This window comes from Epinephelus lanceolatus, chromosome 16 (assembly GCF_041903045.1).
Source record: "Epinephelus lanceolatus isolate andai-2023 chromosome 16, ASM4190304v1, whole genome shotgun sequence".
In the NCBI taxonomy this organism is placed as follows: Eukaryota; Metazoa; Chordata; class Actinopteri; order Perciformes; family Serranidae; genus Epinephelus; species Epinephelus lanceolatus.
Window position 1 is genome coordinate 18858050 of NC_135749.1, and position 288358 is coordinate 19146407.

At 41.9% G+C, this 288358-nt stretch overlaps 8 protein-coding genes across 12 annotated transcripts in view; 5 read left to right on the forward strand and 3 right to left on the reverse strand.

Annotated features, from left to right (window-relative positions):
* Window positions 1-1243: 1243 nt before the first annotated feature.
* zbtb10 (zinc finger and BTB domain containing 10) lies at window positions 1244-23352 on the reverse strand. Of its 2 annotated transcripts, XM_033637437.2 has the most exons (5): window positions 22539-23352; window positions 14161-15187; window positions 7292-7357; window positions 4148-4323; window positions 1250-2372 (listed from the first exon to the last, which is right to left on the reverse strand). In XM_033637437.2, the coding sequence occupies exons 1-5, from the start codon at window positions 23211-23213 to the stop codon at window positions 2082-2084; spliced, it is 2235 nt and encodes a 744-aa protein (XP_033493328.1). In that variant the 5' UTR covers window positions 23214-23352; the 3' UTR covers window positions 1250-2081. The 2 variants fall into 2 exon arrangements, with proteins under 2 accessions (XP_033493329.1, XP_033493328.1); XM_033637438.2 differs by lacking the exon at window positions 7292-7357 and having other exon boundaries at window positions 1244-2372.
* A 2305-nt stretch (window positions 23353-25657) lies between these two features.
* On the forward strand, window positions 25658-43833 carry tpd52 (tumor protein D52). 2 transcript variants are annotated; one of them, XM_033637097.2, is made up of 7 exons: window positions 25658-25805; window positions 37560-37687; window positions 38729-38877; window positions 39422-39523; window positions 40604-40645; window positions 41583-41631; window positions 42712-43833. In XM_033637097.2, the coding sequence occupies exons 1-7, from the start codon at window positions 25787-25789 to the stop codon at window positions 42823-42825; spliced, it is 603 nt and encodes a 200-aa protein (XP_033492988.2). In that variant the 5' UTR covers window positions 25658-25786; the 3' UTR covers window positions 42826-43833. The 2 variants fall into 2 exon arrangements, with proteins under 2 accessions (XP_033492988.2, XP_033492990.2); XM_033637099.2 differs by lacking the exon at window positions 40604-40645.
* A 15165-nt stretch (window positions 43834-58998) lies between these two features.
* znf704 (zinc finger protein 704) lies at window positions 58999-126056 on the reverse strand. Of its 3 annotated transcripts, none has more exons than XM_033637094.2 (9): window positions 125045-126056; window positions 117302-117489; window positions 73276-73379; window positions 71627-71904; window positions 65953-66053; window positions 64447-64741; window positions 62594-62728; window positions 62407-62498; window positions 58999-61842 (listed from the first exon to the last, which is right to left on the reverse strand). In XM_033637094.2, the coding sequence occupies exons 1-9, from the start codon at window positions 125303-125305 to the stop codon at window positions 61728-61730; spliced, it is 1569 nt and encodes a 522-aa protein (XP_033492985.2). In that variant the 5' UTR covers window positions 125306-126056; the 3' UTR covers window positions 58999-61727. The 3 variants fall into 3 exon arrangements, with proteins under 3 accessions (XP_033492985.2, XP_033492987.2, XP_033492986.2); XM_033637096.2 differs by having other exon boundaries at window positions 59000-61842; window positions 71627-71901; XM_033637095.2 differs by having other exon boundaries at window positions 59000-61842; window positions 117302-117486; window positions 125045-125635.
* Window positions 126057-131640: 5584 nt separating this feature from the next.
* Window positions 131641-201194, reverse strand: pag1 (phosphoprotein membrane anchor with glycosphingolipid microdomains 1). Its single transcript, XM_033636221.2, has 9 exons — window positions 200956-201194; window positions 151251-151286; window positions 149620-149851; window positions 148043-148100; window positions 143836-143932; window positions 143330-143499; window positions 142641-143066; window positions 133821-133880; window positions 131641-133508 (listed from the first exon to the last, which is right to left on the reverse strand). The coding sequence occupies exons 3-9, from the start codon at window positions 149805-149807 to the stop codon at window positions 133146-133148; spliced, it is 1362 nt and encodes a 453-aa protein (XP_033492112.1). The 5' UTR covers window positions 149808-149851; window positions 151251-151286; window positions 200956-201194; the 3' UTR covers window positions 131641-133145.
* A 4896-nt stretch (window positions 201195-206090) lies between these two features.
* mrpl53 (mitochondrial ribosomal protein L53) lies at window positions 206091-210010 on the forward strand. Its single transcript, XM_033637776.2, has 3 exons — window positions 206091-206226; window positions 208551-208663; window positions 209819-210010. The coding sequence occupies exons 1-3, from the start codon at window positions 206132-206134 to the stop codon at window positions 209935-209937; spliced, it is 327 nt and encodes a 108-aa protein (XP_033493667.1). The 5' UTR covers window positions 206091-206131; the 3' UTR covers window positions 209938-210010.
* Window positions 210011-213210: 3200 nt separating this feature from the next.
* On the forward strand, window positions 213211-214753 carry fabp4a (fatty acid binding protein 4a). The gene is made up of 4 exons (XM_033636468.1): window positions 213211-213367; window positions 213586-213761; window positions 213854-213955; window positions 214478-214753. Exons 1-4 carry the CDS (start codon window positions 213295-213297, stop codon window positions 214529-214531), a joined length of 405 nt encoding a protein of 134 aa, XP_033492359.1. The 5' UTR covers window positions 213211-213294; the 3' UTR covers window positions 214532-214753.
* A 31711-nt stretch (window positions 214754-246464) lies between these two features.
* On the forward strand, window positions 246465-250521 carry fam8a1a (family with sequence similarity 8 member A1a). Its single transcript, XM_033636640.2, has 5 exons — window positions 246465-247006; window positions 247329-247449; window positions 247580-247703; window positions 248476-248615; window positions 248758-250521. The coding sequence occupies exons 1-5, from the start codon at window positions 246601-246603 to the stop codon at window positions 248900-248902; spliced, it is 936 nt and encodes a 311-aa protein (XP_033492531.1). The 5' UTR covers window positions 246465-246600; the 3' UTR covers window positions 248903-250521.
* Window positions 250522-271976: 21455 nt separating this feature from the next.
* Window positions 271977-288358, forward strand: part of atxn1a (ataxin 1a) — a 121533-nt gene continuing 105151 nt past the window's right edge. Inside the window, exon 1 of the mRNA XM_033636572.2 lies at window positions 271977-272099. The gene's annotated coding sequence lies outside the window, so the exon portion shown is untranslated. The remainder of the gene's footprint in view (window positions 272100-288358) is intronic.

The window sequence follows — 288358 nt, forward strand, 5'->3', positions numbered from 1 at the left end:
TCCAAGGTTTTAACCCGCAAACAATCTGTGTTTCTTTAGAAAATATGTGCTTAATGAAATAACAAAAGGAGAAAGGAGACATCTGTGGAAAGGACAAAATTAAACAAAATATGCATCTAGGGTAAAGTGAATGATTCTGTAGCATAAAAACATTTAAAAATCTCAACAATTACAGACACGAGCAAGGATTCTCTACACTAAGCAAGTTTTCACCTGGCTTTTCTCATACATTATAGTTCAACAATAATTAAAAACAACAATTTTGGTTGGACAAATAGAAATTAACAGTCTTGATTGCATTTTGGAGTCAATACATATATAATATTAAATAACAAAAAAAGAAAAAAAAAAGAAAAAAAATCTAATAAAAAAGTTGCGCACTGGAAGAAAAGACACAACAGTTTATATAGTTCCATTCAGACCCGCTTTTTGGGGAAGCGAAGAAACAGACGAAAATTATTTTCATGAACACAAACGTAAGTGCATGTCTATGAGGCGCCATAGAGCTTCACTTTTTGTGGAACAAAGTGTTTTTCTACCTGGCAGACCTAAAAAAAAAAAAAAAGAAACTTCCATCAAATTAAACCGATGACATTTTGTTTACCTTTTACACATGAAAAATGGAGTTCTCTCAGACTTACAACATTATGATTTTCTGCACACTTCTTTCTCCTCAACGTTCAAGTGATTCAAAATATATATATACTGTATTTACTTTATAACTCAGTACCAAATATAAACAAACGTATACAGGTATTGATGTCCACTTAGGTCCTCAAAACGTCAAATTACAAGTACTGCCGGTAGATCTACAAAATGGTATGTATGTGTGTGTGTGTGTGTGTGTGTGTGTGTGCATTAAATAAAATAAAAGCTTAAAAACAATGGCAAAGCATACCTGATAGTCGCCGTAGCACAACAGTGTTCTATAGTTTAAGCTGATTACATATGTATAACTGAGTCAGTTTAAGCTTTATGATTATAAACATCATATATAGCCTTTAGGTCCAGTATTCTGCGACAAGCATTACAGCACCAAACGTTTCGTCATTTGGCAAAATTCAAGCTTTAAGTGAAAGTCAAATGCTTTTGTTTAATAATAATAATAATAATAATAATAATAATAATAATAATAAAGTGTTACTGTGACGCCGTGATTTGTATAAAGCTAGCAATAACATTTCCCCTTGTACTTTTTTTAAGTCGTCTTTTTTTCCCACTTAACAAAAAAAACCTCACGTTGTCTTTTCTTTCTTTTCTTTTTTTTCTTTTTTTTTTTAAGCGTATTCAGTAGTTTTTGCTTCCTGCTAAATCTTGGTGTGCGGTCTGTTTGGCACAATACCACAGCCCTCTTAAATTAATCATAAATATGGCTGCGATACATTAGAGTCACAAAACAGATTTTTTTGGTTCCAAGATTTGTGCAGGGAAAGAAAAAAAAAATTTGAAAAGAATAATATAATAATATTTAGCGCATCTAAACAAGATCTACAGAGCAAGTTAAAAATCTTCCTGTGGACAATAATGCTCTTCTTCTGTGTACTTCTACAAGCACCAAGCAATATACTTTCAGATTGTGCAGATGGCGACAGACATCGCTGCGCCTCTGCTCGCAGACAAAAACAACAGAAATAAAAATTATCGATAAGACCATAATAACCTCTTTTCATAAATTAAATAATTAACATTTTGCTTTTTTAGATGATTGGCCTACCCCAACTCAAAAACTACATCATCACCCTGCCCGACTCTCCCCCCCTGAAAAACAGGAAATAAAAATACATCACCAAAAACCTGATTTATCATATTATTCGTTGATAGAATCTTTCTCTTGTGGGCTCTGGGCCCAGAGTTGGACACATTTTAACAATAATAAAATCTGTACATCTTGGAGTTCCCACTCTGCCAAAGCTTTTTTGTTTTTTAATCCATCTCTTTGTCATATACTTGCACAATTAAGTAACCTCAAGGTTTGATAGCACTTTGGAGTTGATTGTTTACCAGCTAGTTTTTGTATACATATATATTAAACATCAACTTTTTTTTTTTTTTTAGTTTTGTTTCTCAAGCTTTTTAAATTCTTAGTCCTCTTCGGGGGCAGCACCAGCGTTGCCCTCGCCCCAATTTGATTGGTCGTTGTCGGTAGGCTCCTCCCCCTCCAGGAACTCCCCCTCCTCGCCTTCGAAGTCTTCGTCGCGAGGAAACTCCATGCCCTCCATGGCCTCCAGGCCCTCCTGAGTGGCCTGGTGCGAGTCGGCGCAGTCCGCACACACGCCATAGCGCCGCGAGCCGTGGCGGATACCGACGCTGGCTGCAAGCATGAAGATCTTCTTGCATACCATGCACTTGTACTTTTTGTCCTTCTTGTGCACCTGTAGGAGGAGAGGCGAGAGAGGAGGAGACGGTCGAGGAGATGAGGAGAGTAAGGTCACTTTGTCACTTTGTTTTCTTGCCAGACGAGAACATCGACACCCCTCTCATGTCTGTATACTAAATATGAAGCTACTAGCAGACAGTTAGCTCACAGACTGGGTGCAGGAGGTAACACTGAATTGTGTAATTTTAAAATTTTGTTTCTGTAAGAATTAACAAAGATATATTGTGTTGGACGCTTTAGTAGAACAAATGGAGATCAGGAGGAAGGGTTGTTCCTGAAACCGGTTCTGGGTTTACATTAAAATGGAAGATAGGACTAAAGATATCAGTCTCCTCTGTAACGATGCAATCATGTAGAAGAGCTCAGGGTACATGTGTGACATGTTATCCCTGTTATTCTGTTTTGTATTCTGGATTTATTCATTTATTTGTAATTTTTTTAACTGGCTATATGAACTGGAGTCTGTCTTTATAATATAAAAAGTGCGCCATGTGTTCTGGAAAGAATAATATTTGTACGCCATGTACCAAGTCATTAGTACATTCAAATAACAATTTCTGCTTGTTTCTGACCCGGACTTTGAGCTGCTCAACTCATTTTAGAATTGGACTGAATTTCAACTTCATCAGGCGTCATTTGCGAGGACCAAACATGGCCGGATCGATCAATTTCTGACACATCAGAAATTTTGGTCGGCCGTCATCAGGCAGTTGAAGCAGAGTCACGAGTTAATTCCCCAAGGTCAGTGCTTTTTTTTCCTCAATAAATCACTTGTGTGATGTATACCCACCCAGCTAGTATGTTAGTGCTGCTAATGTGTGTGAGTGTGTGAGAGAGAGAGAGAGAGAGAGAGAGCGCAAGAGGGAATAAAAGCTTAGACTGACTCATTTTTGCAGAAATGGTCGTTGAAGCTCGTTTCAGGACGTCTGTCTCTACATTACTGTGCAGCTTATCTCCAGCTAACCAACTTCTACCTGCCCTGAAGCTTTAAAGGAATCTTTATTGACAATAGTCAATAGCAGTAACAGTCTGCAGGGGCCGACGGGTTATTTTATTGTCTATTTTACATGTTCAGTGTGAGCATACAAACCCTGAGCCTTGGCTTTACTAATACAGTGGGAGGTGGAATAAAATTTTCTCTAAAATGGGCTCCAATCATACAGTGTATGCCCAACTTTAGAGGTGCTGGCAGGCTGATTTTGTTTCTTTTCCCAGCAACACACCCACCATTTAGAGTCTTTGTGTTTAGCTAAGCTAATTGGCTGCTTGTGGTTGCTTCATATTTAGCATGCTAACATGAGAGTCATATCGACCCTCTCATCTAACTCGGCAAGAAAGCAAATAGGTGCAAGAAATCAAAGGTAGTACAGTACAGCAAGTTTTCCTCTTTTTCTACACAGGGAATTTGGGTGTAAAAGATCTTCCTAATTAAGCTCAATCTAACATTAGTATAACAGCACAATACCTGCCTGTGCTTTCAGGTTTTGGTGCTTGTGCAATGATATAGCTCCTATTTTCTAATCCATTTGTTTGGTACCACCTTGTGAGAGACTCTAAGATACTCCCTACGTTAGAAAACAGATATCATAGCCAAATATTTCTGCTTTCTGCTCACTCCCTCTGGCAAAAAGCTCCCAGACACAAACCATGAGGTGGAGAGCAAAGACATGAGGGTGGCCAAAACACTGTAGTGTTTGGCACAAGATGGTGCATGCACATCACATGGTGGTGCAAAAGAGAGGAGAGGATCCTGTGCATACGTGGACTCACCAGGGAATGTCTCTTTACGTGCTCGCGGCGGGTGAACAGCTTGCCACAGATGTCGCAGCTGAAGGAGCGCACGCCCGAGTGGATGATCAGGTGCCTCTTGAGCGTGCGCCGGTGCTTGGCGATGTAGTTACAGTGGGGGCACTTGAGCTTATTGAGGGCTAGGTGTGAGGACTCACCTGGGTGGAGACAGAGAAAAACACAAGCATGCAGATGCAGTGAAAGGTCAGCAGGAGACTTATTAGGTAACATGTGTAAGAGTACATCTTAAAGGGACAGTTCACCCCCAAAATCAAAAACACATATTTTTCCTGTCACCTGTAGTGCTGTTTATCAATCTAGCTTGTTCTGGTGTGATATCTCCAACACTCACACCAACACAATCTGGACTGATAAACAGCTCTACAGCCAAGAGGAAAAATGGGAGTTTCATTTTTCCGTATACCGTCCCTTTAAAAGACACAACCATGGTTGGTTCTTTGATTTATATTTTAATTTGACTGGACTGGAAGAACAAACTGGAGATGGAAGAAGATCGTTAAATCTACATTTGCATCTATAGATCCTTTAATGAGCGAGGGGTGTGTCGGAAACCAATATCCTGTTTATCAAATCACAGAGTTAGGATGTGGTGGCCATTAGAAGGAACAAGACACCACAGACTGATGCATCACAAAAAGCCCCTTTAGTCAAAGTTTGTAAAACTGCAGAGATAAAGCTGATCCCTGTAGCAGCCATGTGAACTTCACCATCCGGCTGTCACTGTTGCTAAGTAACTGGCGCTTGTCCGCAATGATGTTGAAGGTAGTCTCCATGGCAATAGAAAAGATGTAGATTAATATTAGCAGTGAATGTAAAGCAGCAGATGTGTCGTTGTGCTGCACAGTTTGGTGTAAGATACCAAAGAAATCATCACTGGTTGTGACTGCAACTGAAAGGCTTTTTATAGAAGAGGTACAACTAACAATGTTATGACTCTGCCTCGTAGCTATATTAAGAAACTGTCAATTTGCAGCTACTTTTTATAAACCACAATGCTAATTACCCAATGCTGCCAAACTGCTGAAGTGCACACAATTCTGGATATGTTCCATAAAATGACTGACATCAAAAAACAACATCTCACTACCACGTTATTTAACAACCAGAGCATGTGGTGTAACATGTTTTTATTCCAGTGTGTAAAAGAAAGAAACCAAGACCTCACACTGTCTTCACAAACCCTCTTGTTTATGCTAACAAGCTACCGACGACAGCTGGGCTCACAAATAAATAAGCAATCTATTGATTTTAAAAAGACTCCAAACAGAGTGGCTAGTCTTCACTGTTGAGAGAGTGTGGGGGGGGTACAGGGCCGGGCCTTTTGTTTGAGCCAGGGTGCGCACAACAGAGGCGTTGTCAGGGCAGGTTGCTAGGGGGGGAGGGAAGAGGAGGAGGAGGTGGAGGAGGAAGGGGGTTGATGAGAAGCAGGTCACCTGTGTATTTCACTGTGCATCTGTGTGTGTGTGTGTGTGTGTGTGTGTGTGTGTGTGTGTGTGTGTGTGTTGCACACGACAGAGACGCACCTTGCGGATGTGACACTAGCTGTTCATTTAGGCTTCGGATGTTTAGGATTTAATGTTCACGAGCTTTCATTACACAAATAGAGCAGACAAAAATTAGCTTTGGGAGGCTACAAATGAAAATTAAATCTTTAATTTAAAAAAAGCAAGCTTTTTTTTCAACTGGGGTTAATTTTTTTTCTAGTTTTGTAGTTTTAGATCCAACCGTCTCCTTTCCTGTGTCCACCTCATGTCTTTTCAGCTAATATCTAAACCTACAACTCCACCCGTCTGTGCCATGATGTCTATCAAACTGTGACTTCATGCCACAGTTTCATGATTTCTAAAACAGAAAGGCTTCTGTTATTTTTGTTCTCTAGGGTGTTCACACATTTGTTTTTACTGGGGCCAGAGATAGTCTAAAAATAAGGCAATATCAGTACCAATACCAATACCAGAACCTTTTAAGTGATATCAATACTGATAGAGCACTTCAACTGATACCATTTTTTCTACTCCATTTGACACCCATCATGTGAATTGAAGCATTCAGTTGCGTGAAATACCACCAGATGCCACAGGTGTGTAGTATAGCCTTACTTCGTTTTGGTGGCATTTTGGTTCGCTGAAACTGAAACTCAAACCACACCACAGACAGTATGGGATGTATACGCTGCAGTATTGGGCCAATCGCATATCGCATTAAATCTTTTCATTAAAGATATTCTAGATCTGGATACAAAAGGATTAACTAAAGGTCCTGTTTTACTGGAGAAGTTCTAATACAACTTAGTACTGAGTTATTTTAGTCGATAGTTGATTAAAAGGTATTGAGTACCGATGCCTTGCCCTATTTACTACCATCCAGCAGTTCCTCCACTCCTTTTGTGTAATGCATTGTGGGAGAGAACTGTCCATTAACAGCATATTCAAAAATTGGATGTTTCTTTTGCGCATGCTGTCATTTTAGAATATATTTCATCCTTTCACTCATTCTTTATACTTACATGCTCAGAATGAGTGTGTAGTATGGATTTAGGACACACAGCCTTGTGTACTGTAGACAATGGCCACCTACTAATGCCTCTCTTGTGGATATTACTTGGTACTTTTTTTGGTACCACCTTGGTGGATGTTTCAAGCAAGCTGAGCCGTTACCAGAAGGTGGAGTTAAAACACTGCAGACCACTGACCGGTCGGAGAGAATCGTTACTCATGCGACACGAGACATCCTGCACAAACTCACCGCTTTTAAAGAGTAACTATATCCCCAAACTGCTTTTTTTCAGCTGAAAACCAATGTGTATGAGTATTTAGTAGCGCTGCTGATAGATTCAGGTCCAAATCTTTACATTTTAGCGTCATGATAGCATCATTATTTTATGTAACAGGGTCATGCAGTTCAACTACGCAATTTAAGACTGATTGAAAGCCCTTAAATGTAACAGGGTGTTTGTCTACTCTTATTTATGGAGACATACTGACTTAGACTGCCCACACTCATTTGAGAAGATGCATTTTAGTTAAAGACTTCAGGTTTCTTTAAAGCAGCCATATATATATTTTTTTTTGCTTTAGCAGTAGTCTAGAGTGTGTGGCGTCTTACCATTCTCCCAGGACTCCCCTTGCTGTAAGTCCTGGATGATGCTATACTGGATCTGATTGGCCAGCTCTGGGAAAGGGGGAGGGGGACAAGAGAAGCGAGAGGGAGAAAGAGAGATGAGAGGTGGTTGAGAGCCTGGGGGGGGGATGCACACCTCACAACGCCTTGTGTACACAACTAACCACCCCCACATGAAACAATGGAAGTTTCAGTTAACAACACAGGCAAACAAACACACACAGACACACACAAACACACACACACACACTCGCACAGGTCCCTACTATATGTAAAGCAGTGTTCCCCAGGCCACGATAACAAACTAATGGTGTAACCAGGGCTCCAGCAGGGAGGGGGTTAATTAGAGCTGAGCCCTCACACCAGCTCAGCTTACGCTCAGCTTTTGTAAGCACTTGTGTGTGAGCACCTGTGTGTGTCCTGTTCCTCCAGCATCAGCGCTTAGAGCCCATTAAAGACACGCCCCTGTGAGTGTGTATATGTGTGTGTGTGTGTGTGTGTGTCCACTCTCCCTGGGTCAATATTTGGAATAGTGAGGACAGCCCCACTGCATTAGAGTGGATTAGGGAGGGAAGGGGCTGCCCCTGGCGGCTTTGCACCTTGCAGGGATTGGGGAAGTTATTGTGCGTGGGTGGGTTTGCATGCACGCTTCAACAGAGATGAGTGTGTGTATGCAAATGCATTTCACCTGCCCTGTGCGCCTGTGTGCAGCATGCACCCTTTAAACAATCCAACAGTGTTGTTTGGAGAAGCCCCAAGAATTTATTGGCCACGAGTGTTGGCTGTAGGCTCAGCGTGGTAAGAGCAGACAGCAGTGGCAAAGTACTTATATCACTGAAACCAGCCTTCACTTTCAACTGCGTTCAACAGCATTCCTGTGATTCCTTTTACCCCCAATTGTTTCAAGCAAAATGCGAGATGTTTGATGGTTCCTGCCTCTAAAATGTGAAGATTTCCTGCTTTTCTCTGTCTTATAAAACTGCAAACTAAATATGCATTTGTTTTAGACTGTTGGTAAAAAAGAAAAGACATATGCCACAGACTCTTGGAAGTTTTCTGGCATTTTAAAAACTGCATTAATTGTGAAAATGATCAGTAGATGAATCAATAAAGACAATTGTTAGTTGTGGCCCTAAACAGGCTAGAAAAAAATATGAATGAATTTTATTTGTTGAACCTTAAAAAAAAGAAGAAGAAAAAAAAGCCTTAAAAACAAGCACATGTTTTAAATGGGCAGGCACACAACACAGCAGAAAGAATACCACCATTTGTGCTACTATGTTTCCACCCTCGGAGCATGACCGCACGGATCAAACTGAAGCGAAATGAAACCCAAACGAGTGACATCACTGTGGGAAACTGGGACAGCTAATATTGGTGGATGACCGCTCATGGGCTCAAACACAAATATGCATGCCAGTGACGACTAATCGTCCAGAAGAGCTGTCTAGTTTCAGAGCATCTCACATCCAAAAGATGAGATTTTGGTGCCCAGTCATGCCTTATTTTTGCTTTATGAAGCAATATCTCAGTAAAGCGTACCTAATAGTTTAGACATCATGTGACACACATATGCAGAGCGAGTCTCAACAAATGAGCTCTATATGCAATACAAGACTAATCAAGCCTAGACAGCAGAGGGAGGCTGTGGGAACAAACTGAAATGGTTCAGTCCATAAATGGTCCTGGGCCATCTTTCATGTACGTTCCAGGAGATGTGCACTGATAAATGGCATTAATACAGTTGGGCGCTCTGACGCTACACGTACAGAAGACTCCATGACACAGCAGCTCTCTACCCAGAAGTACTCGTAAACAATTTCAGAATATTACATACACACCACTGGAAACCACTTCTTATGAAGTAAAAAATGAAGGCAGGGCTGGAGAGCTTTTACAGTATGGAGAAAAAGATTTATACATGACTGTGGTCCGATATTAAGCAGCTTTAGCATAACCTACAAATAACAAGTAAAATATTATCAAAATATGAGTCTAAGAAACTCTATAGCACATTTAGGGCATTCCTTTCGCTCAGTCTTAGGACGCATTCACACTGGCGCTATTTGGTCCGCTTTCAGTGAACCCTGGTTTGCTTCCACGGATAGTTTGGTTTGTTTGGAATGGTGTGAACGCTCATTCAAACTCTGGTGCGGACCAAACGAGTGAACCTTGGTCCGCTCGAAAACTGGGTCTCGGTTCACTTGCAAGTGAACCCGGGTGCGCTTTGCTTACAGTGGGAAATGCAAACGGACTATCCAGCAAACCAAAGAGAGGAAGTGAATCAAAGAGAAGAAGTGACGTAGAGCGCAGTGCATTTTGGTGTTTGGTGTTTTTGTGGTGACCAAGTTGGCTGAAGAGGATGGATTTCCCTTTTTGGTCCAGGCCAATCAGTGAGCTGGGTTTTCTTCTTCCTCATGCCTTGTCTCCTCCTGGTCAGTGGTCGTTTTGGGCAATACCGCCCCCTAACACGCAGCTGTTGTAACTGCGACGTTGTCCAGGCGCTTTGATCCACTTTAAAAAGTGCAGAGTGAAAGTGAACTGAACCAAATGAAGGTGTGAAATTTTTTGGCATTCCCCGCCCAATCAGACCAAGTCCCCCGGACTATCCTGGTGTGAATGCGTCCTTAGCCATGACTGTCTGCACATGGCTCTCATCGTGGAGGTGGCTGGGGGGCGACTAGCAGCTGACTGCTAACAGCATAAAAAGTGCTAACAATGGCAACAGTGCAGACAAAGCATCGGAACCAGAGGGTGGGCGCCATGCATCGATGCCATCCCCCAACTGTTGGTTGGGGGATGGCGTATTAAGCAGTACCTGCTGTATGAGCGAAGTGTAGAGCGGTGGCAATTAGCTAGCCGGTGGAACACAATGTGAGGCCTGTCTACCACGACAACGAACAGAGAAGCTTGGATTACACACACAGATGGAGCGTGACTCCATTCTCTGCTCAGGACGCCATTACTCCACTATGTCTTGTACAGCTAGTAGTTGTTCGCTGCTAAATTAATGTTCTGAATCTCGCATATAGCACATTTAAGGGTAGGTTTAAAAACTGAAATGGACTCAGCATTGCGGACTGAGGCAGGGAGAGCTCACATTTGGTCCTTGTACTGTAGATATTTGTTTGTCTTCTCTGTCTGTTTCACCTCAAAGATCGACATCGGGAAATCCCTGTCAAAAACCCACAGTCAGTCCCAGCTTTACTGCCACAACACTTCTGAGCTGAAACCTAACGAAATAACACCGGAAACACTTTACAAAGCGTTTTAGAATCACTGCTCTTAAAGGGAACTGAGAAAGTGTTTGGAACACACTTTCCCTGCAATGGAAACTGAGAAACTATATATATATACAGTATGAGGTCACTGTTTAACAGCCCACAGGAGTGAATGCAACTTCACCATTTTAATATAAACCAATTGTTCTGTTCTCGTGGCTCAAAAAGGGGGCTAAAGGCCATCCTCTCACCCCAACGTCAAACAGTATCTGGATAATGTGTTGCACATTTCTGCCTCAAATTCTCTGGACACCACCTCTCACACATGTTCAACAATAGAGACGGACAAATCTTTACACGTTTAAGTCCTTACAGGAACTTAATATTCACACATCTATATTTAGACTGTTGACACAGAGTCTCCTGTATGAATGAATGGACTGTTGAACACAAAACTATCATTTAAGGGTAAACAGTTGCCTTGAAACCTTTTACTGTGACTAACAGCCAACTTGAAGTCTTAACTATATCTTTATTTGGAAACGTAGTATACATTAAGTAGCGACACGGGGCTAAACAACAAAGATACATGAAGAGGAGAAGGTTGGAGAGTTAGCACACATGCAGACGAACTCAGTCTTTAAGTGAGCGTCTCTCTAGGCTATTACAACACCCTGGATCACTTTGTGCACACATTAAAAAGAGCCCTAGGAGGAGTTGGAGGCACTAAGAGCATTCAAGTGCATTTAGGGAAGCCTGGGGGAAGAAATGTTTCCCCTGGTTTCTTCATTTCCCTGCATTAGGGAGGGCTTCTCTCTCGCACACAAAATGTACTTCTCGCTCTCTCATTCTACACACACTTTCTGCCTCACACATCCCCTCCCCCCTGTCCATACCACTCCACTTAATATGTGATATCATTATGGTTACATGGAGTGCCACGCTTAATGGGGCCAACAGAAGGAGAAGGCCGAAGCTGAAAGAAGAGATTACTTAGAGCGCTACACTGTATGTGGATAGGATGGATGGAGCGATGGATAGATTAGGGGACAGAGAGAGAACGGTATCAAAGGGTAAAGAGAAAGGAAGAAGATGAAGGTGTGCAAACATTTTATCAAGGAAGATTGAAAAACTGATTGAATGACTAAAAGAGATCCCATGTTTTTGCCCACCACAGCACATAGACTGCTTTTTTTAGGATAGTTCATTCTCTCCAGCTCACTTGTAATATTCACATTTCATCATTTTCTTCCATAAAACATTACAACATACCAATTTGAACCATTAAAGGGAGTTGCCACTATTCTCCTTTACAGTCATACTGGCTGCAATGGCGGTGCAGAGAAGCCAAGATACGGAAGACCTGGACACAGTGACTAATCAGCGCAGACAGGGCTGATTCAGGAGGGTGGCTTAAAGAGACAGGTGCTAAAATGGAGCGTCTCTGACAAAAGGGGAATACAGATGTTCCAGCACAAATACTATGAGGAAAATAACATGCTTTTTGAACATTACAGCATGTAAATATGTTCTGGTAAAAACCCCAACTACATGTATGAACCTGAAAATGAGCATAAGAGGTCTCTTTAAATTGATTCAAAACAATCTAATTGGACTTAACCTTATAAAACATCTTTAGAACAAGTCTCAGCAGCAATGTGGCAACACACCTCTGCGCTGAGACAAAGCAGCCCAGGTGGGCGTAACTTTCGCAAGCCCCCTGCTCTGGAGTGATTAGCGGAGATCACGGCTGGGCATGACTCACTTCTTGGCTGCGCACAGCAGGTTAAAAGCTTGATAAGCAGATATCCTGCTTAGTGAAAAGCTGAAAATCCATATTTTTTGTGATATCAATCCATTATTAGCATTTCCCTCTGCAGGCAGCAGAGCACATTAGCATTGAATCAATGATCGTGGGTGTGACATGATTAGATACTGTACATCACTGTATGTTGTCTGCATTCACATAAATGAAGAAATGTTGAAGAAAAGTCTTAAAGGTGCAATCCAGTGCTAGATTAAAATTATGCTAACGTCTAAAATACCTGTAAATACATTGTTTATCAAAGATATTAAATACTGATGCTATGGCTGTAAGTTTGGTTTTTTTTTTTAAAGATATTTTTTGGGCCATTTTGCCTTTAATGGACAGGACAGGTAAGTGTGAAGGGGGGAGAGAGAGAGGGGATGACATGCAGCAAAGGGCCACAGGCTGGACTCAAACCCGGGCCGCCGCAGCAACAGCCCTGCACATGGGGCGCCCGCTCCACCACCAAGCCACCGACGCCCCAGCTGTAAGTTTGTGTGAGCATCATTTAGCTTGAAGTAAATGTTGAAGATGGAAAAAAAAAAACAAAAAAACAAATGTCACAGCAATTTAAGTGTTTAGAGGTTAAACTGATGGTGATGGGCAGAGAGGCATCAAGCTGGGTGTTGGGGGTGTGTGTGTGTGTGTGTGTGTGTGTGTGTGTTGGGGGGCGAGGTAGAGGGTATGTGTGAAAAAATGTGTACCACACATGCGTATTATGATAGTAAGCATTTTAATTAAATAATAGCCAATAAAAGCTTGATTTTGGGTTTGTATGTTGTCAGAGATGTCCTTTAGCAATTTATTTATTTATCTGTCACTGTCAGAACTTTTTTTTGCAACTCAAAATCTAACAACAGAGTAATTTTGAAGACTTTGGCAGCACCTGGTTTGACTACAGAGATGCGAGTAAAAGCAGCGTCTGATGTCTCAGCAATGCCTCAGCTGTCTGTCTGATGGTGTTTGTCTCATGGCTTTGGGCCAAGTTTGCGGACATTATCGCAATGCACACAGTTACACTCAGTTACATACAGTGTAACATATAGTGACTCACCGGCCAGGACAACTGGTACATGAAAAAAATCCACTGTCCGAGCATATTTTTTACTGGCCAAAATAATAAATTGCCTTTTGTGTCATGTTCCAGTACATTTCACTGAAATAAAAAGGTGTTATGTTGAAAACGGAAAATCTGGCAGATGTTATTTTCGTACCCTGGTTACATAAATGTGCACAGGGCCTTTACATGGATGTACATATTGGTAGAATCCAACCCTTTACTCAAAGGGGCTAACAAAAAAAGGTTAGCTGAGGATTTAGGCCACTCCATTTCTCTTAAAGAATTCTGGTGATTCCTTTAGGCTTCTCTTGCCAATGACGAATTTTGGCAGGCATCATAAAATGTTACTACAACCACCTCTTTTAATCTCATTTCATCCTTGACCTGGCCATGCTGTTGTGCTTTGCAAGTTTAAGTAGTCACTAGTGCATAAAGCTCCTCTAACTGAATGCTCTACACTGGTGTATAAAATGCAATACAGAGGCCCCGATTGTGTCTTAACAGAGCGTCCCATACACTGCATAGGAAAATATGTATTTCCATATCATACATACAGATGTTACATTCCAGTGATTATACGTAACAGAAGTTCTGCCCACACCTCACTACCTTGAAAAATTAGCTTCTCCCTTTTGCTTACGGTGAGTATACAGTGTGACTAATAGGAATAAGGAATTCATGAGTTAACGGAGAGAGCTATACATGTATTATAGGAGAAAAAACTGAGCGTGTGTGTGTGAAGTGTGTTTAGAGGTGTGTGTCATACCAGCGTTTTCGGAGAGGGAGGAGAAGTCCTCTCTGGGGTAGGAGGCTGAGGGCTGGATGAACATCCCCTCGTCAAATCCCTCTTCAGGCTCTGGTGGAAAGTTGTACACAAAACGCCGTGTGGTGGTCTGTTTTTTCCTCCGGCCGCTTCCTGCAGCAGCATCTGGTGCTTCTTGCTTTATTGCTGCAGGTGCTGCTGCAGCGCCACCTGTGGCTGGCTCGTTCCAGACGAATACCTGGCCACTCGCTGACCGTGTGTCATTGGTCTCTGCTGAATCAGATGAGTTGTCGTTGTGGTGGGGCCAGTTACCGGAGGCTCCGGAGGTCACCAGGGCACAGCCCTCACCCCCGACCACTGTCACCTCTATATCGCTGGACTCCTCCTTCACCCTGACACCTTCGTCGTCTTCTTCCATTGCCTCCTTTCCTTGATTGTTGCTGGCCTTGATCGAAAGCTTTGACAGGATGCTTGTGGCCCAGAAGTTGCTCGGCTTCCGGTCCAGCCCTCTCTGTCCCTCTTTGGACACCATCTGCCTCTTGTTGTAGTCCACCACCACTGAATCAGGAGCCTCCTGCTTGATGCTGATATTCAGGGCATCCTTTATAAACGCCCTACATGAATGTACAACCTCTGTCATCTGGAGGTAACTAGCAACAGACATCACCTCAATGGCGTTTTGGCTTGTGAGCAGCAGATTCCCAGAGTAGAGAAAGTCGAGGATAACGGAGAAGCCCTGCACAGCAGCAACATCCAGGTGTGTGACCGTGGCCTGGTCCTGGGCCTCGCTCTTGGTCAAACAGTAGAGGGTTTTGAAGTAGCGACTGCCCGCCACCAGGATGTTCTTGTGTGCGCGGAACACCTGGCCCGAGACGACTATGTTGACGTCACAGAGGATGCCACTTTTGCGTTGCTTGTCCAGCTCCTGGAGAAGCTGGTAACAGTAGGAGTTCTCATTGGGCTTGTTGCGGTAGTCTTCCCCTGAGCAGTTAGTGGAGGGGCTGGCGTTGTCTGAGGGCCTCATCGTCTCCTTTTACATGAAACAAAAAGAAGAAAGAGGAAAATTGTTGAAGGCAAGGCAAGGCAAGGCAAGTTTATTTGTAGAGCACAATTCATACACAAAGTAATTCAAAGTGCTTTACAGAACAAGAAAATGCATTAAAATCACAATACAAAATAAAAACATAAATAATCATTATAAAATGAACTTTAAAAGAGAAGAGTGCAGATAAGGCGCTTTGTGTTCTCATGAGTAATTTGCAAAGGTAACCACAAACACACGTATACGCAAATATATTTTCCCTTCCTGTAACTCTGTCTTTACAATAAACACGCACAGACATACACCCTTGGGGTTCCCAGTGTGACAACGAAGTACCTGCCCTAGGGGTGAAACAGGTTTGACAGGCTTCTGTGACAGAGGAGGTGGGAAAGAGGCAATAAAAGGCGTGTTACCTTTAGGCTGGGTAGTATTACCTAGACCCATAATCAATTCCTTTTTCCATGGAACTCAAACTACACAAGTCCTAATACAAAAAATATGACATTAGGCCCGATGACAGACTCATAAACCTCAAAATACTGTAATTTCAAATATAAAGGGAAAAGTATTTTCCTTTTTTTAGTCAAACAAAAGGAGACGTCTATCCAATATACTACAGAATTGCATATTATTAGAGTGCAGCATTCAGTGCTTTTCACAATCCGTTTAATACGTTGATTTACGGTAGACTTTCCCTCAAGGTGGCTCACCTGTAATTTTATAATTAATAATTTCCTACATTTTCCAGACCGCATTTTGACAACCACAAAACACATCTTACTCACACAAAATATGTTGTGGCTGTGCATAAATTGGGGGAGAAACCAGCATCACTTCTTGCTTGACTGACTATTAACCTGTAGAAAAGAAACCTTTGCTCCCAGGGGCTTTTAAGTAAACCTTGAGCTTACTGTTTAAGCTTTAGGCAGATGGAATATTTTATCGTACTGAATTTCATTTAGGCTGTACTGCACAAACCTCAACATAATGCCACTTCGCTCCTGCATTTGTTCAGATATCCAAAGCAATGCAAAAAATACACCACCAAACATAAGAAAAGCAAGCGACGTCATCTATGGCTATATCAATACATTTCCAAAACCAATGTCCAACAGTTTTTCCCTGTTACAGAGTGGAAAATCATCTTGTGAAAATCTTATTTCCCTTAAAGCAACAGTGAGGAAGTTGTTTCATAGATTTGCAGGGAGCACTATGCAGGGATTGTCAGTTAACAGTATCGCAGAAGTGAAAGCCAACCCCAGATTGTCTCTCATTCTCCATTTTTGCAGTTTTCTGGCACCATGTCTGCAATTTTTGTAGCTTCCTTTTGGATGCGTGCTGCTTATGGTCTGCCACCTGGTCACTACCTTTTTAAAAAGTCTGGACCTCAACTGCATGCTGTGCCCAGAACGTTCCGAACACAGCAAAAGAAGAAGAAAATAAGAAAAAACAAGCAGAGGGCAGAGTCTCTGTAGATAAATACACCACAGATACATACACCTCCTCACACTTCTAGTGGGTCATAAGTGATGACTGAGAGGGATTACTTTTGTATTAGTCTGCACTGTTTTTAATAAAAATCCTGAAAATTACAGCTTTAAGATTTCATTTGTTGTATCACTAGAGAATGCCTTGGTTTTAGAAAACCTCCAGACAAAGACAGATGTTTATTTTTTCATGATTTATGAATACACTCTCTAATTTGGCTTGGAGATCACCTCCCCAGCTGGGCCGGACAGTAGATTTGCAAGATGTAAGATTTTTCTCACATTTAGTGTCTGTGCAATAAAGTTATCTTTTTGCTAGATTAAAACGTGCCATAACTCGACCAGGAGGGTCGACGAGTGTCCAAAGCAGGACACAATGTGACTGTGGGATGGGAGGGGAACTGGCAGAAGCACAGAACTAGTACCCTGTAACAGCCCGACTCCCCCTCCCCTGCTCCCCCTTAACAGGGCAAAGGGCCAGCCTGGTACGGAGCAGAGAAGAGGGGAGTTTATACACATGTGTGTGCGTACGCTGACATATACAGAAATTCAAAATACACAGCCCAATAAAAACCAAAAATGCATATACATCCTGCATGTGCAGAAGTCTATATTACAGTTTTTGCACTTGACACACACATGCAGCAGCATACATCCAAGGGCTCATTTTAGAATTGTGCAGCAGATGTCCTAATCCAGAATAATTCACATTGCTCGAGCCCTGCATTTCTGCCCCCACCAACCTCCATCTCTGCTGCGCACACATGCATGTACGCTCACACACAACCACACAGAAACCAAGCTGCCTACACATACACACAGCTGGGGTTTCAGCTCGAGTAATTCAGATTAAATCCATTTCTCTGAGGTCCCCACCCAGCCCCCACCCCCCACCCCTACTCCCTCCACACTGCAGTGCTTGTCCAGGGCAGCCTGGGCACACAGGATAGTATAGGGGGGCTTATCATCCTCTGCCACAGCTGGAGGGGAGAGATGAAGAGAGATGGGATGGAATGAAATCAGAGGCAGAATGAGAGAGAGACGGAGAGGGGGGAAAGTGGATGTACTTTGCAGCCTGGTAGAAATAAAAGGACAGAAAATAATAAAAGACAAGAGGGCAGAATCGTGGAGTTCTGATGGAGAATAAAGTCGAATCAGAGCTGATAGGAATAAGTGTGAAAAGAAGATGAGAAATGGTTGGAGCATAAAAGAGAAAAAGCCTGATAACACACGCACAAAGAAAAGGAGTGAGAGCATGAGGCAGAGATTGAGAGAGCAAGACCTTGAGCCTCGAGAAAAAGGGCGGAGGAGAAAATGTGGAGCAGAGGGGGACGGAAAGCCAGCGCGATAGAAAGAAGGAGTTGGGTCACCCCATTTTAGCCTTCACAATAGCCCGTGTTCTCCCCGAGGCTCATTGTCCACTCACTGTAGGCCTTTGTGAAAGGTTTCGGCACTCACTCTCTTATTACACAGCAGCAGCATAGAAAGGAGCCGGAGTGCGTGTGGGTGAGGGCGAAGAGGATGGGGAGAGAGGAGGAAAAATTATTCCATGATATACACATCAAAGCCTCTGGAGGGGCACGGCCATCATGTTGAGTACTGTGGTGGAATAGATTGGTGTGGTGAAGGGCAGGAGTGCCCTCACAACAAGAGGTGTTGGATATACTCCCGAGTTAGAGTACAAACAGTTTTTGCTGCTTTGTTTGTGTCCATAGCTCACCTCTTTTGATAGGTTTAGACCAAGCAAGCTTTCAACTTGCTGGGATAAGCAGCAGATGAATTATATTTGGCAACCTGCAACAAAAATACCTTCAAAAACTTTCAGAAGATGGTGAGGGCTGAACAGAAAAAGAAATGCCATAAATAAACACGTGCTCTCTGATTCTTAGTACCTGGAAATTCGTCGACCCATTTTTTCGTTTCTAGTAACTGGCCATCCCACCCCCATAACCCCATGACTCCCCACAGCTTTTATCCATTACACATAGCAAGGGGATGGGCCAGAGAGGTAAGACTTGGCCTGGTAGTCGTGATATGAGCTGTGAGAGAGTGTGTGCACTTGTTCTACTCAGACTAGGACAGCCTGGTACTGGATCAGTTGCTCCATACTGGCCTCATCAGCAGCAGCAGCAGCAGCATCATCCTTTCTCCAGATGTGCCACGTGTGAGCTGGGAGCTTAGAGAACCAGCAGACCAACCCTGCACGGCACATGCTGGAGGCAAAACCAGCCTGAGCCAAGGGAGAATGTGGGGACAATATCAACCTCCCCCAGTTGTGACGTGGCTAGGCTTTTATTTGAGCCAGAGATGGTAGGGGTGGAAGAATGAAAGGCAGAAGGAGGATGAATCCAAGGGGTGCTGGGGGGAAAGAATCCTTTGATCTAGGTCTAAAATGGATGCTTTAAAATCTACGGTGAATGGCCGATAACTGATTTACAGGTGGATTAAACAAACCAAGATGGTCATAAATTGAAGCTTATTGAGGCAGTGGCCTCAGTAAAGCACACATATAACACATCATGGGTTACAGCACTGTACCCACAGAACATAATGACCCACAGCAGCCAGTTTTTGTTTACCTTTTACGCACATGTTTGCCTCCATTCCCTCACTCCTCTATCTCCATCCACCATCAATCCAGTCCCATGACCAGCCCTGCCCTGAGGCCATCTCCACCGGTCCTTACAACTCCCTACATCTACTGTATCCCTCCCTCAACCCCCCTCTCCACTCAACCAGTCTGTCCCCAGATGCTAGAACAATAACGCTGTGTGCGTTTGGCCCAAGGTGTGGGAGGGCTGCACTGAGTGTCTCCCGGCCTCCAAACAATGCTCTGACAGAAGAGGCAGAGATGGGGGGGAAGAAAACGAGGGAAGGGTAGAGTCACGGATGGATTCAACAAGAAGAATTCTCCCTCTGGCTCCACCCCACCCCAATCCCCTGACCTGTGGCCCCCAATAAACATCCCATCTATCTGGCAGACACCAGACCGCAATGGGTGGATCCCCTTTCCCATTCGGGGAGACTCGCTCTTAACAATGAGTGTAGTGTTTGTCTTGACTAAATTGAGGGGGTGAACTGACTTGTTCTGCATATCTGAATTCCCCCCCAGGGATCAAGAAAGTGTTGCATTATCTTATCTTAAACCTCATTTAGCCCAAAACAGTGATGCAAGTAAAACATCTGTTTGGTCGTCAAACTGAATAAGGCACCATGGATCATCTGGCACGGCTTCACGAGCCTCATCCTGGCCTGGGTTGAATGTAGTTTGAATATTGCAGGGGTTTGGGGAACAGGTGTCTGTACTGCTGATGGAAATTAAATTTGTAACTGACATTCAAATAAAAAGAGTGAGACAGGAAAGCAAAGAAGTGAGAGAAAAAGGTCGTAAATGGGCTTGATGTGAAAACTAACTTAATATAGTGGTTATGCAATTTACATGTGTACAGAAAAATGATAGTAGAATAGAGTCTCTGTCCGTGCTGACAACAAGAGATTACACTGTGACAACCAATGTGAGTTTAACACATAATCTTTTACCAATTTGTGAATGAAGGAAAAAGTACTTAACCGAGAATGAAATTGACCTATAAAGATCCCAGATATGCGATTTCATATTTGATCTAAGGGAAACAATGGTCTACTTTTGCCTCATCTTAACCTTTTACCAGTGAGTGTAGGGAACAATCTGAGTACAAGACAGCGTCCAGAGAATTAAGGACAACGGCCCCCTTCTCCAAGGAGACCCACATTTACCACAGCTGCCCTGGTGTGCTAGGGCTAATCGAGTTAGCTTTAACGAATGCAGCAGAGGCCTGACTAACGTCAGGAATGGGTGAATAGAACAAGACGTCGCCTCATAACACCATAATTCCCCTTTAATGTACTGCCTCACAATGCTACCTTGCCTAACCTACACTGCTGCTAATTATTTCAACAGTACTGGATATATGAAGGGGATTACAGTTTTATACAAAAGGCAGTCATAAGTGAAAAAATCTAATCAGAGGAACATCAAAACCACCAAAAATAATTCAATAAAAATCAGAATTAGATCATCTCCAATAACGCAGCAATGGGACTTTGTCGTCCCAGCTCTATTCTACATGAGGAAACGGCCTGGATAACCTCTCAGTACAATGTCTGGGGTCCTTGTTGCTAAGGAAAAGCCACACCAAGCCCCTAATCCACCCTTACTGCCCTCCTTACCAATTAGAGATGTGTACAAGTTAGTGGATCACTTTAAGTCATTCTGATTAGTGATTGCGTGTGCAAAGGAAGGAACTAAATGTAGTAGTGCAATCCTCTTCCCTCACAAATTAGAGTCAAATAGCACCCCGCGCTTAATTCCCCTGACAGCCCAGACCATTGTCAGGATAGAAGGTCGGATGTGGAAATATACAAGGAACAGAATGTAACAGTATGCTTTTTCTTTTATTTCCCCCCTCAAAATAAGGATTGACGGCAGAAATGCCCTTTGACACTAGATTGTTCGGGCAAATATGCACTCCCTTTTTTATGAGGTCTCTGAAGGACTACCGTAGAAATGTTGCCCACACTGCAATAAAAATAATGAACCAATAAAAAAGACCTTATGCACGTCAATAAAGACATAGTTCATCAAAATGGCTTGGTTGTTTTGGATTATAAGCATTCAAAATAGGAATACTCAGTATAAACATACCTAACTCAAGCTTAGCAACCAGATAATCTTTATATCGCAATTAAGTAGAGAGGAGCAATATTCTGATATGACTTGTGCATGCAGAATGGGGCCTTAATCTAAGATATGCCCCAAAGGTATAACACTAGCACCCATTAATCCAGAAATATGTGGATGACAGGGTCAGGTGATGCCGTGTCATTCTATTTACTGACATCTATTTCACCCATTCATGCCTATTCACTTGGGCCAGGCAAGCTGTCAGGCTCCAGGCAACATAATTTACTCTCCTCCTCTTGTCCAGCTCTGCATGTGACACCATGTATGGATTTTGGGGGGTCATTCTAGCACAATGCCTCTAATTTAGTTCCCCAAAGGGAGGAGGAGGTGGAGGAGGAAGAAATGCGCCAGAGGTCACCCGGGACTGCGAGCCAGCAGAACTGCATGAAGAGAGGCCAAGAGGAGGGGGGTTGGGTAGGGGTGCGGTTCCCCAAAGGCTGCCAGGGTCGAGCCCTTGCCATTGTGTGTGACCTCTAGCAAGCTAGCAATCAAGACAGCCACTGATGCAACAAAAGGGGCTGCTGTAAAGTGTGCATCCAAGAAAAATATTAGCACCAACACTGTCCTTTAGCTGCTCCTTCTGGGCTGTTTGAATGATTGAAAGCTGTTAATGACATGCAATGAATCCCTCACTCTGAATGTAGCAGCCTCCGGTGTGATAGTAGCTAGCAGGTGTCATACTGGAGCAGGTTTGAGCGTGTAACTTGACTGATGAGTGGGCAGACACTCGTAATGTGGACGTTAACCGAGTCGGAGACACTCGTGTCTCTCAGGCTAAAAAGTGTTTTAGTATGTTTGCCAGTCAGTACTAGTTAGTCGACATTATCCTCGCTAGGGGCTTTCCACTACCGTCACTGCCCATATACCTCCGGCTAGACAGCGAAGCTACAAGCGGCTAGCTGGCTAAGCTAGCTGTTAGCTCGGGCTAGCAGCTAGCTAATCAGCCAGGAGAAGGGATTGTGAAGCTTAGAGGCAATGGGCTTCTTCGCCATCGTTTGTTTCAGAAGTTGTAGAAACTGTCGCTATTAGTGCTAAATACACCCAACAATGACATATGACACATAAGTGACAGGTATTTAATACCACGTAGATAACAAGGCGATACCGTCATGACTTGAGCTAACGTTACCTGTTTGGTGGGGTCATTTCTCCCGTGTTCAGAAGACAGGTGATGTCTCAGCAGCAAGGCCCGTTTGTAGTTGCGACTGCCTTTGACAAGCTCGTCGCTGTTTTTAGTGGCAATGTTGTGACACCAAGAACAAGACATGAGTCCCGTCTCCTGGCAAAATTTGAGCCATGGAAATTCTTGCAACCACGAAGCATGGAATAATGAGTGTTTCTGAAGCAACGTCTGCGGTCTCATCTCTACCCCAGATTTCCTGGATCCCGTCTCGCACCCGGTCGCTCCGCTTCCCGACTCCTGGCCGTCGGCGTCGTTGGGACCGTTCCCCTCTGTCAAGCTACTCCCCTCTCTGGACCCGTCCTCCCCTTCCACAGAGCCGACACGATCGTCGCCGTCCCTGGCTGCCAAGCTGCCCTCTTCCGGGTCCTCTTCTTCCTCCGCCTCGGGTTCCGTGCTATCGCTGACAGACCCAGCGCCCTCCACTCTCTTCTGCGATGATCCTTTAGCCCCCAGATCCCTGTCCTCCTCTTGATCCGGCCTGTTCCCGTTAAAATGTCGGTCTTGACAGGCCGGGGCCTCCCAGCTGTTACAGTTCCCCCCACCGATACCGCTGGAACCCGTTAACCCAGCTAATCCACCTCCTCGGAAAGCCAGCGACCTGCGGTTTCTCTCACCGGACATTTTTCTTAATATATATTAGAATCTTCACTTTCTCAACAGTATCCCCCTCCGACAACAGTAATGGATTTTAAACGATGAATTATCCGAAAGAGATGGACCGTCGTCGTTTCTTTTCTCCGCTTTGGCCCTCCCGGTGAGAGTATGTAGGTTATGCGGAAATAAATAAAGGTTTTAAAGGCATAATGAATTTCAGGGTTCTCGCTGCGTCCGCGCAGGCCCCGCAGAGGTCGAATGGCAACGACTTTCCTCCCCACAATGCACCTCGACCAGAGAAAGGGGGGTTGGAGAGGGAGGGGGCGGCTTTTAAAGGAAGATGGGGATCTGTTGATCAGCAAGGGGTCTTTTGTGTTTGAAGGCTGCACCCATTTTCCGCATGCTTTTCATCTTTTGGCTTTGCATGTCGTCTCAGCCCATAAAAGTTGACTCGTGTGCCCCACTTTAGCCCTTTGCTAAACGGGGTTACCATAATTATCCTATAGTATTTCTATAGGAATTCCAATAGCACTTGTAGTATGTCTGTGGTGTATATATATTATTTAATTTACAAAATATAGATGTATATAGCACAAAATATAAAGCTCAATAAAGTAGCTTATATATAAATCAGCATGTATGTAAATATGCAGGTGTGAATCAACTGTAATATTTAATTCAAGTAAAAAAAAAAGCTTATTAATGTTTAATTTCATTAATATTATCACTTTATTGCAACCTTTTCTTTGCCCAGAGCATACAAGCATAAAATGTGTGTCAACATGACAACACAGTTTGTAATATATTTGCTCTTTCTATTTCTTATCAAAGGATTAGTGTGTTAAATGATGAGCCAATATATACAGATATAAGATAATAAAAAAAACGTGCGACTGCAATAAAGTCATATACTGTGTGATCATGATGTAAAACTGGCATCCTGTGAGCAGCCAATAAGACGTTGTAGCCTAGAGTAAAGTATTCCGACATATCAACATGTATCTTAAGTTTCTATTCCCTGTCATCAGGATCAGGTCCAGCAGGTGGCACTCTAGTAAACACCTCCCTCTCTCTCTCTCTTTGGTGTGTGTGTGTGTGTGTGTGTGTGTGTGTGTGTGTGTGTGTGTATGTGATGCTTAACATACTTGGGTGTATAGTTTCAATGCTGTCCAATTAAGGGCTTTGCACTGAGTGTGTGAACAAGAGTGGGATTTAACCCAGGTTTTGATTACAATAAGGTGGGGGGTTGTATCCCAGTGTAATGGTGAAATTCTCAAGGGCTAATAAGGCATGCTGTGTACAATTACTTTATCTATTTCTTTCTCCAGCTCATACAATCATGGCCTATCAACTTGACAGATAAACGGAATTAATCTGGCAAATTTAATTTACCCTGCAATAAGGAAAGTGTATATCAAACTGTTCTCTCAGGTATGAAATAAATGAGTAAGCACAGGAGGTATCAGTGATTGAGTTTTGCCACTCTTATGTCTTCAACTAGGTCATTTATCATTGTTTGTCAAATGGTGGTGATTTCACCATAAGTGCATGAATAAAACCAGACAGTTAAGTGTGAATTTCCAAAGATAAGTTAAGTTCTGAATGTTTTTATTAAGAAAGACTGTCCTTACACTCTGTTTGCTTTTATTTATTTGTACATGAATATATGCATATGTATGCTTGTATTTTTATATTTGTATGTGAGATATATATATTTTTTATCTTTATGTTTTTTATATTTGTAAGTGTATGGTGGCACCTTAGGGTTGGAAGAAAGTGCAATTTTGTTCCCATGTACTTTGCATGTGGAAATGACAATAAAGTTGAACTACACTTGACTTGACATTTTTTAAAATAGGCTATAGATATGTTGGATTGACTCCATGGCCACTAGTTTTACTTCATTCCATAGGTGTGTTGTTGGCAACTGCCCTAAAAAAAGACAAATGTAGTAAGCATTAAAGTGTGACAATAACAAAAATGTATCCAATGATATAAAATAAAAAAATAAAAAAGAATATGATATGCATTTAATAGCTGCATTCATTTTTTTCCATGGATAGTTCATCTTCTGCATGTAGTTACAAAAGGTTAAAACTGTATCTACACAAAACCAGAGCACACCACAAATGTCCTCGTCGCTCTTTAGGATCAAAAGCAGCAGTTTTTTTATTTTCATTATTATCATTTATGTATGATGTGTGTTCTAAACATTGTATTATTTTTACCTCACTAATCTTGTATTTAAATGTGTAAAATTTGGATGAAGCATGAGGCCTTTCACTGCTGTTCCATATATAACTATGCATCCTATAACTGAGGTGTGACGCATGTTTTAGTTTGTGTTGCTCAATTTAAAACAACAACATTGAATAATGACGTGTCGCAGTCGTGCAGCTCTGCCTTGTTGACGGTGTAAAACTTGATCCACGTGCTCGCCTCTGTTTACACTGTTACGTGCTGACGTCACAGCGAGCCCCACCCCGCACGGCGAGCTGCCTGGCAACATGAGAGAGAGAGCAGGAAGATCCGCAGCTGCCAAGTGAACAACCTGCACACTGTGGACACTAAAACCACCAGAAACAACCCTCAGCCCGACCATGGAGGATGCAGAGAAAGGTAATTAATCTACTGAAGTGTCTCTCAGTGACTGTGTTGTTTCCAAAAAACGTTTTCAAACTACTTTTGTGTCACATGAAAGTTAGCAAACTAGCTAAGTTTGCGCGGTGACTGGAGTTAGTCCGTTGAGAACATATGTTAGTTTTCAAACTCAAAACAGAGTGCGTGCTTGTGACAGACATAACAACTTTGACACATAGGGTGGAAATGCACCTCTTGGATACACTAATAGAGTGCCAGTGTTTACCTAAACTATTACGGAAGTTAAATGTTGCACAACATTTTGCTCCAAGGTGCAAACAGACGAGCTAACGTTACTTCAGTTTAAAAACATGAACAAGGAAGTTCATGTCCGTGACAGCAAACAATAGTCAGCCACAGAAATGTACATTTACGTTAATTTATTTATTTAATTCAGACTCGTTGATGTTATGGTCTGAGTTAACGTGCACTTTAACACAGAACGTCAACGGTAGGTTACACCCGTTTGACAGCTTGTATCTTAAAATGGCCCCACTATACCTGTTCCTGTCAAGCCACACTGTACTGTCTGTATTTCTGCCCCGTTTTAACACAGCAATAAGTGTGTTAGTTTCAAAGGAGCACATTCCTATGGCTGTAAGGTTTGTTAGTGAGGTCAGACAGGCCCAAGCACACGTGTGGGACTGCCAGGTATTTAAATATAAAGAGGAGGTGAGTGTATAAACCACAGGTATGCTGTGAATGCATTGTACTCCCAGTTCCTGCTTCCTTTCCTCTCCTTCTCCTACCTGGACATTTCTATGCCTGCTAGGAAGCCATCTGCTCTCTCATACCTCTACACCACTTACCCATACTCCAATTTTGTGTACTTATATTGCATTGACTGCTTTAGGCAAGTGCATGCTGCAGTTCAAGAAAATGTAAAGTTTGTATGTAAGATTAAAACATCCTTTTCTTGTATTTTATTAATGCATAGCAACATGGTGTGGTTGTTATGGAAATAAGCAAGTGACAGAGGTTTATTTGTTCACCTCAAGGGGATGCCAGGTAAACAAGGCACAGCCCTGACCTCATTTCCCATCAGCAGACACATTCTTCAACCCCCTGCAGAAATGTCATTTCCTGATGTCTGCATGTTGTATATTGTGGGTTTTTTTTGGCCTCAAGGTAGGCAGCAAATATATCATATTGACAGATGTAACCTGTTACTGGTTGACAATGTGTGTTTATTAATATCAGACAGAGTGAGGTCTGTGTCAGTCAGCCAGGCCTGTCAGCTTCGATGCCATCTTGATGTATTTTTAAGCAAATTGCCTCTTAGTCACTGTTGGTTAGGGGCAACTTGTCTTGTGACTGTGGTTCCTCTTTAGTAGTAGTTTTCCTGTGCTATGCATATGCCTCCAAGGTTTTCCCTTAACACATTACATTATCTTCCGCCCTGTGTGTCTAAAGCTGACGCACCAGCAGTTTAGGCAGAAAATATCTAGTCTTTTTGCAGCTCTTTAAGCTGCCTAATGTGGCTTTGAGAACATAGATTGAAAAAGAATTATGCCCTTCTGCTGTGTAGTAAATTCTCATCCTTCCCTGTTGTCATTGTGTCCCTTTAAATATCATAGGAACTGATTAGTTCTCTATTTTGTAGTCACAACAGATGGTGAAGTCCATTTTACTGTCACAATTTTATGCAGGTATGGTAGCTGTATCCCCTGCACCATCTGTATCTGCGTCCTTGTTAATGTTTTTCCTTGTCACTGTCACCTGTTGGCTTTCAGCCTGCTCCGTCCCCAGCAGTTGAGACTGAAAAGGCACTTGCTAAGTCACTTTATTCCACTCAGCGTGGACGTGTTCTTCTTCTACAATCGTTTGCCAGTATTTCAGGTGAAACATTATAAATAACCAGATGACAAGGAGCTAGGTTAGTGTGTTTTAGCAGGAGGGAGGTCAGTGTGCATATTGAGTGATCTGACTGGTGCTTCTCAAGCGAGCTGTCATGGAAGTGGAGTCTGCTCTCCTCTGATTGTGTGACATAGATGACCTTTATGATAACAAATATCCCTTTCTTTGTCCTTGCATTACCCTGCAGTTGAATGGAGTTTCCAGCAGTGACTTCAGATCATATGGGTCCTTTTCTTGCTTGAGAGAGACGTTATTTGCTCAGCTTTACAGTACAGTGTCTGGAGCTGAGGTTGTCTGTGGGGACTAGCACAGAGGTCGGCCATGTGATAAACTGTGGAACACTTAATTGATTTGTTGGCACTTGTGGTATTTGTACATCATTGTACAAAGAAAAAATTATGCTCCACTCGCAACCCATAAAATGCACCAGAATACCTCACTCCAGGCACCTACATATCACAACATGTGGGATTTTGTAGCTTGACAAGATTGTGGATGAAGCCTGTTTCTGGTATTTTATGCTTCCTTGATAGTATCTTTTGGCCTCAAATCAGATGTTGAAAAATGAGACAGTCAGGCCTACCAATCTATCTTGTTTTTCAAACTCAGTTGTCTAATGAGATTGATCGCCAGCAGTGGCCAACATTTTTGCCTTATTAGATTTCAGTGAGGCATAACTGGATGTTTTCAACTGTGTGGACAGTCAGAGGAAGTCTGTCACAAAAAACATCCCTCAGATAACCTCGTACAGATGACTCACTCGAGTTCGAAATGTGTTTTGCCTGAACAAAATCATACTTCCAAAATGTGTTTGTGTACGTTTTCAAATGGGACAAATTTCTGTATCTTTCACTTTGAGTTGAGACATGTGATCCACAATATCTTGACATGAGAATTTTGTCACAATGACAAAATAAGAAATATGTGGTATATAAATATATTTATGTATCATTCAGCCCTGTTTTAAGGTCTGATTTAACCACCCTGAAAGAGCTTTTGCATTTTTCAATGACAGCATATTTGGTGACTCAAAAATCCATCTCTCTGCACACCTGTCATGGTTGTCATAAGTCATTTTAAAAAGAGCTTGTGAGGGGCTTGATGTGAGCTGTTATTGAACTAAAACACACTACTCAAAGCTTCTGTCCTAACCAGAAAACCTGCGGGTTTACCAGTGTCAGCAGGTTTTCACATTTCATCTCAAAGATTAAAGGGAAATCCCCCTGTCTATTTGAAAACTTTGATCTTTGAGCTGATTGTCGCACAAATGAAACTTAGCAAATGGTATCTGATTGAAATGTTTTCTATGTTCTATATAAACGGCTGAATGTGCCAGCAGTTTAAAGCTTTTGCATATTTGCAGCATTGAGACAAACTAATTGAAATGACAATATCTATGCCAAGACAGGTTACAGCAACGATACTTTTCTAACCTGAATATAGATAACGATACCAAACGTGTCATGTTTGTGTAAATTATTTTATATAGCACTGAGTGATTTATTGTTTATGGAGAATTTTTTCATTAACCTGTGAGATTTGGTGAAGCAGAGATCTCACCTGTCTGGTACCTCTGGCATCAGCTGGAGTATCTTCCAGCATCACACTGTCGAGAGAAACTTTGGGCCTCACTGTCAAATGGGGCACAGTGGGTATATAAATGATCAATCCTGAATAGCTTAACCTAATATTTAATTTTGTAATTAAGTCCCCTTTGTAAAACCATTTCTTTTTTTCTCTCAGTAATGCACTAGATATTGATAAATGAGACTGACAAATACTGTGCCAAAAACTGCTGTAGGCATAACCACTGATTACAGAGAGACTGGAAATTCTGGCCCCATTTTCAACATCACTGTAGACAGTTTTCCTCTGCTCCTGTGATGTTTGCTATTGCCCCCTCAACCCAGCTGTCTTTTAAAGAAAATAGTTTTGAAACAAGGCTGCTGAAATCTTTAATCCTGGTAAAACAGTAGGGTAAAGTCTACCTTTTAAGTTTCTTTTTAGTTAGTAGTAGTAGAAATATTAATAATAGCTGGTGAGTGTCTTGAACATGAGCCAGACTCAGATGTGACTGAAACAAAGCAGGTCCTACTACTTTACAATTGCAGAGAATAATGTTTTTTTTATATTCATCCTTGTAATATCATATCTATAAACTGTAGCTTTCATGTGACAGTTGGAGGACTGTGCACACAGTATGAGGGTAACTCTTTTTTACTAAGGAAACAGGCTTCTTCATCAACATTAGGGTCCCTTATATATCGCATATGTCACACCTTGTGTTTGAAGAATGAACCTGACTTAGTAGGTTTACCTTGTTTAAAGGAATAGTTCAGCATTTTCAGAAATATGCTTATTAGCTCTCTTGCTGAGATTTAGATTGACACTAGAGCTGGGTCAATTTATGGTTTTGCCGGCTTGGTCCAGTGTACAAACTTAAATAGGTTTGACTTGTTAGGTTTTGAGTGAAAAAATCAATACAGCTTAGTATCACGTATTTTGCTCTGCAATAGAGTGTGCCAGTAAACCCGGAACTCCGTTAGCGCTTTTAGCACTTCCGGTTCTCTCGTCTAAAAGTCAATACGTTTTTTGAATGGGATTTTGGTAAAATGCCTCAAATAAGGTCTGTGGTTAACAAAAGCTTAAGCGAGTTTCAGGTTTTGTTCTACGACATAAAACACATAAGTAAATACCCTACTTATGAATTTTGAAGCTTTTACGTGTCGTAAAAAAGGCGGTTGCTCAATATGACTACAAACCCTGTCAGGGACATTAAACGTCATCACCCCCGAACAGACGACAGTGCTGGCAGTCCGCCATTACAGCTTCTTATTTAGCTTAAACAGTTCGATTTCCCCATTATACAATGTTTTTAAAATAAAGCGGCCGAAATCAGTTGAAAGCTTAGTGGCGGTGACATCAAGAGTCATGCGACCGTGGAGTAGTCATGTAGTCCGTTAAAGCCTAACGTTAGCTTTTTACTTCTGGCGATCGCATTTAAGCTTCAAATGCGGTATGAAAGGTGTTCATATGTGAAGATTATCTCACTGAACAAAACCTGTAAGTATCATAAACTTGTGTTAGCCACAGAGCTTATTTTCTGACATAATCCAAAACGCAATGCAAAAATCACATTCACTTTCTCTTCCGGGAACCAGCGCAATGCTAAACTTCCGGGTTTTGACGTCAGCCCTGGCACACTCTATATCGTGTCAATACATAGAAGCCAAGTATCGATATTTCTTAGTATATGTGTATATATATGTATATGTGTGTGTGTGTGTGTATGTATATATATATATATATATATATATATATATGAGACAAAAGGGCTCTCTCAAGACCCTTCTATACAGCCTGTTTAAGGTGGAATGGTGCACCGTTATTGAGCCTTGCCAATATGTATTACATGTAGGATTATGGACACGGGATATGGGGGTCCTTGATGTTCCACTGCGAGGTCAAGTGTAACACCCAGTGGTAAAATTAGGTATACTATGGGGTCCTGTGTTTGGCTTAATATCAAACAGATTTGAAAAATTGTACACCAGCCCAACTCTAACTGATACCACTCTCATGACTGGTAAAAATGAAATTGCAGCTAGCAGCTGACTAGCTTAGTGTCGACATAGTGCCACCATAAAACTACTGTCCATGGTATCTGCGTTCCCCCTGAAGTGGAGCCACTCTTTGCCCTCCTTACTGTTTTCCCATGATACACATGTCATGTGAACTTCATGGGCACTCTCACTGCATCCCCAATCATCTACGTCTCATGATTCTTGTCTTCGGCTAATCATGTGACAGGGTATGCCACGAATAGTAAAGTAATGAATCTCATGCGGCAGTTCATTAACCACTTGAAAATGGCTGTTTGTTCCTGGTTACAGTCTGTTTGCCCATGAGTCTGTTTGTTTTTGGTGCTGTCATCTGCCCTGGTTTATAAATTCAGTATATTCAATAATAATAATCCAATCCATGAAAATGAAATGTGATGTTTAATCAGAGATTAATTTCAAAGCGAATTTGTCTCTTTGATTGAACTTTGTCTTATTTAATAAGTTATCTAATTGAAGCACACCAGTGCTTTTTATTTTCATTGTACTTGGTTTTGAGCAAAAGAGGAACAATGCTGGGAAGGATTCATTGTCCTTTATGTGGGACCATTTCAGAGCGTGTGTGCATGATGATATTTTGTAGTTTGCATTGAGTGACTGTATGTGTGTCATTTCCTGGGCTGACCTTGCTGAGTGGAAACACTCTGACTGTGCAGATCAGGGCACATCACAGACGCCTTGCACGTTAGCGTCACCACGTCCACTGTTCTGCACATAAAATAAATTGAAGCACACACAGCTTAAAATGAAATTCAAAAATTCCACTCTCATCACTTTGGCGTAGTTGATTGTAGAATTTGTCCCCCAGTGCTTGGATACTTCCAAGATAACACCCCGTCCTTCTCTCCTAATGTGAAGTATTTCCTGGGGAAGATCACAGGAACATGTTTGTCTGGCTCTAAACCACAGAGGAATGGTGGATGGGAACTCTGTGTACAGAACATAGTTAACCTGAGTTAGTTTCAAAGTTTGGCAGTTTTGTTTCTCTACCCCCCTCTAAACCTCATGCCGTTTACAGAGCTACACTACATTAAATGCTTTTCCATGTCACTGCAGCCTTGAGAATATCAGCAGGTGCTTGCACATGCTTGGCGTTCTATTGACGCTCCTTGAATGTCTTGGAATTAAATAAAACATGACCTATTTTTGCTTATTTCCTGTCTTAGTGGAGCTTGAATTCCTGCCTCATATCATATCTTTATCTCTCTTTTAAATACATAAGTGTGACATGACTTAAAGACTACTTTCAGAATTTGAGGGGTAAAAATTTGATTGATGTTTTATGTGTTTTAGTGATAATATACTGTACTTCATACAGACCAAGCATGTACCTGTCAGACACATACATCTGAGTGAGTCTGTGTTCGTGTAACACAGTAATAATGATGTAAATGCCAGCTTATGTAAACTTATCTTGCACGGTATACTGATACTGGAAAGGTATTGCAATTCCATGTTGTTTAAAATGATACAATATGGGGTGACCTCTCGCTCACCTGGTAGATTGTGTAACCCATATAGTCCTTTGCAGCTGCCCAAGGTTCAATTCCTATTTGCGGCCCTCTGCTGCCTGTCATACCCCCCCGTAGAGTCTTGTATTATATTTAAATAAATATATCTGGGTTTGTGGCCTTCAAGATGGGCAAAACAAACAATTTGAATATTGTGATTGTTATTTTTTAAATTGTTTTCATGACATTTGAAGTACCAATCAATTAATCGAGAAATAATCTGATTGCTGTTGAAATAATCATTAGTTGCAGTCCAACACACAGAAACACACAGTGGCACGTGTACATGTACGTGTTCTCTTTACCACTCATGGAGCACTTTTCCTTAAGTACACACACACAATACCAAGTGTAGCCTCTGGCGTCCTCTCCCCTCCATTCTGGCTGACTAGCATTACTGCTGCTCCGAGCTGGACTGTCCACCCTGGATTAGCGCTTCACTGTAATCTGGGACACTGCAGATTATGCTTTTCATCTAATGCCCCCCCCTACACACACTCACATCATGTGACAAGCCCACACAAATGGGACCTCTTCTATTTCCTCCTTGGATGACAGGCTCGATGACGGAAAGTGAGGGAGGGAGGGAATTGACAGAGAGACCTGAGAGTATTGAGTGTCACGCAGTGTCACTGCAGCACGAGCTCTGCTAACAGTGGCTAGCATCTGAAAACGGCACTGATTGCGCCAATGGATGTTTGAAGGATGGATTGAGAATTGACCTTTGGGATTACGGTGGACAGGAAGAGGGAGGCTGTGTGTGTGTGTGTGTCTGTGTGTGTAGGTGTGTGTGAGGAGTGTCTGTGTAGCAGCTGCTTGAAGGTACAGGTAACTTATTAACAGGGAGAAAGGAGCAGAGGGTTCACAACGCCTTGGCCTGCTGCAGAAACAGAAAATGGAAATCTGACTTCACTGCACTTTCTGAACTTCTGACCACCTGAACACCAATACAAAACCTCCTTCCACATACACGCACACTTGGATATTGTGTCCCTCTGTCACACACACAACAAGAGTCCAGGACGCTGTAAACAAGGAGACACAGATGCAGCACGCGCCTGGATCACATGCAGACAATCAGCATCCGGCTGCCTTTGTTTAGGTAGTGGTAGTGAGGCGGTGGCCACTCCGACTAGCAAACACACTACACGCTGTAAACATGGAGCCCCTGGAGGAATACCACTCTCCGTTTGACTTTGAACAAGGAGTCAATGCCAGCTACCTCTACCTCTCCCCGGCATACAACGACACACCGCCCAGCTCGCCAGCTGTCAAAACTAGAGGTAATCACAGGGAGGAAAGGGAGAGGCTGGGCGGAGGATGTGTTGACTGAGTGTGTGTGTGTGTGTGTGTGTGTGTGTGTGTGTGTGTGTGTGTGTGTCTGTGTGTGTCTGTGTCTGTGTGTGTGTGCTGGACAGAAAGACAAAACACTGGTTTGGTTCATTGGACGGGAAGAATTTGGGGGAACACAAAGCTGTGTGTGTCTGTGTGTCTGTGTGTCTGTGTGTGTGAGAAACAGTGTCTTTAGCCAATTTTCAGTTTACCTTCATTAAGTTTTGAGATTTCTACTCCAGAACAAAAGTAATTATATGTCTAAAAATAAATAAAAATGTCTAAATGACCTTTACTTTATACTGTTATTATGATAATTTCATTGCACAACACTGCTTTCATCTATCTTGCTTTCATCAGTAAGTGTTTTACTCCTTTTTCAAAACCTAAAAGGCTCAGATTACTTCCATCTCTTGATATTTTTGGATAACAATATGGCCAAAAACTTTTGTCAAACTTCAGGCATGTTTCAGCCTTATAGCTCTGCTCTTCTAATGGGTCGTTGTGATTTGACAGTGACACAGAGTTAGCTGGTCATCAGGCAGAGCAAGTTCGTCTAAGAGGAAATGAGCTAAAGCAGAGGGGTAGGGCAGTAATGTGGGTGGGTATGCAGTTTGGTAAAGCAAGCCAAACTTCTGCCAACACCCACATATACAAACTTTCCTCTTTCTCTCTCTCTCCATTTGTGTCTGTTTTTTCTCTCTCAGCACCTACTGATGGACACACACCTTCAAGGCATATATTCAGTTCATAGCTACCTCCACACTCAGATATACAGATCTCACATTGCCGCCTGCAGCAATGTAGTAAAAATTGTACAGATCAGATAACTCAAGCGAGGTGTCAGCCTATATAATCTGTTCTTCTCACCCCGAGGAAGGTCCAGACCTACAATGTAATCTTACATAAAAGCAGCATAATACAGATACAGAAAATACATAAAGTACTATTTAATAAGACAGGGTATCCTTGTACAAGGTTTGTATGACATCAAATTAATTAGCTTGCCACAAATGACGTTACATTCTTAAGGTAAAGTTGAATGTTAGGTTTAGGCAAGTAAAGTTATGTAGCTTAGGTTTATGAAAAGAAGCATGATGACAGCATACCTAAAACTCAAACTCTTACACGTGGTCCCTAACACTGGTCTCCTGGGGTAAAGTCCTGTGTTTGTTTAACCCATCCATCACCCCAACTTACCTCCTTTCGGACTTTCACTCTTTATACTACTTCCTCCTTTACTCCTATCAGCACGCTGGTCTCGTGATCACAGCCTTCCCCATTACATGGGTTATACACGAATTACTGGTTCATGATTCCATGGGTTATGTACAAATTGTGGTGCATTAGTTTTCGTAGGTATGCGTTTGAATAGTGCATGAGAACAGCCTGAATGGTGAGTGAAAGGAAGTGTCCATTAAGGCCCCTTTATGCTCAACGTTAAATACAGATCCGGATACGGAGGGAGCCTTCTGTCTGTGCTCCGCGTTCATTTTGTCCGTATTTCTGCACGTTTCCATAAAGCTTACAGATACAGGCCAAACGGAGCAGTACCACCGGGAACCGTGGGGGCAGTGTTGCTGTCACTACCCGATACGTAGCTCTAGTGAGACACGAAGAAGAAATAACAATTCAATTTCTCTCATCGGCAGTACTAGAGAAAAGAATTCTCCGTCCTCCAGTCGCAATGTATTTAATGGCCTCACTGACCACCGCCTCCTACAATGCTGCCTCTGTTTTTGTCTTTTATGCAAGAGGTACATTATCAATATCTCTTCCACAGTTGCCATGTTTGTTCTTGAGTTTGTTGTTGTCATAAACTTTTGACACTGGGCTGCCCCCTGGTGGATATATTGGTTAACATCCATGCCAACGTAAAGGGCGCATGGAAGTATGTGGGCAGTGAGGGTAACATCGCTTGAAACGGACGTATACATTTTCGTACGTAAAGGGAGCATAAATGGGCCTTTACACAATTCTGTCACAGTAAGCAGGTGTATCTGCAAAGTGTGTGTGTGTGGTTGTAAATGGCACTGCTGCATCATCAGTAATTGGAAGAGAGGGCAAATGGAAGACGTGACAAAGATATGAGGGAAAAAGACCTTCAGGGCAGATAATGATGCTTCAGAGGAACAGTGGGGGTGGTTTCAGGACTAAAGGCTGAAAGACAAGTTCCACTCATTTAATTACCATAATGCCCACCTCTGTCTCCTCTGTTTTCTCTGATTTTGAGTTGAATCTCATCCATGTTTTGACAGAAATATTTTCACTTGAGAAACATCCAAACAGTGCTTCTTATTCCCATGGTATTAATCAATCTTACAGCGAGTAATGGCACAATCCAGTTGTGATCTTATTTAAACTATGTGATTGGAAGGCTGGGAAATGTTGCTCCATGAGCAGCTCTCTAGACAGTAGTGAGGAAATTCCACTGTAGTCTTCATTGAGCTTGGGAGTTTTGGGGTGTGACCTAAAAGAGAGAACAGAAGAATTTACAAGAACCTAGCGATACTGGTAGGCAGATTTTGTCTATTTTGGCCTTTTCTCAATCTATATTTCAGTTTTGTTGTCCCCCCTGCTTAGGTAATGGCACAATCCCAGTTTCATTTTTGCTAATAGTACCTTTTTTATGTATCCTTCGCCCACACCGATTCGTCCAACTCTTTTTTCCTTAATTTTTTCACTCTAACCTATTCCTAATCTTTGTTTCATAATTTTAAGTCATACTCTGAGTTCTTGAAATATGAGGGAAGGCCAGATAAGAAGAAAAATGATTTCAGATATAAGTTTGTGTCTCCATATTCCAGCTCAGTCCTGGCCCCAGCACATCCTCACTCACTGTTGTCCTTTTGACTGACAGGTCTTAACAACGCCTTTGCTCTGTTCTCTCATGCTGTCTGAGCCCAGGATGTCTCCATCTAGAAAGTTCTTTGTATTATTGATGCATTGCTGCTCCTACTGGGCGCAGCTCTGTCAGAGACAGCAACATCAAAGACAAGTGTATTCACTGTATACTGTATGTGTGTGGAGTGAATAATGTGAGTGTGTGCATGAGAGGCAGAAAGTGTGTTGTGCAACTGTACAGTAGCAATAGCAATAGCTTCTGTCTTGGACCATGAAAGGTTTTTCGCTCTTGGCTACCACCTATCATCAAACAGCATCTTTACCATCCATAATTTTCCTACTCCTACTACCAGCTTGTTTTTCCTCCTCATCCTCCAGAGGAACACCATGACAGCTTGAGTTTGACAACCAACATCACCGCTGTCAAAGAGCAAACATGGGCACAAACATGTGAACATGTCTTTTAAAAAAAAAAGATGAGACTCTAAGAAGATTCTGCTGTCTCAAAACGGACATGTGACTAATCAACTGAGGGGATGTATCTAACATTTTATTATTTCACCACCCAGGTTCCCAGCAGATTCTGGACTCAGTCCCAGAGGTGGGAGAAGATGCAGTAACGTCTGTTGCTCCCTCTTCCCCTCCCCCCGCCATGACAGAAGAGGAGAGACAGGAGCTACAAGAGGAGTTGGTCAAGGTCAGGAGGGATCGGGGATTAAAGAGGTCGTGGTTCAGGGAGTCAAGATCAGGTGTGGGACCTGATCTTGCAAATAGTGGAGAAGGGTTAAAGAGCTGCCACACTGAGAGTTCACATGTAGAGCAGGCAGGGGGATAGCAACTAACTGGATTGTTAGAGATTAATCAATTAATGGTTGGTCTATGAAATGTTAGAAAAAGGTCACATTCGGCAAGCTAGCCAACAGACAGGTTGTATTTTGCTTGAGATAACATTAGTGAGCAAGCAAACTAAAGTCTAGTTCACATTACATGATTTTCACACTGATTTTGCGTCGCGGAGACTATTGTAATCTTTTGAGTGTTCATACCTGGCGACGTGTGTTTCTGTCATCGGGGGTCTCGCCGAGCCCTCGCTGACAGAGCCCCAGATAATGCGGTGACATCACCAAACTGGGAGATGACACATTGTAAAGGCACGGATATTCTTCCCAGTGTTGAATCAGATCTGCGTCCAGGGCCTGGGTCCAAACACTATGTGGGACGTATCCCGCCTCTCATTGGCTGATGCTCTTTGTCAGTCGTGACACACTTTTCTAGCATGCCAGATATCTAGTCCCAGTCACAGACGAGGGCGACTTGCTCATAGGCTTGTTTACACATGAGGACTCGTCGTGGCAGACTATCTGCCGAGTCACCTCCGACCTAAGGTGGCTCTCAAGATCCTCTGCGATGTCAGAATCGTGGTGAAAATCGTGTAATGTGGACTAGGCATTTGTTAGCCAGCTAGCTGTACTCTTATTTTTACAGTCTATGGTATCTGGCGTTGGTCGCTTTGTAATGTTAGCTGATAATGTAATTCACAAATGACAAACTAGCCAAGTTACCAGCCAGATCGGCGGCTCTATTTTGGAATAAACTACATTAGATAAGATAGATACTAAGATAGGTCCAGGCAGGACAAAGTTGCATATCATGTACGTTAAAGAACTATAAAATTTTACATTTCTAACTGCTGGTTCCTGTGCCCATGTGTATCTGTGTGTTTGTGTGTGTGTTGCAGGTGGAGGATGAGATCCTGACTCTGTCTCAGGTGCTGGCAGCCAAGGAGAAGCAGTTGGCGGACATCAAGAGGAAGCTGGGCATCACATCTCTCAATGAGCTGAAACAGAACATCACCAAAACCTGGCAGGATGTCACCACCTCCAACGCGTAAGTGCTAACGTACCACAGTATGCTGACGTTTGACATGAGAGTGCACTATATATTTTACTTGTACCATAGTTTCTCATTATGACACCATGCAACTTTCCTTCTTGGTTATAGGCAGTTACACCTTTTATGAGGTAATTTTTTATAGTACTTTGTCCTTTGACCTCATGACTGATAGCTTTGTTATCCACCATTTTTCCAACATTTTTCCCTGTACTGAATGCCTTAAAAACATGGTAAATCGTCAGTGCTGGTGAGAAAGGACTCTATCTCTGCTGAACAATGAGGAAAAAGATGTCAGTGCTCTCGACAAACTGCCTGTAGCATGTATGGAAGTGCTTGATGGGTTTTATATTACAGGAAACGAGCAGCATTGTGATGCTTTCAGGCTTTTTAAAATGAAAAAGAAATTGAGTTTTAGTTCTGACCTTGATGCATCTCTTAGTCTTTGATCTCTCTGTCTCTTTTCATCACTTTCATATCTCCTCTTTTTGTTCCCCATCATCTCTCTCCCACTCGCTCTGTCTCCGCTCCTCTCTTTCAGCTATAGGAGGACATCTGAAACACTGTCTCAGGCAAGTTTGAAGGCCTCGGCAGCATTCTCTAATGTGGGCTCAGCCATCACCCGGAAGCTCGAGGATGTCAGGTGAGTCCGTTAGGTAACATCAGCGTGATTTTAAACGTGATTGACATTTTGTGAAGCAACAAAATATAATTCGGAGACCACAGTATCATTTGATCCACTGAGCAACCTGATGATTTATTTCCTAGAAATTACCCGTGGATCTCAAAGTGTTAGTTAGTGGGGCTGCATGATATGAGGAACATGTCAGATCACGTTAAATATCGCAATAACGATATTACGTGCGATAATTAAATAGATATTAGTGTACGCAGTTTTGCCTTTTTCTGCTTTCAGTATACTGCTAAAATACAACAAATTGCTTCTTGAAATAAAAAAATAAAAGCAAAATTATCTCTTAACATTCTTTTAATTGAACACATTGACCATTGAATTGAATACAAAGAAATATTTTTACATTTAAAAGTGCTGTTTTCTACTGATAGTCTCTATCAACTAACTAAAGACATCCCGTTGATCTCCGACATCATCGTCTGCTGGCACAACCCGACTCTAATATCTACTAATACATTATTGTTAATATTTTCTGATTAAACAAGGTTTAAATATCCAGCAACAGATTGCTCCATTTGAGGTACAGCCCCAGTTGATCCTCCCCTCCCCAGATCCTAATCTGTCTTCACCCCTGTCATCCTTCTTCTCTCTGGATTACTGAGCTGCAAACAAGATTATTGGGCCCCTCAAAGCACCAGTGTGCTGAGAAATGCAGCCTCACGGATGAGCCTCAACTTGGAGCTGGTGTGGTTGGGGGTGGAGTGGTGAGGAGCGACCTGACGGGGGTTAGAGGGGTGTGTGTGTGTGTATTTGTGTGAGTGTGTTTGATGACAAGATATTCCCCCATAATACACAGGATTAGCACCCACCCACTGTGTTAATACACAATCAGTCTTAATGGGATGAAGCAGGATTTATAGGATTTATGCACTTAGAACATATAGTTGAAAAAGTGAGGGCTTGTATTGTATGTTGTGTTTGCACATGTGTGTCCGTCTTTCTCTCTTTGTTCTGTCTCTGTAAAACTGTTTGTAATGTGCTAAGATGACCACTAACACCACCTTTCTTCTCCTTAATGCTGCCGGACAGCATGCGCTCATTACAACACTCAGCTAGTATGCCTGTCTTGAGGTAAGGGGACGTTTGTGTAAATGTGACCGGCACTCAGTGGTGCCCTCTGAGCATGTGTTGAATAAAACATGAGAGAGTTAAAGGCTGCACAGACCTTTTAATGCAATACTAGAGAAAAGAGAAACTTGTTTGTCTGAATTTTCATCTAAAGATTGTGTAAAAGGTCTCAAGTGTAGCTTAAGGTTGCCATGAGCGACCACTGCTGAGAGGCACCACCTGTTTTGTCAAGCTGACAGAAGTCTAGCAAAAATCATGCCAAGAATATGGGAATTATAGGGATCATTGAAACCTGAGGCAGCACTGATGAGCTGTGAAACACCCACAATCAGAAATGTAGAAATAAGTTCTGTCCAGTTATCTTCACTGGTTTGAAGAGCACAGAAGGCAAAGTCAGTGAGAAAATGTCATATTTGTGAGGTTCGAATCACTTAATTTTTGGCACTTTTGCTCAAAAAAGTGAAGAACTAATCAATAATCCATATATTTTATGATAAATTGTCTGTCAATAGTCTAATTTATGTGCAGTTAAAATATGAAATATATTCATGCAAAAAAGTTGGCACAAGTCAAACAACTTTCTAAATGCTACAAATTGATATTTTAAAGGAAGTACTGTCACCTCCTCCCGTCCTGTTCATTCTGCACTCTCTTGGTTATGTTTTCATGAAAACCGACCCCTCTTAGCACCTTTTCAGTAGCACAGAATAGAACGGGGTCACTTTAAAATCCTGCATTGTCTGTGTGGAGTGTCAGATAACATGACCTCTAGAGGTGTGATTACAGTCATATCGTTCATCTTTCTGAAAGGGGTGACTTGTTGTCTGCATCTGCACTTTCCCAAACTTCTGGCAGAGTGTATCCAGTAAGCATGTCAGAGAAATTCAAACACCGTAGGACGGTCTGTGATCTTGTCGTTTTCTGTCTTTTTCTTTCACAGGAACGCGCCAACTTTCAAGTCATTTGAGGAGAAAGTGGAGACTTTTAAGGTAACTGACTGAAAACAGGACTAGTAGCATTTTCTGACATAAGCAGAAGGGTGTTAAAACTCAAGTGTTTAGAGACGCTCCTCTGACCTTGAACTAATGATTATTAGAACCTAAACATTCACCAGGAATGTGTACAGGAAATGACACTAATTACTTCTGTTGTATTTGTGTAGTAATGTGTTGTTTTACCAACCTGGTCAGATGGTCTGTGGAATTTATAGTTGTGCGACAGACCCTATGCACATCGCCTACGCTATTGTGAGCATTTATAGTTGTGCGGTGGTGTGTCTGTGTCACTCTGGAGTTACACCTCCAAACCACTAGTCAGCAGCGGAGGTTTCTGTAAAGTGTTGTAAAGTTTAGTTGATTCAAAACACACATTGAACACACATTAAACACACATTAACACATAAGGCTTAATAGAGACATTTTCAAACACAAGTACACAAATCAGCTTCACTATAACTCGTAGCATTCACAGACAGACACTTGTCTTTTTCTGGACACATTTTCCCCACAAATACAACATGCTAATGTTATTAGCACAAGCCTATGGCATTTTACATTGTATAAATTAGCCTAGCAATGAGCAGATCTCTGCTCATATGAAACCTGGATGAATCCCGAAGTATAAATCCCTGAAGGATGAATCACACACAAGACTTGAACTGCTTTTTTTGTGGAGGCTTTACTGTCTTCACAATTTATCGTTTCTTATCTGAAATTAAAGTAAATAAAAGCTTTGTTTCCACTGAGGGAAATGGTTTCAGCTTACAAAAATAGACAGGAGGTCTGCGTTGCTGCGACGTGTAGTTGCATTTCTGGGGAGGTGCACGATAGGCTACAGCGTAGGTTACGGCATAGTCTGTAGTCTCAACATGATAAAAAAAATTTCCTCCGATTGGACAGGATCGGACCAGTCTCTTCTGATTTAGGTGGCCACATGAAGCATTTTTTTACTGTGATGATTAGTGGACTATTAGGGTCCATTTAAACGCACCTTTTGATGCATTTGAAATTGTTTTATGATTCAATAATTTAATTGTTCTGCCTCATCCTTTCTCCTCCCCCTTTCTTTAGACCAAGATTAGTCCCTCAGCGTCCACCAGTAACCAGGACAGCGGCAGCTCCACCACCGAGTCTTTGCTCAGTCCGCCTGAAGCCTCGCCCACCCAGGAGACGCCAATGAACTAAGACCTGCCTGACCACTCCTGACCTCTCCACCCGCCCCTCCTCACTTGACCCTCCAACCCCCGGACCATCAGCACTCACCCCTAAACTCTTGTGTGCCAGTCTCCCTTTATTGGAAACAAGTGACTTACCACAGCCATCCTTGTGATCTAATTGTCTGGTCTTTTTTGTCTGACATGTGCGTTCACTTGTTAACTGGTGTGGAAACTGAAAGCATGGGATGGGTGCAGGCATGTGGTCTTGCGTCAGTAGTGTATATTGGAGTGTTTACCGGCTCGCTGTGGAAGAAATCCTCCCTGCTGTATGACTTTCCTTTTCCTCCTACACTCCTTATTTATCCGCCTTTGTCTAACCAGCAAAGCTCAGATGCCAAACATGCTCATAGTTTACTTTTGCTTTATCAAATTAACACTGTGTCATATTTTGTTTGTTTGAGTGTAGAAAATTGCACAAATATATAGAGATTACGAACTTAATCAGAGAAGGATTTATACTTAGATACTTACATAATAATAATAATAATAATAATAATAATATTATAAGCACTTGTTTTTTCTGCCTCCATTTTGGGGCCATGCTTGGTTTACAGTGGGTTGCCATTTTCGGGCCAATCTAATTTCCGTTTTCTTCCTTATTAATTTTAGGACACCACACAATCGTAAAGTAGTCTAACACTGTGTTCAGAATATGAATGTATGCCTTTTTATGTCACATAGGTACGACACTCTGTGTACTTTAACTCACAATGCTGAGTGGCTGATACTGTGTGTCACAACCGCAGCCACCGGCTCCATCGCTGGTATTTCAAAAACACACTTCAGAATAAAAACCATCCTTTTTTCCATTGTTAATAGTCTGTCAGAAAATGATCTTCACGCTTGGATGGTTACAGGGAAACAGCCAAGATCAGCAGAACAGAGGCAGAGCAACACACACAGCCAAGCTTTAGCCATGACCCGAGGTGAGAGTGAAATAAATGTGTCTCTTCCAGAGCCAGAGTCAATATTTAAACACTTGTCCATTGTTTCTGTGTGGGAGGTAACACTTAGCCTCCCCCCTTTCTGTGATACAGATAAAAGCAAGGCGAGAGGCTCCACTGGGTGTTATTTTGTACACTGATACAGGATGATTGTGCAAAAGAGAAGGCTTATTAATTTACCTTTAATGTACGAGTTTGAAATCTCGCGAGAGGACAACAGTGGAAATGTTAGAGTTGGAGAGAGGAGTGCTGGGAAGAGTTTGTTGTGTCGGAGTACAGGAAGTGTAGCTTCATGTCATCTAAAAGATTTTCAGTGTCATTGCTCAATATTTAACTGATACCTACAACATGAAAAAGCTGGGAAAATACTTGGTTAAACAATAGCAAACAGGCCAGATCAAACAAAAGGCAGAGAAAACTGTTTTATTTCTCTGTAAGGATCCATAATGTCATCTGACACCTAGAATACCAATCTGAGCCTGTCAGTGGCAAAAACAAGCACTTTTAGTGGACGCACATTGAGGGAGCGCTGCAGGGAATAGGAATTGAGGAATGAGTCCTAAAACCAGGAAATGAGTTACCATTTTCTCCCAGTTCCCTTCTCTCAAAGTCGTTGAAGTCATGCAACTGCAGTGTAGTTTGTTATAGCCTAACGTTAGCTTATTACCTAACGGTCAGTTTGTAGGTCGACCACTTTAGTCCAGACTGAAATATCTGAAAGGGAAACCACGGTATTTTTCAACCTGGACCCTATTCTCCTGTGTTTTAATGAAGACAACAGTATTTGAAATTGGTCCATTATAAAGTGAGAGGGCTGCAGCCACAAAACGAGCTGCTGTGTGACCACTCGATGCAAAAGCACAACCTCAATGTATGTCCACTAAAAGTGCTTGATGTTGCCACTGACAGGGTCAGATTGATATTATAAGTGTCTGATAACATTATGGAAAAGACCCTTCAGAAAAATAAAACATCTCGCTGAAGGACTTCTGAAATCTTGCGAGATTTGACTTGGTAAAGGAAGACAACAGTGGAAACAGTGAGAGTTGGAGAGAGGAGTGCAAAGAAGAGTTTGTTGTGTTGGAGTACAGTAAGCATAGCTCAGTGTTATCTAAAGGATATCAAATGTCATGGCTGAATATTAAGCTTGTTGCTACGATTTGGTCAGCGAGATTTCAGAGCAAGCACTTTTAGTCGATGTGTAATAATGGTGCACTGTTACCATGAATGGTAACATCAAAGCCCTCTCACTCAATCCTGGACCAATTGTTGTCTCACTTGGACACATAAACCAAGCTGAAGGAGTTTCTCTTCGACAGCTATTGCATAGATTGTCATAAAATTTGGCACAAACATTTGTGTCCCCCTCAGGATGAATTGAAATAATTTCATGGATACCCTAACTTTTCATTCTCGCACCATCATCAGGGATAAGTTTTTCTAATTCTCTGTTTTATGACTAAATACTAAAACTAAGAACATTTGTGTTTTGTGCTAATTAGCAAATGTTAGCATATTAAACACTGAAGTGAGATGGTGAATATGGTAAACATTTTACCTGCTTACCATCAGTATATTAGTATTCTCATTGCAAGGCAGGTTTCAGGCTGATTTGCCAACAAACTCAGAGCACCATTCTACTAAAGCAGCATGGCTGTAGAAAGTCTTGTTACTCCAGATCTCTAGGAAATAGCACAAAATGATCAAAAGCTGCTTCTTTTAGTAGAGTCTGGGAAAACTGCAGGATTATGTGCAGTATCTCCTGGAAATGTTAAATGTATGAAAAGGGTAAAATCAGCATTATATCTTCAAGAACAGAACCATTTTTTTTGAGTTTTGTAGAAAGTATTAAACTACTAGAGGGCTCCTTTCACCATAGTGGTCTGATACACACAGGGCCACTGATGGAGGTTGACTATAATTTGAAGGGCAAGCAGAGCCAATCTGAACACTGCTGAGGTTTCCTCTGGTACACACATGAAAGACACAAGGATCTAACACAAATTTCACACACCCCTTAACACAACACTTGTGCTGTGTTTGGGCACAACCAGCCTGGTACAAGTCTTCCCCTGCTGGTGGACGTGTGGCTAAACATGAATGTGAATCATCTCACTTATTCATTAGTGATGCAATTTGCCACACATGCTGTGGATCAGCGTCCCGGGAGAACAGCACATACAGGCCGAGGGGGCTTTCTGCTGTTAAGATCTTGTTTTCACCAACCATGACACAACTGTGGTCGCTGCTCTGAGCTGACAGAAATGGATTTTAAACAGTACAGTTTCTCATGTCCTTGTGTAACATCACTTTTCCTGAAGTGACCTGGTTCACTGAGAGCATTTATCACAGACATGAGGATTTTATTTGTGTTTAGTCATACAACACACACACACACACACACACACACACACAGGATGTGTTTGTTCTTTAATTGGAACCATGGAGTGAAGACATGATCTAATTAAAAAATACCTCTGAAGTTCCCTTGTTCTGAGTTCTATGTAAGGAGCTGAAAATGGGAATTTACTTGACTGCAAGGGGAGTTCCTCAAATGCAACACAACACTCTTTAAAGATGTGACATCAGTGTGTGTAATATGGGGACACATTTGATTAACCCACAGAAGGTAAAAAAAAAAAGAAAAAAAAAAAAAGAATATGTTTGAGGACAAAACAAAACTTAATTCAGCTGCAGTACCCCATCTGAACACAAGAGGGCAGCCAAGAACATGAGCAACGCCTGATGGCTTTATTTTTCTACAGCCAGACTGCATCAGACTGGAGAGAAGACTGACCTACAGCTGAACTGACTCATAGTTACAACAGGTGAATGTTAGATTAAATAGATCTGTCTCTCCATGAGCCCAATTTGAGGAGGATACAGAGGGGATACCTGTTAGAAAATGTTCCTGAACTGCTTCTCACTGAGCACTATATAAATCTTTAGAGGAAGTTAAAACAGTTTCTGTTATCTGACATGAGAAACTCATGGTTGTGTAGTTTTTTGGAGGGGTTTTCCAAAAGGATGGGGGTTGCCTGTTGCTTATTTGATCAAGAATGAGTTCATAGAGAACTTTGTTTCAAGGGCTTGAATGTTGTATATCATCACTACTATCAGGGAGGCGTGAGTAAAGCCTGCAGGGGAATGCCATCTTGTTTACAGCTGGGGCAAAAAGAGAAGTATAAATTTAGATGTAACTAAAAATATGTAAAAGTCTGTCACTTGGAGTCCAGTGGGGAATTTGAGCCTTTGTTGATCCAATAAGTAATGTAGAAAAAGATGTTGCGTGGTTATTGACAAAGGTAGGAATTCAGTTCAATAAAACTTTAATTATTCCAAAGGAAATTCTTGTGCCAGAGAATGCTTCAGATTACAGTAACAACAATTAACATTCACAACCAGTAACAACCACAACAACTGGTGGTTTCCCCAGGTCAGGGTCACTCACAAGGCCCAGTTTTAAAAACAGTAGAGTATTAAATATCTGGAAAAATATATATATAATACAAGATAAGAAGTGTTTTCAAGGAGCAGAAGCAAAAATCAGTTTCTAAAGTAACAATAGAAGCAAGATAAGTACAAGAGTTACTAATAAATGAACTAAAATGGTGGAACAAAGCAGACTGCACCTGATCAATGATATTGCACTACACTGACGAGAGATCATGGTATTGAAAACTAATATTTAACACGATGTTGAGAACATATTGGACAAGAAATTGAAAAGTAGTAATGTGCATCAAATAAAGTAATAGTGTAGGTGAATATAGGAAGTAATCAGTTACAAACAGTCCCATTACTTGAATCATTTTTGTGTAATATTTGAGGGAGATTCTTTCTTTTCAACCTGAGTTAAGGCGTAAATTAAATCCTTACTGGGCTGAGATGAAGTTTTTTCTCCTTCATGACGTAATGTCTGAGTATTCTGATAAAGAACAGACAGTCACTGTTTTGGAAAATATTACGAAGTGGTAGAGGAAGTCAGATGTTTTACTAAAAAAGCACATGAGAAATTTTGTATGATGAGCAAAATGTACTTGGAATATGAAAAGTAAAAACACTCATATGCAGCAGAATTACCTATTATCCTGTAGCCGCCTGTTAATGTAGGCTGTTATTATTAATGATGCATTAATGTGTAAGCAGTGTGTGCAGGTGAGGCTACTTCAAAGTGCTTTATATACTGTTGGGTAGTGTCAATCAAAAGAATGCATCATTTTATCAACTGATCACGTGTTTAGTGTGTAAAATCTGTATCTGAAAAGTAACTAGTAACTATAGCTGTCAAGTAAATATAGGTTGGACACCCGCTCTACCAGGTGAGCTCGTGAAATAAAGACACAGTGACAGGGGATAACAAACAGCTGCCAAAAAATCTTTATTCAGTTTCAACCAGATGCCTCCAGAGTCTTCCAAGTTACACAGATCGCCCTGGAGAAGGTCTAAACTGTACACCGAGTCAAACAACAACAGCACCAGAACGCAATTTTGTCAGAAAACACCATTTACAACAAGAACAATGGCAGTTTCTACACACAGAGATCAGATAAGAAAAGAAAAACCTTGTACAGAGGTTAACAGTCAGTGTGGATTGATTCTTCTTTGGGAAAAATCATCATATATTCATAGAATTCATTTCATTATATTGTGAAAAAGAATATAAGAAAACATCATTGGTGCAATAGAGTATATTTGTGATAGAACAGATACATATTGCAAGTGCTTTGTGTTGTGTGTCAACAATAAAGAATCCCATATATAGACTGAATGTGTGACACTGACAACTGTCTGTGTGTGTGATGTGTTGAAGCAGGCCTTGTTTTAAATGTGCAGAGAGAACATTCAGTTCAAACATGGCTTAGTTTGTGTGTGTGTGAAGGCAAAAAAAAAAAAAAAAAAAACTTCAGAAATTGTCCCAAATGACTTCCCATCACCCCAACACTGAGCGTGTACATGCACTTTGATGTACAGTATAAAGGAATATTTGATGTTTTGGGAAAAACATTTAATTCCCCTTCTTGGTAGGAGTCAGATGAGGATTGATACCACTCTCACATCTGTGCGCCACAACCAGTGAGCCATTAGCTTAGCTTAGCATAGAGACTGGAAACATTAAAAACTGCTAGCCTGGCTCCATCCTACTAGTTCCTCTCAAGGCTTAGACATACTTTCCACACTGAATGTCCATAGACAGCTACGGTCACGTGCATGCGGTTGTATTCATAGTACAACAGACGGCCCACATCAGGCCCTGGCAGTAAATGGAAGGGCTGGGAGGAGAGTTTACCGTCCTCCTGAAACTAAGAAGATGCTGCTGAGTCCCTAGTAAGAGTCTGTCAAATATCCAACCTAAACCTAACTTCACCACAGTGCAGCTGCAGCTGGCTTGTTTGGACTGGACCAGTGTGTGGAACAAGAGATTGGAGCATGCGCAGTCACTGTGCAAACCCTCACAGACATGAGTGGATGACGAGATTTACGTCACACAGACCAAAGTGGACCCTCGCAGTTGCTTAGTGGCGCATGCACCCAAAATTGTTCGAATGTCGCCTATAAAATCACAAAGATGATCCAGGGATGATCGGCACTGTTGCCACACTGTGTGGTCCCTAGAGCTGGCGCACCAGAGACTTAGAGCAGCCAAGCATAGCCAAACATCTTCCATTCATTGGCCAAACAGCTAACTTCCGCTAACTTAAATTGTGAAGCTCTTCTAGACTTCCGAAATATTATCAGACCGAACAAATCAAATACTGAGAGTGAAACGATTCATTTTGCAGGGATGTCACTCAAACAAATTTATCTACTGATATACAGATGTCTCTTTCGCCATGTAAGTCAATGGGAAAAAGTCTTTTGGCTGCAGAACCCCGTAAATTGCAATACCACTGTTTGGCCACTACGAAAATTGGCTTCAAAGCTCGGCGCTCTTCCTGGGGCCTGTTGTGGACACGTAGATGCATGTTAACTGCAGGAAGGAAAACATAGTTCAGTTTAAAGGTGCTGATAAACAGATTTTGTTACCTTCAGACAGAGCCAGGCTACCTGCTAAGCTTACTGTCTCATAGCTACAGGTTCTTATTTTAAGTCCAACATTAGAGTGGAATCTTTTCATCTAACTCAGCAAAAGCGCGAATAACCGTTTATCCAAACATTTCAGACTATTCAAAGTTTGAGCTCTTTGAAAGGGGCAGGGTTCCATTTGTTTCTACAATGTCCACACAAGACTGGGATCATGCAGTTGTGTCTTTTTCCATAATCAGTCCCTATTTCTCCTCCTGGTGACCTGTAGCTCAGAGGAATGTCTGTCAAGGTGCAAACAGACAGAGTATAATTTTGGCTCTCTCAAAGCCATATCTTCCCATTGCAACAACAGATATCTCTCTTTATCACAAGTTTACAGATGTAAAAAGCTATATTGCTCGTATTAAACTGTTCCATATGTGTCTCTTTCTTCCTCCTCTCCCTCCCCCTTGCTTTGAACCTCCTGCGCCCTCACAGTGAGGGGGAAGCTACTGATTTCATAGACGGCAACGATTCTTATCAACCGAGGTCACAGATGGAGCCTGTGTATGTGGGCTGTTTTTCACCGCCCTCATCAATTATTCAATGACTCGGACACACGCGTACACATAAACAGCTCCCCGCGCTCCACTAAGACACCAAACATCCTCTGTGAGCTCGATTTCCTCTGCACCTCGACCTGCTGCTCGACGGCGCAGACAGACACATGCACAACATGTGTCTACAGCCTGGCTAAGCATCTCTACAATTACTGCATCATGTAAAATGTCAGTGGACTTCAACCGGATGTGAACTTGTGTTTCGCATCATAAACTGTGGGTGCCTCACATCTCATTTTGGTCATCTGTTGGAGGGCGATGCGCTGCAGATGCCAGTGTTTATAGTCATGAAGCACACAAGCTTTGGCTGGTGCGAGAGGTTTATTATTCTAGTTGATAATGCATGAATTATGATAGCTTGCACATTGAAACGTGTGCATTTATGGCCACAGGAATGGCTCGATCGGGGAGTAGGGGTGCGCACACACACACATACACACACACACACACACACACACAAAGCACAGTAAGCTTTTATGCTCACACTTCCCTCACATAAACAGCAAGCTCTTCACATCATCACAGGATGAGACCTGAAGCCACAGGGACATATGTTGAGCAGCATGGGCACATATTGCCCTGATGACATGATCTAACACACTTGGCTTTCACACCTCTTTCACTCATATTGTGCCTCTGTGTGTGTGTGTGTGTGTGTGTGTGTGTGTTTTATCAGCTTATGCATGAGTGCAGTAAAAGTCGTCCTGCCCAAAACGTATTTATGAAAATTAAAACACAGACGACAAATGTTTGCAGAGATATTTAGCTGCGTATTAATAAATGATGTCGACTGACATGAATGTTGAAAGGTGGGCTGAAAAAGCAAAGAGCTGTGCCAATTTAGAAACATCGGGCAGCGTCAACCCTTTCGGCGCAGAATGATAAATGCTGTCTCATTGGTCCTGCAGTCATGAGACACCAGGCTCATGAAAACATGCTGCTACTGATGACCCAGAGGAAGTACACCTGTGGGACTCCTCCAGACAGTTTTAAACTGTCGCCCAGACTTATTATCTCCACATCAGTATGAAATAAGCAGAGTGGTGAGGAGAGGCTTTTGGGAGACCTATGTTCTTACTCGAGCTAACAGTGTTTGAGATATGAGCACTCTGGTGTCGTAAATAATTCCTCAGTCAACCTTGAGCAAAATGAAACTTTCTCCTAAAGGGGTTGTTTGGACATTTGGAGCAAATGATACTGACTGAGGAAAACAAATTTAGCGATATCACGCCACTGTCAACAGTTTTAAATGTGTTCCCTGTTTACCTAAACGCCACATAAAAACATAGGAATGAGTCAGTACTTAGGGGAAAAAGACTGAAAGGCTCACATCTGTAGGCTACAGCAAATAGGCCTATGTAGCTGGAGCCAGCAGCTAGTTAGCTTAGCACAAAGATGGGAAACAGGGAAACAGCCTGCTTCTGATAAAAGGTGATTAAAAGGTTAACTTCTGCAGCTTACTAATTAAAGTGTGCAACATTTTACGAGCTGGACTATTTCTCAGAGCATCTCAGAGCTAAGAAATAGCTTCACACAAGCCACGGCGAATTGCTGTTTTTATATTAAGATTTTTGTATGGATTAAACAAAGATATAATTTGTGAGTTTTAAAGGTGCTAGTTTGTAGATTTTAACATATTTTAATGGCCAGGCTAACTGTTTATGCTAACTAGCCGCTGGCTGTGGTTTCATATTTTTAATGCACGGACATGAGAGTGGTATCGACCTTCTCCTCTAACGCTCAACAGTTAACTTAAGAAGCCTATTTCCCATAGATGTATAATAACAACTAGTAACTGAACCCCAAGATAGCGCCTGTTCAGTGCAATAGCGGTTTTTAGCTTCCTGGTTTACTTTCCAGGTAGTCGGCCCACTGAATAGAGCGCTCCAGCAATGAGTTAGCATTTTAGCACTCTTGTCTTAAAGTCAGCAATTATTCTTTTTACGGCTTTTTGGTTAGATGCCTGAAGTAAGGTCTGTGGTTGACACAGCTGAAGAGACGTTCACGTTTTTTTCTACGACATAAAATATGTCAGTAACTACTCCACTTTTGAATTCTGAAGCTTTTATGTACGTGTTAAAAAAGGTGGTCACTAAAAAGAGGCTAAATGAGACTACAGATCGTAATTGGGAAGAACACAGCTTTACAGCTTTGTTCGTGCAACCGTGATGTAGTTTGTCCATAGCCTAACGTTAGCTTTTTACCTCTAGCAATTGCATTTCCAAAGTGGTGTGAACTAGGAAGATGCTAATCTCTACGTCGGCCTACAGGAAAAACCTCATCCGTAGAGCACTCTACATGAGCAGTAGTGTTTGTCACTCAGCTCATGGACTTTGCATTGTCACAGATTTTTAAAATGCTTTCTCAGCTCGAGGAAAGTTTTACAAAAAAAAAAAAAAAAAAAAAAATACAATAAAGAGTCGTAATTGACATTGTTTGCATTTTGAAGTGTCCTTTCAACAGTTTTACAGACGTCTCCGTAAAGAGTAAGTGATTTTTGGGGCACAGGGGATTTTTTTTTTGCTGCAATACCACAAGTGACCACTGGGAAAAATTGGAAGCTAGGCTAGGCAGCATTCCTGGGGACCTGTGTTTAACGCACAGACATGAAAGTGGTATCAATCTTCTCATCTAACTCTCAGCAAGTAAACTAATAAGCGTATTTCCCCATATTTTCTCAATACTTTAAAACAAAAGTCAAACTGACACTGCTCATGAAATGACATCCTGAGCTTCACCTAAGCACAGAAATACCTCCAAAACCACCTCCCCTGTTTATGTTAGACAAATTATCTAGTGTTGACATTTTACAACCAGCTGTGTCACCTACTGCGCTGTCCATGAACAGATCTGGAGAAGGACAATGTGTTGCATCTACAATTTAGTTTACAGTCTGGAAACACATATCAAACATGTACATTTAGAGGCTTCAAAAGGATATAAAACGCAACATAGGCTACTGTGCAGGCCATGTCGGGGTGGAGAGCAGCCGAATGCCAACTCAAGTCTTGAACACCGTAGTGCTTGTAGTTACCATACTGCATATGGTGTAAGCAATACACCCTTACACATATTTCATATTGTTTGACAAGTACCGCATGGTTATGGCCTCATCTGATTCCACACAGATGGAAAATATAATCCTTTTAAAGCTCCCTGTGTGTTTTCAGCAGAGGGTCGGGGATGCAGGTGGAGGAAAAACAACTGAGACTTCACACTTCAGACCTCTTCATAACTCCAGCTGGCAGCGTTCCCACCACTGCAACACTCGCTGTGAGATGCAGGCTTTAGTGCACAGCCTCCTCTAGCGATCTGTCTTCCACAAGCATCCCCGCTAGACTCTCCTGGGCATCGCTAACTGTTAGCACACACACAACAAGGATGGAGAGAGCTCCACTCAGACTGTTACAAATTGGTCTGCACCAGCAGGGAATCACAGGTACTTTCAACTCTCTTGTACTGATTTGAAAACATGAGACACACACATTTCTTTTTTGGGGTACCAATCTTGAGTTTTGAAAAGCACAGTATAGTGTGCAGGTGAAATAAACGGAAGCAACCCCGGCTGCTCTCAACCCCTGTCATGGACACCGAAGCACAAATAGATCACATTTATATAAAGTCATCTATCTCATAATTTTCTTATTTGCATGCACATGCAGTATTAAAAATACAGTTAGACCAGAGCATATAGTATATATACTGTTTGAAAAAAGTGTAAAAATCCAGTGCGACAGTCACTGAGTTCTTGAGGTCTACATGATTGTAATCAGATAAAACAGCCAATGAGATGATCCGGTTTGAAGTGAGGGCGGGTCTCTGTGTTGCATATTTAAGTTGAAGGAGCTGAAATACCTTTTAACGTTTTGGCTTTTTAGTATTCTGAATAATCACACCCAATAATAGAATTCAGGGCTGATGAGAGTGTTTCTCGTATCTATCTGCCTCATTATCATTCACCCACCTTCGCATAAAGCAGGTTCCTGGTGGAAATCACTTAGCAGCTCCTGCGCTAAAAACGGATCATCTCACTGACTGTTTCACATGCTGTTTGCGGAATGAGGCTTCCTTGATTTCCCAAACATTTTCTAGATTGCACCACGACAGCGATTCTTCACATCGACACACATTTATCCACAAGCCCTTATACAAAAGGGAGAGAGAGGAGTCATGTTTGGGAAAGCAAAGAGAAGGGAGGAGTAACAGACAAAACACATTGAAACACAGTTATCGTCATAAGTTTGGATCAAAAAATAGTTACAGAAAAAGAGTAGAAAAGTCACTCTTAGACCATTGCAACATCTTTCCACAGGGGCCAAAGGGGCCTCTCGACACAACTCACAGGACGTTTCTTTGTATCACAAATCTTTGAGTTATAGGTATAGAAAGCAGAACTCAGACTAGCCAGCACTAGAGACATTCCATCATGGTCGCTGTGTGGCCCTGCATATCACAGCAACACACCTCCACACACAGTTTCTAGACGGCGACTAGTGAGGTCCACTCTAGAAACTCTACGCTCATCAAGGCACATTCAGGACTCCTATATTCCTCCAAAGATAACCACAACAGGGCGAGCAGCTCCTGGAAACACATACGGACTTTATAAATCATTAACATTTGAGGGGAAGCCCCGACAAAAACTGCCACAGAGTGTTTGCAGAAGCCATTTCAGCCCTCCTCCTCCTCTTCCTTCACATTCCTGAATGAATGAAGAATGGAGGGTCCCTCCTCTTTTTATTGACAACACCACTGCCCTGGACCCGGCTCTGGATAGGAGCAGAGATGCATAAACCTGCCTGTCAGCATGGTTGCCATGGAAACTAGCCCTACAGTCCACGGGATCTGGACACTTTGAAGACGTGCTGCTACTTTATCTACACTCAGGTTCACACGAGGCAATGCTATGACTACTCAGGTGTACTCAACTGCGCACACGCTCATTGTCTGTGTCTTGAAGCACAGTTTAAAACAAGTCCAATTACATTTCCACGTGACTCCACAGAGTGCCACCTGCCGTCACACTATTGTTGGGTGGTATTTCTGCAAGACACAGAAGGGTCTGTGTGTGTGCAGGAGCTGCAGGCCAGCAGGGCCGATAACAAGCCTGTGGGCATCTGTTCACACGCTTTATCGCCTGCTAGAAGTGGGTGGCCGCAGAGCTGAAGAGGCCTCCTGACTTCAACTCGAACTTTAACGTCTGGAGCTGACAGTGCAAATAAAAACAGATTTATTTTTTTAGAGTAATATTTAAGTCTGGGATGTCACATAATATACTGACACACACTGATACTGTAGCTTAGATATACTGTACTGTACTGCAGCTTATAATCTGTATATACTGTAGCATATATTGACCTATACTTGAATGATATAAGGTGTAATAAGTGTCAGCCTCTTGTCACAAACAAGTCTTGTCATGTATGAAATATTGATCTCAGGTACATAAACAATGAATGCTTATAAAACTGTCAACATATGAACTGCTGTCAAAGCCATCACTGCTGGACAACCGTGCATGGACATAACATGTGTGTGTCTGTGTATGTGTGTGTGTGTGTGTGTGTGTGTGTGTGTGTGTGTGTGGACATACACATCAAGGGCCCGTCGTAACTCACAGGAACTGATTTTTATACCATCTGTAAGCAGAATAATGCTATCTTGTTTTATTCAGCTTATAAATCACGACTGAAAGCTCAGCCCTTTAATAGGCGGCAGCGGAGGGGGTAAACACACCAGGGAACAAAAGCCAGACCAGCCGCTCTATTTGAAGAAAAAAAAAAAAAAAAAAGTCCTCATAAGTATTCATATCACTCTCACTGGAGCAACACGACCGCCTATTGTGTGTCTTTGATGCCACAGTTTTAATTCTGCTGTGCGAACACGTTTATAATGGCAGGCCGTTCTTCCGAGCTTGTGTTTGGCTGCTCACTCCCCCCAGGTTGCTCGGCTTTGAGCTCACTTCTGCTCTAATATGAATAAGTTAGATGATCAGATCAGGAGCACAGTGCCATATGGTGTGTTTGGCATCATTATGGTGTCAATTTGGGAGCAAAGCATATAAGAATCATAATCCCTCGTTTTCTGTCAGTTTCGCCCAAAAGGAAGGAAATCCAATATCCCAAACATCGCACGGCACGTTCACGTGTGGGTACAAATTAGGTGTCTAGTGAAAATGACAATTTCTGCACTTCTGAGGAAGAATGGAGCTACAGGTAATTTTATATCACGCTTAAAGGTCCAGTGTGGAGGATTTGGTGGCATCTAGTGGTGAGGTTGCAGAACTGAATCTTCTCCCGTGTGGCAAGCATGTAAAAGGATCACAGTGGACGACTAGAGTCAGTGTTTAGTTTGTCCAGTCTGGACTACTTTAGAACAACATGACAAACTCTGTGCAACATGACTGTGTTAAGAGAACTGTGTATGACTATGCCAAAAAAGGTAAAATGTCGCATGTAAAATTACTCAGATGATCGGCACTGCTTTGAAACGATGCGGCACATAGAGCAGGTGCGCTAGACACTTTCGCAAGCCGAGCCAGCTAATTCCAATTTAGCGCTCCGCTATCTTGACTGGGGATAAAGTAATTCATTCATTTGGCTTTTCTAGACTTTCCAAATGGGATCAAATCCTGATGGTAGAACAAGTCATTTCAGGGGGTTTGTGATACTCAAAAAATGCATCCACTGATTTAAAGACAGCTCTTTCACAATTTATGTCTATGGGAAAAAGTCATTTTAGGCCCAACGGCATCATGTGATGGTTTAATTACACTATTTAGCCACTATGAAAATTGGCTTCAAAGCCTAGCACACTTCCTGAGGGCCTGCCGGGGCAAAGGACCCGCCTCATGTGTTGCTATAAAGGGCTCATTCTAAGTGAATGAAAACACTTTGATTCTTAGTTTCAGGTAATCATAAACTAATCTATGAATAATAGATATTCCTGCCAATAGATGCCTTTAAATCCCACACACTGGACCTTAAAAGGCTAATTTGTCATGGTCAATTTAAAACATAGAAAGTTCTACTCAACTCAGGGCGCATTCATCCACTCCCTCTGGAGCTTTCAACCGCATCACATGGTCTTCGTGACGAGACTGAATTCAGATTTAGTGCTTATTCATGAAATGAAAGAGACATGTAAAGATGAATATCTACAACTCTGACAACTGATAAAGACTCAATCTGCTGATGAAGACTGTGTGATATGGTTGAAAGCTCCAGAACCAGCGAGTAAATGGAGCTTAAACTGAAAATGTTCAGCTGTTTCCAGGGTCAAGAATGGAGTGTTGAATATTATTGTTGTTTGGAGTATACAAAGTACTCCCACACTCGCACATGAGAATTTTTTTACAGTAACATAATACAAAATATACTAAAATCATATTCAGTGAAATTCTAGGGAGACAGCAATGAGCACTAGTCACCAAAACAAAACCATCAGAGCTGATGAGGAAGCAGAAGAGAGCACAGAGGTTTCGGGGCGACCCACTCACTAACTGGTGTTCGGACACTTGGTAGGCTTGAGGCAGGGTGTTTTTATTTTCATGTTCTACAGCATAACATTGTGTACAAAATGGAGTAAATATCAGAGGACAACAGCACTGCATGGGAATATAGCACCTCCATTTCTCCCCCGAGAGAGGCCACAGCACCAGTGTGCACAGTATGCGAAGACAGACCTGGGCTGGGCGGTTTTAAAAAAAGCCCCTTAATGCTAAGGCCATCTTTGTGCCATTGGCGGTGAATGGGACCAAGATGTTCTCAGTACAACGATGCAGGCCAGGCCACAGTCCACAAACAAATCCCAGAGTTCCTCACTAAGGAGATGGATGGGTTTGAGAAATATGGCAGCAAATATCAATTTGAGAACTTCCCTAAACCAGGGTGAAATTAGCTTATTTTGGCCAAATCTTACTACTAGCCATTTGGTCGACACAATGCTGACCTTAATCAGCATCAGGAGAGAGCTTCTTTTAAAATTAGCTGCCTGGAGATGCTGCCATTCAAATATCCAGTCTTGCCAGAACCTCTGAATGATCTGAACTACTGCAGGGACTTGTTCCTGGACAGAATCTGATTGGCTGCCAGATTTTTCCACACACCAATGGAGGAGAGCGTCTGCACACAAACATGAAGCACCACAATGATGGAGAAAGGGCAGTGGGAAGTGCATGGAGTTAATAAAAACATCAGCCACATCCAAACACTGACGTCTGGACCAACAAAAACATCCTCAAACCCCAAAGTGTCGTTTGTCAGGAGCCTGAAAGGGAAACGCCACAGGCCATTTGACAGAGGTGTGTAACTCCTTTGGAGGAGGGGGAGTAACGCCTGGAGGGAGGGAGGGGGGGGCAGAGCACCGTGCTTCAGTGGCCGCCTGCACACTTTGCCCGGGGCTCCTTCACGTTCATACTTAGAAGCGTGTGACCGCACACATGAGCGCAAACACACCGAGATGTCAATCAAACTAATTGCAAGTGGGCCTGCGCGGCACCACGAGACGAGAACTGGAAAAAGATAAAGGTTTTAATCAACTGTGGATTTCGACCGCTTAGCAGCGCCGGCAGTGGGGAGCGTGACGTGAAGGAGCTCCAGGCGGGAGCGTGCGGGTCACACTCACTGAAAAGAGCATAACAAGCTTTGCTTGCTGTGAGAATTATGCCTGGGCTCCCTCCTGCAGTTAGCCACAAAAAAATCCTTCAGCAGAACATGAAAACAAAATCCATATACAGTATATATTCATATATATATGAAAAAAATAAAAACAGCCAAATCAATGTCTTTTTTTTGCTCTGAATTTAAACTCCAACATGTTTTTTTACGTATATATAGATTTGTCTTTTCTTAAACAATAATGCGTTCACATAATACAATGGCAAATCAGTTTGGAGATAATCTAAATATTTCTTACTGAAACATCGATGTAATGACATATAAGAAGCACAAAGATTTTTTTAAAGAGTGACTTTAAGGCTATCCCTATATTCAAAACAACAGTAGCCCGACAGGTTGACCGGTACATTATTTCCTCACCCAATGTCGTACATGAACCTGTCTTGTTCAAAGGTGGCAAACGTAATGACCGAGGTAATTGGCCATAAACATGGAGCTTAGCAAAAGTACACAAATTACATATATACATAAACAGACACAAAAAAAAAATAGATATCGACAGAAACAGCTGAGCAAACATAACAGAGCTACAATTTTCAGGTGCAGAAGTACTGTACTGTGTTTTAAATGGCTGAGCGTGTGAGTTTATAAGCTGGTGTTGGTTTTGAATAATTCCAGGGTAAAATACTAATCCTGTGTGAAATGCCAACAAAGATTTCAGCGTGCATTCAAGCAAATTTCATATAACGCAGAGAGTAAATGCAGAAACAGAATCACAACGTGCCTGTTGGTAGAAACATTTGCAGGACACTTCTATCAATATCAGTACGCTATAATAAAGTGGAGCGCAGCCCCGGGTGACAAAGAGTTGGTCCATTTATCATACAGAGTGAACATCTGTAAACCATTTGGCCTTTGTGATTTTGTTTCCTGCCTTTGAGCCGACAGGGAGGCTGGAATTCAAATGAACACATTCAAATGACAAATCAGATATTTTTACCTCAGCAGTAACAAGGTTACGTGACAGACACGAGGACTTAAGCTTTGCTTGCATGTCGCCAAGTGTATAAAGTGTGCAGTGCACATTAAACAACGAAGGAGTGACCTAATCAAGTGCTTAGACCTTATTCTACCAAAACTCGTGGAGCAAATGAAGGTTCAATAGGGGAATATTAACTTTGCTCTTGCTTCCTTTTATAATAAATTGGAAATGAAAAGGGCCAGTCGAAGATAGGAACATTTTCAACTCAATAGAAGAAACCACAAAAGTGCTTTAAGTTTTCAGCCCTCCTCCTTTTCAACAGATCATCAAGATGCGCCCATGTGGCGTACGTAAACATAAAGATATTTTGTTTCCTTTGGGAAGGTGTAAAAGTTAGTTGAGGAGGAGGGCAATCTGTCTCTCTGTATGTGGTCAGAGATGTTTATCATTTTATGGCCTCACACGCTGCCGACTTCACGCTTCCAGTGCTGTCAGGAAGGTCTTTTAACACACTTTCTTTAGCAGGTAAACAGTCTTGGTTTCACCGAAAGAGAGAGAAAAAAAAATTCTACATCAACAACAGTAAACATGGCACCTTAGCAAAAACCAAAAACATAAAGAATAAGATAAAGAAGTTTTTGGTTGCAAAGTTGTCATGTGTCATGAAAGAGAGAAGCTATTGAGACTGTGCAGTATACAGTATATAACCCCAAGTTTTAGCTGCTGGTTTTTGCTTTCTTTAGAATCACATCCCTGATAAAACAAAGAAAATGAATCAGCTGGGTAAAAAAGTGACATAGAAAACAGTTCCTGTCTTCTGCTTTGATTGTGTGGTAATTCCTCTGTGTGTATGCTGCTTTTTTCATGTGGTAAATCACCGGCATGGTCCATCTGCTTTCCCTGACTGCAAATTGTATCTTTTTTGCATTGATCATTCACCTTGTGTGTCTCTTTTCCTCACTTTCTCTCTACCTGCCCTCTCCGGTGCCGCCGTACATTCCCTCGGGGCTGTCAGGAGTGAAGAACAGGTGAGGAGCCGGGAGAGGCTGTGATGTCGGTGAAAAAAGATCACCTCAAAACATCCAGAAATAAAACAAGAGATGGACACGTTGAAGGAAGAACAAAAACTGCGAGCATTACCTCCGTGCTTTTCTCATAACGTTCTTCAGAAACTGCAGCAAAGAGGCCCGTTCTTCTTTTGGATAAAAAAGTGAAGGTTTTTTTTCTCTTTTGACAAAACACACAAAAAAAGCTTTTGGCCTTTTTTCCGGACCCCTTCTTTGACTAGACTTTCCATTTAAAAACCAGAGCTTTAAAAAACATAGAAAGATGCAACACTGAACCCAACATAAAAAAACAGGAGAAATATTTAGATCTATTTTTTCTTTACACTGTTTAGCTGCACTGGGGTTTCCCAAAACTGGGAATGGTGGGAATGGTGAGGCAGTACTGGGAATCCTGGACGGCAATTTAAAAGGTGACTCCGCTGTCCTTTGGTTCCTTCCACAGCTGGAATGGTTCAGTGGAGCTGAGGAGAGGGAGGGGTGACGACAGGGGCGGAGCCAGAGCTTGACGGACAGTTGCGATTTTGAGTTGAAGAAAACCAAATGCATGCAAAATGACGCCCCTCCCCCCTTTCTCTGGCGAAAGGCAGCAGTGCCCATTGGCGTGGCGCACTGTGAAGTTGGTGGGGGCGATGCTCAGTCGGTGAATCTCTGGCAGGCTTTTTTCCAGCGGCAGGCAGTGCACCACATGTCGCGGTTCTCCATCCCGTACACCTTACGGCACTTCTTCCCTTCACCGCGCACCTTCCGACTGAGGAGGGGAAACAGAGAATATTAGATGAAACTGACATGATGGAGAAGATTATTAAATTATTATCTTTTTCTTTCTTCTTTGTTTAAATTATCTTTCAAATTATTATCTTTTTTAACAATATCATGAGCACAAACATCTCCAACACTCAACAAATCACACCAAAACAATCTAGATTGATAAACAGCACTACAGATAAGAAGAAAAATATGTATTCTTGATTTTGGGGTGAACTGGCCCTTTAAATACAGCCCCAGTGTAGCCTTTTTTAATCACAGCTACAACAAAGTCCTCATATGTTAAATAGAAATCACACAATGATCATACAATCTAAAACAGCTTGGCTCCTTATTGAAGTGGATCAGGCAAATCAGAGCTGATTGATCATGACTCTTTTTTTAATTAAGAGTCATTGAGCTGATTTGTGAGAGTCAATATTTTTCACCGTCTACCTCATGAGGTGTTTTTCACTCAGGTTTAATCGAGGTAGAAAACCACATCACAAATGTAAGTTGTCCTTTGGTAATATCGGATACGTTCTTTCAGTTTGTGAGGATCCAGTACCTGAGGGCAGTGGTGGCTCTGGGAGGGGACGAGAGGACGGCGATGGTCTGGGAGCGCTGTTCCCCGAAGCCCTGGCTTTTACTGGGGGACACCTGATGAGGGAGGACAAATGTGTCATTGTAAGACACTAAATGTGACTATGTATGTATGAGGCTGAGAATAAAAGCTTGCATTAAAGTTTCCTCACTGTGGTCCCAGTGAAGGTGACAGGCGGCGACTGCCAGGAGATGCTAAAGCTGGAGCTGTTGGTGGGAGTGAAGCTGGTGGAGGCGGGGCCGGTCGAGTTACTGCTGCTGGACGGGATGGACACTGGAGCCGTGGCCTGAGGGCAGAGGTCAAAGGTGAGAATGGTGGTATTTTCTACTCAAATGGAAGGATGCATGTGGAGCAGTAGTATTTCTGTGGCCTCTCTAAAGTATGTTTCATTCTCAAGACCCTGACCTGTAAATCACATTGTGCCTTTTCATGTTTTTCTTTTTTGTTACTGCTGCTTGGTTTGTTGATTGTCTGCCTTGTTTTTCTTTTAATGAAAACTGTATTAAATAAAATGTATTACTTTATTATTATATATTACTCTGAGCTATCTATTTCAGTTATTGTTATTATCAGGGCTCTAAACTACCTCACTGCTTTTGCTAACAGCTCAGTGGTTGTTTCTATTTGACAAACCCGGAAAAGAACACAGATGGAGTCGACATTTAAGACGTTGAAAAGAGATCCTGGAACTATGTGCAATGGTATCACAGACTGTATGAAACAATGACTTCCTCCTCATTGTACAAAAATGAAGCCAAAATCTCCCTAATAAGGGCGCTGCCATCTTATGCTGGTGATGTCATTTGGAGCCAGAATCTGCACCATAGCAATCAACAAGTGGAGACACAGTATAAAGTTCCTACCTATAAATAACCGATTAAAACCACACTCATGAGAACAAACGAGCACTTGAACAAACTAGAGCACTCGGAGAGCGCAGACCTCCGCCAAGCAGCTTGGATTTCCCGCCATTTTATTATTTTATCCACTTTGCTTCAACCGATCACCACCAAAATATTATCATCAGTTCCTTGTCCCATTATCAACCCTTCCTGAAAATTTCATCAAAATCCGTTCAGAACTTTTCAAGTTATTTTGCAGAAAAACAGACCAACGCTGGTGAAAACATAACCTGCTTGGCGGAGGTAACAACAGCGTGATCAGAACTACATAAAAATGACAGAGACCATCTTTGGGAAAATCTCATTTGACATGTACTTTTGATTTTTGATTGATTTTTTTAGGGGGTGGGGTTTATGACCTATCCTGCAGCCAGCCACGAGGGGGCGATCAAGATGCTTTGGCTTCACTTTTGGGGAGCAGTCATGCCCTCTATCTTTGTATAAAGTCATTAAATGGTATCTATGGTTTTGTAACTGCTTTTAATTTTAATAAAGGACAATTCTTTGACAATTATTATATTATTACTTGAACATCAGGCATGTCCCAAATGACTCTAAAACCATTTTGCTGCTTGAAATGCATCAGACCAATTTGTAAACATTAAATCTCAAACTGATCCTGAGAAAAACTGGTTGCATTTGTTGCAGTAAAGGGCTCATTTCAAGAGCAGGCTTTAAGTGTCTCACTTTGTAGAATCTGTTCAGGCACAAATAATTTATGTTTCTGTTAAAACACGTAGCTACACAGCTACACTGTCAAATTAAGTGATGGATTGTGTCATTACTTCACCTACCATTAATTGTTCAAACCTGCTGCTGTGTGTCGATATACCACAACTGTTAGCACAGCTGCTAACGGGAGCGAGGGAAACACTGTGACGCATCATCAGGATAATGAGGACCCTGATAGTGTGTGAGAGAAAATATGTGCATTTTGTGTGTGTGTGTGTGTGTGTGTGTGACCTGACAAGTGTGTTGTGGTGTGTGTGTATTGATCCAGGGAGTGCATTGATCGAGTGTGTGTGGTGTATAGTGATCTTACTCACGCCTGTGTGAGTGTGTGTTTACGTGTATGCTTCATCTGCTCCCTGCACCCTCTCACCTGGTAGGCGTGGTCCGTGTGGATGAGGTAGAGTGCGCTGGGCGCAGAGCGGCTGAGTGGGGTGGTGCCGCCAGCGTGAGGCTCCTTGGTGTCAGAGGACTGCGGAGGTCTGTGGGAGTCCGCCAGCTGGCTGAGAGACGGGAGAGGAGAGGGGGGAGGAGGAGGGGGAGAGAGGACGGACGGGGACACAGGGGACAGGCTGCTCAACCCGTCGGCCACGGAATCCGTGTTGAGCTTGATCTCCGTGTAGTAGAAGTCCTCCTCGCCGTCACTGCAGTCCGAGTCGCAGTTACGCCTAACAACAGATACAGAGAGAGGACAAACAGAGAGAAACATAAAATGTCCCTATGAATGCTGATTACTGCACACGTACAACAAAATGCGTCCGTGCAATCAGAGACACCCCCCCCCCCCCCCCCCAACATTAATGTCATTCCTCCAACCAGCAAAACACTGTCATTTGCAGTTAATCAGTGGAGGACCTCAGTTTAATTGAATGTCAGTATGAATGTGTGATTCATCTGATATCATTGTTCTCCACCTCCACCCTCACTCCCAGAGCAGGAAGTGTTACCGTGGCGATAATCCATCAGCCATTAATCTGTTGTTATGACAATGCAGCTGGTTGGAGGGCTGAGAGGAAGTGAAAGAACTGTTTTGGAGGCTTTTGCTGTGTCTTAAATCAGATTCTTCAGTTAGTACACTTAGATGCAGTACACTCTGTTCACTATGTGCTTGTCTTGTGCGGGAATGTGACAGGGTAGTGTTGTCTCTTATCAAACCAGGCTGTTGTGCACTTAACAGATCTGGCAGCTTTTCTTCCCGTGCTTGGTGAATCACAACCGTGCGGAACACTTTGACCAATATTAATGAACAATTGTTACTTGCCAAGATACATGCTTATATATACAAGCTGTATGTCTGTGTTTTTGTATTAAAAATGAGCATGCTTTCACGACACGTTTCTATATCTCTGAATGTCAGTGGCTGGCTCTATCACCAGCTGTTCTACAGAGTTAATTATAGCTGCTGCATTTTGTGGATATTTACAGCTTGTCAAGCATCTGAACACAAATCTAATACTGAAATCTTCTACAGTGAGGACGACAATTTGAGACATCAGCATTAGGGTTATCAATGTGGTACCAAATTAGTACAGGGTTAACCCAATAAACAAACTGATGGCCTCTGACAACAGTACAGTGTTAGAGAAAAACACACATGTAAATTTGTACCATGCTTTGGTGTTTACCGCGGTAGTCTGCCAACATTTCACAAATATGAATGAGTTTTTGGACCCGCCCCTTCCGCCACACAGGCAACATGACAACGACTGAGGGTGAGAAGCATCCAACGTTCCACACTCAACTGTTTGACTCATATGAGTGCACCATCTGGGTACTCATCGTGCACTGCATTTTGCCATGCTCCTTAGTGTGGACACACTCGTGGACTCAAAATAGCAAGCGCAAGTACCCCACTGATGTGTGTGTGTTGGTGTCTTACCCCAGGTGGATGGTGCGGATGTGTCTCTGAATGCCAGCAGCGGTACTCAGCACCTTGCCACAGTTCTTCCACAGGCACTTGAACATCACCTTCATGGAGTTCTGCAAGAAACACAAAGTACAGCAGCTACAGTCAGAAAACAAAGGCTTTGTGCTGACAGAAATATGTTTTGTTTGTTAGCAAAAAGAGCAACAATCATTGTCAATTCATGGTTTCTTACACAGTATAACATCCCTGTTTGTTCAACGCTTTCATATTAACTTTACAACAGCATTCCTCTATAACCACAGAGTAAATGACAAGCAATCAGATGTGTGCACATGAACTCCCTGGGCATTTTTCTCATGATATATGCATACAACTCATTCATTTATCCATCTCTAAATTACAGAGGGTGAAATACATCTGGTATTTTTTTCCTCCAGGGTAGGTCAGCCGTCCTAAAGTACATCATTTCATTTCGATTTCCCCGTCATTATCAGGCAGGAGGTAAATGCTTCAGGCTTCTCAGGTGACTGCATAACATACAAACATATTGATTGCTCAGTGTAACAGAGGCTCTGTTTTTCACCTACAGGAAGCTTTCGAGGGGTCATTTTAGGACTTGTTGATTTATTTTTAACTGTTAATTATTATTTGGGATTGGCAGCAATCAGTGAAGTTGCTGAAAGACTGGACGGAGATGATATGAGATGATGTCGATGCAATAAAAACTATGCATACTTAATAAAAACTACTGTAGATTTAAGTATTTCTCACTATGCTGGGAACTCCAAGAGCTCTCTCAAAAACCCTCAGTGCAACACACATCAGCTGCATTCACTAGATGTGTACCAACACCCACAGCACACAACAGGATGTGTCATACAGACAGAAGATGTTGGTGAGGTACAGTAGCTGGGATGTCCCAATCTGGGGAGTGAATGTGATAAAAGTGATGTTTTTTTACACAGCTGACGTGCAGTATCACTGAGAGACTGGAAAGTGATGTATCCTGAGGGTTTGCTGTGTGTGATGTCAGCGTGTCATGCCGTTTTCATCCCAAAGACTTTATTTAGGCCCTGTCTACACGTATACGGATATTTATGAAAATGGACATTTTGGTAGTACTGCTTGGGCTAATGACTACTATACCCTTAAACTTAATATTGCTGCAACTCTGTAAGGACGAACAAAGGCGTCTGCTGCTCCCAGTGATTTTGCTCAACCACAGCGTGCACAGTTTAAAGTCCACCAGAAACAGCAGTTTAGGATCGGGTCCGGTCAAACCAGCAGATGGTGGGACAAAATCCAGAGTGGGATTGTTGTCAATGAGGAATGGAAGGAAAACTTAAGATGTCCAGAGCAGCACTAATATCTCTGAGTGAGCTCCGCCATCCTTATATTTAAGGGGAAATCAACCGTGAGGAGATTTCTAGTAGGTGTTTTGAAAAAGGTAACGTCAGCCTGTGCACTTAACTACTTAGTGTGGACAAAGATATTTTGTAAAACAAAGATCATATGTGGACAGACTTATATCCCTTTTCAAAATATCTGTATACGTGTAAAGTGGGCCTAAATAAACACATGGATTAAGCCACATGATTAGACAAGATCTATGGTTCCCAACCTTATTCCCTGAGGGACCCCTTTTCTATCATTGAGTAAATGGACAACCTCTGACTCAGTGACATATTTTGTGGATATTTCATATGATATTCAACGCATTGTAATAACATTTTTTCTTTTTAAGTTATCTTCACAGAAATAAATGAAATGAAGAGACATTTATTTGATTTTCTTTGGCATAAAACGACATTTGTATAAGTCAGTTCATCATATTTCTATTTTTAAATCTGAAGTCTTTAGTGTTTTTGAATCAAAACGTTATCATCATTATTATTATTATTTTTTAAATTTATTTCTCATCTCATATTGCCAGTGCTGTCAAACTTAACTTCAGTAAAGAAAAACTGTGAATATTCACTGTATATCGACAACAAAGGAATCAAACAACTTAACACCAGATGCTCCTTCATCATTGTCATGGTGTGAACGTACAGCTTTACTGTAACATCTTCCTGTGGCGCTATTCTCTACACACATTTATCTGGGAGCTGAGGGAGGCCAAATAACAGTAAATTCTCCTCTGGTCGTGAGCTGGCAAGGATCCTGTATCTCTTATCCATCTACTGTAATTACACCACTGGCATCCCAGAGAGACTGTACATTGTTTTTTGCGGAGTGAAAAACCCTGTGTGCTTTCTCCCTGCCCTCCTGCCTCCCCGCTCTGAGCCATTATAAACGCTCTTATAGGCCTGTCTGTCAAACTATTGTTGAGGAGGCTGATTTAATTTTGACAAGATGGTTTTTTTTCTTTAATTTTCCTCCTCTTTTCAGAAACGCGTGCACACACAACAATCATCTGCCCCCCCCTCTGTGCATTGTTTTGTCTTTGGGTAACAAAGGCCTGTTGTGTGTGTGTGTTTGTGTGTCTAAGTGTGTGTTATTCCCTTTTAAAGACGCATTTCACAGTTAATTAAATGGTGAGGTCCAGATGGTATTGTCTTGCCAAGAGAGAATCGAGAGCACAAGAGAAGAGCGTAGATAATTTCATGTGTAACCTCCACGTCGCACATGTAGCAAGCATGTGTGTGTTCATACTGGTCAACTACATTGTTATCCAATCTTAAAAAATCTGTTCATCCATGCTCCAGTCTCTCTTCCCTCTCATCCACAACCTTCCATGCTTTCCTCCTTTCCACTACTACATCTCTCTCTCTCCCACTCAGTGTCCTTCTTTGTGATAAGTCCCCAGTTAATACAGTACAATGTGGAGCTCACCCAAGAGTCTATCGATTTTTAGAGGAAGCATGAAGCCAACAGGATCTTTATGTTTGCTGTAGTGGGTATTAAAATCATTACCGCTGTTGCAGAGCGGCTGCATGTGAAGGCTGAGAAGTAATTATGAAGGGCAAATGTCTGGAGAGGACACACACACACATGTATGAACAAAGCAAGGGAAGACGGGGTGAAAACAAGGGCGAGAGCAGGAGAGGAAGCAGCGAAGAAAGGGGGCGAGAGGGCGAAAGGAAGGATAGATGGATGATACTGACAGAAGACGACAAACCGGCGAGTAGGAGTGCTGATAAGGAGAGAGGGAGAGATTAACAGGGAGAGCAAAGCAATATACATCTGAGAAAATAATGAGTGACGCTGAGCTGTGGATGTGATGAGCTGTCAGTGGTGTGTAGAAATGAGACGAGTTGAAATGATGAGTGTGTGTGTGTGTGTGTGTGTGTTGTGCTCATAAAATCTGGGTAGCAATGACAAAACTACCAGTGAAGCAAAAAGGTTGTGTGCTCCTTCCTGCCACGTATTCATCTCGCCAATCAGCCCAAACTACATCCGTAACCTCATAGGTTAATATCAGAGTGTGTTGAAGGAGGGAATCAAGCTGCTGGGCTACATCTGACAGCTTCTTATTGAGAGATCTGCCTGTTATTATCAGTAGAGCTGCTGCCATTCTCTTTTAAACCCCTGTAATATGTAACACTGTGACAGCCCCACACGGAAATAAAAGAAAAACTCTAAACCTTCCAGGGCACATAAGGTTGTGATCGTTAAACATTTTTTATTTCCAAGAAACTGCGAGGATTGAGGAAGTAACTAGTGGCTAATTTAAGTCGCAGGATGAGAGACTTCAGCTTTTAAAAATACATTTTTGAAGGTTTATTATTTTAAAAGTGACTTATGTCTTGTCCATACCAAGATACCTTTATCTGAATTCCCCCCCCCTCCCCCCCCACTTTGGTCCTCTATCCAAAATAAAACATGACTTACACTGCATTTTCAGCCTGGAACAAATCCTTTCAATAATGCTGCTTTTTAAATTGTGTACAGAAAAACAGAGCTTTTGGAGGTGTGCATGAAGACAACTATATATCAGTATAGCTGGTCACACAATGCAGGTGTGTGTTTTTCCTGTATATACTATATGTTTACCTAATCAGACATCTTAGTGACCAGCTTTTAAATTGAATCTGTCTTTTTGTTTCTTTGGTAAATATCTGGACAAGCCTGTTACGAGTAGGCTGTTCTTTTATGGCAAAATAAAAACAATAGTAAAATAGTGACTTGATTGACGTCTCAGTGCTGCGGCCCAGGAAATACTGATGAGCTGATTAATGGGTGGCACCCAAATCACTATTTTGTCTGACAACAGAAACTGAAAAAGTAAATGTAGATATATACTGAGTTCTGCTACATCAAAGCTGTAGTTGGTAACTTATGAGAAATAACTCACCCTGTCCAAACAGTAGAACATGAGATAGATTATCTGTGAAAAAAAAAAATCATGTTTGTCCTTCTCTTAGTGCTTCCAATAGTATTTGCAAGAATCCACTGTGCCTGAGCAACAACAACCAATCTGAGGCGAGGAGCCTCTCGTCAATCACTCTCTCATGAACTGCGGTCAAACTAGGCAGCTCTGATCAAATATGAATCAAGATTCTGTTGCTGCACTGCACTAGCCACTGCCTAGTTTGACAGTTTGACTGCAGTTCACGAGCTGTGATCAATATGATTGACAGCTTGGCTCTGATTGGTTGTTTCTGGTGCACTTTGGTAGATTCTAGCAAATGCCATCAGAAGCACTACCAGGAGGAGGAGGAGGACGATTTTTCTCACAGACTTTCTGACTCATGTAATTCTGTGAGGATGCAGTGACAGGTTCAGCACATATGACACAAGGTTATTTTCATGAAAGTTACCAACTGGAGCTTTAAGACATTACAAGTGATCAAGAAGAGCAGGAGGAGACTAAACAGAGGTTGAACCAAAGTAAGTGTAGGGTTTCCCACACATTCATATATTTGTGGCATCCCGCCATAACAACAACTGCCACCACATATTGATTTAGTTTTTTTTGGAGCTGGACTGTTTATGAGAAGTGCTGTTGGAATATATACTGTATGTACCATTCGGTTATTCATTGCAACACACTCAAAGCTTTACTGTGCTCTGTTTGCTCTCTCATCCATTAATCTGATCAGATCAACTGATAAATCCACAAAGCGACTCAAACTCTGCAAACTGTGACAAACACAGATTCTTATTCTGTGGGAAACACTGAAGTGGGCTGTGTCTGTTCCACGTTGTATCAGATGGTGGCTGTGATGTGCTATTTTGATGTTTGCCAACAAAGAGAGGATGCGGAGGAGATGTAGCTGTTTTCTTACTGTCTAGTGTCGTTTTCCAAACAGTTATAATTGTAGTAATAAATGATTTCTCCCTGTGTGCGCCTATTCAGTTGTAAAAATGCCTTTACTTATTACTTCACCAAGTTTTTGTGGACTTTTCTTTCAGCCATTGAACAAGAGCTGCAACCAATAATTGATTAGTTGTCAACTATCATATTAATCATCAACTCTTGGTTATGGATTACACAGTTAGAGTATTTTCATAAGAACAGATTCCAGCATCTTAAAGGTGAATATTCTCTGGTTCTTCACCACTATGTGACAGTTAACGAAATATCTTTATCTGGACAATTTGAGGATGTCATGTTTTGGAAACACTGATAAACATTTTTCATTTTAAGATATTTAACAGACTGAACAACTAACTGATTAATCTAGAAAATAATGGAGAGATTGATCAAGCTTTCAACTCAGACATGCTTTACAGTATTCACCTTGCGCTTGCGAGGGATGGGCTCATCGAAGAGCAGGCTGCTGCCGTCCTGCTCATCCAGGCTGGGGTCCTCTGGTCCTGCAGGGCCTGGTCCCACACCGCCCAGACTGGGCACACGGAAGGGCTTGAAGCTGTCGGCCGAGAGCGGTGGAGAAGGTGTAGATGGGTTGGACTGGTCACTGGGGGCAGACCAGCTCCAGTAGCCCCCTGAGGAGCTGTTGCTAGATGGGGTGAAGGGGCCAGCTGAGCCGTTGTCCTTCCATGAACCACTCAGACCTTCTGAGAAGATGGAGGTGAGAAGAGGAGGGATGGAGCAGAGGGAGGACAGAAGAATAGAGAACATGGGGTAAAGAAAAGGGACGTTGGGATCATGAGAGCAATTCTAAAAAATAAATCCAACTCCTTTAGTCATATTTGTAGATGATACAACCACAACAAATGTGTGGGTGTTCCTCTGTCAGTGATGGAAGATCAAGACATTCAATTAAGTTCAGACAGCTTTATTTGCACTTCACACAAAGAGCCTCCCAGCACTACTGTTGTCTGTGACACAAAAACAAAAAGGTTACTTTCTTGTTGCGTGGATCCGCTGAGACACTACCAAGGTCTGTTTTTTTAGATCAAAGAAACGTTTCTTTTGAATATCTGCTACAAAGACATTTTACTTTGTGAAGGTTGAGGCTGGGGGAAACTTTTGAGTGTGTAAATAAGTGTGGATGAGAAAGCCTGTGTGTGTTTTTGAGGTGTGTGTGTGAATGAGTCAGAGAGGGTGAAAGTTAAGAGCTGTTTGATTGGTTTAGTAAAGCTCCTTCTTGCTGGATTGTTTCTCCTCTCAGTCTTTCTTAACCATTTGATTAAATAATATCAAGATAAGAATTTTTAAAGTACGGTATGCACCTTTCAATGAGACTTGGAGCTAATGCAATAGAAGAATCACAATTCCGATTATAAGGATAAAATGTGAGCCATGGTGCACAATGCATGAGAACTCACTGTGTGTACTGATGTAAATGCACATTTTATGATCTCCAACTTGTGTACATGGATGTGACATGTGTATGACTACATTAAGATAGAGATGTGCAGTTGGTATTTAGAACCCACTTTGTGCATGTGTGCATGATGTATGTGATGTACATTTTACATCTGACCGCATGTGTGTGTGTGACTGCGATAACACGTGCATGGTGGCTGGAGGGTTGGCTGCATGTCCGCTCGGTTGAATGGACGGTTGTTGTGTTGCACAGACTATCTAAGTGGTTGCATGTGACTCCTCGGATTTCCGCCACTGTGCAGGGTGGCAGAGATCCAGACTCATTGTGCTTTTCTGAGGATTTGCAGAACTCATTGATGAGAGCATCCTCAGGCACTGCAGGTGGCAGTAATTTATCAACCTAAGCTTCCACATGCATTCACAAGATAACAGCTGTGAGGGAATGAAAAGTCAGCGTATAGCGGAACATACAAATTACGGGCTTGGGCTGCGCTACTCTTTTCACAGGTTCATTTTTCATAAAGATTCTGCGAGGGCGGAAATGATACATCAAAGCCAAAGATTAATTTAAAGCCGTGTAGTTTAGAGCATATTGAATTTGTCAGAACCCACTCTGTCCTCAACCTGATCAGCTGTTTAATAGCTGAGATACCCACCGTTGACTTTGACGGGTGGACTCCTGACCAGAGGACTGGTGGAGAGACTCGTCAGCACCATGGCAGCCGTCACCTTGTCCATGTCAACTTCCTCTTCTGACCGTCTGCCAAAACACAACAGAAAAAGAGGATCTTACTGAGCATCGTCTACTCCCAACACATTATCATACATGATACTTTATCATTACTGTTCCAGCGCAAAGAGAGAAGTAGAAGAAAAAAGTAACATTAGACACCATAAACTTGACAATAATGCACACAAAAAGGAACCACATGAATGTGAAAATATGTACAGTTCAGTTCTCCAGCATATCAAGCAGCCAGACAGGCAAAAAACACAACGGTTAATGTACCAGTGCAAATGCAGAGCAATGCAGGCCAGTATATGGGAACTTGTGGGGGGCCTAGCAACAGGACTTAAGTGTTTTGACAGACTTACTCAGCGTTGCATTCTGCTACAATGGCTACAACATAAGCCCCTAATTACATTCAAGTTTCTTTCTTTTTTTTTTTTTTTTTGTCCTTTGTGGGCGACTGATGCAATCGCCCAGACACCATCGGAAAAATCAACAGCCAACAGCTGCGTGCAAAATAAAAAAATAGAAGTAAAACTAAACTAGACTGATGTGGGTCTTGTGTTCAATCCCTAAAGTCTGTATTATCAACACAAGCTCATCGCTGTACACTGCACACACTAGCCAATCCATATAACCACACGCAACACACTTATTTGTCTCCCCTAATTGGTTCGTGACAGGAGACAGGTGTCTTAATCCTCTCGTATGTATTCCTCAGAGAGAGGCAATCCCTGTGATCAAAGAAATGTCAATAGCTTTATTACCAACAATATACTAAAGTACATGCTCACCATTAACATAACAAGCAGTGTGTATGGGAGTGTATGTGTGTATATGTGTGTGTGTGTCTTTTTTGTTTCGGAGCAAGTGAGACTTTGATGGTGTGTGGGAGCTAAATGATCAAAGTCTATTCTATTACAATGATGAAATCTCCTGCTGCCTCGGAAAATAACATGACATCAGCCATTACCGAGTTCTCACAGCCGTTCAGATCAAATGACAGGCTTTATCCATCTTAATTGGTATAAATCCAGTACGGGCAACAAACATTGTCAACTAAACAACCCATCTTTTACTTTGGTAATACCTGGCTGTCACACAACAAATAAATGCCCTTTTAGAAGTGAGAGGACTGTACAAGTTATGCACGCCACAGTTATTCTCCTCCATCAACACTTATGTCTGTACGTAACACCAGGGCTGTTACAATCATGAATTTAAGTTGATGATTAATTGTCATAGAAATAACTGCTATTAACAGCTGACCACAAAGCAGTGCTGTTGTGTTTGGCTTTACAACGTGACTTCTAACTCTATGCTGTTAATCTTAATGGCTGCTCATTTAAATTGTGTGATCATTGGCAAAGGGGTGTCAATTAATCTTCAAATAGTTTGCAACACTGTTTCAACTCTCACGATGCTGCACACTTGCTCCAAAACTATTGAACAGGCCAACATATCGGATGAGGAAACATGTTGCTTTTGTTAACCATTTCTGATCTGTGGTTGGAAAGCACACGGGAGACTTTGTTTTGTCTCACTGCAGGGTAACACACTGTTCGCCCACTACTTCTAGACAACTCTACTGCTAATTTCTTCGTCGACACCTGTCTAGTCTGAGCGAATCCAAAACCAGTCTCTTTCGCTAATCTAATTAGAGAAGCTGGATGGAAGCGACAGCTCCTGTATAACTTTCCCCAGAGCTGTCAAACCCACGGCTGCACCTGTAGGGGAGGCTCTCCACCATAAATTAAGACACCCGCCTTATTGGCACCTCTCTGTCATTATCTTGTTCCGGAAGCAAGGAAAATGATCTCATATGAGCTGAAACAGAAAAACCTGTCATACAACAATAAGATCTTGACAGCCAAGCTCACTTTTCCAGGATTTTTCCCTGATATTAGAACCTTGTGCTCAGGTAGACACTTTATCTACTAGACAATTTACCTAATTCACTTTCTGTTTGTTGCTACATTTGGCTTTAAATAACTTGATTTTGGAATCCAGTGATTATGCAAAGTGATTGCGGTCAGCTCAAATAACCATCTATAGGACTGATTACACTGGTCATGTTATTGCTTTTCTCTTTTATCTAATAATGGCTATAAAAACAAATCCTGCCCAAAAGTCAATTAGATCCTTAAAATCAAGAACATACACACAGAGACAGTGTGATAGTCAAGACTCCCACCTCTTAAAATGTGGTCTAAAACAAGTCGCAAAAAAAGTACTTGAGAAGAAGCATCCAGATGGATTTGCTCTGCTTGGTTCAAAGCGAGGCAAAGACTCATTTGCTGGTTATAAAAATGTTTTAAATTTATCCTGATCTGTGTGACTCCACCTCATGAACACAGACCCAAGAAATATAAGAGAATTAGGATTTCCTGGTATTGGACTGAATAAACATCTGTACTGCCCAATGGCTGGTTGTTTCTCATAAATGTGCACAAAAACAATTTGCAAAAAAAAAAAAAAAAAAGAAGCTCTGAGCGGCCACTAAGATTAAAGATGCAGGGCTGAATATATCTTGAAACTCCCCAGCTGCGTCTTCCCAACTTAATTGCATTTTATCTTTAACATTATTAAATAAAGAAAAAAAACGGGAACATGGCCAAGAAAGTAACCAAATGCTCTGTCACAAGAGGTCTGCGACTGTAATCACTACACTCACCGAATCTGTGTTATAAGGAAGAAAAAAACCAACATATGACAACATGCAAACACATGTAAAAGACTCTGGGAGCTGCTATTGACTCTCACTGCCTCTTTCACAATTCACACCCAAACAGCCCAAAGCACAGTGTACAGCTCAAAGCATCAGCGGAGAGGCTTAAGAACAACAGCATTAAACTTGTTGAGTGGCCCAGTGTAAACCCAAACGTGACTCCTCATGTTTATTTTTAGAATGGCTTTAAGGCACAGATGCTTCCCGTCCAAGTTGACCGAGCTTGGGCAAATCTAAAGAAAAATAAAGTCCCGAAAATCCACATGTGACAAAGTAACACAGATGTGTTTAAGATGACTTTGATGACTCAAAGCTCAGTCTCAATCTATAAGGACTCATCGAGAGCATATTCACTGTGGATCACGTTTTGTCGATCCCTCCCTGAATCTAGCCACGTCTATGAGTAAACCTTTTCCATAATAGATATCAAAGGCTGTATAGTAGAATAAAGCACAAGGGGCAGAGCAGCGCTTCCTGTTTTGGCAGCTGTATTAAGAACAAGCGGCATAAGTTTTCCTCCCACCATTTTTTCAGTGCAACTATTACTTGTTTGCGCTGTAACAGAGTAGATGACAAAGCTGCATGCCCATCCAACAGCCGATATGCTCAAAGAAACTTCCAGTTGTCTCTCAGAAAATGAGGAGACTGTGTGTTCTGTTTATCTGTGGTATTGACGGGCGAAGCAACAAAGTTCAAGTCAATAAACAGTGTTTTCGCTTCCCAGAACATCGCATATGTCTGATGTCCATTACACAGGTGTCCTAATGTGTCTGTGCAGCTCCACACAAACTTGAGATGGTGTTGTTGATCGTAGCGGGCTGTGGGTGTTTCTCCAGATTCACTCACTGAGGCTTTATTTTTGGCTGCTGGTGCCTCGTGAGTGCTGAGGGCCTGTGTTAGCAACTGCAGCTGAGCGAGAGGGGATTTCCAGAGTTCTGTTCTAAACGACAACAGATTTTTGGATGATATATAAGTTTCATGAAAGTGAAGTGGAGCAGTTGTGCACAATGTTGATAGAAATTTGTAGTTGACAAGTGTTTCGCTTATACAGACTGGGCAGGCCGCCAGGGAGATGGGAAACCCCGTTAGGCCAAAGAAATCTTAGAAATCTTATTTTTTAAATGCAAAAAATGACAGCAAATATCCATTCAAGTGTTTTCCCTATATTCATTCTGCAGAGGTACAGCACCATTAATTGCAGCAGCACACTACTGTGAGTCACAAATGAGGTAAATGTCTGTGGTTAGTTCACTTATCTGTTATAGGAACAGGAAAGTCAAGTGTCAGTTATCTGAAGTGCTAAATTATGCTTGGTTGTGAACGTCACACTAACATATTTGGTGGATTTGTGGTTCCAGCAGGGACAGGCCAGAGAATAATCGGTTAAAACAGATCACCAACAGCCCTTACTGTTCCCCGTGAAGTCTGCTGGAAGTGATGTAATGTAGCCACCGGTGAGTTTCATGTGGAATGAGCACTGCGCACTGGAATCTGTTGAACACAGCCTTTTAAATGCAACATTGTTTGTTAGCAACCAGTTATTTGGTAACTTAGAAGGCAATGTGGCCTTGTGTGCTCTGATTAATACGTCATGCAGTTAACATACCAGTCATAATTATGTTTTAATGAAATCTCAACTCCAGGCATTTGTTCCTCGTAATCTTCACCGCTGTTTTGAAAAAAAAAGAAAATAATGGGAATAACAAGCGAACCAGCTTTAGATGTTTTCTTTTTAAATAAGTGCTGTGAAGTGGATCTAATTTATGCTTATTTAAAGAGAGGTTTGTGTGAATTTCTAAAAGTTGCATGAAAAAAACTACAAAAAAGAGAATTTGAGTGCTAAATAAGTTCTTATGTGCTCTTCTCCAAAGGTAATGCCATTTTAACAGCAGAGTAATAACATACCAAATTTTCAAAAGTCATGAATGCTTTCAAATTTCTATTTTTTCCATTAAAATTTTTTTATTTATTAATTTTTTGGAAGTTGTTGCATCTCCCTAACTTCGACCTGCATGTTTTGCATACTGCAGTTCATTTTTTGTTGACCACCCCATATCAGCATAGTTTTTGCACATGAACAAAATTATCTTCAGTATCACTTTTTCCAAGCAGCACTCGGTAACGTAATATTACTTTTTCATGGTTCTCTCCTGCAACTTAACTGGATGTTGTGGGACTGTTTCAACGTTAGTGTTAACATGAATAATTTGTGGCGCCCTTTTTAAATAAACTTTGTGGTGTTTGAAGGTATTAAGTGTAAGTAAAGAGTCATTGGTGTTAAAAGTATTTTTTGATTTTGCCCAAGTGAGTCTAAATTCATCTAATCCTTGACTCAAATCTGGTTCAAGTCCAAGTCATGTTCACACCTGTGCCAAATACACCCAATGCATCAGTTAAACTGACAAAACACTAAGGAGGCTAAGGTGCTGTAATTAATATATTTTACTTGTGTTGTGTTCTGAAAATGAGTGTAAAATCAATAGGTCCCATATCTATAAAAACAATGTGGCAATAGGTGACAGATAAAGACAATTAACATAACTATTTTTATAATTTTGATTAATCTGTAACAGAGCAGAGATCTAATACAAGGTAGATAATATGAACTAGAAATATCCCTCAACAACAGATATTAAATAGTATAACATTCATACTTTAGAGCTGTGGTGCTACCAGTTTTGTTTGTGGACAAGAGCACTGTGACTTTGTGCTATTGTTAAAGTTATTAGAGTTAGAACCTTGTTATGAATAATTTCTGTGAATAAATTATAGTTTTAACATTATTGTGAGAGCTTTTAAAAGTATATTAATTCTACAGGAAAAATGTAGAGATTGTTTCTCCCGGTAAGTAAGAAGAAGAGAGAGTGTTAGCTACCAGCCTCCATTAGCTAATGTCTAATTTATGACCCTTTTCACTGTTGAATATGATGTCATTACAGCCTCCACATAAATCAAGAGAAGAAGCTGCGTACACAACTGTCACTTTCACCCATAACCCCCCACTCTACGTTGCCGTAAAACCACTTCCTGGTCACCTTGGGAGGCTGTCATGTGACTGTAGATACCATCTCCGTGGTAAAAGTGAGAGACAGTAATTACTGGGCTTTGTCTATCTTGAAATATGAAAGACTAAATCTCAGAAAAACACATTAGGAGAACTAATAATTAAGATGTGATGCATGAGGGGGAGAAAAACAGAGAGTGGGACGGGGAATTTCCTCAAATCACATTTGCCATTAGTGGTCTTATCAAACTTAGTTTGTTCCAAGTGCTTATTATGACTATAATTAACAAACACACACACACAGAGTGTGTGTATGCGTGTGTTAGAAAGAGACATGGTAAAACGCATGATACATGTGACACAGGAGGTGTAGTGGGATGGTTAATGGATGGGTAAGTGAATTCTGATAAATGAGTTTCATATGTTAGCGTGTTTGTGTGTTGCTGTATGTGCCAAAGAGTGTTTGTGTTTTAATATTCTTACTTCACTAAGTTGCAATAAAACATCCTCCAGTCTCTGACCCCTGGGGCTTCCTAAATGGAACATTATCATGTTCATATAGCTTCATCAACAGAAAAATACAGAGAAAGTAAAGAGCTTGTTTACTAAAGCACATTACATCAAGTGGATCCATGTCATTTTATCCTGCCGCTGGCTATTTGTAAATGAGTTTCTCTTCACTGGCCAAACAAACATATTATTGTAGATGCTGTTAATACCTTGAAAGAATACCGAGGATTTTTAAATGACATGAAAAAAGGCCAATGACTCTTTAATTGATGTCTATTGTGTTCCGGTAGCATCACCATACAGTATGAGTTTCAACTATCTACACTTGTATGTATTACTGTCTACTGGACAATGATCTCATGGTAGAAGTACATGAAGTGCCACCATTTATTTTAAAAGGTACCAGACATAACGACATGAAAGCTCCCCGAAAGTGAAGTCAAAACATCTCAATAGCCCCCATGGTGACTCGCCAAACTAAAAACTCAAAGTAGACATCAAATAAATGTTTCCTAAAGATGATTTCAGTCATTTGAAGTAGTTCTTATCATGCTGACCTGTGTTTAAGTGTTCATTCTTCTGGCAAGATCTGGTTTGATTAGTTATTTCATGCTACAAAAAAGGGCTGTGACGTCATGATTGACATCTTTGTGCCAATCACTGTGCTCACGATCCATGGCGCATCGTCCATCTTTATAAACCTCTTCAAAACATGCACTCCATTTTTAAAAGCTCTTGTTGGCAATTATGAGAAAAGGGTTTTATTGACAAATGCTAAGACAAATACAAAAGGCAAGGCGTTAACAGCTGCAACTAATGATTACTTCCACTGTTGTTTAGCCTACCTATTATCTTCTCAATTAACTGTTCATTGTTTTGGTCTGTAAACCCTCAGAAAAAAATGAAAAATGTCCAATACAACTCTCTGAAACCCAAGGTGACATCTTCAAATGACATGTTTTGTTGTACAAATAGTCCAAAATTCAAATTTTAATTTAATTTTTTTTAATTTTAATTTTATATACTTTATTAATCCCCGAGGGGAAATTCAATTTTTCACTCTGTTGTCAATTACACACAGGTCCGAACACGCACATGCACAAACAGGACCTATACATGCACTAAGTGGAGAGATGTCAGAGTGGGCTGCCCATGACAGGCGCTCTGAGCAGTTGGGGGGTTCGGTGCCTTGCTCAGGGGCACCTCGGCAGTGCCCAGGAGGTGAACTGGCACCTCTCCAGCTACCAGTCCACGCTCCATATTTTTGGTCCGGACAGGGACTTGAACAGGCGACCCTCCGGTTCCCAACCCAAGTCCCTATGGATTGAGCTACTCTCACACAACACTAGCAGTTATTCACATTTGGGAAGCTGGAGTCAGAGAATCGTTGGCATTTTTGTCTCATTTTTGGTTTTCTGTCAGTTGCATAACTGATTTATTAACTGACCTTGTCAGCTCTACAAATGATCTATTCAGCCAATACACTTCAATATGTGTTGTCTGAACAGGGCGTCGATGAATGGAATACCATTCTCTTTAGTTTGGGTCTTAAATTGTTAATGCCAGCTGTAAACAGGGCTGAAGAAGACTTGTGCATTAAAATACTGACTATGTCTTTTTACCTGGTAGCCTTGAACAAGTTTGACTTGGACTAACATTTGAAACTAGATCTCGGTGCAGGCAGAGGAGGTACTGAGCGGAAAATAAGATTCTGGCTATTTATTACTGAACTATTAAAGAGCTACTACAAAGATCCATTATTGAAAATATCATGAGCATGTGTTAAACAGAAACTGCAGGAGTTAAAATTAGATTTTTAGATGAGCTGGGAATCATCCCTGTGAGGGTATGGAGATACAAATAAAACAACAGCTCCCTCTTCAGGGGTTCTGATGAGTTTAGTGGGAGATATGGCTGTTTGCCAATCTGCCAATGGGCTGTGTGTGTGTGTGTGTGTGTGTGTGTGTGTGTGTGTGTGTGTGTGTGTGTGTGTGTGTGTGTGTGCCGAAACTTGTACTTCCCTGGACAGATGTGCCAAGTCCTTTTTTAGGTACCACAAGTGAATTCAACAAAACAAAGGGCCTGCATAGGAACAAGAAAGCTCAGAGGATGGCAGGGTGAGAGTGTGTGTGTGTGTGTGTGTGTGTGTGTGTGTGTGTATGAGGCCACTGTGGGGGATGGGCAGTGTCCAGTTTCAAACTAAACATTTGGCAGGGAGTGAGACAATAACAGGGGTTCAAGTTGCTGTGGCCATGTTAGTTTGACAGGTAGATACAATCCAATGAAATGAACTGTGGGCCTGGTTATTGCTTTTCATCACATTTTAAAAGGGAGCCTTCCATGCTTTTCCTTATTTTCTTTTTCATATATAATGTTAGAGGAAGAAGAAGAAGAAGAAGACTTTATTGTCATTGTGCATTGCACAACGAAATTACGTGTTGTACCCTCGGCAAGATAACAGCACAATAAAAAGAACAGACAGTATATAAATATAAATATAAAAAGACGTCAGTAAGGTATAAAAACAATAAAGTGCGTGAGAGATATAGCAGCAGTATAAAAACTTCGATAAAAGAGGCAGCAGGCAGTGTAAAAACAGCAGCAAGGTGAGGTAAAGTGCAACAGTGCAGTTCAAAGTGCAAAGGTCAGTTCCTCAGTTTGGGGCTGGTGTGTATGTGAGTGCAGGGGGGTTGATGGAGGCCTGGGGAAAAAGCTGTTCCTCAGTCTATTTGTCCTTGCTTTGAGGGCCCTGTACCTCCATCCTGAGGGCAGGGGAGAGAACAGTCTGTGACCCGGGTGGGTGGGATCTGTGGCGATGCTGCTGGCCTTCCTCTGGAGGCGGCCAGCATACACCGAGTCCAGGTCTGGGAGAGGACTTCCCACAATCCTCTGGGCTGTTCTTACCACCCGGGCCAAGTCCTTTCTGTCTTGTGCCGTGCAGCTGCTGTACCAAACGGTCATGCCAAGACAGAGGATGCTCTCGATGGTGCTTCTGTAAAAGTTTGTCATTAGCCTGGAGGGGAGTCCGGCCTTCCTGAGCTTCCTCAGAAAGAAGAGTCTTTGCTGAGCCTTCTTTACTAAGTGCGTGGTGTTCAGAGCCCAGGTGAGGTCAGCTGTGATGTTTATATAAAAAGTGGCAAAAGTTTCAAATAATGAGGTTAACGTATATAAAAGTAATCCCTGTGAGCACAAACCTCCGGCTTCAGACCGTTCTGAATACTATGTTTACATAGGTTTTTTTCCTACTTTAGTTACACACTGCCATTAGATCGTGACCGATTTTTTTATATGGTCATCTGCTAGCCTACGCTGCTACATGAAGCTATATGTTAACATTACAGAAACATAAAATCTTGGTCTTCAATGTTGTTTATTTCACTCCAATCTCAGATCAAATTTCCACTGGAACACGTCTGGCTGGGTTTGGAAGCTTTTACTGGTGATTTTTAGCAGGAGATGGTGCTACTATACTTTGTCACAGTCATTTCCTTGGCTGCATCGACAGTGCAGGCTTGCAGAGATGTGGAAGACCTGGAAATGGTGACCAATCAGAGATGGCTTAAAGAGACTCAGACAGAGGGTGAATATAGGTGTGCCAGCACAGACAGGAAGAGGAAAATTAAGTGTTTTTTGACCATTAAAGCACATTAAGATGTTCTAAAATACAAGTATGAACCTGAAAATGAGCATAATACTGTAGGTCCCCTTCAAGTTTTGTTTGATGTTCAGGCTGAACAAAGTGCAAGATAGTGCAATTATTTTTCAAGAGAAGAAAATGCAAACCTCTTTCTTTTCAGAGCAAGGGATTGCTATTTACCTAGATGGTAAATGCAGCCCTGCAAGTTTGCTACAAAACAATGAAACCCTCACTTCTGTCTCTGTTTCCTTGCGTGCCACATTATTAGGCCCGGCACCACCCTGCTAAACACTTATCATAATTATGCTCACTCACAATTCAAAGCAACCCAGTGCAACCAAAACTGCCAGAGCAGCCTGTGCAGCAGTTGTGAGTCAAGTGCGTGGCTAAAGGATATGGCAACAGTGGTTAAGACATGAAAAGGAGCAATTCATACCCTTGACATACCCAGAAATTAAACATTTTAAAGCTGAGTTAGGCAGGAATCTTAAAAATGCAATAGCCTGTCAGAATTTAAAAATACAACCTCCTCCTGCAAGACAAGAATTAGCTACTGTAGCTAGCCACCCCACAGCCTCTCCGCCTCACTCCCCACCGCTGTGGACTGCTTCCCCAAGAGGAGAGTGGGCAGCAGCTTCAAGAGACAGACCATCCGCCAGTGGCTGTAGCGGCTCAAATTCAGCACAGATTCGGTCCCCCTGGTGCCGGGGATTCGCTTGCTTGATGCGGGTTGCTGAGACCACTGACTGGGGGTCAGTATCTGGAGCTGCTGCCTGCCCTCCTCCCGTGGTGGGGAGCAAGGCGGAGGACACACTGTGATTTGAAGCCCACGCTAACGTTAGCCACAAAAATGTGAAGGTGAAGCTGCAGAAGTGAGCCTTTAGCTCCGGTTAGCAGAAGGCTAAACTATTAGTGTCATTTTCTGTCCATCTCTGAAACGCTTTGCAAATATCAACACGTGCTGGAATAACAACTTACTCTGCAGGATTCTCTGCCATTGAATCAGGCTTAGACAGACGGGACATTTACGCACATCTGCATTTGTGGAACAGCCAATAGCAATGCATGCTCTCTGAAATGACCTGTGAATGGCCAAAGTCTCCAATCACAGGCTAGGTCTTCTAAAGCCTGAAAACAGAGCCAAGAGGAGGGACAGAAGTCTATAAACTTTATTATGGGATTTTTTGCCTACTGCAGCTTCAAGTCTCATGTTTACTATTTAAAACTTAAACGCATAAAAAGAATTTAAAGATTCCCTAGAATGAACCCAAGGGAATCTTTAAGTGAAACCACAGTACAAATCTTGCCTTTGAAACAAATCATTTTTCACACCGTGTCCTGGAGTAACATTTGGCTGCAGACACAAAACTCAACACCCCTCCACTTAAAGCTAATGAGGGAAAACTTCTACCCAGAGCAAACAACATAATCGCAGGTCACATTCTTGACAAGCTCAGATACAACACAGTTTATGTTGTGTGTGTAGCCGAAGTGTAACACACAGTTTAAAGTTTGCAGTCTTTTATAACAAACTCAATCTCCAAACTAATCAGACTAAATGGGCCAAGGCCGATCTTCATGCACACACACACACACAAACATGCACAAACTCCTTGTAGCTTTAGTTTCTATGTCACCCAAAAACTATCAATCTGTTCTAATGAAGGCAGCTGAAAGGTGTGGCGCTTTACAGGAATTCCCCTGAAACAGAGGCCAGTGCTGCCCAGCACATCCCTCACTCCCACACTTTTCTGTCTGTACTCCCGCTCCTCTTCCTCCCTTCACCCCTGCTGGACTGACTTTAAACTTCCTCTGACTTTCGCACCCTCGCTCACTTTTCCTCCCACACTTTGAGTTTCTTGAATTTTGTTGCTGCCGAATCACACTGTGAGCAAAGAAAGTGAGCGAGAAAGACAGCAACAAGGGGCGTGTGTGTGTGTGTGTTTTTGTGCATGGGTTGGCCTGTCTCTTTGATGCTGAACAGTGCAGGGAGGTCTACTCGTTTATTACAGCCACTGGACTATGACGCCTATTTCCTCCCCAATAAGCTCCTATAAATCAGAGAGCTCATCCTATACCATGTGCTTATCTGATCTCTTCTCCCTCACACACACACACACACACACACACACACACACACACACTCAACATCAAACCCACAAAAGGAATCTGCATATGACACAGGGCTAACATGCATGAAGGGCACAGCTTTTGATTGGCAGATGTGTATGAAGGGACACACAAGAATTTTCTTTGACATGCTTGTATGCATCATTCAGGTTCTTGAGATATCACAGATAACAGTCCTTTGTTGGAAAACACACATCCCCAGAACAGCGCTGTACAAAACCTGAGATATTTACAAAGGGGCATATTATAACATTGTGTTGCCTGTTTAATTTCCTGCGAGGTGGGTATGGGTGAAGTCTAGGATGACACCGATGACACACGAGGGTGTATGTAAGGTTTGCACAGGTGTTGCCGACAGCTGCTGCCGCCTGGTGTTTGCCTTATTGTAAGGATGAGCACGAGTTATGAGAAGGATCAATTTTTTTTTGGATGCAATATGATTTTTACTGCACACGGACTTCCAAAATAAATAATCTTGCTTTGGTGTCGTCTGTTAGTTTTAACAGCCAAATCCTTATTTATACACTGACACAGAAAACACACCAAGCAGTGGTGATGCTTAGCGTGCCAAAGTATTACATTCTGTGGGCGTGAAGTGTGTTCATGTGTTTCTAGTGGGAAGAAACTCTTTGATACATAGCTCAACATATAACAGGAATCATAGGACTCTGTTTACTGATTGGCTGCAAGTATTCTCTGGCAGCCATTCGCCACCAAAAGTTAAACTACCCCCAACTTTTAGTTTAGCTGTGCTTCACCGCAGAATCAAGTGGCTGCAGCTTGCCGTACTCAATACAATACAATTTATAAGTTACGATAGCACTGGTAATGAAAATCTCAGTGTTTCTGTTTCTGAACTGCACATCTGCTCTGGAAGCCACACACACATGCAGCCATACAATCAAAGGACCGAGTCATCTTCCCAGCCATAACAACATATGCACTGGCCTGGCAGCCAGCTCCTTGAAATAGGAGCCACGGGCATCTTTCCCTTCACACAGACTCTACTTCAGCTCTCAGAGTAAGAAGTGCCAAACCTCCATCTGATTCACTGTAACTCGAGCTTTACAATGAACTGTAGCTCAGATCATGGCTGAAAAAGCACCTCCTCTTCTCGATGGCTTTATATTCCGACACGTAATCTAACCAGAAAACAAAGTTATCCCTTGCATGGAGAATCGATTTGGCAATAACTTAATAACTTTCTTGTTTCTGGATTTGGAGAAACATGATCGTAATGAAAAGCCTGGCCTGAATTGTCAGACGTAACTGGAGCAGGATGAGTAAGTTTTTGGGGTGAAACCTCCCTTTAACCTTATAATAAAGACCACACACGAGCACACTGGGATTTTAAGTCCCTAAAGCAAAGCCACAGTCAAACTTGATTGCCTCAGTTACAAAACACCATGACTTGAATTAAGTTTTATTTCTTATTTGTTATATTTAGTCATGGATGCGCTTGGACACATTTATACAGATGGTCATGGCTGTTTGGTTGACATTGCTATGGACATGACAGCAATTCATTAATGAATAAAGTAATCTTGCATTTGATTTCCTTCCAAATATTAACCATTGGAACTCTGCAGTGGAAATGATGGAAAGATGAAATGTCTTTTTTTTAGAGCATCTTGCTAAATGCTAAAAAGCTAAGCTAAAAGAACATATAACTCAATAAACCATAATGATTAATAAATGTATTGAAACTGTGTCATAGATTTTTTAAGCACTCCATAGGTTATTTGAACTATGTACATTATTTTGTTTTTGAGATTTCATCAATCATTCCTCCAATGGCACCACATTTTTGCACCCTTTTGCACCACACGTGACATAATGACGTCATTACGAGCATACAAAGTAATGACATCGAGGACAACAGCCATAGCTTTTTCCTGCAAAAACAATGAATGTTTTAGCTATTAGTTATTACTTTCGATCGATACATACAGGATTATGCAACGACAATCTCCCGGGCCACAACAGGGAAATAACGGCGGCACTGCTCGTTGTCACCACATTTGCAAACCTTAGCTTTCTGCTGCAAAAAGAATAATCTACTACTATTATGGTTTTTATTTTAGACTGATTTAAACACGATTATGCAAATAAAACAGCCGCTAGCAACATGAAAGATTTTGTTTTCTACTGATTTGCATTGAAGATATGTTTGCATGACTTATGCACCCCTCCCAACATTGTGGCAAATAGAAAGGTCTAACAGTGTTTCACCTTTATGTTACCTTTGGAGCTTCACACGATATTAACTACAAGAGCTGGATGAAATAAGCTGTCTTCTCTGTGTCGTCTCTGCTTTAAAAATTACAAAACATGCAGCAGAGCCTCAGAAGATTTTTTTGCCAGAATTCACTTTCCTTAGCGAAGTGAGGGCGATGAAGACATCATTATGAGTGGTTGCTGACTTTCAAAGCTTCAGAGATCAAAGGCGGAAACAGGACTGTGTTCAAGAAATTGCTTTGTACAATTGATATCAATCAAACCCAAAGAGCACAGACTGTTCTGCAGATATTATGAAAAACAAGACCTTGGTAGATTTTCCTTAATGAACTATCAAGAGGAAGAGCAAAGTCTTTTTGTCTTTCCTTGAAGAGAACGTAAAATATCAAACAGGTTAAGGGTCTTTTCCCGTCTTTTTATTGTTCTTCTAAAGTTCAAATTGTCATGTTTTCTCAACGACCCACCTGTGCACCCCCATTTTTTAAAAGCCAAGATAATCCGGCGCACAATCGACTATAATCAACAGTGCAGAGAATGGTTTATTGAATGTATAAGGTAAGTCATGTATAGAATAGAGCAGATGATGAAGCCATTAACACTCAACAATATTATTGCTGAGAGCTACACTGTGTCTAATCATCAGCATTTGCGAGAAGCTAATTAGCTGATTACGCATTAGCATGTTTTAGCTGTCTGCCTCTCTTTCTCTCTCTCTCTGTCTCTCTCTCTAGCTGTCTTCCAAATACACATCAACACACACTTGGGAAAAGGACACAGAGCTATATATACGGAAACATTTTTACACGAGTAAACGACACTACGTGCAGATGGAAACAGACATACAGTGTCCGCTACTTCCCTTTTTTTTTAAACGACAAACACAGACAGACACACACTTCTTAGTGAACGCCCTCTGGTGAGAGAAAAACAGGGTGTGGCATACATTAGCTGGGCATGAAGCCAAAGTCCCTCTGTGTGTGTAATGTGTGTTACTTCTTCATGTATCTGCGGACAGACAGTTACAGCTGTACAGTAGCTACGCCGAATTATTTGCAGATCAACAGAGCGCAGCTTCATCTGCACATATATATCCATGTTTTTCTTGGCCTTTGTCCTTTTCTGCCTGTGATGCATGAAGAGTAGTTGATACATTTCACGCTGCAAATGGATAAATAAGTCGATGCTGACCTGCTGACACACATAGCCTCTCTCTCACATGTAATTTGTGCAATGTACAATTCATTACAGGTATTCTATGTGTGAACTTCAGTCTCTATCTTGGAGTAGATCTTCAGTATCAGCCTCCCTCCTCTGTGTTGCTCTTTAGCCTAGTTATCCATCTACACTCCATGCCGCCGGGGGACTGAGAGCACGCACACTCATACACACACAAACTAGGAAAAAACTGCACACACAAAATTGGAAATTAGCTCATATATGTAAACAGAGACACATGCACGAGGGAGAAACAAATATATCCAATTAGAGGTAACAGTTGGCTAAACAAATGTGCAGATAAATGTGGTTCGAAAAGCCTGTAGGCTATTTTTTCCCCAGTTTTGACAGCTTAAAATGTAATGTTTATATGACCATCTGGACCGTCTTTGAACTGCACAGAATCTCTCACATTGTCTGTGTCCTGACCTTTAAATACGCCCTCTTCACCGAACTGACTGATTTGTCTGGCAGTGGGACATGAAACAGCAGTTTCAAGCAAGACATGACCATAAGACACGATGGAGGCTTTTAAAAAAATGGCAGAACAGAGCGAATCAGTTATATAGTGAAAAGAATTCTCGGCCCACATTTCATGATGTATTTAGTGGCCTCACAGACCATCGCCATCTACAATGCCGCCTCCGTTAAAAGGTACATTAGGCCCGTTTCCACTGAAGAAGTTCCTGGTACTATTTGGGGGGCAGGAACTTTACAGGAAAGTCCTTTCGCTCGGCCCTCTCAACCGCCGTGTGTCTACACTGAGAGGGCGGAGTAGGAGGAAGGTTCCTGTAAAGTTACCGGGCTCTGGATGTGACGTAATCGTTGCGCGACCATTTTGACTGGGACGACGCGGCAAAGAAACAAACAAAGAAAAACAACAACAAAGAAGAAGAAGCAGAAGTATGAAGCAGAAGCGACTCCTCGTCTGCTGAGTTTTAAAAATGCCGGCTATTTTGTCGCTTTCTGTTGACGTCACATCCGACCTGGAGTATATCCAATCAGCAGCAAGTAAACCCCAAGCCCCACCCGTTCTGAGTAACTACCCCGAGGCAGGGACTTGTATAGCCCCTGTAAAGTTACGGAACTATGTCCTTCGGGGGTGGTTCTTGCAGTGGAGACACGCACCAACGGCCCTGGCCCCGTAAAATTACCCCTATATTCCTGCGGTGGAAACAGGCCTAGTATTACGACCTCCTCCACCATCGCCCCGTTTGTTCTAGTGGGAAAACTTTTGACTCTGCTCTCTAGTGCCATATATAGGCTGTATCTTTGCAATCATAAAGGACACATGGAGGTATGAGGGCAGTGACTTCTACAACCTTTGAAATGCACAAATCTATTTTCCTATGTAAAGGGAGTATAAATGAGCCCTAACAGTGTTGCCAAGCTATTGTGATGCATTTTACATAGATAGAGTCTTCACAATATCGCCCGTCATCATAGTTTGTTTCACTTTGCTCCACTCTTAAAACCCAGGCAAGAACCAGAATGTCGGCATGGCTAAGTGTCAGTGTGCATTTAAAATGCTATTAGATTCAGGTGAATCGGTTGGTTAGTAGTGACTGGTTAGGGGAAAATCAAATCCTCCTCCCCCACAGAAATCGAGTGGACACAATGTCAGACTGGAGATGGAAAAGTATAACGAGGGGACAATATTTTTCCTGATTTTAGGTAAACACTCAGACACTTTAAAAATTAATTTAAAATGCTATTTATTAAAAACATTAGAAGGTATATTCAGGTATGTAACCTTCTGAAGGCTGCTGCTAACTTTGTCTGTCTTACAAGCTACACAAGCATCTTCTATTAGGCTTGGGAGGTATCACGGTATTAATGGTATACCAGGGTAATTAGAAATGCCCAGTGCAAGTGGTGGGGATGGGATAACATTAGAGGACTATCAACAGCGGGCCAGCAATGGCAGAGAGAGACAGCGGGGAAGAACAGCATGTTTTCACATCTAACTCGGTAAACTAGGGGATTATTGCGACCAAACCCAGTTGGTGAGTGTTGAAACAGTGGACTAACTAACTATACGACTAATAAGACTAATCGTGACAGTTTTGGTAAGTATTTTGCAATGAGTTAACAAAGCAGTTAAGCTAGTCTTAGTTCGGTGTAAGAGGAAAAACTTACTTTGTTTTTCTCTTTCTAATAAGGAAAATAGGTGTAAGGACGTTACCTTTCTTGACATTTTGTGAGTTTGTATGGTTTATTTATTAAACAATACAGCTTTATTATGTGGGGCTGCGCCACACAATAATATGTCATACCATTTACCCCAGGGAAATGTCACAAAGGTATTAAGGTATGAAAAAATAGATAATCCCCCCCAAGCCTTTCTTCTTTTTAATTATGTCACGCTTTCAATCACACCTACAAATGCTAAGCAGCAGTGTTGGTCTGTTGACAGAATGGACTCCCGTCCCGTTTTTATCAGTTCGACTTCTCTCACTTCCTAATAAAATTAAGACCATAAAATGCATAACTGTTTTGTTTGTGACACTGTGTCAACCTATTTTGTGTGAGCTTGAAGGTAAACATGTCATGACAAAGGCGAGCCAGACTGTGCGTAGCGACGCATTAATGGCTCGTATGCGGGGATGGTTAAATGTGTGAAAGATCTTCAGGTAGTATGTGTTGATATAGGAAAAGATCCGCGGGGTAAAGAAGAACCAGGTCTTCGGTGAGTGAACGCGCGTGTGTGTGTGTGTGTGTGTGTGTGTGTGTCAGGTTGATGTATATAAGTGCTGATTTCTTCTCATTTCACATCCATAAAGACAGCTCACCCCTTGAGCGACAGAGTTGAAGCGAAATGATCATCCACTCTCTCCGCTGCACTTTACCTTTTAATATGGCTTTTGATTGACACACACACACACACACACACTCACATGCTTCAGTAGTGTGCCCTAGATTTGCACTATAGGTTGGGGCTCCTGCGTACATCCTACCCTTTGGGCTTGGGGGTGAACACCCACACACACTTGGTGGTTATGCCCTAGATTGGTGCTATAGGTTGGAGGTCCCACTTACTGTATGTACCAGCCTCTGGGCCAGACACACACACAAACACACACACAGTGCACACCACTAACAGGGCTCCCTTTCATCCAATATTAGTATCAGGTGAGGTGAATGAACCAATTTAATTACACATTCATTGAGGTCAGTTTCAAACTGTCAAAAAAAACTGTCAAAAACTGTAATTGTTTTGGTATATTTCTGTAGTGTGTCCAATGCCCTAAGAAAGCTATACCTTATGTATGTAAAACTAAAGTTCCACTAAAGAAAATATAAATATATATTCTAACATCAAAACACCACTCTTCTCTTTCTCCTGTTATTTCAAGAGTCTCTCATCAGCTCTGTGTCCCACCCACGACAGGTTCAGCAGAGCAGACTGTGCCCCTCGGTGTATCTCAATCTTCGAGTGTGTACGGTGGTCCACAGCGATGCGGCGCGCAGATGATGATTACTGCTCTGTGCTGCATGTTGTGCACATCTCTCCCACTGCTGGGAAAGCAGATGCGAACACTGCCAACCAAGTCTCCTTGCAGCCCCTCTTTGTCTCATTCTCTCGTTTTCCCTCCAGTCCAATGCAACTCTTGCCATTTACGCACAAGTACTGCCAGCTTCATGCATCTGCTGTGGAGTGCACTGGAGTTTGTGTACGGTATGTGAGCAAATGACCCCCTTATTCTAATGTTTAGACAGTTCAAATTTATTCTAAATTTCAACATTTTCATCAATTATAGTGGGTTTGATGGCAACACAACCATTCATGACATTATAGACCATAAGTTCTGCATAGAAAAAACAAAACACTTACACTTAGGGTCAGGCTAAGAATCAAAGCTCTATACTGCATTATATTTTAACACCGTCTGTGTTCTCAATCAAGACATATGCCCAGTTGTTTTTGCATGTTTTGATATATTTTTTTTGTATTTACCTCGTGTCTCCCTGTACCAAACTACTCCCCTGTGACCGTGCTATCGCTGCATCTAAGCGTGCTTTCCTCTGAGCTGAATCTAGCTTTGAATCAAATAAGCACCTTGACAAACAAGTTTAAAGATACTGAGAAACCTGAATAACAAATACAATGTTATCTGCTCTTATGAGGCGGAGGTGCACTTCACAAACGTACATCAGCAGCTTTAAAAAGCAGTGATTTCAATCAGTTTGCTGCTTGAACTTGTGCTCTCTACCACTGTGAAGCACAATAAAAAACAACTTAAAACCATATGGGGTGTCCTGATAGCCCAGATGTCACTGTTCATCTAATAACAGCAACCCCCCCCCCCCCCAACCCGAAATAAATAAATCAATACAACCAAATAAGAACAACAAAACAGCACAAACTTGGCGGTCAACAATGCCACAAAATTGAAATGACACAGCCGAAACCCTGAGGTACTGCTGTGAAAACTGCTCATGTTCCTACAGACACAACGATAACAATGGGTGTAATAGGTGTAATGATGGAGACACATTTAAAATGCAAAACATGATGATGAGATGGAAGAAGGAAGAGGGGCAGGAGGTGGAATAAGCTGCCTTGACGCGCGCACACACACACACATACACACACGCACACACACACACACATACACACACACACGTAGTGATGGGCTTCCCCTGAATTGATGTTGCTGTATGCCCTAATGAGCAGAGGGAATACACAGGATCTCACCGCTCCAAGCGACTCATTTGGCCTAACGTGTGTGTGTGTGTGTGTGTGTGTGTGTGTGTGTCTGAATGTGTCACTGTCTGTGACATGTTTATGTTTTTGCTTGCAAGTACCTGTGTGTATGGAAGCCTGAAATGTGATGTATATGAATGTGTGTGAGAGAGCAAGGAGACAGAGAGTCAGTATGAGCAGTGAGGGGGTCGCCCACTGACGCGAACAAAGGCAGCAGCTAAGAGAGTCATGACGACCTTTAGAGCGGCTGGCTGGTAAATACCCCCTCACCCCCCGCTCCATCCCTCTGTCTCCCTTTACTTTCCTCCTCTCTTTTGCTCCCTGGGTCCCTTTACCTCTCTTTCACCTGTCTGTTTCCATCCCCTACCTCTATTTATCTCTCACGTCGGATCAACACTGCTCATCCATATGATGCCGAGCTGGAGTAAACAAAAGGACGTAGCTAGAGGAATGTAGTATCTGAGCTGTGTGTCAGAAATGGAGTAAATGAAGAGCCTGAGAGTGTGTAACGTGCAGAGGAAACATCAGAGGATGTCTTTCTCTCTGCCTCTCTTATGCCGTGTTATAGCATGGTTTGTTTTTGTAGAGGCAGATGTACCTGGCAATCACATTTCTGACTCTATAAACTCATTGAACTCACTAATGAATGATGAGACAGGTATGGTGAGAGCAGTAAGGGGGTCGTGTTATATGTTTCCATGCTCAAAATTTAGTTTGCATATGAAATGCAGCATTAACAAAACATTTTATTCATATCAAAAGTGTCTCTTAGATTGTCTTAGGCAGCTACATTCTCCTAACGTCCTCTTTTATTACTCTTAATAAGTCACATCCAGATGCACCAATTGTTCGTAACCATCCAAATCTGCTCTCGCCCAGGTGTGCGAAATCATGAATCCCACTTGATCATAAATTGGAGGCACATGACCCATTGTTTGAAGCTCCACTTGACAGGGATGCTTCCCCAGGTGCATCAGTTTCTGAAGCCTCAGACACAGGAAGTGATTCACTGCCAGGCACATCAGGCCCCCACCAATGATGCATTTACAGACATACCATTTGCTGAAGGTACATTTTTACACAGTCACATTCGAAATCTCCTGCATTAACGCCTTGAAATGTACTAAGAGAACAACATATAGGTCATACAGATGCTGAATGCACGCAATATCATCCAAAGGTTTTTATGGACTTAAATGGGATCGACAGACCAATCATATTTCTTTAGTCCACACATGGATAATCCAATGAGCCCAGTACACAATAACTGCAGTTACATGCATGAAACAATAGACTTGAAGCTTAAAAATATGCCCCAGGTCACAGTTACTCACGTAAAACACAAGTGAAATACAGTATCATGCAAAATAAGTGTATCTGCTCCGTCAGACACGTGTGAGACAGACGACTGAAAACCGCTGCTGAAAAACCTCCTTTATACACGAGCCTTAATGTTGTGTAATCACAGTATCATTAACACGTTTATTTGTAATACTTGTAGCAATAAAATATGTTTGCAGGATAATTTCCATTTCATACACAGCTATTGTGCTTCTTAATTGTCTCATCACAATCTCATTAGTTAGTGTGTAAGCAGCTATAATGACGCTATGTGTTTGCTGGTTCATATCATCGAATAATCTTAAGCTAAGAACCAATGTTTACAATAATAATTTGGCTGATAGCTGATACCAATGTTGTGTTGTTGTTGTTTTATTCTGTTTTTGTTTTATTTATTCGCCTGTCGTGCCTGGGAAAGAAAGAAGTTCTCCTGCCAATTTTCAACACAGATTTGTTGTTCATAAAGTAGCATTATCAGGGAAACAATAGGGTGCGCCCTCTGACACAACGATACTGCGTCCTCTTGTCCTGAGGCGTCCTGGGGAAGATCTTTGTTTGTCCCAAACATGTTTTTTATTGTCCCCCAGGACGACGGGACTCCGTAAATCTTGAGCCCTACTTTTTAGCCTGCACAAAATTCGGCCACTGCCATCAGTGAATGTCATCTAATTTGCCTATGGCAATCAACAAGGCAAATATTAGTTGATACTGATGTTTGGACGATAAATCACTGCATCCCTAAGGAAAATGATTTTCTAAATCAGGACACTCAACTTGTTTTGCCCAAAGGCCACTAATGCACTATGACAGGAGGCCACGGGCCAGTTAATAAATAATATATAATATATAATAAATCAATTGCCTGTTTCCGGCCTTTCAATGTTTGTCTAGGGTTTAAGGACATTTGGATCCTCCTCCGGCATTTTTTAATAAACAAGCTCTATTTTGATGATCTTTTACACACTCTGGCACCTTATTTAAATTTAAAAGTACAAAAAAATATCCTGGAGTGTATCATTTCTTTTAATTGTGAATTAAAAAATGGTCGACGAGCCACCCAGCACCCTATTTGGCCCGCAGGCCATAAGCTGGATTTCACTGTCCTAAATGATTGAAATTATGAAATGCCACCTTAAAGGTCTCCTTCGTCCATCTCCACTTTTCTCCCTTTCCCCACCAAAAATTGGGGGAAGCTACTTTTCACCTCATCAGCGTGTGTGTGTGTGTTTGTGTTTGTGTTCATTAGTGTTTATTGGCAAGTGCAGTAGTGATAATGGGGGTCATAAGAGCAGCACGAGTTAGCCCCAAGTGCTCTCTCTCTCTCCACCTGCCCACTGGACACACACACACACACACACACACACACACACACACACACACACACACACACACAACCTGCCAATAAGTACCATAAACCACACCGACATAAACACACACACACAAGCACCCTTTTATCACCGCTGAGCTTGATTATAAACACCTTGGCTGTAACCACAGTGGACGCAGACAGACACCCACCCACCCACCCCTCCATACACACCTCCAGCCGCTCAGCTCCCCGGAGAGCAATACACATACTGAAGGAAGGGGCCTCTTTCCCAATTACACCTTGGAGGGGGCTGGGGTAGCTGTGTGTGTGTGTGTGTGTGTGTGTGTGTGTGTGTGTGTGTCAGCGTGCATGGTTGTGTGTGTTTGTGGAAGGTGCTCATAAAAGCCCTGGAGATTGAGCTGATGGAGGGCATTATAAACGGCCTATCAGCTGGTCCAATTGCCTCACATAGCCTCAAGGCAGGACAAAGGATCTGCCCGCCACTTCAACATTTACCTAAAGGCCTTTTACTCACACCCCTCCCCCTTTACGCTCACCCCCTCCTCGTGCTTTCTCTTCCTCCACATTTGATCCAATATTTGTGCGATTGTTACTTGCCCGGGAAAAGTTAACTGAGATATGATTTAACAGCAGTGCTCTTCTTCACATTCATAGATATATTCGCACGTACAGTACAGCACCAGCTGCCAGTAAGTGCACGGTCCACTGGGATCTTAACAGTTTTTAGAGGACAGAGAATCGCTCATTAGTGGTCAGATAATCAATACGAGTCATGAGCATGCCTGCATGACCTTTATGTTGAGTTTTTATTTGGTGATGGAGATTGTTTTGGAGAGAAAGAAATGACAGAGAGATGGGTTGGGGGAGTGACAGAGGGAGAGAGAGGAAGGATGTGTTTTGGGGGAAGGTCTCCATCAGGCGAGTATTATCTCTGATTAATTTACTGCTGTGTGGTGTGAGGATGTGACACCGAGCATGAAGAGACAGCCATGACAAAAAAAAAAAATTGAAAACACCACGAGAGAGGAGAGAGGGAGGTAGGGAGACAGAGAGAGCCCACCCCTTTCTTCTTCCCTCTCAACCATGTCAACAAGTCCACACAAAGACTCCTCCGCTCCATTATCCCACATAGATTATACTGATGCATCCATACAAGACAGATGCGCAAATGACTTTTAAAAAGCAGCAATGTAAAAGCAATAGTTTATGCAGCTACAATCAACTCTCCGTCTTCAACTGCCTAAGCTTTTGTTTATGTAAATTCTCTCTGGCATTGTTTTCAGACTCAAAAACATATTGCCTCCTATGAGACGAGCCCTACCAAATGAATAATAAAGGCGGTACTCCATAAAATGTGACACTTAGAGACCAAGGGCTCTAGTTTCCCGGCGCAGCGCAGGGTGGCGCAGGGTGGTGAACCCCGCGCAGAGCTAGTTTCGAGCAGCACAACCCGAGGCGTGCTCAGTTTGGTAGTTTGGCAGACCGAGGTGCGCTGAGATGGGTGTGGCGGCGCAGCAGGGGGAGGTGTCGACAGATCCAGCTTGGCACAGTGACAGTTTCGTGCCAAAAGGCTTCGCCGAAGGTATGCTAAAAGCTCGCCATCTGAAACCAGGTCTACTGTCAGCGCAGGAGGAGCGCAGCCGGTGTAAGCCGAAGTTTGGCTGACCAGCAGACAGTGCGCACACATCACCAAAACCTCACAGGCAGGTTTCCAGAATATCAGGCACATTAACGATGCAATAAATAGCCACAAAACCACTATTCAATGCAACTATCTGCAATCAGCACATAAATGTATCTCTATATCGACTGTCCCGTCACATCTGATGTCAGATTAAAGGGGACTAGCACCGTTTGGCACGCGTAATGGAAACCCAACCTAATTTGATTAACACAGCTGCAAACTAATGAGTTCACATCCCTCTCAGCCAACCACAAACAGCCACAGCATCAGATAGGGAGTATATATTCAGCATCTGTCATCTTAGAAAAGTCAAAAGAAAAGAAACAGAGTGAGACTGCGAGAGAGAAAGAGAGAGAAAGCGTGCACGCACGAGACAAACACAACATTGATTTACAATTGTGGTGACCTCCTCCCAGGCTGCCTTTGCATCATCAGCCTGTAGAGGTCTGCTCACAGTTCCGAATATTCGGACACTGCGAGCTTGGACCTCCCGGACCAAAACATCAGTTTCCTCCTGGGAGAAGTTTGGCCATCTGACGCTGCTGCTCTCTTCTGCCATGGCGAATTGAGTAAACTCTCATTACGCCTTTACGCGGCGCATTTAAGGGCGAGGAGAGGGGCTCATTTGATTGGTGTGATGTGTGTAAAACCCACTCCACGCCTTCTCTCCTCCCTCTTTCCGACTTGCGCAGGTAGGAGGGACAGAGGTGGGAAAGAGGAGTAGCTGCGCCAGGCGCATGGTGTGCCAAACTTGCAAAATCCGCCTGGCCACACCCAGTTGGCGAAGCGCAGGTGCGCTGCGCCCCCGCCTTGCCCGGTCTGCGAAACTAGAGCCCAAAGAGGCACAAAGCGCTCACTGCTGTTCATGGGGTTAGTTGCTATGAGTGCAGGGTAACTGTCAAAGGCAACTCATACCCTTTTCCCATTACCACTTTTGGCCACACCAGTTTGTCTTTCCATTATCAGTTAAGACTTGCCATGCCTGCCAAGCTGCGCCAGGGATGGACCACCTCTGGAGTAGAGCCAAGAGCACGCCCAACCACTTCCCGAGCGGGTCGTGGTGATGTCTCGCTGACTGCAGCTCACCCCGACGACCCCTCTTCTCCCCCTGAAACAACTGTGTGTGTGTTGTGAGACCCCACTCACGTCTGTCTGTGCAGGAGACCAGATGTTTTTAAAAGTCTCTGTATTCAGCTCATGGTGCTTTTGTAGCCTCGAACTTAATCTCTGTTTAGTTTAGTTTCTCTTCCTGCGTCCTGTTTTTACTTTACACATTTGCTTTATTTTACTGTTTTGTGTTCACTTTCAGCTATAAAGGAGTCTCGTTAAGTTACTGCTGATGAAAACCCAACATTTTCTCATTTTGCTGCTTCACGATAAAAGCTTTTGAATGATAGAATAATGGGGGACTTTTATGTATTTTGTGATGACCTGCTATTGTATCTCAAAAGTAAAGGAAATAAAATTAGCGCGTTCACCCGGGTGTTGTGCTCCCATCAATGCCAATCGAAGCCAGAGGTGATAAACACCCATGACAACGGCAGAGTCATTTGACCCAGATGTAAATGCTGATTGCACTAAAAAGCCAGAGGTTAGCGGGTGTTATGGTTATTTTGTGCAGTGGGTTTGGCAAGTTTGGCAACTCACTCAAACTCTGATTTAAAAGTGTTTGCAGTGGAAGTAATCCCCCTTGTCTAAAAGATTAAAAACTGTGTTGTGGCGCTGAGGAAAGAAGAAAAAATGTGACTATGTACACACAATAAAAGTGTATACACTTGACTGTTGAAACATATTATGGCACAAAAGAACCAACAGAGGCATGGGGCTCTTGATAGAAACAGCAGGTGTCATTAGAATCAACGGGTCCCACAAACAAATATAAATGCTTCACATTATAGTTGCATTATTGATTATTCTTCATTGTGTAGGACATCAGCATTCTTCAAAGCATACGCTGAGACTCGGAGTGCAGCTTATACTACAAAAAGGACTTTTGAATGTGCCTCAATTACAAGCTTTAACAGAAAAAACAACACAACAGGAAACTCCACAAAGTAAAACCCTTAAGCTAAATTAAATATGTGTGCACTCTCACCACTCTCTCCCACCACCTGTGTGTGTGTGTGTGTTGGTATGCCACACATGTCTTCAGTGCAAACGCTGCGAGCAGCCACAGGCGAGGCAGCGGTTTGATGTACAGTTTCAGCCGGCTAACGTGCCAATTGTCACTTAGGATTTGGGTCAGTGCTGCACGCTTTTGCTCACGACTGCCTGCATTCAAAATGTAAACAAAACAAGCTTGGATTGTAAATAATATGACACAAACCTGAGTTGAGGATGCCTCTTTGCTGTCTGTCTGTGCGAAACATCATAATCATCTGTAAATGTGTGATTGTGCACCCATCATTAATCATTAACCCTTCCTGTGGGGGTTAACTGCAAATGACTGGCATATTTGCATACATAATTGTAAATGTGCATGTGTGGGTGTGTTTTGTGTGGGCACAGAATCTGTATGCATGTTCAGTAAACTGCATGTTAATTTCAGTGTAAATCCTTAATTACAGCTATTTCCTATATCGCGAAATTTCCCTTGTGAAAACATCCAACTGTAAGCAATTAAGACAGTCGTGAAATCTGTGGAGTGTGCAGGCAACTTTCAAATTTTCAGAGTGCTTTGGTGCCAAAATTTGACACAGTTGTTTGTCAGAGAGAGCTCAGATAAACAACTTGTACTCGCCTCACTGTGGTTGTCGCTACTGATTTCATATGCTGGTGTAAGTTAGCCACACTGCCTATTCTACAGCACCAGTACACAGCTCGGCAGTGGGCTAACATCTCTCTCTCTGTCAGTCTGAGGAAAAACACAGCCACACACACACACACACACACACACACACACAAAGAGGGCAGCGGAGAGAGGAGACAAAGGAAGAGAGGGAGGGCTACAGTGTGAGAGGGTGGGAGAGACGCCGATCATGGGGGAACGCAGAGGGAAATGAGCGGGAAAGCAGAGATGGAGGGAGCAAGATAGAATACAACAAGTCAGGGGAGGTGAAAGCAAGAGGAAGAGACAGAAGGGACAGGACGGGAGGACAAAAGTGGAGAGAGCAACATTAGAAAGACCAATCAGCCATGTGGGAAAAGGGGCGATGAGAGAGAGATGGAAAGGATAAAATAAAGGGGAAAAGGAGTAGACAGTGAGTGGGTTACGTGTACTGTAAGTGGGAGAAGCACTGACAAAAGGGACAGAAAAGAGAAGGAGAGAGAGGAGGAGGTTTTCAGTTTGCTCTTTGTTACAGTGAAGATCAATGAGACATGATACTTAACCACAGCAAGACTCTAATCCAATATAATACATAACCGCGGCATTTAAATCTAACTTCATCACAGCACTGGAGCACAGACGACAAAGAGTTACACGGCTTTCTTTTTGACATGTGCTGTACATTAGAAAAGTGAAAATTGTAGCTTTAGCTGACATGCAACACGGCACAAGTCAGCAGAGGACACAAAAGCAACGACTTCCTTGAAATAAGTCATTACTGGGTGGAAGTGCATATGGTTGGAGTTGAGTAAAGGACCCCTCAGACAAAGACCCACTACAGAGCAGCCGAGGGAAGCATGCGTGTTTACATAGATGTCAATGGGAGGTCATGAATTATGCATGCTATATGGTGGGGTATGGCTATGTAACATGTGTGTGTGTGTGTGTATGTATGCATGTGTGTGTGTGCATTTAGTGTTTGCAGTCCTAAACTCCAGAAAATGCTTTTATGTGTGTGAGTCTAATGGGGGTGTTATGTTTCCCTCCATCAAGGCTGTGAGTGAGAGAGAAAATAAGAGAGGGATCTTTAAGAGAGAGAGAGAGAGAGAGAGAGAGAGGGAGAGAGCAGCCCCTGGTAAACACATCCATTTTCAGCTCATAGTGAGGTAATGTTGCCAAAGCTGCCACACACACACACACACACATGCAGAAATACACACAAAGTTCTGCAGGCAGCTCTTGAGTTTGGCAGAACATCCCAGTCCCACCCGACCCAAACCCCTAAAATGATTGCACACACAGAGTCCCGCTCACATGGGAGTGGAGTCCAGCATGTGGAAACCCAAATCAAAACAATAACAACCTCATCTGCAGATGCTAGCGGTGGCTCACGTGACCGAAGCCGCTGGCTCCCATTGTTTACGGCGAGGGATGGGAGAGGAGGGAGGAGGAGAGAGGGAGGTGACAAATCTGTAGTTGGGGCAAACTGGTGCCTTGTTGATATTAAGAGGTCTACGATGGTGGGGGGTGGTGTGTGTTGAGGAAAAGAGAAGATGGTCTGAACAACCTCTCCAAATGGGGGTTGAGGGGCCAACTGTACCAGCTGTCTTCTGAATTCCTGTGTACACCCACACACACACTATATCAACCCCCCAAAGCTTAACGTGCCACTGCTGCCTGTTTACCCCCTTACAAGCTGCTCTGTACAGCGACAAGGGACAACCTGAAGATAAGCAGAACAGTGAAAACCTAACCTTTACCTTCAGGGGGTCGTGTGTCTGTGTGCATGTGTGTCTGTAGGAACCATGCCACAGCTAGCTGGCTCGCAGGTGAGGCTAATGACAAATGTCTTTGAAGAACAAAGGACGGCAGGGAGGGAGAGAGACAAAGAAAAAGTGAGTTTGTGTAAAAGAGAGACAGAGAACGTTACACAGAACCCCTGCAGAGAGGAGATACAACAATCGAAGCTTTATCTCATTTGAAAGGTTGGGTGGTATGTGGCAAGGGCCAATTATGATTGGATACAGTTTATGAAACAGCTGGGGTCCAGCATTTTAAGTTGGACCATTTTTGCACCACAAAAACAGGTTTATGCATCTCGAGGCTTTTAAATGTCATGATGATTTCTGAGGGAAAGTCACAAGAGCCCATTAAACAATGATGATGAACAAAAATGCAAAGTTGCGAATACTTAGAGCAGGAGTCAACACAGCATAGTATTGTGATATTTTGCATGCTGATATTGTATCGACACAGATGGCAAGTGTAAATTCTGTTTATTATATAAATAATTAACATTGTAAATACAAACTAAACTTTTGGTGGCCTCATACAATAATAAAATCATGTTTTTTCAGTCCACTACATCTTGCTGTGATAATAATGACTAAAGTGAGATAAAAAAAACTGAAATCTTTATCTATTTAACAGATGTTGACAGAGCTTTTCTTTAGCGACATAATTTGCAGTTGAAAAAAGTAAAAATTTCTGACCACATAGGCATGTCGGTCTACAGGTTAATTTTGCTTCTCTTCAGATTACTGCACTGCCAACCATCTGGGTCTGGTGGGAGCTAGCTGGCAGAACCGCTCATTCAGTGATTACCTTTAGAATTATCCTCCCTACCCATCAACGTTGCTGTGGGAACATTGTGCCCACCCTCCAGTCTCCCCCCTGGTCACCCTGGTGTGTAAGCAGCCCAATTTTGAGCCACAAACCCCCTTTAGCTTTGATAACTGTCATTACTGTTCGCTCTTTTAGTACCGCTAGCAGTGTCAGCACGTTAACAATGCTAAAGGGGTTTTGCGGCTCAAGATGTAGCTGCTTACTCACCAGGTCCACCGGGGATGAGGCTGAAGTGTGGCCGCAATGGTTCTGCAGCTACCAGACCGGGGGTGGGCAGTGGCCAACAGAAAAAAGACATTTACATTGTAAAACACTAAAATAGTACCAACTCCAAACAAATAGCGCTTTGAAATGTGATGCTAAATTTTAATGAGTTGAACTGGTTATTTTCGGGTAAATGGGTGTTGGGCTGTCGAAAGCAACATTAACCGGCTCCAGCATAACACAAAAGATTTTATATCTCAATAATATTGTATTGTGACTTAAGTATTGTTAAATATTGTATTGTGGGGCCTCTGGTGGTTCCCACCCTTAGGTAACAGGCAACTGGACAAATACATCAGGGAATGAGAGGAGTATGTATTTCACTTTTCCAAATATTAAGCTAAATGCTTCAATATAATTAAATCAACAAAACCACAGCACACATTTAAGAAAAGAATAAGATGGGAAATAGCTGCCATGTCTGTTTCTTCTTATTGTATGTGTTGTGACCAGGTGCATGAGCTGGAAACCCAACAGATGATGGATTACCTTTTAAATTTTCTTTTGGAAAGAGCTTGGTCTCTTATTTACAGTTCTGGTCTGCTGCCTGCTCGCAGCTTTAGATCTTACTGGAGACACCAAAGACCACAGAGCCCCTTTATTGGATTATGAAGTAAAAGGATATTCTACTGTTGTCCTGTTCGGCAACAATTTATGTAGATTGGCCCCGGCAGATGGCTGTTAGATGTCAGACTAACAAATGGCTAACTTTCAATTAACTTTATCGCTCCCTCCTCACAGCATACGGTCTTTTGGTTGAGGAAGACATCTGTGGGATAGTTTTCACTAAATGTCTGGCTTATTTAACTGTGTGTTGGACTCAGTAGTGTGGAGCAGAACTCAGAGGATGCCAACTATTGAGATGCTGAATGTCAAATAGCTTTCTTTTAGGCTTATTCATGTCATTAAACATGATTCTGGCTAAAAAATGAGAATGAATCAAGCAGATCTGTGCTGAAAGGTCCTTTGATGCATGTCTCATAGTCACAACTTCAAGTTTGTACAACCGCCACTTGTTTAAAATATTATCTTTCTCTCTCTCTTGGAGGTGAAATTACATGCCACCGCGCTAAACACATTATAGCCTCTCCCACGGTATAAATATCTTTTACACATCTGTTAGGCCAGAAGGTGGATTCATACCACATCTGGAAATTAACAGTAGTGTAGGCATCATGCCTTTGATTCATTACACCAGTTAGGATCACATGAAGGCATGGTTAAGCCTACAAATTGGTTACAACACTTCAAGTCTTCTGTAAAATGTACAGACTTCACGGTCAATTTTCCAGGCGGATGCCATTGTATCCTGTCCTTCAAACTGCTAATTAGCAGGTAACTGGTGTCCTTTCATTATCAATGGCTCCACTGTAATTACAGTCGTACAGACACTATTGACAGGATTGACGGTGGTCAAAGCATTGCTTGAGGGAAGACGTGATATTTCCCTGAGTGGCTACACAACATTTGTTGGGATAGCAGAGACAGACACCTGTGTTCTGACCTGATATGACTCATGTAGGCTCTCAGCATGTGAGACAGAGAGAGATGCCACTGGTGAGTAATATGGCAGAGCTGATATAAATTACATCCATAACACACGTGCGTTAATGTCCCTGCAAGTACATATAGATTAGAAAAAATGACCACGCACACACACAATAACTCTGATAAACAACTGTTTTGAACCTCACTGAACAAGCCACACAAAGTCTTAGAGCTTCACAGCATTTTTCCATGCGTCATTCCAAGGATTTTAGACAGACTCTCATCTGGGGGACCCTTTGGGAGGAATCACATTGTTCCCTTTTGAAACGTGTGTCTGCACGAGACTATGACAAGTTACGGAGGCACACAAAAACTGCTTTTTAGATCACTTCTTCGGAAAAAGATCCAGTGCCTCATTCGATTAAAGGTACATTTAGGTGACCCCGCGTTAGAAATATGTGTCGAGCAGCTCATGGGAGGAACTGGTATGTTCCACTGTTCGTTGGCCTCTATCTTTGAATTTAATTTGCACTTATCTCCTTGGATTATGACAAAGAATAATTAATGTTTTCATGCAAACTGTCATGAACAAACAAAGGAAGTCATTATAATATCCAGTCGTCAAAGCAGGCGGTCCTGACAATCTGAAAAGGGGCATATTGAAGTGGTTTCAAATGATGGCTAACACACGTATACCAAAGCACAAACACACACGCACACATGTCACGTGAGGGCACCTCCCTCATACCTTCGGCCAAACCTTGGTCTCACCGCGCCCACTCTGCTAAACCGCGATAAAATTGATGAGCGACACTCAAATTAAAAACGGGGCTACAATTATGACACCCTCATGCCGTGCTCTTAATTAGTACATCTCCATTTTAATTAATAAAGCCTGTCAGCCTGACAGATATCAATAATTCAAAGCAGACAGGTCAATGGAGCTTCAAAATTGATGGCCATAATTAGAAATTATGTGGGGAGGAGGTAGTTCTGCAGGGCTGGGTTTGTTTTTTAATAGGTTTCACTTGAGAAGCATGGCGCCCCCCTGTTGTGTCACAATGTCTTTGCCCCAAACCAAAACTTTGCCAGGGTCAGTGCAGTGATATTAATACAAAACTATGGCAGGAGGTGCACGATTAATCAACTTGCAATCCCTATGCTGTACATTTTGTACTCAAGATTTATGTTTTTTTATGTGCAGCTTTGTTGTTAACATAAACACAAATGATGATGAAGATTCTAAAGGCAAAAAAAGAAAGAACTAAACTGTTTACAATACCAAAAACTGCTTAGATGATTGTCTTTAATAAACACAAATAGCTTAAATTAGCCACTGTTTTATTCAAAATCAACTTCACTGACTTAGAATTAATATAGATTGATCAAATAAAATCACTAGGTTCAGACAATAAATTATACACAGTTCTGTCAGCACTTCATAAATATTACTGAACAATACAGTCATGTTTTAACATTTGCAGTCAAAGATGTTCAGGGCTTTCTTCTCTGTGCCAAAAAAAGTGATCATTAGAGTTATACTCAAACATTACACAAATAACAGTAAATACCGTCATTTTGTATGCTAGTGCCAGACGAGTAGGGCTGACACCTTCTGGGCAGTCGATCGATTGGTTTGTCGATATGCTCTTGTCCGACAAAATTGTCATTGGTCACATAACCACTGGTGTTACTTTCATGAGGCTGTGTGTCCACAAAAGTGTTTACCTAGATGAAAGCACCAGGTGCTAGAGCACCTTGGAGGTGCTGTGTTTTTTTTGGAGAAAGGACGGACCCGCTGGCCTTTGTGGCCACAATTCTCTTTCATTGTTGTTGTTGATCGTTGGTCTTTGTGGTATTTGTCCTGCCCCCTCCTCCGCTGTGATTGGACAGTTGGGTAAAAAGTGACAGTGACAAACGCAGTGTTTTACCCAAAGTTGAGCATTTTTCAGTCCTCAGCAACAAGCTGAAAAGAACATCAAACATACAGCGCTCAACACAGATAAATAGACATTCAGCACCTCTTCATACTGTTGGTGTTGATAGCATAAGCCCTTTTTACACAGATATAGTGCTTTAGGGTTGCCACAAAGTCCCTTCTTCACGCCACCTTTGCATTTTTACACAGAATCAATCAACGGCAACATCATGCCGTTCAAGTGTGTGGACAATAATAATGGTATACTATTGGCAATAACAATCATTTATCATCCCTGTTACATGGTGGCAGATCTTATCCTCTGCTCGTAGAGTAAGGATCTCCTGGACTTCACTGTTTTCCCACTTTCCAGAAATTTTGAACTGCTGTTTCCGTCTCTGAGTTAGCTGCTAACTGCTATAAACAGCTTTTTAAATCTCTTTGTGGTGGATCACTCACAAATAATTCTTCATAAAACGTTACATTGGTTCCGATCATAGTTCCATCTGTGCCTTTTACACAATATAAGAATATAAATGCAATTTCTCAAATAATCTTTACATATTTCCTCATCATTATAGGAGATGACTATAACACAGTACTGATGAAACTGCCCACTTCAGATAAAACTCCTCACTTTATGCTAAGAAAATGTTCAGTTCACTGATTTCACCTCCTCATTAGTGCTTCTGTTTGGACATGATGTGTGACACTTGACACTGCCGTCAATTAGTACCACCTTGTATATACCGTAGATGACCATAATGCACATCCGTCGATAAAATCAATTAGGGCTTTTTTTCCTGTAGCACTCTGCGCCATCAGTCCATTAAAGTCAGGGACTATGGATTAGTCTAAAGCAGCTGAGGGCCCACCGAGCCCACTGTCACATAAACACTGGCTTTGAGTCCCTGCACTTTGCATTATAGATATCAGGCAGGGAATAACTTGACACAAACTACCCTACAGATACAATAACATTGACATCGGACAAATTAGCATTTCAGTGACATTGGCGTGAGATTGATTCATCTGTTGATTAATGTCATCAGTGCTGTCAGGCCGACACAATTGGTCATGCTCCTTTGACAGCAATAAAAAGTGTTTCGAAGTCCTGAGGAGTAGCGTTATGTTTATTTACAACATCAATAACTGCAAATAGATTTTTGCTGATGGCTTCAAAATGAATGTTGAACATGATGAGTCAATTCTACTGCTAGACAAAATAGTCAAAGTAATCAGGATACGACTTCTGTTGGTGGATTTCATTTAAACTTCATACACCTTCGCTGTCAAAAATGGTACAGTCTTTCTGTTCTCAATAGCTGATGTGTAATTAGCATGCCAGATGTACACCAGTCAACAAAGCAGCTCTAAAATTCTTTGCTGTTAAAGTGAATGTAAATCCTGGATTGAGATCACAACAACACACACATTGCCTACACATGCTTGCCACGGTCCAGTGCTTTGGCAAAAGATCGCAGTGCATTTAGGCCGAGCGTCTACTAATCCATGGCTAACCATTCCCCCACTCACACTCACTGATATTCAGCACGCTTAATTAAAGAGCCAATTTGCATATAAATGTAAACCCACAATTCTGCTCCTGCAGCATCAGAGGTGGTCGTTTTCTCAGGAGCCAGAAACCTGTCGAATGAGCCGGCACAGGCCAACTCGATGCAGGTCTCACCAGTGTGCCACAGATATTGACAAAGAGTGAGGGCTTTGTCTTTGATTAATCTATGTGCAATAAATCTAAAGCTCAGTTGAACAGTGGGGTGGGGTACGTCCATGAATACTCAACAATTGTATATGAGATTAGAGATTTCGCACAATCAACTGAGGTGGTTTTCAATCCTTGAACAAAAGCAAACTTCAGTAAATCCTGTTAAACAGAGCAAGTAGAGACAGAGAGCAAATCAAAACTGGTATGATATTTAAATAATTCCCACAGACCACTGTTTAATAAGATTCTCCCTCAAGAAAATCCTTCATGCTTAGAATCAGAGTGACAATCTACAGCACACAAGGTGCTTTTGTCTAATCCGTTTTTTCCCTGTGCATCTCAAGATCTCATTCTGTCCTATTAAACAGAGTTGTATTATACTGAAACCCTAAAGATGGAAAGTGGGAGGTGAGAGAATGGATCTGATATTACAGCTCTGCACATGATGTGTAACCCTGACTAAAAATCATAGCACTCTAATTTTAGCGTGTTTGCACTCGTTACCTGATACTCTTGGAATTGATTTTAAGATTTTGCTGATCCCTTTTAAAACACGAATGCACCTGGAACCAAGATATGATCACAGACGCTTAAAGCTCATATGAGCCCGGCTCAGGACACCGGGCCTGTCCCTACTGGCTGTTCCTAAGATGAGATTAAAAACAAAATCAAGCCTTTTCCCATCGGGGCTCCTAGTCAATGAAACAACCTGTTGTAATGAGCTCATGCTGGCTAAATCTGCACATTCAGTTAAATCCCTTCTTAATAGGGCTGCAATTTAAGATTCTTTCATTATCTATTAATCCGTAGATTTTTTTTCTTGATTAATCAATTAGTTGTTTGGTCTAAAACATGTCAGAAAATGGTCAGAAATGTCGCTTAGTGTTTCCCGAGGTCTAGGGTCGTCCTCAAATGTCTCGTTTTGTCAACAACCGAAAGATAATCAATTTGATGGCACAGAGGAGTAAAGAAACCAGAAAATACAGTGGAAGCTGCTTTTATCAGATTTTTCACTATAAGCGGATGATTATTAAAACCAATTTTCCCCTTTTTCTTCATTTCTTAGGCAGATTACCATCTAATTGACATTTGTATATTTATACATCAATATAAAGTATTGAAACAGACAGCTTTGCTATTTACTAAATTTTATTGACTGTTTCAAAATACAGCACAGCTGTTTCATTACGTGACTGGGAATTATCAGTCCACCTGATGAGGGCGGCTTTAACTACAGGTGCTCTCCCAGTGCAAATTCATTTTCTGTCTCCATCACAAGCAGCAACAAGCTTTGAGAAAATTACTTTCAAATAATTGATTCTTAGATGCATTGTGATGCGCATGAGGATGATTCGGCATCAATTCACAAATGTCAATAATTGATTATCTAATTATTATCTGTATAATAACATTTACCTTAAAAACACCTTCACCTGACCTGCTCAGCATCTTGGCTTTCCCCAGAACTGATATGCAGTAGAGAGGCTGATCTCCACTGCTGAAGATGTTAACAACACAGAGGACGACTCCACCAAACCTCATTTTGTTATTCTCATACAGACAGGACACTGCAAGGTGCTTTCAGATTAATTAATTCATGAATTAATGCAGTTAACTTCTTAAAATAAAAAGACTGTGGACCGTTTATTATTCAACAGTACGTGAATTGCATACTATTTCTAGTGAAATATTACAGTATGCAAACACTGGACATTATGCCAGCATAGTATGAGCAACTGCAACTTTTCCTAAAAAGTGCTTTTCAGAAAGGATGACAAAGATGATATTTAAACTTAAGATCCATCTTCATTGATCTAGTTTCTGGCCCTCACTCTAGCTCTTTATTTACCGCTTTGCAAAGTGCTTTGTATTATTGTTAAGGGGCAAAAATGCATTTCTGGTCACTTTTTAGGTTTTGCAGACTACAACAAAGACAAAAGTGTACTGGAAGGACTTATTAAAACTAAAAACTGAGTAAAGTTCTACTAGGAAACCTGCGAACACACTGCAACCACATGTGGTGTTTCCATTTGCTTTCAAACCATTGGATTGTCATTTTAGCATCAAAATCAATTTACTACACAAAACCCTGCCTGCTAAAGTTGTCACCATGACAAATCCCACGTTTGGAATTTTGGGAACCATTATAGTGGCTCCAAAACAAGAACCCTCTATTACACATGTTGAGCAATGTCCCCTTATATAAATACAAGCACATTTCTGTTTGACATTTTTAGCTGTGTGCAGTTAGGCCAATCTGATGGAGTTGAACAGAATCTTTGACTCAACACACTTGGTTTGGTCAAGTAAATTGCTGCTGGAAAAACCTCGGCGTTCAATCAGATAATAGCACATTGAGTCTGGGAGAGTGAGACAGTGAATGAGAGGGAGAAAGAGAGAGAGATCATGAGAGCTGTCTTTTCAGATGGTAATCGCATGGTTTCTGAACTCCACTGGCATCCAAACAAGGAAAACTGTTTTCTTTGGCAAACGCTGAACATCTCTCTCACTCTTTCCCTCACTCTCTCTCTCTGTCACTCACTCTCCGAAGAACCCAAACTGCACTCATGCACACACCCTGTCCTCCCCTCCTTTCTCTCATTTCGAAACTCAGACTCCCTCCTTTTGCCACAAACACAAACACGTTGTGCAAAAGGAGTAATATCAGTAACAGAGTTCCAAAAGGTAGGAAATGACCATGAAGAGAAACAAAACAACAGACAGGGGAAAAACAAGATTATGAAGCCATGCCGCTCTATCAAAAGACTAATGATAATTTGACAGTCCCTTTGGGCCTCTTTCTGCACAGGATGGGGAGTCTTTGGGCCTGTTCCATGTCTGTGTTGGCTGGTGCACCAGGCTCAGAGTGTGGAACACATGGCTGGCTCAGCAATGTGAACTGGGTGATCTGCAACCACACTGATCAACAATAAAAATGATCAACAATAACAGTTTTGTTTTGGCATTGGGTTTTGAAGTCAGCCTCACCAGCTTTGATTTACAGCTAGGTGGAATGGTGATCCAGCACCATAAATCAGATTGAATGTGGTCATTGTGTTGGACTTGGGTATTGAAATGAGGAAGAAATTACAACATCATAGAAGACCAGCAAGGGGTCTAGTTATTTTCAGAAACCTCACTTCATGCCAGGATTGCTGACTGCTGGCGGTCTGCAGAGGAGAAGATCTGACCCCTCAGATCTGTTGTTTTTGGGGTTTGCAATAATAAGCAGAGCACTCTCTTGATTTTCCCTTCAACTAAGGTTATACTTCACTTCCCCTGCTAGCAATTAGTTTCCAGAATGCTATTTGTCAAAAGCCAAGCCGTTCGTTTTCACTGGTCTGCCCCCACCAGCTCTTGTTACAATTGACTGTTTCCTGCATAGAGAAAACATAAGCCCTTGGAGGAAGGAGAAAGGCCCGGCAGCTGGCTTGAACTACAGTCTGACAATGTGTAGAGATGTCAGAAAAGAGAGAATCACACAATAAATATGGCGTAAACAAATCAGAAGCCTGCCACCGCGAGCAATTCCTGCCTCTGTATTTCAAGACACAGCACATTTAATACATTTTATACAGGAAACCATTTCTTTGGACTTTTGGGAGTTGGGGCAATGCAGAAAATAGGTCAATCATGGAATGACACCTATTGATTTTTGGTGCAAGATCTGAAGACAAAGTAAATGTGCTGTAAACAAATACAATACAACGACAGAGGTTACTCGATAAAGTAATAAGAACTGGACCGACTGATGGAACCATAAAATGTGGCTACACAGAACCCCTGAGGTCTAACTAGGTCTATATGGCACATTGTCATTTTTCCTCTTTTTTTTCCCCAATAATTGCAGACGATACTTCAGTGACTCCCAATGAGGTAGGAAACCTATTGTATCTGGGTTGCAAGGGACCTGGAGAGGCATCAAAGAGCCAGATATTTTCTTGGTAAATCACCAGCAGAGAGGGAACTTTTGAGAGTGCAATTAACAACCTCAAGGTCAGACTTCTCTGGAGAGTTAGCTCTGAAAAAAATCCTCAGGCACTTTCTCTCTCTCTTCCCTCTCCTGCTGTTATCCTCACAGCTACACACACACATACACATGCTCTCTCCATCTCCTTTACCCTCTTGTCCTCCTCTCCACGCACATACATTTCCCTTCACTCGTTTACCTTGTTACTCCTCCGTCCCCTTTCCACCATCCCCCACGCCTCCCCCCTCCCTCTTGCTCCCCCCTTGTCTCCATTACGGATAAACGTTACTTTGTGGTCGGTGGCAACACCATTTCTAGTGCCAGACCAGGGGATGAAAATCGGTCGCAGGTGTGCAGAGGATGAGAGCCATGGATCTTAATCTTAAGGCAATAATGGTGCTGTGCACTGACGAGGTCACTGTGGGAATATCTTACAAAGGAAAGCTCAGGGTCATACCTGCTCTTAAAATGTGGCAAAAATGAACTTTCCATGCTCTTGATCGTGTGAGGACACTTTATAAATTGGACTGAAATTGATTTTCTTTAAAGGCCGGGTGTTGCAGTTGGTCTGATTTAGCACTTGACGAGCACAATAGATGGGTGGGTTTTGAGCACCGCGCTTTGAAGTGGTGCACACAAAATAATTAGATGTCAAGTCTGCGCTGTTGGCTCAAAATCAGACTTTTCATTAATACATAACAAAGCCTGTGACATTAAGACGGGATGAACTGGTTGAACTTTGACTATAAGGATATTTCAAAGCTTTAAACATGTAATTAGAGTTCCCAATTTCTGCTACATCCACACTAATACAGATGAGGATTTCGGGGACACATCTCCCTCAATATTTTGAACATGTGCATTTAAACCCCCGGCCCAAAAAAATAAAAACATGACAGTTGCTGAGGACTTTTATTTTGAAGGAATTGGAGACATTTACACCATTAAGTACGAAATTAAGTGTTTAATATATACATTTTCTGGTGGAGGACCCCCAAATCTCTATGTGTCACACCCCAGTGTTGAAACAAAACCTACGCTCTTGCACACTAATACATTTTCTTTTAAAAACGCATTATTTTGCTGTGTTCAAACCTAGCGTCTGCAATTCTCTGGCGTTTCTCAACCCCTAAAACAGAGACTTTTGAAAATTCTGCTGACCCCAGTTTTGTTCGGAAACTTTGTGGTTGCATTTTAGTATGGACGTGCAGAAATGGAGAGTGCACACTGATCCAGCCCCAGGTCACTTGTGTTAAGGCCCCTAAGCAACCAACTACAGATTAGACAATATGCTTCCTGTTTACACCGGCACACGCATGCCCTTAGTTTGTAAATAGTCATGAGATAAGCGTTATCAGGCATATTTGTATGGATAGAAAATATTTCTGAAACAGTGCTAAAATGGTCGTGTGCATGAATTATTAAGGTGAATGTAGCCTTATATCAGTTACTGAAACTAGACTATGGGGTATACTTGTTAGGGTTGGGTACCGAAACTCGGTACTTTTTATACTTGGTATCGATTCACGTCGGTACTACCGAGTACCGATTCACTTAAAATGAAACGGTGCCAAATTTCGGTACCTGAGGTGGAGGCGGAGCGAGAGCGCATGACTCGCACCTCAGACTCAGCAACAATGGCGACAAAAACAATGTGCAGACAAAAGTTAACGTGCAGCAGTGTTCCTAAATGTTCTCAATAAAATGTTGAAACTGAGAAGTTTAGACTATGGGCCCGAACGACGCATAGTGCGTCCAAATTCACACCCGTTCTTCTCTGTGGATTTTCTCTGCGACCATGTGTCATAGCCAGAAGCCACGCATATCAGCGGAAACAGCAGAATTGTAGCTTTCCAACAAGGCCAAGCACACACAGTGTTTTCACAGCGAAAAATTACAATAAAATGATGTTTAACAGAGCTTTCATACAGCTTTGCACACACATTACTCTTGGATGGATTACTCGCGAACGCAGGCTCGCACAGAAATGCCACGCATATCACATGAAAGCGCAGGACCACACACATCATTGTACTGTCATCCCATCACGCTCTAAATACAGATCAATTGTCTACAAAATAAAAACTTGACGAATTTCTTTACAACCCATTATACAGATCTTGTTACCAGTCACTTCATATAGTGAGGAATATCGTATCTTACCACGTCTCAGGCTTGCGTGTGTTTCTCCCTGTTGATCCACATTTGTAGTCCAGCTTTCAAGATGCAAATATCTCCATATTGTCCAGTTGACACTCCATCAAACTTTGTATGACAAGACCAGCCACTTCACCTTTGCGCACCCAGACAACTGCAGCCTAATGCATGCTGACAGGGCCGTAGTCACCATATACACTGAGGGGGACACGGACACTTGCTATGCTGAGATACATGTAAAAATGTAAGAATTTAGGCACACAGATTTGTTTTTTTCATTGATATAAAAATTTATATAAAATACAGGCACATAGAAGAACATGAAATGATGGCAAATCTGGTTAGCCCAGATTGTCCTGAGAAAAAAACAAGATATAGCATGTGTATGTTGCCTTCAGAATGACTGTGATATGAGCTTAAAAGTGAAGGCAGTAATACCCCAAAAACGCCTAGGGCCCATAGGGTTAAAAAGTACCGAAATAAGGTACCGGTACCGAATTCCAGATACCGGTACCGGTACCGTATCGGTTCAATTATGAACGGTACCCAACTCTAATACTTGTACATTCTTACAAAAAACACAGATTATAACAGTTCCAGAAGTTATGCTTTGAGTACACACAAAACATACACACACCACCCAAGATGTCTCTGATTGTTCCAAAGGCTTCCTTTTTACACAGAGCCTTCACATACCTTCTTTTCTTCTTTCTTACAGGGCAGGAGAGGACTAAATAAATTCCTCAGGTAGAGGTAGAGAGAGAGAGAAAGTTCTGCTCAGCTTGTGTTGGCAGAGAACACTAATAAAAACTGTAAATATACAGCTTTGGATATCACGCTGCTCAATGATACAAGATAACCATCCAAAGGCAAATCGAACCTATCTCTCGGGTTGTTTTAATCAAGGGTTTGACTGTTAACTCTCACACTAACGACGCTGGACAGGCAAAATAAAAACACAACATACTCTGGCACATTACTGCTGGAATTTTGGCAAGAGGGACAACTTGGGCGTGTAATTGAAATGCTGAGTGTGTGCCCGTGCTAATAAGTGGAAATATGTGAAGCTTTTTTAAAGGTTGTGTTTATCAGGATTATTGTATGTTGATGGAAAATCTGATTTATAAGACATACACCCGTGGCTTATTGTTGTCAGGTCGTCTCATTAGGAAGACAAACAGAAAATTGCTTCATAAAGCGATCGTCCCTGTGCTGAGGCAACAAGCTGAACTTGTGCAAGGGCAGTGAGATGATCAATAAGCCATTCCACAATAACCATATAAATATCAATATTATGGCAATCCCTATGCAAGGAGGTAATTAGAGTGGGACTGGTGTAAAACTTCTGTCTAATCCATGTGATAGATTCCATTTAAAAAGGGATTCTTTCTCTTAATGGGCAACAAGAGAGAACCAAATCAATGATTCATCAGCAAATAACTATTAAATTTAAAGCAGGGCTCAGGATGCGGCGATAAAGCTGCTCCAGACGGGCCACTTTTACTATACTTTTCCACAAGTTGCCATCGATTGGACTCCTCCAGCAGCAGCATGAGGATGAGTAATGTGGAGTGATGTTCGATAACAGCACGGTGCTTTACAAAGTATTAGTGTTTCACATTTAATAGTGAAAGAGTGTTGTTTCTTTATGGGATGGCTCTTTGCTGCCATGGATGGTTGTCTATTAATGTTTAATTGCCCTGTGTGGACCAGCTGCAGTGGTGGATTATGCTGACCATTTTAAAATAATATTTGGGGGTGTATTGAGTAAAAAGAGTGGCTGAATGTGTGAGGAAACAGCTCATGCATTATATCATAATAACTGTTTTCATTTGTATTGGGCTGTGTGTTCCATGAAAGCAATAACGGTTCTCCTGCACAAATTTCAAGCATATTTCTTTTTATGTCTGTTTTGGCTGTACAATACAATTTGCCATGTTAGCTGACTTTCATGGCCTTGAGACCATGTTTCACCACTTTTACAATTTGGGAAACCACCGGAGGCATGCTATTTAAATAACCATAACCATAATTGCTTCGGCAAGTTAAGGCAACAGCATGGGATTCTTCCAAAAACTACATTTTGCACACAATCCTTCAATATTTAGGACAGGGATGAAATCTTAGACTTGCTAAATTTTGGTACAGGATTAACAATAAAGTCATTCCAACATACAGACACCACTGATGCGCAGTTTAACATGTATGATGGCATATGATAAAATATATATATGTAATGGCATAAAAGTGGATTCCTGTCAAATTACATTGCATTCAGTGGTCTGATAAAATGGCTTCAAGGATCACATGAAAAAATAGGATGTCAGCCCACATAAACTCTGTTCTATTTATGCGATGACATATCTATGTCATAAACCCTCAATGAACTTTGCATGTGGGAACCCAAGCCAAATACCCTCTGAGACAAGAATCACACTCTCACTGTCAAAGAACTGGCATGCTTGTATACATGCATGCACACATAAACCCACACACACACACACTGTCCTACCTGGCGTGAGGGACATCGATGCTGGAGGAGACCACCTTGCGTTTCTGCTCTAGCAGGGACACTGATCTGGTGTCAGGGTCCCAGCCAAGGCGCTTGCCGTCCGCCACCCGCTGCTCCTCCACTGCCTCTGGGCTGAGGGAGCCGCCTTCCACCTTATGGCTCTCTGGAGCTCCGTTACTGGAGCTCTGCTGGAGAGGGATGCAAAGAGGATTAAGTCAGTGCTTGGGTGGAAAACCATGTACACAAATTACGAACAATGCAGATAAAGGAATGCACCATGAGAAACACTGATGCGAAGTTGTGCAAGGTACAGGAACAAGCCTTCTTTTGTGAAGGGCCAGGGTGAAAAAAAAGTAAAGACTAATACTAAAAAAATACTGCCCATCTAAATCATCAAAACATCTTAGACATATTACAAACAATTACAAATGCATAGTTTTTCAACACTGCAGCAGATATTACGTTGGGGTCTAAGCTCTGGCTGTCAAAAGCTTGCAACCCAAATTCTGAAGATTTTCGTGTTTACTTTTCAAATGAAGGAGTACGTGGTCCAACATTGGTGAAGAAATGTTTCCAGCCTCTTGGGCTTAAAAAAGCCTTTCCAAAACAGATTGGATAAACTCAAAAATGCAAAGTGGTCAGTTATAAAACAAGGCTGTTTTTCTTAGTTCCTGCAGACGTTTTTAAGATATGAGGGTTTCAAACCGAAAACCGCGAGGTACTGTTGACAATTCTACTAAAACTCCCTTCTCATGAGCAAAAATGAATGAAACTATACAAAAGACTATGCATCTGTGTTATAAGACCTTTCCTGATGGTGGCTCTTGAGCCATTTGTTCAAATTTTTAAGTTTGAAACTTAAGAAACTGATTAAATAAAATCATATTACCAATCATGTGTCACATGTGTTTCTAAGGACGAGAGACGTTATGGGAGGAATCAGTCATTTGTGCATTACTTAAAGGTACCCTGTGGAGTTTTTGATCACCAGTACCACTATGCAGCAATGTTTTGCTTGTACCATGCACAGGCACATGGGTGCTGCAATACACAGCATGCTGGTGGTTTGTTTCACAACATTCCACTGATCCACAGTTTGTGGTGATGTGATGGCAACACACAAAGAGCGTCGCAATGCGCCTGGGTCCGAACCAGGAACCCTCTTGCTGTGAGGCGACAGTGCTAAGCACTATACCACCGTGTTGCCTTGCTTTGTGTGATGTTGACATCAAAAATGGCTGCACGGTCAGTGTCCCTGTCCATCTTTTCTCTCCATTCCCTTATAAATGTATAATCTATACACTTGTTCTGTATATTAATTATCAAAAAAAAAAGGGGGGGGGGGGTGAGTGACATTAAATGCTATTAAATATGTCTTTTTAGCATTAAAAATTAAATGCGGGTTAATAAAAGATCATGACAGAATTTTTACGACCTTGTCAGTCAAAATGATGGACAAAGAAAACGTCTACCACAGCTTCTGATTTAAATATATATTACAACATGTTAAAAATTCAACTTTGCAAAAGAAAAAAAACGATTCAACACATTTGAACTCCAGGATACACACAAAGAATTTGGGTGAGAAACATTAAATCTTAAAAGACAATTTGTTTAACAGAAAAATCCACAGGCTACCTTTAAATTGAAAATCATAATTTTTAATAAACTGTTCATCATTCCTCAGTTTTAGAGGATCATAAACATCTCAAAATCTCATCTCTCCGCCATTTGAGCTCGAACTGACGAATATACAAAGTCACAAGAAGCACTAGAGCAGGTGAGGTGGTGTGTGTGTGTCACAGCTGATTCCACTGCAACTATGCACCAATTGTGTTATAGGGGTTTTTACATCATGTTTGACAGCGTGAACACCAATGAGACAGAGATATAAAAGCTCTTATTTTGGTGATTTTAAGTTAAAAAAAAAAAAAAGCCAAAAAAAACTCCATCAAAGCTTCAGTCTACAGCTGACAGCCATTGTATGGATCTTTGGTGTTTGAGGTAAATGCAAGCACCAACCTCTGGGGCTAAAAAGTGAAGCCAACATGGAAGTGCCAAAAATTGCAGTTCTTTGAATGGCTACTTGAGGCTGGCTCCAGATGCCAGTCAATCCCCATAGACCCCCATGTTAAAATGCCAAACTTTACATAAGAAATAAAGATGTTAACAGTCTGGTACAATAAACAGCTTGATCTCTACAGCTAATTTCCCCCTTCATGACAACTGTACGGAGGAGGAACTTTTTTATAACTAACTCATTTACATTTATTAAGGCTTAAGTTACACATAATTAAGGGCGGGGCATTTTGAGTGACAGGCTGTCTCCCGATATTGTCCTTAACTTTTCAGTCAGATCTACCCTTCACTCCTCCACAGTGTTTCTCACCCAAATACGGTCACTACTGGCTCCAAAATCCAAGATGGTGATGGCCATAATGCCAGAACTGAGGCTTCAAAACAGGAGTCCAAAAACCAATGGGTAACGTCCATTATTTTTGCAGCCTATGGCTTAATGTAAGCTACAAGACTTGGTAACTCACAGCCAATCTGGTGTGTAAACTGCAGACTGGTTTAATCTAACTGAAATTTATTTTTTTACAACAATAAAATAGAATGAAGTTCAAAGAAAAGTTGTCAAAGTGGGGAACCAGAACTTAATAACCGACACACATAAACATACTCCACACAGCAAGATTGCATTACACAAAACACATCCAAGTGCCACACACCAACATGAACTTCTATCTGACATACTATGACAAAATAAAAGCATTTCTCCCATCAGAAAACGCCCACCTGTACAACATCATCTCTTCTCTTACACAACAGCAACGAATGGCATGCTTCTGCACATGAATACCTGCATGCACCTACGCACACACCAACACACACATCTCTGCAGGTAACTAAAGGCATTAGGCTCTTAGAAACACGCTGAGAAAAGGCCAAAACACAGCCAGAGTGACACACACGGCTGCCCATGCCAATGGAGCATTGAGGAGTATGACATGCAGGCAAGTATGTGTGTGTGTGTGGGGTGTGTGTGTGTGTGTGTGTGTGTGTGTGTGTGTGTGTGTGTGTGTGTGTGTGATCTAGATCATTATCTCAAAGCACTGTAACATGATTAGGGTTGACTGTGGAAAGGCAATGGCACCCTAGTCAATCACTCACACATACATGCACACACACAAACACCAAGAGAACAATTTACTTAGATTAATGAGGTAAGCAAAAAACAAACAAACAAAAAAAAACAGGAGAACTGAGTATTGAGTATCGCTCATGATTGAGGCTGGTCGCAAGAACACTCAGTGGTGCACAAAATGCCCTGTGAAAACACAGACTTGAGTAAAACAACAAGATGGATTACACCGGCTCGGGGAAGATTAGGTGTTGTGTGTATGACGAGTGTACTCCTCGGATAAAACCAACAGCAATTCCTTCCTTTCGCCAGGCTTATGAATGATGGCATTTCACAGAGCCAGGAAAATGTGAAGCGTGCCAAATCATTTGTGAAATGTGAGTTGCATGTGTCAAAGCTGATGTATACGTGTGTGTGCATGTGCGCACACAACAGATATTCTGAGTGTCCCTCATATCGCACCACTCATTATCTTCCCTTCTCTCTCCCACACAGAAACTCACAGAGAAACTCATAACCTACTTGCTTTGGGCAGTTTGTCAAGCGTAAAGAGTCTTGAACCTTTATGGGTCAAAGGTCATAATAAAGCAAGCTGACACAGACCATAAATTGAATCCTGTGGACCAACTGTGTCTTTCAGCTCATATGGTTCTTTGTTGCTAGGAAGTATTTGTGTTAGCACATCTAGTGCATGTTACCAGGGTTAGGAATGTTAATGATTAATCGATGATGTCACACTGCTCTGACATTTAGTTTTTTTAAAGCATAGTTCAGACCAAAGATTCAGCGAGACAAAACCGGTTTAGAGGGTTGCAGGTAAAAGTCACAACAATGTGAGTTAGCCCGTCTCACCTTGACTCAAGCTGATAGGCTGATAGTGTTGCATGCAACTCAGCTTGTCAAATCGCCAGTGGCTAGTTTAAGAATGTAAGGCACGTCACCTGTTGTAACGGCCAGTCGTCTTGTAGCGAAGCCGGTCAAGTCAGTTGCAAACAATCAGCTGGTCAAAATGGCAGAGTTTTGGACGGAGTAAAGAGAGAAACACCTCATCAACTTGTCTGAGGAACAGCTGTGTCTGTATGTTTTCTGCTCAGTATCTAGGGGCTGTAGCTCACCTGTCACCAAGAAGCGCAGCGTTATCATCAACCATTCCCCTGGTGAAATGCTGTCTCGATAGTGTTTTCTCTGCCGATTAGAGGTGACACCTACTCGCCTAAACAATTTAACTGCTCCGGGCATAGACGGCAGAAACTGACAAAAGAGGGGAGATCTCATGTCTCAAGTTCACGGCATAAATTTGCATAACCCTTTGGGTATTCTGTTGAAGCGCTCATGGACTGCTCCAAATCCACAACCCTCTCGATTTTTTTGTTTTTGCCATTTCATCACTACTAGAAATGCAAGTGTAGTTGGTATCTCATTATCACTATCTTCATTCATATCTTAAGATGCTACAAATTCTATCTCGCTACAAAAAAAAAAGCCTTTAAATTGGTTAAAACTGATGTAAACTGACAGATTTCAGAACGTTGCAGACTGGCACACTGCAGAGTTGCAAGTTTTCAACTAGTCTCGTTGTGAATCTTGGGTTTGATCTGGGCTTAACCTAACACATGACTTAGTCTGGAGCTGTACAATTGTTATATATTAAAATCGCAATTCGAAGGAGTGCAATTTTCAAATCGCAGCAACTGCTGCAGGCAAATCTTCCTCAGCTGTAACTACTGGCTGAATAACATTGACGCTAATGCTGGACGGGATGGAGAAAATTGAATATCACAATATTTTTACATAAATCTTTACATAAATAATCATCGTTAATGTGGATATAATGACTAAGTGGATAAAGACAAATAATGGAACAGCTAGAACGTCTGGAAAATTGCATAACATTACTGTAATGCAGCCTTTAAAACCAGAAAAAGACAACACAAATCTAAGACAATATCCAATGAGCATTGAGCAAAAGCAATTACTAGCGTAATATCTGACTAAATAGTAGCTGAATTTGTATAGATATTTATTTTAAAAAATAATTAATGCACATACAAGTTCACTTTTTGAATGAAAGAACCCTTGCAGGGTCCTCAATAAGCAATAGCATTGTTCCATCTGATTGTGTTAATGATAAACCAGATAAATTTGTGAGGATGCTTGATTTAAAGAACTTGTTCAAGACTATATAGAGGCCAGGTGGTAACTTGATAGAAATTATTTGTGGTTTTAATTGCAACCGCAGTACTGGTAAAAATAAAAATCACAACTAGATATTTTCATTGAGCACCAGTTCTTTTGGTGTAGTAGAGGTTGTTCTGCAGAACTTGAATGTTTGACTACATTTGATAGCATGTTTGCCAATGAGAGACATAATTACTTCTGAAGGACGCACATAACAAGATTGCAAAAAGGTGGATTAAAAATGTGTCTGTGTGGCCACAGCGCTCACAGCACTACATAAACACACACACCTCCTTTACCCTATAAGATTACTCATACATCATCACAGACAGCTTCCAGACTTGACCCTGTGGTCGCTGTGCTCCATGCTGATGCTGCTCAGCCAACCAATAAGGACAGACGACGCCGGCCTGCCTGCCTGGGATCACCGCTTTAGAACAAAGACTCACTCAGCTCCTGTCAACAAGCTTGCTTCATTGACTCCCACATCGGCATACGATCAGCGCAAACAACAACAACTGCACGGGCAACAAAAGCACCCGGCAAAACAAAAACAAGTAACGCCTCTTTGTTAGCAGCAAGAGATCTATGTAACATTGCTCACACACAACACACACACTTGCACAAACCAACAAGTCAACAAGTGGCATCCTGCACCCCCCTCCAGAACAGGGGGCATTCGTTTGCCATACCGGGCAATGTGCCAAGCATCCAGATTCTTTGGAGCACGCCACCCGTTGCCAACCTGGGGGTGCCTGCTTTGTTGGCTGTACAGCTGCTGCTCAAACAGGGCGGCTTGCCCTCACAAACAACCCCCACTCCAAAATTCAAAGTAGTCAGCTCTAACTCAATAAACATACAAATACACATATGGGAAAGAGCACATCCACGTACACAAAAAGCAACACAGATCCACATGTGAATCCACACACACAGGGCACACACCCCCTCCTCCTAATTTCATGGCTTGTTTTCGACCTCAGTGGGAATTTAGAGCTGAAAGAGACTTGACCATTGTGCTGACAGGGCGACGCTCTCAGCCTCAGCTGCACTACTCCAGCCTGCAGTGGTGACTGTAAGGTATTGTGCAACAGCTTTGTGAGTGCTGCACTGCATACACACATGTGCACATGCAAAACAACAGAGCCCAATTTTACAATGCATTTCTTATCACTCAAAGGTCTGACAATTCCCCATAAAGAGCTGTTGCATTCCTCTATGTTAAGGTCTGACATGTCTGAGTAAAAGTTTAAAGATTAATCTGCAACTTCATTTGAGATTTAGAAGCTTCTCGGAGTGTTGCTGCTGCATCTGTACATGTACACCCTCCATATGTCTCACATTTACATAAAGGAAATGTGAGCAGTCCAGCATGTGTGGTAACAAATAGCGGCAGAACATTTCCGTTTTGAATAAGGAAATAAGACCCAGGACTGCAGCCTGCCTTTTACTTTATCAATACCATATCAAAACACAACAAACACACATGACTGCAAGGAGGCACACAACCACACCAAGCAAAATAAATCAAAATCAGGCCGTAAACAAGCCGTTATTCGGTCACATGCATTCCTCAGTCACTCCCTCACTATAAAAAGGACACCACACACACACACACACTTCCCCAATGCCACAAACTGTGTTTTCATCCAAAAGCTGGATTGGCTTCTCTTCCTCATACAATCTTTATCTGAGGCCATGTGACACCAAAGCATACAAGTTGAAAATGAAGGCAATTAGGTCACTGCTAATTAGGCCCACATCAGAACTGCAAATTTGGACATGATCGAAACTTCCTATTCTGCCTCTAATGTCACAGGAAGCCCACACTGTCTATTTTTAACCGTTGTTAACAATAATAGCCTTGTTGTGGTAAGTAAAGCCATATAATGTTCAACTGGGTGATAAGCTGCATCATCTGTCAATGAAAATGTGCAAAATATAATGCATTGTTTAAGTGCATAATGTGCAATCTAATGCACGATTGACTTTTTTTTGTGCATAAATGTGATGTAAATCATAAGCCTATATACGTGCAGAAACAAGCTCCTCACATCAGTCCAAAACGCTGCAGTCAGAGCGTGTTTGTTTGCCTCGGCTTACCCACCCACTAGCCCACATAAACATTGCGCAGGCCCTATCAAGCCCTTTGTCCCATATATCTGATGTCGCCAAATGTCATGACAGCCCGTTATTTGATGCAATATGCAAACGAATTTGCAGCATATCTCGTCTGAATGGTGCTGGTTTTGTCCCCGCAGGTTAAATTTGACATGAGCAGCAGCAGCGGCGGCGACACCGTTAAATCCGCTCCGTGCAGGAAGCGGTTAAACGCTGCAAAACACCGCACAACAAAAACAGTGAAGCGCTGCCTGCCGGCCGGGGCGCTTTTACACACATATACACACACATACACACACCTTCAAGCTGGACTTGAGCGGTCCTTTGGCTGCAGTGTGGCTGGACCCCGTGGCTATCTCCTCCTCGGAAAACTCCTTGAGGCTCCCGTCTTGCATGAGCACAGTGTAGACGCTGCGCCGGGCTCCTACGGCCGAGACGTCTCTGTTTTCCTGCTTGACAGCCTGGACCACTCCTGTCACCGGGGCACCGTCCCCCGTCGGACTCGGCGCATAAACGCGGCTGCCGAGGATCGACCGCTTCACCAAACGCCTCGTATGCATGTCTAAAAGTGTCTCGCTGAATTCAGGGGCGGCCAACCGGTGAATTAAACCATTAAACGTCGAATTATAACCGGTAAACAACGTCGAGAAAAACACAAAACCGCAGCGGGTAGACTACGCGCTCCAACAGCCCTGATAAAATGTTAGAAAGCGGCAACATACTCGGAAGGCGAATCCTCCAAACAGGGTCCTGAACGCACCGCACTCACAAGTACCGAACACCGCAGGACAACTTTGAATAAGCACCGGACAAAAGCCGACAGCGAGACAACGCTTCATTCGCCGCTGAACAACCTCTACATCCAACCGGCTACCAATCTTTCTCCGTTCGACCTGTTTGTTTTCCCCACTGCTCCCTGCGAGCTGAGGGGGCGGCGGGAAAACACGGACGAACCGTTACTTTCAGGAGCCGAGCTGACATTTGTACACGATTTCACAAAATGGCGACTTAACCGTGATTTAACAACTTAGACATCGAGGAACGGAAGCAGATGCGTCGAGTTATTTAATGTCGCTCGACCCCGTACATCGCCACATGTCCGCAGGTGCTGGAAACGGTTGAAAACACGACCGTTACGTGACTCCAGCTCCAGCGACCGTTAGCTCCAGTCCGCGCGCGGCTCCGACCGAGCTGGGCCTTTACCGGCGGAATGCTGCCTGTAAACATGTGCGGTCCGGCGGCCAGGGCGGGCTGCAATTGGTCGGCGCAGCACACGCCTCCACAAGCCCCCACCGCTCCCCCTTCTCCTCCGACAGAAGGTAATGGAAGCCGGGAGGATGCTCCATTCAAAACAATGACGCAAGGATGGAGAGGAAACGAGATGGGAGGGGGTATGGCAGGAGGAAAGAAGAGGGAAGAGGGGGAATTTAGGCTAGGGAGAGGAAAACTTTGACCACACAGACATGCTTCATGCTTTAACCTAGTTGTTGAAAGCATGTAGCCTACTTTCCAGGTGCCATGGGACTTCAAAATTACTACAATCTGGCTCCAAAATGAAAGTCATGGACTCCACTGGTCTGTTTTTATGAATGCATTTATAAACACAACAGATGATTTAATATCTTATATGGTTGTCATTTTTTAACATGCCAGTTTTATTCTACTAGATGCACTGGACAGAACATGCTCCAACAAACATGGGCACATTAAAACACTACAGGCCCCTGGGCACAGACATGCAAAAGGCCCCACCACCTCTTTACATAGGAGCAAGACACACAGACTTTGTGGTGGTTTTGCATCTTTCCTTAGCCGTCATGCATCCTTTTTTTGATTTATCTTCTCTCTGTGGTCTTTTTGTGTTTCTTTGAGGCAAATTTGTCCTTTTTTTGTCATTTTGTGTCCCTTTGATGTCATTTTCTTGTCTCTACAGTAATTTTTTAGGTCTTTGAGGTAATTTAGTGTCTTTTATTGGTTATTTTGTGTCTCCTTGTGCTTGTTTTGTGTCATACTGAGGTAACTGTATGCCTCTTTTGGTTATTTTGTGTCTCCTTGTGCTTGTTTTGTGTCATATTAAGGTAACTGTATGCCTTTTTTATTGTTTTGTGTCTCCTGTGCTTGTTTTGTTTCATACTAAGGTAATTTCTTTGTCCTTTTTTGGTCATTTTGAGTCTCTTTGTAGTCGTTTTGCATATGTTTGGGATATTTTTGTCTCTTTGTGGTTATTTTGAGTTTCTTCCTGGTCAATATGTGGTAGTTTTGAGTGACATTTTGCAGGTGAAGGGCAGAGGGGCCCCGATACGTTTGGTCCTACGGCCTGTGCCCGGTAAGCCCATTCAGTAATCCATCTATGCCAACAGCCTTGCACATCAGGTTTCTGCCAGGGCAAGAGCCAACCAAATCTTAGGCAGTCCCATCAGATAAATAAGGTGAGGTCAGCCTTTGATATGTGTATCTGATGCCACAGGGTAATGATAACAATAAGCCAGCAGTCTTTGTTCCTTTTACTGTGCTCTTCATTTTCAACACTGAATATAACAGCAATCACAGGCGGCTTACTCTCTCATATAAGCTACACCCTGTACTAAATGAGAAAGTGTGATCTCACAATGTGACTCAAGTTGTTGCTCACTGAGAAGGAAAGATATATCTGATAAATGTGTCCCGTGTTTTAAAAAAGAATATTTCTATGGCACATTAGTGTTGGATACAGACGGCACTGGTAAATACAAGATATTATTGTAATATTTTTCTATTTTTCTTTCAATAACAACAACAATGATAATGAAGAACACAGAGTTATACTTTTTGGCAGATTTTATATACAACTAGAAAAGCACTCGGAGAGCGCAAACCTCCGCCAAGCAGCTCGGATTTCCCGCCATTTTATTATTTTATCCACTTCGCTTCAACTGATCACCACCAAAATTTTATCATCTGTTCCTTGTCCCATTATCAACCTTTCATCAAAATCCGTTCAGAACTTTTTGAGTTATTTTGCAGACAAACAAACAGACAAACAGACCAACGCTGGCGAAAACATAACCTCCTTGGCGGAGGTAACAATGGGTGGGGTAAGTAAAAAGCAAGACATGCTGGAAAAACAAAAGAACAGTGTGTAAAACAAATAAACATACAGCTAAGGATTAATATTGTTGATCCTTCATCCCACACTGTCATCCTCATGGTTGGATTAATGATACGGCCCAGGGGCCCCAAAGCTTCAAGGGTCCCACTGGCCTTCACCTGCTTAGTGTCAGTCAAATTATCATGTATCGACTAGGAAGAGACTCAAAATGACTGCAACAGAACTGCAAAGAGACACAAAATAACTACAAAAATGAGCAAAACAAACCCAAAGAGGCACAACATGATGACTACAAGAAGACACAAAATAACCACAAAGAGACACAAAATAACCACAGAGAGACACAAAATGACTGCAAGACGACAATAAAATAACCACAAGAAGACACAAAATGACCACAAAGAGACACAAATGACTACAAGAAGACACAAAATAACCACAAAGAGACACAAAATAACCACAGAGAGACACAAAATGACTGCAAGACGACACAAAATAACCACAAGAAGACACAAAATGACTACAAAGAGACACAAATGACTACAAGAAGACACAAAATAACCACAAGAAGACACACAATGACCACAAAGAGACACAAATGACTACAAGAAGACACAAAATAACCACAAGAAGACACAAAAGGACTACAAAGAGACACAAAATGACTGCAAGATGACACAAAATAACCACAAGAAGACACAGAATGACTACAAAGAGACACAAATGACTACAAGAAGACACAAAATAACCACAAGAAGACACCAAAGGACTACAAAGAGACATAAAATGACTGCAAGACGACACAAAATAACCACAAGACACAAAATGACCACAAAGAGACACAAATGACTACAAGAAGACACAAAATAACCACAAAGAGACACAAAAGGACTACAAAGAGACAAACAATGACCAGAGACAGAAACAAAACTACCAAAAAGATACAGGATGACTCCAAAGAGACACAACATTTCCACAAAGAGACACGGAAACACAAAAAAAATTATAAAAAGTACAAAGAAGATTCGATTAAAACAAGGCAAACCCCAATAAAATCTCTGTCTTGCTCCTCAGCAGGAGACGTGATGGGGCATTTTGCCTTTCTGCATTCAGGGGCCCATTGTCTCAAAATCTTGGTCACCATACCTTATCAAACACCTTCCTGCAAGAGCTCTCCCAGCACATTTTAAATAAGGGCAGAGTCAGACTTTCAAATGTGTCCGTCTTGATTAGAAAGTTCATGGCAATGTGATAAATCAAGTTTAGCAGGAGGCTAATTCATTCATCGTGATTATCGCCCCATGTGGCAGACAGAATATACCAATGCTATCACGGTAAAAAATAGCCTCATTAACGTCAAACCTAATGTTTTCTTTTTTTTTACAAAATCATATGCAGATTACATTCATTCTCCATGATAGTGCCCCAAGTGAATAAAAAGACACAATGACACAATTCATTATATATATATTTTTTAATAGAACAATTCATGTCATAAAATATTTACATGCAGAGAATGGAAACCGGACAGAGTGGAGTGACAGATGTGGCCATAACTTCTAAAACAGGCTTTGCCCTGTGATCAAAGGCAGGTGTCACCACAGAGTTGTCTGCTGGTTGTAGGGGGAACAAATGGTCTCATTATGGGAGTAGTGGAGCTGAAGGAGAGGCAGTAAGGGAGCATCTCCGAGCATCCACCACGTCCTAATTCCCTGAAGGGGAATGTGTGTGTGTGTGTGTGTGTGTGTGTGTGTGTGTGCGTGTGTGTTTATGACCAAGATAGACAGCTAGAGAGAATAAGTGATTTTAGGTAAGTGTCTATTAACTCAGAGTGTGTGTGTGTGTGTGTGTGTGTGTGTGTGTGTGTGTGTGTTGTCCTGCTTAGATTTGGCACTAAAACACCCCCTTTGACAGATAATTTCCTTAGAGGTCATTTCTAGCTTTCTGTGAACACTATTATATCTAAATGATGGCACAGGCCTGATACACAGAAACATCATTCGGTAGAAACAATCATTTTTTGGGAGTGTAAATGACAATGATAATTACCTCTTTGCAGAAATGAACATTTTTCTTGTTTATTTTTTTCCCTAAACAGGCTTCATTCACCCGTTTTTGTTGATAAAACACGGGATGGATTGCATTTAAAATGCTCTTTCACCATAACATTTCTATGAAAATGTTAAAGCATTTCAAATGTCTATATTTATTAATCTAATACCAGTCAGCCAAGGCTGGCTATCTTTGTCTGAGCCACCAACAAGCTCCTGCATGCCTAATGAAACATGAACTAAGGCTGGAGATGTTGTAATGCTGTGATATTTCGATGTGGGTGGAAACAGATGACACCAATTTTTCTGCAAGGACGGGAGATACTGGAGCAGTACAAGAGATATTTACAGCCAAAAATAAAGAAATAAAAAAAGCATTGGCCCTGTTTGATTGGAAAACAAACATCAAACAACAGTATCGACACATTAATTTTAAATGAAAGTACCACACTCACCGTGCTCTTAATATGCATGTACCAAAACACTGTACCATGTTTCTGACATTTGATTTGTTACTATATCTCAGAACTCAAAAGCTATTTGGCAACTTTGAGTTTCAATTTTTTTTTTTTTTTTAAAAAGCCATCAGACAACAAGTTTTCCTTAAAACAATGCAGACATACATCAGTGCTCTTAACAGACTTATTTTAAAATAATACCACTCTGGACATACAAATAAGTAAAAGCTTACATAAAACTTCCAGCGAGTAACAGTTGGTTAAAATAGTGCTCTGTGTATATACAAGCCTTGGTTGGCATGTCGTCATTACAAGCTACAAACAAACAGAATGGTTTCCTCAGAGGTTAAAAAGCATTAGATATTCAAATTGTGCAGAGATGCAGCTGTATTGTGATGATGCAGTATATAAACGCAGTACCATGATATCAAACCTTGTGCTTTAAAATCATCTGGGATGCCAACTGAAGACTGTATAATGTACCAAGAGTAGGCTCAAGAACACGACAACCAAAATATACAGTTGATCAACAGATCTGTATTAATAACGCAGGCTTCTTGTGTCATTTGATCACATTTGAATTTGTTTTTGCCCCCTGTGCAAAATGACAGAAAAAAGCATCATGTATTTTTTTTTAAAACAATGAATTCTCTTTTTAAAAAGTCAGGGGAAAGCGTACCTTTACAACTGTCACTACATCACAACTCACTTTCATTTAGTATCTTAATAGAAACGCTAGAAAACCCTATTTACGTAGCTCTCACAGACATACTCTTTAACATTTCACAATTACACAACAATATGCATGTTCAAATAAATATGAATTTCACAAAAAAAAAGGTTGACATGGACTGTAAAATGTCTAAAAATACTTTCAAAATGTATCATGAAATACAAACTTCCTTCCCTCGTTTCCTCATTTCCACATCATCTATTGAACTGTTTCAACTATCCATTTGGTCACAGATGAGGCTGGCTTTTGCTTTCTATGCCTAGAATCTTAAGCCAAGAATGCACAGTGGAGGTGCTGCCAAACCTGACAAAAAATAGCTCGAAATAACCCATCTCACGCCTCAATAAAACATGACACTGAGTCACCTAGAGGAAGCTAGAAAGTCACCAGCAGCTGCAGAAGGGGCATACAAATAATGATTCCTTCATATGTACAGTAAGTGCATGAACTTCATGATTATATGGCACTAAATTCTTGATATCTTTTTCTTTTTTTTTCTTTTTTTAAATCACAGGCACTGATAGCGTCTTCAGCTAACCCTTGAAATGTTGCACATGTGTTGTGATTGGATATTTGATATTTGACCTTCTTCCACAGTCAAGTGCTGTTGAATGTGTCCATGATATGCGGTGTCAAAAAGACAAAAGAGGAATTTAATGATGATCCAAAATGCACCCATCCACATGATTAAACTTCTGTATTTTTCAACCTGGAACCATTTTTCACATGTTGCTGTGTCTAAGTGACTAATGGGAACAACCATTTTTGAAATTGGTGCAGGATTGAGTGAGAGTGCTGCAGCCGGCAATTATAGGCTGCAAAGTGACCACTCGAGGTAACAGCGCACTGTCAATTTACCTCCACTTAAAGTGCTTGTTTTTGCCATTGACTGGCTCAGATTGTTTTTGTAAGAGTCTGACAACATTATGGATCCCTACAAAGATAGACAAAGGCAAGATCTTCTTTGCTTAACCAGAAACCGCCCTGAAATCACTCGTGCTAAAGCCACCAGATTCTATTTATATAAACTGTCATTTTAGTATGGTAAAACAAACCTCAAAAGCCCAGTTTCCACCGAGCAGTACGGTACGGTTCAGTTCGGTACGCTTTTCCACTGGATGTTACCAATGGAACCGTTCCATGCTGTACTGTGAGTGACAACAACCCCACCCACATTTAAGGGTACGGTTTGCGGTGGAAACGCTAGGGTCTAGGTACCATGTCTGAAGGATACTTTCGGTTCCAAAGGTACCATACCGAAAATGTTTGGTGGAAACAGGGCTAAAGTAAACAGAAACAAAATAAAATTCACAAAAATCATCTTGTTTTGTCCTTCCACTGTTCCAATGTCCACCAACTCTTGTTTGGTTGAAATAAACCCTTAATTCACACAATTAGAGTGAAACTATACTGGTTGTAAAACTGTAAAAGGAGGATTTGGTGACGGCAATTTTAGGGGCTGTTTCTGGTTAAACAAACCAAATCCAAGTCTTTAACAAAAAGGTCTATCTCTGTAGGGATCCTTTCAATAATGTCAGACACTTACAGTAACAATCTGAGCCTGTCAGTGGCAAAAACAAGCACTTTTTGTGGATGTAAATTGACAGTACATACAGTGTGCTGCAAGTCGTTACACTGCAGCCTGTTTCGCAGCTGCTACCTTCAGCCCTCTCACTCAATACTGGATCAATTAAAACAAATGTTGTTCCCATTAGTCACTTAGACACAAAAATATGAGAAAATAGGGCTCAGGGTGAAAAATACCTAAGTTATGCTATAATGCCCAATGAGGTACTACAGTTGATTTTCTGCTAGGCCTACCAGTACCAATGACATTCATTGTGGTTGATAAATTAAACTTCACATATGAAAATCCGTACCCAAGCTGTAAAGAGGACACTCATGCATTGATGACGGATGCTGTGGTGAGCCATTTTCTGCCATTTTCTCCAAGTCATGCACCAAAAGCATGCTTGGTAGCAGGCTCAGAGCATTACAGTGACGTCTGTAAGATGCAAGAGAGGAAGCTTCCTCCGCACCGCCACAGATGAAGACGATTAGGGGAAAATCTCAGAGGCGGGACGTTTCCCGGCCCAGACCCAACTCCGCAACACTCTCGTAGTCGGGCTCCGCCTTGGCGGCGTCTGACCCCTCCGCTCCCAGCCCAGCCCTGTGGTCATCATCTGAGCTACTAGTCTTTGGGATGCGTATGGTTTCATAGCCGGGATCTGTGCTGTCCAAAGTGGGGTCTTCCCCCAGCTGGGGCTCGTCAGGCTGGGCGTAGATGTCTCGGACGGTGGCGTAGAGGTCACTGGAGGAAGAGGTTGTGACAAGACCTTTGATCTCTGCAATGCTGCTGTAGTCGTGCTCTTTGTCTTCCTCGTTCACAGCATCGTCACAGTTTGTTTTGTTGACTGTAGAATACACCGCTGACTGAAGGACAGAGAAGAAACACACGTGAATTGCCCCTATTTTGTATAAAATCATTAGAAACACAACTACAGATATTGAGATAACAGGACTGTGAACACAAGAAGAAAAAGTCTCCGATGCATTTGTACTAAAAGATACACACTAGGTTTTTCCCTCATAACATACTGTGAGAAAGTATGACTCTTTTACCAGTTTCCTCTTAAAACAATATATTTCTGGTGCTCAGAGCATTGGCATTCACAGAGTAACGTGCTGCCATCTTGGGAGAGGAGACGGCAGTTTGGGGAGTAAGGGAGTTTAACACATGCTTACCTCATTGTCTGACAGAATGTGGTTGTCGAACCCTGGTGCCGGAGACAGAGGGGAGTGTAACTGGAGGAGAGAAGAACAAAAAGATAGATTTAGATATGGCTCATAGTGTATGAAAAAGAAAGACCGAGCACAGAATCAGACGTTTTATGCTACAAAGTGGCTCCTGAAAATGGCTGTTGGGAACATTTGAGGGGTTGTCCCACATTTTTATTCTTCTGTCGTAAAAATGGAAGAATCAGTCTGTCGAGTTTTAACAGTTTCTCTTATAATTAAAAGCGTTGAACTTTAACACTTAAACACTGTAGTGATAGAGCTGTTCTGAATAACTTTGAGGGAATTCAATATATGGCAGCAGTTCTTATTATCCCTGAACTCTCTTTGTCTTTAAAAGCATTTGGTAACCGATCAATAAAATTAACTTCTAAACTATTACCAGCATAGGAGAACAAAACCTCTGCATCTGCTGTGATACATATAAAGCTAATGTTGTATATAACCACTCATTCATTAAGAAAATTATTGAGTAAAAGTCGACATCCAGTGACAGGGAGTGTGATGTTTTTGTGCCCAGGCTCTGTCCGCGTCGCCTTATGATCGATGAGGGAGCCATTAATCAACAAAGCACATCTGACAGCAGCACCAAACACCTAAAGTGATTAACAGGAACCTCAATATCACAGCCAGTGCAGAGCAAACACATCAGATTGTGACTTTTTTTTTTACACACTTCACTGGATGGAAATACTTTGCTTTGTGTGCTCTCTTTCTGACTCGACCTAAGGAATAAATTCAGATTTACTAAGTCCTTAACCGGGTGCACCAAGGTTAATACTAATGCATTTGAAAAAAGAGAAAGCTGTTCACTTGTTGAGGCACAATACTTGGTACTTGTCAAGGACACATCACCATACAGGCCACGCTCTTATGCACTGAATGAGAAACTGTGCACAGAGATCATTCATCAACATGTCCTCCCTGGCTATGTGTCATATCTTCATGCAGATACATGTTTCTCTGGCATATTCTCAAAATGCCTCAATCAATATCATTACTTTATGGACGACGCATGATCGGAGACATGATTACTTTTATAGATTCGACACACACACACCCTGTAATGCAGCAGATGCCTTTTTCATTTCACTTCAATTAGCTGACCAATTAGGCAGAGTGCCCTGGAGGAGTCGGCGCATGAAACATGGACGCAGGTGACTTGACCCAGTCACCGCACCTCTGAGCACGCCTCGTAGTGTTTGTTCATCTTATTTGCAGCCCGTTTATTCTTGGCTCAGGCACCGTTGCAAATTGAAGTGGAATTTTGATTTAGTCAGTGAGCATTAAACACAGTATTTAACCTGAGTTTGATATGTATGGAAATTAACCCTTTGAGTTCTGGAGCGACGTGTGCTGCTTTCTGACACCTTTCGCAAGTACTTAAACCTTTGAACCTTTGAATCTTGAGCAAATTGTGATTGTGATTGTGTCTTGAGCGTGGAGCACAGAGAAGCAGTCAAAGCTACAGGCTACAGTGAGGCTAAAAACAGAGTTCAAATGACATTTTTCCAAACAACTTTTTATGTCGGGGCTTCAGGACACTTGGATCACTACGGATGAGCAGTATGGAGATACTTTGTGGATTCAATTTTGTGTTCTTGGACGTTAGTCTGGGGCGCCGTCTGCCATTAGGTGTGCTAGCCGCTCCCCCCGCCGATCTCCGCAAGGGATGTGAGGACTCTAAAACTTCACCAGGGCCTCCGTTGGCATATGGGTGAGTAGATAATGGCTGAATTTTCATTTTTGGGTGCACTATCCCTTTAAGCACTCTTTCCAAGTCTCTGCTTGTTAGTTTGACTTTATATTTCTTCCTATTTTTTTTTTAAAATAATTTTCTTGTTTTTAATTTTCTCTTTTTATTAATTTCTTGCCATTTTTGGGGGGGGAACTTCATCCTTTGTTGCTCCTTGCCTTCTTCCCATGTTTTAAAATGAAATCAAGCCAATTTCCTCAAAACTTTATTTCATGCAAAAATATAGGGTTCCCAAGGTCATGCAAAATCTGGAAAAAATATGGAATTTCACAATCTTGTTTTTCAGACCTTTATGTGTAAATAAATTAACTGTCGCAGTAATCTTTGTCCATAAACTTGTGTGGGAACCCTGATAGTCATCCAATATAAAGATCTTTAACAGTGTTTCGTGTCTATACACATCAAGACATTACATCTGAGAGATTAATATTTTGACGTGTTACAATAAGATGTTCATGTGTGTGTGTGTGTGTACATCAGATGGGATTGTGTCAATGTGTTCATGTGTGTGTAGGAGACACAATGACATCCAGGACATGCGAGTGTGACAGTAAGCTGATTACAGTGGCCTCAGAAGATGGACGACTCAGGTGTCAATGTGTCAGTCATGCTGACGCGCATGTTTACACACGCACATACAAATCTGTATGAATACATCAACACAGTTATCTGCATTCCCTGTGCACGTAAATAACTCCATGCAAACTGTAACTATAATACATCCAAAACCCACAATAACATGAACTAAAATAATAACCTTTATCACACTGACACACACATCTTACACACTCAGTTCCTCTATTTAACAGTAGTGATTCCCTTTGGCGATTAGCAGCAATGCTGACTATAGCAGTTTACCTGGACCATGTCCCCAGCGTATATCCCAGCAGCCCACTGGCTGGGTCAAATTCATTTCCTGCACTGCGCATAAAACCCCCCACAAGCGACACACAGGCAAATGACTGCAAACAAGTGTTACTGCTGTTTATAACAGTTCACTAATCATATAGCTGCACAGGATCTGAGACACTGTGAATGAGAGGTCACAAATACCCATTTAGGATGAAGAGTGTGTGTTTCTGTGTGTTTCTGCAGTGAATGTTTACAAGAAATCACGTGTATGTATAGAAAAATGTCTGCATATGTGAAAGCGTGCCCCTGTGTGTATGAGCTGCTACCTGAGGGGATTCCTCTTAGACATTTACATACAGGCACCCCAGCATTTGTACAGATGTGTGTGTGTGTGTGTGTGTGTGTGTGTGTAAGACAGAGACAGAGAGAGAGTTTCTACGGCCCATATCATCCATCATGAAGCCAGACTAACTGTCATAGTGATGGTGGCCAGCTGGCGCTCATAGGCTCAGACGCACACACACACAAGCACAGCACACACACTTGATCTGACAAGACAAATCACCAACGGCTCCCGGTCATACATGGACATAAACCGCAGGGAGCCGGGAGCATTCAGGGTTAACCTTAAATCAGCCCCAGGGAGTCTATGTGCAGCAGAATATATGTAAACACATATATGCTGTAGTTTCTGTGTGTGAGTATAATGTGGGGGGGGGGTGGGGGGGGGAATAACAGAGTTAATGCTGACTAGACATGGCAACAAGGTGCATGTGGGTGTGTCTGTAAATTAGTACATTTTTGATGTGTGCAGCTGTCACTATGGGATCTGAGATTTATTATGGTGGAGTAGATCAAGATTTTATCATAGACTGGGGTTCAGATGAGGCTAGACTCGCCTGCTGTCCAACTGAGCAGCAGTAATTAACTAATTGGCCACTATAGGAGAGACAAAGGAGAGAGAATAGAGATGTGATTACAAAAAGAGGAGATAAAGAAGGAGAGGGGGAGGAGATGAACAGAGGAAAAGAAAGCCAAGAGGATAAAGTATCATAAAGGATAGTTCTGGTTTATGAGAAGGCATTTTCTCTGTTTGAAGGGTCTACCAGAATAGGAGAGTTCAGACAATCAGTTTATAAACACGTCATCAATCAGATTATCTAAACCACTTCATTCATGTAAAACCAAAATGAGATTGACAGTTGACTGTGTGACTGTGAGTGACTTGCTGATAACTACAGCAAGTACAGTAGGTCAAAGTTGAAACAGGAATCCCGTCTGTTGACTGGATTAGCAGCTCTGTTGCTGTGTGATTCGTAACAGAACCATGATCCATTCTCCACATGTGCAAAGATAGTTGCGGTTAGCCACTGGCCTCAAATGGTTTGGCTAAGGACAGCACATTGGTGAGGGGATAGGACCTGAACAGACTGGGTGGTGACGAGTTCTGTGAGGCTGCGCTTAGGCACAGCTAAATGCTAACCACAACATGCTAACATGGTCACAAGCAGGTCAATGTTGGGGTGCTCCCAGTAGCTCAACAGAGAAAGTGTGTGCTATTAAGGCTAAATCCTTCACACAGTGGCCCTAGCTTGAATCTGGCCTGGGCCCTTTGCTGACAAGTGTTTACAAATGTCACCAATTTAATTAAGCATATTTAGCAATTTGTTAGTATGCCAGTATAATTAGCACCAAACACAAACAGCTACACTACAGGGGGACATGACTGTATGTGTGTACCACAGACTGTATTTCTATGCTGCTTGATTTTTAATTTCAATGAGATTTTTACCTGCTTAAATAAAGGATATATCTACACCGATCAGCCAAAACATTAAAACCACTGGTGGGTGAAGTGAATAACATTTATCATCTTGTTGCAGTGTAATGTTCTGCTGCTAAGTGACGTGTTCCACCCACCCGAACACCATTGCAGTCAAAGTAAACCCCCTCTTGGCAACAACACGACGTCAGTGACAACTGGATGGCAGTGGCCCCCAGCAAGACAATGCACCATGCCACATCACAAAAACTCCTCATGAATGATCTGAGGAACGTGAGAGAAAGCTCAAGGCATCGACCTGACCTCCAAATACCCCAGATCCCAATCTGATCGAACATTTGAGGGATGTGCTGGTACACTAGAGGTAGCCCCAATCTACGGTGGGTCCTCCTTGGACCGGACTTGGCTCTGACCTGTTAAGGCATGAACACAGGAACTCTTGAGGGTGTCCCTTGGTGTCTGGCACCAACACGTTGGCTTCAGATCTTTTGGGTCCTGTGGGTTGTAAGGTGAGGTACTAGTACGTCCCACAGATGTTTGATCAGATTGGGATCTGGGGAATTTGGAGGCCAGGTTGATGCCTTGAGGTCTCTGTCATGTTCCTCAGGTCATTACTGAGCAGTTTTTGTGGTGTGGCATGGTGCGCTGTCCTGTTGGGGGGGCCATTGCCACTGAGGAGTACTGTTGCCATGAGGGGGGGTACCTGGTCTGCACTGGTGTTTAGGCGGGGGGAGCATGTCAGGTGGTATCCACATGAATGTCAGAACCAAAGGTTTCCCAACAGAACATTGCTCTGTAACAAGATGAGCAATGTTGGTCACTTCACCTGTCAGTGGGTTTATGTTTTGGCTGATCGGTGTATATACATGTATGTATATAAAAGAAGTGGACGAAGTAACTGACGCCACCCATCAGTTTGCAAACTACTATTTTAAAACCCCGGGTTTTTGTCCATTGACATCTTGTTTTACTGGAGCCGGAAATTACCATTTTTGAATGAGAGGGTGGAGTTAGGTGGTGGATCTGAGAACTCGAGGACGCCATGTCAATCACAAGGTAACCACGCCCTAAGGGAGACTCAGAACTAACCACTGCTATTGAGGTTTGGCAAAATTTTAGAGAAAAGGCGCCAAGCCGTATATGTATGACGCACATTTAAGTTGACAAAATGTTTTAATTCGGTGTATAGGCTACACATTTTTATGATTGGAAAGTGTTAAAAACACCTATGTCCTCCTACAGTGATAATTTAATATTAAGTTGGAGCCACAGGTTGCCTAACCCTGCACTAGAGGAAAAGTCAGGGGATTAACAAAGACATTAGAAATCGTCTCTGGGCACCATCAATGTTGTTGAGCTCTCAGTCCAGACAGACAGACCAACCAACATTGCCGCCCTTAGAGCCAGGCCAGAGATACATTATAATCAACTGTAGTTACATTTAAAATAGCAGAAGGGAAAATAATGCAGAGGACAGTGAACATAAACAGATCTTATGAGAGAAAGAGTCACATGCAGCTTTGTGGCAGATTGACTTGTCAGCATCTAAAAGTCTGATGCAATTCTTTCTGAGCTGTGAGTGTGTAAGTATGTGTGTTTGCTGCTTTGTTTGTGTGTTTCTCTGATGGATCTCCGCATGTGGAGGGCGGCGTGCTGAGAGCAGCAGCAGCTCCGCTCTGTTCGGTGCATGACACTGAACCGCTTTTTCTCCTCTTCTTCTCACCTCTCCTGTCTCTTTTTACTCTTCTTCCATCTCTCCTCCGTTACATCTCCATCCCTCACCCCTTCTCCTCCCTCTAATACTGTTTCTTCTTTATCATCCTCCTATCATCTGTCTTCCGTCCTCTCAGCTACAGATGGCTCCATTTGTATGCCGCTGGGTTTCCTTTTTTCTTTATTTCTCTCTATCTCACTGCCTCTCACTCTTGACTCTCTTTCTGTCTCACCCTTTATGCCTCCCGGTCCTCTCAGCTCTTTTTGAGTCTATCTCCCATCATCTCTCTGTCACTATCTCTATTTCATCTATTACTCTCGCCTGCTCTTCCCACTCCAGCTCCCATTTTCATTCTTCTCCTCTCCCATCACTGCTATACCATTTCCCCTCTCGCTCTTCTTCTCTCAGTCTGTCAGTCTCCCCAAAGCAGCTCTGAGCAGGCAATTTTAGATGATAATTGTGGTGGCCACACATCTCATCATTTCATCTGTTCGCTACGATCTCCTTCTCAAGCCAGTTGTGTTGATGTTTACAGAGCTGCCCAGTAGACGACCCATCTCTGGTTTACATGGAGATTATTAGAAGGGGAAAACTGGGAACTGTCTTAATTTTTGTCCAAAATAAGCTCCTATCATTCTTTAAAAAGTCTGTAATATTTTGAGAATGTTTATTTTGACTTTTATGGCTGTAAAATTTTATAAAAGAACATCTCTTCAGTCTGAATCTCTAACTTGGTTTTTATAAAACTTCTATCTGCAAAGCAACAATCAGTGCTATGAATGTACACCTGAGAACCAAAGGGTTCAGGTTTTGGGTTTCTTTCCAGTGTCATCGCACTGCTCTGTGAGTGTGGTCAATCTTAAAATTTGAAACCTCATTACTGATTAGGGATTGCCGCCATCTTTGTTTGGGGACATGAGGTTTAGTAATCTCTGGTCTGTCCACTGCAAAAATTTTGAGTGAGTTATCCTTTCTGATTAATGGCACAACTTTAAGTTACATTTTAATTAAAGAATATTGAGGCCAACATAGCGTGCAGTTATTTTGAAGCCCTTTCTATTGATTCTAAGGCAAGACATGAGAGAAACCTCTCCCTGACCGGCCTTGAATCGTGCCTTAGGTTGTCTTACATGATATCCCTAACTTTGTGCTAGCTTAAAAAATGAGTTAAGTACGAGTAAAATATTTTAAATTGGCCGAGCCTGGGCCTTTAATGTCCATGAAAATGCAAGATGTCAAAGTCAGTACATTTACATGCAGCTTGAGAAAATCTAATTATTGGCTTAGTCCGATAATTGGACCTGGAGTCGGACTCAGCGTTCTGCGCATGCACCACTTTTTCTTTCGCAGGCTTTCACCCGGAAGAAGAAGTAGATGACGTAGCAGCAGTTCGGTAACTCGTGGAAAAACAAACAAACAAACACCATGGCGACCGAGAGGCAGAAGACGCACTTGTGGACGGACGAGGAAACTACATTCATGCTCCAACAGCTAAAGGAGCTAAACATTTTGAAGTTTATGGATGGTCGGAAAACGTGAAAGGCAGATTTATTTAAAAAAGTTTCTGAACAAGAACTTGAATTAGTTCAACACACACTATATTATAAAGGACACAGCGCCACCTACTGAGGCGGAGTCAGACATACTTGGTCAGAAATTCAATTTTCTCTTCAGCATATATACTCAAGACAAGAGTCCTACTTGACTGATTAGTTGAGCTATGAGCTTAGCTCGACTACTGCGTGCATGTAAATCAGAAATACTTTATTGATCCCCGAGGGGAAATTATTTATGTTACAATATACTGAGTATCACTATCCCACCAATATCATATGACCTATTAGTATGAGATTTGTTTATCATTCTCACCTGTTAGGAGATGGGTAGAGCAGACATAAGTGTGATTTAACTTGGGGGAACAGGGTCTGTTTGTTTAAGTTAGGCCGTGTGATGGCCGCCAGCCACTTTTTCCTTCACGATTCCTTAACTGATATGATATAAAACTGGAGACTTGGATTTGTCTAGTCTTGTTAGCCGTACAACCCAGCAGCTTTTCGGCATGTTGGCGTGCCGATATCACAAAGAAAACTATTTTAATTTGCTGTTGCTGTTTTGCAGTTCTCTGCACAGCTCAAACGGCACCTGAAGTGATCTTTCCCTCATGTTATAGTAGCATAGTAGCAACAGGCTGGAAGTTGACTTCAAGAACAATTTTATTTAAACGCTATTTCACAGCTTATGCTGACAAAGCTTTAATATGAAGGAATCTCAGGTAAGTTTATGTTTCTAGCAGCTGGACTTTTATATAATGCTGACAGTATCTGCTGCTAACTTGGTTTGTGTCTGTTATAACCTGTGTATTGCAGCAGACAGTGATGGCCAGTGTCTGGATTCAAAATACAGTGCATTAAGGCTGCCTATTGTTTCACAGATTGAACCTCATGCTGCGGCTTTTAATTCAATTTCTTTTTTTTTAATTATCAAAAATGTAACTCCTAATGTATTTTTAATAAGTTCCTGCTTCTGCATTACCTTTTAAATAAGATTTTCTCTGTTTACTAACTAGGCATTAACCAGCAGTATGCAAATGTTAGCTGACTAAACTGCACAGGTGTAGGACCACATACACACACACACACACACACCCACCCACACCATTCTCACCTCTCCATTGTGCATCACAGCTCCAGCCAGGCCATTCATCACCACTGGCTGGTTGTCGTTCTCATCCAGAACCTTCTCTGGTACCGGTGGAGGCAAGTCCTCCTCTGGTTCCTCCTTGTGCGAGGGAGCGCTGGCATTATCAGAGCGCCTTTTGGCCTCCATGTCGGCGCTGTGACGGCTCTTCTTATTCAGGTCGACAGAGGCGTACTCCACCCCCGCGCACAGGGGCCCCCGCTCTGGTGTGCAGGGGCTGAGGTGGCCGTTGAGAAGGGCAGGGGGATGATGGGGAGGCTCATCGGGGCTCAGCTGGACGGTACTGTTGGGGACACTGAGCTTTGCGGGGGGGTCTTTCAGTTCCTTGACTGTCTCGTACAGGGAGTCCTCGGCGCTGACGTCACGTGATGCCACTGCAATCTCCTTCACCACCTGGAAATGGGATATTGGGTACTTAAATATGCTTGTGCATGAGCAGAATATATTCAGTGTTTCTGTTTCCTGACTGTAAACTTCAATCAATCTATCAACCTCTGATGGAGAAATTCTTTCTCTATATATTTTGACCCTGAGCTCGATCAATCAAACAATCAATCAGCAGCCCAAACAGTCACAGCTTTAATCTCCTGCGACGGCCACGTTTAAGTTAAGTGCAAGTAAAAACACGATTTAGCGAGATGACTTTAAACACTGACCTCATAGGTGCTGTCCCCTGAGGCTGGGGGTCCATCCCCAATGAGGGCGTTGTTGGGAGGAATGCTGGGAAGCTCGCGGTCCTGAGGACACTTGGAGGACCTGAGCTCTGATTGGCTGGAGAGCATATCCTCTGACGGCTGGGGACTGGTGTCCCCTGTGTCTGTGAGGACTAGAGGAGCGGAGAGAAAAAAGAAGGGAGAGTGAAAGCTGTTTTTTTTTTAACAATGACCTGTAATGAGACACATCTTTATTATTCATCACTGCAGAATAGATGCATTACTATTTACAGTTTGTTACTGATATTTAGTACCTACCCACATATAAATGACTAAGACCATTACATAGATATGGCCATGAGATGAACCAAAGCTAAAAGTCATCAGATGTTGCATAACACCAGCTGCAAATGTTATCATGCAGCTAAAAGGACAGTCGTGATTCTAATACCGATATCATAGACTTTCAGACATGACAAGCTAAGCTAAAGCTAAATGTCGTGGCTTACTTGTACCGCTGGTTAGAGGACCATTGTGAGAGCTGCTGACGGCTGCGTCAGTCGCTGGACTGTCTGCCGATTGGCTGATCGTCTCTCTCTCTGACACCTGCACAACAAAGGGGGAGATGTTTGTCACTGCTGGGCTGAGCTCAGAGGCAGGCAGACTGACTCTGTGCTGACAAAAAAAACACCTCAGAGGTTATTACAATAACACGACACGCAAAAAAAAAAAAAAAAAAAAGTTCATTTCTAAGGGGAACAGAAATCAATCTGCACTTGTCAGCTTGCACGGGGTAGATGACTTTCACACCTCTGTACAACACAAAAGCCACTGTCAGCAGATTGTAATGTGTTTTTTTTTCTGGATCTCCAGGATTTTGAGGAACTGTCATATTTGGAGCACTGATTACAATTTTCACACCTCCCTATTATTTATCTCTGCTTTTCACAGCTTTCCCAAACACATTACTGATTACTTCATGCTAATCATCAGCATGTTACGCATGCATAATCAAATGTAGTGTGTCTTTACCCACCGACAAAAAACATCCAGAGAGAGTAAAAAGCAAAACTGATTTATGCCTAATGAAGATACAGTGCTGATTGTAATTAGATTAATGACAGGCTGAGCTGATGTAAGATCCATCTTTTGAGGAAAGCATCTCCCTTTATGTCTGTAAAGTTACTTTGGTTTCTTAGTAGGACACAGAAACTGAGACACTCACACAGAAATCTGTTTCCCTATTTTACCTTTTCTTCGCCTGCAAGTCAAAACTACAAAACAACAACCCTGCAGCTGGTAGGGATCTACTCATGCTCAAGGACACTTCAGTGGGGCAGATTTTTTTTACAGTGAGTCTTTAAACTGTGTCTTCCAGTTGAAGCCTATTTACCACATCACATGGCGAAGTCAGCAGCCGAATCAGCCCTGTGATTAAACTGATAAGGCACCTGCCGCATTGAGGCATGATTCAACACCATGCACTTTAACCACTTGTGGCCTTATTTCCGAAAGACACAGATACCACCGAGTCACTCACTTCTAGAAAACTGTGATGATATATTAACCGCTGCAAGTCAAGATTCTCTTTGTTAAAGGTTGTTGTTTTCCTTCTGTGTGAGCAGGAGTGTATCAGAAGCTCCACAACCCCACCTAGTGGTCAACTACTCTCACAACTAGTGGGGTGCATGATGTAATCTTTTAACTATTTTATGACCCAAATAACTCTTATGTAATTCTTTTGTCGTTTTATTATCTTGATCAAGGTGGGAGATAGGTAGAAGATGAAGATGTCCTTGTCTCAGTGTTATTCAAGTTCCATCTTCTCTCATTTTATTCCTCATCTAAATCCTGATCAGAGTCCTGACAGTGGATCAGTTTATAAACTAGGATCATTTTAAATTTCGCAAACTTTATGGAAATCTAAAAACATGAATTGTGGTGTTTTCATGAGACTAAATCCTGCCTGAATAGAAGACATACTAAACACATGATAAATTTCACCAACAAGGGAGGCAAGAAGGAGACTTCCTCCACTGTGTTCGGAAGCAGGAAAGACAGTCAGAGTGATTGCGGGGTGAGCAAGAAGAGACAGTCTACTCATCCGCAAAGACAAAGACCCCCATTTAACCTATCAGTCTGTGACAAGGTCCGTCATTTAAATGGGCCCCTCCTGAAACAACCTGACCACCCAGCAATTGCAGGTTAGAGTGAAGATATCCATCAAACGTAAAAAGGCTCTGAGGAATGTGTATGTGCACATGGGCACACGTGGAGTGACACACACACACACACACACACACAAAGCCCCAGAGGGAGTGAGACGATAGGAGAGTAAGTGGATGTCACTTAGTCTGTGAAAGCCAGGCATTTGTCACACTTAAATGTTGCTCGGTTACTGAAGCATCACTTCTATGGGAGTTGGTAATAACTATCTTTAACATGGTGTTCAAGAGGACGTGGCGTCATTATGAGTTGTACTAACATGGAGAGGGCAAAAGTCAACTCTGTAAGGAGTGAATACTCTGTTTTTTTTTTAAGACTTGTGCCATTTGTCTTATTGTTTCATCAAATTTAATTTCCTTCATTCTCTCGATTGACTTTAAAGGGATAGTTCAGATTTTTTTATGTGAGGTTGTTAGAGGTACCTATCCATTATCAGTGTATTACCTACAGTAGATGGTGGTAACCACACCCCAAGCTGTGGATGTGGAGAGGAGCAAAATGTAATTTAGCAACCTAAAAACAAACCATATCACCTTAAGTTCACGCTTATAGGATACGCTTTACCCTGCTGTCAGACAGGAAACTAAAGCTGTTATCTATGCTCTCCTCAAAGCCACCAAACTCCAGTGACATAAATAGTAATTTTCCCCTGCAAAACATAGGAGTTGCTGGCCTGCTGCTGCCTTGATTGGTTAGTTAGTTTGTGGCGAATCGGAACTAAGTTCAAATATCTCTGGGTCTTGTTCAAGAGTGAGGGCAGAATGGAGCGTGAGATGTGGCCGTTTGGTGCAGCTTCTGCAGTGATGCAGGTGCTGCGCTGGTCCTTCATGGTGAAGAGGGAGCTGAGCCACAAGGCAAAGCTTTCAATTTACTGGTCCATCTACGTCCCAACCCTCACCTATGGTCATGAGCTTTGGGTAGTGACCGAAAGAATGAGATCGCAGATACAAGCGGCTGAAATAAGTTTCCTCCGTGGGGCGGCTGGGCTCAGCCTTAGAGATAGGGTGAGGAGCTCGGACATCCAGAGGGAGCTCGGAGTAGAGCCGTTGCTCCAAAGGGGTCAGATGAGGTAGTTCGGGCATCTGATCAGGATGCCTCCTGGGCGCCTCCTGCTAGAGGTGTTTCAGGCACATCCAACTGGTAGGAGGCCCCGGGGCAGACCCAGAACATTCTGGAGGGATTACATATCTCATATGGGCTGGGAACACCTTGGGGTCCGCCAGGAGGAGCTGGAAAGTGTTGCTGGGGAGAAGGATGTCTGGGGTGCTTTGCTCAGCCTGCTGCCCCTGCAACCCGGCCTCGGATAAGCGGATGAAAATGGATGGATGGATAGAACTAACCATTTAAAACACAAGTCACACAGTACCACAAACAAACTACAGATTGTGGCAGTTGTAGACCAGCAGCTCCCATGTTCTGAGAGGTAAAATTACTGTTTTTGTCAATGGGGTCCGGCTTTGAAGAGAGCATAGATAAGTTTAAATTTCAGTTCGGTTCCCAGTAGATAATACACTGAATAAGGAGAAGTACCTCATACAACCCCACTTAAAATATCTGAACAATCCCTTTCAGAAAGAGAAACACGCTCTACAACATCATAAGACATGATATGCGAATCAGTGGAATTTCCTCCATGTGCTCTCTCAGCAGGAGTAACCACTTCTCTCACACACAACTGGAGGCTGTCAGTCAGCTGTGTGTAGGCAGGTTTTGTTATTGTATGTTTCTGTGTCAGTGTGATGGAAGTGGACTGGAAGGCAAATGTCAGAGGGTGTGTGTGTGTGTGTGTGTGTGTTATTCAGGCATGCAGCCAATGTGGAAGCTGAATCCACAGCCTCATTTACCCGAGGTTACACTGCCTGATTACAGACATGTCACTCACACACACTGGGACTAATGAGGACTGTGTGTGCACATGCATGTGTGCTAGTTTCCATCTGAAACACAATGATAGTGCTTCCGTTTGACAGAGAGAATGAATCTGAGTAAATACTTTTCCAGCGATTAGATTTAATTACTGATATTTCACTGCTTGAGTTTCCGAGAATCCCGAGATATTAGTGAACCCTGACTTGATCTATCTTTAAAACACCCTTAGTTGCACATGATCGTTTGCATATTTGAGAGACTGCAAGAGCAATATGCATGTAAATGTTTGCATACATGTAATTACTAATCTGCCCGACGCACTGTGGCGAACTGACTCAAAACACACAGCTGTTCTCCTCCGCGTTTCACATCACATAGATAACACAAGACAGGAAACTTAAAGCCTCAATTATGGTTTTGAAAATTAATTCTCAGGGACAGCTTTTTCATCAAGGGCGCCCTCTGAGATGCTTTAATGTCTCTTCAAAAGTGCCTTTGATTTCCCTTAAAGGAACAGTTTGTGTAGCTCGGCTAAAAAGAGAATAAGCATATTTATCATCATGTTGAACACTTTCTTTAACATGTGCTTTCTTCGTGTGTACGACTGAAAGAATAACTCACTCCATTCATGAGGTTCTCATGGTCTCCTGCTGGATGTCCATTAACTGCCTTCTTCTGCCTAGAAAGAGAGATGAGAAGTCTTTATTCAGTCTGAACAAAACGTAATTTGTGTAAAAGTTGGATATGGCAGGCTTGTCTCCTGATTCCTGCCTTCTTCCTGTTGCTTTCTGTAGGCCATATGGGCTCTCAGGGACACTGAAGCTCCACTCCTGTTCACTTCCTTGGGTGTACAGGACAATTCTTTCTGCTGTTGGGGGGGTGTTTATAAAAGCAATTACAATACTACAATTTGCACATGCTAGCCTCATTTGACAGCTCATACACTCATTTATAATTGTGATGTTAAAGCCATAAAACCCCTGAGGACATGCGTTACTGTTAGTCAGCAGAACTGATCCTCATCGTTGAGACGCCCATAATTACTGAAGCTAAGAATACCCTCTCAGGTATTTGTGCTATTTTCAACACAAAGATGCACGGTCGCCATTTTCCAGCACGAGTATGTATAAACATCTGGCAGTAGGTTCAACCAGGCAGCCTTTCCTGACACCTTATCTTACTATAAGTCAATCCTTGACTGTGTACGTTTTCTTTTTCTGTACAGGAGAGCAAATATGGCTTGAAAGATATTTGTATGTTTACCATATGAAAAGCTTAAAAAGAGACACATGGAGACATATTTATATTGTTGGGGTTAGTCAAGCAGTGTGTACAATTTACTGCCATCTAGTGGTGAGATTGCAGATTGCAACCACCTGAAACTTCTCCCATGTGCCAAGCATGAACTCCTGGTTAGGATTCCTTCAGTATTCATTGTCCAGGAGGTTTTTACTGGCAGCCGAATTATCCACAGAGGTCTCCTCCTCTCCAAAACAAACAGACCAGGTGATTTAAATGGGTAAAAACACTGAATAGAGCTGTTTCACTTTAAAAATCACCATTTTTCCAAAGCTGTTCAGCTTGTTGCGGAGAGTCTGCTAAGTACGGTGGCCGACACGAAAACACAAATGGCCTTATCTAGAGCCAGTGTTTGGTTTGTCCGCTTTGGCCTACTGTAGGAACATGGCGGTGAAACATGGCAATCTCCACAAACAAGGTGAAGCTTCCTATGCAGATATAAACGGCTCATTCTAAGGTAATGAAAACAGGTGATTTTACACTGAAGAAAACATACTTATTATATTATATTCCATTTCTGCCAAGATATAGAACAATGCCAGTAGAATTTTTAAAAATGTGTGATTCATTTTTTGTTTTTAAAACATAAGCAAAGCTATTTTTAATGGTACAAGTTTGACTAATTCAATAATTACAGGAAGCTTGTTTGAATAAGAATGTAGGCGAGGCATATAAAGGTAATTGCTTTAGTCTGAGCCTTTACGGTCACTGTTTAATACACAGATTGTTCATTTTGTTTACACTGTTTTATTGTTTATACTTACTGTATTATGTGTGATAACTGGCAAAAAATAATAATTCAAAAAAACAACAACTAAATCTTCTTAGAACAACAACAACAACAATAGGTCAGTGCCGTTCATGTATGTGTGTGTCTGTGTGTGTGAGATGGTGCTCACCCCTGGCAGCTAGCACACAGCAGCAGCAGCACAGAGACCAGCAGCAGGGCGGCGAGGATGCTGAGGGTGACGACCAGGACCAGCTGCCCGCTGCCCAGCCACGACGCCACCCCTGTAGCAGCTGCCGCACCCGACCCGACGATGCCTGCCTCCGGACCCCACCACACTCCACTCAGCACCGGAGCCATGACGCATCACACTGAGGGGGGAGAGGACATCGGACAGGTACCGGCTGGGGAAACACAGGGAAAATAAAAGCAGACACATGAAAAACCCACAAAAAATAAATAATTCATCAGCTTGCCATCATGAGAAATGATAACAACACAGAGTGGCACACGCAGCATTATATTACCTTACGTGAGATTAAACATGCAGGGGAAGAATCTGTGTGTTTTCACTTTTTCAGCACATCCTAAACGATAAGTGTTGTTTGAGGATAACTGTAATTTACTGAAGGATACATTCCACTGAAGCATGCAAGCTGTGTTTTATTTGCTGAGCAAACAAACTGGATAGACTTGATTTTTGATGCAGCTGCTTTACTGCAGGAAACCATCCACTGATTCTATTAATAAACAGCAATGAGTAACCACATGAAAATGTCAGGCTGATCATTGCCAGTAAAAACCACCTCTGGTATTTTGATCAGTCACTCCTCCTTCACACACTGATAAAGAACACATTGTTTAATAATCAAGTCACATCTATTAACCAGTAACTCAACTGTACACTATGACCACGCACGGCCAGCAGGTGGCAGCACAGAGCGGCACCAGACTGCAGTGCAGAGTGATCTGCCTCAGTCTTGCTGCAGTGGCCCTCACAACAGAGCCTCCAACAACTGGTGTCTGGGCTCTGCGCACAGCATAAGCAACCTCATCACGTCTGCGTCTCACATCCAAAGTTGGGTCTCACTGAGCTGATGGAACCCCTGATGTTATCATGGGTGATTTATGGAGCTGCATGGTGCTGTGGGTGACTCACAGCGAGGGGAGGCGGCGGCAGGGATGAGCCTGAGTCTCAAAAAACTCCTCTAACAAATAAATGTGGAGTGGATGTGTGCGTGCATATAGGGACATCTGGCACTGCAGTGTATGACAGAGATGCAGGACGGATTATGTGGAGCAGGAGTGATAGCATGAGAAGGTGACATGCAGGGATGACTGACAGGGAAAAACAGTGAGCATCTATCTATGTGCCCTCTTTTGCATGGCCTTCTCCTTTCATTCAGCCGACGAGACAGCTACGGCAGACCTGGCAAGGATCAGGAAACAGTGACAAGAATATGACAATCTATCTTCTGGCACATGTCTGGAGTGGTGTGTGTATGTGTACAGAATATGTGTATTTAATGCCGGCGGTGAAAAACTCCATTGTGTCTGTCTGCTCGCCTATGCTAATGTGACCAGGGAGTGTGGGAGTTGGGGAAGCTTCGAGCAGTGAGGAAGTTTTGTGGCGAAATCAGACAGGAGCTGCAGAAGCCAATTTTAACTTCTTCAAAAGGACACTGAGGAATTCCTGTTTTTGCTGAAACACCGGTGTGTGTGCCCCCCTCTCTGAATGAAAAATACACCCGGCTCATGTTGCTATCTGTGCGAGTGCCTGCTGAGAGCCGAACACAACCTTACCTTGACACCTTGGATGATTAGTCAGGTCGGCCTCGTCTGGAAGAGAGCAGATAAAAAAAAAGTGAAGGGGGGATTACTACTTGGTGGAAGCTGAATATTATCCTTGGAGGGTGGCGTTGGTGTGTGTGTATGTGTGTGTGCATGAATGTAGGCTGGGCAAGTGTGTCAGTGTGTGGGAGAGCAGCGAGGGACTTGTGAGTATGTTTTTTAATACTCATATCAAATACATATTGGACAACAGGCTGCCTGCAACCTTTCAGACTCACATACTTTCTGTGCACACACATACACACCCACCTTCAGCCATGTATCTTCAATACTCTCACACACACTGACAATGTCCACTTTATTGACCAGTCTGCCCATGTAACAGAGAGGATAATAACCAGGTGACATCACCTCTGAATCGTATCATATAACACATGATACCAACTGTATCCTCCCCAATGTGTGTAACATCATGTACACACACTTTGCCCTCCCTCAGCTGCTGTGTTTCAGTCTACAAACTTCCCTGTTACACTGGGGCTGTACATTCAGATGAACACACATTCTTACTTTAACAGATTTTGACCTTGATGTCCACATTTTGCTCCAAATGACTTCAAATCAGAGTCCACATGCAGCCAAAACGCCGCCAGGTCTTCCACCCTTAACACGAAGAACCCCTGATATAATCCCTTATCTGGTCTCGTCTGAGAGGCTCGTGTCCAGGTGTCACTATCTGCCATTTGTGTGCCAGCTCGTGTGTCTCCGCTGGCACTTAAACCAGAATAATTACCGGCTGCCACAGCACTGTGTCTCCATGGCAACAATCCCTTCTTCCCATCAGCGCTATTTATGGTGGTAGAGAGAAAAAAAAGTCCACAGAAATGTTTTGAATGCAACTCATACTGAGGTCGGTGTGTGTGTGTAGGTATGTTGTTAGTTTCGGTGTACATTGTTTTCACCTGAACTTTTGTTGAACTGGACAGTAATGATGATGATGATGATGATGATGAAGTCAGAGTTCAGGGTCAGCTAATGAACTGCAATCTTCTCAATAGGGCTGTACTGAGTAGTTTGAAGCTTCATTCATAAAGTTGAAAATCAAATTCTAAATCAACATTCAAATGCACAGCTTTTTTTTGCATGTCAATTCATCCAGTGAAAGCCTGGTATTCCTGCACTGTTTCAAACACAGACTGGGCTACAGATCGAGTTAGATTCCAGTAGTAGCTGCGTAGGATTGTTTCTGACCTGTGTGATCCAAGCATTCGTAATTACTCCAGAGTGTTTTTAAGCCCAAAAGTCAAAATTTACTGAAAAAAAGATAGATGTAATCATATCCAAAATACACAATATGTTTTGATCTAAAAATATTTCTGCTTCAATGTGGCCCTCTGCCTTTCCTCGGGCATACACAGAAAGCCTCTTCCACGCGCCTACGTGGAAAGCATGAGGTGGAGAGAGCACACCTCTCCGCCCTTCTGCACGCCTGCGTGGAAAGCCATAACCTGTCTGCCCTTCCATGTGCAAACAAGGAAAGCCTGAGGCAGAGAGAGTAAACCTTCCTGCCCTTCCATGCGCCTACATGGAAAGCCTAAGGCAGGGAGAACAGCAGCAAAGACCCCCCGGGAACAGAACAGACCAGCATCAATGACAAACAGAGATGACATTGATGAGTCAGACACAGCATGAAAAGGAGGAGTTGGAGTGCAAAGTGGCTTGCAGAGGAAGCAGCAACAGTAGGCACGCCAGAGCAGTTTAAATAAGGTGCCCTGAATGAGATTTGCCAGTTGGTTGTATAGATAGGAATCATGTGATCTATCAGCTGACTCCCTTCCACCAATCAGCTGCTCCATCAATTGATTGGCTGTCTGAGATCAGCTGATGTAGCTGGGATGTGAGCTGAGCTTGACATCGTGTCCTGCCTGAACTAACGCTGTGCTCAATTTGGTGCAGCCCTAATTTTTAAAAAGAAATCTCGACTTGCTACTAAAGATGTCAACCGCATCCCACGACTTTGTTCGGCTGATGGTGTTGCTCAGTTGTTATGGAGATGCTTTAGTTATCACATGACCTAACTATGGAAATATGCACACGTGATGACCATGAGACAATCTTCAGGGCTGAAAAATGAAGCCAACATGGAAGTGCCAAAAACTGCAGTTTATTGAACATCCAAAACTAAGTTAGTCCCCACAGGCATACATGTTTAAATTGCCCAACTTAAAGCAGAAATAAACATGTTCACAGCCTGGTGCAAAAAACAATTTGACCCGTTCATGACAACTGTGCGGGAGGTGAATTTTTATATTACTCACCCACTTACACTTAATTCATTTATGAGTCAACTCCACCCCACTCCACAGCTCTAACCTCTCATCCAAATATGGTCATCTGGCTCCAAAAAACCAAGATGGTAACAGCCAAAATGGCAAACTCGAGATTCAAAACAGGAGTCCACAAACCAAAGGGTGACGTCACAGTAGCTACGTCCATTATTCTATACAGTCTATAGTGATTACAGGTGGTTGTATGTGAGGGGGATGTCATAACCTCTGTCTCTGTTCAAATATAGTTGCTGGTTTTGGATGCAGAAAATCTCCATGACAACTGAGCATCTCCACCGACTGAGGAAGGCCACAAGATGTTTCCTTTCCTTGAGAAACAACAAGCTGGACTTCTTTGTCAAGATGTTGCTTCCGAGGTCAAGAATGATCCTTCTTTCTGTGCCACCCTGTCCAGATGTTGTTGATGTTGAGATTTCTAAACTACAAGTTAAATAATGTGGTTGTTCTTTCATTAAATCTCAATGGGCTCATGAAATGACCTTGATGTGCTGAAGCTGAAAGGATTATTTTTAATGATTCATCTAGGGATGCTCCAATCCAGCTCTTTCTCCACTCTCCCAATAGCGAGTTACAGGTACCAGTGTACCAATGCTCTCTTTTCCCTGATTCAAGAACTCTACATGACACTGCAATGTACCCACTGGGATCATTCTTATGAACGGTAACAGACCAAGGTTCTGCGCGACACTACAAAATGATAAACTTTACTTTGACATGATTAAAACTCAACTTATCATTCAGCTCTGACTCCACACAATCTTAATTCCACTGGTATGAGGAACCTGTTAAGTACAAACACAGATGAAGCTCTGGATGACATTGCTGACATACTTGCCTGCTGAGTATAAAATATGTGTAGAGTAAACCATCCATTCTGTGCTCTGAGGAAACACTTCATTCCTAAATTCCTGATAAACACGGCACATAAAAGCCCCGAGTATGTTTTTCACTGTGGAAAACTCCTCACAGGCCACCACCATGTGATACACCGCACTGAGCCAAGGACTACAACTGTACTCTTTTATGCTGTCATTCTCTTTCTCCCGGCGCTTTCAGGCTTTGATGAAAGAAAACAGGAGCCTTGGAAGAGAGACAATCTGTGTGGCTGTCTTCTGTTTCATGCCATAGAAAATAACTGACTGGAAAAGCCATTTGAAAAGGAATGTGTTTTGGGAATTAAAGGCAGAAATCCAAATTTTACCCTCATCCAGCTGTGCACACACATTCAAAAACACACACAGACCAGAGAGTAACCACAAGCCCCATCAAGGCATAACCCTCCATGCAAGAAACTAGAGCCAAGGAGCCAAGGAATCCAATCAGAGCCCTGCAGCTCTACAGGCAGAAACCCTACCTGACATTGCAATGAAGCGTACCAGCCAGCGTGTGTGTGTGTGTGTGTGTGTGTGTGTGTGTGTGTGTGAGTTTCATCTGTGGGACAAGCTGTTGGACAGTGGCAAAAGACAGAGGGAAGAAAGAGAGAATTAACATCCACAAGCACAGAACAGTGCTTCAGTTTCTGTGGATGCCTGTGTGGCTGTGTGACACCTCCCCCTGCAGGGTCCTCTGGGTGCACGCAGACAGGGAAGGTTTACAGTGGGATGGCTGCTGAGAAATGAGCCTCAGGAAGCTTCTCAGAGGAGAGCCGGAGGCATTTCCACAATAATAAATAATCCAGTTTTTAGGAGAGAAACTTTCTTTGAGCAGCCGTGCTGGTGTGGAGCTCTGCAGGAAGCTCTAAGTCACATTAAAAAATTCTAAAATGAGTTCAGAGAAGAAAGTGATGACTGGAGTTTATTTCACACAATGAGGATTTTTGCTTTGTTTGCAGAGACTCCTTTTTGTGCACCGCTTTGGAAAATGAGCCAGGATTTATTGTTGCTTAAGTATTGCATGCAGAGGCACTAATGTTCTGTGATCTTTCTGGACAGCAGAAATATGATTACTTGCATAAACACCACGCACATTTAGTGGTGTACAAGTGATACCACTAACACTACACTAGTTCTGCAAAGTCTAAGCACAAGTGTAAGACATAATGTGCATTAACAACAACACAGAATCCTGCAGGATCTCTGTGCTGTTGTACTAGGGCTGCAAACGGCCAAGTGCAATATCCAAATCGCAGGAGCAAAAATTATTTTTGATAAAGGTAAAATGTGTCACAACATTGCAGCATATGGTGCTACAGAGATGCGCCTGTCTACAAATCATAATCCAGATCTAAGAGAACACGCTTGTTTGGTAAAGTTTTTTTTATTGAAAATGAAATGCAAAAAATGTCAGCCTTCGCTAAAATCATATCACAATATCTGTGAAAATTTATTTACTTATTTATTTAATTTTTTTACATGTTTTGCAGCCCTGCTGTGTAACAAGTTCGGCATAAAAATATCCAATTTAAACAGAAAAAAATATATATATATTAAAAAATAAATACAAATAAAAATAAAGATACAAAAACAGGAAGACAATGAACATGGATGCACCACATGATAAACACACCACTGACCATCTTGTGTCCTGACCGGAGGGCCATTTGGAAGGTGGGGGTGGGAAAACTGGGGGAGGGGAAAGAAGGATAGGGGACTGCTGCCAAGAGAGAGGAGGGAACAGAAGATAAAGAGAGAAGGATGGAGGAGTCATTAAGATGAAGGGAAGCTAATGCAACCAAAAGAAACAGATTCTAATAATGAAGAAAGTGAGAGATGAGAAATGAAAAGAGACGAAAAAGAAAGAAAGAAGTCGTAAAGGAAAGAAAGCAGAACACACACGTAGGCCCACATAGGCATAGTGACACACTACACGTAGACACACACACACACACCCATCCCCAGGGAGGGGTTGATGAAATACAGCTCTCCACAGGCTGCAGTGCAAGAGGGACCCTGCCCTGACTGAGACAATGCAATTACACACACAGACACATGTGGAGGCACGGCCATATCTGTTGGATTTAATGCACCATTAGAAATAAAGAAACCTACAAGTGTCAGGTCATAAGTGAGGAGTGTGTGTGTGAAGCTGCAGGGCTGTATATCTCATTTACTAATCACTGTCTATGTCTGCCTGTGTGTGTGTGTCTGCAAGCTTGTACGAGCATGAAAACAGGTGCCTCTGATCAAGGGACATAATTTGTGTTGCCGTGGCAACGCTGCCCATCCTTAGGGTTAATGGTTTGAGCATGAGAAATTGATCTATCTTCCCTAAATGGGGAAATTGAAACTGCATAATTTAGACCCCCAATTTTCTCCCTCCCTTTTCTTCCCTCGTCTCCCTCTCGTATTACAGATATGTGTGTCATATCTTCATCCGTACACAGGACTGCGCTGCTCTCCTCTTGTGAGATACAGTAGCCATATCTGCTAGCAGCTGCATTTATATCGATCTCCCACCGGGGACATATAATAAAATATGAAGCATCTACCCCCCCAGCAGATAAACGCTTCCCTCCCCAAAGTTTTTCATGGTTCAAAGAGATTCAAAAAGATACAACAGCCATGCAGCTGAGCATCATATTTTTCACTGTGCAAGAACATTTACTCATTTTCTTCCCCCCTTTTCTTTGTATGCATATTGAATTGATAATGAAAACATTCTGTAAGAGAGTTGAACTATATCCTCCAGCCGGTGTACTTGTTTACTTTATGTTAAGTCCCTCACGACCACATTTTACAGGACGCAGGGTGGTCTCGTGGTTAACCGGAGAAATCTGGTTACAAAAATTCCACTTGGTCTTCTCTCCTGCTGAATCCCTCCCAGTTGCACGGCCACAGAAACAGCAACATGTGTCTTATGTCTTCACCAGTAATGACAAAGTCCCCTTCTCCCTAAGCATTTCTGTGCTCTGTCCTGACCTCGCGTTCCCACTACAGTCCACAGAGGCTCTGTATGTGCAGGGTTTGTGAGAGCATGCGCGCGCGCGTGTGTGTGTGTGCCTGTAAAATCTGCCTCTAGTTAATGTCACACAGCCCCATGGGAAAGAAACATTTCCTGTCTTCCTCTCCCGGATTTCGAGGACACTGATGACCGTGAAGTCTTCAGTTGCCTGCAGATGTTTCTCTGCACAAATGCTACTGAACCAGAAACTACTGTATTCAAATTGCATGCGCACAAAGCTGTAACTCAATGATGCTGGATCACCTCTGGCATTTGCTTCTCTGACTACTGGTTGTAAAATATTAAGCTCTGAATTTCAGGGTATTTTTGTAACAAATAGAGGGTGATAAAAAGCTTATATTTGGGATATAAATTACCCTTTTCCCCCTCTTTCTCCTACTTCATCTACCCTATTATTGTCTTTTTTGCGGAGCCCCGAGGCCGTTGCTTTGCATTTAAATCATTTGGACTTGATTCTGTGAGCGTTCACTTTACTAAGCTCAACAGTGTGTGTCTGTGTGCGGCGCTGACACACTTTACAGAAAGAATACTCACTCTCTCACCCTCAAACACTTAACGCCTTTCAATTTCAGTTCCACTTCCCTCCCTTCTTTCGTCCTCATGAAAAACAGCTTTCTCAGGCTCGCTTAGTCGCGTCTTCCCTACCCATGATAAATCTTTCAATTTCAACTCTATTCTGTACACCCCCTCCGCCTCCCGAAAAGGGGAAGTGTACAATGTTGTCAGTGTTAAGAACTTCACCAATCAGTAAAAACAAAACCGTCTGCAACTCCCTAAACCACAACTGCCGTCTCAATGTGACAAAAAAAACTGCTGCTTAGCGAGCAAACATCGTTTAAAGAACTGAGCCAAACTCACATGTGACATTATCTTACTCTCCATGTCCTGACAAAGCACTTTTATCCCCCTTCACTCCGGCAAAAAAATGTCATTGTCTCAAATTGATTAGCTTTGTGACAGCGCTGCCACTCGGCTAATAATAAAAAGCTAAAACAAAGCAGACTTCAGTAATTGTGCGGCGGAGCAATTTTCTGTGATTAAACAAACCAGCCGGGCGTGTCATCCAAATATGTAAATGGGAGCGTGGAGCGTGAAAAAAGAGATGGATTGTTGTAATGATTTCAGGGATTGTCACTCAGATTGTAAGTGACCTTCTCTGCAAACACTAATGGGGGGCTGGGGGGGGGGGGGTGAACTGTTGAACTCTGGGAATTTGAGGACAAGGAGCACGGACGGGGCTGCAAAGTGAAAGCATTAACAAAGGGTGTCTGTGTGGGAGCTTGTGTTTTGTGTGTGTCAATTTGACTCCTGCTCTCCAGCTAAATTGATATTGAACTCAAAAAAACAGACCTCTCTCCTCTTTTAAAGAAAAGAACAATATTAACTGCACTCGTACAAACTGATACACACCACACACACACAGATTTATTCAGCCCTGAACGACTGCATGCATAAAATTTCTCTATCACTGTCACCTTGAGATGAAGATTAGCATTAGAGTGAATGAGGAGTAGATACGACCACATCATTATTCAGTGGCATCGGCCTTTATGTGTTGAATAGCCGCCAAGATAAAGGGATTATCAGGGTGGATGGAATAGGATGAAGGATGTGTGTGTGTGTGTGTGTGTGTGTGTGTGTGTGTGTGTGTGAGGTAATTCATCCCAAAAGCTGTTAATAAGATGCAACAAATGCCCGGAAACACGTAATCTAGTTCTTGTAGATACACATACGCAGATGCAGTGACACATGGACAACATACACACACACTTTCCCTATCAAAGATGCATTAACTCACACAGCAATATAATTCTTTCTTGCAGACACACCCCTGAGCTGTTGAGGCTGCACACCATCGCCGCTGCTCTGAAAATTGCCGCGCAGCATTTCATTTATCTCCTCCTGTGACACCGGCCTTTTGGACAAAAGGCACAGGGCAATAGGGGGAATTAATTGAGGTGTGTGTGTGTGTGTGTGTGTGTGTGTGTGTGTGTGAGCAACTGAAATGGAAATGTGATCCCTCTTTACAAGGCTCTAACCACAGCAGGGGTGGGTTTATTAGACGACCCAGACGGGGTGAGTGGCGGGGGGTCGGACCCTTTCAACCCTCTGTGACGCTGGACTGTAACACATTTTGTAGCTGTGCTTAAGAGGGAACACAAGTCTGGTTTGCTAATGGGTGTGTGTGTGTGGATGGGTGTGTGTGTGCATATTTGAGGAAAGGTTAAGAAGGGAGAATAGAGAAGAGTTTGGAATGAAAAAGTGAAGGAGTGGAAGGAGGCTGAGGCGTGCTGATGCGGCTCCTGACCTTTTGGTGCGAGTCATTTTTCAGACATACTTCTGCTGGCGGGAACTGTTTAATATCACAGCACGCACACACCAGGGTTTCCGGATAAATTGGTGCTGGTCTGTGTGTCCCGGAAGATTTCAATGTCCCAGACGAACAGGAAGTTCTGGTTAAATATTATCTGTGTGTAGCTTAAAAACAATAGATAGGCAAACTATATAAAGAATGATATCATCATGACATGTAGATTTATAACATCCTTTACTGAAAAGTGGGCTACTTTTGCTTCTTCATTATATTCCAGATAAAATAAATGACTATGTTCATATGTAAACAAGCCCCAAATAAGCCTAAGAAGCGGCTTGCTGTTGCCCTAAACAAAGGTTGGAGGTGTGCGAAGCTTCGTAAACATAGAGCCAGGGTGAGTGTTCTTTCAAGCAAGACACATCGCTTGGCCTCTCTGCTGGACGCATGGAGCAAGTTCGGACATCTTCATTGGGGAAACAATCCGATGTTTGTTCGTCAGTTAAGCATTGCTGAACTTTTGTCGGACGCACCGTTTCTTTTTATTCCCGTCACTTGCTAGCACCTCAATGAACAAAGAACGGCTGATTTGTGAAGTTCAAATAAAGGGCTATCTCTACGATACCTCCTCATTTCACTACAAAAACCTTTAAGTGGCAGCTGGCTGGCTCACCAGGGAGCTGAAAGAGTTTGGTAAATGACCATCGCTAATAACAAGCTACTTGCTGTTGGCTATATTGTATGTCATTTCCAGGAAATATCACAATTTCAAACGTGCCTTTTCTGTTCAAAAAGTACAAATGTAGTAAGACTGCAAGTAGCCTGATGTTACTAACCCATGTTTTATGAGGTTACCTGTCCGGTCTGATCCCAAATACACAGCTGATAGGTACATGGTTTGTTTACACGATGTAACAAGTGCATATTTAACGGGTTTAGTGTGGACTGGGAGCATCCAGTGTTACACAATGCGAAGCGGTAGTTGGACACTTGATTGCTGTATGAACATGCTGACTTCAATATGTCAGACTTCAACAAATTTCCCTGGTTAAGAAATATATTGTAATCCCTGATACAGTCATACCTCTTCTTCCCTATCTGGCTCTGCTGATGTCTCCTCCCCTTGTTCTCCTTCTCACATAAACCACCAGTTCTTTCTAAGGATGTAGCAACACATCTGGATAGATTCATCGATTCAATAATCGACAATCCAATAATTATTGATGCAAAGCAAGAACATATATTTTGTCATCAAGATATGCCTTTACTTGGAAACTTCCTTGGCACATTTGTGTCACCATTTCCATCCAAGCACACCTCCCTCCTAAACATTCAGACAGTGCTAGTGGCCCAGCACCAGGCAGGTAATAAAAAATGAGGGTATTTTCTGGTATCATCTCATATTGATGGTAGGCCCTGCACTGAATCGAATCGAAATTGTATCATTATGAAACTTGTGATTTACATCCGTTGTTGTTTCACTGTCTTACCTGTCCTCTGTTCTGTCTTCTTTCCTGAAATTTATATGTCTGATCTTGTCCTTCCTCTTTGTCTAATCTGTCACTCTGTTCTTTGTCTACCTCTCTCTTTTAATCCTCATGCCCTCAACCTCTTCTCACACCTCTCTCCCTCCGTCCCTTCAGAGCGTCGTCCCTCTCCAGGCTGCAGCATATTCAACATGTCTGCGAGCCCATAAAGATATGGTAAAATATGGAAGCCTGCAGGGACTCAAAGGGGATATCTACAATCAGAAACAACAGCCGGGGGTGGGGTGGACGGCTGGCGTGGCCGTGGGGGGTTGCAGCCCAAACGTACATGGCAACCTCTATAAGACCTGGGAGGAAGGGGGAGGATGCTGCACGACGTGGCAACCCTGAGACAACAATCTTCAGATTTCTGGTTAAATCCATCCAGCGCACGCTTGAGTGACTCTGGAAGATTGCAAGAGGCAGATACGACTCTGCCGCCACCTTTTTCACAATTCCATTTGATTTCTCATTTCACAAGCCGAAGCTCATTCCATATTTCATGCCGGTAAGTAGGGAGGGCGTTCAGCATAGAGGAGGCACTTCAGGTCAGAGAGGAAGAATCAAAAGCAGCAGCGTATTTGGAGAGAATGTGCACAAATTAAGGTTTTTGTTCCTGTTTTAAAGGAATAGTTCAATAATTTGGGGACATACTTCAAGGCACCTCTAGGTCATGAAATAACACATTATATCTGTTTGATTTGTGCACAAAAAACATCAAATTTTGGACAGATTTTTGGCTGGCACAATGACTTCCTGGAGTCTTGTCATCATCAAGAGGTTGCCAGATGGAGACTCCAGTAAGTCATTGCAACCAGCCAAGAAATAATCAGGAACATGTACCTGCAAAAACGTGTCATTTTTACATCTATGTGTACAGATTAAACAACATATAACGTGTCAACTAGTGAGCTTTGGAGGTGCTGAGAGGCTGACTTTGTGGCGGCAAATGGCAGGCCGCCACACATAAATGAATGTGTGGGAAACCCTGAACAACTTTTGAGCGGTACTGGGACGGAGATGGACCAAATGTGTGAGATGACAAAGACGTACAAATGGTCGCGTCAAAGAAGGAGAGAAAATTTGCATGTCCATGTGAGTGTCATGTTTCCATCACTACTGATCAGAGCTGGAACTATCTGTGACTACAGCAGAGTCATTTATCGCGGGAAATGAATGCTGATTGTAAACTTTCCTACTGAAGACAAAAGCCAGATACTAGTGGGTATGAGTGATGTTTTTGTCCAGTGGTAAACGGGTTGTAGAAGGCTTTTTGACTAACTATTCATGACGACTATCACCTGTTGTTTCCAGTGAAGACACCACACATAGTTCTGCACTGCAGATGTCTCTGGAGCCAAAACCTGCATAATGCCACAACTAAACCTCCTTTCTCTGCAAAGTGCTTGCCACATTCAACAGCTAGAGTACATGAACTAGAGGGCCAAATCATGTATTATAAATATATAACAGGGTAGAATATTTATTTACAAAGCGGCAGTGGCTGCCATAGCCCTTCTCAAATCAGTTAATGGGGGTGGCTCAGTGCATCCCGAGGGAGCGCTGAAAACCAAATGAACCAACTGAATGTGCATCGGAGCAGCAAACAGAACGCCTGCTGGTGGCGGAAAATCTGCTGTCAGTCACACACACATGTACACGATTATTTACGCGCACACGCTCGCACACCCGGGAGTTTAGACACCCAAATGTGGCAAGAAATGGACGCGCACAGCCATACGAATAGAGATGAACCAATTAGCAGGCGACAGACAATCAGTGTGACAGAGAGAGATGGAGGGAGAGAGATGGAGAGAGCCAAGAGAAAGAATACATTAAAGCACTCAGCATGCAGGCGGCAGCAGAGAGAAAAATGCAACTGAGACACCTTCACACTTGACACTTTCAAGGAAGCTCATGTGGCCAGAGGCAAATCCATTCTGACACAGTGGGTGGATAATGTGGCGAGATGTGTGGAGGGAGCAGGGCAGACCAGGGGTGACACTCACTGATATTATTCACAGAGTGACAAGGAGGAAGAAAAGTAAGTGGAATACAGGCGCAGGAAAAGGAGGTCGGAGACTGAACATCAATCTTTGACACTGGAGACCGCTGATGACCACGATAGTTCCTGAACCTTTAACAAGTGGTTATTATTGTAACCATGACAACAAAGGTCCCTTAGCCCTAATGAGGGAGATACTTGAACCCAAACCACTAAGGGCCCTATTTAAATGATCTATAGCACATGGTCTAAAGTGCATTGCGCAAGTGCATTCAGGGCGTGTCTGACGGCACTTTTGCAAGTTAAACTGAGCATAACCTGGGCTCAAAGTAAAGAGCAAGGGGCAAAGGAGTTGTATTTAGTCTTTTAATTAATAACAGGTGTGTTTCTGATGTAAAATGAATTCAACCAATCAGTGTCATCTCCCATTACCTTTAAAAGCCAGCACCTGCACCTGACGCCCTGCTATTTACATGGTGGAGTCCACATATTGGAGAGGCGAGCAGTTTTCTGCTGAGAGTAATATCAGTAATGTTACTGCAGCAAATATTGTGGGTGGTTTAGACAGCGTAACTAAAAACTGTAATTTTAAACTTGAGCATCCGTCTTAATGGGGAGTCAGACAGCAGCTCTGCTCTGCTCTCTGCTATGTTCACATTTAAGAGAATGTAATTAATATTTTCCTCATTAATGATGTATTATTTCACCCACCTGCAACCCATCAATGCATCACTGTGTGTGTAACAAGCAACGTGTACATACGTTGTGAAGCTGCCTATGTAGGCGCATCCATGTAGGGTGCGGCTGTGGCTCAGGATGTAGAGCTGGTCATACACTGATCGGAAAATCAGTGCTTTGATCCTATCCCCTCCAGTCCACATCTTTCAACCAGGTTTTTGTTCGTCAGTGATGCATCATTTTCTGCTGCTTCAAAGTATCAATGCACCAACAATGCACCTGACCACACCTGCACGCCCATAAGTGCACAGATAGGTGCAAGTGCTACTTACAAAAAGTGGCCACTGGACATTAAAATGACAACTGCATTGGTCTGAAACTAGTAATGACCAATAGTGTAGTAGTTAGCAGGCATACAGGATATACCCACATCTTTTTCTGGCCGATTACAACATACCCACCTAACAGCCAAAAAGCCATTGGAATATACAAGAGAATATACCCACTTCCTCCTCAGTAACTGACCCATCTATCTAGTAATGCACCCACCTCATCAACTACTTTTACACCACTCAGTTACAGGTGGAAGATAGGGCCCTTTTTGTTCCTTACCCTTACCAAGTCATTTCTGTTACTAAACCTAACCAAACCTTCACCATAGCAGTAACGGATCAGACAATGCTTATATGTGTCGATCTGAAGGCCAATTACAATCAATTTGTTGTCTGAAGGACTTGTTGCCTCCTCCACTCATTCGTTTTGTATTTAATTTGTTTTCCTTTACCCTCTTGTATACACCCCACCACTTGGTACAAACACACGTCTGAACTCTAACCCAACACACACTCTTCCAGAGTGCCCCTCGAAAATCAAGAGCCATTACGTTACAGCGTTCGTAAATTACCTCTCAATGCTCCTGACCGCAAACTCATATTAGGCCATTAGCAAAGCCCTGGACACTTAACACACTCTGCACAACACACACACTCCACACTGCTCTGACCCCTCGAGTGCTGCTGATGGTGGTTTTTTCCTGTTGATATCACCCTGGGTTAGGCTTGTTCGGTATACCGGTAATAAATTGGTACCGGGGTACTGGTGCATTTAAAATGGTACTATACAGCGCTTGGATGAGACCGGTACTTGTTTTTTTTTTATACGCCGCCGCGTTACGTCACCGCATTGTAATTTGAGCCGGGTCGAGCAGGCGAGCGGGTGAGCGAGCAGCGTGGAGCTGGAGCAGCAAGCGGAGCAGCAAGTGGAGCAGGAGTCTGGCGACAGAGAGAGATAAAGGAGAGAAAGAGAGCGAGAGACAGGAGCAGAGAGAGAATGGCAGCTGCTGCAACCATCACCACGCCACAACTCGTTGATAAACCAGGTGCGCGAAGTGCTATATGGAATTACTTGAAAAGCATTACTTGCTTGAAAACAAATGAGGACGGTGAAGCCATTAACAGCGATGCACCACTGTGCAAACGGTGTTATAAAACATGTGTGGCCAAGGGTGGAAACACTTCCAACTTGGCAAAACACTTGAAGGACAAGCACCCAGACCTGCACAAGGAGTTTAGAGAACGACAGGTAATAACTTAAATACCCATGAAAAAAAGCCACATTCAGTGCTAAAAGCAAGCAACGCCAGCCCCCTTCACTCTCCACAAAAGTAGCTCTGGAAAAAAATTTAAGCTGCATTGCAATTACCACTTTCTCTGGTTTAAATAGCCTATTTATATTATTTTATTTTATATTATATTTATATTCTCACAGTGATTTTTAAACTTTTTGCCATACATGTAGACATGCTGATTAACAATAAATTTAAAGTGGTCCCTTAATTTTTTTTTTCCAGAGCTGTAAATGCACACATGCATGATCTTTATGAAGTAACAAACTTTTACATGCACATTTAGCCATTTTATATGTTATAAAGACTACAGCATAGTAACATACCATTTAAAGACATTGGTCCTAATTAAGACAGGCTATATCTAATGAAAATATTTTTTAGGTTATGTATTTCAACGTAATTAAGGCCTCAGCTTGTATGACAAATGTATCACCTTCATTTTATTTTTGATGACAGAGGTCTGGTGCTTCTGGTACAGAGAGAGTGACCCCACCCAGTGCCCTCACTCAGAGGCAACCTACCCTTCAAGCTGTTTTTGAGCAGCATGCAAAATACTCCAAAGACTCTAAAGATGCTAAAAGGCTCAACAGAGCAGTTGCAGAATTCATCTGCATGGATCAAGTGCCAGTATATACGGTTGAAAAGGCTGGGTTCAGAAACCTTGTTCAGGAGCTGGACAAACGATATGACCTTCCCTCAAGGAATTTCTTCATGTACACAGAAATTCCCAAAATATATGAGGAAACAAGATCAATAATTAGTGCACAGCTGGCAGACAACCCATTCTTCTCCTGCACTACAGACATCTGTACAAGCAGAGCTGTGAGTTCATACATGGCTGTAACTCTGCAGTTCATTACAGCATCCTGGGAAATGCAGTCCTGGTGCATAGGATGCTCTGCATTGCAGTCTGACCACACAGCAGACACTCTGAAAGAGGTCCTGGAAGATGTCATCATGGACTCCTGGGGCCTTGATATGGCAAAAATGTCTGGAATTACAACAGACAATGCTACCAACAACTGCAAGGCATTTTCCAACTACCTCTGGATTCCCTGTTTTGGCCACAATTTGCAGTTGGCAGTGAAGAAAGCCATCGAAATTGATCGCGTGGCAAACTGTCTGTCCCGGCTACGTAAGACAGTGTCAGGCTTCTCAAGATCAAATAAAATGTCAAGACAGCTGAAGGACAAACAAAAATCTTTAAAGCTGCCACAACATAAGCTGATTCATGATGAGCCTACACGATGGGGATCCACCTATGATATGGTGGAACGCTTTTGTGAGCAGCAGCAAGCAGTCTGTGCTGTTCTGGCTGATGACAGAAAAAAATGGTACCTCATGCCCAAAGACACAGACATGACAACTTTGGAAACAGTGAGGGATGTCCTGGCTCCACTCAGTGATTTCACAGATGCCCTTAGTGGAGAGAAAGAAACAACTCTCTCATCAGTCCTGCCACTCCTGTGGAAAATTAAAGCCTGCCTGAAAGATGAGGAAGGTGACAGTCCACTGGCACTGGAAATGAAGGAGAAATGTAGAGAAGACTTTGAAAAGAGATATGATGACCACAATATTAAGATGGCACTGAACATCTCCACCTACCTAGACCCAAGATTTAAAAGCACATTTGTTACAATGGAAGAGGAAGTTAAATGGGAACTGCTCCTAAAAGCTCACAGAGTTCTGCCTCCAGGGGAGCAGAGGGCAGAGCAACGAGAATACTCAGACTCAGAGCACCAACCAGCAGGTGCTGTAGCGAAAAAAAAACCAAACAAAACAGAAGTGATCTAAAAAGTCTGCTCTGCACAATCACCTCCGAAAAGAGGGGGGCTGACACTTTAACAAGACAAGATTCGTCCACACTGACAACACCTGAAGACAAACTAAACAGTGAGATGACTGACTATGAACAGTTAAGAGAGATAAGTGCTGCACAGGACCCCCTGGCCTGGTGGGGTCAACATGAGGCTGATCTGCCCATCCTTGCTCAGTTTGCAAGACAATATATGTGCATTCCAGCATCAAGCTGTGCATCAGAACGTGTCTTCAGCACATCTGGAAATATCTGTAGTCCAAGGCGTTCTAGATTGAGCGAGGAACACCTAGACATTCTTGTTTTCTTGGCCAAGAATCTCAACAAGACAAAAAGCCTGAGAGACTCTACACCAGAATCAACCACCTAATAGTAGGCAAGGGAGGGAGTAGGGAGAAGGGGACATAATGTTAAGAGAAAAGCAAGAGATTTTGCTGCTACAGTTGCTAAGCTTATTTTAATTTCAATTCATTTTATTTATTCTCATTGTTCTAACTTAATAATTTTTATTTATTCACACTGACTGTTCTAAAATTGTTTTTTGAGTGCAGTAAGAAAAGCCTAGTATTTTGAATCGTATTTTATTACACACTGTTCTAAAATTGTTTTGAGTGCAATAAGAAAAGCCTAGTATTTTGAATCGTACTTTATTACACACTGTTCTGAAATTGTTTTGAGTGCAATAAGAAAATGTTAGTGTTTTGAATCGTATTTTATTTTTTATTTTATTTATTTTAAAATTGTGTTGTCTGTGCATTAGAAAAGCCTGTCTTTGTGGTATTTTCTTTATTTACTGATGCATACTGTTATAGTTCTAAGATTTTCTATTAAAATAAAGTCAATAATGACATTTTTTGTGTTCTCTTTTTATTTGGAAAAGTATCGAATGTATGTGTGTATGTATGTATGTATGTTTAACGCAACACATGACATGATGTTATGGTGATAATGACTTATCTTTATGGCTGTTTCACTTAAGAACTTCCTGACGATCTATCAGCGTTGTATCAATTATTGTGGCTATCAGAGCAGACAGGATGTTGCTCACTGTAGACGGCAGGGATTTCTCAAAAGAGGAAGTCAATCAAAAGAAACCAGACACTATGTCTTTAAATAGATGCTGAGTGAACTAACCCTCCTCTTGATCTCTGTAACATGTCACCATCTCTTTCAGCTGTCTCATAAGTCTTTCTCTGCTGTTCACCATCCAACAAAACATAAATATAATGATAATTCTCTTTTAAAAAGAGCACAAAGCCCAGCTCGACTTTGTATGACAGTTGCTTATGAAGATTAACAAGAGATAAGCAACCAGTTTACCGTCAGCTGACACAGCAAGGAGCATGAAATCATCTCTTGAGGAGGAATTAACAGTGTGAACAGAGCCAGAAAAGAGATTGCAGATTTTGTCACTAAGCTGCTTGGGCACAAAAAAAGACATCTGCAATCCCCTCACTTCTCACTACAAATTCATTGTGAAGGATTCCCTAGAAATCTCAACTTAGTGGACACTTTTATGTACACAAACATTTCTAAGAGTCATCAAGACTGTTTATTGGTGACTGTTTCATCACCCTGAGCGACAGATGGTTAACCTCACTTGCCATCACAAAGCTTACATGGGAGTGGTATCCACTTCTCAGACATTTTGGCCTGACGAAGAACCAAGTAGGATCAAAATCTTATCTTTATTAAACTTTTGTGGCATGGATTAAGTGTGCAGGCACTTCTTTTTCTTCATATACACCAGTGGGACCGAGTCATTGTTTTGCAGGTCACAGGTAAGTCTCAAGTCTTTGCACTTAAGTCCCAAGTCAACTCAGGCAATTCTCATTTTCTAAACTTTGAGTTTAGAGTCTTAAACAAGTCACAAGTCACTTCACCAAATCTAATGCCATTTTAATAGCAGAGTATTAATATAAAACATTTTTTGGAAGTTGTTGCATCTTGAAGGAAAGTATCAAGTAATTTCAAGTCAAAAGGCTCAAGTTCAAGTGAAGTCCCAAGTCACTGGTGTTAAAGTCCATGTCAAGTTGCAAGTCTTTTATTGATTTTGTAAATTTGAGTCTTAAATTTGTGACTTGAATCTGATTCGATTCCAAGAGAAGTGACTGAAGTGCCTCTGATGTAGACTGTTTTTTGATAGCCTTGCACATAAGAAAAAAGAACGTGATGCGCACCTTTCCTTCATCATGTTGTCACGATACCAGAATTTTTAAAACTTGGATACAATACTTGAAAATGATGTCTGACACTTCCTTTGATACACAAAAAGAAAAAGAAGTTAACAACCTGCACACAAAGTCACCAAACACCCGCCTCAAGTCACGTGGTGGGTTCGTTATTGGAGAGAATATCCTAACAGCCACAGTTTGAGGACCTGTTGATTCACCTCCCTGTTGATTCATCCATGCAGACATGGGATTTTACAGCTTTGGTTCTTTTACTACTGTGAAAGAATGTATAATTAACAGAGGTTGTATCTTTTTATATACATGATATGAAGTATCAAAGTATCAATACTTTTGACAACCTTAAACCATTAAGGTGCTCAGGACACAGAGCCGAGGGCCACAGGATGATGCATTTAGGTGCCTACTACATACATGAGCGTTCCATTCCCACTTTCAACTCCAACAGGAGTAGTCTCAAGGTTAAAGAGTCCATCAGGATGTGTTTGTTTGTGAGGGAGTGAAGTTCGACCGGGGGTAAGCTTTGGTGTGAGGACAGTTGCCAATTGTATTCCAGTGAGAAGTCTAAAAATATCCTAAACACACACACACACACACACGTATATTCCCAGGCAAATAAGCCGGGGAACAGAGGATAGAGAGCGGGGTTCCCGAGAGGAATCAGTGGAATGTAAACAGGCCACCCAAACACACACACACACACACACATTGAGTGCCTCATCAGAGGCCGTGAGACGACGGCCTCATCTGGAAAAAGATGCCCCAGAGACCAGTGCAGTTTGTTGGGATTGTCCTCTTGGTTTTACCCCCTCTGTCCTCACACCGTCCTCCAAAAAAGCCCCATGAGAGGCTCCAGGAATGCAGCTGCATGCTGGGAAATCTGTCAACCTTCAGCCTTTTGTTTTGTATTAAATGTCCTGTGTGCAAAATCATAGAGAATTATGGGTAAAACGATGCAGCTGCACTCAGCCCAAGTGGAGACATTAGCATTTAAAGCTAAACCAGGGGTACTAAGATTTAATGAAAAAGTCAGACAGTATTATTTTTATTATCCCTCACCTCAGTATTACGGCTCGCCTGGGGCAAACACACACACAGGTTTACACACACAATACTTCACTCTGATCCTATGCAGTGACATCAGCCTTTCTCCTGTTAATAAAACCCTCTGGGTCACACACCACAATTTCTACAATCCTGAGTGTGTGTGCATCACTCAGTGGCAGTCCACATACCCAAGATGCACTGCAGCTGCTTTTTAGACAGCTATAATCACTTGTAGCAGAGCTAAACTTTTGGGTAGCATGCTGGCCAGTGGTATAAATTTTACATGTTGCTTTTAATAATGTACACTAAGTTGCCAAACCCCTGCTGTCTTTAACACTTTCTCAGCCATATGACGCCATTGTTGTGTTATTAGGCCTATGGCCCACATAACCAGCTGCTCCAGAAATGACTTTCTGGGTCGCTGGGGGATTACTGTATGGCTAACGCTGCAGCACAAAGTCCTAGGGGCCACAAATGGGTCAAACACTGCTTTATTTAAAAAAGCAGCACAAACAATGAAACACCCAGCAGAAACCTTGAGAGCTCGTTCCTCAGAGATCAGGAATCCACAAGGGGGCTCTTTGCACTTAATTAGTAAGAGCAGGTCTAGACAAGCGAAAATAAACAGCGGCTAATTTCCTGTGTTTTGGCTTCTTCTGGCCTTGTCATGTGGTGTGCCTTGCAACTTAGCTTAGCAGAGATAGCCCTGCTCCTGTGTGTGGCTACCGCAGCTATTGTTCTGCTGACAGGCCACTAATAAACAGCGGGTTGCACCCCATGTTCCTGTGGCTTAACTAGCCATGTCTGCAAACACGGGCCCCTCAGAGTTTGAAGCTGTCTGCCTTTGAAGGAGGGGATTCCCATTATTTGAAGTTACAGATTCCTGCTTTAACAGGGAGGGGAAAAACTGCTCATTTCAGCTTTCAAATTCATTTAGTGTGTTTTGTTGTGCAAAAATTGGACATGTGAAGATGCTGACACATTTGTTTTGAAAAGCCTCAATAATGACAGGGAGAAAAACACATCTGAGGAAATATAAAAGCCACAAAAGATCACACTATTTTTTTTACAGCTAGCAGGAAAAGCAGGATGTATTTTTAACTTTCTATAGTGATTTGAGGGTGGAAACAAAAGTGACTCTCTCAGGAGCCTAAAATAAAAGTAAATGTAAAATGAAATACTTGAGGACTGACAGTGAAAACTTTCCAGAAGGTTAATTTCATCATTCCAGAAGTCAACCTTCCTTGACTACTCTCTATAAAGTATCACTTCAGTTCAAAAGCACCTCTTTCGATCCTCTAACTTCATGAATTAAAAGAGGAGAAGAGACAGTGATGAAACAGCACACTTTTTGGATGTTATAATGGCCTTATATTTCACTGTATGGTCACGAGGGCCTATTAAATCTGCCAGACTGCAACAGTCAGAAGAAAAAGTGTCAAGCTGAGAGCCCTTTCATGTGGAGGTAAAAAAAAAAAAAGTTGTAACGGATGTTTGGAGTTAGTCCAAAAAGCCCCCACCTCATCCTCTAAGATTTCTTCCGGAAATGAAAGAGATAGAGTGGAAGTGCAGTAGAAGAAGACATGAATCGACTGCTGAAGCACAACAAGCTTCTGGGAGACTCAATTTAGCCCCCTGAGGAAATTCTCAGCACCTATGGGAGGATAAAAAGTCTTGTAATAGAAAGTTATTGACCTGAGATCTCTGGCTGATGTTTGACACACAGTCCTGAGCACAGAGGCGCTTCTTATTCACCCCAGAGTCCATTCCCATGAATAATTGATCAACACATCGAGCTGATGATCCATGTGATGATTCAATAATGAGCGGCATGGCCTGACCCTGGGATTTGTTGAGTGGAGCATCATGTAGTTTTTGTCAAAATTAGGAGCAGCAGCCAGGACAGGATGTGTGAAAAGGTGTGATATGTGACATATGTTACAACCTGGACTCAAACCATTAACACACATGGTGGTCATTAGTGAACTGTCCCACAAACAGGAACTGCTGACAGTGCAGCCAGGATTATGGTCTTTCAGTATTTGAATGCAGCTCAGTGGCACTAAAATGACAGACGGATCGATGTGGACATGTCTGTGGGGCATTTGCAGGTAGTTTTCAGTGTCTGTCACTAGTGCGGAAACCACTGATGAATCCACTGACAGAACAACAATCAATGACACTTTTTCTACGCCATTTAGTATTGGGTAGTTTTGATACTTTTTGAGAGTGAAAAGAAATATTAGAAGGAGTTGGTGTTTGCAGGTAATTATATCTACAATATTACATCCATCAATTTTCATCCCCTTATCCGAAGCTGGGTCTCGGGGGCAGCAGGCTGAGCAAAGTATTCTAGATGTCCCTCTCCCCAGCAACGCTTTCCAGTTCCTCCTGCGGGATGCCGATGTGTTCCCATGCCAGACAAGATAGGAAATCCCTCCAGTGGGTTCTGGGTCTGCCCCGGGGCCTCCTAACAGTTGGATGTGCCCGGAACACCTCTAACGTGGGGAGGTGCCCAGGAGGCATCCTGATCAGATGCCCAATCCACTTCAACTGACCCTTTTCGACGCAAAGGAGCAGCGGCTCTACTCCGAGCTCCCTCCAGATGTCCGAGCTGTGTCCAGCTGTGTTTGCCAATCGCTATGCAGGCTGTCAATAGTGCTGCTCATAACTGGTTGGACAGGTGTATGGGTGGAAACTCAAAAGAGATTGCTACTGCGCAGTATGTGGCCCCAAATGGCATCAGTAGCGTAAGATGGCAGGGGCCTTACCCTGGATATTTTGGCTTCAGTTTTGTGCAGTGGACGCTTCATCCATCTTTATTTACAGTCTATGGGTAGGATGCATACCACCCTAATCAATACACCTTTCACTCATGGTCATTATATTAAAAATGCCAACACTGTGAACCTGCATTTGTTGAAAACAGCTCCTCATATTTGAAGATGCTTGATCACATTAGCCTTAACTGCCAGACAAAATATGTTATTTTAAGGCATCACTTCAGTTTGATTACTCATGCTGAACATCTGTCATTATGTTAGACCCTACATTCACTAAATTATTAATCAAAAAAGCAAATGAATAAATAATGAAGTTATTGTAGCCCTGCAATCATCCATCACTTAGTCAATCCACAACAGATTTACGCTATCATGTGAGAGAGTCAGTGTGTAACCACGCATCTGTGCCAGTGTGTGTGTTGTATGACAGCCACCCCGGGATCAAGGAAAGCTTGTTAACATCCCTCCTGATGGCTGGAGGTCAGACACCCTCCGCAGGTCTCGTTATCGCTCGGCAGGCCGTGTCGCACTAAAGCAGCGTGTCGCAATAATAGGCTGTAAAAATGACAATGCATAACGGCGCCCTCAGAGAAACTCCGGGATGCCTCACTGGATTTAAAACAACCTTGAAGTGTGGCGTAAGAGCGCATCAGAGATGATGACACATTCACAGAATGAAAACACAGACACATTACACACTGATTATCCCCGATGACTGACAGGCTTTGTACGTCACCACTGTGTGTCTGGGGTGTGTGTGTTAATATGTGGGTGGGATTGGCTTTATGACAAGTTAAGGAAAAATATTCTGCAGTCAAGTGTGGCGAGATGATAAAGAGCAGAATGGATGGTTGTGAGGGCTGGAAATCACCGTCAATATACACTTTACCCTTAAAATAATGCTATAGTAATTCTATAGTAACTGTACATTAATAATGAATAATAATGAAATCACTCTGATACGTGCATGAGAAGTGAGGAAAGCCAACAAACAGCTAAAGTCAAGAAGGTGTGAGATGAAAACAAACCTGTAGTATTATGTAAGGTTATTTTTCTAGCCATTGAGCTTTCTTAGCAGAAACAGTACTTAACTGTTAGTGTATTGTTTATGAGGCTGCAATAAATATTGTTTGTTCTTTCAACATCAGGTTGTGTTGTTCATGTGCTAACTGGCTAACTCCCATCATGAATCCATCCTGTCAGTCTTCCAGTTTTCCTATTTGAATGACGTGCTACCACTGCCTGCTAGTATGGAGCGTTATTTGCTCTCACACAGGCACCAAACATACACGCTAGTTGGCGGTTTGCTGTTGTCTTTGCTGTTTTTTCAAGTGCAGCCTTTTGGCTGAGACACGTGCAACATGAGGCAATGCAACAGTTGGCCTTCATCGTCACTAACTGTGGGAATCTCAAGGCACCTCACAATTCAATTCAATTACGATTCAGAGGGCAACGATTCGATGATTTCTATACATAACTTAGTTTTCTCACTGTGTGATGACTTGCATACTGCATATGCATAGCATACTGTATTTGTGGTGATCCGTAATTAAATTAACAGATGAAGTTATTTGTGTACCATCTGGCTCTTGTATAGGTCCCTCTTTCCTTCAACCCTACAGCAAAAATGCTTCCATACCTGAGCTTTTAAACCAGACTGCGGTCGCCCACACTAACCTTTTGACGAATATTTATGCCAGCATAGTGTCCAGTGATTGAAAACTATAACGTTTTACTGGAAACAGTATGACATAACTACTTACTAGTGAATAGTAAATGGTTTGTAGCCTTTTATTTTAAAAAGTTAACTGCATTTATTAATTAATTTGAAAGCAACGTACAGTCGCCTGCCTGTAGGTGCATAGCAAACTGAGGGGGAGGCACAGTGCACTGCTGTTTTGTTTATGAGAGCAGCCTCTCTGCTACACATTAGCCCCAGGAAAAGCCAAGACGCTGAGCGGACCGGGCACAGGGTTTTTAAGGTAAAACAGACTGAGCAGAGATTTAAATTCTTCACCACAGAGTTTGTAAGTTGTTTAATACTGTGGAGCGTGTTTCCAACCACTGTCTTTTGTCAATATGAATTACAAGTTAACTCTAGTGTGTCCGTGCTGTAGGCTGTCCGGGTGTTGCATTGCTCTCACAGTTGAGTTCTGCCTCTTTAGTTCCCTCAATATCACATTAATAATAAGCATTAAGATAATCAATTATTGACAATTGTGAACTGATGCTGAATTGTCCATGTCCGCAGAGCAGCGCATCCAAGAATCGATTATTTGCCCCAACCCCTAGATGACACGAGTTCTTTGATGTTGGTTTGGTGAATCTGGTGGGCTACTGTAAAGTAAGTAATCTATTGACCTATGGCTGCTGAGCTCATCTAATGAATGTCTCCTATATGAAAAAAAAGATTTACTGAGAAAGCTTTTCTGTGTTCATTTGGTGTGACATGACCTCATGCCAGTGTGAACATTTGCAGGAAGTCACAGGTAAACTGTGACTAAAGCAGTGCCAGCTGCTGTGAATGCCACAACAGCGAGTCACGGCAGGAACTGAGTGATGAACATACAGTGCACAGACTCACTCTTTGACACACACACACACAAAATGTAGTGGGAAAGTTGTGTGTGGGTCCTCCTGCTCATTCGTTGTAATTCTCCCATAATCCTTTACTCTGCGAAATGACACAGCTGCCAGACATATCCTCTTTGCTGGCGCCTCAAACATCCACTCCTTTCCCCTCTCTCCCTCTCTCTCTCTCTTTCTCTCTCACTTACACACTCAGACACACACACACACACACACACACACACACACACACACTCTCTACAACCACAACATATCTAAAAACAACATCCATCCCGATGCCACATCATGATTATTTATGCAATAGTAATAATAAATGGCACAGTCTATGTAACAGGATTCAATCGACACCCACAAACACACACATTCATCACCGTGACAACTCAATAGCTGGAAACCCACCGGAGCTTCATTCATAATGTACCAATTGTCATCTACAAATTTGTCTCAGAACAAAAATCACTGAGTTTGTTTGGACTGGAAAAGGAAGACGAAGCAGCACGTTTGCTTCCTGTCTGCAAGAACCGAACACACCCTTTTTATGCAGCCATTTATTTAACAGACAAATATATTAACAAGCGCACAAACTTTGCTTCTTATTACACTGGTCTATATAGCCACACGACACATAGAACACAACTAAATTTCCCCCCTAAAAAAAATCAGAGCCTTTCTAGTCTTCTCCAGGTACAACGTGAAGGGGAGAATGATGAGGAAAAAAAGAGCAGGAAATCAGGATCCAGAGCGCCCACATGCCTAGCTGGCACTTTGGTGATGCCAGTCTGTCCATCCATCCCCTAGCAACCCTGTAACCCGGGGCGACAGGGCCTTGACGATGCACAGATGGAGCAGAACTCAGCGGTTCTCCATTTGCTTGTTGCCAAGAGGTTGATAATGCAGACCTTTCAGATGTGCACACACACACACGCACACACACACACACACACACACAGAAAGGCACACACAGATATAAAACGTGTGTATGCTTGAAGACAGAATACAAGGACATGGACACACATATTCAAAAGGAGCATGCATGCGATCATACCTGCACACATTGCCTTTGTATTCATACACGGACAAAAACTCTGCAGCTATTATCCAAGCGATTGAGTTACTGAGACAGCCGATACGCTACCTCGCATTGAGGAAACAGAAATCGATGCTGTTACACTATCCATGCAATTCATCATCAGCTAACAATTCAGAAAGACTGCTGAGGGGCCAAACGTCAAACAAAAACCAAAAGACAGAGCATGAATTGCAACGAAGTAGAGACTCACTTTCATCACTGTGTTTAGGAGTGAGATGTCTCAATCAATTTGTAGAAGAGAATTTGTATTTCTGAACTGTTTCCCAATATTTGTTCTGACAAAGGGAGAAGAAGAATGTGTTTTACTGACTTGGGCCAAATCCCATTTCTTATTTTTACCCCTACCCTTTATTTTCAAGTGCCATTTCTTTCCATCTTGTATTTACCCAGGAAGGTCCTGTTGAGATACAAGATCTCTTCTTCCTCGGAAGCCCAGTCAAGACAACGGCACAATCAGCAAAACGCCATTATGCCACCTCACCTTGCTGCATATAAGGTACGATCAAGAAAAGGGGGACAGACTCGTCTCACCTTTAATCCGCCATAGGAGGTAGTAACAGCACTGAAACGGTGTCTATACAAACAGGACAGTCTGCAGGATGAATCATGGGTGACATGCGTGTACCGTTTTGACAAAGTGTTATGTGCTTGACCTACTGCAAGACATTTAAAAAGTAGCTGTTAGCAATTAGCGGCTAACGAAGAAGAACAGCAGCCGTAAATGTCTGCAAATCCTCCTTCCTTACCCTCAGAGCAGAGGACCAGATCAGCTGCCATGTAACAGATACAGCAAATGATTGTTACTGACACGTTAATTCCATTGTTCTTGTTTTGAAGGTGCTGCCGATGCATATGTGTATGCAATCTCGGCTAGTGAGACAAGAGGGGTATACAGGCCATACCAGTGACATCCATACACATTCCACCTAGGGTAAAGGACTATATAAAGCAACAGCATGTTTCCTTCAGGGCAGTTTTTAAAAGACCTTTCAAAGTGTTCAAGTGTTCTTGCCCCTCACAACAGAGTTTCAAGGGCCAGTGGTTGACATCTTCCCCCATGACTTAGGACAATGCTTCAAGATCCTCACACATCATCAGCAGTCGTCGATGCTGCCTTTATGTAAATGTTTATGTGTTGCAGACATTGCGAATACGCCGTCTTCTGCTGTGGTGATTTCTTGTGTTGACAAACAATAGGCATCCTTTTGCAATTGTCAGGACGCTTGTGATTTACTCACAACTTAAGTTTCACACTATCAATCGATCAAGCAAGTCATCAAGTAAAGAAGAACACTGTTTGATTACCATGCAACTGGCTGTGCTCTGTAGGCTAGACCCATGCTCCCTCCCTGCCACTTTGCACTGATATTAGTGGAGTGGTTACAAGTAAGCAACTTTGCTACTGGACTTAAAAATTTCGGGAGTTATATGCCATTAAATGGGGTGAATGAGACATGGAAATACATCAAAATGCTGGACTGTCATGCACAAATCAGTAACAATGTAACATCAACTAGCTAGTTAGTTAGACCACGTAGCCCTGTAGCACCCTATAATGTAATAATTTCCTGAAAATGTAATAACGCCTGAAAATGTAATAAAATGTGCACGTAACTCGATCGAAAATGTAATAAAACCCAATAATGTAATAACTTCACCAATAATGTAATAAAATATCTTGACTGATATTGTAATAACATTTTTACCGATAATGTAATACCTTATTACATTATTGGGAATTTATTACATTTTCAGGAGGGTCTTTTTTTTTTCAAAACTGATAATGTAATACTTGACAGATAATGTAATATATATGTTCATTTTCAGTCCAGAGTTCTACATTTTGTGTTTTAAGCATCTAAGAATGTTATATACACTGGATTTGAAACAACAGAATGACTATTGGGTTAAATTGCAGACCTTGAGTACCATACAGCCATATGCACATGTGCAGATAGTCAGGGACATGCAACTACATCCTTGTCATACTGAGTGGGTGATGGACTTACCTCCTTAGGAGACCAGAATTCCAGCTCAGATAAGCTTCTGAGCAGCACTGGAGACCCCAGGTAACTCTTCCCTAAACGTACCTCTTCACTTCACAGATTTACCAACCATCAGTGTGATGAAACTGTATAAATCATCTGGTCGCTTTAGCGACTTGTCACTTCGAATCAAACAGCTCTTCTCTACACATGCAGATTGGATGAAAGCATGGCTTGTGCTTAAAAATCTGAGTTTTGGTAGATATCAAGTGAAAGATATATACTGGAAATAGATTGTTGATGAACGTGGATACTGTTAAATGACTGTTTCAGCATTGCAAGTGTAAGCGATGTGATGTGAACTCTAACTAGTCTCCCAAAAGCTCACACTTCAAAGCTGGGTTTCTAAAGGTTGAGTTATATTGTTTGAATGAATCACCACCTTGCATATGTTACTTTTGAAACTGCTGGACAAACTGGTTATGTTATTAATTGTTATTGGTGGGATGTCCAACTTCTAGAATTTATATTTGGTTTACAGTAAGTTAAATGAACCATTGTTAACTAGTGTGATGCTACCAACGACAGTACAACATTGTTTTATATAAGTCATTAACGTGTATCATGTTTTTGTTAATAAATGGAGATTGCCTCCAAAAAGATATCCTGGTTTGGGCTTCCAATTTTATACTATAGGGCCGTGAACACAGCACTTAAGAAATCTGGTTACCTTACTATGTGACTAGACTATTTCTAGAATTGTTTCTCCTGTGCAATCACCTGCTGAATTTCAACTTCATACAGCAGTGCCCGGTTCTCAAGATAATTGAGCCACATACGGACAGTCAGAAATTCCTGCCTTTATATATATAGATGAGGATCAGGACCAAAATGACCACGTCAATTGTCATGAAGTTCTGTCATTTTGATTTTTATTTTATCTTTATTTATACAGGTAAATCTCATAACATACTATAAGTATGACAGTATGTCAGCTGACAACTATGTCACTTGACATAGAGTAAGATGTTAATTTGACATTGAAAGTGATAACCATTTATGAGTGGATATGTAGGCCTATATTTATGTCGGGTGTCATGTAATGTGTATGTAGGTGTTGTGAATGCTTATGTATACTCTTTTCAAATGAAGTGCTACTGAAAGTTGTTTTGTTGGTTTGTGGTTGTTTTCATGAGGTAGTGATTTGTTAGAAATCTGTCAAGTGAAGAGGTACGTTTAGGGAAGAGTTACCTGGGGCCTCCAGTGCTGCTCAGAAGCTTATCTGAGCTGGAATTCTGGTCTCCCAAGGAGGTAAGTCCATCACCCACTCAGTATGACAAGGATGTAGTTGCATGTCCCTGACTATCTGCACATGTGCATATGGCTGTATGGTACTCAAGGTCTGCAATTTAACCCAATAGTCATTCTGTTGTTTCAAATCCAGTGTATATAACATTCTTAGATGCTTAAAACACAAAATGTAGAACTCTGGACTGAAAATGAACATATATATTACATTATCTGTCAAGTATTACATTATCAGTTTTGAAAAAAAAAAAGACCCTCCTGAAAATGTAATAAATTCCCAATAATGTAATAAGGTATTACATTATCGGTAAAAATGTTATTACAATATCAGTCAAGATATTTTATTACATTATTGGTGAAGTTATTACATTATTGGGTTTTATTACATTTTCGATCGAGTTACGTGCACATTTTATTACATTTTCAGGCGTTATTACATTTTCAGGAAATTATTACATTATAGGGTGCTACAAGCCCTGACACCCCACCCTACCCCGCTACCCTAACAAGAATCACGATACCCTACCCCTTGATGTGAATGTGCAAAGCGCAGGGGTAAGGCCTAAATGGCAGGGGCAAAGGGTGCGCTGGGATTGGGCCTTGGATTCAACCGAACTATGATCTCCTTCCCTGCAAATCCTTGTTGACTGAATATGTGCATGCTCGGCTGACAATGTCAAGTCTGTGAAGCACGTGCGGGCTAACTCTGCTAGAATAGATAAGCAGGCTATATGCTAACTTCCAACCATCAGCGGATGCAAGATGACAGCGCAGAAAACAAATGCTAAAAGAGCTCGGAGTGAATCGGCAGCACCGACATCAGAGCAAATGGGATGTGAAGTTTCTAGAACAGTGAAGGCATTGTTGGGAAAGCACCACGGGGGGCTCTGGGTTACAATCCCTGCATGGCTTCTGTTTGCTGATAGAATACAGAAATCTGCACATATTAAATGGAAACTATTGTGCAGCTAGTTTCGGTATCTCATGGTGGAAAATCAGACACTCTCCAGAACCTTACCAACACATCCCTGCAGAGGCAAAACAGCTGGGCTGTCTGTCTGTAGAGTTTGTGTTGTTTAAGCTAGCTATTATAGTATTAAGTCTGTGAGTATTGTGTGTGTGTATAGTCAATGCAGAGTCATTAGCAGTGTTGCTTTCAGCGCAGAGCATGCTTAATGAGAGGGCACGGCCACGCTGTCTGAGTGATTAGTTACTGTGAAGGCTGAGGGCCAACACCGATTTCTCTGTGTACGTGCACAAGGCAGGGGGCTTGTACTTTTGTATGTTTGGAGGGAAGAGGGGGCTATTAGTGTGTGTACAACTGAGATAGCCAGGCAGAGACACAAAAACACTGAATTATTTCCCATCGTCTCATCTCAGCTTTGAGTCTATGTAGCCATATGCCATTAAAAAAACTTTCACATCATGCAAATTGCTAAAAAGCAACATTTACTGGAGTCCAAATCAATGAGAGCTAAAAACTAACCCGCTGGGAGAGCCAGAGATCTGTATTCAAAAGCCAAACCCTACAAGCTTTGTTTTTTTATGAGGCATTGTGTGGCTGAGAGGAGCCTAAAAATAACCTTCATAACATGGTTGAAAAGAAGCTAATCCCCCAGCCTCATTTGTTGCTCTGAGTCAGGCTTTTAATTTACCGCTTTACAACCGGGTGTGTGTGTTTATTGCCACAAGTCAGTGTATATGTGTGTGTGTGTGTGTGCGCATCATTACAAGGAAAGGCAAAGGTGCTTGTGTGTGGATGGGAGTAGAGAAAACTGACAAATATAATACAGTGAGAGCTGCTGTGGAATTCCCCCGGCCTGCGTTTCTCCTGCTTCAGCACTGCAGCAGCCACTGCAGACATTTTTTATCAGACATGACACAATGGGCTCTATTTATCGGGAGATAAAAAACAGGCTTCATCAGACCGTTTTATTATTGCGGCTGACAACTTGAGAGAGAACAGCTCTCTGAACATTTATTCAAATCAAAGCAAGAACGCAGTAACAAAAAAGAGAAACACCTACAAACAGCTACATCTGTAGGCATGGATTCATAATCGGCTTATGTTAATAACCTTTTTGGTCCAGGTGAACCATGGTAATCTTCAGCATACCTTTTAGTGCAGGTAATATAGCTGAATTAGTCTAAGCCTTCTAATCTGGGCTGTCCTGAAATGATGTGGACGATCCCGAATATAATATCTTTGTTCTTCTAGATTATCATTAGTTACGATCACTTAATTTTGAATCTAATAATTTGCATGTTTGCTTTGATTCAAGTATTAATGCAGCCAAAATCAAAGGAATTTAGAAACGTTAAGGATGGAGAGGAGGATAGGGAAATAACAGAGAGGAGGCCTTTTATATTGTTCAAACCATCTTGAGTGTCTGGATCTGGATCATTTAAGCCTTTTTTTTGGCAATAAGTCTTCCTCTCGTTTTTGACGCACTTCCCTCCATGAGCACCGTTGGTTTGAGGGAGACCAGCAGCACTCCTGCTACCTTTCTCTTTCAAGGATTAGCATCAGATTGGAGAACTTTACATCTGAGTGCTACGACTGTTATGTCTGTTATGTCTAGTGAATCAGCATCAAGTAGGTCTGGTTACAACCTGGATTTCCTGCCATCACTTCCTAGTCTGTCTGGGAGTTGCCATTGGCTTGTTTTCCCAAATTCCTCCTCCTCTCTGTTTCTTTCCCTATCCTCCTCTCCATCCTTAACATTCCTACATTCCTCTGTATCTAGATTCATTTCTGAATGAGTCATTTCCAAACCTCCACCTACAGTCAAGCCTTTACTAAAGTTCAACTGTTAACCCCTCATTTCTCTGCTTCATGTCTGCGCTATGCACAAAGAAAGTTTGCAGTTAATAATAAAAGAAAGCACCCTAGCGATTCAAAGCCCTACATGAGAAATGCGTCATCCATTCCATGCTTCATCCTAAACTGTCAACTTGAAAGAATACACTGAAAAGTACTTTCACCCAGCTTCTCAACACAGGGTTCCACCTTTGTTCTCAGACTCTGTCCCTTCCTCTCCTATTTTCCACTACCCTCCTCTCTTCTTGTCTACTTGCTCCTCTTTTCATCTTCACCCCTCCCTTCTAATCCTCCATTTTCTTTAACTTTTCTCTGCTCCCATCACTTCCTCCCTCGTTTTTTCTCCTCTCCTCAGTCCCTCAGTATTCATGGAAAGCTCAGGGGCCTGGCTTCGGTTCAAAACCTTTTTTATGTCGCTGTTTGCTGCAGCTCTGCCGAGCACCCTGCTGTGGTGGGTCTCTTCATTTTTCAACCTCATATCTCTCTCCCGTTTAAAAAGGTCCATCCCTCTCTCTCCCTCTCTCTCTGGGATTACTTCCTTTACCAGAAGCTTGAAGGTAAACCACTTTCATCTCCCCCCCCTCTTTTTCTCCTACTTGTCAAAACTCACATTCCTGCTATCTGAAGAAAAGGTGCAGCTTCCGCAACGCAACTTGAGCGTTTAAGCTTTGTAGGCATTTTTCAAACATACTAATCCCCAGGCCAAGTGTGTACTCTTAACAACCTCACTGAGCCATGTAAAAAAAAAAAAAAAAGATTATACAAGTCAAAGATAAACATTTGACAAAGCTGAATGTAGATGCAGCAGTCAGGGTTCAACTGCAGCACATGACCTCTGATTGTAACGGGCGTCGTCAAAATTGCCCAGCCAACAGTCAGAAACCCAAACATGTTCAGGTTGCTATCGTAGCAGATACATTACAGAGGCTGGAACCAGGAAGTGTTTAGGGGTTTTTAATCTAAAAAGAAAATCAGTTGATTATCAAAATTACTGCTGATGAATCCACAAGCAGTTTCTGCTCTGCTGTATGTATGTTAGGGTATTGCTTTAACAGCTTTTTTAACATGAGCTTTAGTTCCTAAAATAACAATACTTTTTTGCATCCCTTATTTTAAGGACTATAAGCATATGTGCTTCCTTTTATGAATGTATTGGCTTCTCTTTATAAACACATTTGCTTCCCTCTATTCTCTAAAATGAAGAAGTCAACGTTCTCAAATGTCAAATGCTGCCTAATCACAAACTGACGAGCACCAACTTTGCCTGTAGTACCACTTTCCAATAAGCGGTCCCTTGTAAAAGATTTATAAGTTCTAATTAATGGCTTTAATGGCTAACAGATCATTTACTAAAGCTTTATAGATCATTATAAGCAGTTAATAAGACCAGGCTGTCTTGAAAAATCTGTGACTGTATCATGGACATATGATACAGTCATGACCACTTAACCCTTTGAACAAGACTGCAAAGTATCCTCATCAAAATCCCTTAATTAACAACTTATTATGCCAAAAAGACCCAAAGCAGTGGCAAAGTGCAGCCTGCTGCAAGCTGCAGTGCAATGGCCTAGAAAGCTGCAGCAGCTGTGGTTGATTCTGTGGTGAACTGCAGCAAAACTAAAAGCTGATGGTTTAACTTTTAGCTGTGAATTGTGGCCAGAGGATACCCACAGCCAATCAGTTAACAAAGTCCTGTGACTCATGCGATGTGTTGACCTCTGTCACAAAGAATTTCCACACAGTTTGGTGTTTTTGGAGTATTTCACTGCTAGAAAGAGAGTCTTCTATTGCTGTCTATTAAGTAGAAAGATGCAAATACTTTTGAAATTCGTGCTACATGACCAGAGAAAACTGAGAAAAGGGGCTGTGGGATTTGCTTTTGTTCAAGCAGTAGAAAACCTACAACTACTCTTTCCCAATCGGCTTCTATACTCTTTGTGCTTGTGGTGGTGGGTACATGAAAATACAGAAGTACAATCTGTGTATCAAGCAACAGCCCAAGAACCAGCGAAAATCCGTTGGATGACGCATTTTGCTGACTCTTGGGCTCGGCTTTTTCCACGTCAAGCTGAGAGATGAGCAGGGAGATCTGGATGCTGGTAAGATAAAGGGGAAGTTTACACATGATACAAAGCTGGTAATAATCGGCAAAGTATCCCTTTAAGCAACACATTCTCACTCCGACCTCGTCACATATTGACTTTGGTCTCCATGTCCACATACGACGTGCAAGGTACCCTGGGTGCGTTGGTTGTTGACGTTCTGACTCTCTTTTAAAATAAACGCACTACGTCGGCACATCACTGTGAATTGAGGGGTTTTTTTTTCCTTCAACAACACAAACATGTGGTTGGGTTTAGGAAAAGAGAACAAGGTTTGGCTTTAGAATCTTTCAGGATGCAAACACCTCTCTCTCTCAGGCGAAAGTCGTGGCTTGTTGGAGCCATCCACCCCTCCTCCTGCCCATCCTGCTTGGACTTAACTTTCGTCCTTGCCCCACCGTGTTTCCCCCTGGGGCCACCAGGCCCTGTTAAACTATGACGGCAAACGGGCCACATATCATACAGACGTTAAAGGACTCCTTTTTCGTTGGTTTCTGACGCCGCAAGTCATTGTCCAAGTGCCGGATTTAGACAACTTCAGAGTGAGACCGGGCTCCTTTAAGCATTTATTAAGGATTCCCAACATTTACAACAGCGTTATTACCCCATATAAAGAATAAACTTCGGCTAAAGGGGTTTTTCCCAACCCCAAATTTGTTTTTAAAATGGTTTATAACTTTAACAATAAAACATCAATAAATTATGTATTAATCATTAACAAAGCCATTAGTTACAACTTTATAAGGGGTACCAAAAAGAGGAATCACATTAATTATTCAAGGCCACATAATGGTTCTTGTTGCAACAGATGGACACATTTCAGCTGGTACCAAAATTGGACTGAGGTTTAATACACAGCGCTTACTGTCCAAATAAACTAAAATGATCCTTTAAGTACTTTATTTAAATAAATGAAACTGTACATTGGCCCATTTTCTTCATGGGGAACTGTTAGCACAGTGAATGTGCCCAACCCAACTTTTCATGAGGGAATCTAAGAAAAACATCAGGGACTAACTGTCCAGGAACATAAAGGCCCCTAACTTACCTCAACAATCAACCCTTTGTTCTTCCACTTGGCTCAAACATCTTTTCCCCAATTCTATTTACTCACTCATTCAAAACTCCCTCTGTCTAATTCTCTGTCTGTGTCACCCTCTCTTCGTATCTCTCTATTTTTTTTCCTTGCTTCCTTTACGTTTTCGGCATTGTCTGCTCCTGGATAGTGAAGCATATTTACCATCAGCCAGCGGAGGCAAACAAGCAACCTATTCAAAGAGCTCAGCAGAGTCAGAGATGGAGAAAGGAAGGAGGAGGATGGAGCGGGGGAAAACAGAAGCAGACGGAGAGTAAATTCCCTGGATGATTTGGAGATATCAGTGAGCAATCCCCTCATTTCAAAGAGAACATGTGCAAACAACCCTAATGGCTATAATTGCATCCTTCTGAAGCTTTCTTACAATTCTCATCTTGCAAATTGTTGCATTCAGACTCACACAAACACACAATGCCGTCTGTCTCGCTCTCTCTCATCATCCCACACACACACACACACACACACACACACACACATCACGCTCTCTGGTGACATAATGCCCTATAGTCCATTAACAAATACTGTCCCCTGAAGTAAACAGTCATTTGCAATCAGGCTAACGGCTACTCTCTGGAGAAAAATGGATAAAAGTAGACGCTCATTTCCTCTGTACCAGCCGGATAATAGCTTCAAACTATCATACACTCCGAGCCTGGACAGAAATCCAAACTGATCACTTCCTCAATTGCTTGTGTTGAAAGGACAGGCAGAGATCAATGACAAAAATTAGGAAGTTACTTTAACTTTCATTGTTTCGTAGTTGTTTTCTGGTTCCTTACTGAGAGAAGTTAAACAAAAATGACAAAGCATTGTCAGATTAGTAGCCTCAAAAAATCAGACCTAATGTTGTGTTTAGTAAGGACACGTCTGCTTTTATCAACATACAAAGACTAGATATTTAATACAAGTGACCTTCTGTGATAGCTTGCTATTGACTGGGCTCTCACACCCACAATTCATGCCCTGCAGCTCCCACACTCTGGTCTTATGATCATATCTAATATTAAAGACAGTCGTGCAGTGAAACAGCATGTTCTTCACACTCATGTGAGAGCAATTATTTATAGGATAAAATTTAAAAAGACAAAAGACAATCCTGTTACAAAGACGTCTTTGTGTGAATTCACTGTCCCGTTATCTAACGAGTTAGCTAAACAAGCAAACAGTTAGCAAGTTGGGTAGCTCAGGGAGATAATTTTTCTCTCTTTTATTGAGTGACCTGATGTACCATGCTGAGAACAACGTTCCAGAGGGCAGTAAACAGCCCATACAGAGTAAACACAGAGAAGCTTGAGGTGCTACTGTGACTAGTCGTATGTCCTAGCATGTAGCTAACGGCCCAGACAAATCAGACCGACATCAATGAGCAAGTGGCGAGGAAGGCCAATTGTTTCATTGCCTCACATCCTTTGTGTCTCAGCCAAAAAGTTGCACTGTACAGTGTACACATTGTGAAGACTACAGCAATTAGCCAACTAGCACATACAGTACAGGCCAAAAGTTTGGACACACCTTCTTATTCAATGCGTTTTCTTTATTTTCATGACTATTTATATTGTAGATTCTCACTGAAGGCATCAAAACTATGAATGAACACATGTGGAGTTATGTACTTAACAAAAAAAAGGTGAAATAACTGAAAACATGTTTTATATTCTAGTTTCTTCAAAATAGCCACCCTTTGCTCTGATTACTGCTTTGCACACTCTTGGCATTCTCTCCATGAGCTTCAAGAGGTAGTCACCTGAAATGGTTTCCACTTCACAGGTGTGCCTTATCAGGGTTAATTAGTGGAATTTCTTGCTTTATCAATGGGGTTGGGACCATCAGTTGTGTTGTGCAGAAGTCAGGTTAATACACAGCCGACAGCCCTATTGGACAACTGTTAAAATTCATATTATGGCAAGAACCAATCAGCTAACTAAAGAAAAACGAGTGGCCATCATTATTTTAAGAAATGAAGGTCAGTCAGTCTGGAAAATTGCAAAAACTTGAAATGTGTCCCCAAGTGGAGTCGCAAAAACCATCAAGCGCTACAACCAAACTGGCACACATGAGGACCGACCCAGGAAAGGAAGACCAAGAGTCACCTCTGCTTCTGAGGATAAGTTCATCCGAGTCACCAGCCTCAGAAATCGCAAGTTAACAGCAGCTCAGATCAGAGACCAGATGAATGCCACACAGAGTTCTAGCAGCAGACCCATCTCTAGAACAACTGTTAAGAGGAGACTGCGCCAATCAGGCCTTCATGGTCAAATAGCTGCTAGGAAACCACTGCTAAGGAGAGGCAACAAGCAGAAGAGATTTGTTTGGGCCAAGAAACACAAGGAATGGACATTAGACCAGTGGAAATCTGTGCTTTGGTCTGATGAGTCCAAATTTGAGATCTTTGGTTCCAACCGCCGTGTCTTTGTGAGACGCAGAAAAGGTGAACGGATGGATTCCACATGCCTGGTTCCCACTGTGAAGCATGGAGGAGGAGGTGTGATGGTGTGGGGGTGTTTTGCTGGTGACACTGTTGGGGATTTATTCAAAATTGAAGGCACACTGAACCAGCATGGCTACCACAGCATCCTGCAGCGACATGCCATCCCATCCGGTTTGCGTTTAGTTGGACGATCATTTATTTTTCAACAGGACAATGACCCCAAACACACCTCCAGGCTGTGTAAGGGCTATTTGACCAAGAAGGAGAGTGATGGAGTGCTGCGGCAGATGACCTGGCCTCCACAGTCACCGGACCTGAACCCAATCGAGATGGTTTGGGGTGAGCTGGACCGCAGAGTGAAGGCAAAGGGGCCAACAAGTGCTAAACACCTCTGGGAACTCCTTCAAGACTGTTGGAAAACCATTTCAGGTGACTACCTCTTGAAGCTCATGGAGAGAATGCCAAGAGTGTGCAAAGCAGTAATCAGAGCAAAGGGTGGCTATTTTGAAGAAACTAGAATATAAAACATGTTTTCAGTTATTTCACCTTTTTTGTTAAGTACATAACTCCACATGTGTTCATTCATAGTTTTGATGCCTTCAGTGAGAATCTACAATGTAAATAGTCATGAAAATAAAGAAAACGCATTGAATGAGAAGGTGTGTCCAAACTTTTGGCCTGTACTGTACGTTCTGTGCGTACATGAGAGGAAATAACTCGCCATAGCAGCAGGCAACAGTAGCCTATATTCGTCATTCAAAAAGGGAAACCACAAAACAGACAGAACGGATTCAAGATGCAAGTTAGCCAACACAAAAATAAAGGATGTTTACTGTACACAAGCAAACAATAACACCAATAATCAGGAACCGCTATGTTACACCTAATATAACAATCCAACGATCATAATGTTTCAATCTCACACCCTCATGACGTTTGCCATTTGTTTGCTTTCCTCACTTTCATTCCTCAGCTTGTGCACTGAGCTGAGCCACCAATCAGAGACAATCAATTCACTGACGTGTCCAACATGGCACCAATTCAACATGCTGATTCAACCAAAACAAAAAGCATACAGTGGCCGACTAGTGCTAACAGTGCGGAACACACAAATGCACAAACTAGGGCGACAGACACTCAACTACGGCCCGACACTGACCAATGACTAGCCCGTCAACTTGGTGTGTCAGGGCCCTGATGAGCAGTCCCTACACCTAGCCTCTAGAACCCCATACTTTATCGTTTCACTTTCGGGTGGGACCAGGCTTTGGTGTTGAATCAATTAATCAATTAATAAATGAATAGATAAAGTTAATCTGGAACAATTTTTAATAGGCTCAAATATTTATTGTTATAGCCATTTATTAAGCAAATGAAATACAATTGTTAGTGAATTCAAACCTTTCGAATGTTATAATTTGCTGCTTTTCTCTGTTTTATATCATCATAAAGGAAATATATTTGAGTTTTGGCATACTGGTTAGAAAAAAACAAATCAAATAAAGATGTCACCTCGGCCTCTCAAAAATAGTGTTCGTCATTTTTCACTATTTTCTGACATTTTACACTGCAGTGAATTGGTTAATTGAAGAAACAGGTACAGACAAATTGCTAAAAATATAAAAATAAATTTGCTGCAGCCTTACTCTGAGTGGAACAGAGCTCATGCAATTATGTATTTGTCACAGAGTGAGTTTGATTCTGGCCCCTTGGTTTGCACTGTGCATCACCCCATCCTCTCCACACTCATTCCTCTGAACTCTGATTGACCAAAAGAAGACCAAACCACACATAAAAACCAATGTCTGACCCCGCAGAGCTCAGTCTTGCTCATTCCTTACATTTCTTACTTTTTCTTTTCTCACCTGTCGGTTTTTCACTTTCCCGCAGCACCATTTTAACACTGATGAGTGCAAAAACCTCGGGGGAAAACAGCTTGAAAAGGCTGGCTGTGTCCTTTCTGCCTTGTACCACTGCATTTTATCAGAGTGCACACATAGCAGAGCACGTACCCACACCTTGTTTGTCTAACAGCTTATATTAATATGCTGGTGCCCGTAAAGATAACGGGGGCATTTCCTATTATGAGCCTGCTTGGGGAAAAGGAAAGAGGGAGGTACGCTTTAATTGTGAGCAGGACTGAGTGTCTTCGTGTGTTGTGTGTGAGTGTGTGTGTGTATGCCCAGCTCCCTCTGCTTAAGATCAATGCCAGTGACAAGGATGCAGTAGAACGAAATAAAGTATGCGAGTAGGAAAGTGTAGAGGAGAGATCCGTGATAAATATAGAAAGAGGAATGGAAAGGAGACAAATGGGGAAATGTGAATAAGTGAGACATGGTGACAGACGGTTAGCGGGGAGGATGACTGGAATGTAAGACAAGATGAAGAGGAGTGACAGGTGGAGAAAGAAGAAAAGGAGGTGGGATGAGGGCGAAGAAAAATCGGGAAAAAATATGGAATAAACTGAGGAGAAAAAAAAGGTGAAGAGGGGGAGGGGAGGTGGGGGGGAATGACAGATGCAGATAGATAGAGAGCGAAGGTGTAAAATGGTGTCAGCCACCCTGAGGTCCTTGGTGATGGATGGAAGCCAATCCATGGCCGTCCCATCCTTCATCTGCACATCGACAGAGCAAACAACCACCCTGTGGAGCACAAAACCTCCCCTCACTATCACCTGATACGTGCATGTGCCTCGCCGCTATATCAATTTTAAATAAAACGGCATTCCCACGTAAACATGGAACACACGCTTCACTGCATGCATGTTTGACAAATGCTAAACACACACACACACATACAGACGTCAGAAAGCCAACCAACAATCATGCCTTTGTCTTTTCATGGCGTCCCCACTGACCCTCATTCGGCTCCAGTTATAAACTGTCCATGAACAGATATTCTATTTCTCTCCAAACACATGATGTCAAACACCTGACCACATAAACACATGATGACCTTGTTATCACTGACAGAACACTGACTCACTGTATTGTGTATTTCTCACATTGTGAACGTACGAGAGAAAATGATTTTTTGCTCATTGTTTTCACAAAACTGTTTTCGTAGGCGGAGATGCCCAGAGAGAAAACCACAGACAATGATACAGACAAGGACAAAGGCTTGTTTGTATATGCAGAGAGCCACACAGGTGAGTCCAACAGGAAGGTAAACAGAAAAAAGAAAAACAGATCTTACTCAGAGAAACGTATTTTCCTCACGAAGACAAAACACAAGTATTCTGCACAGAATACAAATACGGCTCAGTACATGCAGACCTTTACTGTATGTGTCTACTAAATGTGCATGTATGTGGGAGTGTGTGTGCACACCCTCCCCGCAGTGCTTTAGCCAGCAGAGTGTGAGATGAGGATCCTCCCCTTGGGTGACATTATAGCATCCCAACCCTGCAGTGTGTGTGACTGTGTGTGTGTAGGTCTGCTGCATCAGCAGCACTTTACACCAAGGAGAAGGGACAGCCTATACACACTGTGCTAAATCGCCCATGTCTACTGTCCATCACGTCACCTCACCTCACCCCTCCACGCGCTCTGCATGCTGGCGATGATTTGGCCGCCCTAACTTCACAGCTCGTTCATATATGACACATGCACGGCACTTTTCCAGCACTATATCAGGTTGCATTTGTGGCGTTCATGAAAAATGAAACCACACTTCCTATTAAATGTCAGATAGCTGTCCATGATAACAGTGACCAGGCAGTTCAACACAGGAGTCCAGCATGGAATTTGAAACAGTTGAATTTTAACAAAGATGTGTGGGCAACACAAAATGGCTTTCCTGTGAAATACACCTTTTTGCTCTCTTGCTGAGAGTTAGACGATAATATCGATACCGTTCTGTACTACAAGCATGCAGCAACGGCCTAAGGTTGGTTCGCCTCTCTTAGCATATTTGACATACAGTATACAGACTGGAAACTGGGGTAAACAGCTAGCCTGGCTCTTAGCATGCTTTAGAGATGCTGGTAAGATTTTCTTAACTTTAAACAGACCAATGCTGGCTGTTTCCCCCTGTGTCCAGTCTTTAAGCCAAGCTAAGCTAAACTAAATTGAGCTAAGCTAACCCTGGCTGTAGCTTCATATTTAGCACACAGATATGACAGTGGTATCAATCTTCCAATGTTCCTCACAGCAAGACAGCAAAAAGGTGTGTGTTACCCAAAAGAAGGATTCATTGAAAGGTGCAGTCGGTAATTCTAATCCAAAACACATTCTGTCAAATTCACAGTCCGCTATAGCTTAACGTAATAACAAAGTACCTCGGACTGAGACACACACACACACTATTCCAGCCAGTCAGCAACAGGCGTTTGTGCTCGTGCACAGGACAGGGAAAAGGCCATGGATATATAAAGAGAAAGGCAGCAGAAGCAAGAGTGATGCTTCAGAGAAAGTACTGACGGGATATCTGTTTGGGTGTGGAGTTCAAATATCAACAGTCTTTCTCCAGAATTGCTGACTCCACCTTTAATACATGAAGGTTTGACAGAACAATCCCATCTGAAGAGTTACTCACTAGCTTTTAGTGTCAAGATCCATCTTCATGCCAACTGAACAAACTCTGACAAGAGCTTTAATTTGTTTCCTGCATCAGAAGGCAATGACAGTGTACCACAATGCAAGTCATTATACAAATCCCCCCCCCCAACTCTTCCCCTCTCTGTCTTGATGTAGATTCTAACATCATGGGGTGAATACTTAACAACTTGTGCTACCCACAATTCTTGGGAAGAGGGACTCTGATTTCCCATTAGAGCTTCCCTGAGGCAATCTCAGTTAATCGCATCCGCAGTGTTTACTCGCCTCGAACACGCCACACTCTCCCTCAGCCCCTGGCTCGCTCTCGCTCTCTGCCGCTCCGTCACACAGCAGCACAGAAGTAAGCTCTGTCTCTGCACTGTAGCAGGGAGAGTCTGCACATAACACCGACTCAAACTGCAGAATAGTTCAGCACAACCTGAAACACCCTGTTATCCTTGAGAAAATTGCTAAGGGCCACCTTGAGTTGATGACAGTGTGTGTGTGTACTGTACGTATGAAAGAGGTAAACAATAGTGTAATATGTGTGTGAGTGGAAACTGATGTGTGGGCAAGTGAGTTAGCAGTTTGTGTGGGTGTTAAAGATTGGGTAGACTGTAACCAAGTTGTGTGTCCATATAGGAGGGCATGTGAATAACCTGTGGGTGCATATGTGCTGTATGTTGGTTGTAAGTGTATGTTTGTTGGTGGTGAGTGTGTGTGTTTCCGGGCAGGATCAGGCAGGATTTTAAAAACTGTACGTCAAGACAAACAAGTCTGGCGTTAACAATGTGTGACATGTTGCCTGCAAAGGCACACACACACGTGAGATTTGGCATTCCTGAGCTTGGTATGCTTACATAATGAGGTCAGCTGTTTCTTGTCTGAAAGGTGTTGCCTCTTCAGGTGAAACATGTTTAAATAAACACACACTCACACACAAAGCATATTTCAAGCCATGTCAGATTCTTAAACACAATCTCAGAAGTAATCGCATCTCACAAACACTCATAATATTGTAATTACAAACTACAAATTCTACCACTGGATGATAAATCTTTAACATTTTGATAAAGAACAGATCTATCATGGTTCAAATATATCAGCAATCATTTACTAACTAGTGTAATATTTAATCTTTTAGCTCAGTGGAACATTATGTGGTTCCCCTTCTTTAAAGAAGCATTTCCTGATCTTAATAAGGTGTGAAAAAAAATGTGTCATCTATCTTTCTTGTGCTGGTTTCACTGCGGGAATTTGCATTTCTGAGCCTGAACGCTGCTCTAAACCTGCAGAAGATCCGTAAACTCTGTCAAGTGCACCCTTTGAAGATTGCGTACTTGTGTCCCCTCAGAGGAAGAGACACTTTGGGTGCTCTAATAGCTACCACGAATGCGAATCTCAAAAAGGAACAAGTGCCCTTTCCGCTGTGGAGAACAAATGAAAAATCAATCCTGCGAGGATCGAGGAGACTGAGAGGAGCACCAGTGATAACCCGACTGATGCACTGTAGATCAATATCCCCTTTTTATTATTAGAATTGCTGTCTCATTTCTTATTCTCTTTATCTTTCAAACCCTTCATGTAATAGCTTTTTTTCTACACTTCACTCGCTGACTGAACCCTCTAATCTTTACAAGCAGATGAGACAAGACATTTTAAGCAACTGGCCCTAATTTAGCTGGAGTGAATAAGCGCAAAGTTAATAACCATTTCTCTACAGCTAGCTCTCTTGCTGTTGAAAATGACAGCCCTCATGTGGCAAAACTGCAGATTAAAGATAGATAAATGTTCATCACTCCATGCAAATGAAAGGGCTGAATCTAAAAGCTAAATCACGCTAATGATTGATCAAACCCTTAAATGATACAGAAATATTCACCATGAAGTCATTATATTGCAGCCAGGTGACGCCTTAAAAGAACGGTTTGCCAAAAAATCAAAAGTACATATTTTTCTCTTACCTGTAGGGCTACTTATTGAGCTAGATTAATTTGGTGTGAGTTGCAGAGTGTTGGGGATATCGGCCCACAGAGATGTCCGCCTTACTTTGAAAATAACAGAACTATGGCACTCAGCTCGTGGTGCTCAAAGCACCAAAAAACACATTCGACAACAATGTCACTTTACAAAAATATGACCCGGTTACTCAAGATAATCCACAGACCTTGTTGTGAGCAGTTTCACGTAGGAACTATTTTCTTTTTATTGAACTGCACCTACGAACCGAATCACTGCACAGAAGGAAGCGTGCATCTACTGCTAGCTCACTTAGCACCACTGAGCCAGCTAACGTTACAGGTCAGCAGAACCATTAATGTGGACATCTCGGGCTGACACGTACACAGGCCTCTCGTCTATGAGCAGATGCATGTTTCCTTATGCACAGTGATATAGTTGGTGGGTGTAGCTCGGTTGAAAAAAAAAAGTTCCTGGAAAATAGTTCCCTTTCTAGAGAGCCATTTAGTTACATTATGTAGAGAGAAGGCAGACATCTCTACAGGCAATATGTGTGTCCCTCTAAAAAATGCACTTCAATATTAGCCTTTATGCAAGGTTGAGAAAGGAAAATTAAACCCTGTCAGCTCAGCCCATGAGGCTATGTTTATCTTATGTTGGCTGTAATGTCACACAGGAACACAAATGGGTGTTCCCTTGACAGTAAAACGTTGACACCTACGAGTCCACAGAGGCATCCCTCAACCACAATGTGCTGTCATGGACTGTGTGAGCTGCTCTTAAGCATTTCCTCTATCTTAGTCAAAACCTCACATGCCAAGAAAACCCACGCCCTCCTAAAGCTGAAAGCAACTTTAAACTGAGCAATGCAAAACACAAAGTAGATGCCAACTCATCCATGAAAGACTTTACATATTCATATGTATGAATCAAGCTTCTTGAGTGATGTTTCAGTGGATACTTGGACCACAGTGAGCACCATTAAAAGAAAGAAATTCCCTTCTGTAAGCATCAGTCCTGACCAGCACAGCAGGAACTCCATCTGGGAGGTAAAATAATTACATTCAGCTTCGTTCCAGATCAATGAAAGAAAAAAATGCTCTCTCCGACAACAGCCCATTACAGTATTTTCCATTTTCATAATAGAATCCCGCTCAATCTGAAGCAAGCTTGACATTTAACGAACATTCTTTGGTAGTCACAGCAACACACGCTTCCTCCGCACTCAATCCTGAGGCTAATTCCCCGAGGTGTGTGCCTCAGATGGACAGGGGTGTCAAACAGGCCATGCAGGGTAATTGCAAAACCTGGGGTGCGGAGCCAAACACTCCACTGTTTGCCTACCAATGACGGGGATGGGGTCCTTGCTTGTTAAAGCCTAAGTGAGTGTGAAATGTGTGTAGTCTGCCTAACGACATCTTGACAGCCTATGATGAAACTCCACTGTCACAGCACTCAGACGAGATGCGATTATACTTTATCCTTTCAGCAGCAGGACCTTCAGGCCCAATATAGCAGCCTCACTGTGTTCTCCATCAGTCCAGACACATTATGACCGGTTTTAATGAGCGCAGAATTACAGGCAGCTGTTCAGCCTCGTCCCTCCTGAACAGGAAACAGTTCTGGTCATGCAAATGACTTTCTACTAAGCAGTTTGACCACAAGGTGTTATGACTCAAAAGCCTCTACTGAGCATGTTAAATGCAGCTGATTTTAATAGTTGTGCTCTAAGATACTTCTTGAAATCAACAGATAAACACTTAAAGTTTGAGACTTTGAGAAATACTAAATGCTTTCATGGTCAGAGTTAGATGAAAGGATGACCACCACTCCCATATCAGCTCAATGTGAAGCTGGAGCCAAAATACAGTTACAAGCTTAGCATACATGCTGGAAACAAGGAACCAGCCTGGCTCTGTTTGAAGGTGAAATATAATGCCTACCAGCACCTCTAAAACTCACTAATTATTAACACTTGATATCTACTCTGTTTAATCCGGGTTAAGGTTTTACCAGGGGTTATGTGCTGGATTGTTTTATGGCCAGCAGCTGTGACTTCCTGGAGTCTCCACAGGTGGCTTAACAAACCCAAGGTGAAAATAGAAACCACAACGTGAGACATGTTTTCACTTTGTACAGATTCAGCAAGCAGGAAACAATGTGTTAATTAGAGCGAGCTAAAGGTGCTGTTAGGCAGATTCGTTTTTTACCTTTGGACAGAGCCATGCGAGCTGTTTTCAAGCGTTTCCAGTCATTATTCAAAGCTAAAATAAGCTAGCTGGCTGCTGGCTCCAGCTTCCCATTGAATAGAAAGATGCATCAGTCCATTCAATGGGACTTTTGCTGCTTTCACATGCTCCTCAAATGGTCCTATTTCCCTGGTTAGGAAGTCGTTCTTCCGACTCTGTTGTGTTCATAAGGTTTAAGTCATAATGTGTGAACTGAACAGACACTTCTAATTAATCTAGGTCACTTTACGAGGATAGAAGCTAACAGTTACAACCTAATAGTACATTACAAATTACATGTGAGCAAAGATTTGACATGCAATACATGAATCAATAAAAGTTTATTACCATCAACTGAACACTTACTTTCATCCGCCATGTTTTAGCATGTATGACATCAACTCAGTGACTCGTGTACCAAAATTTCCCCATCTCTTAAGGTGGTGTTCCGTCTTGAGGGAACCTAAATTTTAGTAGTCGGGAACTCTTTTCTAATTATTCCAACACCACATGAATGCAGGGTTATTCAGTACCTCTTCCCTCCATTAAGTCGGTAAATGAGAGGATAATAGAATGGTATCCGTCAATGCTAAGCAAGACAGAATAAGCAGATCCTGTTCCTGTCACAAAATGCTGCTTAGAAACTTTGATGATGAGGCAGACACCTGATCTACCTGATAACAGATAACATTAATAACAAATTAGAAACTGTACACTCACAAAAACATGTAATTCCTCAACTATATCCCCAGCTCGGCTGTAATAAAACACAGTATAAGCACATGAGCAGCGTTTCCCAATTAGTTGTCTCAGTGTGAATGTAGTCTGAAGCTGGATGGAAAATGTTTGGACAGCTTGAGTGCGATCCTTTCAATTAAGGGCTGTGTGAACAAAAGGCTACCCGTATCAACCCAAAACAAACTCTCCTTGGACTTGAACTGGTGCAGTTTGTTAAATTCCTGTGTGAGCACTCTTGGCCCTCTTCCACCTCGCTCATCTCCCTGCTTTACGTGCAACAGCTGCACGTCCCCAGCCTCGTCTCCGTCCAAATGCCAGCATTAGCAGCACGCTATGAATACTCTGAAGTTAAAACTGTCACAAAGCATTTGCCATGCTGCTGTCCTCTTGCATTTGCCGCGACACAGTCAATCGCTTACGGAGCGACAGAGATTTAGTCATACGCAGACATCCAGCTCTGTCTTTCTGACATGTGCGTGTTGGAGGCTGCAAAAAGCCTGCCAGCTACTTTCTTATGAACACAATACAATGACACAAAAACAAGCTGAAGTAGAAACAAAGAATTGGGATTTTTTTAGCATCATTTGGTTCATTTTGCTTCCATGCTAGACACTGAGGGGTATTTCCAGAACTCATTTCAGGCACGGTTACAGATTTAGGATTCAATACACGACTGCTGCCAGTTCCGGCTGAGCGGTGGGTACTTATTTACTATGCTCCTATTAAAAGATGTCAGGGTAATACCGATTTCATTAATGTTTAGCGTACAACACGAGGAAGTGCAGCGAAAGCAAAGGGAAGCTAAAACAAAGTGCAAATTGTGTTTGCTGAGGCGAATGTCAACTTCTGTGAGAGCCAGTCCGCTGCATGGTAGATGGCCTGCCAACAGCTCCTATTCAACAACTGAACACATCAACACAGACTGAGGGAGCAGGCCATGGTGCCATTTGGCTCTATATATGTGTGTGTGTGTGTGTGTGTGTGTGTGTGTGTGTGTGTGAAGGTGGGGGTAAAAGAGAGAACCCACGGAGAGCTGACAGAGTGTGAAAAAAAGGTGTTTTTTTTATTTGGCAGGTGAGCAGAGAAGAAATTCTGATTTACAATTAAAGAGAAAGATGGTGTGTGTGTGTGTGTGCGTGTATCTGCTTCACCACACATCACACACACACACATACAGTATGTGTGTTTGCTCATGTGTGCATGGCAGCTCTGTGCTCTAAGGAGGGAGAGACCATGTACTTGTCAGTGTCAATGAGGACAATGCACGTCTGAAGTTATCCAGAGGGCTTTGCGACATCCACACACATGACCATCCATACAGTATATAATTTGATGTGTGTGTGTGTGTGTGTGTGTGTGTGTGTGTGTGTTTGTGTGTCTTTGTGACAAACACCAGTCAATGCATCACCATGGCTGGTTTGCATCTCTGAAACAAGTACAGGCATATCTTGCAGTCATAAAGATCGAGTAGTTTCCCATACATGTTCTGGTGAGTCTTAAAGGAGCAGTGTGTGAGACAAGGGGGATTTAGTGTCGTCTAGCCATGAGGGATGCAGATTGCAGCAGATGAAACTTCTCCTGGTTAGAATTTAGAAGTTTTTACCAGGACCCGAAATGTCTGCAGAGGTTTCTTACTCTCCAAAACAAATGGATCTGGTGATTTAAACAGTTGAAAACACTAAATAAAGCAGTTTAATGTTACAAATCGAGGTTTCTCCCATGCTGTTTGGCATGTCGGCGACATGGAGCCGCCAGCCTAGCACCTGCTAATGTGTGCTCACCTGTTTTCTCTGATAAGATCCAGAGCCGAATTATCTGCGGAACTCTCTTCCCCCTCAAAACAAATGGTACAGATGATTTAAACTGGAGAAATCTACGAAAAATCTGTGTTTTTGTGGTCAACGCAAACATGCAAATGGCCCTATCTTGAGCCAGTGTTTGGTTTGTCCATTCTGGGCTACTGTAGAAACATGGCAGACTCTATAGATGAGGACCCCCTCCCTACGTAGATATAAACAGCTTATTCTGAGGTAACAAAAACACACTGATATTTATTTACAGGGGATTAAACACTACAGAAAACATTCTTATTATATTCTATCCCCCTAAATCCTTCACACAGAAACTTAAAAAAACCACAAGAAGAAGAATGCCAAGCCATAACCACTGACACACAATGTAAACAAGGACGCAACCAAGAAGGAGGAGATAATAGAGACATTTTAACCTTGCTACCCCTCATATAAGTCAATTATTTTCATATGAATATTAACACACAGAGGAAACACACATTATGTTATGGTGGAGGGCAACAAGTCCCTGCACCAGCCTCACTGTCTGTCCCCGCCACTCACACTGGGCTCACAGCGAGCACTGAGGCTGCCGCAGTCACAACTACAGTGTCAGTGAAGTTTCCCAATGCGTCCCTCCACACACACACACACACACACACACACACACACACACACACACACACACACACACACACACTCTCACACACACACACTCAGCCCAGCTGCAGCAGTGATAGGACACATAAACAACCACATGAACACAACACAACTTTTACACAGAGGTGTGAGGCTATGAGACGAGCGCTTACCAGAGACAGAGGGCTATCCAAAAATCTGCATTCACCGGCTGCTTGAACAGAAAGTGGTGTTGGATTTGTTTAGTGCGCGTGTATCCTTCGCTTCCGGTGCTGCATTAAAGACACGAGAGTGATGTTGTCTGAGGAGGAGACACACAGGGAGAGATGCGACTCCTTCTACACCCTGCGCACATTTCTGGACGTGAGAGACACGGAGCTGTTCATATGAGTCTGCTCCGCTCTGAGCTCCGCCAGGCAGCAGGACGCTGGAGGGAGGAGGAGGGACGGAGAGCCGCCGCGGCGCGAAGCTTCATGGGAAATGTAGTGCACTGGTACAAAAGTTTGAATGGCTCTTGCTGCAAGAGAGATTTTGTACTGAATGAGCTCCATACACACTCACAGCAGTTTTATACTGAATTATACTTAAAATATATACAAACTTTATATATACAAAAGATTTTAAAGGGTCTGTATACGATATTCAGAGCATTAATATGGCAGCAAACAAGTATTTGCTATGTAAGATATAGTGGAGTACTGGCTTCCTGAGCAATGAAGTTATACTATCGCTGTGTGTGTTGTAATTAAAGCTTCTCTGTTGGTTATTATGGCGGACTGTTCTGCTGCCCCTACGTTAACACTGTTAGCTCTGTCATCATTGCTACCATTGTTAAGTTCAAGGTTCAAGGTTATTTAGGCCATGTTTACACGGAAACGATCCACTGAAAACGGAATTGTTTCTCATTTTCATTTTGAAAATGAAAATTTTGTGCACTCAGATGAAAACGTTTTTATAACAATCGTGGTGCCGTGCACACGGATCCGCAAAAATGACCAAGAACGCTGTAGTACATGTGCCAGGCCAGTAGTTGGCGGTGTGACTTTGTAATGAAACAACACGCACCTGCACACATGTGCTTCCTTCTACAGAGTGGTAGTGTATAAACATATAAAATGGCAACCTACACTTTGCTGGAGAAGTGTTGATAAATTCAACAGGGTGAGCAGCACGAACAGAGCTCAGGAGTCCGCCATTGTTGTTGTGATGGTCGACTTTCTCGCGCGTGCCTAGTGACTGGAACCGTGATGCGCATGTGCAAAAAGTCTCTGTGCTGTTTCCAAACAATTGCACTTGCTCGTTGCGTTTTCAGGCACCCAAAACACTGCTGTCATGTAAACGATCAGCCAAAATGCAACTAAAGTTTGCTGTTTTCGGTTGAAATCATTGTCATATAAACAGGACCTTATTGTCAAATGAACAATAAATACAAGAGCATTGTTACAATAATAATAATAAAATCAAACAAGTAGAAACAAAGAGGGAAAATAAATATAAGGATATTGGGAAATAAAGTAGTGCAAGTTGAAATGAATGAGAAAATATATATAAAATAATTGCGGTTTGTGGTGTTAGCTCTGTTTGCGGTGTTAGCACCATTAGCTGCTAGCTATAAGCTCAGCCACCTTCATGTTGAGAACCATGTGCAGACAATCCCAACTCAGATTTTAAAATTATAGATAGGCTATGCTCTGAATTTTTTATACAGTTCCTTTAAATAAAATAGTGCGTAGGTGAGCTGGTCAGTTTAGTTGCATATGTTTTTGTACGACAACATAAAACCAGATAGAAGACAACAAACAGACAAGACAGGAGGAGGCCAAGAAGCCACAGGCTCCCCTCAAGTCACCAATAGAAAAGGAATAAGAACAAAGGGCTCACCAAAGCAGCCAACAATAATAGAGACGTAAAAAATAGAAAATGTGTAAGTCAAATACCAAGGCACAAAAAAATAAAATTGGTGTAGTATGTTGTAGCTTGTGATTTCAGGCTATAGCATGTAAATAAAGTGGACTTGCCTGTTACCTGTGTTCTAACAAACGTTAGTCTTTCTTGTGCTGTACCAGAGGCATGTCAAGATATAGGCCCAACTGTAGTTCTACCAGTGTTGACAATAAACGTCATATTTAAAAATAAAATGCTGACATCATGGTAATACTACACATATGATAATATCGTGTAAATAATCCAGTGCCTCTTAAATTATTTCTTTCCATTTTCACTTTGTGTCCCTCCCCCAACACCATCTGGTTGCCTTCACACTCCCCATTAAGTGTAATTGCTCTTTTTAAACAGTTTTGTACAGTTAGTTAGAGACTCTCTAACAAAGTTAACAATGAATGTGACTGATAACATTGTTCTACAGTTTTCTATAAATAGCGATTGTTCACACCAGCAGCTTTAAACAGAACAGACTGCCTCAAGGGAGATTTTTGTTTTCACCCATAATGATTCTATGATTTCTGAACAACATGTTTTGTTATATCTCACATGCAAACAGAAGCATATCAACTGCTGTTGTTTTTCTAGCCAGTGATACTGTGAATGCATGGTCTCCACATTCCCGGGGACGCCCCTAAGGACTTCTGGGAGCTCCACAGGGAGACAGAACCTGAACAGCAACTGGTGTAATGACCACAGTATAAGTGCTACTTTCTTGCGCACTATTAGTCTCAAGGGGGAAATACCTTTTCTACAGCAGTAAATGCAGTGGTATTTCCTCAGAAACCCCCTGGGAGTTCTCACATACATTGTTATGATCTCTCCCAATTCATTCTCTGAGGAGTGGCTCCATGTTTGACGATCATATCACAGCTTCTGTACTCATATTCACACTTAAACTGGATGTAACCCAATGTGTGAATAGCAAATGGTATATGAGGCCTGTAACTAACTGTGGTGTGACACTGAAACAAGTTATACAACACTGTAACAATGACGTCCTTACACCAAGTAGAAGCAATAATGAGAGCGTAGCAGCATTAATAGTTTCAGAAAGGACACAAGCAGAATGTCTTAAACACCAGTGAAAAGGATATTTCATGAGTTGCTGTCGTGCTCAGGCAGAGAACTAGATTAATGAAATCCTGCACCAAGACAATACCTTCATTTTCTTTGAGGTCAAACATCCCCCTGAGCATTCATTGTTTCTGAGCGCTCTCCCTACTTACTCACTCCTGGACTTACAGTACAACTACTTAATCTTAAAGTATCTGTGTGTGTGTGTGTGTGTGGGGGGGGGGGGGGGGGGGGGGGGGGGGGGGGGTGTGGGGAGTGTTTAGGAAATGCTTCTGCCTCTCAGTAGCCGTATGTCTAAATTTAGAGGCCCGTGCCTCCACTGTCCAACTGTCACAGGCTGCGTCGGACTGTCGGCCGCTCAGGAAAGAGACTTGAGGCGTGTGTTGAAGTTAGGATAAATTGTACCAGCTTGGGCGGGCTGATCTGAGAATAACACATTTGTTCTACACACACCCTGAAACAGTGTGGCTATAAATACGCAGCTATACTGAACAGAGGTGTGAGCACAGTGCAAAAGTTTATTTTCATAATGCAACGATGAGGTGATTGGTATGTGGTGTGTTTTGCTGTTGTCTGGAGAGTCAAAAATGTCTGACCACTGAAACTTAATTATCAGACTGTTGAGGAAAATATCATGAACTTACATTTATGTACATTTACATTATTAATGTGGCCAGGGGGTGAACACACACACACACACACACACACACACACACACACACACAGCTGTAATCTAGACTGTGAAAATCAAATTTGAAAACCTTCCCTCGCAAAATTGTTGTTTTGATGTCATGCAGCAAACTCCCCCATCACACACACTTACTTATTTCACAGCAGCAATTTATGCCATGATTAAATTCGACTGAAGTGCTCACACAGTCAAAATTTAAATACAGTTCCATTTCTGACATGTTTCTATACCCTGACAGGGCGTGACCTTTCTCATCTGCGAGTGCAGGATGCAGCAGTAGCTGGAGACCATTTCCCATCCTCCCTGTCTATTTGATTATGAGATGTGTCTGTTTGATTGTCTATTTGGAGAGCAGCACCTCCTTTATTGACTTAGTGCAGTGACAGACCCCCCCACTCATCTTCTGCTAACGTAATTCTGCTCTGTGACATCGTTTGTCAGACAATTACAGGAAGGTGCCACAGTGGCTCTCCTCCCGACTTTGCTTTAATGAACTTTGTCAGGTCATTGTAAACCAGATGGTGCTATTTACATACTACTAACTTGTACAAAGGCTGTTAATCTTTCTACAAGTGGTGTTATAAGAGTGTTACCGTGTGCTTAGATAGACACCTGACATTATAGCAGTGAGCGGGAATGTGGTTGTACGACATCGACGCCTGCAGAGCTCCCATTAGTTTGATACTCCACAACCAAAACAGCAGGTCTCAGCACAGACACCTTCTCTAGACCCCATCTTGGAGATGCATTTACACATACGGCGTGCAGCAGTACAGCCCATAAATTTAATGCTTCACCTCACACATGTTTATGCAGCAACTCTCAAAGAGCAAATGCAAGATGCAAATCAATGTTGTCCCAGACTTTGAAGTAAGAAGAAGAATATTTTTATTTCAAATCCATGAAGTATCAAGGTGGGGATTCATATATAGTTCACAAAATATGAATAGAATTATTAAACTAATGAACAGGCATTAAAAAAAACCCCTAAAATATCATTATCATCACCATAATCATTACCACCATGGATTTTTGTATTTGTTAAGCCTGCATGACTCAGATATGATCCAATTTAATTCAAAGAGCCCAATATCACAAATCATAATTTGCCTCAGAGGGCTTGACAGCATATAACACCCCTCTGTCCTTGGACCCTCACAGCTGATAAGGAAAAACTCCCCCAAAAAACCCTTTAACAGGTTAAAAAAAGGTGTGTACAGAACATAACAGATCAAATAATAGACGTACAGTGAAACATATGACCAAATTATATATTAAGACAGGGAAAGACAGAGAGAAAAAGAGAGACAGAGAGATATGCACAGCAAACAGTGATGACAATAGCTACAATAACATTAATTTTAGTAATAATATTGTAATAGTAATAGTATAGTATATTGTGGTAGTATGTATAAGTATATATGTGTATGTGACAACAATAATCATATATGTACAATAATAATTGAATAATAGTTCAATTTATGTCTATATGTGCCAATTAATGACATATTTATTCATTATTTATATCAACATCCCAGTCCACTACGTCACACTGCTGTTATTGATCCTCTGCCGCCCTCTAGTGGCCCACACGAGACGCGCTGCAATCTCCGCTGAGGTCAGAGGTCACAGCAGAAAACATGGCGGCTTCCAGCAAAGCGCCCGTGGTGCTGAAGGCTGTGAAGAAAATAGCGATTCAGTTTTGTCCGTTTGAGACTAACGTCCGGTCCACACGGTAAGAAGTGTGTGTTTTATGTCTTGTTGTGTCGGAGGGTCGTTTGTGTGTCACTGTACTGCGGGTAAAAGCCGTAATTTGATAATGAACTGGTGGTTAAGGACGCTGTTTCCAAACAGAAGTCACCCTCAGGACATTATATCAACAGCTTCAGTCTGTAGGCTGCGTTTTATTTAACTTATAACGTGTTATTGTCTAATTAGGAGGATTAATAGAAGGGTGTGTGGTTGTTAAGAATACCTACGACAGGTATTTCCCGTACCGAGCTTTCTACAGTAACGTTACTCCTGTTATACCTAATACATACTCTTCCCTGCATTGCTTCCCTAATGAAGGAGGATGCCTTTATTTTAGTTCAGCTAAATCCCTTTAATACTTATCTACCAAACGGATTTACACAGTATACGAAATTATTCGTCTTCAATTTAAATATTTAAATATTTGGTCGAAAATAAAATGTAAAAAGCTTTAAATAGCGCCTCTGCAGACCCACCAGTAGTGAAAGAAGTACTCAGACCTTTCACTTTAAAGTAGAAATACCACAGACTAATACTCTTTTAATCTAACTTAAGTAAAAGTATAGATGTAACAGCTTCAATATATACCAAAAGTAAAAGTAGTCATCATGCAAAATGGCTCCTATCAGAATAAAAGATATTGTATTCCTGAACTGTAATTATTGATGCATTAATATGAGCATCACTTTAATGTTGGAGCTTGTAAAAATCAAGGGCATAATAATAATAATTTTAATTGCTTTATATGCTGCTGGAGAGTTTAATCTAATACGTCATAGCTGATTAGTTCAATTATATTTACTAGCTCTGAAATAAATGCAATGGAGTAAAAAGTACAATATTTCCCTCCTAGATGTAATGAAGTCAATCATAAGTACCTCAATATCGTACTTAAGTACAATACCTGAGTCAGTGTGTTAGTTAAATTCCACCAGTGGGACCTACACGTGTGTTTTACCTTATCCTGGCTCATTAGCAGTAGTGAAGGAAGCATTCAGAGTCTTTACTTAAGTAAAACTACTAATACCACATAGTAAATACTCTGTTACAAGCAACAGTCCTGCATTTAAAATGACACTTCAGTAAAAGTAAATATAATCAGGAAAATGTACTTAAAGTAAAGTACACAATGCAGAAAAAAATATAAAAAACAACAACAAATAAAAGTGCTCAAAATGGAAAAAAAAAATGAAAATGAAAAGCAGCAAATCTTAATATTTGAGAAGCAGGTATCGTAAAATGCTTTACCTGAAAAGTGAATCAAATGATTGACACTCAGTTATCAGTCGACTAAATGATTAATCGACTGACTGACTGACTGTCTGCATAAACTTTTACAAGGCAAGGCAAGGCAAGTTTATTTGTACAGCACATTTCAGCAACAAGGCAATTCCAAGTGTGCTACATAAAACATACATCAAGTAAAAGCAATAAAGGCAACATAAAAGGACATTCAATACAATCAGAAAGAGTTACATTGGAAATCAAATAGTACAATTAATTAAAAAGAGTTTAGTTAGAAAGAATAAGTTACAGTGCAGTGTGAGATAATAATCAGAAGCCTCAAGTTTGATTTAGTAATAGGCAGCAGCAAACATAAAAGTCTTCAGCTCTGATTTAAAAGAACTGAGAGTTGCAGCAGTTGCAGTTTTCTGGGAGTTTGTTCCAGATATGTGGAGCATAAAAACTCAATGCTGCTTCTCCATGTTTGGTTTTGACTCTGGGGACATAAGCTCTTCATATGTTTTATAGGCAAAAATCTTAATATTCAAAGTAACTAAAGCTGTCATATAAATGTAGTGGAGTGGAAAAGTACAATATTTGCCTCTGGGATGTAGTGGAGACAACATAATTCTCAAGTGAGGTACAAGTAGCTCAGATTTCTAATTAAGTGACATTTCACCTCTGCTAATGAGGGTGCTCAGGTTAAAGCTGGACTGAGCTTTGCTGGAATTATACAGTAACCAAACTTCATCGAGCAATAACAATAATAAAGGTGTAGCTTCTCCCATCATAGGGTGCAAGAAAATGCAGAGGATGTTAGTAAAGCACGGTCTACACAGCCCCACACAGTCCGCAGATGAGGTGTAATCAAGCAGAATAAGAGACCTGTGTTGGTGTGCAGAGCTGTTAAACTTCTCGTTATCCACCATGTGTAATGGTGTAGAGGAAGAAGCTGATGTGTGAAATATCAAAATGAAATGAAATAAATACAAGCACCTCAACATTTTACTGAGTACGGTACTTAAGAGAATGCACTTTCTATCTCTGCTGTAATGTAATCAATATGGTCCTCTTGTCCCACAGGGAGTTTCTGCTTCGGGTGGGCTCAGAGAGGGTCAGATCTACCAACATGAACTGTGAGGTGGTATCGGTGGTGAAACATGACAAGTCTGAACCCATAGTGGATATTACTTATGGTGAGTATTACCTGCCCACATACACACCAAACTGACATCAACAAACAAGTGGCGACGAAGGCAGACTGTGTCGCCTCACTAACCCTCTGTCCCAGCCAAAAAGTTGCACTTGAACACACCACAAAGACTACAGCTAGCGGCCAACTAGTATGTACGTTCTGTGCCTGTGTGAAAGGAAATAGCTCTCCACACCAGCAGGCGGCAGTAGTCTGTATCTGTCATTCAAAAAGGGAAACCCGAAGACAAGCAGGATGCTCTGAAGCTGCCTGTTAGCCAGTTAGCACATAAAAGAACAAATGATGTTTACTATGTACTTGCGAACAATGACACAGACTATGAATCATTTCTGCTAAAGAGCGCACCATAAATAGTCTCACCCAATATTATACTCTTGACTTCAGTCGTCTCCTTACTTTTCTCACCTCCCGTTTCTCTTATCATGCACTGAGCTGAACTGCCAATCAGAGTGATTTCATTCACCGGCAGGCTCTGCTGTCTCCGGTGCCAATTCACGTGCCGAATCAGCTGGGAAAAAAGCCAACTAGTGCCAACTAGTGCCAACGGTGCACGACACACCACAAAAGTTAGGGTGACAGACACTCACAGACTGCCTAACATCGACCAACTGCTGTTGTTGGCTTTGTGTTAGAGGGCCCTTAGGGGTTATCCACCTAAGAAGTTCACTTGAGTCAGTGCTTGAAGACATTTGACCTGTTTTTATTTCTAATCACAGTCGGTCCAGGTCCTTTTTAAAGAGTCCCTTGGGATGTTGTATAAGTTGAGAGGTGATCTATAGATAAATGACCTTGATCCTAGTGGTGCAGTGGTGGGTGTTACTTCCTGCTGATTAAACACAGGAAGAGGTGACTTTGTACATGCAGCACAATGCCTAGTGTACAATCCAGGACAGCGCAGTCTGGTCTGTGAGTTCCACGCTGATGTCGTTACTGCGTGATATTACTCAAACACAATGAGTCAAGTGCTTAGTAGAAATGTCTGCCCCAGGTCAGCTGAACATTGTACGGATGTTGCCCATTGTGTGTCGCTTGACTTCTGCTCAGAGTTAACTTTTCACCTTCTTGCTTCTTGTATAGAGAGATCAGTCATTGTGTCATCATGAGTCACCTCATGTGTCCTTGTCTTTCTTTACCTCAGTGGATGGAGAGAAGCTGGTGTTGAAGGGAGCGTGGCTGACCAGCAGTGAGATGCTGAATGCATTTCAGTCAATGTGCAAAGCCAAGGATGCACAGACAAACATCGCAGCAAAAAAATAATGGTCCCCATGTTAGATATATCTGTGTTGTACTGTCTTGGATGTATATAATTAAAGTGTTTGATTTAAATGTGGTGGTCTGGTGTACATCGTCATTTATTCACTTAGGCTGCTCACTTAATTTGGACAAGCATCCTCCTCCTCCATCATCCAAGCATCAGATCCTACCAGATGTCCTTCACTGTCTCCTGTCACACTGAAAAAAGGATTGCCCCCTCTTGTCAAGGTGAAATAGTTGTAGCATTAGCTCCATCGGCTATGCTAACATTCTCCATATTAAAGACATCAGCTGAAATGCTTTAACTGCTATAACATGTGCTGCCATCAGCACAGGGTCATGGTGTGTCCTTGCATAATGTGCCATTTTCCTGATAAAAGAGATCATTCCAGAGATAGAGAGAACATTATGCAAGCTCCAACCTTTGACACGTCAGGCTTAAATGTAATTTGGCACAGTTTTAGATGCAGCCCCACTGAATAGGAAAAAAACCATTCATCCAGCCACAGATAACTGAAATCCTGTCCCCTCTGCTAGCCAGGCTTCGTTCCATTAGCATCTGTAGCTAAATGAGGTTTATCTATGGATGGATTATTATTACATTCATGGTTTTCTCATAAAAATGTCTTTAAATCCCTTTCTCTGACAAGATGAGTCATGTTCCTGATGAGGTTTATCATTCAAATTCTAAGCTAAATATCTTTGTATTCCAAGAATATAATGCAATGCTTTAACTTATTCTTGTAACTAAAGTAAAAGTAGTAGCTTAAGTAATGTATTAATGCCTTATACATAAGTTATGAGTTATTAATAGGAACATTATGGATTATGAAATTGTAAAGAATTCCAATAGCTTGTTTAATACAGTTATAAATGCACCTTTTCCATTATTAAATACAAATGGGGTTCTCACTTTGGAACAAGCCATGAAGACTGTAATATTTACTGACATTCATAAATCATTAATAAGGAAGTAAAGAATTTAATCATCAAGTCTGCCACTGCAAATGATAAGTTGTTGTGATTCATGGATTGGTTACTGCACGGCCCAGGCCCAGGGGCCCAAAGTGTCAGGGAATCCCCCCCCCCCAGCCCAACTGGTTAATAAACTACCATCAAAATGTGTTTGAATGCGTGTAATTGCTTTATAAAGCATTTGTAAATAAAACTATGTATACACCAATTATCAATAATATATATATATATATATATATATATATATATACAGTACAGGCCAAAAGTTTGGACACACCTTCTCATTCAATGCGTTTTCTTTATTTTCATGACTATTTACATTGTAGATTCTCACTGAAGGCATCAAAACTATGAATGAACACATGTGGAGTTATGTACTTAACAAAAAAAAGGTGAAATAACTGAAAACATATTTTATATTCTAGTTTCTTCAAAATAGCCACCCTTTGCTCTGATTACTGCTTTGCACACTCTTGGCATTCTCTCCATGAGCTTCAAGAGGTAGTCACCTGAAATGGTTTCCACTTCACAGGTGTGCCTTATCAGGGTTAATTAGTGGAATTTCTTGCTTTATCAATGGGGTTGGGACCATCAGTTGTGTTGTGCAGAAGTCAGGTTAATACACAGCCGACAGCCCTATTGGACAACTGTTAAAATTCATATTATGGCAAGAACCAATCAGCTAACTAAAGAAAAACCAGTGGCCATCATTACTTTAAGAAATGAAGGTCAGTCAGTCCGGAAAATTGCAAAAACTTGAAATGTGTCCCCAAGTGGAGTCGCAAAAACCATCAAGCGCTACAACGAAACTGGCACACATGAGGACCGACCCAGGAAAGGAAGACCAAGAGTCACCTCTGCTTCTGAGGATAAGTTCATCCGAGTCACCAGCCTCAGAAATGGCAAGTTAACAGCAGCTCAGATCAGAGACCAGATGAATGCCACACAGAGTTCTAGCAGCAGACCCATCTCTAGAACAACTGTTAAGAGGAGACTGCGCCAATCAGGCCTTCATGGTCAAATAGCTGCTAGGAAACCACTGCTAAGGAGAGGCAACAAGCAGAAGAGATTTGTTTGGGCCAAGAAACACAAGGAATGGACATTAGACCAGTGGAAATCTGTGCTTTGGTCTGATGAGTCCAAATTTGAGATCTTTGGTTCCAACCGCCGTGTCTTTGTGAGACGCAGAAAAGGTGAACGGATGGATTCCACATGCCTGGTTCCCACTGTGAAGCATGGAGGAGGAGGTGTGATGGTGTGGGGGTGTTTTGCTGGTGACACTGTTGGGGATTTATTCAAAATTGAAGGCACACTGAACCAGCATGGCTACCACAGCATCCTGCAGCGACATGCCATCCCATCCGGTTTGCGTTTAGTTGGACGATCATTTATTTTTCAACAGGACAATGACCTCAAACACACCTCCAGGCTGTGTAAGGGCTATTTGACCAAGAAGGAGAGTGATGGAGTGCTGCGGCAGATGACCTGGCCTCCACAGTCACCGGACCTGAACCCAATCGAGATGGTTTGGGGTGAGCTGGACCGCAGAGTGAAGGCAAAGGGGCCAACAAGTGCTAAACACCTCTGGGAACTCCTTCAAGACTGTTGGAAAACCATTTCAGGTGACTACCTCTTGAAGCTCATGGAGAGAATGCCAAGAGTGTGCAAAGCAGTAATCAGAGCAAAGGGTGGCTATTTTGAAGAAACTAGAATATAAAACATGTTTTCAGTTATTTCACCTTTTTTTAAGTACATAACTCCACATGTGTTCATTCATAGTTTTGATGCCTTCAGTGAGAATCTACAATGTAAATAAAGAAAATGCATTGAATGAGAAGGTGTGTCCAAACTTTTGGCCTGTACTGTATATATATATATATATATATATATATATATATATATATATATATATATATATATATATACATATATATATATATGTATATATATATATAATAAATAATGGTTAGCATTTACTTACTACACCTCCCATGAGGCTTTGTCATTGTGCTACTGGCTTAAGACTGATGGGATATGTTGTTGGTGCATGCTAACAAAATAACCATTGTTTGCCTTGGTTACAATGCAGAGAGGTAACAGAGCTCATTCAGCTCACAATATAAACAAAACAAACATGAAACACTTTTGGGGAGAATCAATTTTAAACACCCATTCATGGAGAAAACACATTTAGTCACACACACTCAGCAAGAGGGTCTTGAGGCGGAAATCAGCGTGACGTAGCGGGCTGTGATTGGTTGCTACCGCGTCGCTTGATGTCGGGCTGGCCCTTTAAAACCGAGTCAGTTCCCACAGTGGAGGAGAGTTGAAGCCAGAGTCACTCCGCTCGTTGTTGTCCAGGATATCACACCAGACACTGCAAAGATGGTCGAGAAGTTTGTCGGGACGTGGAAGATGATTTCCAGCGAGAACTTTGATGACTACATGAAAGCTATTGGTAGGAGAGGGTGTGGGTTTGAGATGGGGTAATTGGGGATTTAATGTAACTTCTGCTTATTTTTTAAAAGAAATGTTTGTGCAGTATTTAAAATGTGTGATAGGAATAATCTTAAATTGCATATAAAAAATTAAATTGCATATAAAAAATTAAATTGCATATAAAAAAAGTGCAGTTGATTTAATGCATTTTAATGATGCTGCCCTCTGGCTGTGCAGGTGTGGGATTTGCGGTCCGGCAGGTGGGCAATCGGACCAAGCCCAATCTGGTAGTGACCGTGGACGATCAAGGGACTGTATGTATGAAGTCTCAGAGCACCTTCAAAACTACTGAAATCAAGTTCAAGCTCAACGAGCCTTTTGAGGAGACGACCGCAGACGATAGGAAGACAAGGGTTAGTGACTGTGATCAGAGGGAAAGTACAATTACAGCCTGACTCTGTTCTGTGCTGGAGCTGAAGGCTTGTCTGTGTTGTGTGCCCTGCAGACCGTGGTGACTCTGGAGAACGGCAAGCTTGTGCAGAAACAGTGCTGGGATGGGAAAGAGACGAATATCGAGAGGGAGGTTACAGATGGGAAATTGATAGCGGTAAGGATTTTGATTTTCATGAGGTGTTTTTTAATTAAACCAGGTAACTTGGAAGTCACTCAGCGCCTCTGCAGCTTTTCAGTGCTTTAAAATAATGTATGCAGTGGTCTGTGAAGTACTTTATTGCTCATGAGCATGTTTGCATTTCAATAAATAAATTGTTTTAATAATAGGCTGCAAATGTGATGTGTTCATGACCAGCTCTTCCCACCACTCCTGTGCCCACATTCCACTTTAGAGTAAGAGCAAACATGTATTTTAGGATGAAATTGCAGTTAAAAATTATAAATATTTCCTTACATGGAAGAGGGAGATTGCAGTTAGGCTACATCACAAGACATTAAAGGATATTTAAAAGGACAAACACCTGAGAACCATAGGCACTCCACTAAGAGTATACTGCAAGGTTAACTGCACGTTATAGCTGCAGCCTTAATTCTTCCACAAACTCAAAGCACATGCAGGAATTCACTCTTTTGCCAACCCTTTGTAACCCTCACACCACACCTCTCTTTCCCTCAGAAATGCATAATGGGAGAAGTGATTGCAGTGAGGACGTATGTGAAGGAGGTGTGATGCGGTCCCCCCTCAGCCCACCCCAGTTGGATGCATTGCTGGATAACAGGCTCAGTTCAATGAGCGTTAATACCGAAGCAAAGTTCTGCTCCCCCTATTCTTTATCTTCGCTGTGTTGCCAAAATCAAATTTCTGTGCCTCTGTTCTCCAACATGACACATTTGGTTTCATTTGGAATTATTGTGGTGATTTAAATAAAAACAATTGAAACACCTGTCAAAATGGCGTCTCTGTGGGTTCACTGAATGTTAACTGCTGGTTTTGCTGTGTTCAATAATGAAATTCTTGAAAGCAGTTCAATCATTATTGCATACTGAGGAATGCTGTTAAAAAAGGTGCTCTTATGGGAACATACCACCCAATCTGACAAGCTGATTTCCGGCTTCAATCCTTTATTCCCATGCTTGGTGAGAGTACTGTAATTATTCCACGTGCAATCAATTTTCCCAGCTACTTTGGCTCGTACAGTTCATGCTTCCTTATTTTGGTCAGAGGACAAAAGCAAACACATTCCCTGCGTCAAGGTCAAGATGTAAAAGTCAGCCATCAGATGATATATGATGCGTACTGGCAGGGGACTCCGTGAGGAATGTGAACTTCTTTTGGAAGTATCGAGAGCATCGTGCAGAGAGGTCAGTGAGGAAATGTGTCCCCTCTTCCTTTTTGGGAGGCTGAACATTTCCCATTGCACATGAAGTGGCAGCTTTGTGTACATGGGGAAACTAAAAGCATTATGGGTTATCCCCACAGATGTCCCCACCCTTTGGCCGCTGGTCAAGACCATGTGTTTCTGTGTTGGGGGGGGGGGGGGGGATTGTTCCAGAACCGACGACCACTTTCCCATGACAGGAAAGGGGAGACGATAGCACTGATTGGACCTAATGGCCAAAACAGCTGAAACAGGTGGAATTGTGGGACAACACTCTTGTTCCCTTCTGCGTGGACAATGGTAGAGGCAGTAGTTGAGGACGCACAGTGTTTGAACTTTTGGGGGGAGATGCCAAGTGAATGAGGACATCACAGTGAACGGCTAGCAAAGGTCACCAGTGTAGAGTTGTGTCATCAGCCATGTTTTAATGCCTTGAAGACATTTCACTGCAGCTGAGGAGACATTTGGTAACTGCTTTTGTTATCTAACTTGGCTCTCTGCGAAATAACACACAGCACTGAATAAGTTCAAGGAGGTGCAATTGTCTTTATACACTTAAAGGGGCTACTTTGGTACTGGGAGGCAACAGGGTTCCCCCCAAACAGGTTGTTCTGAGCATGCCACAAACTCTACAAGCAATCCAAAATGGGATTCTCTTTTGTCTTTGTTGGACATAAGGAAATGAGAACTGTGGTAAGGGCCCGAAGAGTAAAAAACAACAACCTAGAATTACCACCTCGCCTCCGCAAACCAGTCAACTTGCAGTTACACCTTATATCCATACGTTTCCAGACTCATATGTAGCCATGACGGTTGACGGTGCTTTTAAATATGAATGTTGCTGCAAAGAAGCTACATATTCTAAAACATAAATGCTTTACTCACATCTTCAACCCAGCAGCACAAAAGAGTAATCACCACAGTATCAAAGTGGACACATCAAGATTAGAGTCACCATTTTAGTATTCTGATCAAATGTCTCTCCGTCTGGGGTGCCGGTGACTTAGTGGATAGAGCAGGTGGCCCATGTACAGCGGCCCAGGTTCGACTCCAGCCTGTGGCTCTTTGCTGCATGTCATTAACCCCCCCCCCTTTTCACGCTTAACTGTCCTATCTATAAAGGCAAAAATGCCCCAAAACATATCTAAAAAAAACAGTCTCCCCGTCTGTTCCTGAGTTATGGCTTTAATTTGTCCAGAAAGTATTATGATGTCACATAAAGATGACCATTGACCTTTTGGATGTAAAATATCATCACTTCATCGTTTTATTGTATCAGACATGTGTGTCACGATTAACGTATGAACATAGTTATGACCAAAAACATGGTTAGGTGAGCAGTGCTGGGAAGGTTACTTTTGAAATGTAATGGATTACAGATTACTAGTTACTCTGTTAAAGTTATAGTAAGTAACATAACCATCTTAATTACTTCATTAAAGTAATGTCATGGAGAAAACATGTGAAGCAACAAAATGGAAGTCATATTCTCAATATAAGGTTTTTACTGAAAACAATATTTGGATTTGGATTTACATGTCTTTTTTCTCTGGAACTGTAACTGATTACAATAAAATGTATTTAGTAGTTTAATTACGTAACATTTGTGAGGTCACGGTGACCCTTGATTACAACATTTTTTTTCCCAACAGTGTCTTTATTGATTTAACGGTAAACAAAGACCTACACACACACACACACACACACACACACATCCAGTATGTGTACATATACATCCACAGACACGTAAAAGAAAAAGACACCAGAACAAAATGTCGGTACAACTGCCGAATATTTAACACACAGTGTGGGTTAAAAATAAATAAATAATGAAATGGGAAAAGAAAAAAAAATGTGCATATATAAATAAATAAATAAAATAGAATAAAATAAATAAATAAATTAGAAAAAAAAAAATATATATATATATAAATGGATGAAGGAAGAAAATAAGTAAATAAATTTAAAAAAAGATAAGAGGGGAAAGAAGATCACAAATTACAGGTTGAGGATCTGGTTAGTGTGATACAATACACTTCAGTTTACACGTTGTATTAATGTACAAATTTGAGAAACTTCGACAGATTTGGACATTGCAGACGTTCACTTATTGTGTGTCCCCAGGTACTTCCAACATGTGGGTTAAGTCTGTCCTCTCTAGATAACACATGAAGGGACCCCACATGTTGTGAAAAAGAGATATTGATTACCTCTGATAGCGTGTGTAATTTTTTCCAAGGGGCCACAACAATTTTGATCTTGAGCTTTCTTGAGATATTGCGTTCAAGAGAATGACATGGTCGTGAGGTCACAGTGACCTTTGACCTTTGACCACCATATTTTAATCAGTTCATCCTTGAGACTAAGTGGAAATTTGAAAAAAGGCCCATAAGACGTTGTTGAGGTATCAAGTTTGCGACAACGGGACGGATGAATAGACAAACTTGAAAATAAGAGACAATCCTTAGAGTTTGCTGGAGCATGAATCATCTTGACTTGAATGTTCATGTCAATATTAATATTTTCCCCCTGTTCCTGTGTGATGGCACTCCTTTTAATACATACCTGTAGCTAAAATGCTAAAAACGTGAAGGCACTGCCTACTCATTGACTATTAAAAGTAAAACTTACTGCTTTTATATGCTGTGAATGTGCTGTGATCCATTGCTAAATGAGTTTATCTACTCTTGTGTGTGTTTATATTCTTTCTAAAATGCTGGGTGCTCTGAAGCATGAAACAAGAACTCTAAAAAGGAAGACCATTTTCTCACAGCTAGAGAGAAAAGATCACATCTGCTACAGATTGACTTACAGGTGCAGTGCTTGTGATCCACAGGCTTCCCCGCCACTTTGTTTGGATAGCTGCGGGGATCGAAGCAGATCTCCACCTCCCTGTTTTATCTCAGACATCTTGATGTGAGGGTCCGTGGTGTTTCTTAATTAACAGAAACTGAAGCTTTCTTCAAGTATCTCATCAAGTGATGGCTTTTTAGCATTTTCCCCTCAGTTGCAGCTTCAATATTTGAATGGGTAGGAGCTGGACAGTATAAAACCACACAACCATAGACATTAACAGTGAGTATGAGGCAGAGATTCCCTCTGTGTATGCACTCTGTTAGCCTCAGGGCCAAACAGGGTAGAATGGAAGGTATTGCACTGGAGAGGAAAGGTCCTGATGTTCCTCCGCTGCCTGACGGAGATTAACCTCACATCAGCAGAGTGGCTGCAGAGTGCAAATTAGGATACTGTTCAGGAAGGAGCATGATAGTGAGAAGCCTGCTGAGAATTAACTGGCAGAGAAAAGGCGGAAAACAAAGGGAGGGCAAGATAAACGTCCTCTAGGCCTTTTATGAAAAGTCACGTACAAAAAAATACATTAAGGTATATAAATAATGTGACACGTCTCATTAAAAGTAACTTACACACTGTTCACACAATGTAAACGCTAGATCTTTCTCAGTGTGTGTATGTGTGTGCCTAAGTGACAGAGGTATATCTTGTTGACACTGGGGTTGTTTTGATGTCCACAAAGTTTGTATAGAACTTTAGAAGAATGATCTCACATCCTTTGCAAAACATCTGGAAAGCTCCACTTGAGCTGCAGTGTTGACACCCTTCCTCTGCTTGTCCTCTGTTTGTCCTGAACTTAAACTCTGTCAAACACAAACACCTTTCATGTTAAAGTGGACCAACAGAGCTAAAGATAACAATACATGATGAATGAGCATTTTTCCCTCTTGCGACATGTCGTCCTTTATGTTGCACTATGTGCTCCAGTAATAAAATCAGTGCAGACTGTCTATCATTTTTATGCAGAGTGATTCATTATTTACTTGTTTATTTATTTATTTGTTTGCCATGCTGTGCCTTGCTCTTTAATTCAGGGATGCTGAAGAATGCTAAGCTGGGGCATGACGTGTGAGGAGGCCACAGTAGCTGTAACTTTCAGTCACAACAATCTAATCTGTGCAGCGGAGAACAGAATTTGGGCTCTTTTAACCAAAGATCACAGGAAATATTAACAACCAGGAAAGTTAACAAACTCAGGGGCAACATTTTCACATCTGTGGAAAAATGAAGATCAGCTGAATTAGACAGACAAGAGGTTAAAAAGTGAGAGATCATTTCCTTGTGTGATGAGACAACTTTTTAAGTCAGCAGTGATGTTAAGGAAATGCAGTAAGGAAGAGTTGGGGAGTTATAAAATTCAAGAATAAAAAAGTTAAAATCAAGAAACTTAAAGGGTCTGGACAGGTTTTATGCTTGTTCTCAGTCATTTTACTTGTCAAAAATAGACATTAAAAGCTAAAAACAACCCCTTTTTAGACACAAATCATACTTTAAAGTGTTGAGAATGTTACGAAATATGTCAGCATTACAATGATGACAAAAAAGTAGCAACAAGTCTGGACTTAAGGAAACTTTAGCATTTTTTAAACCTGGAACAATTTTCCATATTTTGTGTCTAAGTCACTAACAGGAACACATTTTTAAAAAAATTAGTCCACTACAGAGAGAGACTGAGCTGCAGCCTGCAGCCGCCAAATAGGCAGCAAAGTAACCACTTAGGGCACAGTCATGTATGTTTGTTTTTTTAATGATATTTTTTAGGGTTTTATTGCCTCTAATTGATAGGTTGTAAACGTGAAGGAGAGGGAACACGGCATGCAGTAAAGGGCTTTAGGTTGGAATTAAACCCACAGTCGCTGCAGCAATGACAAAGACTTTGTTCATGGGGTGCCTGATCTACCAGAAGAGTTATTGGGCACCCCACAGTCACGTATGTTTACTGAGGCCATGTTTACATGAAAACGATCTGCTGAAAATGGAATCATTTCTCATATTTATTTTGAAAAAAGTACCGCATACAGATAACAACATTTTGATTGGCCGTGCACACGGATTCGCAAAAATGACCAAAACGCTGTGGTTAACATGCCAGGCCAGTAGTTGGCAGTGTGACTTTGTAAGGAAGCAACACAGGCCTGCGCACATGCGCTTCCTTCTACAGAATGGTGCTGTATAAACAAACAAAATGGCACCCGCACAAACGTTTGTCTGGATGAACGACGAGGTGGAGTTGCTACCGTAAACCTAAACTTTGCTGGAGAAGCGTTGATAAATTCACAGGGTGAGCAACACAAGCAGAGCTCGGGAATCTGCCATTGTTGTTGTGACGGTCAACTTTCTCGAGCATGCCTAGTGACTGGAACCGTAATGTGCATGTGCAAAAAGTCTCCGTTTTTAGAGGAACTGCATATTGCAAGTTTACATGACAACGGAGACAGTGCTGTTTCCAAATAATTGCACTCTGGAATCCGGTTTCAAAACATTGCGTTTTCAGGCACCCGAAACGCTGCTGTCGTGTAAACACTCAGCCAAAATGCAACTAAAGTTTACTGTTTTAGGTTGAAATCATTGTCATATAAACAGGACCTGATACGGCTTGTTTTTACCACTCACAGGCTCAGATGGTTACTATAGAGGCCTTTTCACACAGTCCACATTCTTGTACAAATTAACGTTTTGTTAGTCAAGTCTGCTCACTGAGAACTGTAGAACAGGTTCGATTTTCTATGTTTTTTCATATCCCTCAAAAGCCTTTAGAGAGAAGAAGCCATGACGAAAATGTGGTCTAATCTGTGGGACACGTACATCTGCAACAAGAGAGAGGAACAGGGTGCAAAGTATCATTTCATAACTCAGATTGCATACATTCAACAGGTCAGATAGTAATGATGATGATGAGGATTTAATAGAGGATGAAGATCACACAGAGACAGAGACAGACTGCTTTCCAAAGCGCGGCTGAAATCTCGTGAGAACAAGCAGCAACAGCTGGAAGGCAGAACCAGACAGTAGCCTGAAAAGTTCATTCATTTATTTTATGAAAGATTTGTAGAATAATGGCTGACTTTTTTGCCAGACTTCGACTTTGTGGAGGAGGTATTTGATTTTGCAGAGTTTGATGGCCGCCCTTATTTATTTGAGCCAGAATACACTGATGAAGAGCTTCGTGAAATTGAAGAACGGAGTAGGAGAGAGAGAGAGGCGCAACAGGTAGAAGACGAGAGAGGAGGAATGGCTGCTGCAAGGCTGCGTAGCTCTGGAGATTGGTGGTGTACCTGTGAATGCTGTGCCCCAGTGCCCACAGAAGAGGAATGCCTCTGTTGCAAGGAATGGGACCGGTTGCAGCCTTATTTTCAAGGTCTGGATGTGACCGAGGACAAGACACCTCCACCTAGAGTAGTATCCAGCTGGGCTTTAGCTAGAGCTCGCGAGATTTCAGGCACGGTATGAGATCGCTGCTTGTTCTTGCGATATTTCGACTGCGCTTTGGAAAGCAGAGCTAAATGGTAGACAAACATGGCAGCACACCGGTAAGGTAAGACAACACGTTTACATGTTGTTTTCTATATGTTCTCTGACATTTATCCTAACGATATGAGGCGGTCTTTGTGGAAAAAAAGCTTGTTTAGTGGACTAACTTTGCACTTGAAGTATGCCCGTTCACTTACTTTTAACAGGTCTGATGCTACTATGCGCCCCGGCTGTATCTAGGCTAACGGCTAACATGCTAACTATTATTTTTATGTCACTAGTCACTTGAAACAAATTTAGGACGATAGGAGACAGGTTGAAATAAACCGAAATTTCCCTTTAAGCTTCACAAGAACTTGACGTCAGTGTTCTCACAGGGCCTTGATGTTGAGTCTGAATCTCTTTGGTTACAGGGAAATTCAAGAAAAAACAAAAATACTGCAAAAATCCCACTCCCACTCTCTGTGTTTTTCCTCTTAGGTTTCTGCTGGAGGGTGAGGACGACCTTGCTTTCACCCCCACCTGGATACATCTCTGTGGCTCGAGGAGGGATTGCTGTGAAATATATGCCTCTGCATTCACTCAAAACATTAACCACACACTGCTTTTAACTCAATCCTCTCCAGAGGAACCGAGATCAGTCTCCAAGGGCAACCAAAAAGCTGGGCAGAACTATGTCAATCGAGGCCCCACGACACTGTAGGGGAGGCCGGTTGCCACGCAACAAGCCGTCTCTCCACTGAACCTCACAGTCCAGCTATACTTAAGAGCTAACTCTGATTTCATCAACAAGTCTCTGAATGTTATGCAAGCTGTGCCCTGTCTGGTCTCACAGAGGCAAGCTGTCCTATTATCTCCTCAAAACACCCAGAGAGACATGTCTGGGATTCCAGGAAGGGCCTCTGTTTTGGATCAAAGATTGGAGCGTAGAGGTCTTGAGTAAACCAATCAGTGCAAAACATTTAAATGACCAATTACCTGTGTTTTTAAACACCTTAATTTATCACATATCAGCAGTCATTGGAGATTAATCCTGCATCTGATCAGCACGTTTAGTTATTTCCCTGCACACATAGACCTATATACTTGCCTCTATAGGATTAAAGCCAATCGCAACAAAGTGGAACAGACAGGGAAAACATTTTTTACTTCTCTTTTCTCTTTGGCCTCCCACGCAAAGAGGCCAGAGCTCACAGGCTCAACTAAAGCCCACTAATGTGAGACATATTCATGTGCTCTGGGATTTTTTTTTTAAAACTTCTTGTCTTAACTTGATATATATGCAGAAAGGGATGTACGAACAACCTTTCTCTTGTTTTTGTTTGTATCTACAATTTGTTCTTATTTTGCTACTGATTGCTGGGGTTCAGCAATGTTCTCTCATTTTCGTTCTTTTTATGGAAAGAGAAAATATAAAGTGGTCAAGAGCACTAGATAAGAAAAAAACAGCTTGTTTTCACAGTCCACAGATTTAATTAGAAAATTATTTGCAGCTATATATTGATGATCGTTTTGTCATGCAAAGCGTTTAATGATTTAGCTTGTTAAATATAACGACTTGCTGCTTTCCCTATGAATTATTTCAATTATTTTTGATGTATTAAATTGATTGAAATGTTTCTGCATTGAGCAGTTTTACCTTTTCAATGCAGGGCTTTTACAACCAGAATTTCTTTTACAGTGTGGTATTAGTACTTTTACTAAGCCTAAGTATGGCATTATATTTGTGTCATAAGTCGGAGCGGATAACACATCTGCACGTGCGCAGATCTCTCTCTCGTGTAAATTATTTCGTGTCACGCGCGCAGATTTCAACTGCCGCGCGCACTTGTTTGATCTTCGCGCACATGTTCAGCAACAGAGTGAAGCAGAGGCAGGTGCGAGCGAGTAAAAAACAGCAGCGACACACACAACAACACTGTGCAGCTGCTTTGCGCGCGCTGGCTCGCTCCTGCTCTCGTTCTCTCTCTCCCCTGTGCTCGCTCGCGGTGGAGTTCTGCTCGCTCGAAGCAAGGACTTTTGACGCTTTGGGGGCGGAGACCAAGGCTGACCCCGGCCCTCTCATGATTGGTCATTTTCCGAGAGGGACCCAACTGCAGTCAAGATGGCCGACTAGGGCGCCGCCATATACAGTCAGGTCCATAATTATTTGGACAATGATACAGTTGTCGTCATTTTGGCTCTGTACACCACCACAATGGGTTTCAAATGAAACAATGAATACCTGCTTAAAGTGCAGACTCTCAGCTTTCATTTAAGGCTTTTTTCAAAAATGTAGTATGAACCGTGTAGGAATTACAACCATTTCTTCACACAGTCCCCCGACTTTAAGGGCTCATAAGTATTTGGACAAACTAACATAATCATCAATTAAACAGTCAGTTTTAATACTTGGTTGCAAATCCTTTACAGTCAATGACTGCCTGAAGTGTTGGACACATAGGCATCATCAGATGCTGGGCTTCTTCCCTGGTGATGCTCTGCCAGCCCTTTACTGCAGCCGTCTGCACTTCCTGCTTGTGTTTTGGGTGTTTTGCCCTCAGTTTTGGCTTCAGCAAGAGAAACGCATGCTCAATTGGATTCAGGTCAGATGATATGACTTGGCCATTGCAGAACATTCCACTTCTTTGCCTTAAAAATGTCTTTGGTTGCTTTTGCAGTATGCTTCAGGTCATTGTCCAACTGTACTGTGAAGCATCGTCCAATGAGTTTTGAAGCATTTGGTTGAATCTGAGCAGATAATGGCGCCCCAAACACTTCAGCTTTCATCCTGCTGCTCTTCTCAGCAGTCACATCATCAATAAATACAAGAGAACCAGTTCCACTGGCAGCCATACATGGCCATGACATAACAGTACCTCCACCATGCTTCACTGATGAGGTGGTGTGCTTTGGATCATGAGCAGTTCCTTCCCTTCTTCCTTCTCTTCTCTTCCCATCATTCTGGTAGTTGATCTTTGTTTTGTCTGTCCATAGTATGCTGTTCCACAACTGTACAGGCTTTTTAGATGGTTTTTGACAAACTCTAATCTGGCCTTCCATTTTTAAGGCTAACCAATGGTTTGCATCTTGTGATAAACCCTCTGTATTTATTCTAGTGAAGTCTTGTCTTGCTTACAAGAGCAGCAGGATGAAAGCTGAAGTGTTTGGGGCACCATTATCTGCTCAGATTCAATTAAATGCTTCAAAACTCATTGGACGATGCTTCACAGTGCAGTTGGACAATGACCTGAAGCATATTGCAAAAGCAACCAAAGACATTTTTAAGGCAAAGAAGTGGAATGTTCTGCAACGGCCAAGTCATATCATCTGACCTGAATCCAATTGAGCATGCGTTTCTCTTGCTGAAGCCAAAACTGAGGGCAAAACACCCAAAACACAAGCAGGAAGTGCAGACGGCTGCAGTAAAGGGCTGGCAGAGCATCACCAGGGAAGAAACCCAGCATCTGATGATGTCTATGGGTCCAACACTTCAGGCAGTCATTGACTGTAAAGGATTTGCAACCAAGTATTAAAACTGACTGTTTAATTGATGATTATGTTAGTTTGTCCAAATACTTATGAGCCCTTAAAGTCGGGGGACTGTGTGAAGAAATGGTTGTAATTCCTACACGGTTCATACTACATTTTTGAAAAAAGCCTTAAATGAAAGCTGAGAGTCTGCACTTTAAGCAGGTATTCATTGTTTCATTTAAAACCCATTGTGGTGGTGTACAGAGCCAAAATGACGACAACTGTATCATTGTCCAAATAATTATGGACCTGACTGTATCTAGTCTATACCGGAAAGTTGGAAAGTCCCAAGCGGAAGTTTCTTCTTCGTGTAATTTTTTGCTTATTCGGTGGCCATACTGATTAGCGGGTTGTGTTCAGAGAACGAGAGAACGGTAAGAAAAATAGTCTTTTAATTATCATCCAACGAGTGTGGTATGGTTTCTAAGATGTAATTCGTGCTATTTACAAATGCGATGCATTGAAGAATTAGAGTGTCATGTCTCGTGAAGGCTGTTTCTCCGCTTGACTCGATGGTCTGGGCTAACGTTAGCTTAGCCAAAGAAAGTACGCTAATGGATTTGGCAAAGTCGTATGGCAATTTTTTCAGCGTTTTTGGTGTGTGTATTACCCTATACACACACACACACGCATATTTATTTCTTACATATATATGTATGTGTGTGTATAAATAGATATATATATATAACGGTAAGATATATAACGGTATATATATATATATATATATATATATATATATATATATATATATAGTTCGTGTGATCCTGGTCACATTATTATTACCATCAAGGAACATATCTGTTGCCCGGACGTAGAACTGTTGGCTGTTGGACTCAGGCCGTGTTATTTGCCAAAGGAGTTTTCACATGCCATTATTATGACTGTGTACATCCCTCCTCATCCTCATCCATCCTTCAATCATGTCACCATGGCAACGACACTTTGTTTTTTTTTACACTAGTATGTGTGCCACTGCTGTATATATTGTTGCATATATATATTGTATTGTATATATTGTTGTACATTTTATATTTCTATATGTTATATATTATACTACAGTCTTTGTTGAATAGGAGCAACTGTAGCACTAACAATTTCCCCCCGGGGATGAGTAAAGTATTTCTGATTCTGATTCTGATATATTCTTTTCTTCCAGATGCACCCTTCTATAATTGAAAAAGGCGACAGGCTGAAGTGCACAATCGTGTCGCCATCTGTGTTTGCGTGTCCTCTCTGCCCCAAATTCACTACCAAAAGCAAAAGTGTCATCCAGAGGCACTTGGCGAATCATGAGGCAAATGCAGTGCATTTCAAGGGTATGTTCATCAAAACATCAAAAAAAAAAAATTAAAAAAAATCTGTGCACACCTGAGTGTGTGACAGGTGCGTCGGAGGAAAATTCAACTCGAAGAACAATTAGGGAGACTCCCGCACACTGTCTCGCTTTGTCTTGATTTATTGAATAAACGACGTTTCGGTCTGAACGACCTTCATCAGGTATACTTGCAGCCTGCAAACATTTCTACACATGTGCACGACTTAATGTAGCACTGTTATGTCTGTTGTATAACTCTACTTCCCTACCTCGTGCAATACTGTATGTTTACACTGTTTTTTTATCTCTATGCAATATTTATTCCACTGTGTATCGCACTGTAAAATCTCGCTGCTAATAATCTGTGCAATCCGTAAATGTAAACATAGTTTACATTGCTTACATGGCTTAGTATGTACATTGCTTAGTATTTTTATTTTTAATGCTACACACCATGTGTGTATTGCACAACTCTGTACACAATTATCCTGCACATATATCCATATCTCTCCCATATATATGTACAAGTGAAAGGTGTATATACTGTAAGTAGTCTTGTGTGTATAGCCCTGCCCATTTAGTACTTTATATTTTATATTTGTTATATTTGTATATCTTTGATTCTGATATGTATATACAAATGTTCTGATTTTTAGCTTAATTTTATAAGTATCCTACTGTCACTTTCTCCTTCCTATCTGTACAGCTTGAGTTGCTGTGACAAGTGAATTTCCCCGGTGTGGGATCAATAAAGTTTTATCTTATCTTATCTGATATATAACAACAAGACTGCCTACATTTCTAAACATCCAATCAGAGGACTGATGAAAACAATCAACACCTGTAACAAATTTAGGTGTCATCAGCTGGACTGCAAGGCCGGAGCTGTTTTATTCACATTGGATGTTCCTGAAATCTGTTGATAAAATTAATTGTCGAAACTGAAGTAATTGTACTTCATGACAAAAGTGGCACAGTCTATGAGGAACTGGTTAGGGGGGTTTTCTACAGAATCTCGGTTCTCCAAGTAGGAGCTAATCATTTCCTTGGTCTTTGAGGTGTTCAGTAGGAGACAGTTCTTGTGACTCCAGTCACTGAAGGCTTTTATCAGTTCCCTGTATTCAGATTCCTGCCCATTCCTGATACATGCCACAATAGCAGTGTCGTCCGAGTATTTCTGGATGTGGCAGGACTCAGAGTTGTATTTGAAGTCTGCTGTGTACAGTGTGAACAGGATTGGAGCCAGGACAGTCTCCTGTGGAGCCCCCGTGCTACTCATTAATGTCCCAGAAGCACAGTTCCCCAACCTGACATACTGTGCGCTTCCTCTCAGGTAATCTGTGATCCAGGAGATAAAGGAAGGATCATATGAATAATGCATAATGTGTGGGCAGTACAACCCTTACACTGTACCACCAATGATTTACAGTGCCTTCTTTTTTACTGTTAACATAAATTAATATTAACCATATGCTAATGTGAAAGTAAGTATGACATTTGTTGTGACCATGTGTGCATGTTGCAACTGCAGCCTAATCTGAAAGTGCTGTTTATTTGGTTGTGTAAATTCTCATTTTTTATTAATTCTCAGTTTATTTAATCTGAGAATTCAGTTTATTTAACTTTAGTTATTCTTCAGTCCTATTGTGAATGTGTGTGTGTGTATGTGTGTGTGGCCACCACCACACAAACATAATATTTACATTTGTATTCATAACATTGATATTAAAGTTAAATCCATGAAACATTAGCATTATAACTTAGTGATATTATTGTAGGCTTTTAACTAACTTCTGAGTTTTACAGTAGCCTATAAAGTCGTGGCGAGACAATTAACTAGTCACTTATACCGTTACAATAAACATGTAACTGCACAAAATGCATAAAATTATGTTATGTGTAAACGTACGTGTTTTTTAAGCTTTTATTTTTGTTTTAGCTTGGTCATATTTCCAGGATCGAGCGGCGATTAACCAACTTCCGGTTGTGACTTCCAGCATGGATTGGATGTATGGCGGCGCCTTGTCGGCCATCTTGACTGCAGCAAGGTACTCTTGCATTTTCCAGCCCCCCACGTTGGTGCCTTTTCGGTTTTCTGCTGATGACAGCTTCCGTCACAGACAGGAAGCTCAGTGGGTTTTTTTGGTTTGTTTAGCTAACTAGCCTGGTAAGAAGCTACACACTGACTATGAGGGAGAAAAACACACATGGAACTTTCTATGGGTTGAGGAACTGCAATAGGCTACATACTTCCATGGGAAATACGGCCTAGAGTGATGCATGGTGCATCACTCTAGCCCGTATTTCCCATGGAAGTATGTAGCCTATTAGCCTGCAGTTTTTTTTTTTTTACTCGCTCGCACCTGCCTCTGCTTCACTCTGTTGCTGAATATGTGCGCGAAGATCAAACAAGTGCATGCGGCAGTTGAAATCTGCGCGCGTGACACGAAATAATTTACACGAGAGAGAGATCTGCGTGCATGCAGATGTGTTATCCGCTCGCGCGACTTATGACACCAATATAATGCCATACCTAAGTAAAGGATCTAAATACGACCTTCACCACTGCTGCTGACACAGCTTTTACAGTATCATAAATATCTTGCCATTGCTGGGTTTTTGATTCTTGTGACGCCACTACTGATGCTTTAAAAATTCACGTTTACTTTGTTTATGTTTGTTTAACAGTACATCCATTTCACTACTGCAGAAGTTCTTTTTCCACAACCTGTCTTTATAGTATACTAATAGGTTGCTTATGATCAAGAGGGATTCATGAGTCAGCACACCAAGGTATGAGCAGATTTGGATGGTTAAGAATGTTTGGTACATCTGGAGTTGAAAATTAGGAGAAAATAAAAGAGAAATTTAAGAGAGTATTGATGCATTAGGCCTAATTAAGGACTAATTCAGGCCGAGTCCACACATACACAGATGCTTTTTCCCTCCGTCGTTCTCAAAGAAAAATCCTGTCCACAAAAGCACTGTCCCAGTGAAAATCCAGTTGAACTGCTGTCATAACAAAACATATGCCATCCAATCAGGCGAAGACTAGGGTGGTTCATGCCATCCTAGGAAAAAAAACGATGACCTCCATACATTCTCACACCTCTGTTCCTCAATAAAGTGGAAGAGCAACTGAACATTTATGTGTAGACAATGTAAAAGGTCCTGTTAGCAAGGTTAGAGCCAGCGCTGTTTTGGTCACGTGCGCCATTGCACAAAATGTTGCCTCATTCGTGATGCCTTATAGAGGAATTTAAAGACATGCGCTCTGATGTTATGAGCAAAAACGCCCTTTCTACATTTCAACACTGAAAACCTATTCTGAAAATATAAAGTATCAGCGTACGTGAGGATTTGGCCTGAGCTGGTTGCTTGAAGCATTGAAAATGTCCTTAATGTATCAACCTGAAACAATATTCCTAAAAAAAAGCCGGTTTTCACACCTTCCTCACTTTGAGTAGTAGGGGTGTAGAGTCAGCTCAAAATATCACCTTTAAAGACCTCTCCACTGTATATGAGGAAGTACAGTTTTACCTTTGAGGACACCACAAAGAACCACTGTTATTTAAGTCATCCCACCAGGAGTTCCTGTCACAGCTAAGCTTAGACCCTGCGAGTGATTGTATACTGTAGTTCAGAGGAAGGATGGTGGAAATCTTTTAAGTGTGACTACAAACCAGAGTGAACACAATGGTCTCCCCAAGAGAGCACTACAACCACAACTTAGCACTATACATCTATGAGCGTGTTTACCTTCCTGTTCTTTGGCCCCTGTGTCCACACTTGTGCATTTCTGTTTGAAAGCAGAGAAATGTCTCGCTAAGCAATAAAAAGTGAGGAAGTACTATTTTTCAGCCCTGGATCCGCTACAAGTCGCACCAGTGCTGGGCTTCTACACCTCTTCCCTTGTGACTATTGTGTGATAGGACATGTGATCTGTAATCTGGAAGGGGGTGATGGTGATGGGGTGAGCGAGGAATGGGTTGTTCTTTGAAATCAGCGTGTGTGTGTATTCTTGTGAGGCTCTGCTTGAATATATGTCTGTCTGTGCTAAACCAGATGGGAAGTAACACTATGAAGATGGTCTCTGTTTGTTCACTTCAAGCATTCTGCGGGAAGAACTCAGTGACTCTGTAACACACAGAGCGGTTTATTTTATGGCCACAGCATGGAAAGCGTTGATAACTTCCGTGAGCAAAAAGGAACTTCAAAGTCTAATTTACTGCATAATTAAATCAGTGAAATTGAAAGATGTATTCCTTTTTCTGCCCTGAGGAAGTCACAGATTGGAGAACTAATTTGCTAATGCACTGAAATACGACATGCAAGATTACTTGGAATAGTTCTTTACAGGACTTGTACAAGTTATCATTAAAATCAACTCATGAAAAGCAAATGAAATCAACTTTATCCTTAAAGCTTTGATGTCAAGATCATATGTGACCACACATGTTCAATGACCCATTGAAGAGTCACGCTGCGGAATTCAGAAGCAGATATCACAGTCTGAAATTTGCCTGTCCAACTGGAAGAACCATTCACCCTCTTGTGCCAGACAATACAGCAGACTGCCTGTGATAGCACATGTTTTTTTCTCAAGGAATCTAAGAGGATGGAAAGTAATGGAAAAGTAATTCTTTGCTGTGGTTTCTATGCCATAGGTATGCACACAGACACACACACATGCACACACACACACATACACACACAGACACGCTGACCTTCTATTGCAGGTGGTATGGCTGAATGGAGTTGATATTTTAAAGGTCAGACTACGGTGTTTGTCTGCCCCACTTCTAATGGTTTATCAAACCATGTAACTGCAGACAGAGGCAGAGAAGGTTAGGTCGAGAAACACGAGTGACTGAAGCTCAGACTTCTGAACTTCAGGAATATCCCTTTGAGGGAGAGGGAAATAGGTCTTTAATTTATTTAGGAAGCTAATTAAAGCTGAATATTGCTTGGGCCAGGGTAGTCCATGGCCACCCTGATACTTACAATATTATCAAAAATCACTTGAGGTGTCTGTGTGGGGTTTTTTTTTTTCAAACTCGAGGAGACTTGTTCCCAGTAAATGTTTGTTCCTTACAATCATAGCACTCCTTCACAAAAGTTAAATACTCTCATCTTCTTAGCACAAGGTGCAGAGTTGCACCGCTTGTCAGTGTCACACTCGGCCTGGGCAGCCAATCAAATTAAGCAAGAGGTGGTATTTACTACTGATTTGATGCTGGTTGATGTAGTCAGAACAGTAGGACAATGGCAAATGCAGAGATTAGTGGTATCTAATTATGATGAAGGTGACCCCATTATTATCATTATTCAAATACTAAGTGGCTAAGGCATGCATGGAGTTGCACGAGTAGTCAGATGAATCTCTCGGGTGAGTCAATGTCATTTACTATGTTGAGCTAGCTAGTTAGCTGTTGGACCGTGAGAGAGTTACAGCACATGTGAAAGGGAAGGGGGAATTACTGTATCTTACCTCGTCATAGTTTTAGGCTACTGACTTTAAGATAGAGACAGAAGGACCACATTTAAGGAGGGCCATGGTGGAGTTCACAGGAGATTAGTTTGGGTTTTTCTGTTAATCACATTCGATTGCTCGCACGTAGCCTCACTCCACAGGTGCACAATGCTGGTTTGCCTGTTGTACTTCACCAAAGTGTTTTTGAAGCAGCTGTGCCTTTAGCAATGCATCTTAATGCAATTGGGACCTAACAAACATACAAAAATAACGCAAAAACATTTTTTTGCGATTGTTATGGATCTATTAATGCTAACTTTGCCAGGATTAGTCGGCTTTTATCAGAGACTTCGTAATGTCAAGTAAACAAAATATATCAGTATCCATCCATCCATTTTCATCTGCATATCCAAGGCCGGGTCATGGGGGCAGCAGGCCAAGCAAAGCACCCCAGACATCCCTCTTCCCAGAAACACTTACCAGCTCCTCCATGAGCTTGTGGCCTAGGACCTCATGGCGTTCCTAGGCCAGATGAGATATGTAATCCCTCCAGCGTGTTCTGGGTCTGCCCCGGGGCCTCCCACCAGTGGGACGTGCCCGGAACACCTCTAACGGGAGGTGCCCAGGAGGCATCCTGATCAGATGCCCGAACCACCTCAACTGACCCCTTTCGACGTGAAGGAGTAGTGGCTCTACTCCGAGCTTCCTTCGGATGTCCGAGCTCCTCACCCTATCTCTAAGGCTGAGCCCAGCCACCCCACAGAGGAAACTCACTTCGGCCTCTTGTATCCATGATCCCATTCTTTCGGTAACTACCCAGAGCTCATGACCATAGGTGAGGGTTGGGACATAGATGGACCAGTAAATCGAAAGCTTCCTAGCTCCCTCTTCACCGGTGCAGCACCTGCATCCCTGCAGAACCCGCACCAAACCGCCAATCCATCTCACGCTCCGTTCTACCCTCACTTGTGAATGACATATCAGTATGTGATTCTTTAACTCCCATACTGACATAGATTGCTAGCCCATGTACTTCGATAACATGATTGTGTCTCTGAAATTCAGTTATGGCTTTTATTTTTGATGTGCCACCCCAAGATTTTTAGTGGTACTCGACTGTTAATGGGGCGCCACTGAAAGGAGTATATGGCACGAATAGAAGCTACATGTCAATATTGCTATGGACACATTACATTACTTACATTAAGTAATTCATGTTACATATTGTCACTGAGCGCATACAGGCTGAACTTGGCTTAGGAAACTTTTCTTTACAAAGACAATAGGCCATCAGGAAGGCTTACCTGATGGATACATCGAGATGTGTTGTAGGCAACAGGCACTTCCCTACAATGCACTGGAGAGATAACCACAGCCTGTGATAGGTGGGAGGAAATCGGAAGCCATTAGTCTCAGGCTGACCTTTCTCCAAGTGGTTTGTAAACAGGCCTTTCAGCAGCGTAAACCCAAACAGTAAGTCCTTCACATGAGATTTATTAAACCACAAAGTTTTTCTTTTTATAGCATCTCTGTCATGTTGTTTGCCAAGGTGACAATCAGTGGTTGTGCTTTGTCAGTGTACTGTAACAGCGCTGCCATAAAAGCTATGAAGCAGGCAGAGCTTTTTTAATGTATCTGTAGGACAGGACTGTTTTTCTTTTTAAGCTTAACCGTATAACCATAAATCTGAGGTCTGTGGGTTTACAGCTGTTTGAGTCAACAGCCGTGTGAAACTGACAGAGAAAGAACTCAGCTGCCTTCCCCACAACGCACAGCTGCACGTTAAACAAACAAGCACCCGCTGCGGATCCACTCCTTTGTAAACTCTTTGTCTTGTCAGGCACTTTTGACAGGGAAAAAGCAGAAGGGAAAGTGGAGCATGTAACTAAAAGTCAAGATCCTGACACCACTGATGTTAGACATCAGAAATGACCAATCATTTGGACAGCAGAACAGTGAGAGATGAAGGTTTCTAAAGGGCTTTGCTGCTCTAGAGGGAGCAGTAGAAGCAGCAGAAAGAAGAACTTAGCCTTCATTTAAAAAAGAACTCCAGATATGTTTTATAAATGCAAAAATACTTATACTAATACTGATAACCACCATCACTGTTGCTGTGGGTTATGCTTTTCACTCCGGTGCTGCTCGTGCCAGTGAAAGAACAGCACACATCAAGATTGCTAGCGTTAGAGGAAACATCTCAGAGATGTTGTTTGTTAGCTTGTTAGCCTGTAGGCCAACTGGCAGTGGCTGACACAAGCCCCTTTTACACTGCCAGATTTCCTGCGAATGTTGGGCCATTTAGCCGGCAGGCTGCGAGCGTTTAGACACACAGAACCAGATTGGCAAGTTGCTCCGAGGTGCCCAATTTTCTGCCTCGTAGGGTAGTCGTATTGGCGGAACCCTTTTAGTATAAACAGACCGAGGCGCCCTTCCACAACGGGAGGGGCTATTTAAGACATGTGGGAGGAGCTGTTGATGATGCCGCACATGCGACCCACTGGCAGTGGATAAACAGGTGTTTACGTCACACGCTGAGCTACACGTTTCGTTACTTGCTCACGCCCCCCATTGCGCCGAAAAAGGCGCATTCTCTATAAACAAAAGTAGGTAGGCAGCGTTTTGCCACACTCCCCGATTTTGTTTTTATACTGCCAATGCTGAAAGAAGACTGATTGGGCTTTCCTGCAAATTTGCACAATTCCTGTTTAAAAAGGGCTATAGTTTAAGTGGTTGTGAAACATACAGTGATATTTCCTTCGATGGGATGCTCTAGCGTTTACATAAAAAAAATACACACTGTACCATGTATCTTGTCAAAACTTTCACCATGCCAATGCAAACTCAGCTCTTTGTCAAGTCCACTCTGAGCCGAAGGTTTCAGGTTTCCTCGCCAGTGTTGTATCAAAGCCTGTTCCCCCATCAGTATGTTTCCATGTCAGACAGCGATTGGCTTTCATATTAGTGATGCATCTAATCTATCTTTCCCAGCGTACGTGTCGTCTTATATTTTAGGGAAGCGCACAGACATCGCCCCCTTCAGTGTGAATGTGAAAACACACAAACTTTATACTGACAGAAGTCTTTGTAATCAAGGTCAGGGGATAAAAACAGCAGAAAAAACACATTTTTGAGTGGGAGGGGACTTTAACCTCCATGATATGTTGTGTTGGACCTGCTGACATGGTCTTGGTAACAGTTTTTAACAGTTTCTCTGCAACTGTACTTGCAACAAAAACAAAAACAAAAGTTATTGTCACATCTCAAAATAGTGACAGGAGTGTAGTCTTATAAATAGCTCTGTGGCTCAGAATCTAGAGTGGGTCATCCACCTATCAGAAGATCAACGGTTCGATCCCAAGCTCCGTCAGTCTGCATTTCAAGGTATCCTTATAGGCAACCTACTAAACCCCCAATTTCTCCCGATGCCTTTTCCGTCAGTGTATGAGTACGTAACTAAGTAGCAGGTGGCATCTTGTATAATAGGATGAATGTGACAAGCAGTGTAAAAGTGCTATACAAGGCAAAGAAAGGCTACAAACTAAGCTCATAGGCTGTTTTTGTGGCTTAAACCTGCACTAACACAACATTTTAACACCTTTTAAAATGTATATGGCTGCCTATTTTCACACTCAGCAATCATGGAGCACCGTCAACATTAATTTGCAGTTATGTTTGTGTCTATCTGACTCTGCTCCACTATCTCCACTACCTCGGCTATCTTTTGCTGATAATAGCAGCCTGTTGCTACTACTGGAAACCAGTGGATATGAGTGGTGAGCATGAAACAAAACAGTAAAATTGTGGGTAATGAAACCAAAACAATGAACCGAAAGATACTAAAACAGTGAGTTGAACTAGAGTCGGGTGCTAATTCTCTATGGATTTTTCATTATGAGCGACACCTTTCACATTGCACAGTCATTAAATCCATTGTTAATCCAAAATAAAGATTAGAGTAGCTTTCAAGTATGTAAGTAGATCACCAGTGGGAAGGAAAGGAACATAGTTTTAAAGGAAGAGGAGGGTTTGTACTGTGACATGAACAAACCTTTCACCTCCTCACCACAGTGTGCCAACAGGGGAAAGGTGAGCATGTGGCGAGACGTTACAGCAGCAGGGTATAAGACAATTAGGTGAAGGATAAGGAGTTGAGGAGGAGGATGACAGGAATTTGCTTGAAGCAGGAGCCGGTGGGAGAGCAGTTGTACTCTCGCTCCCCCCTTGGGTGTTCCTGTCAGGGCTCCAGGGAAGCAGACATAATTCACTTAATTGGTTCTCACTGTCTCACATATAAGACACAGATTTTTCTCCTCTCTGGGCCAAAGGTAGCAAGGACTTCCCTCTGCTGCCTCAGCAAATGAAATAGTTTTTCCTGTCAGTACTGTCATATATTTTCAAGTACAATCATAAATCACATGAGATACAACTGCGTAAACATTACAGACTCTTTGGTGTGTGCATGAAACCAATGAATTAAAGAGATTAATCCTATCTGAGACTGTAAAGAACAACTCGGTACATGAAATTATAAAGTTGTGTGTCTTGCCTGTTGATGGATTTACACCATCACATAAACAGTCTCAGTAATTTATACATAAATCACATGACGGCACCCCTGCCCATGTTCTCTGAAAACAGGACGTGAGTGACCCCTTTCCCCACATTCTCTGGATGACTGACGAATGCTTTGTTCATTTCTTTAACCTGCATCCCACTAGACTCATTCTTGCTGGGCTAAATCAGTGTGCTTTAACCTTTGTGTGTACCAGGAGCTTAAACCAGTGCGTGGTTGTACAAGGCCACATGCCAGTGCGGGAACCGCATGGGAATAGGATAAAGCCAAATCTGCAGAAATGAACAAGAGTGGAGTATTTCCCACCGGGCTTTCTGACAGACTTATCTGAATGATGAATTTTAGGATCCAAGAGTCACTGCCTTTTGTAGAGAGTTCCAAATTACTGTTGGTTCAGACCTGTGATATGCTGTTATCTATAGAGCCTTTATGTAAACTGGCTAAATTCCACATTTTGCCCAATGTAAACAATCAGCACTGATAGTAAAAAGCAAATGCCACTTAGTTTGTGATTCATGTATAACTTGTATAGCACAAGTCAAGACAGTAAAGTCAAACTGAAATTTTAAAATAAATAAACTCTCTCCATACTTGATTTCTGTGTTGTTTACTTTCTGTTCTCAGGTTGTGGACAGGCATGGCAGTGACTTCCTAAACATTTTCAATTCAAACATTCATTCCGTATATTTAATAAAGGAATTGTTTGACATTTCGGTATATTCTTATTCGCTTTCTTGCCGTGAGTTAGATGAAAAGATTGATACCACTGTCATGTGTGTCCATCAAACATAAGGCTACAGCCAAAAGATAGTTAGCTTAGCTTAGCATAAAGACTGGAAACAGCTAGCCTACAAAATTCCGAAAGTCTTTTCATTACAGTGAGGTTGTTAGGGAGCCAATCTTGAAACCCATTGGCTAGCAATTTTGTCTCTGGGAGCAACAGACAATATATCCGGATAGAGATATCAGATAATGGATGTCCGGGCAAAGACTTCCTCTTCCATGCACCGGTAATTGTTAACTGTCCAATTTGTAACTTGAAATGCAAGAATGCAGCTGTAGTTGTAGTTATAACTAATCTCTATAAACAGGTATCTGCCTACAAATGTGGATACATTTAAAAAAGCAAATTAAAAGAGAATAAAAAGCTAAATTGTCGTCGGACGATAGCCAGTGGGTCACGAGATCGCACTTCGGCCAATGCGTTCCATCTCTTTTACTCTTCACATGGAATGTTTACCTGCAGTACTGCTCGAACTATAAATGGACAGAAACCAGAACATGTCACATCTGATATCTGTTTCTAGAGATTATTTTACTGATTCCAGTCTTGTGCTAAGCAACCTGATCTAACAGAAATACGTGAAATGACCACGACCTATTAACACCGCATTCCGTGGTGGCAGCACGTAATGGGTTGAAATTACGTGCTGCCACCACGAAAACAATGCCAATGTAAAGTCAATTAGGGTCCTCTCCCTTGGTGGGCACACGGATTCCCTGATTCAATCACGTCACGTCAACCTCGTTTTCCTCAATGATATCTTTAACATTCCTGTATACACACAAAAACGCGGAAGTGTCCTTGATAACTCAACAATATGACAGGTTAATGTCAAGGCCATAAAATAAAATAAATGTATTTTGCCAGCTTTTGATGGCGTAGGGCTTTAAGAGCATTGTGCTGTGGGCGGATGGGGCGCGTTCCACTACTGTTTTGTGGCTGCTGTCCGCCGTCTGTGGGCTTCATTCTATTTCAGATTGCCATCCGTCTGCCGTAACTGAATCCAAATGTCAGTAATAAATAAATAAATAAGAAGATAACAATAAGGCTGAGCACGGAAGAACCAGAGAGGAAACACCATCACATGGAGCCGTCTGCCCCTGGCAACCCGGCCACCCTCCACTCCACCAGGGGAGAGTGGACCCCAAGCCAGCGCCACAGAACCAGCGACTGCCCCGCTGGTTATACCTCCGACCATGGCAGCTGTCACACAAACCGCTGCTGAAAATTATACATTTTGATACAGGTAGGCTATATACATATTGCAAAACTCTGTAAAAGTACACCAAAGCATATTTTCGTTTCCAAATATTTATTTGAAAACGAAACCATTCATACGGTCAATATAAAACATTTTGTTAGTAATAAAAAACAAATGTAATCTCAATGTGAGCCAGCCGGCAGGACTGCGGCTGAACCACTTCCAATGTTCATTCATTCATTCATTCATTCATTCAATCGCGTGTTCAATGTGTGTGTGTGTGTGTGTGTGTGTGTGTGTGTGTCAGAGAGGCGTATCAATAAAAAAAGTAATTATTTCGGTGTTTATTTCTTTTATTCTTCCGTTTTTTTTAAATTAAAATGCGTAATATAGCCAACAATATTATAGACCAAATGTTAATCTAATTATTATTGTAGAATGTATTTAGCAAATCACCACTTTTAACTGGAGTAAGCAGCAAAAAAAAAAAAAAGGCATTATAAAAAGCCGACAAATCATGTTAATTAATTGACGTGAGACACTGAAGAGGTTGTCTCCTATAGTGTGTAATTTTTTTTTTTTTTTTATCATAACTTCTCGGAAATTACTCAAAAGTAGAACATGCTAAAAGTAACTACAATAATAGGCTAAATAGTATCTAAGCAATAATTAAGTGTCTAAACAATAATAAATATTATCTAAGTTATCTATTAGGCTACCATTCCACTCTGTAAATAGATTTTAAAATTTCAATATGATTTTAATATTATTTTTGCTTATTTCATTATTGTTATTATTGGTTTTACTTTTTAGTAGTATTGTATTGTCTGAGGATGACTCATGTTAGTAACTATCTACAGTAAAAAAGATAAAAACAAGCAAAGAAACAAACAAAACTCATTTTATACACGGGGCCTTCGAAGTGCTCTCTGAAACTACACCTGGCATGGCTTGTGTCCAAAAAATGAAAAAATCTAAACTTCGTCGTAGAGCTAAACCAAATACATCATTGGAAAGGTCTCAACCTGGAGAGTAACATATGTCAGTATGAAGATTCTACATGGCTCCTGCTTTCAGCCATTGACCTTTGAACCTTGACCTCAGTGCATGTTTGAGGGCTTATAACTCAGCAACGAAAGGGGGTACAGACATGGGACCAACTGTTATAGAGAGCTCTTGACCTCAGCTATCATGTGAGTGTAGTCAACAACTGTGGGTGCTGTCAGATGTGGATAAAATATGGATAAAATTAATTTTCACCCATTTAGAAATTACATATTTAAAATCTGATTTCACAAATGTGTTTACCATCCCCTTAAAGTCCACAGTGTACTCTCAATTCAGTATTTACAACTTCCAAATCTGGGAAAAACACTTAGATTTTTAAAAAAAACTACAATTCCCTGGGACCGCGCCATGCAGTTTGATACATATCAGCAACATAGTTGTAGTTCTTCTGATTTGCAAAGTAGGGCTCTAAATAGGGTTGTAAAAAGATATATCTACTGAATATATCTAATATCAAGTAAAGCCGAACTAGTTATTACACTCCACCTAGATGAACTATGGTAAGAAAAAGTAAAGATGTCCGCTAATTTTCGATATTTTAGCTAATACACTAGAAACGGCGTTTTTGGGACAGTAGGTTCGTTTGCGGCATGTAAAATAGGGTTGTAAAACGCTAGATCTACTGAATAAATCTAATATCTAGTAAAGCCGAAGTAGTTATTACACTGCACCTAGATGGACTATGTTAAGAAAAAAAGCAAGGATATTGGCTAATCGTAGTTATTTTAGATAGTACTCTAAAAACGGCGTTTTTGGGACGGTAGGTTTTTTGCGGCTTGTTGTAAAACAGGGTCGTAAAAAGATACATCTATTGAATATATCAAATGTCTAGTAAAGCTGAACTAGTAATGACACTGCACCTAGATGAAATATGTTATGAAAAGGTAGGCATGATGGTTCATTTCAGATATTTTACTAAGTTCTCTAGAAACGACGTTTTGTGATTGAATATTTGAATAGGCTATAACAAATATCTAGAACAGCCGAACTATCACGTTATTATCATTATTATTATTATTGGTGGGAAATTATAACAGGGGAATGTATTTGCCGTTTTAATATCAAGAACACTTCCGCGTTTTTCCGTGTATACAGGAATGTTAAAGATATCATTGAGGAAAACGAGGTTGACGTGACGTGATTGAATCAGGGAATCCGTGTGTCCACCACGGGAGAGGACCCTAATTGACTTTACATTGGCATTGTTTTCGTGGTGGCAGCACGTAATTTCAACCCATTACGTGCTGCCACCACGGAATGCGGTGTTAATAGGTCGTGGTCATTTCACATATTTCTGTGAGATGGTGGTAAGCTAAGCTGACTGCCTGCTGGCCGTAGCCACACAGTGTTCATTGTAAAGACATACAGGTGGTATTGATCCTCAGATTTACCACCCTTTCTCTAAAGTGTCAGACTATTTCTCAAGCAAAAGACAACTTGATTGAATGCCCTTACAATAATCGAGTTAATGTGTGCGAGCCTCCCTTTTGTATTTGAAGTATCCAAGGCCAACAGATACCTGTGCTCGTCTGTTGCAACTCCTTTAAAAAGCAAAATATTTTTTCATTCAAGGACTCAACGATGTCAGAAGGGCTCATGTAACACACACACACATACACACACACACAAAGACCAAACACACAGAAACTTGAGTTCCTCAGGTGCTTCTCTGAGCAATTATTTGACCTTGTTCCCATGGGGTATGTCTAGGAGCATAGTACACATCCTGTAGAGACACAGCAACCTTTTTCAAAAGAACTGAATGAACTGTGTAAACCGTGCCTGTCTCACGCTTAACTCTGTAAGGGGCAAAGATCAAATGAACTGAACAAAGGGGCCTGTCTGCCATGCATACTGTACTAGTGTGCAACAGCAAAGCAATCAGCCATGGTAAAAAGAAACATTTTCCTTGTGACATCAAGGAAAAATGAAGCATGCAAATGTTTCATCACAAAGCTGTAATGGATGAAAAAAGGCTGCCGTGTGCCATTAGTGTGCCTCTACAGTAAACATGACCAAGCCAGAGGTGCATGTGCCTTGTGCCAACCAGAAACCCAAGTGCCCCTCCTGTGTGAGTTAAAATGATGCACATCCTGGTTTTAAAAGGCCCCAAAAAGGACACGTCTTCACTCAGAGCTGCTTACACTGTACTTAATGTACTATTCACCTATGTTGACTCAAAGAGTAAAAACAGATTACATAAGTTACCATTTCAGCCAATAAGGTACACACTGTGACGTCCAGTGATATGACAGTGTGCCCAATATTTACAAAAGATACCCTTATCTCATGGTGCGTTGATATGTAATATCTGCCTACTACTGTTTTTATGTTGCAAGCTTATATTTTACTGCATCGTAACAATGGTGAGGACATGCTTTTTCACAAGGTAACAACAAAGATATGGGTTTTACAATTCAACAACTGTGTTACTGTGACAATGCATCATATTTTATGAGATCATTTTGCATATGAGCATATTCTACAAAGTTCATTCAAGCACCAGGTGTGATGGGGCAAATGTATGATGGATATACAGTGAAGTAATCAAGCAAAAGCATCTCACAAAATAAAAATACTGACTAATTTAATACTATTCTGCATTCTGCAGAGTGAACTCAGTTACTTTCCACATCTGGGCTATAGCCTACATTGCCCAACTGCCACCAGTACAATGACCAGTTCAACCAATCTCCCATCAGCCCTCTTCCACCATACACACTTACTCTCACAGACAAACACACACACACACACGCACACACACCTCCACAGCAGTAATCCCACCAAGTTGTCGGGTTCTATGGGGGTCAGCGTTTGCCGGACGCAGCTTTTATTTGGGCCCGATTACTTTTGGGCACAGTCATCGTATGGCCTCTGTCGACAGGGATAACGTTCATTGGGGTCGGATTGGCGTCCGCCTCACTGGTTCCATTCACTGGGCCAGGCACAATCATTTCGAACTGGCAGACCTAACACCTAACCCACAGAGCTGGGCCAGCCCAGTCAGCAAATAAAATACACCCCCTCCCTCCTCACCCCTTTAGTAATCAGAGAGAGGAGGGGGAGAAAATGAGAGAAAGGGTGAGACAAAGACAGATACGGGGAGACGTAAGAAGAGAGGTGCAATGGAGGAGAGAGTGGGAGACATGAGTGGGCAGCACCTGCATTTGGGAAAGAGGGATATAAAAAAGAAGAGAGAGAGGCTGTGTGTGTGTGTGTGTGTGTGTGTGTGTGCGTGTGTGTGTGTGTGTGTGTGTGTGTGTGTGAGAGAGAGAGAGAGAGAGAGAGAGAGAGAGAGAGAGCGAGAGAGAGCGCTTTTCATCAGTTGGCTGGCCAGCAGCTCTTTTGAATCAAAGCCGTTTCCGCAGCAGCTTTTACTGAGTTTTGAGTGTTTGACCCTGATGGCCTCTGTGGCAGACTACTGATTTGTCACATAACTCGGATGTTCGGGTTCCCTAAATGTGGCTGCAAGCCCAAAATCACACCTCCCACCCTGAGGATGTACATCAAAAAGATCAAGATGAATATATATATTTATTTATATAATGAGCCTGACTTAAGGAAAGCAAGAGAAAGATGTAGCCAGCAACATTTTTACATTTGAGGTTATACCATCCCATCAGTAATATAGAACATATAACATTAATAGAAATAATAGAGACTATTCTAATGGTTGTATTTGATGTGTGATGATTTTGAATCAACAGGCCTCTGCTGCTCTCTTGTGGTGCAGCTGAAAGGTTGTGTTCTTTGAGTAAGAGGAAGGACATTTATCTCTGAGCGTCAGTAGCTATTTGTGTTTTCACACTTGTTATCATGAAATTTGAGACTGAGTGCAGAGTAATTCACACTTAAGCTTAAAAACGGAAGTTCCTCGTTACACTAAAATGTTAGTGTTATTGACCTTTTAAGCTAAAACAAGATGGATTTCATTCAGTTTGTGAGTTTATATATAGTTAATTATATACATACCTAACAAACACAACACGCCATACGTCCTACTGGTGAAACTTGGTGACGATGGACACCTTAGTTTATTGGGCCAAGATAAATATAGGATCTCCCTCATATGATACTGTTCCCATGTAGAACCTGCTGAACCTGTTCAATCGCTGACAGCTGGTGTTTCTGTCTGTACACTGCAGAACTAAAACATTTGGAATAAGTCAAGCCAGACGATAAGATAAGATGAGATGAGATATATCTTGGTTGTGGTTGCTGATACATAGCTGTCATTATATCTGATAAGAGACATGCAGACCATGCTGAAATGAGTGGACAAATAAAGATAAGGGTGAAGTCTGGTAATTTGGACAATTGGTTCTCTGCCATATTTCTATAAAGAAAATACGTTGCAGAGTAAAATAATTTAGAAACTTTGGACCTACAAACACCTCAATTACCCCTACTTCACTCCCGTGACATGTTCAGGTAAAATGGGACAGTTGGTAAAGTAACATTGGGGGACACATTTTGTTTTTTAAATGGTTAAATTAATTTATTAGTTCAGTCATTAATCCATTGAATTATTAAAGTTGTCCAGGAAAATCAACATACCACGTAGTTTTCCTTGCAAGTTCTCTTGCTCTGCCCATTATAGTTATCTTAGACCAATAACAATAATTGTTTCATGTAAAGGACATGTGTAGTAACAATGCAGTAATATTTTAAGAGCCCAAGTGTGCAAACCTTTTTTCCTCGTTTTACCTGATATCTCAGATTACCTGACTTCAGCCTATATTTTGGACCAACATTAAGAAGCCAATAAAAGCTCTTCAGATGCTGACATTCCCTTAAAATAAAACTAATAGGTAATATTCAATTTTAGTTTATATTCTTTAAATATTTTATTTTACATATTGAAGTCAAACACATTAATAAACAACATATAACCATCAAATGGCAATATAGAAAATACAGAAATCAGTAAAAAATGAACAACTTCAAAATTTAATCAAATAAACAAAGTGCAACATGGCAACAAAATAATGTAACTAAACACAACATTGAGAGTCACAGGGCAACATCTACATTAGGGATCATATATTTTTTTATTTATTTAACCTTTATTTACCCAGGCAAGCAATTAAGAACAAATTCTTATTTACAAATGCAGCCTGAACCAAAGAGCAAAGGCTCTCTGGAGGGAGAGGGGGAGTGGATGCTAAAAATAAAAAATAAAGTTATATAAAATACACAATAAACAATTAATAAACAATTAATAAATACAATACAATAAAGGTGAAAAACAGTACAAACATGACAAGTAGGCCTACTCAACAGGTGCAAGAGTCAACTATAATTTGTTGCAAATTTTGTTTAAAGACTGTGAGTGATGTGAGGACGGTAAGTTTGAGGGTGTTTTGAATGGTGTTCCAGTCATTAGCTGCAGCAAAGCGGAAAGTGTTGCGTCCAAAGACTGTGCGGGCTTTGGGGATGGAGAGTTTAATGAGTTTACTGGACCTTAAATTGAGGGCGGAGTGGGAGAGGTGCAGGAGGGAGGAGAGGTAGGGAGGTGTCATACCAAGTATGGTTTTGTAAATGAGCTGAAGCCAATGGCGGAGTCGTCTGGTGTGGAGGGATGTCCAGTCTACTAGGTTGTATAAGTCAGACACATAGTCATATAGTCAGGCACATTCTCAATACAGGAAGACTGTACAGAGATTTTAAGTGATATATAATCTTGTACAATGTTTCACTCTTATTTCTCAACCTGTAATTGATTTTCTGTAAAGGTATACAGCAGGAAGGTCAAACATACGGCCCGGGGGCCAGAACCGGCCCAAAAAAGGGTCCAATCTGGCCCACTAGATGACTTTGCACACCTATCATTGATGCACCTGTGAAGGCTAAGAGATACCAGGTTTAAACAGTGAGTAGGTACTTCATGTAAAATGCTGCCTCAGAGGCTTTTCCACCCTGACCAGAATACAGCTCTCTGAAATAACAATGAACACTTACGGTGGTCATATTTAAAGATATAGAACATCGTAAAAAATATCAATCAATCAATATCAGACTTCTATCGTAAAACTATATTGGTGGTACCCTGCTGCTGAGGCACTGACAGAACTTTAGACTGTAAATGGTTTATAAGATAAGGGATGACTTAACCTGTTTTTTCCATAGCTTCCACTTTTAAATTATTTTTTAAAAAATCACATGTAATGAAAGTGAGTAGTAGACTGACTGAATGTGGAAAAACTGAGACATACTGTTGGGTTTGCACATATTTTTCTGAGGATATCATCTGTTGTGTAAATGGATGAACGTTTTCAGAATCGACTTCTTTACACTTTAAAAGGGAAAAATTTAAAGGTGTCGTTATCTATAGGTTATTATGTAATGGTTTTACTGGTGCAGCCCACTGGAGATCAAACTGGGCTGTATGTGGCCCCTGAACGAAAATGAGTTTGACACCCCTGGTACACAGCTATTCATTTTATTCATTAAAAACCACATTACAATTTGGAGGGGGGAATTTGATTTCCATTTTAACGCAATACATTTTTTATTAGCAATGGCCAGCAAAATGTTTGTGAGCCTTATAGCATGGTTATTGTTTGAAGCTGGACTTGGTAAAGTCACCCAGTAAAGAAATCACCATGACTACTAGATAAGGTGTCACATACACCCTGCCAAACTCCTGAAGTTTAGGGCACTCCCCAGTAAACTGAAAAAAAATGTTCTGTTTATTAATTTAATTTAAATAATAGTGCAATAAATAGTTTTTGTTACCGCAAGCTACTGCGAGAACGTGATTTTGGGCCTTGTGATGGAGCTGTTGCAGCACATTAGGAAAATACACAGGCTGCTCCTTTAAATGGAGCATACCATTAATGACAAAAGGGGGGTGTTATTAGCAATTTCCACAACTTGATGGCATTTCACTGATATCTACTGCATAAACGAGGTAGATAATGTAATTATAAATTACATGTTATTGTTTTATTTGAATGACTGAAATATTTCACAACGACACCAACCTGGAAGGTACCATTTAACATTACGTGGTCCTGGAAATCCCTGTATTTACAAACCAGCGCTGTGCCTGTATCCAGCAGCAGCACAGCAGGGAGCTAATGAGCGGAGCTAAGGAGACATCACCTGACACCGTGCAGACGTTTTAAAAAATATTTTCTCGTGACATTAGACTGTGAAGTGGGTCAGACATGTCTGCGACACCGCCGAGTGACAGCCGCGGCCCAGAAGGAGACGCAAAGCAGCCTCAGACAAACGCGACAACGGAGTACTGCGCGAAGTTGCAGCAGTGGATGTGGCAGTATTACTGGGGCTATGCCCACTGGCAGAGCTGCTTGGCTCTGTCAGCCTTCCCCTTCCCTCCTCACTGCAGTTTCCCTCCGCCGGGCACGAGCGCTCAGACATCGGGTCCACCTGCATCGACATCCGGCGGTGGGCAGCAGGCTTTCGACGCCCTGAACGGGTACAGCTACCCTTACCCCCTCAGCTTCCCTGCACCCTACCCTCACCCAGGTGGTGCCCACACGGAGCAGACCTCAGCTACGGATGCCCGGCGGCCAACCCAGCAGCAGCAGAATGGAAATCCACCTCAGGCAGGTATGGGCCAGTGTTACAGTGAGCTGCAGTAGTATCCAAAGGCCTGCACTAATGTGTGTGGGCATTATTCTGTACAAGCTGGGTCATGTGCCTGATGGGAAGCAGGGTTAAGTATAATGCCCTGTGGAAACAAGCTTAAATGCTTAGAGTCATTAGGGTCTTTTAAGTGCTTTGTTAACCTCTGATAAGTTCAGCAGACCTGCTGTAGCCAGTCAAGGTAATTTATTTCATTATTTAAATTAGACAGGCTAATGCAGAAATGTGTCCCACTGGGTGCAAGAGTATTCTCAGTACACTTGTCTTTTCATGTGCTTCCCTGCAGGACGGGAGTACACCATCCCCTCTCCTCTCCAGAGGTTCCTGGCTGAGACGGTGGACTTCTTTATCCTGTTTTGTGTGAAGGCCACCATCGTGCTGTGGATCATGCATCTGAGTGGTATGAAGTGAGTGAAGCTATTAAACAGATTCAGGCATCAGTTAATGCAAAATACAGAATTTGCATCTCCAAAAAGTCTGCATTACATTCCCCAGATGTATCCTCACACAGTCTCACACAGTCTCCTCTCTTTAAAGGGACATTGCCAAATTCATCACCCACTTCATCGTGGAGGAGATAGATGAGAACACGTCCATGGAGGACCTGCAGAAGATGATGGCTGTCGCTCTGGTCTACAGGGTGCTAGTGTGCATCTATGAGGTGAGTCTCTGCACTGCCTCGACAAAGGTGGTACAGATGCAACATGCAATATTTTAGCTCGTCAAGCTGTGTGGTTCGTGTTTATAACCAAAGTTGCATAATACAATGCTTGATAGTTGATTCATATTGACATATTGCTCAAAATTAATTTCACATCGATCCATTTACAACATTTAGAAACACCTTTCAAGTCTACGGGGAGGGAATGAATGAGTTAAGGGACTTCTTCCTAACACATCAGTTGTATTTGTAGTGAAAATAAATGATATAACATTCCCCATTTCCTCCATTCACACTCAGCATGAGCCGCCTCGTTGTCACATGCTTGTGTGTAATAATAGGAGTCTGAGTTCTCCTGCAACACAACATTACTTCCCACAGAGGACACTGATGCAACGTTGCATTCATAGTTGCCGTAGATGAAGTCATGTATCGTGTCTCTTGTTTGACTTCTGCATCAGCGGTTGTTTTCCCAGGTGGGAGCCAGCCCTGGGACGCTCAGACACCTCTGCTCGCACTAATGCCATCTGGCATGTTTCCTTCTGTCTAAGCTTCTGCACTTGTTTGTGTAAAGCTGACAGTTAGTTTCTTGACTTTTAACTCCTGCTGCATGCTATAATTAATAAGTTCTGCCTTTAGCTGTTGTAATGTGCATTTTATAAGGATGGTCAGGAGCTCACAGGGTTATTACCAATGTGCATCTCACATTAGCAAAAAAAAGAAATTGCGTGCAGTATTAAACTGTGTAAATCTGTCCTTCTTGTCCAATCAGACCATCTGTATCTGGGGTGCCGGTGGTGCCACACCAGGGAAGTTCCTGCTCGGTCTGCGGGTGGTGACGTGTGACACATCCACTCTGGTGCGACCCAATCGAGTCCTCGTAGTTCCAGCATCTAATGTTTCATTCTCTGCGTGAGTAATCACACACTGGATACTTTTAAATTTGATTGTCCACGTTTGAGTCTATTCTGGTGTCTAACACTAAGTTCACACTGAATGCAGTCTCAGTCTAATCTCTTGTTACGTCTTGTTTCTTTTGTCTTAACTTTCACAGCTCTACAGTGCGAGCGCTCAACAAGAACTTCTCCATTGCCTTCCTCTTTCCCGTCTTCATCACCTTGCTCTTCTTCCAGCACAACAGGACTGTGTACGACATCGTGGCAGGGACCATTGTTGTGCAGCGCAGAGGGGGCAGATAGCCTCTCCTCAGGCGGCAGACTCTCGTATACTTGACAAGGTATAATGACAAAGCGCTGCAGGCCCACGTGTGCTAAGTGTCTTAAATTTAAACCAGCCACATCTGAACATTGCATTTGCCCATTTCTTCACTGGATCAAACAAGGACTCAAATTGCACTTTAAAACTGGATGCGTACAGTTTTAGGCCTGGGTCATTTGGAGTCAAAATAATCCAGCTTTACATCTTTAATATTTTTTTTTTCCACTGAATCAACAGATAAGCTGTCAGGAGGAAACCCTCTACAGTATTGTGATTTTTGATAATCGCAAAGTATGTTCAGCTGAAAATGGTGCTGTCCGATGTTTCTGGGATATTTTGAGACTTTTCTCATATGGTGTGAATTTTAACATGTGTGCTATGTCATAAACTTTTTTTTTTGGTGAAGCTTATTGTCGTAATGTTTGAATCTTCTTTAAACCGGAACATGCAATCAGAGTAATTTGACACCAGCTATTATCACAGAAGAGTTTAATGCATAAAGCTGCATTTTCTTTTAAGCATTTGACTTTTCTTCCAGGTAATAATGGTGACTCAAATGTTTGGTTTGCTCATGTATTGTGTTGACATTGTGTCTCAGACTGAAGGAAATTAATGCCAGGCTTATTTGCATCTATTCTTCGTGCCTATGGATATTTTAATGAGGAAGTATTATTTCGCTATTTTAAATGTCGTCGTAATTCTTGTGACTCAGGGCAACTGTTTTGCATCACAGAACCACTGATTGTCTGAACTGCACTATGAATTCCTACTGCTCATGTCAGATGTCTACTTATGCACGATGTCAATAGCCTGTGAGCCAGAAGAAAATATTGGCATTGTATGTTTCTGCAAACTATGGAAAAATTACATCTGTACATTTCACACATATCATATCAACGTTCCTAAAGTGAAGTAGTTCTGATTACATGTGTATGAGCTGACAAATGGGGATTGTCGATGGCGTGAGACCTAGGCAAGATGGCTGCCAAGCTGCAGACCACCGTTTGAAACCAAGAAATAATGAAACCTTTTTTTTGTTGTTGTTGTTTTTAGTGAGACATTGTGGTATTTCCAGCTGTGACTGTGGCACCAAACTGGGTATTTTAGGCTAAAACTTTTTCTTTTTCTCACCATAACCAAGTGGTTTTTGTGCCCAAACACAGTTTCAACATACTTGTTGTATAATAACATACAAAGGTTACACATCTGTGGTTTGCAGAAATGTACAATGCCAACATTTATCCTGGCGACTGATGTAAAACTCCTCTGGTATCAAAGATAATTAATGATTTATTAAAATGTGACAATGTTGGCTTAGCATTCCAGTTTAAAGTTAACTTAAATCCACAGCATGGCGACTTATTTACCATACTAATACATGCAAAATATTAAGGCCATATTGTCTCAAATATACATACCTTCACATTTGAAAGACAAACTTATTCAAATATTTTGATACAACTAACCATTTTGCACATGATATCTCAATTTACAAGACGCATTCTGACAAAACCAAGATAAAACAACTGCCTGCTGATCTAGCACTTACAAAATAACACTGATTACCACTCAAGAGGTAGCTGTTGAAAACTGAATAAAAGATCCCAAATAAGTTTCTTCTTTAAGACTTTCATTTAACGACTTTTGTCCCCTTGCTTAAGTGAAAATGTAATTGGTGTCCTTAATTGGTCCAAAGGGGGTGCTGCCTCATTAAAGGGGGAACATGTTTCTTAGCAACCTTCATCTGTGCAGCTCTTAATGGTGCACAGAGGAAATGTTTGAATGTAGCATGGAACTTACGAGTGTTGGAGAGGAGCATGCAAAGTGTTTGAGTGTCGTAATGCAGTGTCTTGTGAGGACTGAAAAGGGTGTTGTGTTACTAACAGGAAAAAGTTTCAGAGGTCAAACAGTAAAAAAGGGCTGATTTAGCAAAAAACTTAAATGACAGGATTTTCAGAATACATTAAGAAATCAATTTTCTTTGTCTCATGCCTGAGAATGTGGGTGACAGAGCTACCGTGCTATAGAAATACAGGATTAAAGGGATTCGTTTTAACTTAAAGACCTGTAAAGAACATTACACGCTCTGGTACAACAGGCACGTGGTTTGCACCTTAATGTCAATATCTGACTTTCAACCTGACGGCATCCTTAAACTGAAGTACAAACCAACTTCTAGTTGAAAACTACAACAGAAATCTTCCAAACTAACCAAACTCCACTATAAAGATGTCATTAAATGTACAGTAGGAATATTATTTGCTGTTTGCATTGATTTCACAACTTCTGTGCTTTTTCGCCCATGTTGAAAAGAGAATTTCATGTGGACTTGTTAAATACAAAAATGTTGCATCTTTAAACATGACTGTTCTCCACAGCTGCTATAACACTTTATGCCACATGGGGGCGACATTACACAACACAGATTATTACAGATCGTTGTGGCCCAGATACAGTAGATGGAAACAGACTGTAGTTATTAGATGCTGGCATTATTTTCAAAGATGAACAACAAAAAGTATTGTCTGTGTTTTTGCTACTATTAAATACATAACTTTTATTAGAACTGAGGGCAAAAAACAAACGCTGACTTGCACAAATATATTTCTGCAGCACTTGCCTTCCTGTCCTGTCTGTCACTTCACAGTTACAGCAGCAGCTAATGATGTGATACACATTGTACGCACACATTGCTGACAGACTTCTATTTTAATTCTTAGACAGCAATTGCTTTTCTCTGTGACATCTCCAGCCGTTTTTGGGTTGCTGATTTGTGCAAAGTCACTGCAAAAATATCTGTGCATGAGAAGTCGTTAGGCTGCAGGTCATGCAAGGTGATTTACTTGGATAAAGAATGATGCAACTTGTTGACTTACATTTTTGATTTAGCTCCCCTAGATATACTCTGTGAGGGGCAAAATTGACCTTAAATGGCAGTACCACTGTGCCAACTTTTCTCACGCATCAATAAACTTTTAGTGTTTGATTAAAGGGACAGTTCACTCCAAAATCAAAAATACCCAATAGTCCTCTTACCTGTAACGCTGTTTTTCAGTGTAGATTATTTTGGTGTGAGCTGCACAATGTTGGAGATATCAGCCGTAGAGACGTCTTTTCTTGAATAAAATGGAAATAGGTGGCATTTGGTTTGTGGTCTTCAAAGTGCCAAAAATCATAACTCGATTAATAAAGATAATCCACAGACCTTGTTGTGAGCAGTTTCAATTAGGAACTATTTGTTGTCAACCGAACTACACCTGCCAGCTGTATCATCGCACAGAAGCACAGGAAATGTACAGCTTCAGCTTGTTAAACACATGTGGTCTCTTTTCAAAATAAATTTCAGACATGGGTAAAAAAGTTTTTAGGTTTACTTTCTCAGGTTTAGGCAACCAAAGCACACGGTAAGGGATAGTAAAAACCTCATTAGTAGTTTTTTTTACGAACATAATGTAACGTCACATGATATACATCACTCATGCAGTGTGCTACACAAACTAGCACACTACACTGTTAGGAGAATAACTCAGTTGACTTGGTTCACAGGGGAAACAAACAGCCTCCTGGGTGAAAGTCCAGAATTTGTTGGGCCCATCCACCACCTCCTTTCCTCCTGCCCAACCCATGCGAACATTTCCACTCTTTAGTTGCTCGAAGCATCAAAAATTCCAGTGCAGCCCTTACCGTCGCCTCGGTGCATAGGTATCTGATGCCGAAGGCCAGGCCTGCCAAAGTGGGCCCCTCTTCCAAACCCATCAGGGGTGGGAGGGCAGCAGAGACAAGTAAAATCAAACATTGACTGCAAAAAGTACTGTAAGGTATAAATGTGTAAGATCAAATTGTGTGCAGAACTGAAATAGTGTAAAGAGTATATGGCTGTTAACTCTTAGTTTTTCAGTCATACCAAATGTATATAATTGCAAGACTGTTTAGGGACCCCAGTGTGCAGAAATAATTTTGAAAAAAGGTGATGTTACTTCTTCCCTTGTCGAAGTTTAGTGTAACTTTGGCACATTATTTGCCCCCTTTCCGTGAAGATAGCATGGTAGGTACCGATGGATGGTCCATGGTAGGTACCAACTGGTGCCTAAGGTACTCTAGTTTAATATCTGTCTTTACTGTAGCTTTAAGACTGAGCCTGATACAGCAGGTTTTATTTGCTGAAAATTAGTCTGCTTCACTCCTCACCTTCAGCTCTGTCTGTCACACCTGGTGCTTCCTTACATGTGGCCATTGCCTCTCTTCCTCTTTCACTTTCTGGTTCTCTCTGTACCCTGACTTTTCCTTCAGGAGTCCCTCATTTCTAGTGACACACTTTGGCTGAATATCTCCAACGCTTGCCAGCTCACACCAAAACAATCTAGACTGATTAACAGCACTGCAGGTAAGAGGAGAAATATGTTTTTAATTTTGGGGTGCCTTCAAAGGTCTAAGATAATTAATAAGGCCACTCACATGACAAAAAAGTTGCCACTCAGGGACAGTTTATGTAGGTAACTTGATGTAAAGCATAACTTCAGTTACACTATTTCTTTTTATTTCCAGTGCCAAAGTGCTGTGGAGTTGAATTTTTATGAGCCATGTTCTTGTAAGATTAGCCAGGGGCATATTTTATCTTAAGGGTCCCAGTAGGAAGACACAACGTTCGTTCGGCTCTCCACGGAATGGTAGGTTTTTAAATAGCAACCATTAATCCTTATGAATTAGTAATTATCACCAGTCTCTTGCCAACTTTCTGACTCCAGCACACTCTAATGAAATAAAAGTCACAAATCACAGACACCATTCAAGACTTTTCTACCAGCTCTGGTCGTCTAATGTCATCGTGTTGAGCTGTTGTGCACCATGTTGCTGTCAAGGCAGCCTTGTTGTCTTTCATACTTCTCTTTGGTGTCTCCTTTTTTTTATAATTCCAAACTCTGACCTTTAGGGATGAATAGATCATCTCGGAGCTTGTACCTACACCCTCATGTGTGGTCTGACACCAAGGAGGAGTGGTAGAACATATGTAAATGCAGTGTCTGAATTATAAATGTGTAACATCTTCCATAAATTTTGTGCTTGTAGAACTTAGATACGAGTAAAAAAAGTATTAAACTCCTTAAATGGCTCTGAGGCAGGGAGAGGGAAAAAACTATCCAAACATTTTGTCAGCCATTGTGCATGATTTTGAAAGTTCATCACAGCATTTTGTCCTTCAGTAGCAAGTTTTTGTGCTGAGAGTCATGAGTTGTTCTCTGTGCCAGGGAACTGAGAGAGGCTTAGCAATAATTACGCCACGAGTGGCTCTAATACAAATTTCACAGGGAGACGGAGTGGAGAGAGAGAGAGAGAGAGAGATGGAGGGAGGAAAAGCAACAGAAAGTGTGAGACGCAGAAAGGGATTAAGAGAGAGACAAAAGCCCAAGAGGAAGGAAAGGATTGGAAAAGGGAGTTCAAAATGAGAAAAGAGGGAGAGTGAAAATGGGAAGAGGAGTGCGGAGGGGAAAAAGAGAGGAAGAGAGAAAGAATGAGAGGGAGCGAGTATGAGAGGCTGAGGGACACCATGCTTGAAAATTCTCTCTGATCTTTGAGCCGTGGGACCAGAGGCGATGGAATACCCCGCAGAACTCTATTAAAATTCATCCAGCCTCACTAAAGCTCTCAGTTATTATACAAGAGATACCCTGCACAGCTCAGCTTTCTCTGTTTGCTCTCTGTCGCTTACACACAGTACATGAGCATGCGAAAGACAAACAGACACCAGCCTGCCAATCTACACACACACACACACACACACATAACTAATGTTGTCTTCACTCTTAGACAAAAAGACACTTGAGGTGAAGTGACACTGCGCTTAAACTTTACTTAGTACATTATACTGTACAACTTTAGCAAAGACAGTTTCATCAGAGCTGCAGGACTAAAGGTGTTTAAAAAAGGGTTTACAGCTATCACTCAAATTTTTATTGAAGTAATGGTTTTGTATGAAAATGAAAGCTGTATCAACTGACTTTCTGGGCACCTTAGGGTGGCCGAAACAAGCTGCACGCACAATACTGATATATTATCACCTTATGAAGTTGATGCCACAAACTGGTTAGAAAACACATGCTAATTTACACATCCAGCAGATACAGCGAAACATGAGCATTCATTTCAATATTCACTTTCCTTTCAGCTCTGTTTTTGGTCGCCACCAACTCCTGGGGAAAATAGCTGACTTGTTAGCTGCTAAATGCTCCACTATGTTTAGTGGTGGAAGAAGTACTCAGAGCTTTTAAGCAAAAGAAGAAATACTCTGTTACAAGTAAAAGTCCTGCCTTCAAAGTCTTACTTTGGTAAAATTACACAAGTATTAGCTTCAAAATATGCTAAAAGTACCAAAAGTACTCATTGTGCTAAACGGCTAACTAGTAACTTTAGTTATAAAATAAACGTAATGACGTAGAAAGAGCAATATTTCCCTCTGAGATGTGGTGAAGTAGGAGTGTAAAGTAATATAAAATCGACATACTCGAGAAAAGTACAAGCACTGTTGGGGAAGCAGCCTTTGCAAGCTACAAGATACTTCACGCAGGAAAAAGTTAAACTACTGCAGAGCATCCCTCGGGAGAAATCTAGTCTGGTTAACTAAAGCGACTTAAAAAAAGTCTCTTTACTCAATCTTTGAAAAATGACCAAGGGGCGTTGGTGGCTTAGTGGTAGAGCAGGCGCCCCATGTACAAAGCTATTGCCGCAGTGGCCCGGGTTCAACTCCCCCCCCACACACTTCACTATCCTATCAATGCCCATAAAAATATCAAAAAAAAAAGAAAAATGATCAAATTGAAAATGTACACGTAATATAAAATTATAACAAAATATAATACAAAAAACTCACATGCAAGCAAAAAACTTTACTGAGTGTACTGCAAAAGTGCCTGCTTGTTCACGTCAACAAAAATACATAAATTAATGAAATCAAATAATTAAATTAAGTGTAAGGAACCTTAGCTTTGTTTCATCAGCCAGACAGCTGGTTTAAGAGAGTAGAGTCCAGGTGGGAGTATTGCACCAAGCAGGGTTACTCAGTTAGCCAGGTAACTTCTACAATAGTATGCAACAACTTCTCAAACATTCCTTAATGTTAATGAATAGCAATAATCAATACTTATGACTAATTGTGGTCAAAGGGGGTTCAATTACAGCAAAGAAGCAACGGTAGAATAAAATAAAAACCCTTCCTTCCCTTGTATGACCATTGATTGTAGTTTCAGTAGTTAAATACACAAAAGTAGCAAAAAAAAAAAAGTAATTCAACTACTTGAATCACAATGCAAATATGAATGTAATTAAACCAGCTACTGCACAATTTAGCTAAACTTATAATTTAGTTTTTCATTCAAGTACGCTTAAATTCTACTCAAGTACAGTGCTTGTATCATGGGTGTATTGTCAGTATGTGCTGAAGGCTTGCTGAGTTAAGATTCAGTTCACCCGGCGAGGACGCCAATATGAAGTAAATGAAAGTGAAAACAATTCATATTTGACGTGTGACATCTGCATTGTGGTTTATTTGACTCTGAAAGTATACTGTGTGAACTTTATACTGGCCTACTCACACACACACGCACATGGACACATATTTGTGACTCACCTTTTGCGCCTCCGTCACTGGACTTTCCATCTGACTCAGTAGCCTGATATTTCTTTGGAACTTGTATGGAGGGATGCTCCACCCTTATATGCCTCACAGAGTTTCATGTAAGGCCTTTGGATGATGTCCAGGGTTGCATAGGGCGACAGGGTGTTCTGTAGGGCAGCAGCAGCAGGTCTTTGTGCTTAGACCGGTGGTTTTTATATGTCTGCATGTGTCCTAATGTGTAAATGTGTCATTTGGTGTTCTTATGTCTGCTCAGGCCGAGCTGCAGGACGGCCCATACTGGTAGTGAGAGAGAATAATTAATGGGGGAGAGATGATCTGGAGGAAGTGCATATATTCATATATGTGAGTAAGATTTGTGCAAGAATAATGAGGAATAGTGAAGTGACTGAGTCAGAGAAGAAGAAAGCTGGAGCCAGGGAAGGTAACAGAGAGAGGAGAGCAAATATAACCCGTTGGTAGTATTAGCAAACGTTGGAAAACAACTCCTCCCTTGTGAAGTGAATATTAGATTACATTCCATTAACAGACAGTTGTGTCTGTGTTTAGACAACCCCAGACATTCTCTGTATCGCCCAGCAGAGGGAGTTCCCTTTGAATTTTCTGTCTGTCTCTTTACTCCCCAGAGCAGGCTCTTGATTGGCTCTCAGTAGCCCCGGTGTCTGAGGCAGCTCAGCCAATCGACGCGCTTCTGGGCCACAAACATCTGAAGTAGTAATAATGTGGAATGTGCTGGCTCGGCATGAGCTGTCAACTAGAGCATGTAGTACTATACTATATGTGGATAGAGGGAGGAGACGAGTAGAGGGGAGGAGGAAGTGGTAAGCACTCGATGACAGAGCAGTAGTCTTATTGTACAGTGTGTTAATGTGTGTATGAGAGAGAGAGAGAGAGAGAGAGAGAGAGAGAGTGTGTGTGTGCAAAGCAGTACTGTCAGCTGTTCTATGTTGCCTAACATCCACAGATGCACCCCACCCTTAGTGCCTCTCCCTCCTGTGAATTCACACACACAACACTTTTTTTTCTCACATGTACACTCTTGCACAACTTGTACCCACACGGACTTGTGAACAGTTACACAAAACCTTTATCTCATATACAAACATGGTGTGTGTGTGTGTGTGTATTATGATGTTGTGGGAACATAAATCTATTTACACAGTCATTGTGTGAAGACTTGCCGTCCCTTTGGGGACAAAACACAAGTCCTCATAACGTAAATCGCTAAAGACTTGGGTTAAAGCTAGGGTAAGGTTGGGGTGAAGGTAGAGGTTAAGGTTAGGGAAAGGTCAGGTGAAAGGGAAGATAACTCCTTAAAGAAAGTTATAATGCACTGGCATTTATTCTTCTTTTTATACAGGTTCATAGTTACAACATTAGCTTTGGTATTTAGGTTAAAGTTAGTTTTAGGTCAAGGTTAGAGTTTGGGAAAGTCTCCAGGATATGAATGTAAGTCAGTGCAATGGCCTCTGAAATGAGGAAGCGAGACTCTCTCTCTCCCCTCTCTCTCTCTCTCTCTCTCTCTCTCTCTCTGTCTGTGTGTGTGTGTGATTGATATCAACATACTGAACATACAGTACCAAGTCGTGTATTTAATCCCTTGGCAGACCGACCCTGCGGAGCATTTGTCTCCTCTGTGTTGATACACAGCAGCGGGTTACATGCTTGACACAGAAGTTTCAGGATCCAGGCCCTGACAGCCAGCAGTGACCCAGGATTAGTGCCTCTCCAGTGGGGCCTCAGCAGACCCAGCACCTGGCTCCCCCTGATGGAGATATGTACTGTATGCAAGGAGTCCCGCAGACTCACAGATCTAAAATAATCCTTCACAGGCTGCTGGTGCAAGCGTACTGTATGTCCATATGTGTAGACGTGTGTGTCTGTGGACAGATAGCATTTTTTTCCTGTGTGCGGGTTTAGCGGTTTGAGAAGGTGCGTGGCAGGAGAGTAAGTATATATATTCTATGAAAGCAATGTACAGTATGTACTCCAATCATGCATAGTGTGTTTTCACATCTGTGTGTGTGTTTGGGGGGTGTCAGAGTAACAATCTGATGGGTCATAATCTGGCCTGCTGACTGACATCATGTGTTAATGCAGGGTCAGCTACTGGAGGTCTGCTATTAATAGAAGGGAAAGCAAGCGCACTCATAAACACAGGCATGCTCACATCGACATTACACAGGCATGCATAGCTGCACACAAAGCACAGATCGAGATTGACTTTGCAATATAATTCTTACATGATTCAGCTGGTTGCTAAATGCCATACAGGTAGCTGGTGAGGAATTTGAACAGGTGGTCTAGTTGAGATCAAGATTAGCTTTTAAAAGGGGCCTGTATATAGATCATACAGCATATAAATTCCTGCAGATTCAAAGGCACTGAATTCATTAATCTAAAAATTAGGCCTTAACTGGTATTGAAATGACTTAAACCAAGCTTTCAAAAGTCTTAAAATTCTAAGACATGTAAATGCTGCATTGTTAAACCTCAAAACAATTGCAAACATCATTTTTTTCTTAAATAATTTCCCATATGCCTGTTATATTAACATCATGTAGATCAATATAGGGCAATCAGCAACACTCATATTTAGTTTTTACAGCCTGGATGCTCAGAGCAGAGGATTAACTGTCTGGTAGCTGTCACTGTGCCCTGGACGACATGGGGAAGTGCAAATTCAACAAAAAAAATTGGCTATTTCAAGATTTTGCGTCATGAAACCACCACAAGACAGTTCATAAGAGGCTCTGTGTATTTTATGCAAAATGTTTTTCAAACTCTGCACGATGGAGGCTGGCTATCTCCCAGTTTTGTTCTACCCTTGTCTCCGCCACGAGACAAAAAAAGTCAGGGTTAAGGTTACCATAATCGTTTTAGCAAAAGTGTCCCCAACCCCTCATAACTGATGTTTAGTCATGTTGTTTTTTGAAATTTGTCTTAAATTTCATTCTGAGTGGCATTTAAAAAGTCTTAAAACACCCTAAATCTAAGTTTCCTTAAGTTGTAGGAACAGTCAGACATAAAATTTATAGACTTTAATGGTCAAAACTGGCAAAGTAGCACCAAGTATATCAGCTGCCAATAAAGCCATAAAGCTGTGAATAGTAATACTGGAAAATGAAATGTATGCGCACAGCTTTTCAATGGTTTTGGGTGTCCTTGATGGATGAGCTGTCTCCATATTAGAAGGCAGCATGTGTCTGAACATTTCCATCTGAATTAACTCGGCTCTTTATCAGCGCTAGTTTGATCTCCTCCACCTTCTTTTGCATTCCTGCCTCTTTCTTTGCTGCAAGTGCTGAGCAAATGTTTTAAATATTGCTATTATAGTTTGCCATTTCCTATTTGCCATTTACACAGCGGTATATCTTTACCTGTCTCGGTTATTTCCTTCAGTCTGACTCGTACAAATTGCTGTTCTGTCCTCCATCAACCAGTTGTTTTTTTTTAGCTCCTGTTTGTCTTGTCACAGACAGTTCATTTCAGGACACGTCTTTACAAGAGAGAAAGCAGACTTCACAATCCATAACAATTGGTACATCGTTTCATAATTAGCAGGTGTATAAGGAGGATGTTGAGTGTGTACTGGTGTGTGATGAATGTATCTTTGTCCCAGTTGTATACATGTAATAATTCAGCCATGTTTAGAGTACACTACCAGAGATATTTATAGTAGGCCTATTTGGAAAACCCCTCCTTTTCCACGGTAAATGAATCATGTAGCATGCCTCAGCACACTCCAAAACTCAGGCGCACACACTCACACACACACATATGAGGAAACCATCAGCTGCAATGCATGACCCAAATACGCATACTATTTGAAAAGCCAGTGACTTTAAGCTTGCCCTGCATGCCCTGTATTTTGTTCTCTCAGCTTTATATCAAATAAAGCCTGCGGTGGATACTGAAACAAGCTAATGATCCATGATCAGGCCAGCGAGTGTACTTAAAAGAGTCTGCATATAATTGAAAATCCTGAGGACTAAGAAATGAAGAGGATGTGATCTATAAATAGAGACCAAAGGTTGTTTGAATCGAAGAAGAGAGCAGACAGAAAACACTGCCAAAATAGCTAACAGTAATTTGAATCCACTTGAATTTTTGGAAACAGTTCAGTCTTTATGTGCATCAGTTTTAATCCACAACTGGTAAGTGTGTCTATGAATAAAAGTATCCTCATAGGACATCATTTACATTTCATTAATCCATTTATCAAGAGCTAAAATCCTCAAGCATTGGGTTGTTGATGTTGTAATCAACAATCAAGCAAGTTATGAGAAATTAAATGTGAAAACAGTAAATATATACTTTTGCCACTGGTGACTGTGTGTTACCAGTATTGCTTGAGAGATAAGAGCTTCACTGAAAGCATTTGGGTAAAGGAGCTTTATAGGTTATTCAGAGCGTATCTATGATTCAGAGGTTATCTCCACATGGCTCTCAACATGGAGGTGGCTGAGCTAGCAGCTACCAGCGAACAGTGTTAGCAGCTAATGATGCTAACAGCGTAAACAGTGCTAACAGTGTCAACCAGTCTTGCCAACCTGGTGAATTTCTCCCTGCATTTTGTAACTTTTCAGTTGTTAGTTAGCGTTAGTTCTTAAAAGCAACTAGCGACAAATTTAGCAAGCATGGATGTATTTAGAGACCTGGATACAGCATCGGCTCAGTTGCTCAGTGGCTTCCGCTTCAGCATCATTGGGCCCGTAGAGCAGGTGCACTCGAGACTTACGGCTGCCGAGCACAGCTGAGTGTGGCCAAGCATGGTTGAGCGCTCTGCTAGCTTGAATCGGGATAAACTAATTTAATCTTGAGGCTCTTTTAGACCTTCCATATGTTATATGACTGAATGTATTAATCTTGATAGGTAAATGAGTCATTTTTCAGGGGTCATGATGCTCAAACAAATGTAACCACTGATTTATATACACCTCTTTCCTAATGTAAGTCTATGGGGAACAGTCTTTTAGGGCCTAATGGCATCACGTGATGGACCCAGGGAAACTGCAGTACCACTGTCTGGCCACTCCGAAAATTGGATTCAAAGCTCTGCGTAGTCGCGCGTGACCAGCCTCCCTTACTTCGGAATGGGAGTCTGGGGACATTCGTCTTTCGTTTTGTAATAGAACTGGGCGGGGATATCCAGACCACATGACGGCGTTGCCATAGGTATGGCATGTGTGTTACATGTAACAGAGACGTACCAGAAACACAGAGAGCAGGTTAAGTAGGTTCGTAATGTAGTCATGGCTCAGGCTACTGTACCGAAGAAACATTTGGATATTTATCGGGTTTGTTCGGCGTCCGGGAACAGCAATTCCGGTATAGGCAGGTGAAAGGCAAAGCTAATCAGCCGTTGGTCAAGGAAGTACGGAAGTACACGGATTTGGATCCAATCACATCACTGCCACTGGGAGTCAGCGCTAGTTCTATTACAACTTTCCTATGGGAATGTCCACAGACGACAGAGTCAACCAGCATGCTGACGTCATCGGCATCTGTGTAAGAGACTAAGCCCTGCGCACTTCCTGAAGGCCTGAATCGCAGTCCATGGCTCTTCTGCCATCAGCCCAAAGTCTCTCCCCATCTCTCCTCTTGCGCTGTGGCAGGCAGGAAGAGAAGAGGCGTTGCTCATTGTAGGAGTTTAGTCATAGTGACTTTCCATGGTTACGTTAACGCTTATGCTCTCTGGATCGGAAGCACGAGAAAGTGGTGCACTAAAGTATACGTGCCATGGCTCTCATGCCATTCGAATATTTTGTTGAGGATTGTACCTAATTTAGCAACGTATTAATGCTTCAATTAATGCGCGATGATGCAAATGAGCATATGACATCATCTTGTGACTTTTAGCGACTTTTTAAGCTAGTGCTAGCTAGTTTGATAGGAAAAACACTGACGGCAACAGCGCTAACAGAGCCAGTGCTGTTTATTTAAGGGAGGGACTGGAGGGTTCGCGCTACGCTTCCATGGTGACGTCGTCTTGATATTAGCAGTAACAGAGCAGTGGCGATTAGCTAGCCAGTGGAACACACACACAGGGACTCTTGCTTCAGCAGCTGACAGGAAGATGTATGTTTCATGTAAATAATTACCATATCATAAAATGTAGGTACATGTTTTTAAAAGAGGGCGTTACATTTCTTTTGACAACCATTTTGCACTCACATTAACACGTACATTTACAACCTTGGGAAATGATCACTAGCAAAGTAAGTGGTAACATTTTCCCACATTTACTGTAACACATAAATCTGCACTCCCCCACGCACAGATAACACATAAGCATGCATACTCACATGCAAACATTAAGGTTCACTGTCATCCAGTATAAGCAGTGAGAACACACTCAGCAACTTCATACTGGGATTCTCCTCCACTGAGAGAGCTCTTCTCCAGTTATGACAACCACTGCCACACATGCAGAGAGAGAGACACAACGATAAAGATTAATTGATGGTGAGTTTGTACAAGCACAATGTTATCAGGCCTCTTGTGGCTAGACATCGAGGGAAGCAGTGTGTTGATGAGAGAGCAACTTTATTGATTCAAGTTTTTAAAAGGCCTTTGAAATCGAGCGTCTAGACAATCTGGCCTTGCGGATGTTCATGTCCAATTGAACTTGAAGAATATTGCAGTCTGATAACTGGTAGCACAATGAAAGAGTGAGGGAGAAGATATAGCGGATGAAGAGTTTTTTTCTTTACAAGTTTGCATCACAGTCAGGCATTTACATTTCACTGTAACAAGGACACTGTCAAGCCTTTTTATGTAATAAGACCACTACTGCAAGGTACACGTGAATGCATTGAACTGAATATACTACATAAGAGGGAAGAGCAGACGAACTTTAAAACCTGCCCTGACTGCAGCGAAAGTACAGCGGTTCACATAAGAGAACATCACTATAAAGAGCTGATGAATGAAAAAAAGAGTCAAAGAAATAATATCAACAGTGCTGAAAGAGACCGTCTGGCAACTGTTCCTGGCCGAGACATAGTTGAGCAAATAGTTTATAGCTAATATGTTTTACACTTTTTTGTACGGATTAAAGAATAAAAAAAACTGGAGACCATTTTGGAATCACACCAGCGGGCATGCCAAATCAGTGTGTACGATGCAGTCTCTTTAATTTGTAGATGTGGATGTGGTGTGATTCAACTTAATTCTTCTCATGATTTTTTTTAAGAAACTTAAGTTTTGATCCTCAAATTGATCTTCAAAAAACACTGAAGTCCCACCTGTTCCTCAAGTACCACGCAAGGAAAAGCCCTCAAGGGGACTGACTACCCAGCTATGGAAAGATAGGGAGAGGTGGCAGGAGGGCACTGTGGACACAGAGATGGGACGCAGAGGTGAGACACAACAGAAAGTGCTAATGATAGTGGTCAGACAATCAACAATATGGGGTAGGTCCAACAGGATTATCTTAGGGCACAGGGTCATAGCCTCAAATTAGGTGCTTTGTCTGACCAACAGCCCAAAAAATATTCAATTTATAGTTGTATATAATAGAAAAAAAGCTCCTTACATTCGAGAGGAACAACAAATTTTTGGCATTTTCCTTTCATAAGTTTAAAGGAAAGGTTCACCATTTTGAGACGGCTCATTTGCTATATTATTTCTTTCCTCTTCTTTTTTTCCCCAAGAGTCAGATGAGAAGATTGATACTACTGTCTGTCTCCAGCAAGTTACTGTCCCCGGCCAAGAAATATTCTGGCAGTCTCCAACCACAAAATTAAACAAATGAGATAATTAGTGAGCTTTCGCTTCCGTTTTCAGTCTTTATGCTATGCTAAGCTAATCTGTTGCTGGCTGTAGCTTCATATTTATCGCACAGGCTTGAGAGTGGTATTGCTCTTCTAGGCTAACTCAGTCCCTTTATAAGTCCTTCCAGGATTTGGCGGGCAATTTTGGAATTGTTGTGGCCTAAAATGTCTAATTTCACAGCAGCTTTTCCAAAAAAAATTGCAGTATATGTTGAGATATTTTTAGCTGTTTTGCAGTGAAATTGCTGGGGAAATTGTAAATTGCAAAAATAGTATAATAGTATAAACAATACTTTTTTTTGTATATTTTCGAAGGCAGCTTGTTCCAGTGAGAGTAAAAATGCACTGTTTTGAATTTGTAATTTGTACTACACTAACGTTATCACTAACCTTGCATATTTAATCAGCTCACTCATTGATTATTTTAGCATGTACAACAGATCTGAATGCAGCAGCCTCTGTCATGGTCTGTTGTCCGCGTGGTTCAGCCATTCTCTCTGTGTCTTTTGCAGTCAAAAAGTGTTTGTCAGTTTCTGTGGTCTGTGTTCAACATCAGGGAATGGCCTTGCATGGTGCTTAGAAGTCATTTTGTTTGGTAAATGTGAGACCTTATAGTTGCACATGTCTGCATCTTCACAACCAGAAACAAGGAAGTGAGTTTGGTGACATTATGGGGGGACTGCTGTAATGGGTGGACTCATGGGAAGCTATTATCATCGGTCAAATTTGCTCAAAGGTTGCAGTTATCAGATTCAATTGCTGTTGTTGCTAATTAATTTTCTATCAACTGACTAATTGATTAATCAACTTATAGTTTCTAGAATTAAAATTGACTATCAGCCATAACCTTAGCGCGTTACTAAGTTAGGAACAAATAGGATAAAGCCAGTTGAACATATGCTCAGATAAAATGAACAGATAGATCACAGGGACGTTCCGCTCTACTTTCCCGTCTTGCTCCTTTACCTCTGTCTCTGTCACTCTTCCTCTCTCTTGTGTTTCAGAAAGTGGCTCCACAGACTGGCAGTTTCTCTCCCTCTGTTCCTCTAACACAGTCACACTGTCATACACAAAAAGGAAAATCAGGCACCCAGGCAGACAGGCAGGGTGTAAGGCGAGTGCTACAGATTTGTTGGCTGCCTCACTCAAGCTCATCCATTATCCAGCTGACTCCTCGCTGACCCCCGCTTTGGTGACTGTGTACTGTAAAGGCCGGTGCTGATATCACTCACCACTGTTTGTATGCATGTGTGTGTGTATACTAGGGTGTTTGTGTGTGTACAAAAGTGTGTCCCATGCCTGGTCAATAATTAAAGTGACTGCTTAGAGGGAGGAGAGTTGCGCGGGCACAGCAGACGTTTTTTCTAGCCTTATTAAACCAGAAAAGATGGCTGAGGAGCCAGCTTCATTTATCATACATGAGGGGCTGGTGATTTTATTTGGGGGATGGAGGGTTTGAACACAGACGTCACATTTAAAGACAAGCTGACACCTTATGCAGAGAGAGAATTACAATCAGTGTGAAAGTGGAATTAAATATATCCCACCGAAAATGATTTTGCAGTTTAAACAGGAAGTGGAAGGGGTAAAACAACATTTTAGAGTCTCTATACAAAGTTGAAAAGCATTCTGTGTCCCTGTAAAATTGCAGTCTCATCTACAAAGGCAGCAGTCTAATAATAAGTTCTTGGTCCAGAACTAAGAGCCAATTATTTTTTCATACAGAGGGAACACACACACACACACGCAGCACACTCATCTTTGCTCTGTACTTCTCTTTCAACCCTTCTTTGTTTTATCAAAAACAAAATGTGATGCCATGTCTGATAACACTCATGCAATACTCACAGCAACATTTAGATTCCTCTGTGTGCATGCATGTACAGGAGCAGAAACACTGTGTGCACACTGGTTTCAGACTGCACTTAAACGTGTATGTTTCCCCACTCCAATTAGGCCTGGACTTTTTACACAGATCACATTAAGACACTCCAGATTACTTCCCAAAATCTGCCTGCCCAAGACAGCCTGATTGAATTGGCTGCTGTTAATACACAGATTAGGGAACTCTCTTTGCATCCTAATCCTCCCCGCTCGTTCTCCCTTGTCGCAGAATGGGGAAGGTGTGTGAGAACAGGTTAGCCGATAGCAGGCATTCACTGTAGGATTACACTTGCAAGGGCAACTTTAAGCCTGTGTAATTTGGTTGTTAGAGAGGTTGTGTGAAAATGGTGGTATATTAGGGAGCTTGTGATTGTAGGCTGATTAAAATGCTGCAGAAGTTGGATTCGAGTTTTTTTATGTTTGGAACTTAATGAAGATATCACATATAAGTCACAGCATATGAAGAAATGGGAGGAAGGAATTGGATGCTATTGGCTGCGCAAGGTAAATAGTTAAAATAAATGAATGGGTAAACAGTTGCTATAGTTAAAAGTATTGGATAATGGTTAAAACAGCTGAAATTAATAGACTAATAGTTCCAATAGTTTGCTAAAATTCATGGATAAACCTGAGGTAATGGATAAACAGCTGAAATAGATCGCTAACATGAAGGGATACTGCATTTTAAATGTTGGGATGTAACTACTTATGTGAAAATGTAATTGTAATCTGTCACAGTTGCTGGGAAACAATGTGTAATTCCAGTTTCTGATCAAAATGTTGGTGATTATGAAGGGGTAACATCTGAATCTGAATATAGGTCTATTATTTAAATTAAAAAATTAAATGTAGAAATGTTAATTTTGTTGCTTTGCATCTTTTTGCAGTGCAGGAACGCCTTCGTTTGGCTTCTTCATCTGTTTCCAGACATTTTTCACCTTTATCGCCCAGTTTAAAACATTTGTTAGAAAGGTAAAAAAAAAAAAGAAGAGAGGAATACAGTGTAATGAAATAGTATTCCAATTTAATAAAGTACAAGGTAATTGAAACAGAGTAACTAGTAATCTATTAAATTCCAAATGTAACCTTCCCAACACTGTTGATTGCATCTGAACAGTGTACAGGTATGTCTGATAAAAAAAGGTTGGGAAGCACTGTTACAGAGAGAAGACGAGTGGATAATAATATTTTTTTCTTAAGTGGATACTACATTATGGTATAAAATAAAAGTATAAAATCAAACTCTTCATTTATTCACCTTACAGAGTGTTTGATATGATGCTCTCCATTCTCTGGCCCTGAAACGTGTAAACACTTCCACACTTGAGCAAAAGGGGGTGCAGTGAGCAGCTGTGAAACACACCATCCCCTGTGCACTGTGCACACAGAGAACTTCAGCAGACAATGAAGCCTTGAAATCTGAAGTGACAGCTACTTTCAAAGCATACAGGATGAGCTTTCCTCTTCTACTAAGAAAGTCTTTGTTGGATTTTTGCAGAGAATTTGAAGAGCTGACATGTCAATGCAGCGGCCTACTCTTTCTCCCCGCTTGTATTTTCACACCGACTGAGCAGGTAAATGGTAAAAAAAAAATGAGGAAAATGCAATCTAAATGCCTGAAGAGCTGGTGCGTTCAATAGCTGAGTGTGCTATGTTAAGTGCCATGCGCTACAGATGCTGTACTAGCTTGTTAATCTGCTGTCAAATAAAGCAGAGATGCCCATGACCATTAAAATCTTCGAAAATCCCTTAAGAGCTGCCTCCAAGGGCGGGTGATTGTTAATTATTTATCCACCTTAGTGTGTGTTTTAAGTTCGGTGTGTTATTTATTCATATCCCAGGTGAGGTGTCAAATCCCTTGTTTGTGTATACTTGTCAGTTAAGTGGATGTCTCTTATTTAGTTGAATGTCTTTGGTTGAATACACTCTCGTCTTTGTTTTCAGGTCAGAAGTGGTTGAATACCGACACACAAAAATTGGGCTATTCTTTTTTCAAGGACATAATTCATAACATTCATTAACATTAATATTAAATTTGGCACTCTTTCTCCAAAAAGAGCGCTTTTTAAACGCTGAGGTTGAAACACGGCGTTGACCTTTAAGATGTGAGTCATTTGATCTCACAAAATAGCCACGCAGGTATGCAGGTTTAAACAGCCAGCCTCCATTTCTCAGGGCTCTTCCAATACATGCCACACCTGCTACACTTTATTGTCCCTGAGTGTATACTATTCACACTTGCTACAAACACAGATGCATCTCTAGGGAGTAACCCAACCCTCGAAGAATCTGCTCCTCCTTTGGGAGCAGTTTCTTTATTATTTCTCAAGCACGCCATGGCCCTACACTACACTACACACACACACACACACACACACACACACACACACACACACACACCCACAAGTATGCGTTCTCATTATACTCTGAATGGAGTAAGTCACTCAGATGAAGAGTTTAGCAGACAGGCAAATTTGCTCTATCTCTTTAGGTTCTTTCCAGCTGCTTAAAAAGTCTAACCCGGTGCTTTACAAATGCAGAGCCCTTCATCAACCCACTGCATTAGTGAGTAGTATATACCTGTAAATACACACAGACATGAAAGAGAGAGTAAACCAGAGCGAGTACGTGCTTGTGGGTATGCAAATAAGTTTATGCGTGCTGCACTTCTGTAAGCTAGCAAGACCCTAAGCAACACTATTGTTAACTAAAATCCAGGATGACTTTGGTGATTTATTCAGAAACATGTTGTCAACTTAACTGTTTCCTCTTGAATCCTGACCTGACACTTATGCTGTGTGTGCAGCTCATACTGTATACAATGTGAAAGTGACACCACAGGAAGCACTACAGGGACTTTGAGTATCAAACAGCATGTATACAGTCTGCATAATAAATGGTGGCGAGCTGAAACTTCATTCCTGTCGCCATTCAAATATCAAAGTCTATTCACCAGCAGACGGTGTCTCTTCATTTCTATGCATCCAGGCCATGAATGTAACGCTAGCCTCCTGGCACACAGACCAGCCTACCTCTCTCCCTCTTTGTTTGGCATACATGTGACAAGGGCACAATAGAGCGCTGGACAATAGGCCACTTATTGAGTGACTGGCAGGGAGTGGGATACATCCCAGATCGTCTGTCACTCTGCAGCCTCGTGCACCCTACGGCTCATGGTCAGTGTCAGGTTGCACTCTCCTGTGACGAAGAGACGAAGGCGCTTGCTGCCATAGTGGAAATCTGGGAAAGGTCACAAAGGTTAAAACACTTTTTCAGCAACAGTGTGGTTGGTTGGTTCAAACAGTAATAACACATCATGTCAAGAAAACTGTTAAACTTCCCAGGTCTTTTAAAAATGTCAAATAAGTGAGGCACAGAGAGCCGAATGAATTTAGCAGCTGAATTAGCAATAACTGAATCATGGCATGAGTAAATGTCTTTCATCAGCATGTTTTGGAGTACTACACTAAAACTGTGTGTGTGTGTGTGTGTGTGTGAAAGCAGCTGAGATTTTCCTCCTTGTCACTGTCAGCTGACTATCAGTCATTGCCCTCAGCTGAACCATTGCTCTCTGTGATCTCCAGCTCTCTACCTCAAATGCCTGCCAGGAGCCTCTGGTCTGCAGCACCTCTCTGAGAAATCAAATATAAAGATGGTATGGTAACCCCAGCATGCAATATCGAATAACAGACTGCGTCACAATTTTTTGCACTTTGATTTTTTTGCCTGATATTGTATACACAGATGAAATCACCTGGAAATAAGATTGGGATTTTCTTACCCTAGAAATGAGACATGTATATCTGCATTAAAAATGGGTCGTCTTCCATGTTATTCTATACAGTAGCACAGAACAGACAAACCAAACACTGGCTCTAGATAGGGCCATTCACGTTTTTGCGTCAGCCACCGTCGTTCTCCTAGACATTCAGCAATCTCACTGCTAGAGGCCACTAAATCCTCCACACTCGACCTTTGATGAAAACAACAAAAGTATGGTAAGGAAAAGTGTAGTTAAAGTATCAAAAATATTTATTGGCAGCAGAATGACCCCTGTTAGTGTTCTATGTTATCATATTACATTATTTGGTTACCGTTAGTAGGCTAATGCATTAACATGCAGCATTTTAAAGGTGAAGTGTGTGAGATTTAGGGAGATTTGGTGGCGTCTAGCGGTGAATTGCAGATTGCAACCAGTTAAAACTTCTTCCGTCTAGAATTCCTTAAATGTTTATTATTCAGGAAGTTTTTGCATGAGCCGATTTTTCCTTCTTTCCTAAACAAACGGTAGTGGCTATTTCAACCGGTAAAAATACTAAATAAAGTATTTTCATGTTACAAATCGGCGGCATGGTGGTGTAGTGGCTAGCTCTGTCGCCTCACAGCAAGAGGGTTCGTGGTTCAGGAGGGAGCCCTTCTGTGCGGAGTTTGCATGTTCTCCGTGTCAGCGTTGGTTTTCTCTGGGTACTCCAGCTTCCTCCCGCAGTCCAAAGACATGCAGGTTAATTGGTGATTCTAAATTGTCCGTAGGTGCCCGACCTGTCCAGGGTGTACCCCACCTCTCGCCCAATGTCAGCTGGGATAGGCTCCAGCCAGAGCCAGTATTTGGTTTGTCTGTTCTGGGCTACTGTAGAAACATGGTGGTGCAACATGGCGATCTCTATAACCTAGGACCTGCTCCCTATGCAGATATAAATGGCTCATTCTAAGGTAAGGAATATGCAACAATTCTTATTTTCAGGTGATTGTACGCTAAAAGGAACATGCTTATTATTCATTCATTCATTTTGCTTTTCCTGTTGAGAGGCAGGGTACACCCTGGACAGGTCGCCAGACTTTCGCAGGGATAACATATAGAGTCACACTCACATTCACACCTACGGGCAATTTAGAGTCACTGATTAACCTGCATGTCTTTGGACTGTGGGAGGAAGCTGGAGTACCTGGAGAAAACTCACGCTGACACGGGGAGAACATACAAACTCCGCACACAAGGGCTCCCCCACCCTGGGGTCGAACCAGGAACCCTCTTGCTGTGCACTGCACCACCATGCCGCAACATACTTATTATATTCCATTCCATTCCTGCCAGTATATCCCCCCAAATCCTACATACTGGACCTGCAGCTGGTGGGCGTGGAGCTATTTTTACTACTTTATACTGTTGTGTCATTTCATCATAATCATTTATTCATTTAACTTTAATGCAACCACAATGCATCACATTTTATAAAGTGATCATACATTTTATATGTAAAATCTTCAACCGCAAAGGAACAACTACAGTTGTCATATGCAGGAGTAAAAACATCAGCATTGACCTATGAAATTAAGTGGAAAAAAGAAGCAGAATTGTACCTAAGTATACACTTCCTGATGTTATGGTGTTGGGGTTTGCAGCTGAAATGTTCATTAACACTGAAATAAATAAAGTTATATTGTTACTTGCTTCTTTAGTTAGACTAAGCTTATCATCAATCACCACACAAAACCACACAAACACCAATGGAATTTACTTTGATGACTGCAACCTATGCTGTGAATAAATCAGCCACGCTTGAACTATAAATGGCATATGCACCGTGCATTCACACGCCCTAGTACTGTCAGTGAACTTGTAATTCAGTCTCTGTTTGCTCTGCTCCGAGCCTTCTCATATTTTTGCATGAGTAGCTTACAAACTGCTCCATTTTTGAACTTCTCTCCCTCTCTCTCACCCTCTCTCCCTGTCTCCCTCTGTCTCTCTGAAGGTGGGGGCAGAGAGCTATTAGCTGTGCGCTGCAAACATCATTAGGAGGGGAGACGCTTTCCACCGTCAGCGCCGGAGCAGAGCAGGGGAGCCCTGGCAACAAGGAGAGACACAAACTCAGCAGCCCGTTACACCCTACAGTAAGTCACACAAAACTGTTCATTCACTGCTCGTTTCGCCAACCTGTCACCGCTTTCACCGTGACACTTTTAGTGTTTTTGGAGCTGTGTGGAGAGAAAATGGCTGGAAGAACTGGGCAGGGTGGCGCTGGTTTACTTCAAAGCGTCGGAAAATGTTTACTTCGCCCTCTGACCTATTTTGAAGTGACTAAACAGCACGGGGGCGTGCGGGGTTTGGGTCTATGTGCTTGTCATTTCGGAACGTAAATGCAAAGTAGTGTTTAAGTGGGGCGAAAGAGAGCGGAGGTTTGGCTGGATTGTGACCGAGCGAGGAGCGCGTCCGCCGGGCGAGCTGGTGTCGGGCAGGCGCTGTACTTTCAGTAACTGCGCCACTCGACCTCGGCTCAAACATTTGCTCTTTGCAGACTGTTTCTCAGCGCTTAACATTGACATACATTGCTGTGTAATGTTGCTTCGAGCCGTGTGTGTCTTCTTTTGAACTCTTTTCTCACTGACAAGGACTGTCAAAGGCAAGCGTTACATTTTTATCTACGTTTCACCATCGCGGAAGTGTTTTCTCCACACGAAAAGAGACGAACAACAACTAACCACAGTCCATATAATTTGTCACAGTGTTTGCGTGAACGTAGTTACATCTATGTAGCATGTTCGGAGCGTGTATTTAATGTTGCGTATGTAATATGGTACTACACAGTGTTTTACATTGCCAGCTGGTTGTAAAGGACATAGGGTTTGTGATTGCTGGACTACCCGTGATGTCATTCATCCTAGCTTGGACCATTATATAACGGGACTGTAGGGAAGCCTGTGATAGCAGGCTATTTTTACTCTGTTTACACCTCGGAGTTGCACTCGGGGTAGGCTATGCTTCCCAAGTGGTAGCCTATGGTTTCACTCACATTATGAATTTAATATGGCATCCAAATGAGACCAAGTAGATGGACAAATGTAGGCTAACTGCTAAAGATAAAGAGCTGCAGTTTTTCCCCACCAGCTGCATTCACACTTTTAAGTGCACCCCCCCCCCCATTTTCTGCTGGTGTCTGTGTAATTATTGCTATTTGAACAGAAATAATTGTCAGGGTTTTTTTGTTGCCAATGTCTCTTCTCATGTTTGGGGCATGTCCTGTAGCCTAGTGAGTTGCCTTCCCTTGAGCAATGAATGAACTTGTTTCCATAGTGTGCTACTGTACTATACAAATATCCTATTAGAAGCTGTGCTCACACGTAAAGTATGACAGCATATGATAGTCACACATATGAAGTCAGGAATATTGAAACTATGCTACATATTAACCCAACATATTATTATTTTTTTACTTACTATTCATTGCAAATAATCCATACTGAAATGTTAAACCAGCTGAGTAAATTTTACATTTTAAAGGAAGATTTCAACCAAAATCGATCAGTCACAGACTGCTGCACAAACCAGTTTGAAGGTTACTTGAAACATCCACATACTTAATGAAAACTTATTGTGTAGCATGTTTCCCTGTCTTAGCTACTGCCTTTATGCACACTAGGGCTCAGCAATACATCAAAATTATATTGATATTGTTTTAAGAGATTTTATATTGTCTTAGATTTTGGATTTAATCATTGCTGTCTTTTCCTGGTTTTAAAGGCTGCATTACAATAAAACAGTGTAATTTACTGAACTTACCAGACTGTTCTAGCTGCTCTATTATTTGCCTTTACCTGCATAGTCATGTCATCCACATTACTGATGATTGTCAAAAATCTCATTGTGTAAATATTTTGTGAAAGCACCATAAGTCAACCCGGTGTTATAGGGTCAAAATATCGGTATTGAGGTACTTGGTCAAAAATATGGTGACGATTTGATTTTCTCCATATTGCCCAGCCCTAATGCACAGTATCTGCCAGTAACATGTGATTTACCAAAATAGTGCTTTAAGAAAAGATTAATTTGTGCCTGCCTGCAGCTTCTTCATTGTCATTGTCCAGTTGGTTATAAAATACTTTTTTTTCAAGTTTTGGAGTCCTTGGCTCATCGCCCTCTCTGTGTTGTCGCTGTTGCAGCAGGTCAGAGAAGAGAGAGGTGTAGTTACTAAATGGTTAGATGAAAATATGTAGCTGAGCATCAATTCTGTAACATAGGATGCCTTAATATCTAACTTTGGGGAAGAGGTAGATGATAAAGCAAGGGGGACCCAGTATCAATCCCTGTGGAACAGAGGTCTTTGAGATCTTGCTGTCACTGGAGAATTAATTGAGAACTTTTTCTGCCTGAGAGATCAATCAAATGTGAACAGCATTGGTTGCACCAACAGGGTGTAATTGTTTTTGGAAGTTTTTATGAGACACAGGTTATAAATAATATATAGGCAGAGAGGAGTGGGGATGGAGTGTGGGTCGTAGTCAGCTTCAGTGTGAATTTGAATAGTGCAGGTTTGGTGCTGTGACAGTTATTGCCTTGGAGATGTCAAGCTGAGTGGAAACAGTACATTCCAAGATTTTAGAGAGGAATGTCAAGGTTGGGATGGAACAAAAGTTTAACTTCAGCACCAGGTCTGTCAGAATGGGGGTTGACAGCTAACGCCTGGCAGTGAGTACATGACCAGAGGAGAGATGTTGATGTAAAGGGTGAAGAGTGAAGATAGACAGGCTTCTACTTTACAAAGTAGGTAAACAGAGGGTCTAGTAGGGATTTAGGCAGGGAGGTAGGGATTAACCAGGTGCTGAGTTTATAGACATGTCTATAAATCAAATGTATAGTCATTGTAGGTGTACCAAGGAGAAAGGGAGGGAAAATGTATATGTAGGGAACAGTAGAGGGAGTTGTAGTAGTTGGTCACCAGCTCAAGGAGTTTCAGACTGGAGCTGAAAGGATTTCGATAAGGTTGATAAGACTAGCAGGTTCAGTATTTTGCAGGTTTCTTAAAGCTGAGGCTTTGCCTTACTTATGACGATGAACACCAAGGCTTTGTGATAGGGATAGACCAAACTATAGTGCTCTATTGTGCAGTCATGCCACTGTGAATCAGACGTGTTGTTCCACCCACCTACCACACACACACACGCACACACGCACACAACCACACACACATGCACTTTACCACTGCCACCATAGCCTTTGATTCCAGCCGCCACTCACTTTCAAATGGTAATGAGAGGCAATTAGAAGCCAATGTGTCCTAATCACAAGCCATTTAACTGAGCTTGGCTCATTTGTCAGAGCCATATGTGCACACGTACCCACACGCTCAAACACACATGAATACACACATCTGCTGGATCATGCTAGAGTCTTTTCTTTGTCTGTGGAATTTGCTGCCTATGTAAGGGAAAAGAGCAAAGTTGTGTGTTAATGTGTGTGTGGCTGAGGGAGAGACGGAGAAAGATTTCCAGGTAATGATTGGGTGGAGATTTCACGGTTGAATGAACAAGTGCCAGAAATGGCTCTATGCTCCAACCTGCAAATACAGGCAGAGTGAATGATGGCTAGGTGGGGCAAAGGGATCAACCAATGGCTGCAACAGGTGTTTGTGTGTGTCTGGTATATTTGTAGATAAGTTAGTTAGAATAACAGAACTTACTCTCAACATTTACTTAGAGAATACATTTGACAGGTTACACACTACAGGCACAGGTGTAGTGAAGGCTAAACACAAATAAGCACCCTTTACCCATATCCCCTGAGATTTTTGAAGTCTGCATGGGTGAGTAAACATTCTTGCTCTGTTCTTGTACATTTAGCTTGCATTGTCCTTTGTCAGATCACGGTGTCTTCATGTGAGCACAGGCAAAAACAAACAAGCCCGTGCTCTGCACTGAAGTGTGCAAAAGCTTTTTAGTGGTGTTGGGGCAGACCGATAAGGGAGTAGTAACCAGATGGAACAGCATGTAAATCATGCTCCATTAAATAATAATCTGTTGAAGACAACACCACTTCAATAAGAAGCTATCAGCTCTTATGTGCAGCCAAAGTTTTTTCACGCACCCTTTTATTTGCCACTACAGCCCTGACTGCAAACTCTCACGTACACATAGTGCAAATGTGCTGCGAGGAGCCACAACAAACAGACACTTGTTATGATAAGGTAAACAGACATAGAAAAATATTTAGCTTTTCCAACTAAGTCTTCAAAGATAACAGTGGAAGAAGACAAAGGCAATGCACACAGACAAATTGCACACAAATTACAGGTCTAAAGGATGTGTTTCAGCAAGCTACAATATTCAGTATATCGATTAGATATTGTTCTCCTGTTTCCTTTCTCCTGTCTTTTTTCTGGCTCCTGTTTTGTGCCACTTTCAACTATAAAAACTTAAGCCCATGTTCCACGGGACAAAAAAACACACTGACACCCACTAACATCTGGCTGTTGTATTTAATGGGAAAAGTTACAATCATCATTCACTCCTGGGACAAATGACTCTGCAGTAGTATGTATTGGCCCCAGCTCCAATCAGCATTGATGGAAATAGGTCAACAGGGTGGACGTGCCAATTTAAGTCCCTTTGCCATCGGGATGCAATGGTGCACCACCACATAATACCACTGTGTCTCCGTCCAAGCAGCGCTCGAGCATCAAAATTTAGTCGGCACTGAGGTTTAAAGAGAGACGGAATAAGTAAGGGATATTAAAAAAAAAGGAACCATTGACACATTTTCTTTGCACCAGAAAACAAACAAATAAACAAACAAAAAAAACCTGAAAGGCATACTCATCTGCTGCAGAGCTGTGCGCAAGACTCTGATCTACTGGCAATGGAAAAGGAGTCCATCGCCTATTTTTAACGACTTTTCCCGCATTAAACAAAATGATCAGCACCTATTTCTGTAACGGGTAAATGCCTGGTTGTTCTCGTTTACACAAGAAGCTACACGAGCTACACAGACATGAAGAACAGTGATGAAGTTGCATGAGAGTGAACTGGGACAAGAAAGAGTGTGTGAGAAAAATGATTTTGAAATAGTAAAGAGGGGTGGGTGGTGGATGGGGGCAGATCAAGAGATTGAGCTGTCTGGTTGAACCATGCAGTGCGCTCAGACCTTTTCAGCTTTTCCTTTCATCCTCCTCTATTCAGGAGCGCACAGAGTACACATGCATGCACACAAGAGAAAGGACACCCTCGCACACCGAATGCTGCTTTTAAAGAGGATCAATGAGAGTTTTTTGTATTTTGTGTGAAAGAACATTCCACCATGTGTGATCGTGTGTGCCTCTATCGCTCAGTGCACAGTCTTCTGTTTCTTAGACTGCCGCCTGTAAAGGACAACAATAGCAATTCAACTAAGATGCCATGGCAGGCACTTGAATCTGCAGTTAATTTGTGAAGAGTGAAAACATGTCTTTGGTAATATAAGGGTCAATGAGGCCACATTTTTATGGTCTCGTGAATCAGTGAACCTCACTAATGCACTTGTTGAAGTCCCACTAGTCATTTTTTAAATGTTCAGTTCAATCAAAACATTTATTATATCATTCAGAAGGGATCGCTGTACCTTTTATCACTGTACAGTACTTGTGGGTCTATACTTTGTGTGTGAGCATCAGAGGGATTGTATAAATTTGGAGTGTGACCCTGTTTCCGTGCTTACCGCCTTTATTTTGGAGTGGCAATCTAATCAATACCAATCCTCTGAATGACCAAGGTAGTCACAGTGTCTGAATGAGAAAGAGAGAGAGAGAGACAGTGAGAGAGAGGACTAAAGCCATCCTACAAACTTGTGTTACATTGTCGGGTCGATAAGCCGCTGCATGGCTCAATAACCATGTGAAAAAGGGAAGCTGGCTTTGGGACTTAGTTCAGCTGTGTGTTGGCTTTGGCTCTGTAATGGCTGCCAGTGTAGCTGACATGATATACAGTTGTCTATATGCCAGGCTGGTTGCTGTAAAGGGCTAAACGGGACTGAACCATAGTGTCTAAATGATGATGGGGTGCTCTTGTGGGCAAGCTCTTAGGCTACAAATTCGAATTCCAGCATCAATTTTGGATCTAAGCAACTCATCAAATCGGTTGAAATCCTCAGAGCTGTTTTATAAACCGTCTCTAGGAAGATCATTACTGTGCCTGAGCCATACATCAAATGTGATACCTCATGTAAGTTATCATGCAATAGTTAATTCAGTATGCTGCGCCTGTGATCTCTCTGCCTTGATTCATATTTGATTACATTCCAAGCAAAGCCCAGCTGAGAGGAAAGGCTTTTAAGCAGTGGCCTTTTGAGGGCCAAGCTAAATGAGGGAGAACCTAACTGATAACAGCTGTTTAAATGGTATTATAGTGCATTAAAGAGCAGTGGCTCTTAGCTCTTTCAGCTGTGGCACACTAAATGACAAAGCTACAACTTGTTTTGGGGGTCTAATCTGGTTTTGTTGGTTAAAAGGTTATTGTCCAAGTCCACTCATCTCCCCACTTCAAGAACATTCTATTGTCTCATGTACTTGTTTGTCTCTGTTTTCTTCAGTCTTCCATGTCTCCGTGCCTTCTTGAATGAGTTTTACATATTTTTTTAAGTCTCTTCTCTTCTCTTCTCTTCTCTTCTCTTCTCTTCTCTTCTCTTCTCTTCTGCTAGCCTAGTCTTCTCTGCCTTATCCTTATCAGAGGCAGTAGAGGATTACAGTGGGGAGTTGACACTGACTGGCAGTCAGACAGCTCCTGCAGACTCTTCTCTTCCCCATAGAGCTCCAGGCCTGGGACAGGGATAAGCTGACAACCTGGGACACAGCCAGATAGATAGTGATGAGGAAGAGAGATGAAAGAAGAATGCTAGGAATTGGGGTCATGTACATATATTGGAGCACAGATGTAATTATTTCTATTACCTGAATATTAGCATCATATTCACGGGTATTGTCTGTGTAAAGATTGGAATGAAAGTTTAAGAGACACCTATTGATTTTTATGCTGATTCAAAACCTAATTTTAGTTCATTCAGGGGAGGCACTACCCTGGAAATCCAGAGTTCTCGCGAGAGCACAATTTGAATTTGCTCAGTGAGTCACTCTGGCAATCAGTAATGATGTTCATTACCCATGCCGTTAGAGCCGAGCTGCACCAATCACATCGGTGTATCTGATATAGGCGCGCCAGAGGCGAGTTAAACAGATGATGACAGCGCTGCAATGACGAAGTCTGGAATCAGTCAGTAAATATTGCAAGATGGCTACGGATGAACACCAGTTGTTTGAAACGGCTTTGGCTGCTACAATGAACGAGTTAGACTTGGCTTTTTCTCTAAAAGAGGAACAGAAGACGGAGCTCGAATCTTTCCTTTGCGAGAAGGACGTTTTTGCTGTTTTGCCGACTGGATATGGCAAGAGTCTAATCTACCAGTTAGCTCCGCTGGTAGCTCTCTGGATACGTTACCCATTTTCATTATTCATTGCCAGACCCTAAATCTTTCCAGATTTGGGTCTGGATTTCCAGGCTAGGGAGGCATTGTAGATTATCGAAACACTCACTGTTTATATTTGAATGTTGACTTTGAGTGGTTAATATTGATCTATATTACATTACATTAGGTATTTTAGTACTTTCACTTGCACCGTAAAGGTCCAGTGTGCAGGATTTAGGGGGATATATTGGTAGAAATGGAATAAAATCTATGTTTTCTGTGGTGTATTTGGTGTATTTTTCGATACCTTAGAATGAGCCGTTTATATCTACATAGAAAGCAGATCCTTGTCTATGAAGTCCATCGTGTTGCACTGCCATGTTTCGAGAGTAGCCCAGAACAGATAAAACAAACCCTGGCTCTTGATACAGCCATTCACATTTTCACATTGTCATCTGTAGTTAGTATCTCCTCTGCATTTTCACATTGGCCACCGTAGTTAGAAGCCCAACTGCAACAAGCAGCGTCGGAGTTTCAGTGGTTTGTCATGTGAAACTGCTTTATTCAGTGTTTTACCGGGTCCATTTGTTTTGGAGAGGAAGAGACCTCTGAGGATAATTCAGCTCCTTGTAAAAAAACCCAACAAAAACCCCTGAACGTCTGGATCTTAAGTACTCAGAGGAAAAAGTGAGCACATATTAGTGCGTCTGCAACGTGCTGATGGTTTTGGAGAGGAAGCTAAAAACCTCCCAAAGGAATTCTAACCGGGAGAAGTTTAAGGTGGTTGCAATCTGCAATCCTCATAGCTAGATGCCGCTAAATCCCCCTAAATCTTACACACTGAACCTTTAAAGTCAAATAAACTTTAGCTTCACGCTGGATCAAAATGTATCCATATGGGCTGATTAAGACCCATTATGTGCCTGTTGTACTAAATCTGTAAAAAAAAAAAAAAAAAAAAAAAAAGTATGTTTCAGTTAAAATATAACCCTACTACTTCTATTTTTACTTGTGCTTCTGCCTCAATTGTTGGAAGTAAAGCCCCCAGACCCTGAGCTGCAAGGTGGGTGTGTGGGTATCAACAATGACTTAAGTGTGAGCCAGGAGGATATGCATCGAGAGAGAGGAATTCAATAACAGGAAAATGGCCAGTGATAGAAACAATCCCTGGAATACCAAAACCCACCCTTCACCAATGTTGATGTTGGCATGAGCTTGCCTTTCATTACTACCGTTTACTCCGTAGGATGCTGATGTCAAGACACAGCACATGGCGCTATGGAGAGGTTCGGTACAATGCGTCATCAAACATCTCATTTCAGTGATGGTTCGTGATGTGGCATGTGCAATGAAGTCCTGATTTCCAGTCTGTCCAAGGCCAGTTGTTATCACTGTCCCCTCTTTTGACAGTGCTTTGGTTTATGAATTGGACTTGAGTCACCATATGGTCAGGGGCATGCATGGGTGGGCACTGGAGGACAGGTTGAGACGAGCCTGTGCAACTGAACCACAGGCAATATTTAAAACAGTGTCTGTAAGGCTGAAACTATTTCCTCTCCGACAAAGCTGTGGTGTGGTTTGAATAGAGCAAGTTGCTGGATGCGTGGCTGGATTGCTGGCTTCTCCGTTGGTCTGTCCGTCTGGTTGGTAGCTGTGGCTTGGCTAGTTCATCTTTTTTACTGGATGGATGGCTGGCTGGCTGGCTGGCTGGCCGTGGATCAGCCTCATCTGGCTGGATATGTGGCTGACTGACTCGCTGGCTGCCTGACTGACTGGCTGTTATTTCAGGCCTTCCTTCAGCTATGTAGTAAGCTCATGACATTGGAACAGGGACATTTGGCTATGACAGTCTGGGAGGTGTGCTAAAACATTGCTGACAGAGATAAGACCTAGTGAGCCAGGATGTTCCCTGCCTGCCTATGAGCTCTATGAGACCATCACCAATTAGCCTACAGTATCAGGACTTCCTTAGACTAAGCCCCTCTCTCTATTTTTCTTTCACCATCCAGGACCAAAATCTTTGATATTATACTGTGACAAAGTTTCCCCAGTGGCCTGCTACTACACTTGATGAGCACCAAAGTGTCCCTCGAAAGTAATAGGATTGTATATTGTATGGCTGAGAAGAGGCAACTTAATTGGAACTATAAATTACACAGACATTTTCTAAGATGGTGGCATCACTCCTGTACAGTGCAACACAAATATGGTGGGCATAGCTAATGTTTTTTTTGTTCTGTAGTCTGGTACTTCAGTGATAAAATAGAGAACATTCAGTATCTTCTGGCTCTGACACTTAAAAGTTTGAGGAAATTACAAGACCTATTCCAAAGAAATGTCACCATTAATGCCAGTCATGCAACTATAATACTTATCTGTGTTTTGTAATCATGCTCACTCAACCCATTCTTACTCCCAACTCTTCAAATACTGATGCTTGGTCAGTGGCCCCAAATGTCAAAAATGATGCTCTAGATCCCCCTCCAGCTTTGGTTTTGGGCGTTCAGATACAGCGTGTCAAGTTACACTTGTTACATGCATTGTGTCTTTTCAAAATAAAATTTTTTCTCACAGGAAATGTACAGTTTCCGTTAGTTAAAATCCGTGTCTCTTTTCAAAATAAATTTAGAACATAGGTAAAAACCTTTTTAGGCGACAAAAGCATGTGGATAGATTTAGAAAAAAAAGTGGTTTGGCTTATAATAAGTACGTCAGTTACTAAAATAGTGTAAAGTCACATGACATACATCGCTAGCTTAGCATGCTACACATACTAGCTCACTATGTTGTTATTAAGGTAACTCAACTGATCATAAGTGCTATATCGTAGGCAACTGGACTTAACTAAGAGCTTAGTTTCAGAGTTGTTAAGGTCACCATGTGAGTCGTTAGGGTCAAGGGGTGACCCTAACGACTCACATGGTGGCCAGGTGGGTCAACAACTCACATTGTGACTCTGAAACTAAGAGCTCACGTGACCCCTATGACTCTGCAAGGGTTCCCACCCAAACAGGGTTTACAGCCTGCAACTTCGTACCGGTTATTTAGAACTGAAGAAGCTTCTTGGATGAGAGGTGAAACGTCTTCAAGAAAAGCAAGCAAGTCCAGTTGCCTACGATATAGCACTTATGATTACCATGACCTGGGTGACTGAGAATCTTCACTGACAAGTAACTCAACTGACATTTGGTTTCATGCAGGACATGGACAGTCCTGAGTTTGTTTGACCAATGCAACACCTCTCCCACTCGCCCTATTCAGACTTCTTTGCTCAGGGAAAAATAGCACTGCCCGGTGCATCTCATACCGTAGCTAAAGGGTGCCTCTGCGTGTTGATATCTGATGACAAGGGCCACTGACCAAGTGCCAGGATTTGACAAGTTGATTTGCTCTCCTACTTTGGGTCCAGTTTCGACTCTAATTGTTTTAGCATGGCCTAGACAAACTAATGTAAACTATGTATGATATGTGTACAAAGGATTTGTGTTTGCATTAGCGTTGTCACAATACTGGAATTTCTAACTTTGATACAGTTGTTAAAAAAATATTGATATTTGATACCATTTTTGACACTGGGGGGACATTGGCCTAAATGTCCATGAGGGCATTGCCCTCATGGACATTTAGGCCATACAATTTAAAATAAAGATACATATAACAAGGCTATGCCAAGACAACAAACCTTTCTTTCCTTTGTTGGTAGCAGAGAACGGCAGAACAGCCAATTCAGAATCGATATGCATCAATAAATTGATATTTTTGACAACAACAGTTTACATGTATTCAGGATTGTATGTTGCTGTGTCTATGTGTGTGTTAAATTAGATGTGTTAGTTTGCGTGCATGTGTTTGTGTCTGCGGCAGCTCAGAGAGAGAGCGTCTTCATCAGACAGTGTGTGTGTAGTGTGAGGTGATAAGCTATGACACAGATAAATGAGGTTAATGTGAGGTTTCTCTGTGGCCTGGCCAGGTCTGCCTCTCTGACACTATCATCTACTATCAAATGCCACAGTGGGGGAAGTAACTTGGCTGCGAAATGGCTCAGTCATACTCACTGTGGATGTGTACGTTGTTTACAGGAAGACATAAGGAGCCACATTTGTACACGCTTATTTTTACAAACTTGTGATGTAAAGCCCTCATGCAAATACTGCAGAGCAGACAGACGAGAACGAGACCAGACACACTTATTGACAAGCCTATACACGACTAACATAATATACAGACATTCAAAGCAGATATTTACATGGACATACAAGACATTAACTCACAGACTTAGGAGCAGCTGTGTGTATGCTCGCGTACACACCCATTGCAGGGGCTTGCCCAGGGAAAATACCTGTGGTAGAAGAAGAAAGTTGACCTAATGGGAAATTACTAGGCATCCTCATCAGACCAAAATAACTCCTTAATGGCTCTTACGGGAACTTTCAGACTTCCCAGATGTCAGATCTTAATAAGCCGTAGTTAGAGTATCAGGTGGTTTTGCAATTATCATCATCATAGAACAAATAGGTATCTCTCAAACTCACATCTCACCTCAGGAGAAACTGGAAGTCTGATTTGCTAATTTATACAGAAAAACCTGCTGCTGCCAGTATTTCCAAAAACATATTTCCATATATTGTGTGCTATAAACACGTACTATATGTACTGTGTGCAGTATGTCTGCTGTTTGATGGTCTGACTACTAGAGTAACCAAGCACCTGTCAATGTGGATGTCTTACCTTGTAATTGTTGAAGTATTTCTTTGTCCAAACCATCAAGTACATTTTATTTTTTTCATATTGAGGTTTTAATTCAAGTTTTTACTTTTTACTTGTAATGTTGAGAAGTTCTAATTTTTCAGATGATATTTCCATTTCAACAAGTCCTCCAAACTTTTTGAGCACATAACTTCTTTGCTCCTACCCTCTGATGGTAGGTGGACTCTGGACGCAGTTTCGGCATCTGGCCATACTCATGCACGCATGCTTGCATGCATAGAGGCAGACAGGGACAGAGACAGAGATATACATTTGATCAGAAAAGAAATGTACTTTTGGTGTGAACTGCCAGACGATGGCTTGCATGAAAATTGACTTTGGGGCGTGTCCGCGTCCAATATCCCTGTCCAACATGCCATTTTATAACCCCCAGAAGTGTTTCCTAAATTATCTCCTACTGTTTCCTACCAAAATTATCTTCTGTCTCCTACTGATGTCTTGCCAGTGTCAGGAGATCAACCTAAACAACAGAATAGGGTTTATATGACTGTTAATGGTTCCAGTTTTAAAGACGTGGTTAGTGTTAGTGTTAAATAGTTACAGTTGCACCAGAGCTCCTTGGTTAGATTTAGAAAGAAGACCAAAGTTTGGGTTAAATTAAGTACATACGTCCAGCCCTTCCACCTCCCTATCCAGACTTCCTCGCATCACTGTGTCACCTGACTCCCTCCTTTACTCCCATCATAATCACTACAGCCACTAGAGGTTGCCGCCTAACAATGAAATTAAATATTGGTCGTAATTAACTACTTATACAAACGACCTATGCGGTCGTATTTTGGAGGAGAACAGTCTCTTTTGTTTTGTGAATATTGTGGATAATATGAAGACCATGATAGTGATTCAGGGCCCCACAGATAACCTGACTGGACTTAACTTTTATTGTGAGTTGTTGATATTTCTTCTTTGCTTGCTAGTGTTTTCCTCTGATAGCGCGCCCCATAAATGTCACAGCAGTGCAGCTCAGATTAAAAAAACGTGAGTTCCCACGCCACATTTACTTCATTGTTTGATTTGTAATGTGTTCTGAAAGTGTTGGGACAATATTTCCCACAGCACTTGAAAACATCCTGCATCAAGACAGTTTCAGAATGGGCTCCTAATTCGAGTGCCTGTTAGATGTGTAGTGTTAACCACTAACCTAAAAAACCCCTCCCCACCTCCTATCAAACCTCTCACCACCAATTAGCCTCAAAACCCAACAACAGACAATCTTTTGGGAGGAAAGATGCTTTTCTCCACCTTCTTCTTTCACCCCAGTGATTTGGTTTTGGAGGCGAGTGCTCAGTCATCTTGGGTTAATGCTACATAACGTGCCATTAGCTCTGCCAGTGAGTTGCCCCCATACTACCTCTGGCGCGGCTGCGTGAGATGGATAGCTGAGTGTATTTGCAACCTGACAGGACGTCGTGCGCCCTAACTGTGGACTACTGCTGAAAGGGTGGGGGGTTGAGAGTACAGAGGCAGCGTAACCCTTTTAGGAGGCACTCTGTGGATACCATTTACACTTACTTAAAGCAAGAGGACCGGTGTGTGAGGAGGGGGAAGAGAATTTGTGTGTATTTGGGTCAAGGGTGGGGACATTATGAGTAAGAGCATGCAAAATTCATGTTGTTTCGGGACATCGAACTTGAACAAAATACAGCTGTCAAAACTGCCACCACTAATTTAGCACATATTACTTCCTCTGTATGAGTTTCAGAGGAGTAAGTATTTTTTTAAATTGTACTGTACTGAGCTAACATGCAAACTACGTCCTTAACAGCTAATTGTGTGATTGTAGCTTAACTCCTATTCTGATTTCAAGCTGTAAATGTGGCGTTTTCTGCCAGAGAGAGTTGTAACATTGGCACCAGACTAGATAAGTCCCTGAATTTACTAATGTTTTAAAGTGTATTCATGTGCATAGTTCTAAAAAGGCAGCAACTTAAATATAACACAGCATCTTCAACATATTTGATGTTCAAGTTTTGGCTGATTGTTCAGTACTACCACTGTTGATGAAAGTAGATACTATTTTGTTAAGATCCTCCAATGCCCATTCACCTTGATAAGGTCTAAGAAAGGTAAATACTTGAGATATTAACACACAAACCAAACAGGAGAGAGACTTCAGGGTACCTAATGTGCAGTTAATTGACAAGGATGATAAAACTTTAAGGCAACTTCCTGCAGCCTTTCTGTTCCGGGACATGAGACAGCGTGGGTAGGCATGGGCCAATATGTCAATTCATGCATGATCATCCTGGCCAAAATAGTTGCGATTCCCAGTTGTATCCTGATAATCATCAAAATATGTTTAAAGGGCCAGTGTGTAAAATGGGTTGAAAACAGTGACATCAGTGGTCAAATTCTAGATTGCAGGGCTCACTCGCTCACCCCTCCTGTCGGGTAAATGACGGTGGCCTCGTAGGGACAAAAAGCCTTGCGCACGAGTTTTTCAGGAGTAGGTCTATCTAGCGACGAGGTGAATGTTTATTTAGAAATCTAAACCATGTTACGATATTGTAATGAATCCCTCTCGAGCAGGAGACCAGAGTAGCGTTCGGGAAAAAGGCCTGTTTATTTGAGCACTCCAAAAACTCCGGTAACACTCCAGGGGGTAAAAGACTCCGTCCCAAACTCTGACTCTTCTAGCGTAACACACACACTTCATACACACATACTCGTTTACCATACCGAGTGGGAACCCCCTCCCCTCTCTGCTCCACCAATCTCCAGCCCGCACACTGACTGACAGCGTAGCCTGTAAACAGAGCTCAGCTGTTTATTTAGCCTAGCAATATCTCCAGACTATAGTAGCTGCAATGGACGACTTTGAACGCGATTTTGAAGAGTTTCTTGTAGCAGACACAGACCCAGAGCCATACCTGTTTGAGCCGGAGCATACAGATGAGGAACTCCATGTGTTTGATGCTGAGCGGGCGAGAAGAGAGGCTGAATGCACAGAATGGGATTCGGTGCTACTGCTGCCATCGCTGGGGAGATATATCATCAGGAGGAAAAGCGCCGCAGAGAGTGCATCACAAGGAGTGAAGTTGCGTCTTCTTTTCCTCGCAGATGACAGTTCGGGTTCATTCTCTCCTGTTGTGTGGTAAGTGTGGTCCATTCGCAAACTTTATAACTAAAAAAACTTTTCACTACTCTCTATCGACGAACTACTAACACTCTCTGCTGTTTCCTCCTCCTTCTTCCTTCCTTCCGCTGTCTTCGTTGGTTCATTTATACACGCGAAACGCGTTCTCTGGCTGGCTGGATTGTCCGCTCGGTCTGCCTTACATACATGGCGGCGCAAGATGGCGACCTCTCTAAAGCAAGGCCCTTGCTATATATATATATATATATATATATATATATATATAAAAGCATAATTATAAGGCTACGAAAACCAAACAAATTTTATTTTATAGCGATTATACACTTGTATAAACATATTAATGGGTAGAATATTCAGATTCAGATTCAGATTGACAATAAACCATGCCAAATATTACACACTGGCCCTTTAAAGCTCCTAAAATGGCACTAAAACATACTGGAATCACTTTACCTCACATTTTGTTAAGAAACAAATAGTTTCATTGTATCACATCCTTTTTAGACAATCAGTCTTAAATAAGGTAATCATATGTCATAGGTTTCCCTACATAAATCAAAGATTAACAAGTGTCACTAGTCCAATGATGCCTTCCTATGAGCTGGTTCTTGAGTTATGAAATGGGATGTGGCAAAATGGTGTGTGTGTATGTGTATGTGTGTGTGTGGAGGTGGACTTTACTTGTCCCTTGCAGCAGTTTGTGGAGTTTGATCAGCAGGATTGATAATTGACCAGTCTATTCCAATTAGAGCTGATCAGATCAAATCGATAAACGAGTGGAGCAGCTGCTGCAGAGGCGGATGAAAGCAAATATTTAGACCCTGTTACATGAACAGTTGAGTTTCACTTTCACTGTATCTGACGTTCTGCTGCTCCATCTGTGCCCAGAGTATGCTCTTCACCCATGAGAGTGGTGTAATGAATAACTGAATGGTATATATATATTTCAATAACACACCTAATCAACGCTCCAGCTCCAAAAATAGAAAATCAATATGTGGCAATATGGGCTGCTACAAATAGGGTTGCGGCGATACACCGGTTTTGACGTATACCGTGATATGAAACTTGACGGTTATCACA

Bases quoted from the DNA above. Each gene is read 5' to 3' on its own strand.
- pag1 (XM_033636221.2), bottom strand. From the start codon at position 149,807: ATGGCTCCGGTGCTGAGTGGAGTGTGGTGGGGTCCGGAGGCAGGCATC. The intron at 148,101-149,619 runs GTGAGCACCATC...CTCTCTTTCTAG, and splicing joins CTGTGTGCTAGCTGCCAGGG to GCAGAAGAAGGCAGTTAATG. The intron at 143,500-143,835 runs GTAAGCCACGAC...CCGCTCCTCTAG, and splicing joins TCCTCTAACCAGCGGTACAA to TCCTCACAGACACAGGGGAC.
- fam8a1a (XM_033636640.2), top strand. From the start codon at position 246,601: ATGTCTGCGACACCGCCGAGTGACAGCCGCGGCCCAGAAGGAGACGCA. The intron at 247,007-247,328 runs GTATGGGCCAGT...GCTTCCCTGCAG, and splicing joins TGGAAATCCACCTCAGGCAG to GACGGGAGTACACCATCCCC. The intron at 247,704-248,475 runs GTGAGTCTCTGC...TTGTCCAATCAG, and splicing joins TGCTAGTGTGCATCTATGAG to ACCATCTGTATCTGGGGTGC.
- zbtb10 (XM_033637437.2), bottom strand. From the start codon at position 23,213: ATGTCCGGTGAGAGAAACCGCAGGTCGCTGGCTTTCCGAGGAGGTGGA. The intron at 7,358-14,160 runs GTATGACACACA...CCCCTTTCCCAG, and splicing joins CTCCCTCTCCGAAAACGCTG to AGCTGGCCAATCAGATCCAG. The intron at 2,373-4,147 runs GTGAGTCCACGT...CTCCTCCTACAG, and splicing joins ACGTAAAGAGACATTCCCTG to GTGCACAAGAAGGACAAAAA.
- fabp4a (XM_033636468.1), top strand. From the start codon at position 213,295: ATGGTCGAGAAGTTTGTCGGGACGTGGAAGATGATTTCCAGCGAGAAC. The intron at 213,368-213,585 runs GTAGGAGAGGGT...CTGGCTGTGCAG, and splicing joins TGACTACATGAAAGCTATTG to GTGTGGGATTTGCGGTCCGG. The intron at 213,762-213,853 runs GTTAGTGACTGT...TGTGCCCTGCAG, and splicing joins CAGACGATAGGAAGACAAGG to ACCGTGGTGACTCTGGAGAA.
- tpd52 (XM_033637097.2), top strand. The intron at 38,878-39,421 runs GTAAGTGCTAAC...CCTCTCTTTCAG, and splicing joins GATGTCACCACCTCCAACGC to CTATAGGAGGACATCTGAAA. The intron at 39,524-40,603 runs GTGAGTCCGTTA...GCTGCCGGACAG, and splicing joins CGGAAGCTCGAGGATGTCAG to CATGCGCTCATTACAACACT.
- mrpl53 (XM_033637776.2), top strand. From the start codon at position 206,132: ATGGCGGCTTCCAGCAAAGCGCCCGTGGTGCTGAAGGCTGTGAAGAAA. The intron at 206,227-208,550 runs GTAAGAAGTGTG...CTTGTCCCACAG, and splicing joins ACTAACGTCCGGTCCACACG to GGAGTTTCTGCTTCGGGTGG. The intron at 208,664-209,818 runs GTGAGTATTACC...TCTTTACCTCAG, and splicing joins CATAGTGGATATTACTTATG to TGGATGGAGAGAAGCTGGTG.
- znf704 (XM_033637094.2), bottom strand. From the start codon at position 125,305: ATGCATACGAGGCGTTTGGTGAAGCGGTCGATCCTCGGCAGCCGCGTT. The intron at 117,490-125,044 runs GTGTGTGTATGT...ATCCCTCTCCAG, and splicing joins CGCTCAAGTCCAGCTTGAAG to CAGAGCTCCAGTAACGGAGC. The intron at 73,380-117,301 runs GTAGGACAGTGT...GTGTTTTGGCAG, and splicing joins ATCGATGTCCCTCACGCCAG to ACGGTCAGAAGAGGAAGTTG.